General features: G+C 42.1%; 2 protein-coding genes and 1 non-coding gene across 4 annotated transcripts; 1 reads left to right on the top strand and 2 right to left on the bottom strand.

Annotated features, from left to right (window-relative positions):
* Positions 1-76,746: 76,746 nt before the first annotated feature.
* On the bottom strand, positions 76,747-226,576 carry LOC133260431 (uncharacterized). 2 transcript variants are annotated; one of them, XM_061438766.1, is made up of 20 exons: positions 225,802-226,570; positions 225,300-225,493; positions 189,752-190,375; positions 188,344-188,515; positions 165,949-166,112; positions 164,534-164,620; positions 161,147-161,279; positions 136,009-136,160; positions 134,062-134,140; positions 130,459-130,534; positions 129,805-129,881; positions 129,676-129,707; positions 129,383-129,512; positions 118,182-118,285; positions 115,128-115,304; positions 109,962-110,174; positions 99,467-99,644; positions 97,565-97,696; positions 79,557-79,614; positions 76,747-78,253 (listed from the first exon to the last, which is right to left on the bottom strand). In XM_061438766.1, the coding sequence occupies exons 3-19, from the start codon at positions 190,361-190,363 to the stop codon at positions 79,586-79,588; spliced, it is 2,547 nt and encodes an 848-aa protein (XP_061294750.1). In that variant the 5' UTR covers positions 190,364-190,375; positions 225,300-225,493; positions 225,802-226,570; the 3' UTR covers positions 76,747-78,253; positions 79,557-79,585. The 2 variants fall into 2 exon arrangements, with proteins under 2 accessions (XP_061294750.1, XP_061294751.1); XM_061438767.1 differs by lacking the exon at positions 109,962-110,174 and having other exon boundaries at positions 76,747-79,614; positions 225,802-226,576.
* On the bottom strand, positions 177,926-188,333 carry RP1 (RP1 axonemal microtubule associated). Its single transcript, XM_061438764.1, is given in 3 exon segments — positions 177,926-182,628; positions 182,630-182,670; positions 182,673-188,333. Coding segments are annotated over 3 exon segments (5,574 nt in total). The 5' UTR covers positions 186,778-188,333; the 3' UTR covers positions 177,926-181,200.
* Positions 226,577-266,434: 39,858 nt separating the features above from the next.
* Positions 266,435-266,507, top strand: TRNAG-CCC (transfer RNA glycine (anticodon CCC)). Its single transcript has one exon. It is a non-coding gene; the product is annotated as a tRNA-Gly (tRNA).
* The last annotated feature ends 21,851 nt before the right edge of the window (positions 266,508-288,358 follow it).

Below are 288,358 nucleotides of genomic sequence, written 5' to 3'. Positions count from 1 at the left end.
GGATTCCCATTAACATGCAGTCAAGAATCTGGAAGAAGCGGGTGGCTTACTGTCTGACACAAGTTGGAACTTTTTCGTCTCTTTGAACTGCCAGGCTTCAAAGAATTTAGAGCAAAAGCTATTTTAGGTACTTTGGCTAAATTCACAGGGCTGCCTCTTTCCTTAAGGACCCATGAAATGTTACATATATTCCTGCTTAGTTTCGGCACCCCTGCTCTTTCCTGAACTCTGTAACATTAGGAAGCCTGTTCACAACTGTTCTGGGTTCAGGAAATTTTGCCGTGTTCAAAGTCAAAAGGAACCCAACCGACCCTACACTGTCTACCTTAACCCGTTCCCACTGCCTGCAGAGTGAAAAAGACAACACAGGGAAATCGGAACTCCCCAAGCCACACAATTTCCAAGCATCAGGAAACACAAATGTAAATGTGGATATACTGTCAAAGGCAAGATTTATAAAAAGGATAAGTGATGGGCCAGCCTTAATCTCACCAACATGCAGCCATGGAATTCTTAATTCAACAGTTGCCAACACAAGGACCAGCACCAGCCAGACAGCAGAAGAATTTCTCTGGATGCTTCTTGTACAAACAAGTGAACCAAAAACAGTCTGGCACATGTAGCCTATGAGGCCCCAATAGTCTGCATTTTCAATAACATCCTCAGCTTGTTCTGATGTACATGGCATTTGGGAATAATACCTTACACAAGTACTGTTCAAAAATATGGCTTTTTCAAAGCTGTGGTTTTTCCAGGAGTCTTGTACGGATGTGAGAGTTGGACCATAAAAAAAGCTGAGCACTGAAGAACTGATGCTTTTGAACTATGGTGCCAGAGAAGACTCTTGAGAGTCCCTTGGACTGCAAGGAGATCAAACCAGTCAATCCTAAAAGAAATCAGTCCTGAATATTCATTGGAAGGACTGATGCTGAAGCTGAAGCTCCAATACTTTGGTCACCTGATGTGAAGAGTCCATTCATTGGGAAAAACCCCGATGCTGGGAAAGATTGAGGGCAGAAGGAGAAGGGGCTGGCAGAGGATGAGATGGTTAGATGGCGTCACCAACTCAATGGACATGAGTTTGAGCAAGCTCTGGGAAATGGTGAAGGACAGGGAAGCCTGGTGTGCTGCAGTCCATGAGGTCATAAACAGTTGGACATGACTTAGCAACAGAACAACAGCAACAACCCTGAACAGAGCAACATGGAAGAAAACTCTTACTCAGGCTTCCCTACATACGCTGATGTATTTAGAGGCTGAAGAATGTGATTCAAAACAAGTCTAAAGGTCTCTTCAGAAGCAGGTCCTGACCACCTGCATTTAGAAACTACAAAGAGAAACTAGACGATAATCTTCATGTATTAAATCAAAACAAAGAATTCCCTGCACTTGGAAACTAGAACTTCCAGGTTTCAAGAGGTGGCTTTGGGCAAAGAATTTTATTTCTTAGCATTTCCTTTCCTTTGCATTGGAGTTGAAATAAAAGCAAAGAGAATGTGTCTTAAATATACATAAAACCTAAACCACAAACTCAAGTGCTAATTGAGAGACTGAATAAACAGACAGAGGGCATAGTGACAATGACACAAGAAGTGACAACCTCTGCAGCCACCAGCCCTAGAAGCCAAACCACAAGACAGTCTCAATGGCCCCAGGTGGCCAGAACTTGATCAATAACTGCCAGCTCCCTGACTTTTGTCCTTTCTTACAACTTAGAATCCACCAGAAAAAGCCAAATATACACCCCCAGCACTACCAGGGAATGCAGTTCCCACTCAAACCCTCTGCAGCTTCGGCAGACAGCAGCTCTCAGCTCTGAAATCTACACTCTCGTCCACTCTCAAGCTTTTCATCGCTCTTCAGGTTGTTGAGTCTCTATCCAGGACATGTGAGAGTGGAGGACCTCTTGCTGCAGCAAGCTCTGAGCAGACAGCCTTTGCTTTTCTCATTAGGATGGTCTATGTTTATGTACACATAATCATCGAAGAAGCATAAAAGTAAAGAACATCATTCCTCTTACTGTTCAAGGGCTTCTTTCAGGACAAGGACGTCTATACCAGCCTGTACTCACTACAGGCTGAAGTTAAAGACATGGGGCAGGGGCAGGGGGAAGAAGCAGGGTGGGAGGTGGGAGGAGGTGGGAGCCAAATGGATGACCAGGCAGACAAAAAAGCAAGGGAGGGTGAAGGCTGTCTGAGAAAAGAGCTTGAATTTGTTAGAACAGTTGGGTTGCAGAAAAGACAGACTGATGCTGATGACTTCAGCGGTCCAGGGAGTGTAAATGAAGGACCAGCTCTGAACCAAACAGGAACCTGTGGGCTCCTGGCCACAAAAATCTTTGTCCCCTATTTCTGGGTCACAGGAAATATGCTTCATTCAGACTCCAAGACCTTCCCTGAGTTCCATAGGGCAGGTTCAAACAGTTGCTACTCAGGGGAGGAGGGAATGCAAAGACTAGAGAGGAGTAGCCAAGAAACCATAGTGCAGCCTTGAGGCAGGTCCAGGTCCCCCTCAAGGGACACACATCCCAGTATCTTTGAACGTTTTGCAGATACTGAAACTCCTGTCAGGTGGTATTCTTTCCTTTGTTGCCATTCTGTCACTAAGTCATGTCTTTGCAACCCCTTGGGCTCAGTATGCCAGGCTTCCCTGGCCTTCACTGCCTCCCAAACTTTGCTACTTCATCCAAAACTCTGTCTCCCAGAATTACTTCAGCGTCACTCTTTGTGCATTGTGTGTGCTCAGTCACTCAGTCATGCCCAACTGTGCGATGCCATGGACTGTAGCCCACCAGGCTCCTCTGTCCACAGGATTCTCCAGGCAAGAATACTGGAGTGGGTTGCCATTCTCTTCTCCAAGGAATCTTCCTGACCCAGAGATTGAACCCAGGTGTCCCGCATTTCAGGCAGATTCCTTGCCCTCTGAGCCATGAGCTTCCCTCGTGGCTCAGACAGTTGAAAGGGACTTGAGTTTCAATGGCTAGTGAGTTGTGCTGAGGAAACAAGTAAAACCTGTCTTCTAAACTCTCCAAAATCTCAGTAGAATTTTCAGACAAATCAGTTTTACAGTGAACTCAGTAATTTTTGCAGAGATCTTCCTTAGAGGATAATTCACAAAATTCTGGTGATAGGATGCAAGCAGTAGGTTGACAGACACTGAATTAAACTCCTTATTGCAAAATTCAGACTTAAATTGAAGAAAGTAGAGAAAACCACCAGACCATTCAGATATGACCTAAATCGAATCCCTTGCAATTATAGAGTGGAAGTGACAAATAGATTCAAGGGATTAGAGCTGATAGACAGAGTGCCTGAAGAGCTATGTACAGAGGTTCATGACATTGTACAGGAGGCAGTGATCAAGACCATCCCCAAGAAAAAGAAATGCAAAAAGGCAAAATGGCCATTTGAGGAGGCCCTACAAATAGCTGAGAAAAGAAGAAAAGCAAAAGGCAAAGGAGATAGATAAGGAAATACACACCCATCTGAATGCAGAGTTCCAAAGAATAGCAAGGAGAGATAAGAAAGTCTTCCTCAGTGATCAATGCAAAGAAATAGAGGAAAACAATAAAATGGGAAAGACTAGAGATCTCTTCAAGAAAATTAGAGATAGCAAGGGAACATTTCATGCAAAGATTGTCACAATAAAGGACAGAAACAGTATGGACCTAACAGAAGCAGAAGATATTAAAAAAGGGTGGCAAGAATACACAGAATAACTATACCAAAAAAGAGATGTTAATGACCCAGATAACCATGATGGTGTGATCACATACCTAGAGCCAGACATTCTGGAGTCTGAAGCCAAGTGGGCCTTAGGAATCATCACTACGAACAAAGCTAGTGGAGGTGATGGAATTCCAGCTGAGCTATTTCAAGTCTAAAAGATGAGGCTGTGAAAATGCTGCACTCAATATGCCAACAAATTTGGAAAAATCAGCAGTGGCCACAGGACTGGAAATGGTCAGTTTTCATTCCAATCCCAAAGGAAGGCATGCCAAAGAATGCTCAAACTACGGCACAATTGCACCCATCTCGCACGCTAGTAAAGTAATGCTCAAAATTCCCAAGGCAGGCTTCAACAATATGTGAACTGAGAACTTGCAGATGTTCCAGTTGGGTCTAGAAGAGGCAGAGGAACCAGAGATCAAATTGCCAACATCCTTGGATCATTGAAAAAGCAAGAGAGTTCCAGAAAAACATCTACTTCTTTATTGATTATGCCAAAGCCTTTGTCTGTGTGGATCACAACAAACTGTGGAAAATTCTTTAAGAGTTGGGAATACCAGACCACCCTTACCTGCCTCCTGAGAAATCTGTATGCAGGTCAAGAAGCAATAGTTAGAACCGGACATGGAACCACAGACTGGTTCCAAATTGGGAAAAGAGTATGTCAAGGCTGTATATTGTCACCCTGCTTATTTAACTTCTAAGCAGAGTACATCATGTGAACTGCTGGGCTGGATGAAGCACAAGCTGGAATCAAGATTGCTGGGAGAAATATCAATAACCTCAGATATGCAGATGACACCACCCTTATGGCAGAATGTGAGGAGGAACTGAGAGCCTATTGATGAAAGTGGTAGATGAGAGCGAAAAAGCTGGCTTAAAACTCAACATTCAAAAAACTAAGATTATGGCATCCAGTCCCATTACTTCATGGCAAATAGATGGGGAAATAATGGAAACAGTGACAATTTATTTTCTTGGGCTCCAAAATCACTGCAGATGGTGAATGCAGCCATGAAATTAAAAGGCACTTACTCCTTGGAAGTAAAGCTATGACCATCCTAGACAGCATATTAAAAAACAGAGACATTACTTTGCCGACAAAGGTCTGTCTAGTCAAAGCTATGGTTTTTCATGTAGTTATGTATGGATGTGAGAGTTGGACCATAAAGAACCCTGAGGGCAGAAGAACTGATGCTTTTAAACTGTGGTGCAGAAGACTCTCGAGAGTCCCTTGGACTGCAAGAAGATCAAGCCAGTCAATCCTAAAGGAAATCAGTCCGGAATATTCATTGATGCTGAAGCTGAAGCTCCAATACTTTGGCCACCTAATGGGAAGAACGGACTCATTGGAAAAGACCCTGATGCTGGGAAAAATTGAAGGCAGGAGGAGAACGGGACCACAGAGGATGAGATGGTTGGATGGTATCACCAAATGGATGGACATGGGTTTGAGCAAGCTTCTGGAGTTGGTGATGGAAAAGCAAGCCTGGCATGCTGCAGTCCATGGGGTCCCAAAAAGTCAGACATGACTGTGTGACTGAACTGACTGACTGAATTCAATACCACAGCGTGTGCAAGGAACCAGTAGGCTGTGAGCTGACTGGCTTTTCTGAGTTTTATATAGGTCGTTTAATCTCCTCAGGTGTCAGTTTTCTCATCTGTCAAACGAGGCATGAGACTAAATGTTAAATATGTTTATTCCACCTCTAATGGGTAGCCAGAAAATCCCCCTCTTGTTTTATTTATGTAACCCTGAGTTCTCAGAGAAAATGAGCCAAGCAAGCCCTGACAATGGTGCTAGAGTTCAGTTCATGATTGTCTTTCAATGATGTGTTGTATGTGAGATTTAATACGATCTAGTGTGGCACAGTAAAACATAATAATATTATCTTCATTTGTATCATTTCTTTCGTCACAAATCCAATCTCCGAGGTGTGAAGTCACTCCAAAATGTTGACAGACCCTGGAGAAATAAATCACTTCTGTCTTGACTCCTACGCTTTTGCATTGGCAATAAAATCAATTTTAGCTCTGACAACAATATGACTGCTATCACTTGCTTTGAATGATTCTTGATTTTTAAAATGTGGCACATTTATAAGAGTAATAATCTTTTATTTACTCTTTATGTGATTCCATAGTTACCACTGTATTAAGAGCAATAAAAATATGTTGGATAATATTAAGCATAGCTTCATATGATACCAAACACCTAGATGTGATATAGAACCAGATGTGCGTATAAGATGCACAGTTCATGACTACTACCACCTGGAACTACATAGCACTTGAACTGTAACTTGTACAACCCAGGGACTGAATTTTTCTACTTTTGGTTGTGCCCTGTGGCATGTGGGACCTTACTTACCCAACCAGGGATTGAACCTGCACCCTGTGCATTGGAAGCATAGAGTTTTAACCACTGGACCACCAGGGAAGTCGCTGAATTTTTAGTTTTAGTCAATTCTCATTAATTTGCATGTACTAATCACATGTAGCAATTGCTATTGTATTGGACTGTACAGATCTAGATTTTTAAAAATAAAAGTTACTTCATTACTTGCAGAGTTCTAAATACTTGACATATAATCTAGAAATAAAATTCTTTCTACCTTTTTGCATGTATGGCATTATATCTAAAGATTTCCTTAATTTATATTCACTTCTATTGCAATAACATTTATCATCATGGAGCTTCTAATCACTACAAGACATCTTTTCAGGTAATTTATATATATTGTGTGAAATCCTCAAACAACTTTGCAAAATAGGTGTCAAAATCCCGCCCCCCCAAAAATTGCTATTTTACATAAGAATAAGCAGAGGCTCCCAGAACTAGTCAGTGAAAAAGTTATCATTCAAAATGAGTTCTGAAAAACTTCAATCATTCCCTTTAAAAAATAAAAAGAGTTCTTGCAAAAACTAAAAATTTAAGGTCTCTCCCTAGAGCTCAGAGGTTATAGAATGGTAATGACTCTATGAAGCACGTGCATTTCAAGTGGCTATGCAGTAAGAACACACACGGAAGGGCAGAGACATATTATACATTGTATTCATATAAATAAGAATGCAACTTCTCATAAAGTTTCAAAAAAATAGCTATTTCCTAGAATCAGAATTATGGTAAGGGAAAATCCACTCAGTCAGCCGAGGTGCTTCTCTACATTTCTAAAAAAGAATGTACAAGATTTCAGGAGTCAGTGATGAACTAACACCTGCTGAACTCAGAGCACACCCGGTTGTCCGGCTTCATTTAGGACCACATCCTTCCTCCCTGATCTTACCATCAATAGGAACTCCTTGAAGGTGGGGGTACTTCATATTTTTGTCTACATACCCAGACTTGGTGTGGTGCCTGACACCTAGTAGGCATGCAAAGTTCATGCTTGAAGAAATAGATGAAAAAATGAGTGAATACAATGCAGTGTACGTGTTTTCCAGACTCAGGGGAGATGTAGTCACACAGATGTCCACCTTGGCGCTGGGCTCTCACCCAACTCTGCTGTGGCCCTGAGGACAGAGCACTGTTCTCACGGGGGAGCCCGCTGAGTCCTTGCAGGCATGGACTGTGTCACCTTATCCCTGAATCTCCTTGTCTACTCTGCTTCCTACAGTGGTTCATGGTCAGCAGCTGTTTGTACAATGACTGGATGAATGTATCAACATTTTCTACAGATAAATAGCAATGAGAAATCAGTTAGTTTTAAGATATATTTGACATTCTATTCATAATGACCCTATAAAGTAGTTGTGAGTGTGTACTGTTAAGTCGCTTCCGTCGTGTCTAACTCTTTGGAATGCTATGGAGCCCACCAGGCTCCTCTGTCCAGGAGATTCTCTGGGCAAGAATACTGGAGTGGGTTGCCATGACTTTCTCCAGGGGATTTTTCTGACCCAGGGATTGAATCCATGTCTCCTGCAGCTCCTGCATTTTAGGCAAATTCTTTACTGCTGAGCCACCAGGGGAAGCCCATAAAGTAGATATGTCTTATGTAACCATTTTTATCATAAAATTCTAAAACTGAGAATCTGAGAGTTTAAATGATACACTTATGAATGGTCAATGAATCTAGAGCCACCCTTGCAGCTTAACTCCCTCTCTCTGGCTGTGCTGGGTCTTAGTTGCAGCATGTGGGATCTAGTTCCTTGACCAGGGCTCAAACCTGGGCCCTCTGCATTGGGAACATGGAGTCTTAACCACTGGATCACCAGGGAAGTCCCACAACTTAATTCTCTGAATTTATATCTACACCATATTAAAAGAGTGCTTGGGAGTTCACAGTTCATACATGCACCTTCATTTGATTTTAAATGAATTGGGAGGAACAGGTATGATTCCCACTTTGCGTGTAAGGAAACGACCTCACAGAGGTCAGGTGCACTATCCATGTTTGCAGAACTAGTGGGGAACAGAGCAAGTGTTTGAGAAACGGAATCAAAAACCTATTTTCTAAGTCCTAATTCAGTGCCCTTTTCATTTCAGCAAGCTTACTTCAGAAGAGAAAAATATTACGTGTGACATATTCAGAGAGAACTAAGAGTGTGGATAACGAGCAGCTTCCGGAGGAGAGGAGAATTTCCTCTCTAGTTTTGAAGGAGGGGTGATGCATCCAGATGGATGGAGGGGGGCAGGCTGGTGACAAAGGGCACATCGCGGTGCACAGGCACAGCACCCCTGCCACGGGGGCACAGCGCCTCTCCATGGCCATCTTCCTCTTCAGACTTCTCATCGATCCTCGAGAAATCATCCATTACCTGTGTCAACAGACAAAGGCGATCACTTTGACTCTTCGCATAAAATACACTTGTATCATGATTTTATTCATAGGATCTCCAATTTTTCTTTTTAAAAGGCACTTGTCAGGCAATTTGGGTACAAAAATATGCACATCGGAATTATACCAGCAGAGAAATGCAAGCCTGAGTGAGCCACCTAATTACTCAAAGCACGAGAAGCAGGGGAAAAGAGAAGGCCCTCCGTAGGGACATGGACTCTCTTAACTCTCTTAATAAAGATAAAGAAGATATTACTGAAGTAGAACTGACTAGTAGGTCTAGTTAACATTTGTGAAAGGGAGAGAAGAGAGGGCAAAAACAGTCCATAGGGTCGCCAAGGGTCAGACATGACTGAAGCAACTTAGCACACACGCACATATATACATATAAAGATTTAAGCTATTTGTTAACTAGATGTAAAGTGTACAGATTCTAAATGCATGACACATTCAATGCACACCGTCCTTGCGAGTAATTAAATGTCAACCATACCCAAGACCCCCTCTTGCCATGACCTGTCCAGTCTTTAACCCTCACCTTTCACTATCCTTTTGATGCTTTTGATCAGTTTTGCCAGGTCTGGGCTACAAGCAGAAGCATACAACAGGTTCTCTTTCTGCTTGCTTCATTTCACTCAGCCTTTGAGAAATTAATCTGTATTGTTTTGATTAACAGCATTTCTTTCATTTTTATTGCCAGATCCTTCCAAAGTGTTTATCTATATTATTTTGGACATAATTTCTAGGTTTGTAGTATTACAAGTAACGCTGCTCAGGACGGTCTTGTACATGTCTATTCCTGTGCGTGTAAGTACAATTCTGTGGAGGAGCTACTCAGTTTCCAAAATGCAGATGCTGACACACTCTGTGGGCTCAGAGCATGAGAGGCCAAGGCACTCCAGAGCCTGATCAATACTTGGTCTTGCCATTCTGCTTAAATTTAAGCCATGTGATCATCCACAGACACCTCATTGTGGTTTTCATTGTTTTTATGGTTACTAATAAAGTTGGACATATTTTTCACATTTATTTGGCCCTTGGGATAACCTCTTTCACAAAGGACACGTTCAAGTGTCACGCTCATGTTTTAAACTGGGTTCTCTTTTTCTAGTTGATTTGCGGGCCTTCTATTAATATCAATAGCCTGGAAACAAGTCCTTAGCCTATACCCATTTTACATCTTTTCACACTTTGTGATTTGTCTTAATGGTGTCTTGAGGAACAAAAGTCTTTAATATTAAAATGGTGTGGTTTACCCTTTTCCCCCTTTGCGTGTAGTGCTTCTCTGTTTTGTCTTAAAATCTTAGTCTGTTTTTGCACACCCATGTTCATAGCAGCATTATCTACAGTGGCCAAACATGGAAGCACCTGAAGTTGCATTAAGCCATCGATGGGTGAATGAATAAAATGTATGTATATACAACAGAATACTAATCAGTCTTTTTAAAAAAAAGGAAATTTTCACACCTGCTACGATACAGATAAGGCTTGAAGACATTGGGTTAAGTGAAAGTGTTAGTCACTCAGTCGTGTCCAGCTCTTGTTGACTCCCTGAACTGTTGTTGACTCCCAATTTGCTCTTAGAATTTATTAAAAGACTATTTTTTCCTTAATGCCACACATAAGGATATATATATATTTGTCTGACTTTTTCCCATCTCTTTGCTCCATTTGTCTTGTACCAATTAATGCTATTTTAATTGCTTTAACTTAAAATAAATTTTGATATATGGCAGTTTGAGCCCTCTAGCTCTGTTTTCCTCAAGATTAATAATCTTCAAGATTATTTGGGGTGTACTTACTTTGAATTTCTACATGAACTTCAGAATAAGATTTCCAGTGTACATTAAATTAATACTTTTGGAATTTTGATTGACATTGCATTGAAATTGCAGATCAATTAGGAGAGAAATGAGAATTCCAGAACATTGAGTTTTCCAATCCAGGAACATAGTATATCTCTATTAATTTATGTCTTTTTCATTTTTCCAATAGTTTTCTGTACTTTTCCATATTGAGGCCTCACTGTGGCCCCACAGCTCCTGTGTGAAATGGCCTATGGGTGGAATGAGCCTGGTGGCAGGGTGGAGGTGTCTGTGCACGGCCTGAGGACCTGGATTGCCCCCACAAGGACGTGTAAGCACCAGGGCTGTGGGCACCCAGGCTGCCAGCCAAGGTCAGCAGGGATCCAGTGCCCATTGCCTCCAGCAATGACCTCTGGGATGCACACTTGTATTGCCTCTGCCTCTCTGCTTCTCTCTTCCACCTTCCTTCAGTAATGCTTCCTGAGGTCACTTCCTCCATTAACAACCTGCTGGATCTGCCTGCCTGGGCTCTGCATTGGGAGAAATGCATGAAGGTGTCTCCTTTCAGGTGGGGGTTTATGGGGGTCTGTCTTCACTGGTGGGCTGCACGCCAGCCCCAGGAGCATCCTAAATCTCCATACAGCATCTCAGACTCTCCGATCTCACTTGCTGATCTAAACTTCCATTTACGAACGACAGAACAAAAAGCTCTGCTGAATATCAGGTTTTCTTCCAACTTCCTTCGTCTCTAGGATCTGGGACTCTCAAGCCCTAACTGCCTCTGCAACTCTCCAGTGCCTTCAAAACCAGCTTAAAAAGACAAACATTTTTAGCTGTCAGCAGGATGATCATTTTGTTACGAGCTAGACTGCCCTGCTGTTGCTGTTCAGTTGCTAAGTCACCCAACTTTTGTAACCTCGTGGATTGCAGCAGGCCAGGCTTCCTTGTCCTTCACTATCTCCAGGAGTTTGCTCAAATTCATGTCCACTGAGTTGGTGATGCTATCTAACATGTCGTCATCTGCTGCCCCCTTCTCTTTTTGCCTTCAATCTTTCCCAGCATCAGGGTCTTTTCCAATGAGTCGCCTCTTTGCATCAGGTGGTCAAATTACTGGAGTTTCAGCTTCAGCATCAGTCCTTCCAATGAATATTCATGATTGATTTCTTTTAGGATTGACTGGTTTGATATCCTTGCAGTCCAAGGGACACTCAAGAGTCTTCTCCAACACCACAATTCAAACCTGGGCATAGAATCCTGGTTGGCTTTTTGAGGGTAGGGGAGGATTGTTTCCTGTTTTTAACAGAAGAGGAAACTGGGATTTACTCATGGTGGCCTTGTTCCTGGCTAAATCCCATCTCGACTCAACTCCAGAAGGACAAGATGCACACCAAGAAACCACCACACCTACTGTACTTCATGAAAGTGAAAGTGTTATTTGCTCAGTTGTGTCCAACTCTTTGGGACCCAATGACTATAGCCCACCAAGCTCCTCTGTCCATGGGGATTCTCCATGCAAGAATACTGGAGTGAGTAGCCATACCCTTCTCCAGGAGATCTTCCTGATCCAGAGACTAAACCTGGGTCTCCTGCATTACAGGCAGATTCTTTACCATCTGAGTATCTAGTATACTATGATAACTAGTATCAAATGACCATCTCAGGCACTTTCTATTTGTGTGTCTTTTTAGTTAGAGAAATTAGAGGGAAAATGTGGGCACACATTTATAAGGATCTTTTTATTACCTGTCCACACCGAAACTTGACTTTGTTACTTTTGAATTGATGAAGGCTTTGATTCCCTGAATCTCGGCTGATGCTGATGAGGTTGATGAATGTGTTGACTCTGTCTCTGCACCTGGCCCCCTGCCAGTGTGCACGGAGGTCTCATAAAACACCACTGAAATGTCAGAAATCTGGTGTTATCTTTCTTATATTTATTTTCTCTTTGAATGTAGTTAGATGACCTGGAAAGGACTCCGAATGTTCTTGAATCTAGTTGATGTGAGTTTTTCCATGGTACTTGGTCCTGGCCCTTTTCCTTACGCACACCCCTACTCAAACACACTCTTGGCCATTTCATGTTTATCCCATTCATACAGACTCTCAGTGATTCCCAGAACTACTGTTTCAAAATAGTTATGGTTAGCAATTATGCACTTTCATCAACCACTGCACTTTCACAGTTATTATGAGAAACCATATTTAAAAAAAAAGCTCTCCCCTCTCTTAATTAGATAAAAGTGGCAAATTTTCCCCAGAAGTTTGGCTGTTCTAATCACAGCTGGTCACTCACGCTCCTTCTTCATAGAGATTATCATTCCAGTAATAGAGATTTTTAATAGCCTTCTTGAGAGGGAAGAAAATACAAAGATTCTAGAGAGATGCAAATTTAAATACAAATTTTTAAAAAGAGCTCAGTGAGGTACCAGCAAATTTCAATCCATTATATTTGACCTTAGGATTAAAGTAATTTCTGAGACACTGGTAGAAGTCACTAATTAGGAAAGAGATTGCTTTTGCTAATACTACTAATATGAATAATATCTTGGATACAATGAGTACTTCTTATTCTAAGCTCCTAGAACTCTTTCTAAACCATCCTCTCTTGCCACTGAACAGTTGCATTTATAGAAATTCACATTAACATTTTCCAAAGGACTCAGACAAGAAAATGCAACAAGTAAGAAAACAAGGTAAGTGAGAAGCAGGGCCTGGTCCAATCATGCCTGACCTTTAAAAAGACAAATGTGGTGTTCTGGGAAATGGTGTAAGCAGAGAAGATAAATCAGTTTCTTTGTGCCGTCTTACATATTCTAAATGCCCCACAGTGAAACCCAGCTGAGCCTAAGCAGAAAATTAGAACCCTGATGAATTTAGGAAAACCACAGAAATCTTAAAAACTACCTATTAAGACAACCTGGCCTTGCCACCTGTGTAGCTGCACAAACTGAAGGAAGCCAAAATTTATGGTAGAATTCTTCATTATGACAAGTGTGTAGATGGGCATGAACAGAAGTCTTTATAGAGAAAATAGTGTTTCTGTTTATCAGAATGTTTTCATTTCAGACAAAGGGGGCGCTTGTTCACAACTAAAAAAAAAAGAAAAAAGATACTATATATAAAAGAGATACCTAATAAAGACCTCTTGTATAGCACAAGGAACTCTACTCAGTACTCTGTAATAATCTATATGGGAAAAGATTCTACAAAAGAGTGGATATGTGTATATGTATAACTGATTCACTTTGCTGTACACCTGAAAGTAATACATTGTAAATCAACTATGCCTCAATAAAAAAAATTTTAAATAAAGACATTTCAATAAATAAAATGCACATAACAAAAATGAATTAATAAAGATTTTAAAAGTACATATCAAAAATTATTTAGAATAGAGACACATATTTACAGCAAGAATAATGCTTCAGTTCAGTTCAGTCACTCAGTCGTGTCCGACTCTTTACGACCCCATGAATCCCAGCACGCCAGGCTTCCCTGTCCATCACAAACTCCCGGAGTTCACCCAGACTCAAGTCCATCAAGTCAGTGATGCCATCCAGCCATCTCACCCTCTGTCGTCCCCTTCTCCTCCTGCCCCCGATCCCTCCCAGCATCAGAGTCTTTTCCAATGAGTCAACTCTTTGCATGAGGTGGCCAAAGTACTGGAGTTTCAGCTTTAGCATCATTCCTTCCAAAGAAATCCCAGGGCTGATCTCCTTCAGAATGGACTGGTTGGATCTCCTTGCAGTCCAAGGGACTCTCAAGAGTCTTCTCCAACACAACAGTTCAAAAGCATCAATTCTTCGGTGCTCAGCCTTCTTCACAGTCCAACTCTCACATCCATACATGACCACAGGAAAAACCACAGCCTTGACTAGACGAACCTTTGTTGGCAAAGTAATATCTCTGCTTTTGAATATGCTATCTAGGTTGGTCATAACTTTCCTTCCAAGGAGTAAGTGTCTTGTAATTTCATGGCTGCAGTCACCATCTGCAGTGATTTTGGAGTCCCCCAAAATAAAATCTGACACTGTTTTCACTGTTTCCCCATTAGCTGTCCTTCAATCATTGCACATGCCCTTGAGCACATCCTGAACCTTGATTGCTACCCACACACACCTCAAATACTTCTCAACACTGTATTTCCAGAAGCTGCTATAAATTAAATTTAATACACATACACCAAAAAGAGAAGATAAAACTTAACTTCTCATCTACCATCAAAGAAAGAGAAATATTTAATACATATACTAGAAATTTCTAAGTGATTATCACAGATGAACATTAGTTTATTCTCAAATTATATCAAGAAGAGTCACCTAGTTTAAACTGGAAGTTAAAAACATGGAAGAAACAGTTGCTGAAATCTATAAAGGTAACTACTCTACTGGTTTGTTTTTGTTGTTTATTCTCTAAGTCGTGGCTGTCTCTCATGACCCCATGGACTGCAGCCCGTCGGGCTCCTCTGGCCATTCCAGACAGGAATACTGAAGTGAGTTGCCATTTCTTTCTCCAGGGTCTCTTCCCAGCCCAAGGATTGAATGCGTCTCTTGAGTTGGCAGTCGGATTCTTTACCACTGAGCCACCTGGGAAGCTATTAGATAACATAATTCATCAAGGATTTGCTTCTGCAACAAAAGTACATAGATTTCTTTTTAAACATGCTAAATGCATCACAGTAGATTCTAAAAACTCCGGATTTTTTTCATGATCCTTAAAGCAGTAGAAAATTCTTCCTTATCTAACAATGCAAAGGGAACATTTAAAGTTACCACATTGCTTAGACACACCTTAAAATACCCTGGGCTAAAACAGCCTGTGAAGAGTACAGGGATTCTTTTGTTCAGTGTCTGTCCTTGGGCAAGAAAGCAGGGCACAATATTGTTGGTTTAAAGGCAGAGCTGTATGTTCTAGCTAAAAGACACACCTTATCTTACAAACATTTTGAGGCTGGCAAATTATCTTTCTAAGATCGTTTTTTAATGTGGACCATTTTAAAAGTCATTACTGAGTTTGTTACAATATTGCTTCTTTTGTTTATGTTCCGATTTTTTGGCCATGAGGCATGTGGGATCTTAGTTCTCCGACCAGGGAATGAACCCACACTCCCTGCATTGGAACCCAAAGCCTTAACTACAGGACCACCAGGGATGTCCCTGGCAAATTATCTTTAAAAGAGGGACACCCCACACACAAGGATGGACTCCTGAGGGATCCTGGTGATAAGTCCAAACTGTGAGTTAAAAGAGAACTTACAATTAGTTCAACTACTTGAAAAGTAACAAGGATGAAAGAAAGTGAAAGTCCCTCAGTCTATGCGACTTTTTGTGACCCCATGGACTCTACAGGCAAGAATACAGGAGTGGGTAGGCTTTCCCTTCTCCAGGAAATCTTTGCTAACCAGGGATCGAACCCAGGTCTCCCACGCTGAAGGTAGATTCTTTACCGGCTGAGCCACCAGGGAAGCCCAACAATACTGGAGTGGGTAGCCTATCCCTTCTCCAGGGGATCTTCCCGACCCAGGAATCAAACCAGGGTCTCCTGCATTTCAGCCCATTCTTTACCAACTGAGCTATCAGGGAAGCCCTATAGGTCTCTAGATAACACTATATGGAATGGAAGAGATCATTTTACCTGAACATATTCAAAGGCAAGTATTACTCATCAGGCTTCCCTGGTGGCTCAAATGATAAAGAATCTGCCCTGCAATGTGGGAGACCCAGGCTCAATCATTGGGTCAGGAAGATCCCGTGGAGAAGGACATGGCTACCCACTCAAGTATTCTTGCTTGGAGAATCCCATGGACAGAGGAGCCTGATGGGCTACAGTCCACACTGTCACAAAGAGTCAGACATGACTGAGCAACTAACACTTCGCTTTTTCTTTCAAACACAGGAGTGACAGAATCTGACTGACATTGCAGGGGGGAGGTGCTGGCTGCAGGGCTGAGAGGAGTCTGTCTTCTCCCCGAGGTTCCTCTCCATCTGTCCCTCCATCCTGAGCTCAGCTAAGTGCTGGTAGGGGAGCAGGAGGGAGAGACAAATCTAAGTGGAGGATGGAGGGGTAGACTCAGTGCTCAGTGCCCTCCGGTCACACCCTCTCACTCCTCCAGTGGATGCCCTCATGATGACCACTCCCCAAGTTGTCTGGAATGGTCCCAACTGACATCTTCTGTCCAGCTATAACCATTAATGGAGTCCTTCTGCTCTTGCAAGCATGTCCGGTTGGGATGGCCAATGTCATAGAGATCACTCTATTATAGGTATCATCACCCCATTGCACAGACAGAGTAACTGAGGCTCAGAAAGCCTGTATAATTTGCCTCTCTTCACAAAGCCAGTGGTTGATACCAGCATATGAAGACAGACTCTGCTTCTCTGAGCTTCAGTTGTCTCATCAAGGAAAGAATCTGACTCACTCTGAAGCCCACATTCTCTCCTTGAACATAGGTGTTGGGGTAAAGGCTAAAACATTAAAGAAACCTTGCTTATTTTTTAAGCAATGGCGTCCCACTCCAGTACTCTTGCCTGGAAAATCCCATGGATGGAGGAGCCTGGTAGGCTGCAGTCCATAGGGTTGCGAAGAGTCAGACACGACTGAGCGACTTCACTTTCACTCTTCACTTTCATGCATTGGAGAAGGAACTGGCAACCCACTCCAGTGTTCTTGCCTGGAGAATCCCAGGGAACGGGGAGCCTGGTGGACTGCTGTCTATGGGGTCGCACAGAGTCGGACACGACTGAAGCGACTTCGCAGCAGCAGCAGCAGCAGGCAGCACCAGTGGTAAAGAATCTTCCTGACAGTGCAGGTGGTGTAAGAGATGTCAATTCGATTTCTGGGTCAAGATGAACCCCTGGAGAAGGGCATGGCAACTCATCCTAGCATTCTTGCCTGGAGAATCCCATGGACAGAGAAGCCTGGTGGGTTCCAGTCCATGGGGTTGCAAAGAGTCAGACACAACTGAAGTGACTTAGTTTGCGGCACGTTCACAGCTGCTCCCACCTAAAACTTGCTATAAGTTGTCAGTAAGCTTTTCAGAAAGACAATTATTTTCTCCCTATTTAAAATCTAATAGACATAAATATTTGGAAGCAGACACATTACTAGGATGGTACTTTCTTATATTCTTTCACTCTTTTTTCTTGATTTGAAGAAAACCACTGAGCACATCTTGTGTGCACTTGTCAAAACCTAGCATCAAACATTTATTCACCCCCAGAGGTGGCCCCAGACTTCACCTCCTGTTACCATCCCTCTCTCAGGCAGAAAGCCTCGAGTCAGAATATGAAGAGCCCACTGATAGCTGAGACGGCATTTATTATCAGCTCTGGGCATTCCAGGCCACTGACTACAGAGCCTGCAGGGTGACCAACCAAGGGCCAGAAGCAGTTCCCAGGCCCCTTCCTCACTCGTGTCTGGGAGAACAGGGTTCTGACTCCAACAGCCAACAAGTTCAGCCCCAAACACCGATGACTTAGAGACCAATCATCTCAGAATCCTTTTCTTTTGAAAACATTCCAATAATCTTTTGAAAAGAAGAGGTGAAGTCACAATATTAATTGGCTCAGAGTGTAAGTGCAACTGCAAGGAAAAACACTCCTTTTGTGCTACCAAATTAAAAATATATATAAATCTCCAGTGGGTTCCTAGGACTTTATGCAGCCTGGCAATCTGACATATTAATAGCTTAATTTTTTAAAAAAACAATTCCTCCACATTCCTGTTTATGTTCTTCCCTAAGCCGGCTTCAAGATGTTTTGACAAACGGATAATCTTAAAATATTGAAGGTCATTTCCTCGTTCCTCCTCCTTCCAAACTCAAACCAGAGAAGCATCAATTCAGTACTTTAGATCGGCCATGGCTTCTGTGATGTCACAGGAAGAGTAAATGAGCCTCTCGATGACACAAACTGACTTTCCAAAGAGGAAATGGTTCCACGCTCACTAGGATGTTTGGATCCTCACTTAACACTTCAACATTGAGGTGTCATTATTTTTCAACTTTCTTGTTTTAATGATTTTCTCTTAGATGAGCAAATAGTCTGTAAAAAGGGGTGCCTGGACTGACTTGTCAGAACCCTGGAAAAATTAGAAGACTGAAGGAGATTAGTTCCAGGTGTGGTGTATTATATTATATTATTTTGTAGCAGAAAATGTCTTAAGAAAGGGTTACTGTGTTTCAGCTAAGAAATTACCCCTCTAAGCAGGAGATGCTAATGGTAAAGTTTCATTAGCTAGTTTGGTAAAAGGATGAGTGGAGAGATGAAAGGGGAGGCCTACAGAGCCTTTATTGCTGCTTAAGTTAAATGAATCCAAAATCAATAGTTCACTTAAAGCACAATGGAGTTTCTTTTGTATCTTGGATTTTTAAAAAAGGCAACCCATACAACTGCCTTCAACATTTTTCTGCAGGTAACAAATTGTGCAGATATTTCAGCTAGGAGGCAACTGGGAGAAATACAAAATAGGTGCCTAATAAAGTTTAAATAAATTTCATTTTAAAATAATGTAACCTTTTGAAACACTGCAGATTGAGAAATAATGAATAAAACAAGCCAATAAGATTTCTTCTCTTTCTTATTGGTACTATGGATTTTAAAATTCTTCTATACATCATTTTTAAAAAGCAGAATGGGTTCTTGACAAATATTAGTGACTGGGTGAATAGTTTAGAGAGGTCTTAGAGTGACAAAGGGTGAAAACCAGGATTCTAAATTTCTTAGGGTCCCTCTGTCTTTTCCAGTGCAGTCTTCCAGACACCCATGAACACCACCTCCACCCTCACATGACTACAGGACAACTATAACCATTAGGATCCAGAGCTGTATGTATTGAATGAGATTTTATATGAAAACATGCTTTTGCAAACTGTCAACATCAATACAAATATAAAGAATTGGTATTATAAAACATTTCTCCATTCATTAACCTGGTCTTTTCCTAAATCTTTCTCACCATATCTAAATTAACCAAGTATTTCAGGCGCATAGCCCACGCGTCATTCTAACACTCAGAGGGCCCACTGGGAGATGCAGCAACACCACAGGAAGCCCGTGGGGAGCGTAGATGCTCCTCGTACATGTGGAGGAAACAGGCTGATCAGGGGAGGATGTGATGGGTTCCAAGTACCAGTGAGTCCCAGAGCCAAGTCTTCTGAGAGAAACAGAAGAGAAGACACTCGTGGTGGTGGGGAGTGGAGGGGAGTTGTTAGACTGAAGATGCTAACAAGAGCAGTGAAAACTGAACAACTGTGGGGACCAGGAGCCCTGTGAGTATGGCGCTCATCACCCCTGGCACACGCTAGGTGCCTAATACCTGTTGGCATATGTGTTTGCCTCTCCGTGTGGAATAGTTGGATGGATCATGAGTGGGTATCAACGATGAGATGGTGAGCTGCCTAACAGGATTCCTGGGGCTCTGGGAAGGAAAGAAGACAGGGCCAAAGATAAAGCTGGGTTTCTCTGTGTAGGGTGGACCACAGAAGTGGGGGAGAGGCTCAACCCACATGTTCAACAGATAAGTCCACGTGGAGCCAGTGATAAACACACACACACACACACACACACACACACACACACACAAATCGGAGGAGACACTGAAGAACTAGGTTGGTATCATGTGACGGAGGTCAGAGCTGGAGAGATTTAATGGTAGTGATGGTAATAGTGGGTGTTTACTGCATGATTACGACGTGCCAGGAACTAAGTACCCTCAGCACATTATGCTGAAGACCAAGTGCATTAGCTCATGTGCTTAGAAAATCCTCTGACACAGGCACTATTTTTATCCCTGTTTTATGGAGGAGGCAGTGTTGGCCAAGGAGGCTAAGAAGCTTGTCCAAAGAGATGCAGATATAGACACATTACTGGGCCCAGACTCACCCAGAGTGCCTGCCTCCAGAAAACTCTGCCCCTCAAATAAGGGGTCGGCAGTGTTGGGCACAGTAGAGGGGTCAGGACACTGAGAAAATGCATGTGTGTGCGCATACAAACACACATGCACACATGTAATTTGAAATAGAGGTCATCGATATCTACTGAGAGAGGTTTTTTACTACCATAGTGGTGGCAATGCAGGAGACATAAGAGACTCGGGTTTGATCCCTGGGTCAGGAAGATCTCCTGGAGGAGGAAATGGCAACCCACTCCAGTATTCTTACCTGGAAAATCCCATGGACAGAGGAGCCTGGTGGACTAGAGTCCATGGGGTCAAAAAGAGTTGGACTGAAGTAACTTAGCAGGCATGCAGTGACAATAATAAGGCAGTAATCAGAGACACAAGAAATGGATAGAGAGAAAATTAAGGCAACATGTGGGCTCCCTGTTAGTCAAAAATAAAAGCAAAAGCTCAGTAAGTGAATTTAAATGCTCCTAGGTCCACATTTGCTGACATGTGTTAGCACAGTATAGCCAAGAAGAAAGTCACGATTAAATGGCTAGCAAGAGTTCACAGAAAGATGAACTGATAACATGCACACCTCTATTTAGGGAAATCTTCCCCTCTGAGCAGCCCAAGTGTCGTCCAAGTGTCAGTCCCAAAGCCCTAATGCTCTAAGTTAGGTGGAGGCAAACTATGGCCTCTGGGCTAAACCTGCCAGCACCTGTGTTCATACAGTCCAGTAGCTAAAAACACTTGTTACTGTTCCAAATGGTCAAAAAATATACATATGTATATATATAAAAACACAATGCTATTTTCTTTAAATGTATGCCTTCTTTTTTATATTCTTTTCCACTATGGTTTATCCCAGGATATTAAATACAGTTCCCTCTGCTCTACAGTGGGACTTTGTTGTGTATCCATCCTATATGTAATAGTTTACATCTGCTAAACCCAGTCCATCCCTCCCCCAACCCCCCTTGGCAAACACAAGTCTGATATCTATGTCTGTGAGTCTGTCAGAATACTATTTCTTGACAAATGAAAGTGATATGAAATTCCAATTTCAGTGTCCATAAATTAATTAAAGACAATTTTTTCCACTGAGGGTGAGAGGATGGTTTTGGATGATTCAGGCACATTACATTTATTGAGCACTTTATTTCTATTCTTACTACATCAGCTCCACCTCAGATCATCAGGCATTAGATCCTGGAGGTTGGGGAACCCTGGTATATCAGATCTCTCCATGCTGTTCTTGCAACTTCCTGTGAACCTATAATTATTTAAAAATTGTTGTTGTTTTGTTAAAAAGAAAAAAGCAGCATCTTTTGAACCAGCATTTTGTTATGATTGGCAAGGCCAACCAGAGGTCTCATCTCCAAAGAGATGAGCAATTTCTGGCTGTGTTGCGAGCCCTCATCTAGGCATCCAACTAATTCAGCCTTTTAAAGCATATGCTGAGCCCCATCTTCAACTGGCTGTTGGGTGTCCAGGGCCGAGGTGGCCCTTCCTCACCTTGTGTGGCCTTGGTGTAACATCTCTTAGCACTTTTTCCTGGATTACTTGAATTACTCACTATTCTCGGTGTTTCTTCTTTCCTTCCCACACATGTAGGAAAAAAATACACTTTTGTACTTATAAAGATATACATAATTAAAATAAGAAACAAAGTACTTATATATTCAAAATGTCCATAAATACGTAGTATTTAATTTTAATACATTTGCGTCTATAGAAGATAGAAACAATTCACAAAATGTAGGAGAGATGGAATTTGCTCATCATTTAAATTAAACTGCTAATAATTCATTTTTTATAATTTCCTTCTTTCACATCCCAGGTAATAAAAACTATGTGATGCTGAATGATATCAAAATTATCCAAAATCATGGTGGATACGCTCTGCAACCAAATATTCTACTCTGTGGGTAGTTTTTTTCTATTGCATTTTGAAGACTGTTTACATCTTTATAGAAGTGAATTTATTAAAATTTCAAGTGGCATAGGGCTTTATAGGAATCTCATTTATTAACACTCCTTTATTTATTAAAATCAATAAATAATTAAACATATACTATTATATATACCCTTCTTTGTATTACAACTACATTTTGTACATTTTATATTCACTTTTCTCTTTTTAATACAATTACTAATTCATGGCTTTTCACAATCTCCACTTCTTTCAATTAACTATTATGATTAACATCACTGTTATGAAGATGGTTCCTCCAGCTTAGACAGTGTAAACCACTTTAAATTTTCCCTTCTGTCCTTCAGCACCGCCCTTGACAACAGAAGGATATTTCAGACCAATTCTGGTTTTTCCCACTGATACGGAAGCAGTTTCCTACCCAGGCATCCTGGTTCTTTTCCATCGTCTGCAATATCAGGTATGAAACACGGGCACTAGGGGCCTGAGAGTGGGTGGGCGACAGTGTTACCACTGTCGGGACAATTAGAGGTGACAGATTAAAAAAAAAAAACTTCATCTTTTTAACGTCATGAGTTCATGCTAAGTTTTCCAGTTTAAGACATTAAGTTGCTTTTTATACTTTTCCTAATGTATGAGATTTCATCAACCACTGAAGCCACCTATGCTGACAGTTGGATGCTCACAACCAACACAAGAGGCAAATATTCATACTTCTTTCTACAGATTGAGGGCTTCCCTGATAGCTCAAAGGTAAAGAATCTGCTGGACAGTACAAGAGATGAGGCTTTGATCCCTGGGTTGGAAGGGACGATTCCCTGGAGGAGGGCATGGGAACCCACTCCAGTATTCGTGTCTGGGAAATCCCATGGACAGAGGAGCCTGGCGGGCTACAGTCCATTGTTTCACAAAGAGACGCAACTGAACAACTACAGGTCAGAAGGCAGAGTTTTAAAAAGTACAAAATTAGCCATTGTTGTTAGAAAAGCAGAAAGTAGAATCAAACCCATAAATATGATAATTTCTTTATGAAAACTTAAGCCTATTAAAATTGGTGTAAATGTGTTTACATAAATTATTCATGTGGTTTAGCAAGACCTTGTTTTTTTTTTTAACAAGCACCTAGAGGATTATCCTTGGCATTCCCCAAAGCTACCACTGCATCTCCTTCCACTGGTTTTGTGTAGAACATAGTGGACCCTTTTGTTTATATGTGATGGTCTTAAACGGCAACCCACTCCAGTATTCATGCCTGGAAAATCCCATGGACTGAGGAGCCTGGTGGGCTACAATCCATGGGGTCACAAAGAGTCGGACACGACTGAGCAACTTCTGTGTGTGTGTTTCCATAACTCTAAAAATTTTGTTCCACTTTATTTTTTAAGTCTATTATTATATTCTCTTGTTTCTCTTTCCAAAACACCTTGGTTTACTTTTTGTTCTGATCCTCTACTCCTGCCTTGCGTGTTGCATGCTCAGTCACTTCAGTCGTGTCTGACTCTTTGCAACCCTATGGACCACAGCCCACCAGGCTCCTCTGTTCACGGGATTCTCCAGGCAAGAATACTGGAGTGGATTGCCATTCCCTCGATCTTCCTGACCCCAGGATCAAATCTGCGTCTCTTGTGTCTCCTGTATTGGCAGGTGGGTTCTTTTCCACTGAGCTACCTGGGAAGCACTACTTACTTTCTCTATTTTTCTCTTTTTCCCTCCACCCCCGGGAGATCACTTCTGGCATGTCCCACATCCTAATTCAATCTTGGTCATACTATTTCTCACTCCCAGATTTAAACATGAGTTTTCATTATGCTGTTGACTTGTTGTATCCAAGCCACCTCCAGCTTCATCCCTCAGCTCACTGTTGTCTCAGGACCTCTCCTTACAGGTCTTCTTCGTGGAGTCCTGGGGACAGGAAGGGGACAGCCCCTTCCTGTGAGGATGCCACTGTCCTGAATGTGTCTGGGCCCCGAAATGGTGTGGCCCACCTGGCCCATCCTCGCATCCCTGCCCTGCGCCATCTCTGTAATACACTTCAGTATCACTGCTCCCTCTTCCCCGTCTCTGGTGCTTCACTCACAAAGATGCCACTTCATAAATGCACTCTGTCATCTCCTATTTCCTCCCACTTTGGGGTCACTGGTTTCTGAGATTTGCAGTATCTGCCTTGTTCTGAGATCTTGGCAGTAAAGGTCCTTCTGCTTGAAGAAAAAGCAAAGCAAATGGTAATCCACCAACAGTTGGAGGTGATTACAGGGGTGAGAGCAGGAGGCCGGCTTTTCCAGCAGGCACAGACCCTGAGGAGCTCAGACGAACAGGCGAGGATGTTACCCACACATCTCACCACTTTTCGTTTTCTTTCTTCCTTCTTTTCTTTCTTTTTTTTTTCCTTCACATTTTGGCTGCACCAATCAGCATGTGGGATCTTCCCCAACCAGGGATCGAATTGGTGCCCCCTGCATTGGAATCATGGAGTCTTAACTACTGGAGCACCAGGGAAGTCCATCACCACCTTTCCTGAGGCAGGCGCCCTCCTTACATAAAACTGAGCCCCAGGTTTTGCCTCAGCACTACTTAGATGTCCTTCTGCAGCTCTTAGGTTTTCCATGTTGAGATTTTTCACCATTACTGCATCTTCATGTGTTCACTGGGATCGATGCTATTCTGAACAAAAAGTTTCAATCTAAATAAATTTGAACTGTGGTATTGGAGAAGACTCTTGAGAGTCCTTTGGACTGCCAGGAGATCCAACCAGTCCATCCTAAAGGAAATCAGTCCTGAATATTCATAGGAAGGACTGATGTTGAAGCTAAAACTCCAATACTTTGGCCACCTAATGCAAAGAGCTGACTCATTTGAAAAGACCCTGATGCTGGGAAAGATCAAAGGTGCGAGGAGAAGGGGATAACAGAGGATGAGCTGGTTGGATGGCATCACTGACTCAATGGACATGAGTTTGAATAAACTCCGGGGGTTGGTGTTGGACAGGGAGGCCTGGCGTGCTGTGGTTCATGGGGTCGCAAAGAGTCGGACACGACTGAGCGACTGAATTGAACTGAACGAAAATAAATCTGATGGATTTTTTTTTCCCCCACAAAATAGCATTTCTTAGGGCTGATAGAAGTTAGAGGACAGGAAATCTGTCAGGACAGGCCATCATTAGCATAAGGCTTATTTCAGTCACAGTTTTATCTTTTCGAAGATACTGTTTATTGAATCCATTTCACAGTTGAGGAAATTGAGCTAGAGCAGCTAGTCCAAGGCTGTATAGCAAGCATGCAAATTCAGAACACGGGCCTCCAGCGCATTTGGTTCAGAACTGTCAATCAAGTTTATTCTTAACCAAGGCAGCTGAAGACGACCTTGGTGTGAGAACATGCGCTAAGCTGTAGCTGTTAACAGCCCATCTTTGCAGTGTTACAAAGGATTGAGAGGTTTGTTTGTAGATTTTTGGTTTCTTCTTATTTTACAGACAAACTGTGGTTATGAGCATTTAAGTTAGTCAAGCTTCAAATAGGAAAAACAAGCTCTATAAGGAAATGTCACATATCCCAATTATGAAAAGGCTTGCACTATTCTTCTGTGAAAATAAAATGAAATAGGCCACATATTAATTATGGCTTTCTCTGTAAATGGGATTTTGGAATGCTACAACCCAAGTCTAATAAATTAAAATGAAGAGAATATATTATTTTTAAAGAAAAAGGTTTTATTTTGTATCTGTGTGAACATCAGTAGAATTAACTGATGGAATAATTAAGTGTTTTTTAGAGTCATCTAACAACAAAAAAAGAATAATCTTTGTTCATTTTGAAGGCAAACAATTCAATATCACAGTAATCCAAGTCTATGCCCCAACCACTAATGCTGAAGAAGCTGAGTTGAACAGTTCTATGATGACCTACAAGATCTTTTAGAACTAACACCAAAAAAAAATGTCTTTTTCATCATAGGGAACTGGAATGCAAAAGTAGGAAGTCAAGAGATACCTGGAGTAGCAGGTAAGTTTGACCTTGGAGTACAAAATGAAGCAGGGCAAAGGCTAACAAGAGTTTCGCCAAAAGAATGCACTGGTCATAATAAACACCCTCTTCCAGCAACACAAGAGAAGACTGTACACATGGACATCACAGATGGTCAATACTGAAATCAGATTTTTTATATTCTTTGCAGCTGAAAATGGAGAAGCTCTATTCAGTCAGCAAAAACAAGACCAGGAGCTGACTGTAGCTCAGATCATGAACTCCTTATTGACAAATTCAGACTTATATTGAAGAAAGTAAAGAAAACCACTAGACCATTCAGGTATGACTTAAATCAAATCCCTTACAATTATACAGTGGAAGTGACAGATTTAAGGGATTAGATCTGATAGAGTGCCTCAAGAAGGACAGAGGTTTGTGACATTGTACAGGAGGCAGTGATCAAAGCCATCCCCAAAAAGAAGAAATGCAAAAAGGCAAAATGGTTGTCTGAGGAGGCCTTACAAATAGCTGAGAAAAGAAAAGAAGCTAAAGGCAAAGGAGAAAAAGAAAGATAAACCCATCTGAATGCAGAGTTCCAAAGAATAGCAAACAGAGATAAGAAAGTCTTCCTAAATGATCAATACAAAGAAAAAAAGGAAAAAACATAGAATGGGAAAGACTAGAGATCTCTTCAAGAAAATAAGAGATACCAAGGAAAGATTTCATGCCAAGATGGGCTTGATAAAGGATAGAAATAGTATGGACCTAACAGAAGCAGAAAATATTAAGAGGAGGTGGAAAGAATTCACAGAAGAACTCTACAAAAAAGATCTTAATGACCCAGATAACCACGATGGTGTGGTCACTCACCTAGAGCCAAACATGTTGGAATGCGAAGTCCAGTGAGTCTTAGGAAACATCACTACAAACAAAGCTAGTGGAGGTGATGGAATTCCAGTTGAGCTATTTCAAATCCTAAAAGATGATGCTGTTAAAGTGCTGCAATCAATATGCCAGCAAATTTGGAAAACTGAGCAGTGGCCACAGGACTGGAAATGGTCAATTTTCATTCCAATCCCAAAGAAAGGCAATGCCAAAGAATGTTCAAACTAACACACAATTGTACTCATCTCACACACTAGCAAAGTAATGCTCAAAATTCCCAAGCCAGTATGTGAACTGAGAACTTGCAGATGTTCAAGCTGGATTTAGAAGAGGCAGAGGAGCCAGAAATCAAATTGCAAACATCTGTTGGATCATCAAAAAAGCAAGAGAGTTTCAGAAAAACATCTACTTCTGCTTTATTGATTATGCCAAAACCTTTGACTGTGTAGATCACAACACACTGTGGAAAATTCTTCAGGAGATGGGAATACCAGACCACCTTACCTGCCTCCTGAGAAATCTTTATGCTGGTCAAGAAGCAATAGTTAAACTGGACATGGAACCACAGACTGGTTCCAAATTGGAAAAGGAGTATGTCAAGGCTGTATATTGTCGCCCTGCTATTTAATTTATATGCAGAGTACATCATTTGAAATGCCTGTCTGGATGAAGCACAAGTTCCTAATGGGGTAAGTTCAGTTCAGTTCAGTTCTGTCTCTCAGTTGTGTCCGACTTTTGCGACCCCATAGACTGCAACACACCAGGCCTCCCTGTCCATCACCAACTCCCAGAGTTTACTCAAACTCATGTCCATTGAGTCAGTGATGTCATCCAACCATCTGATAAACACACAGGATAGATGCAATGACAGGCTCAACTCTCTACTGAGGCTGCCATCCTACAGGGGATGTCCAGGAAGGGGGTCCCAGAGGAAGTGATGTTCAGGCCAAGATCTTAATGAGAAAGAGATATTGAGCTGGAGGATATGCATGGAGAAAGCCCTGCCAGCAGAGGCAACAGCTACCATAATCTTTGAATGAGATTGGTTGGTTCAAGTGTAGAGCAGAAAGAAGACCCTGGGCTGTTTGACTTGGAGAAGCCAGGATGGAAGGACAGAGAAGCAGAGGGGTAGTGTCTATCCAGGATGGGATGGTCAGCAGAAGGTAACAGGATCTGGTTTATATTTTTAAAAGATAATATAGATGATCTTACTTGTAAAGCAGAAATAGAGACACAGACGTAAAGAACAAATGTATGGACACCAAGGGGGATGTGGGGCGATGGGATGAATTGGGAGATTGGGATTGAAACATCTATACTATTGTTAGTATGTATAAAATAGATAACTAATGAGAACCTACTGTGTAGCTCAGGGAACTCCATTCAGAGCTCTATGGTGATCTAAATGGAATGAAAGCAGTGCTCAGTCATATCCGACTGTTTGTGACCCCATGGACTGTAGCCCACCAAGCTCCTCTGTCCATGGAATTCTCCAGGCAAGAATACTGGAGTGGGTTGCCCTTTCCTACTCCAGGGGATCTTCCTGACCAGGGATTGGACCAGCAGCTCCTGTGCCCCCTCATTGCCAGGCAGATTGGTTTTTATCTTTCAGACTCTACCTTTCCTTACAAGCCAAACCCCCCAAAGAGTCACATTTACACCCGTTAAAGACAGAATTGAAAGCCAGCAGTCATCACAGAGCTAGGAGACAAGACACGGTAGCAGCCAGACAGTGTTATGGTCAAACTGGGATACACGAGTAAGCTGTAGGTTTATATTCACGTTATATTAAAATTTCGGAAGAAATAGCACCACTAGAAGCAAAGGCAAAGGCAAAATGTTCATGTCTAGACATAAGTTCATTCTACTTTCATAATCAGCTATAACCGCACACAATATGCACTATCTCCCTGAAAAATGTTAACATTAGCAAACAGAACTTCAAGGCAGGCATCTGTTTTTTAAGTTTAAAATATTAGACCTGGTCCTCTTCTCTCTCTCTCTCTCACATACACACAGACACACATGTTTTTGTTGTTGTAAAAGTGCTCCAAGAATTGAAGGACTGGAAGTAGTTTACAATGCTATTGAATCCCCTTCTCTGGGCCACAAATGAACCATCTTGGACTATGAAGAAAATTCTAGACTTCCTTGGTAATCTACCTCAATATTCACACCTCATGTTAGGAATATTGTTATCAAACTACATTGTCTGGAGTATAAAAAAATCAATAATGGACATGCTCATAGGCTAGACTATTAAAATTGAACTTTTTCCTCGAGTTGGGGAAAATAGTCAGTCATGGTTACCAGGTTATTACTTTATTTCACATAATAGAAATTTAAAAAGAGAGTTTCAAATTAATTTATTTTTGACAGCTTTATTGAGAGGTAATTGATACACAAAAACTGTACATAGTTAATGTATACAATTCAATGAGTGACACACACATATACCCATGAAACTATCACCAAAATCAAGGCAATAAACCTATCACCTATAAAAGTATCTTTGCTCCCCTTTGAAGAAGAGAGGTTCTTTCAATTTCTTTTATTGAAGTATAGTTGATTTACAATGTTGTTTTGGTTTCTTGGGTACAGCAAAGTGATTCAGTTATATATGTATAAATAAATATATTTTATATATATTGTAGATACATATTTTTTTTCCACTATGGTGTATTACAAGACAATGACTATAGTTCCTTGTTTTATACAGTAGGACCTTGTCGTGTATCCATTTTATATACAGTTGTTTGTATCTGCTAATTTCAAACTCGTAATTTATCCCTCCCCCATGTCATTTCCCCTTTGGTAACTATAAATTATTTTTTTATGTTTATGAGTCTGTTTTTGTTTTTGTAAATAAGTTCATTTGTATCATTTTTTAGATTCCACATATAAGTGATATCATAGGATATTTGTCTTTGTCTGGCTTACTGCACTTAGTATGATCATCTCTAGGTTCATCCAAGTTACTGAAAATGGTATTACTTCTTTCTTTTATATAACTGAGTAGTATTCCATTGTATGTATGTACCACATCTTGAAGAAAAGAGTTTTAATGCTTGGTTTTAACTGGAGAATTAGACAAGTTTTCTAAGCCTTAGGGTCATTCAACAAACATGTTATTAAATATTTTTAAAATAGCTCTTCCACAAACCACCCTTCCTGACTTTTAGAAGAACAATTCCGTCACACAGAACAGAATTCTATGGTAGTGCCCAGAGGAGAGGAGAGCTGTGTGTGTCAGTCAAATTGCTCAAACTAAAAAAAAATGCTAGACTGTATTCCAAGGTTATTTTTTAAGGCAGAATTTCCAGTTTTCCAAGAGGTCATGGGCATTATCAATGACCAATGGCCAACCCTCTCTAAAGAGAGAAACAAAATAGCTGAAGCACTTTGAGCAACATCAAATGTCAGCTTAACAAAGTCAGAATTTTACCAAATGAGACAGTGTTCAGGAACCAGCACACCTGAGAGAGAGAGAAGACACCCAGAGGGGCCCTTGCTTCATGGGGCAAATTGGGAAATGAAACTCCATGTCCTGTGCCTTCTACCGACACGCAGAGGCCCACTGCAGGTTCTGTTTGCTACAGAACCTGCTGGGTGAACGCTGAGAACATACACCAGGTTTCGTAGGTTATAATGATCACCAGTCATACACCTTGCTCTTGATAGGCAGGAAAAAACGTGTCCACCCCATGCTCCCTGAAGCAACTCCAGGGGCAGAGCTGTGATTCTGAGTGAAATTGAGTTTTGTTACTTAAGTTCTGTTTTGTTTTCACTCTTGAGTTCCTTTGTGGGCTCATTCCTTCCAAGCCAATACCCCTTGAAGGCTCTCCTGTATTCTAAGAGCATCTTGGTGACTTTCATAAGTCCATTCATTTTCAGGATTACAGTAAGAATTTGGGGTTTTTCACTGAGAACTAACCCAGTCTCACATCAGAAATTAAATCAAGATCCTAGATGTTTCTTTGGTGTAGGAACAACAGTGAAGAGGACAAGGACTGTGTTTTGCTGAGAGAAGGGAATTCGCTGCCAAACACTCAGGTGTTATTTTAAATCCTTCAGCAACTTCAAGGTACAAATTCTCTCCATTTTGCAGAAGAAAAAAATGGAGCTTCAGAGAAGTTGTGTCATTTTCCCAAAGCCCCAGGCCCCTCAGTTTCATAGCAGGGGTTTAATTCAAAGTGACTGGATGTCACAGTGCGAGGCCTTTCCACTCCAGGGCACACAGACACAGTAGGAAGATTCCAACCCAAGAGGTGAACCATCCAAGGAAGAATATAATAAAACTGTCACAGCCATCTCAATTCAGGTTTCATGCCTAAAATCAAATGCTTCTCCCTTCCCAACCCTTCACATCTACACAGTCACCCCTGTGTTGACAGCAGCTGTGCCATGAAGTATGTGTGCATGACTGCATGGTGACAACCAGCTCCCCATGTTCCATGGTATTCTCCAGGAGATTAAGAAATAGCTAACTCATTTGCAAGAGCAAATGCTTAAACACTGTTAAAGCCAATTCAGTTAAAATGCCTTTGTGTCTGCCAAGTGGAGAAGGTTTCCATTTTGCTCGAAGTAGAAACTGGCTGTCCACCTCTCCTGTGCTCCGAAAGTGCAGGGCTGGTTTATTTCTGTTTGCATTCAGGGCAAAGGTTAACCATTGTTGTAAAAGCTGACACTACCCTGAGGCACAGTTAAATAGCTAAGCCCAGAACAGACGAACCAAGGAAGCAGAAAGTCTGTTGGCCAGAGCACCAGCTTTTGGGGGAGCTGACAGCAGAGAAGTCTACAAGGCAAAGGGCCTGGGGATGCTCTTGGTGGATCCAGACCAGGGTGTCTGGGAGGGCTGTTCACGAAATTCAGTCCCTCCCACAGAGAGACAAACCTGAGAGGTACAGGTTGCTGGTAGTGAACTCCACATCTGAGTCTGGTTAAAGGAGAATGAAGAATATTCCACAGGAACCATGAGATATTTGTTTGATGCCCACTGTTCATAGACTTGGGGCACCGCTAGAGACAATTTAGAAGTAATTAGAGCTCAGGGCCTGAGGCTCCACTTTAATGCTTGAAATGTGACTCATTTTCCTGGCCTTTGAGCTATCAAATTGGACTGGGTTTCCCTCAACACCTCCTCACCATTACCCACAAAATGATTCTCATGGAAAATGCAAGCTAAAACTAAATTTTGACTTGTGGCACAGAAGTGTTGATACCAATAAAATCTGTTGACCAGATGGATTAGTAAGAACGAGTTACCACAGGCATTTAAGAAACTGAAATAACTATAGCCCGACTGTTTGGAGGATTACTGAGAATATCATCCCTACGCCTATGACCTTCTAATTCAAGATAAACTTAAATAGATAGATGGATGATGATTGATTGTTGATGTTGTTCAGTCGCTCAGTCAAGTCCGACTCTTGGCAACCCCATGGACTGCAGCACACCAGGCTTCCCTGTCCTTCACCATCTCCCAGAGCTTGCTCACACTCAAGGCCATCCAACCACCTTGTCTTCTGTCGTCCCCTTCTCCTCCCGCCTTCAACCTTTCCCAGCATCAGGGTCTTTTCTAATGAGTCAGCTCTTTGCATCAGGTGGCCAAAGTATTGGAGCTTCAGATAGAAACGTGTGTGCATGCCCAGTCACTCAGCCGTGTCCAACATTTTGCAACCCTATGGACTGTAGTCCACCAGGCTCCTCTCTCCATGGAATTCTCCAGGCAAGAATACTGGAGTGGGTTGTCATTTCCCCTTCCAGGGGATTTAAATAGGTAGATAGATATAAAAAATAAAGGGACAGAGGGAAGGAGGGAGGGAAGGAGAGATAAAGAATTGGACTTATGTAAAATATTCTACAATCTACTCTTATGCTTAAAGCATAAAATTAACATGTATTTATGAAACAAAGGAAAACAAATGGAAGTAAAGACTTAAATAACCTTGTAGGTGTTTACTGAGAAGCCAGACCTGAGATGTTTTGAACATTAATCTGTGTGTTATCATATGACTGGAGCCAATATGTGCATTTCATAAGGAAATAAGAATCTGGTAAATTCCCATGTTTCTTGTGGTTGATGAGGTCTGTAAGTTTCTTGGTCTTTCTCTCACATAATTGTGCTCACTCTGTAATTTACAGACCAGTTTTAGAGAATAGGATAAAAAGGATAAAAACTGTTTCTGAAACTGACTCTGCAAGTAATATTTTCATATAAAATGCTTTGATTCAATTATAACTGAGCTCCTTCCGCAAGGCTCCAGGTCAGATCTTTGGTGAGAAATAGCAGAAGCAGAACCTCACTGGATACCATGATGAAAGGAAGAAGATTGTCGGTGGGTATCCCTTTTGGACTTTCCCATACAATTCCCGGTGGCTCTATGGGGTTGCACAGAGTTGGACATGACTGAAGCAACTTAGCAGCAGCAGCAGCAGCAGACTGTAAAGAATCCAATTGCAATGCAGGAGACCTGGGTTTGATCCCTGAGTCAGAAAGATTCCCTGGAAGAGGGCATGGCAACCCACTCCAGTATTCTTGCCTGGAGAATCCCAGGGACAGAGGAGCCTGGTGGGCTAAGTCCATGGCATTGCAGAGACAGACATGACTGAACCACTAAGCACATACAATCCTGGGCTCCTTCATAGACAGCAAGATCAAGCCATAAACTGGAATCAATGAAAATGGAAACCTCAGTGTTCCCCACCCCAAACTTTTGAATCTGTGGATTCTACCAATAAAAATAAATCTAAAGTTTGAACAGTGTGTTTACACTCACTATCACTCTCAAATGTACCCGCATCACAGATATTTGAGGACTTGAATCTGGCAAGAGCTGAGGACTGAGGAAGCAACAGTACGTGTGAGATAGGCCACCCCGTCTCCGAAGGAACGCACAACTCAGGGAGCTGTGGAGAGAAACAACGTGTTGACTTAAGCACATCTAGGGTTTAAGGAATGTCATGTTTTATTATTAAAATTACAGATAGTGTTAATGAGACTATGCTGAAGGTGGGTTTGGAAATGATGCTGGCAGCGGGGTGCAGGGAGCGCTATAATAAGGACAAGGCTGGCTTAGGTGGAAGAAGCAGGAGTTATAAGAAAAGCTCCACATCACACAAAGCAAAATGCACTGACCCTCACAGGACAGGCCGTTACAGTCAGGGGCTTCTCTCACTCTTGGTCTGGCCTCACTGTGGCTCTTTTAAAATAAGCAAAGAGGGGACTTCCCTGGTAGTCCAGCGGTTAAGAATCTGCCTTGTGATACCGGGGACACAGGTTCCATGCCTGGTTGGGGAACTAAGACCCGACATGTCACAACCAGAGAAAGAGCACTTGCTGCAACAAAAAACTGGCATAGCCAAAAATAATTTTTAAACACATAAATAAGCAAGGAGGAGGGCATCTCATGGTAGCAAGGGACCTAGAGACCATTCTGCAGGGTTTATTCTACTCTTCCTTCAGCCTCCACACAAAATCACACTTTGGAGCATTCAAGGACGAGCACTGTACATCCCCCAGTTTGCGTGTTGTAACCCTACCCCTCCAGTGTGAGGTCACTGAGGAGACAGTGGGAGGTCACAGGGTCATGAGTGTAGAGGACCATGAGCAGGATTAGTACTCTTATAGACGACAACCCACAGAGCTTTCTCGTCCTCTTTGGGATCACAAGGATACAGTGGGAAGCTGGCAGCCAGCAACCGGGAAGAGGACTCTGCAAATTCTGGTCATACTTGTGCCCTTGTCTCTTCCTTGTCTCAGGCTTCCTACCTTCAGAACCGTGAGATGTTAACTGCTGTGGTTCATAAGCCGCCCAGTCTGAGTCTGGGGAACTTTGCTATAACAGTCCACGTGGACAGACCACCATCTGGGTTTGTCCTTTCACATGTGCGTTTTTATCCTTTTTCCATGCTTCCGCACAAATATGAACCCCTTACCACTGGGTTGTTGTTGTTCAGTCACTCAGTCATGTCTGACTCTTTGTGACCCCATGGACTGCAACATGTCAGGCTTTCCTGTCCTTCACCATTTCCCAAAGTTTGCTCAAACTCATGTCCATTGAGTCTATGATGACATCCAACCATCTCATCCTCCGTTGTCCCCTTCTCCTGCCCTCAATCTTTCCCAGCGTCAGGATCTTTTCCAATGAGTCAGCTCTTTGCATCAGGTGGCCAAAGTACTGGTGCTTCAGCTGCAGCATCAGTCCTAATGAATATTCAGGGTTGATATCCTTTAGGATTGACTGGTTTGGTCTTCTTGTTGTCCAAGGAACTCTCAAGAGTCTTCTCCAGCACCACAATACGAAAGAATCAATGCTTTGGCACTCAGCCTTCTTTATAGTTCATTGCTCACATCCATACATGACTACTGGAAAAAAATTATAGCTTTGACTATATGGACCTACTTTTTAATACACTGACCACTGGAAGTGGATAACAGGTCCTGCTTTAAAGCTGGGTTGGGAGCACCTTCCAGATCCTTCTCTGAGACTGGCAGTGCTGACACGCAGTGTGAATCTTCCACATCACATTGGACGGGTCCCTCTCCTCTCTCCCGGAGCAACATTAAGCAGTAACCAGCTCAGTGTCTGCACAGGGATTTCCACAGCAACAGTGCAGGCATTACACGTGTCATTTGTTGCAATAATGCAAAATTTATCTTTCTGAGAAAGGAACACAGGGATCTTGGTGGGATTTACTTGGGAACAATAGTTAACAGGCAATTTATTTCCAATTGTTTTCCAACAGGGAAAAAAATAATTCAATATATGGTTAGCTTTAAGAGGCTTCATAACTTTGAAGGGGATTTGAGTTTTCTCAGAAACAACACTTGGACAATCAAATTTAATAATAATATTGTGCTCAGCTGCTCAGTCATGTCTGACTCTTTGAGACTTCATGGACTGTAGACCACCAGGCTCCTCTGTCCATGGGATTTCCCAGGCAAGAATACTTGGAATGGGTTGCCATTTCCTCCTCCAGGGAATCTTCCCAACCCAGCCATTGAACTAGTGTCTCCTACATTGGCAGATTCTTAACCACTGAGATACCTGGAAAGCCCTAATAATATGAATAAACAATGGCAAAAGGCAAAAGATAGAATGGTGGAACTTTTAGAAATCTATTTAAAAAGTGATCAGTGGCTTTAAGGGCACTTAAAACCCTTAGTAGATTAGTAGATCAGTAGATTTAAGGGCAAAACTGTCCTCAAATAAGCAAATAGGATTCAGTAACACAAATGTTCAGAAAACACTCCTCTTGGTGGATTCATTTTGATATTTGGCAAAACTAATACAATTATGTAAAGTTTAAAAATAAAATAAAATTTAAAAAAAAAAGAAATCTTTTTTTTTTCTTTTTAACATTTTTAACTGGAGGATAAGTACTCTACAATATTGTGATGGTTTCTGCCATACAGCAACATGAATCAGAATAGACATATATATGTCCTTTCCCTCCTGAACCCCCACTCCTACCTCCCTCCCCAACTCATCCCTTCAGGTTGTCATAGATAGAGCACTGGCTTTGCGTGCCATGCATCACACATCAAACTCCCACTGGCTATCTATTTTACATATGGTAATGTACATGTTTCAATGCTACTCTCTCAAATTATCCCACCCTCTCGTTCTCCCACTGAGCCCTAGTCACTTCAGTTCCCATCTCCTCTCACTGACTGCTTTATGGAAAACAGCATCCCCCAGCATGCAAGCAATTTTAAAATATGGCTGAATATTTTATATATATATATTTTATTTTATTTTATTTTTAACTTTACAATATTGTATTGGTTTTGCCATATATCAACATGAATCCACCACAGGTATACACGTGTTCCCCATCCTGAACCCTGCTCCCTCCTCCCTCCCCATACCATCCCTCTGGGTCATCCCAGTGCACCAGCCCCAAGCATCCAGTATCGTGCGTTGAACTTGGACTGGCAATTCATTATCCCAGGATAATTACAAGTTCATGCTGGTGCCAAATATAAATTATGTTTATTTCTTTCTGAAAACCGTGGCAGGGATTTCCATGGCATTCACTAGAGCATATGGCCAGACATGTGCGTTCTTTTGAGAGGTCACTCATATACGTGTGCTTCAAATTCGCGTGCACACTCTGCTAAGGATGGCAATAGTGGCCACTGATCTCAGTTTTCACTAGCTGATTTCACTTTCAGATGAGCTCTTACATCAAGCTCTCAGCAGTGTGGACTTATTAAAATGCGAGCGTTTGCCAACTTGAAACACTGTCAAGCGTGGTTCATTGTTCCCTTTCACACTTCAAGAAGGGGGAAATGCTCTCACTCTCACCACATATCATGAGTGACTGTCTTATTCCCACCTGAAGTAATCGAGCTGAAGCTGCTACTTAATTCCAACATCCGCCTAACCACCGCAAATGTCACTGCAAATGTCAGGCATGCAGTTCCCAGCATCAAAGCAGGTTGCACAATTTGCTCTAGGAGAGAGGGCTGTTTTTCCCCCAGCATAGCCAACAAACAAAATAGATTTTTATTTCTTTTACAGCACAATGGCTGTGAAAGAAACAGTCATCTTTTATACAGCATGTCTTTCTGGCATAAGGTTGAAATAAACACAGAGAGTATGCTTGAATTTAAGGTCTTTATGAACAACACAGTCAGCAACTACTTACAGACTGCATGAATCTGTCTTTGACATCATTCAAATGCAGCCCCAGACTTCATCTCTTTCCCCGAACCCCTGTTGCTGGAACTATCTCAGCGGGTTATGTTGATGTCCTGTGAGAATTAGTCCTCTTTGGAAGAATCTATATAACTCCCACTGATTGTGATCAAAGTTTTGCATTGCAGAATGAAGAATGAGAATGTATGCATAAGAAGAGGTGTTGTTTATTTATGATCGCATAAGGTATTAGCAAGCCGTGTGTGTGTGTGTGTGTGTGTGTGCTTGCACACACTCTAAGTTGCATCAGTCGTGTTCAACTCTTTGCAACCATATAGACCATAGCCTTCCAGGCTCCTCTGTCTATGGGATTTTCCAGGCAAGAATACCACAGTGGGTTTGCCACGCCCTCCTCCAGGGGATCTTCCCCACCCAGGGATCAAACCCACATCTCTTATGTTTCATGCATTGTCAGGCGGGTTCTTTACCACTAGTGCCACCTGGGAAACCTATTAACCAGCCGTACTTAGGTCAAAACTTCAGAAAGTTCTCCAAGTTAACAACAACAAATTAGACCTTATATAGACCCACGTTCTTTCCTAGGAAAGGCCATGAAGGAAGCAAATGTTATTGCCCAGAGTTCAGAAACAAAGACAGGAAGATATGGGTAAGATCTTAAGTAAAGAAGGTTGAAGGGCCAAGTGAAATCCCTTGGATAAATTAAAAACTATCCAAATATTTGCTGGAACTCGAGCCTTTGGCTTCCTGGAGAGCTCATCTTCATTAGCATTATAAAATGAAATGTATTAATTATTTATGTGATGGGACAGATAATAATGGCACAGAAAGGACTGGAAGCTTTGGTGGACTCTGTGAAGTTGATCTAGATGAACGCAGTGTGGCCAACGTGGGCTCCAAGCAACATAGGATGGAGTTTCAGAGAGATGAGTAAATGTATGTCAGGGTGTGTGCACCAGACCCTCCCAAGTCCCATGGGGTACACCCATGCAGGAGAAAGAGTTTTAAGAAAGAAATGGTAAAAGAGTGAATCCCAGTAAGATACAGAATAGAAAAGAGAGACCTGCTCATATCTCATAGATTTATTAAGAAGAGTTATTAAAGCTGGAAACAGGATCTATAATGGCCAACCAGGCATCTTAATCCATGACATAACCAAGTGATCTCAGAAGATTAGGTTTCTGACCCTCCCTCAAGTTATGGATTTCAGTATTAAATTGAAACCAGCCAAAAGTTAGGCTGATGTCAAATCTGGGCAGAATGTGGAGGACGCAGCTGAGGGATCCTGGGGAAGACCTAGAAGCAAGACCATCTCCGACCATTCACACCAAGCATCCTAAGACCACCTTGTGGACAGCTGTGGAGTGGGTGGTGGTCAGCCTAGTTAGTGGGACAGCATAATCTCCATGCAGTAGGCCTCAGTTTACTGAGGGATCACCAAGTGGCCAAATTTTGGCTATTCCTGATTCTGGGAGAAGAGAGTTTTATTATATCTCAGTGAATTTCATATTCTATAACCTCCTCTTCATTTGGTTGATGAAGAAGTTTCAGGGCTGTGATGGTTAATTTTTTTTTAACTGAGGTATAATTAACATATAACATGTTTTAGGTGTACAACATAATGATTTCATATTTGCATATATTGCAAAATGATCAACATAATAAGTCTAGTATTTATCACCATACATAATTACAGATTTTCTTCTTGTTTTGAAAATATTTTTAAAAAATTTTCATTTTGTATTGGGGTAGAGCTGATTAACAATGTTGGGATAATTTCGAGTGGACAGCAAAGGGACTGAGTCATACCTACACATGTATCCATTCTCTCCCAAACTCCCCTCCCATCTGGCTGCCACATAACACTGAGCAGAGAGAACAATATATTTTTTTTTTAGATAAAATGGATTTCCTTTATTCTAACTCATAACAAGGCCCTTACAAAGTTGCACCATGATGATTATTTTATTGCATTTTTATATTTTTAAACTTTTTATTTTGTATTGGGGTATAGCCAGTTAACAATGTTGTGAGAACTTCAGGTGAAGAGTGAAGGGACTCCGTATCCATCCTCCTCCATAGCCCTGTCTCATTCAGGCTGCCACAAAACATTAAGCAGAGTTCCCTGTGCTATACAGTAGGTCCTTGTTGGTTATCCATTTTAAAAAGAGCAGTGTGTACATGTCCATCCCAAGCTCCCTAACTGTCCCTTCCCCTCATCCTTCCACCTGTGCTGAAAATGTGTAAAATTTATTCCCTTAGCAACTTTGAAATACACAATATATTATCACGTACGGTCACCACAGGGCATACTACATCTCCATGACTTAAAGCACATTCAGTACATTATGGTTTATACTCCTGCAGTGGAAGGAGTGAATGGATGCTCTAGGTTGTGGCACATTTTAACAAGGGACATCTCTAACCAGTAACTACCATGATTACCTCCAAATAAAAGGAGGAAAATATTATTCCCGTTTTAGAAGCATTTTCTCTTTGAAGGATGAGTGATACCCCCTGCCCTGTTCTTGGAGACCTGTTGGAATACATCAGTCTCTAACCTTATGGGCAATGTGAAACAGTGAGAGGCTGATAGAGTTTGCAGACCTAGACTCACAATGGGGTGAGTTGATTGCTCTCTCCAAGCTACCTGTTATTTTTTAGCCTGCATCCTATCTGGTGGAGAAAATTTAAATGTCACGTGTAGAATATGTCACACAGACCTGGCCCTTTTCAGGTAGTCAATAAGTATTCATTTTGAGACTCTATCATGCAAACAAGAATGAGACATCTCTGCCATTGAGAACCTGCTTCTTTGGTTCAGTTTTCTCTCACAAACCTAACTTTGTGGCAAAGCAGACTTCAAAGACAAAGGTAACATAAAGATGCATCCCAGTTTTTTGGAGGGGTCCATATAACCAGCATTCGGTAGCCTTAAAACAGTGTGAGAGGGAGAACTCTCCATCTCCCCTTGAGAAACTAAATACTCTTCGTCACCAATAACTGGCAACACTTTTTTAAAACAAGGAATATTTTTAGTATAAATACAGGGAAGGAAATGGAAGGAGACTATATGAGCCCATCCTTATCTATCTATGATGGCTCATATTCTAACTACATCCTCGAAACTATTAGCCAATCAAGTGTCAGCCTGATTATATAAGTCATGAGCTCTTAGAGCACATATGTTCACATATCACAAGATGTAGAAATTTAGGAATTGTGTTCATGAAACAAACAACGGGGGTGACAAATGAGAACCGTGTTTGAAATTTTAAACCTAAAAGCCAGAGCCATGCTGCTTGCCAAAAAAGCAGTTCCATTTCCAGTTCCACATATCAGCCAAGAAAATCTTGTAAAGAGAGATGGGTTTTAGTAGTTTTTAACCAGCCACACCTGACATAAATGTCTATGATTTCACATCAAGAAGATGTCCATCTTTAAACTCTCCAGTTGAAGCAATGTTAAGAAAAATAAAACAAAATACATTCACTACTTTCTTCAATCTTAACATTAAACACAACCATTTATACAAGAGCAGAGTGGTCTCCACTCGGAATACTTCGTGTTTGCCTTTTAGCACTTGTGTATCCTGGAGCTTTCGAGAAACACTTTTTGAGGGAACGTAGGATCCATCTTACACAAAGTCGCAGGTGCCAGATGTAACGGCTGGTCTTCTAACAGTCTAGAAATCACTGACAGTATTCATCTGCTTTCTGTGGCACCTGCAGACATGAAAAAAAATCTAGGGAAATGAAAACCATTTCCAGTACATGAGCACGCACCTGGTATCATCGCCAGCGACGTCAAAACTAATGTACTAACACTGCACTGAGGGTCCGACCAGGTTGCTTGTGGTTTCCAGTTGTATAAACGCAGTGACTTTTAAAACAAGTTCGGTTCACTTGACAGAGATTCACAGGTAAAGCCATCCAGCATCAGATGACTCAACTCATGAGCATGAAAGGTGTCTCTGGGTTTTTTTTTCTTTCCTTGGTTTTCCTTTTTTTCTTTTAAGACTGCATTTTTTTCAGAGCATTTTAAGGTTCACAGAAATTGAAGGGTAGAACATAGGTTTCCCATACTCCTGCTGCACCACACACATGCAGAACCTCCCCCACGATCACATACAACCTCCCCATGTGACACACAGAACCTCCCCCACAATCACATACAGCCTCTCCATGTGACACACAGAACCTCCCCCACGATCACATACAACCTCCCCATGTGACGCACAGAACCTCCCGCACAATCACGTACAGGCTCTCCATGTGACACATGCCACAGATTCAGATGATCAGCATCGAAACCACCATCTACTAAAGGAGTATTTCATACCCCTCTAGGTTTTAAAGTCACTGGGGATGGTCGCTCACTGTGCGGTTACACTGTGTAGACACATGTGCGTGTTAAGTTGCTTCACTTGTGTCTAACTCTTTGCAAGCCCATGGACTGTAGCCCGCCAGGCTCCTCTGTCCATGGGATTCTCCAGGCAAGAACACTGGAGTGGGTTGCCATGCCTTCCTCCATGGTATCTTCCTGACCCAGGGATTGAACCTGCATCTCTTATATCTACCTGCATTGGCAGGTGAGTTCTTTGCCACTAGAGTCACCTGGGAAACCCATGTAGACACAGAGGTTCATTCTTTTTTTTTTTTCCACTTTTAGGAATTATTTTTTAATTAAATGCTTTTAATTGTCAATACATAAAATATAAGTACAGTTTCTTTTCTAGACTCCTCTGACCTATGGCCTCCATCCCACATGTGTAGTCATTATCTTATAATTTCTCTTTCAAAGGAATGTTGTTGTTGCTGTTTAGTCGCTAAGTCATGTCTGACTCTTTGCAACCCAGTGGACGGTAGCCCACTATGTTCCTCTGTCCATGGGATTTTCCGGGCAAGAATACTGGAGTAGGTTGCTATTTCCTTCTCCAGGGGATCTTCCAAACCCAGGGTTGGAACTTGCATCTCCTGCATTGGCAGGCAGGGTCTTTACGACTAAGCCACCAGAGAATTCTTCAAAGGATTACTTTTAACTTAAGAATATGTACATGTGTGCATATATGTCTGTGCATGCATAGTCACTCAGTCATGTCCCACTCTTTGCAATGCTTTAGACTGTAGCCAGCTGGGCTCCTTTGTTTTTAGGATTTTTCAGGCAAGAATACTGGAGTTGGTTGCTATTTCCTACTCCAGGAATATATGTGTGGGTGTATATATATATGTAGGCTTCCCTGGTGGCTCAGACGGTAAAGAATCGCTTGCAATACAGGAGACCTGGGTTCAATCCCTGGCTTGGGAAGATCCCCTGAGGAGGGCATGGCAACCCACTCCAGTATTCCTGCCTGGAGAATTCCATGGAGAGAAGAGCCTGGCAGGCTACAGTCCATGGTGTCACAAAGAGTCAGACATGACTGAGCAACCTTCAGTATATATATACAGTGAAAGTTTCACTATATATATATATTCACACACATTCTTTTTCTTAAATAAATGGCAAAATGCATGTTTTTTACACTTTTTTCACCATATGATATATTCTGGAAATCACTTCACAATGTTGTATGGAAACATACCTTGGTCCTTAATAAAATAAGCAAACCTCTTTAAAAACGTATTCAACAACATTCTTTCCTGAATAGCATTTGGGGATGAGACTGTGTAATTCCATTATTTGTCACACATTTTTTCTGAGACCTTAGTTTTCTTAGGCAAGTCCTCATAGTCATATAATATCCATTAGCTGTTACTAGAGCCAGAAATAATATTCACAGTCTTTAGGAGACCCCTCATAAACCCCAGCATTACTGGGTAGTATTCATCATCTTGGGCTTCCCAGGTGGCATTAGTGGTAAAGAACACACCTGCCTAATAGGAAACGCAGTTTCAATCCTTGGGTCAGGAAGATGCCCTGGAGTAGAAAAGGGCAACCTGCTTCAGTATTCTGGCCTGGGGAATCCCATGGACAGAGAGGCCTGGTGGGCTAGGGTCCACGGGGCCACAAAGAGTCAGGCAACAACTGAACCGACTGAGCACACACAACACACACACATCACTTTTCCTGTGTCCACCCATATCTCATCATCTTAACAATAGTTTCAAAATTTTGTCCACATGTCTCTCTGATCCTCTTCATAAGACAGATAGGAGCGTAATAGGTAAAGTCTAATCCATGTATTAAATAGACCTTCAAGGTCTATGAAAATTAATTTAAAAACTGAACTCTGATTATACTAAAAATTAGTCAAAAAATAAAAAATAAATCAAAGTTTTCAGTGAGATTTTTTAAAAATAATGTTTTGTAGTTCAGGCTGTCTGGAATGTTACAGGAAATGTAGGGTCTGCTCAGCATAAGGATAACTGTGGCTGAGTCTGATGTTGATAACTTTATGTTTTGGAAGCACAGAGAAGCACAGAGAAAACTGAGCTGTGAATCTAAAGAGAAGCGGAGTTCTTTTATCCCCCAAGGTTAGGAAGCTCCCTGCTCTTGTAGGAAGACACTTCCAGCCACCCTGATCCCTGCAGAAAGGTCCACGCATCAGCAGCTGTAAGAGATTTTGCTTTAGCCAGTCCCAGGAGAGAGCTGTGAAGCCTTGCACGGAGCACCTAAAGCACATTTTATCTATACCGCTTAATGTGGCACTAACTCATGACGTTTTTGGCTTCTTACCTGCTTCATGTGTAAATGTCCTTTCTCTTCAGTGGAATGTTTCTTACTTATAGTTCTGTTCCTTTCAGAGGTTCTGTTCTGTTCCTTAGCACAGTATCAAAAATATCATGTATATAATACAAGATTGTGTATATATAATTGTCTATGTTACGTACATGGTGTGTATGTGTGTGCTTAGTCGATCAGCCATGTCTGACTCTTTGTGACCCTGTGGACTATAGCCCACCAGGCTCCTCTGTCCATGGGATTTCCCAGGCAAAATACTGGAATGGGTTGCCATTTTCTCCTCCAGGAGATCTTCTCAACCCAGGGATCAAACCGTGTCTCTTAGGTCTCCTGCATTGACAAGTGGGTTCTTTACCACTAGCCACCTGGGAAGCTCCATACACAGTGTATGTATGTATATATAGCAACTCTATAAGTACTTGCTGAACCATTTACATATATAATATCCTTTGAAGACCCTGTCTTTAGAAAGAAGAAACAATTTGGTCTTCCTAAAATGGTTTTTGAGAAACTGTGTGAAATGTTTTATTTGGGTTTTGTCCTATATTTCCTAAGATTGAAAGGGATTTTTGTCCTCTCCCAACTCCAAATTGGTATGTGAAGGTATTTCTCATTTTGTTTATTTTTTCTCATTTAAAAGCCTATATTCTAAAATGTCTAATACTTCCCATGGGTCATTATGATTAAATGGTCTGCTTATAAGTTTAAAAGTAAATTGTCTTATACTTAAAGGTTGGTTTCATCTAAATTAAGTCATAGTAGAAATGGAGATCCAACCAGTCCATTCTAAAGGAGATCAGTCCTGGGTATTCTTTGGAAGGAATGATGCTAAAGCTGAAACTCCAATACTTTGGCCACCTCATGTGAAGAGTTGACTCATTGGAAAAGACTCTGATGCTGGGAGGGATTGGGGGCAGGAGGAGAAGGGGACGACAGAGGATGAGATGGCTGGATGGCATCACTGACTCGATGGATGTGAGTCTGGGTGAATTCCGGGAGTTGGTGATGGACAGAGAGGCCTGGCGTGCTGCAATTCATGGGGTCGCAAAGAGACAGACACGACTGAGTGACTGAACTGAAATGAACTGAATTGAAAAATGCCGCAGCTCCTGTTTAATATTGTCAGAGAAGAAGCATGCATGTGTGTATGCTCAATCGTGTCTGACTTTGCAACTCCATGGACTGTAGCCCAGCAGGCTCCACTGTCCAGGGGATTCTCCAGGACCCACTGGAGTGGATTGCCATTTCTTCCTCCAGGGGATCTTCCCGACCCAGGGATAGAACCCACATCTCCTGCATTGGTGGGAGGATTCTTTACCACTAAGCAACCTGGGAAGCCCAAAATATGTTGTTGTTTAGTTGCTCAATCGTGTCTGACTCTTTCGTGACCCCATGGACCATAGCCTGCCAGGCTCCTCTGTCCATGGGATTTCTCAGGCAAGAATATTGGAGAGGGTTGCCATTTCCTTTTCAAAAAAAAAAGAAAGGATAAGAACCTAATCAAAATTTTAGTAAGTGTTATACATGTTAATGCTTAAGAAATGCATAAGTACTACAATAAATATTTCATTTTATATTGTGAAGACATGAGATTTACTTGTGTGGAAGAACTGCAGCTTGTGATTTACAGTCAAGTGGTGGAAGGAGGGTTATCAGAAATGGGAAGGAAATTTTTAACACCAGACACAGACAGATGTGACTTAAAACACTAGTGAACTGATACAGTGGTAGATGTTCAAGATGCGTGTGTATGAGTGCGTGTGTTTGTGTGTGACCCGGGCCAGCTGGGTGGACTTTTCTGTGTTCATCTAGTGTTTTCTGTGAATGTCTGGTGCATAATAAGCACATGGAAAATTCCAGTTATGCTCAAATTGTTCCCTAATATATCAATCATGTTGGAACAAATTCACATTTTCAAAACAAGTGTTGTAGCCAAACTAATTATACTTTATTCCCATCTTAACATTTGTCATTACATCTATTTCTTCTCCCAATTTTGAGTCTTAATGCTGCAAAAGAAGTGCCCTCCTCCTACATGGAACTTATTCTTCCAACTGTGTTTTCATGGTAGTTAAGCCAGTGGGTCCCTGTCTTTCAAGGGGTCTGACTTCAACACTTACGCCTGCTCTCTTCAGCAACTGGATGGGAAAAAAATGTCTCTCCTATCCTCTCAGTTTCTCCTTCTGCTCAAAAATGGACAATTTTTCTTCTTTTTCTGTCGAAGTCCCACTCTTTTTTTTTTTAATTTTATTTTATTTTTTAACTTTACAATATTGTATTGGTTTTGCCATATATCAAAATGAATCCGCCACAGGTATACACGTGTTTCCCATTCTGAACCCTCCTCCCTCCTCCCTCCCCATACCATCCCTCTGGGTCGTCCCAGTGCACCAGCCCCAAGCATCCAGTATCGTGCATCAAACCTGGACTGGCAACTCGTTTCATATATGATATTATACTCTTTACCCCGCTGTGTTCTGTGTCTAATCTCCAGTTTCTCCTTTCAACTCGTAAACATAAGATGAAGGCTCCGTGTCTAGAGCCACCATTTCTCTTCACACCCTGACAGACTCTTTAATTCCCCATCAGCTCTCTTGGCAACAGACTCAGTGTTGGCAGATCCATCCACTGTCTTTCCACGTTCATCCCCCATTTCTGTAAAGCCTCTGATTGCTGATGGCTGTTTCATTTTCCCGGGGCTCCCACTGCATAGCACCACCGACTGGGAGGCTGAAAACTGCAGAAACACATTCACGTGCCGTCGTGGAGGCTGGAAGCCTGAATCCAGGTGTTGGCAGGGGCGTGCTCCCTCTGACACTCTGGATAGAGTCCTCCTGCCTCTTTCCAGCTCTGGTCGCAGCCACTACTCTCTGTGTCCTTGGCTCACAGCCTCCCCCCAGTTTCTGTCACCACAGGCATCTCCCCATGTGTCTCTCGTCTGCTCATCAGGATACCAGGCATACTGGATCAAGCACCTGTTCTACAGGTTCTAACAAGTGTGACCTCTTGTTAATTTTCATCTTTATGACATCTGTAAAGGCTCTACTTCTCAATGAGGTCACATTCACAGATACCAAGGGTCAAGTTGTCAACATCTTTGAGGGGATTTTCCCATAACAGTCACCTATTCTTTCTTGAAACTCTCTCATTCATTTGCTTTCCAAATGCAATAAAAATACTTTTAAATTTCTGTGTGCTTACTCAGCCCTCCCCTATGCATTTTACATCAATTTATATATTCCACATAATATTCATAACTCACTTAGTTGCAATTATTTTTGCCCATTTTACAGCATAAAGTATTAAATAACTGCTCACAAATACACAGCTAGTCACGCAGCTTGAATCTGAATCTAAGAGATCTGATCTCAGGACCCACATCTATCATAATTCTTTGACCAGCAACTCAGGATCACAAGTCCTGGAGACATTCACTGCTGATCCTAGAAAACATGGCTGCAATAAAGTGATAAGAGAAAATCTCAAACTGCAGAGTTAGGACAGAGATTTAAAGCAACAAAGGTAAGTTAGCATTTCAAAAGGTTTTGCCAAGAGGAGGAGGGGAAAGGTCTGTCACTGAAGAGTAGGACAAGGGAACAGGAAAGGCAAGAAAGAAGATAAGGACAGCTGATGAGACACACCAGAAAGAAAAACACCAATACAGTATACTAACGCATATATATGGAAGTTAGAAAGATGGTAATGATAACCCTGTGTGTGAGACAGCAAAAGAGACACAGATGTATAGAACAGTCTTTTGGACTCTGTGGGAGAGGGAAGGGTGGGATGATTTGGGAGAATGGCATTGAAACATGTATAATATCATATAAGAAATGAATCACCAGTCCAGGTTCAAGGCAGGATACAGGATGCTTGGGGCTGGTGCACTGGGATGACCCAGAGGGATGGTACGGGGAGGGAGGTGCGAGGGGGATTCAGGATGGGGAACACATGTACACCCGTGGCGGATTCATGTTGATGTATGGCAAAACCAATACAATATTGTGAAGTAACTAGCCTCCAATTAAAATAAATAAATTTAAATTAAAAAAAAAAAAAAGACAGAGGAGAACGTGATGAGGACTGCAAATGGAGGTGCTGGTTTTGAAAAGATATCATTTTACCAGGTCACAGAGAAAGGCTACAGAAAGGTTTTGTCCTCTTGTGTCTCAACTGTACCAAACATATAATGTCTGTCTAAGAGCAGACCTTAGCAAACACCTTGTTTCTTTTCTCCCCAGAAGGGTTTCTGACTTCTTAAGGAGAGGGCCACATCATTCTTTTCTGGCATTCCTCCGATATGTAAAAATTGATTACTACCTGCAGCCAATAATCTTTTTGCTGAATAAGTAGCCATTCTGAGAAAATGTATTCCCTTTGAAAAGTGATTAACTCCTTTCTGTAATTTATTCTGTACTGGATTTTGTTTTCTGAACTTAATTCTGTACTTAAGCAGAGCGACACTGCCGGATTTTCTCGTGAGAATTCACATGTGAAAATTCGGTGGTTGGTACTTTCACTGCCAAGGACATGGATTCATGGTTATTAGAGGCAAGGGAGTGGGAGAAATGTAGTGATGTTAGTGTGTTAGTCAAAGGGCACAAAATGGCAGAAAATAAATAAGCCATGGGTATGTAATGTACAGCACAGGAAATACAGTCAGGGGTACTGTATTAACTTTGTAAGGTGATAGATGGTAACTAGACTTATTTTGGTGACCATTCCGCAAGGTATACAAAAATTTAATCTCTACGTTGTACATCTAAATATAATTTTGTATGCCAATTAAACTTCAATTTAAGTTTAAAAATAAAATGTACTTTTATCATAAAAAAAGAAAATTTGGCAGTTGAAATGTGGATATCATTCAAAAAGACTTCAAGTTTTGTGACTGACAAAGAAAATCAAGTTAAATGGTCCCTAGGATCCGCCACCCGCTGGAGGGTCAGGTGTGTCAGCCCAGGTGCCACTTAGCACTGCAATTCCTGCATATGCCCGACAGAGTCAGTGTGAAATATCACCAGACTCCAGGTTTCAAGTCCACCAAAAGATAAGTCAACAAACAAATACATAAATACAAGGAGGAGAAGAAGATAAAGAAGGATGCAGGGGAAGAAGAGAGAAGATAAAAATACGAAGAAAAAAGTCATACAAACTTGTCCTGAAATCAAAATGACACACTGGCATCCATTTAGCTGATGGCTGATAATTTGTAGGTCCACATAGACATCCAACCTGTAAACACTGAAAAGGCCCAAGATAAACATTCCTGCTCTACTGCACACTCACGGTCTCGTGCCAGCCCAGCCAGCTGAGTCTTGGCTCCCTCTGCTGCTTCCTCCCACTCCAGCCCCCACTCGTGTTTCTGCACAGACCCCCATGCCAGCAGAGCCACCTACCAGCCATCTGCCAGGCTGCCTTCCTGCCCTCATTCATCTGAAAAAGTATCTTCAATCCCACTCCATCAGGAAGACTACCCCAATTTGTGGGCAGGATTTTAAGAATCGGTCTCAGGAATATAAAGACAAGAATGTTTTATACTTTATATGAAGAGCTTTAATTTCGAACTCTCACAATCTGTACAATAGCATTATAAGGTATTATTGTACCTATTTTTACAAAGGAGGAAATTAAAACTTAGAAGCATTATTTGTCCACATTTCCTAGATAGTAGAGATCAAAGTTGGAACTCAAATACAGGCCTTCTAATTTTTGCTGGTTTAAATTGTTTTGAGGCTTTCTAGGTAGCTCAGTGGGAAAGAATCTGCCTGCCAAGGCAGGAGATGCAAGTTCGATCCCTTGGTCGGGAAGATACCCTGGAGAAGAAAATGGCAACCCACTCCAGTATTCTTGCCTGAAAGATCCCATGGACAAGAGAGCCTGGAGGGCTATAGTCCATGGGGTCGTAAGAGTTGGACACAACTTAGCGACTAAGCAACAACAAATTGTTTTTTAAAAGGCAAAAATGTATTATGCACTCTATTCTAGGAACATAAGGGATATTCAAATGATTGTGCAAGTGCCCCATGAGCTCATAATAAATATTAAACCTATTCATCTACAAAATTAATTGTGCTGACACAGTAGTAAACCAGAGCAGGAAACAGCTTTCTAGGAGTGAATGACTGAGCCACTAACTTTTTCCAAACAACAGAGAGTACTATTTAGTGTTTCAATTTGCAAAAATGCAATAAAAAGCTCTGCTAAATCTCTGAACAGGTTTATAAGTAAATAATAAGCATTTAAGATACATGAGATTCTTTTATGATGCCCTCAAGGTAAGAATGATCACAAGAGAAATTTAACAATGAATGCCCCAAGAGAAGCTAGCAAATATTAAACAAATTTCAGCCAAGTCCTTTTCATTAAACTTTCATGCTTTCAACAGATATTCATGAGGGTCTTGTCTGTGTCTGATAGCATTCAGGATGTAGCAACTAAATGAGGTCCAGTCCCTATGGCCTATGAACACCTCTCTGCCTGCTCCCTTTCAACTTTCTGCCCTCACGGACAATTTGCTCTGACTATGTCTTCGTCATTTTTCTGAAGATGTCTCATTTTTTCCCGCCTGGCTCTCCAACATTTCAGGTGTTCCTATAGGACTGACTCTGTAGTCTAGAGAGGGTAGCTGTCCAGACTGCTGCAAAGCCTGATGTTAGTTATTTTGCAAGCCTTTTAAAAAAACATTTTATTTTATAGGAGTATAGGCGATTAACAATGTTGTGATAATTTCAGGTGAACAGCAGAGAGACTCAGCCATACATATTCATGTATCCATTCTTCCCCAAACTCCCCTCCCACCCAGACTGCCACATAACACTGATCAGAGTTCCATGTGCTGTACAGCAGGACCTTGTTGGTTATCCATTTTAAGTATAGCAGAGTATACATGTCCATCCCAAACTCCCTAACTGTCCCTTCCCCCAGCAGCCATAAATTTGTTCTTTAAGTCTGTGAGTCTCTTTCTGTTTTGTAAGTTCATTTGTATCATGTCTTTTCAGATTCCACATATAAGGGATGTCATACGATATTTCTCCTTCTCTGTCTGAATTACTTTACACAGTATGACAATCTCTAAATCCATCCCTGCTGATTTTGCAAGCCTTTTTTCGAAAGAAGAATCTTTCTCTACTCTCTATACCATCCTTACAATCGAGTTCCCCTTCAAGATGTCTGATTGGGTCAGAACATTACAGTCGAGAAAATTTCTCACTGTCCTGACAATAATGACATAGTGTTTCAACACCACGTGGCTGGTAGCTTTTGAATTTCACAGATTTGGTCACATGACATACTATAAGCACAGAGTCACATTTACATTGGGCCAATTCTTACTGATCTTCAGCAGATTATAGAAATCACAGCTGTAAATAGAAGATTTCAGAGAGGAACAGAAGTTTCGATAAAATAGAACAAAATATGATCAAGGTTAAAAGGGAAGAGCATGACTTCTGGAATGACATCCTGAAGCCCTCCATAAATTCCTTCCTCCATAAATCAAGAGCAAAAATGATTGGAAATAAAAATTCCAAGAACTGTGGAAACTAACAAAAGGCTTGCAACAATCTTATTGATTCCAAGATTCAACAATCTTGAATAAAGAGCACTTATTCAATTAAAACTCTAAACCTCAGTAAGAACAGAAGGTTTGTCCACTGTAATTTTTTTAAACTTTTTAAGGGAGAATAATTATTTTCAATGTTGTGTTGATTTCTACCTTGGGGATAGTTTAGTTGCTAAGTTGTGTCTGACTCTTATGACCACATGGACTGTAGCCCACAGGCTCCTCTGTCCATGGGATTTCCTAGGCAAGAATACTGGAGTGGATATCCATTCACTTCTCCAGGAGATCTTCCTGACCCAGGGATCGAACCCATATCTCCTGCATTGCAGGAGGATTCTTTACTGCTGAGCCACTTGGGAAACATGTAAATCAGCCATAATTATACATAGATCGATCACCTTCCTCTTGAGCCTCCTTCCCCTGCCCCCATTCCACTCCTCGAGGTCATCACAAGCACCAGGCTGGGCTCCCTGTGTTATACAGCACCTTCCCACTAGCTATCTGTTTTACACGTAGTGGTGTATCTACGTCAATGCTACTTTCTCCAGTCGTCCTACTCTCTCCTTCTCCCACTGGGTCCACAAGTTTGTTCTCTATGTCTGTGTCTCCATTCCTTCCCTGCAAATAGTTCCACCAGTACCATTTTTCTAGATTCCATATATATGCATTAATACCCAATATGTTTCTCTTTCTGACTTACTCCACTCTGTACAACAGGCTCTAAGTTCATCACCCCACTAGAACTGACTCAGATTTGTTCTTTTTTGTGGATGAGTAATACTCCATTGTATATACATACCTCATCTTTTTTATCCATTCATCTACCAATGAAGCCTCTGTAAGTTGACCTACTTCTTCCTTGCAAGTTCCACAATATACTTAAAAACTAGCAACCCTGCAACTACAGAAGCTACGAAAACAAACAGGAAGGCAGTGCACATCCAGACACAACACCGTCAAACTACTGAAAACCAAAAATAATGATAGAACATTGAAAGCAGCGAAAGAAAACAGCTCATCACATACAAGAGGTCCTCAATAAACTTGGCAGCTGACCTTCCATCAGAAATCATCAGAAAGCAGTAAAATGACATTTCAAAAGCCAAAAGAAAAATTGTCAACCAAGGATTCTATATGCAAATTGAGACATTCTCAAATAAAGAAAAGCTGAGAGAATTCATCACCAGCAAAACAGCCTTACAATAGAAACTAAAGGGACTCCTTTAGCGGGAACTGAAAGGACATTAGATTCAAACTTATTCCACTGAGAAACTTTAAAGACAACCCACAAAATGGGAGAAAACATTGATAAGTCATACCCAGAATATATAAGGAACTCTTAAATTTGTTTGTAAAAAGATAAATCATCCAATTAAAAAAGGAGCGAAGAATTTAAATAGATATTTCCCCACTGAAGATATACAAATGTCCAACCAGCACATGAAAAGATGCTTAACGTCATTAGTCATTAAAGAGCTGCATATCAAAACCACAGTGAGACATCACTCCATACCTGCTAGGATGACGAGGATCTAAAGGCAGACAATAACACATTTCTGCGAGAAGGCAGAGAGATAGGAGCCCTCAGACATAGTTGGTAAAAATGTTAAAAAAATGCTTTACCACCTGGAAAACAGTTGGCAGTTCCTCAAAATGTTAAACACAGAGTTAGACATGGTAATTCTACTCCTAGAAATCTACCCAAGAGAAATGGTAACACACAAAGGCATGGATGTTCATAGCAGCATTAATCATAATAATTATTCTTATTCATAGCTGAAAACAGAAACAACCCAAATGCCCAAAATTGAAGAATGGCTAAACAAAATGTGGTCTATCCATACAATTAAATATTAATCATAAAATATGATACCTGTTACAATATAGATCAACTTGAAAATATTATGCCATATTTTTAAATGCCTTACACAGAAGACTTCATGTTTTTTTTTTTTTTATTTTAACTGGAAGCTAATTACTTTACAATATTGTGGTGGTTTTTGCCATACATTGACATGAATCAGCCATGGGTATACCTGTGTTCCCCATCCTGACCCTCCCTCCCACCTCCCTCCCCATCCCATCCCTCAGGGTCATTCCAGTGCACCAGCCCTGAGCACCCTGTCTCATGCATCTAACCTGGACTGGCGATCTATTTCACACATGATAATATACATGTTTCTTTTTTTTTATTTTATTTTTAAACTTTACAATATTGTATTGGTTTTGCCAAATATCAAAATGAATCTGCCACAGGTATATATATGTTCCCCATCCTGAACCCTCCTCCCTCCTCCCTCTCCATACCATCCCTCTGGGTCGTCCCAGTGCACCAGCCCCAAGAATCCAGTATCGAACCTGGACTAGCGACTCTTTTCATACATGATAGTATACATGTTTCAATGCCATTCTCCCAAATCTTCCCACCCTCTCCCTCTCCCACAGAGTCCATAAGACTGTTCTATATATCAGTGTCTCTTTCGCTGTCCGTATACAGGGTTATTGTTACCATCTTTCTAAATTCCATATATATGTGTTAGTATACTGTATTGGTGTTTTTCTTTCTGGCTTACTTCACTCTGTATAATAGGCTCCAGTTTCATCCATCTCATTAGAACTGATTCAAATGTATTCTTTTAAATGGCTGAGTAATACTCCATTGTGTATATGTACCACAGCTTTCTTATCCATTCATCTGCTGATGGACATCTAGGTTGCTTCCATGTCCTGGCTATTATAAACAGTGCTGCGATGAACACCGGGGTACATGTGTCTCTTTCCCTTCTGGTTTCCTCAGTGTGTATGCCCAGCAGTGGGATTGCTGGATCATAAGGCAGTTCTATTTCCAGTGTTTTAAGGAATCTCCACACTGTTCTCCATAGTGGCTGTACTAGTTTGCATTCCCACCAACAGTGTAAGAGGGTTCCCTTTTCTCCACACCCTCTCCAGCATTTATTGTTTGTAGACTTTTGGATCGCAGCCATTCTGACTGGCGTGAAATGGTACCTCATAGTGGTTTTGATTTGCATTTCTCTAATAATGAGTGATGTTGAGCATCTTTTCATGTGTTTGTTAGCCATCTGTATGTCTTCTTTGGAGAAATGTCTATTCAGTTCTTTGGCCCATTTTTTGATTGGGTCATTTATTTTTCTGGAGTTGAGCTGTAGGAGTTGCTTGTATATATTTGAGATTAGTTGTTTGTCAGTTGCTTCATTTGCTATTATTTTCTCCCATTCTGAAGGCTGCCTTTTCACCTTGCTAATAGTTTCCTTTGTTGTGCAGAAGCTTTTAAGTTTAATTGGGTCCCATTTCTTTATTTTTGCTTTTATTTCCAGTATTCTGGGGGGTGGTCATAGAGGATCCTGCTGTGATGTATGTCAGAGAGTGTTTTGCCTATGTTCTCCTCTAGGAGTTTTATAGTTTCTGGTCTAATGTTTAGATCTTTAATCCATTTAGAGTTTATTTTTGTGTATGATGTTGGAAAGTGTTCTAGTTTCATTCTTTTACAAGTGGTTGACCAGTTTTCCCAGCACCACTTGTTAAAGAGATTGTCTTTAATCCATTGTATATTCTTGCCTCCTTTATCAAAGATAAGGTGTCCATAGGTGCGTGGATTTATCTCTGGGCTTTCTATTTTGTTCCATTGATCTATATTTCTGTCTTTGTGCCAGTACCCTACTGTCTTGATGACTGTGGCTTTGTAGTAGAGCCTGAAGTCAGGCAGGTTGATTCCTCCAGTTCCATTCTTCTTTCTCAAGATTGTTTTGGCTATTTGAGGTTTTTTGTATTTCCATACAAATTGTGAGATTATTTGTTCTAGCTCTGTGAAGAATACCGTTGGTAGCTTGATAGGGATTGCATTGAATATATAGATTGCTTTGGGTAGTGTACTCATTTTCACTATATTGATTCTTCCAATCCATGAACATGGTATATTTCTCCATCTATTAGTGTCCTCTTTGATTTCTTTCACCAGTGTTTTATAGTTTTCTATATATAGGTCTTTAGTTTCTTTAGGTAGATATATTCCTAAGTATTTTATTCTTTCCGTTGCAATGGTAAATGGAATTGTTTCCTTAATTTCTCTTTCTGTTTTCTCATTATTAGTGTATAGGAATGCAAGGGATTTCTGTGTGTTGATTTTATATCCTGCAACTTTACTATAATAATTGATTAGTTCTAGTAATTTTCTGGTGGAGTCTTTAGGGTTTTCTATGTAGAGGATCATGTCATCTGCAAATAGTGAGTTTTACTTCTTCTTTTCCAATTTGGATTCCTTTTATTTCTTTCTCTGCTCTGATTGCTGTGGCCAAAACTTCCAAAACTATGTTGAATAGTAATGGTAAAAGTGGGCACCCTTGTCTTGTTCCTGACTTTTGAGGAAATGCTTTCAATTTTTCACCATTGAGGATAATGTTTGCTGTGGGTTTGTCATATATAGCTTCTATTATGTTGAGGTATGTTCCTTCTATTCCTGCTTTCTGGAGAGTCTTTATCATAAATGGATGTTGGATTTTGTCAAAGGCTTTCTCTGCGTCTATTGAGATAATCATATGGTTTTTATTTTTCAATTTGTTAATGTGGTGTATTACATTGATTGATTTGTGGATATTGAAGAATCCTTGCATCCCTGGGATAAAGCCCATTTGGTCATGGTGTATTATCTTTTTAATGTGTTGTTGGATTCTGATTGCTAGAATTTTGTTAAGGATTTTTGCATCTGTGTTCATCAGTGATATTGGCCTGTAGTTTTCTTTTTTTGTGTGTGGCATCTTTGTCAGGTTTTGGCATTAGGGTGATGGTGGCCTCATAGAATGAGTTTGGAAGTTTACCCTCCTCTGCAATTTTCTGGAAGAGTTTGAGTAGGATAGGTGTTAGCTCTTCTCTAAATTTTTAGTAGAATTCAGCTGTGAAGCCGTCTGGACCTGGGCTTTTGTTTGCTGGAAGATTTTTGATTACAGTTTCAATTTCCGTGCTTGTGATGGGTCTGTTAAGATTTTCTATTTCTTCCTGGTTCAGTGTTGGAAAGTTGTACTTTTCTAAGAATTTGCCCATTTCTTCCACGTTATCCATTTTATTGGCATACAATTGCTGATAGTAGTCTCTTATGATCCTTTGTATTTCTGTGTTGTCTGTTGTGATCTCTCCATTTTCATTTCTAATTTTATTGATTTGATTTTTCTCCCTGTGTTTCTTGATAAGTCTGGCTAATGGTTTGTCAATTTTATTTATCCTTTCAAAGAACCAGCTTTTGGCTTTGTTGATTTTTGCTATGGTCTCTTTTGTTTCTTTTGCATTTATTTCTGCCCTAATTTTTAAGATTTCTTTCCTTCTACTAACCCTGGGGTTCTTCATTTCTTCCTTTTCTAGTTGCTTTAGGTGTAGAGTTAGGTTATTTATTTGACTTTTTTCTTGTTTCTTGAGGTATGCCTGTATTGCTATGAACTTTCCCCTAGGACTGCTTTTACAGTGTCCCACAGGTTTTGGGTTGTTGTGTTTTCATTTTCATTCGTTTCTATGCAAATTTTGATTTCTTTTTTGATTTCTTCTGTGATTTGTTGGTTATTCGGCAGCATGTTGTTCAGCCTCCATATGTTGGAATTTTTAATAGTTTTTCTTCTGTAATTGAGATCTAATCTTACTGCATTGTGGTCAGAAAAGATGCTTGGAATGATTTCTATTTTTTTGAATTTACCAAGGCTAGCTTTATGGCCCAGGATGTGATCTATCCTGGAGAAGGTTCCATGTGCACTTGAGAAAAAGGTGAAATTCATTGTTTTGGGATGAAATGTCCTATAGATATCAATTAGGTCTAACTGGTCTATTGTATCGTTTAAAGTTTGTGTTTCCTTATTAATTTTCTGTTTACTTGATCTATCCATAGGTGTGAGTGGGGTATTAAAGTCTCCCACTATTATTGTGTTATTGTTAATTTCCCCTTTCATGCTTGTTAGCATTTGTCTTACATATTGTGGTGCTCCTGTGTTGGGTGTATATATATTTATAATTGTTATATCTTCTTCTTGGATTGATCCTTTGATCATTATGTAGTGACCGTCTTTGTCTCTTTTCACAGCCTTTGTTTTAAAGTCTATTTTGTCTGATATGAGTATTGCTACTCCTGCTTTCTTTTGGTCTCTATTTGCATGGAAAGTCTTTTTCCAGCCCTTCACTTTCAGTCTATATGTGTCCCCTGTTTTGAGGTGGGTCTCTTGTAGACAACATATGTAGGGGTCTTGTTTTCGTATCCATTCAGCCGATCTTTGTCTTTTGGTTGGGGCATTCAACCCATTTACATTTAAGGTAATTACTGATAAGTATGATCCCATTGCCATTTACTTTATTGTTTTGGGTTCGAATTTATACTCCGTTTTTGTGTTTCCTGTCTAGAGAATATCCTTTAGTATTTGTTGGAGAGCTGGTTTGGTGGTACTGAATTCTCTCAGGTTTTGCTTGTCTGTAAAGCTTTTGATTTCTCCTTCATATTTGAATGAGATCCTTGCTGGGTACAATAATCTGGGCTGTAGGTTATTTTCTTTCATCACTTTAAGTATGTCTTGCCATTCCCTCCTGGCTTGAAGAGTTTCTATTGAAAGATCAGCTGTTATCCTTATGGGAATTCCCTTGTGTGTTATTTGTTGTTTTTCCCTTGCTGCTTTTAATATTTGTTCTTTGTGTTTGATCTTTGTTAATGATTAATATGTGTCTTGGGGTGTTTTGCCTTGGGTTTATCCTGTTTGGGACTCTCTGGGTTTCTTGGACTTGAGTGATTATTTCCTTCCCCATTTTAGGGAAGTTTTCAACTATTATCTCCTCAAGTATTTTCTCCTGCTCTTTCTTTTTGTCTTCTTCTTCTGGGACTCCTATGATTCGAATGTTGTAGTGTTTAATATTGTCCTGGAGGTCTCTGAGATTGTCCTCATTTCTTTTAATTCATTTTTCTTTTTTCCTCTCTGATTCATTTATTTCTACCATTCTATCTTCTAATTCACTAATCCTATCTTCTGCCTCTGTTATTCTACTATTTGTTGCCTCCAGAGTGTTTTTAATTTCATTTATTGCATTATTCATTATGTATTGACCCTTTTTTTATTTCTTCTAGGTCCTTGTTAAACCTTTCTTGCATCTTCTCAATCCTTGTCTCCAGGCTATTTATCTGTGATTCCATTTTGATTTCAAGATTTTGGATCAATTTCACTATCATTATTCGGAATTCTTTATCAGGTAGATTCCCTATCTCTTCCTCTTTTGTTTGGTTTGCTGGGCATTTATCCTGTTCCTTTATCTGCTGGGTATTCCTCTGTCTCTTCGTCTTGTTTAAATTGCTGAGTTTGGGGTGTCCTTTCTGTATTCTAGCAGTTTGTGGAGTTCTCTTTATTGTGGTGTTTCCTCACTGTGTGTGGGTTTGTACAGGTGGCTTGTCAAGGTTTCTTGGTTAGGGAAGCTTGTGTCGGTGTTCTGGTGGGTGGAGCTGTATTTCTGCTCTCTGGAGTGCAATGAAGTGTCCAGTAATGAGTTATGAGATGTCTATGGTTTTGGGGTGACTTTGGGCAGCCTGTATCTTGGAGCTCAGGGCTGTGTTCCTTTGTTGCTGGAGAATTTGTTTGGTATGTCTTGCCCTGGAACTTGTTGGCCCTTGTGTTGTGCTTGGTTTCAGTGTAGGTATGGAGGCGTTTGATGAGCTCCTGTCAATTAATGTTCCCTGGAGTCAGGAGTTCCCTGGAGTCAGGGTTTGGACTTAAGTCTCCTGCTTCCAGTTATCAGTCTTATTTTTACAGTAGTTTCAAAACTTCTCCTTCTATACAGCACCATTGATAAAACATCTATGTTAAAGATGAAAAGTTTCTCCACCTTGAGGGTCACCCAGAGAGGTTCACAGCGTTACATGGAGAAGAGAAGAGGGAGGAGGGAGTTAGAGGTGACCTGAATGATATGAGGTGGAATCAGCAGAGGAGAGAGTGGGCTAGCCAGTAATCACTTCCTTATGTGCACTCCACAACTGACTGCTCAGAGATGTTCATGGAGTTATACAGAGAAGAGAAGGAGGCAGGAGACAGAGGTGGCCAGGAGGACAAAAGGGGGGAATGAAAAGGAGGGAGACAGATCCAGCCAGTAATCAGTTCCCTAAGTGTTCTCCACCATCTGGAACACATAGAAATTCACAGAATTGGGTAGAGTAGAGAGGGGTTAGGGAGGAGACACAGGCGACCTGGTGGAGAAAAAGGAGAGTCCAAAGGGAGAAGAGCAGTCAAGCCAGTAATCTCGTTCCCTAGTGAAAAATGGGTACTGAAGATTGGGTTCTTAAAGGTACAAAACTGGTAACAAATACATAAAAGTAAAAATTAAAAATCTAGAGTAGAGTTTGGAATTTCAAAAATACAATGTTAAAGAAAAGAAGAAGGAAAAGAAAGAGAGAAAAAAAAACAAACAAACAAAGTCACAAAAATTATAAAGAAAATATAGGTATAAAATTGATAACTAATACCAAAAAGCAAAAGTTAAAAATCTAGAGTAAAGTTTGGAATTTCAAAAATACAATGTTAAAAAAAAGAAGAAGAAGAAAAAGAAAGAGAGAAAAAAGAAAAAACAAACAAAAACAAAGTCACAAAAATTATAAAGAAAATATAGGTACAAAATTGATAAGAAATACCAAAAAGCATAAATTAAAAATCTAGAGTAGAGTTTGGAATTTCAGGTATACAATGTTATACAAAAGAAGAAGAGAAAGAAAGAGAGAGAAAAAAAGTCACAAAAATTATTTTTTAAAAAAAAGGTACAAAATTGATAACAAATACCAAAAAGCTAAAATTAAAAATCTAGAGTAGAGTTTGGAATTTCAAAAATACAATGTTAAAGAAAAGAAGAAAAAAAAAGTCAAAAAAATTATAAAAAATATATATATATGAAGTTTACTTTAAAAAAATAGGGTCTTTTTTTTTTTGCAAAGTAATAGTAGGTTATAAAAGTGAAAATTAAAGGAATAATAGACTTAAAATTTTTTTAAAAATTTAAAAAAAAGAAGAAAGAAAGAATGATCGTAAAAATAGTAAAAATATATCTAGGACTTTCTCTGGTTTTGTTGTGGGTATTGTGGGTTCAGTTCATTTTCGGCTAGTTCCTTGGTCCTACTTATACTTCTCAAGATCTATAGGCCCCTTCCTATGTAGACGGTACTAACCACAGGATTTTAATCTATTGCCTGTAGCTTCCAAGGCGGTTCCCTCTGTTATAGCTTCTGTTTGCTGGTTTCTTCAGTGTCTGGTTTCCACCCTGACACAAAGGGGACGGTGGAGGACACTTTTTTTTTTTTTTTTTTTAGGCTCACTTGTTCAGTCACGCTATGGGGAGGGAGGGACGCTGCAAACAGTAACACTGGCGTGTGCTCGCAGTGCCTCAGCCACACTGGGTCTGCCCCCACTCAGGGCGCGTGTAGCCTCCCTGCCCACACTGCTCAGGCTCTAGGTTGCTCTGCCGGGAACCATCCGTGGCCGGCCCTGGGCTGCTTGCACCTCCCAGGTCCAAGCCACTCAGGTTCAGGCACTTGGGTAGTCCTCAGAGGCGCAGACTCGGTTGGGCCTGCGTTTTGTGCCCTTCCCAGGTCCGAGCAGCTCAGGTGATGAGGTGTTTGGCGAGCGCAATTGCTGCGACTTATCACCTCCCCGCCGATCAGTTATCTAGGTGTACAGCCGGCACACCTTCTCAGACGGATGTTGACCGTTCAGACCCCCAAGAAGTCTTAGTTAGCAAAGAAGCCTGCTTACAGTTTTATAGATAATGTCTCTCTGGGGCTGCGATTGTCCCCTTCCAGCTCTGGCTGCCTGTCACCAGAGGGGGATGGTCTGCAGCCGGCTATCTCTGTTCAGTCCTTTGTTCCATGCGTGGGCCTGGCGGTGTCCTAGGTTAGGGCTGGCTTTTCACGTGGTAGATATCCCACAGTCTGGTTTGCTAGCCCAAATTATTTCGCTCAGATAGCGCTCGGGGTATTCAGGCCAGATCCTTAATCTAAGCAATGCAGCCCGCGCCGCACCTCCCTGTCCAGCCCCCGCTTGCTAGTGGCGTGTGCAGGTGTCTGTGCTGCTTCTTCGCTGGGGGAGTTACCATAGGGCTCGTAATCTGCTGGTTTTAATTGTTTATTTATTTTTCCTCCCTGTTATGTTGCCCTCTGTGCTTCCAAGGCTCGGCACAGATTAGGCAGTGAGAAGGTTTCCTGGTGTTTGGAAACTTCTCTATTTTTAAGACTCCCTTCCCAGGACGGAACTCCGTCCCTCCCTCTTTGTCTCTTTTTTTGTCTTTTATATTTTTTCCTACCTCCTTTCGAAGACTTGGGTTGCTTTTCTGGGTGCCTGATGTCCTCTGCTGGCATTCAGAAGTTGTTTTGTGGAATTTACTTGGCGTTTAAATGTTCTTTTAATGAATTTGTGGGAGAGAAAGTGTTCTCCCCGTCCTACTCCTCCACCATCTTAGCTCCTCCCCAATATACATGTTTCAATGCTATTCTCTCAAATCATCTCACCCTTGTCTTCTCCCACAGAGTACAAAAGTCTGTTCTGTATATCTATGTCTCTTTTACTGCCTCTTATATAGGGTCATCATTACCATCTTTCTAAATTCCATATATATGCGTTAATACACTGTATTGGTGTTTTTCTTTCTGACTTACTTCGCTCTGTATAGTAGGCTGCAGTTTCATCCACCTCATTAGAACTGATTCAAATGTATTCTTTTTAATGGCTGAGTAATACTTCATTGTGTATATGTACCACAGCTTTCTTATCCATTCCTCTGCCGATGGACATCTAGGTTGCTTCCATGTCCTGGCTATTGTGAACAGTGCTGTGATGAACATTGGGGTACACGTGTCTCTTTCGATTCTGGTTTCCTTGGTGTGTATGCCCAGCAGTGGGATTGCTGGATCATAAGGCAGTTCTATTTCCAGTTTTTAAAGGAATCTCCATAGTGGCTGTACTGGTTTGCATTTCCACCAACAGTGTAAGAGGGTTCCTTTTTCTCTGCACGCTGTCCAGCATTTATTGTTTGTAGACTTTTTGATAGCAGCCATTCTGACTGGCGTGAGATGGTACCTCACATTTGATTTTGCATTTGCATTTCTCTGATAATGAGTGATGTTGAGCATCTTTTCGTGTGTTTGTTAGCCATCTGTATGAGAAGACTTCATGTTGTATGATTGCATTTCTATGAATTCTCTAGAACAGGAAAATCTGTGGAGGTATAAAGTCAATTGCTTTTGATTTCAGAGGCCAGAGAATAGTGATCTGGTGAGTGACTGCGGTTGCTTATGGGTTTTCTCTTGGCGTTATGAAACTGTTCTCAAATCAGAGTGTGGGGATGGTTGTACATCTCTGAGAATACACTGAACACCACAAATTGTATACTTACAACAAATGAATTGTACAGACTGTGAATTCATCTTCAAAAAGCTCTTTTAACAAAAAGGCAAAAAGTGAAGATAATTTACATAGATCCACAGTCTCTACAATAGCTTGCAACAAGATGCTAAGAAATTTTAATTAAAAGATATTAAACACTACATGGCAGACATAGATATCTGTGATTTGGGGTGTGTAATAATGATTTGATAACAACTGAAATTTACTGATTACTATGTCCTGCTGGGCACTGAGCTATAAATTAGACAGTTTTAAAAGTCCTTTGTCAGCATGGATCAAAAGAATCCCATTTCTCAGAATTTCTCGTAAGGATGTATGATAGCTTTGGTTGGAAAAAAGAAGAAACAAAGGTAAAAATGTGTTTGTTACAGCATTTCTTATAATAGTAAAAGCTTAGAAGCTATTTAAATGTCTAACAATAGTGAAATGCTTCATCTATCTATGGTAAATGCAGTGGTAAATTTTACATACATAATATTTAATCAATAAAAATTGTAATTCAGAAAGCTAGCCTCTTGTTTAAATAAGGGGCTACAAAATTACTAGTGTGTTACACTATTAATAGCAAACATTTATTCAGTATTTCTGGTATTGCATTAAACACTTTCCATAGATTAATTCATTTAATCCTCATGGTAATCTTTTGAGGTAATGGATATTCACACACATAGCAGTTAAGTAACTTGTAGACATCACCATGTTAGTAAGAGGAATATCAACATTTAAATCTTGGCCATAGAACACCTCAGACCATGTCCTAGCTATGTGGGTGGACCACCTTTCCGGCACAGTATCATCTCCATGGATACAGACAAGGACTGGAAAAGATATTCCAAGCGGAAATACCTAACTTGATGGCAGGATAAGGAGTAAATTTTTTCACTCTAATTTTTAAACTTTCTAAGGTTCATATCTTAGATTAAACCAGTCAATACTAAAAAAAAAAAAAAAATCAGTTCTGAATATTCATTGGAAGGACTGATGCTGAAGCTGAACCTCCAATACTTTGGCCACCTGATGCAAAGAACTAACTCATTAGAAAAGACCCTGATGCTGGGAAAGATTGAAGGCAGGAGAAGGGGATGAAAAAGGATGAGATGGTTGGTTGGCATCATCGACTCGATGGACATGAGTTTGAGCTGGTTATGGACAGGGAAGCCTGGTATGCTGCAGTCCGTGGGGTCGCAAAGAGTCAGACACGACTGAGTGACTGAACTGAAGTGAAGGTTCATATGGGCTTCCCTGGTGGCTCAGACAGTAAAGAATCTGCCTGAAATGCAGGAGACCCAGGTTGAATCCCTGGGTTGGGAAGATCCCCTGGAGAAGGGAATGGCTACCCACTCCAATATTCTTGCCTGGAGAATTCCATGCATAAAGGAGCCTGGTAGGCTATATTTTGTTGGCTTTATACAAATAAAAATTGGGTAGAAACAAAAATCTTGTATTCCTGTCATTATTCTTGCTTCACAGCTCCCTCAAGATAAAAGATTTCATGTTTACCAAGTAAATAAAATGCAAATGCAATACCAAAACAAACAAAAATCTTCTCTATTCCATCTTAGAGAACGCATATTGTAATGTGTCTTAGTAAGAAAGTTATACCAATTTTACCTTGACTTTATCTGCACTGTTGGGGTTAAACAGCTGGTATTTCCCAGATCCCAAAATAATAAGGCCTGAGCATCTTGTTTCTCCAAAAACATAAAGGGATACTGTTGCCTTGGCACCGGCATTCTCAAGATCCCTAGTGACAACAGTCACCTTCAAATCTCCTTCTGCAAAGGAAAAAGGAAATCATATGAAATTATGGAGGAAGGCCATACTGATGTTAGGAAATGAGGAATTCTACATAATAGTTCTGAAATGAATCATTTGTGAAATCAAGTGTTAAAATCATTGCTGATCATGGACTTCCTTTTAGAAGGTAGCCCATGGAAAAGTTTTGGCACAATTATAGCATTTTAATGAGCTTCCTAGGTGGCTTCCTAGGTGGCTCAGCAGTAAAGAATCTACCTGCCAATGTGGGAGATGCAAGAGATGTAGCTTCAATCCCTGGGTAGTGAAGATTCCCTGGAGCAGGAAATGGCAACCCACTCCAGTATTCTTGCCTGGAGAATGCCATGGACAGAGGAGCCTGGCAGGCTACAGTCCATGGGGTTGCAAAGAGTCAGACACGACAGCAAGCATGCACAGCACAGCACAGCATTTTAATGACAAGGCAAATATGCAGTGTGCTTTTCAAGCCTAGAGACATTTTGAAGGGATTTAATACTAGGTGCTTGGCTGGAAGACTGAGGAGTGCCTAAATAGTTAGGCATCACTATCAAATCTTTGGGTGGGGATGGATGACAGACATACTCACAACTCAGTGCGAAGCCTTTTCTGCACTAGGAGTCACCCTTTCAAGCCAGAACTAGTGACAGAGTTTGGAGATCCTAGCAGAATCATAGTGAAAATGCAGAAGATGAAAAACAAAGTCAAAAGAGCTAAAATGTTTTCAAGAAAGAATCCTGGAGTCCCCTAAGGGTTGGAATGTTATTTGTAGGACCTAGTAAAGGAAGCTGGGCTTGGGAGAGGGGGATGACAAGAAGGTGCATTTGCAATAGTGGGTGAGTGAGCTCCCCGCCCTCATGCTGGGAGCACAGGAGAGCTGAGGGAGCGGAGCATGACAGAGAACATCTTTTTAAAAGATCTACAGCTTGTTCTGGGATTGCTTAGTTGGAAAGACAAACCAAAATGGTTTATGGGATCATTTTGTGCACTGTTGACAACTGCACCATCAACCCCGCAGCAGTGAAGCTCTCTGATGCCAAGCCCACACCAGGCGGTCAAGCGTAACAGAGGATGAAGTCCTGTCGGCTGGGAGTCTGTAACTCATCAACAACCATCCCATCATCTCAGGGGCAATTTAAAGCTGTTTTTGCTGCTATTTCCAAAAGCTCCATAAACACACCCTGCCTTGTGGGTATTTTTCACATTTTCAATATGGAATTAAGAGCCATCACCACTCTGGACACCTGAGTTATTAGCAACGTCTTTGTTGTTATCTTTGATGACAAAGATAGAGTTTAAGCTTTGGTGCCAAAATGCCAAGGAGTGCAGAAGTGAGAGAGGAGCCCTCGGGCCCATTTCTCCTGTGGCAAGTAGGCTCTGAGGAGCTGCACTTCATGCGGAAAACAGAAAACATGTACATTTCAAACTGTAATTCCATTGAGGATCCTATCATGATATTAATTCTTTCTAATTTTTTTAATGTGGGCTATTTTTAAAGTCTTTATTAAACTTGTCACTATATTGCTTCTGTTTTATGTTTTGCTTTTTTGGCCCCGAGGCATTGGGATCCTAGCTTTCTGATCAGGGATCGAACCCACACCTTGTGCATTGGAAGGCAGAGTCTTAAGCACTGGACCACCAGGAAGTCTTGATATCAATTGTTATAGAAAGGTTTCCACCTGAGCTTTGATGAATAGTTCAAGAAGTTAAAGAACCCCTTCCTTGAATTTGTATCTTAACCATCTCATTCTTATCTCCTTCCCTGCCTCCTGGACCTGCCCTGTGTCTTAGCATCCTGCTTTCACAGGATAAGGTCAGGGATGGGTATGCACATTGGCTGGCACATCTTGTTTACTAAAATAGAGATAAAGAACAAGGAGCCACAGATTTATATAATTCTCTTGTGCTCTCCCCTTTTGGAATTAGCCTGTCACCAGGATGGGAGCTTTAAAGGGATAGTTACTAATGAAATGTCTAATACGGTGATTTTCATTGGTTTCAAAGTTTTCCTGGGCTTGATTTTTTTTTCTACCACTGGACAAAAGTATTTTCCAATATTTCCATAGTATACTTCTAAACTATGATTGTTTAACTTCTCTAACAATGTCTCAGCAGCTAAAATACAAAATTGGAAATTTCATAGAAAATAACTTAGAGGAACACTTTAAGTCTATATTGAAAAGTTCCACTGTCCTGAGAAACAGTTTATTTTTATCAGATCTAAAAAAATGTTTATAGTTTTTGTGTTGCTTATATGTGTCACAGTTACAAGTTTTTTTTCTGTAATTTGTGTAACTTTTTTCACCAAAAAAAATAAAAATAATCAAAATAACATGAGTTCAGATATTCTATCTATACAAGTTTCTCTTTTCTTTTTTTTTCCTTATAGCTGCTATTTATTCAACCAAGGACTCATACCAATAAAATACTATCATCCATTAACCCCTTTAGAAATCATTTCTGTTAACTCAGAGGAAGAAAGAGACTTTCATGTAATTGAAATCTAAATATTTATCTTATATTTACTAGTGTTATGAGAGGCTTTAAAAAATGCAATTGCCAATAAACTACCTCAGACTGTCCCATTTTATTTTCTCCCCTTAGCTTTCAACCTTAAATTTCAGTTCAGTTCAATTCAGTCACTCAGTCGTGTCCGACTCTTTGTGACCCCATGAACTGCAGCATGCCAGGCCTCCCTGTCCATCACCAACTCCTGGAGTTCACCCAAACCCACGTCTTTGGGAGGGTACAAAATCCTACTACAGAAAAAAAGAAAATTTTCTTGGAGTCTACATCCTAGGAGGCTTATTTTTCTTTCATGTTAAAAATGTTTAGCAACAGGAGAAGTCACCATGATGAGAAGCCCACGTACCCACAACTGGAGAGTAGCTCCCCGCAAGTAGAGAAACCTCTTGTGCAGCAACGAAGCCTCAGCATAACCAAAAATAAATAATTAAATAAAATCTTAAAAATAAAATTTTAAGTGGTCTAGATATACTCTAGGATCTCTCAGTCACCCACAATAAACTTAGATTTGTTGTCAATAAGAATGTAAAGTTTAACAGGATCTTTTACTTTAACAATGAGAAGTAGATGCTCTGTTGTTTGACATTTTTATGCAGCTAAAGGCAATAAGTAGAGATATGACTGAACTAGAAGAACTTGAACCTCAGGATAGGAAGCTATGTCAACAATTGGAATTAAGTAATACTTGCTACTTTCAATTTACCTTGATTCATGGACCTAGCATTTCAGGTTCCTATTCAGTATTGTTCTTTACAACATTGGGCTTTACTTCCATCACTAGTCACATCCACAGCTGGGCACTGTTTTTGCTTTGGCTCCGTCTCTTCATTCTTTCTGGAGTTACTTCTCCACTCTTCTTCAGTAGTATATTGGGCACCTACTAACCTGGGGAGTTCATCTTTCAGTGTCCTATCTTTTTGCCTTTTCTTGGGGTTCTCAAGGCAAGAATACTGAAGTGGTTTGCCATTCCCTTCTCCAGTGGACCACATTTTGTCAGAACTCTCCACCATGACTCATCCGTCTTTGGTGGCCCTACATGGCATGGCTCATAGTTTCATTGAGTTAGACAAGGCTGAAACAACAGACTGGTTCCAAATTGGGAAAGGAGTACATCAAGGCTATATATTGTCATCATGCTTATTTAACTTATATGCAGAGTACATCATGTGAAATACCAGGCTGGATGAAGCACAAGCTGGAATCAAGATTACAGGGAGAAATATCAGTAACCTCAGATATGCACATGACACCACCCTTATGGCAGAAAGAGAAGAAGAATTGAAGAGCCTCTCAATGACATGAAAGAGGAGATTGAAAAAGCTGGCTTAAAATTCAACATTCAAGAGACTAAGGCATCATGGCATCTGGTCCCATCACTTCATGGCAAATAGATGGGGAAACAATGGAAACAGTGACAGACTTTATTTTGGGGGGCCTCCAAAATCACTGCTGATGGTGACTGCAGCCATGAAATAAAAAGATGTTTGCTCCTTGGAAGACAAGCTATGACCAACCTAGACAGCATATTAAAAAGCAGAGACATTACTTTGCCAACAAAAGTCCACCTAATCAAAGCTATGGTTTTTCTAGTAGTCATGTATGGACGAGCGTTGGACCATAAAGAAAACTGAGCACTGAAGAATTGATGCTTTTGAATTGTGGTGTTGGAGAAAACTCTTGAGAGTCCCTTGAACTTCAAAGAGATCAAATGAGTCAATCTTAAAGGAAATCAGCCATGAATATTCATTGGAAGGACTGATGTTGAAGCCGAACCTCCAATACTTCAGCCACCTGATGCGAAGAGCTGACTCATTTGAAAAGACCCTGATGCTCGGAAAATTGAAGGCAGGAGGAGAAGGGGATGACAGAGGATGAGATGGCTGGATGGCATCATTGACTTGATGGACATGAGTTTGAGCAAGCTCTGGGAGTTGGTGATGGACAGGAAAGCCTGGTATGCTGCAGTCCATAGGGTCACACAGAGCAGGACATGACTGAGCAACTGAACTGAACTGAATACTTGCTAACCAGCTACAGATATTGTCTCCATATTATGTACAAGCCTTGTGATGGATGCTCAAAAGGCCCTAAGAGACTATGTGAATCAAATTAATAAGTTATACTCAACAGAATTTATTTTGTTGTTGTTCAGTCACATCTGACTCTTATTGACCCCATGGACTGCAGTACATCAGGCTTCCTTGTCCTTCACCATCTCTTGGAATTTGTTCAAACTCATATCCATTGAGTCAATGATGCCATCCAACCATCTCATCCTCTATAGATCTCACCTAATACCAGAGTACTCGTGATTCACCAGCAAACCACAAGTCAAGTGTTCTTCCTTTGGAAAGATCATAGACCAGGGTTTGCTAATTATGGTCCAGCCTGCCACCTGTTTTTGTAATTAACATGCCCCTGGAACACAGCACCTCATTTCTCTATGGATTGTCCATTGGGTACTCTTGTATTGCAATGGTAGAGTTGTTGCCACGGAGACCACACGGTTTACAAAACCCAAGATGCACATTATTTGGCCTTTTATCATAGAAGTTTGCTGGCCCCTGCCCAAGTGACCAATACAACCCAAAAATGTCCTCTCCAATTGCATTAGGATGTATGCTGGTTCAGATTGAACAGGCCAGTTATAAACAAGGCATGCAGAGCTATTACACCCCACTGACTTCCCAGCTCGAGTAATAGTTTCAATTATGCCCTGATCCAAAATCCCAGGTGACTTACCATAGGCAGCCTGGACAAACCAGACGGTGCTGCTGCATCAGGCTGCATTACTTAGAGAAGTCCTTGCTGATGACTCCTGACACTTGCTCTTTTGCTGTGTGACTGTGTACTGCTCTATAAAAAGGTGAAGTCTATCTCCCCCTCCCCTTGGGTCTGGGTTGTTGTTTATTCGCTAAGTTGTGTCCGACTCTTTGGACCCCATGGACTGTAGCCTGCTCGAGTCTGTCCATGGGAATCCTCTGTCCATGGGATTCCCCAGCCAAGAATACTGGAGTGGGTTGCCATTCCCTTCTCCAGGGGATCTTCCCTACCCAGGGATGGAAACTGCATCTCCTGCATGGGCAGGCAGGTTCTTTACTACTGAGCCACCAGGGAAGACTTGAGGCTGGGTTGCCCTTGGTCAATATAGTGCAGCAAGAGTGACATTCTAGGACTTCCGAGTCTAAGACAGCCTGGGTCTATTAGAACACTCCTTCGGGGCCCCCAGGAGGTACACAGTAAGGTCACAGGTAGGTATGTAACCCGAGGTAAACACGCAGTCCCAGGAGTTGGCAGCATGGGTGAGTCACCGGAGAAGTCAGCTTGCTGCCCCCTCAGACACACGCCCTGCAGAACTTTTGGACTACAATCTCAGGAGAGGTTCAGAAGTTCATCTGGCTGAGCCATATGAACCTACTGAAAGGTAAAAAGTAACAGTAAATCTCTGTTTTGAGCCACTAAGCTTCGGGGTGTTTTCTTGCACACAGAAACCTGGAAGAGCTATTGAGAGCATTTCACAGACAGCAGCTCTCGATTATCTGCTTCTACTTATAAACACTATTTGTGGGTTTGTTTTTTTTTTTTTTTTCCAGGAGGTCTAATTGTTAGCATGGAGGCAGGGGTTTAACTGGGGCATCTCTTTCATTTTCCAGGTTAAGGGGGAAAAAAGTAGATTGCAGGCCTGCTGTTAACTTTTCCTTTCCAAATTTTCTTACTATTTGGAGATGTATTTTCAGGAAGGCATGAGTGAGTTATTTTGATGAACAAAGTGCCTGGAGCTGGTGGAGTTCAAGGCCCCTCCTTAGATCTAAGCCTTTCATCTTTTTACCTTCTTCTGTGCATTCTGTTACAGGGGTTCATGCACTTGACTTTGCGGCTCAGAAAATTGCCCCTGTGGTGGAATATAGAAACATTTTTGTCTAGACACGTTAGCAGTTACTTGGCAACTATTCACTGAATGAATACTCAGAGAAAGGTGGGGAGGATGCATGTAAATTAAGCTCTTAGCAAGTACTTGTTTGTTCACATATTGAGAGAAAAACTCTTCAAGCTGCCTGCCGTGGAGTCACACAAAGCACAGTAGAAACTGTGGGACCTGCATGCTAGGCCTGATGACACACACACAGCAGCACATGCCTCTGACTGGTCCCCGAGAACCACAGGAAATGCGGTGAGCGGAACAAAACCCAGTGCGCTTGCGCGGATGCACCTCCACCTGCCTGGTTACGGTCCGCAGAAGGCGGGTCAGTCTACGAAGACAAGTGCCACCAAGCAAGAGACGTGTGCAGAGCTACCTGGTGGAGGGCGAGTGTCAAGTAGGAGGGATACAGGGAACTGCGGGCCCTAAAGTTGACCAAATCTACCCTCTCCCAAAGCCCCCACAGGAGGGTCCCCCAGACTCGAGTTGGTGAATCCAAGAATTCCTTCCACCCACAATCCCTTGGCTCCTTCAGAGAAGCAAGAATAAACCAGATTCTCTCCATCTTTACTTCCACGGCGGTGTTTTAACCTTACTGTCATAGATCGGCAGTCTGTCAGATGCTTAACTCAACTCTGTTCATGACACTGACACCCAAGCCTGCGGCAGCTGCACAAAGCACTCCAGAAGTCCAGGGCCCCTCTCACAGGACTGCTGCTCTTTGCTCCACCCCGCAGCTGTCCATAGGGCACTTTCCACCTCCAGGCTCGGGCACGATGTCCCTCCTTCACCTTTTCTCCTCCCCGACCTGGTGAACATCTTTGACTCCGGGCTCAGCACAGAGGTCGCCCCCTCTAACGGGCATTTCCAGACGCCCTTGCCTGTCACGAGAATGAACCTTCTCCCTCTGCCTCTCCTGGACTCGGGGCACACTTCAGCCCTTAGACGTATAAATAAAGCCACCTCTCTGGGCGTCCCGACCCCTGAAGGGCACAGTTCTATCTTAAATGACCCTGTGTACCCAAAGTTTAGTACAACACATGGCACAGGTCAGCCTCTCAGGAAAAAAAAAAAAAAGAGTGAAAGATTCATACAACATTTGGGGATCCATTAAGAAGTATTTTGAAAAGTAAAGAACTCATAGATGAGGAAGGACATTCAAGGTATTATTAAGAATGCTTCAGCACAATATAATAATATTTCTCAATTAACAAAGAACAAGTCTTTCTGATGATATGTCATTAGTGTCGTTTTTTTGTACAAAAGACAAGGACATTCTTATTTACCTCATAATTGGTCTTGTTGTTAGCACAAAGATAATAGAAACAATTCTGACCTTGTATGACCCAAATTTTGAAGGGTGTGTAAATATAGTTCAATGAGATTGGCAGAGATACTGTAAACAAGACAAATTATTACTTTATTCTAATTTTGATTAATTTTATCTCCAAATAATTCTATGATACAAGCTAACAAGTCCTTCAAAATACAACCTCATAAGAGGATCATGAGGATTTTTTTGAAATTTTTAAGTACTTTACAAATATTTTTATTCTTCCAAGAGACAAATATCATTAATCCTATTATACACGTAGAGCAATAGAGAAATTCTGTGCTGACTAGCACAGGAGTTCAGATAAATTTGATTCTGAATTAGAAACAGTTATGCTTCCTAGAATAAAATGGTTTCAAACAATGCTTTGTTTTCTCCACTTTAAGTCCGGAAAACAACCATAGAACACCATCAGCAAGGAATCTATTATGGATTTCATCCTGATATTGGTTTGGTGTGTACCTTTTGTCATTTGTCTGCTTCTGCTCGCTGTGTATTGCTGTGGTGAAGGGCACCCTGGTTCACACAGCCCTGGAGGCAGGGGACCGCTGTGCAGCCCACTTCAGCTCGAGCCCCACTGCTGGTCCAGCGGGGCTGCTGCCAGATGCTCTAGACCCATGATGCATCTCATCACCAGGGAAAGAAGAGTTTGAAAATGAGCATCTAGGACTTGCCTGGTGGTCCAGTGGTTAATAGTCCACCTGCCAGTGCAAGGGACATAGTTTTGATTCCTGGTCTGGGAAGATTCCACATGCCATGGGGCAACAAAGCTCGGGGGCCACAACTACTGAGCTGATGCTCTAGAGCCCAAGCTCTGCAAGAAAGGAGTAGCCCCTGCTCACTGCGACTAGAGAAAGCCCACATACAGAAACAAACACCCAGCACAGCCACAAATAAATAAAGGCCATTAAAAAAAAAAGAATGATTAAAAAAAAAAGAGCATCTACTGGGTATATAAGATGCAGCAGGGTCTATGTAGGTGCTTTATGGATATGATTTGACGTAATCCTCACGAGACCCATCGTTTCTATTATCATCTCCATTTTATAAGAACCAGGCACAGAGAAATACACTAATTTCCCCAAGCCATGCAGCAGGTAAGTGGTGTCATCAAGGTGTAGAATCTGCACGATTAACCAAGATGCTCAGCAGCTCCTCTGTATGCCAGAACCTGTTACAGGTCCCTGTTCAGGCAGGACAACTGTTCTCTGGTGCAGCTGAGCATGAGTCCCCTGCTCCTCTCTGAGTGTATTCAGCTCCACCTCACACCTGGGTCGCTGGCAGGTAAGATGGCATCACAGGTAAATGCATGCTCCTGTCAGGTGCCCAGGTTTCTTGTGACCAACCTCTGCCCAGATTCCAGCTTCTCATCAGTGGCATTTCTGCCTCATCAGAACAGGCTCCTCTGTCCATGGGATTTCCCAGGCAAGAATACTGGAGTGGGTTGCCATGCCCTTCTCTAGGGGATCTTCCCAATACAGGGATCAAACCTGCTCTCCTGTGATGGCAGGTGGGTTCTTTACAACTGAGCCACCTGGGAACCATAACACCACTATATTCCAAATAAATTGCAAAGACAAAAATGAATACACAAAAAGCTCAAAGCCCCAAACTTTTTAGTACATTATTTCATTCCCAAGAAAGTTAAGAAAAAAAATCCCCTAATGCCAGATAATAGTAACAATAAAAGGAGTCATCAGCAGAAACTGAGTGATGAGCAGTCACGCTCAAGACAGCTGAGTTGTTGTGGGGGTGCCAACACCCCCAAGTGTTGCGAACACCCCCAACACTGGGCCAAGTGTTGGGCTCCCAAGGGGTGGGAGCCGGGCTTGAGACTTTTGGAAATGAGGGCAAAGGTGCTGCACCCTCAGTGAAATGTTGGCCAGCAAATAACTGTCAGCAAAGGAAGCTCAGCAGAAACATGATTTATGTCCATGAAAGTTCTAGGTGGAAAGAGATTACTATAGATAATAACAGCAAAAATAATAATCTTATCTGACAGTTAAAAACATCCTTTCACTTAGGTCTGAAATAAGGTTGAAAGCTAAAGATCCAAAAATATGGCCTAATAAGTTAGAAAAATAATACAACAAAATAAATCCAAAGATACAGATGATATATACACACATAAACACACACATTCTTAGTGTCTAGGGGATGTCAGAAAAAGTTTCATTAAATAAGAACAGTACAGACTATGGAGTCGAATCATTTGGATTCAAATCCTAAATTTGCTACTTGCCATCTGTGTGACTTTAAGCTAAGCTAAGCTGAGTCACTTCAGTCGTGTCCGACTCTGTGCGACCCCAGAGACGGCAGCCCATCAGGCTTCCCCATCCCTGGGATTCTCCTGGCAAGAACACTGGAGTGGGTTGCCATTACCTTCTCCAATGCATGAAAGTGAAAAGTGAAAGTGAAGTCGCTCAGTCGTGTCTGACCCTCAGCAACCCCATGGACTGCAGCCCACCAGGCTCCTCCGTCCATGGGATTTTCCAGGCAAGAGTACTGGAGTGGGTGCCATTGCCTTCTCCATGTGTGACTTTAGGCAAGTTAAAAGCAAAAAAAAAAAAAACCACTTCTCTGTTCTTTAGCTTCATCACCTGTAAAATGGAACAGTGATACCATGGATCCCATGCGTTATTGTAAGGATTACATAAATGTAGATTGAATCACAAAGCCCCAGCACAGCACATCCTACACGTGTTCACTACTAATGCTACCTTTACTGCTTCTCCACATTGTACCAGAGACCTAGACAGCATGTTAGGGCAAGAAAAGGTGATGACTATTCACACGTGATATGACTGTTTCTTCAGAACATTCAATAGTATCTTGAGAAGACTTATTAGAAATGGAATTATTAATAATTTAAATATATTTATGAGCTTCCCTTCCAAGGAGTAAGAGACTTTTAACTTCATGGCTGCAATCACTATCTGCAGTGATTCTGGAGCCCTAAAAAATAAAGTCTGACACTGTTTTCACTGTTTCCCCATCTATTTGCCATAAAGTGATGGGACCAGATGCCATGATCTTCGTTTTCTAAATGTTGAGCTTTAAGCCAACTTTTTCACTCTCCTCTTTCACTTTCATCACTTTTTAGTTCCTCTTCACTTTCTGCCATAAGGGTCGTGTCATCTGCATATTTGAGGTTATTGATATTTCTCCCGGCAATCTTGACGCTTACTCCTTGGAAGGAAAGTTATGACCAACCTAGATAACATATTAAAAAGCAGAGACATTACTTTGCCAACAAAGGTCCGTCTAGTCAAGGCTATGGTTTTTCCAGTGGTCATGTATGGATATGAGAGTTGGACTGTGAAGAAAGCTGAGCACCGAAGAATTGATGCTTTTGAACTGTGGTGTTGGAGAACACTCTTGAGAGTCCCTCGGACTGCAAGGAGATCCAACCAGTCCATCCTAAAGGAGATCAATCCTGGGTGTTCATTGGAAGGACTGATGCTGAAGCTGAAACTCCAATACTTTGGCCACCTCATTGGAAAAGACCCTGATGCTAGGAGGGATTGGGGGCAGGAGGAGAAGGGGATGACAGAGGATGAGATGGCTGGATGGCATCACTGACTCAATGGACATGAGTTTGAGTGAACTCTGGGAGTTTGTGATGGACAGGGAGGCCTGGCATGCTGCAATTCATGGGGTCACAAAGAGTCAGACATGACTGGGCGACTGAATGAACTGAACTGATGAGCTTCCCTGGTGGTTTAGTTGGTAAAGACACTGCTTGCAATGCAGGAGACACAGGTTTGATCCCTGGGTTGGGAAGATTCCCTGGAAGAGGGAATGGCAACCCACTCCAGTATTCTTGCCTGGAGAATCCCCTGGATAGAGGAGCCTAGCAGGCTACAGTTCATGGGTTCACAAAGAGTCAGACACAATTTAGTGACTAGACCATCACCGCCAAATGTATTTATTATTGCAGAATAGATATAAATTTATTGGCATTAACAAGAGGGTTTAGTATAGTGGTTAGCTATAAGAGGTACCCAGAAGGCATTGACAAGTTAGAAAAGTCAATCCAGCAAAGTACATTAAAGATATTATCTCAGGACCTGCTGCTGCTGCTAAGTCGCTTCAGTCGTGTCCGACTCTGTGCGACCCCAGAGACGGCAGCCCACCAGGCTCCCCATCCCTGGGATTCTCCAGGCAAGAACAGTGGAGTGGGTTGCCATTTCCTTCTCCAATGCAGGAAAGTGAAAAGTGAAAGTGAAGTCGTTCAGTCATATCCGACTCTTAGCGACCCCATGGACTGCAGCTTACCAGGCTCCTCTGTCCATGGGATTTTCCAGGCAAGAGTACTGGAGTGGGTTGCCATTGCCTTCTCTGATCTCATGACCTAGTCCAATCTAACTCAGAAACGCAATTTTGCCATGGCAATGATTTCACCTATAGAATTATAAATATTTGCATTTATAAGCTGTCTAGGCTTGGGAGACATGTCTTTAGGTAATTGTGGGAGTTTACTAAATGTGGCACAGAGTTAGTGATGGTACATCATCATATTTATTATTAATCACCCCAAAACGAGCTTAACTCAGCTGATCCCTCGTTTTACTTTCCTGCTACTATCACACTGAAATAGCTTCTTTGTCTACTTTCTTCCTACTGCAGCAGCATAAAAAGGCATGAATTACATAAATGTGCCTCATATGCTTTCAAAATCCAAGACTCATTGTTGAGTTTGCTCCTCAACACTTAACCACAACGTAGCCCTGCCTCGTCAGATTAGGCTACTTAACTTCTCAAGGTCTTTTCATACCATAAATTCGCTTATTCATATAACTCTAAGTCTATTAATGAATTTCTAAGAATTATATTGAAATGGAGCAGGGACCCCACTTTTGGTAACCCAAGGCATATTAAAGATCAAATTCTTTAATATTCTTCAGAATTTAAAAATGAAATAAAATAAAAGAAGATCATTCACAAATAATTAAGGTGTCTCACAAACTAAGGTCTGTTATTAATCCACATTTGTGTTATAAAAAAACAAAGACATTTTAATGAGGCCAGAAGAATAAATGGAAACCACTGAAATAATAACCAAAAAAAATCTTACAATAGTTTATTTTAATGAAAATTACACTGATAAACTCTATCTACCAAACTCCTAGGTAACCACCATTACTATATAATGTAACTTCACTATATTTGGTATCACTTATATTGATACTTTGGACACCTGATGGGAGGAGTCAGTGCATTGGAAAAGATACTGATGTTGGGAAAGACTGAGGGCAAGAGGAAAAGCAGGCAGCAGAGGATGAGATGGTTAGATTGCATCACCAATTCAATGGACATGAGTTTGAGCTCACTCCAGGAGATGGTGGAGGACAGAGGAGTCTGGCATGCTGCAGTCCACGGGGTCGCAAAGAGTCAGACATGATTTAGCAACTGAACAATAAAAACAATATTGGTTACATGGCTAATATTATTAACAAAAGAATTCCAACATTTTCATCCTTAATTGAGGTCTTCAGCTTAAAACTATTAGCTTTTATTATTCTTATATGCCTTGCCAAGTTCTGGAATTAATGGATAATTTTTCACTTAGAATGTCATTCCAAGCTTTATTGCTTAAAGGTTTATTGTAAGACACAAACCTTTTAAGACTCCTTAAAATTACTAAAAGATTTCAGTACATTAGTAAAATTCTGTTTATATTAATACACATAAAGCCTTTCCTCTGTAAATAACTAAAAAACAAAAAGTAAAATATAAGCCAAAATGAAGTTTCTAATATTAATAAAGATAATTATCAGCTTGAATGTCATGTCTTCATCTCAGTGGCCATCCTGGTCAATATAGGATTTCATGAATACAACAATGTCAGCATTAAACCCTGCCTAGTTTCAAATTATCATACACAGTACAAACACTTTTGAAAACATAGAGGTTTGATGACTTGACATGCATATTAAGGAATATGTATTTACCGACCCCACTTGGATCACCTTTAAAATGTAAACATGTTAATAACAATCACAGGTTGATTTGAAGAAGATCTAATAGAAAAAGCTAAACTCAAAAGACTTAAAAATAAAACTGAGAAATCAGTATGCAAAGTTAGTGGTAAAAAAAAGAGTATAATTAATAGAAATTAACCCTTTGAAAAATAATTATTTTCCCATATATTTAAATTATTGAAGGGAAAAAGCATCTGTGGCTAATGTGGCTTTTGTTAGTTTATAAATCAGACCATGACTTAATACCTGTTTCTACAATCATTTTAAGTGTTTTTTAGTCAATAGTTTAAACTCAGAATATACTAAAAATTGTTTGAGGTAGGTAATCTTGGAACAGAAATAAATTATTTCCAGATGATTAAATAGACAAAAAGTGGCAACAGCATTTGCCATTTGCTTCTTGTATTTCAGGTTGATGATTTATTTGTATTTCTGCAAAAATAAAAGTGAAGTGCAGTTAATAATAGATCTGTTTAATGACATTATAAGTGATAGGAAAAAAAAGTGTGACTTTAACTCTTAAATGGAAGCAAATCCTTGGGTTGATTGTTAACTCACAGGAGTGCCTGTGCATTGCCCAGACACACCTTACACACTCTTCTGTGTATAATCTGATGTGAAACGTAAGCTGTGGAAGGGAATGCTCTGGGGACACCTGGGAGTGTCCTTGATGTCCGTTGTACCAAAGTCAGCTTGTACTTTCTTCTACTGCAGCTGTCATTGATCCTCACCTTGAAGACCAAGTCAATCTCTGCATGGATTATGCCCTGAGACATAAATGGAAGCCATCTGAGGGAAAGAAAAAAGAGAGAGCAGAAAGGAGATAAAATTATTATTTTTTCTCTATGTTTACAATGAGTTTGATTCTGCATTGATGTTGAAAGTTAAAAGGTAACTATAGAAAGAGCTTTTTATAAAGTCAAGCACAGTTCAATCTACCATTTACTCATACCTGTGGGAAATGACACCATCACTGTGGCTTGAAGAATAAAGCACCGCTAGACCTGCGGCTCCAGAGAAGGCAATGGCAGCCCACTCCAGTACTCTTGCCTGGAAAATCCCATGGACGGAGGAGCCTGGTAAGCTGCAGTCCATGGGGTCGCTAAGAGTCGGACACGACTGAGCGACTTCACTTTCAATTTTCACTTTCATGCATTGGAGAAGGAAATGGCAACCCATTCCAGTGTTCTTGCCTGGAGAATCCCAGGGACAGGGGAGCCTGGTGGGCTGCCGTCTCTGGGGTCGCACAGAGTCAGACACGACTGAAGCGACTTAGCAGTAGCAGCAGCAGACCTGCGGCTCAGTCCTGCCCACCGCCCACCAGGGTCACTGCTCAGGATGGGCTGTAACTGGGCCAAAAGCAGCCAAAAACCCTGAGCCTGATGCCTGGCGGGGCCAGAGGGTGGCTGCCCTGTGGTCCAAGGGTATCTGGCACAGAAAGGTAGGTGCCACCATTTCAGTACATCCTGAGGGTGGGCCTCTGTCTTGCTTTCACATAGCTTCCTTTAGTAGCTTTCCCTCAGCGTCTCCAAAAAGAATCACATTACCTTAAAATTCAGGGCTAATATCCCCCCTTGGGAAATGTGCCTGTGGGGAGTAGGAGCTGGTCCTGGCCACATCCCTCTAAACCAGCCCAGCCTCCGAGTTAGAAACAGCTTGTGCAGAAGAAGGCTAGGCTCAGAGACCCAGTTCCACCACTTTCTGGCCTTGTGAGCTCAGTTTCCTTGACGAGATCACCTGCCTCAAGGTGTGGGGAGGCGGACACACTGATGTCTTACTAAGCGGTACATAAACATTACTATTATCCCGTAAGAACCACTGTTACAGTTATGCCACGCTTCTTCCATCCATCCTCCCAGGCAGTAGACACTCAGAAAGAGTCTTCTGTGTGCCAGGCTCCTTGCTGAGTGCTGCAGATACAAGAAGGACAGGAGAGATGGGGCACCTGAGCTGAAGGAGTTCTCAGTGTCAAAGAAGAAACCAATGTGCAAAGACGTAACTGTGCAAAGTCACAGGTGATGCAAGAGATGCTTACAGGTGTTACCGGAGCCGGAGGGGAGACTGACTCTGAGTGGCCAGAACTGGCAAGTACAAAGAATGAAGAACAAAAACCTTTCAGCAAAGAAGTGCTGACTGGGCTGACAGTTGGTCAGTGAGCAGACGCCTGATGGGCAGCAAGAGGTTGGGACGGCACCATGGGGAGAGAGAGTGGTAGTGGCCGAGACATACAGAGCAGATGCCACAGGGCTGGGGCACAAGGCGCTGCTGGGAAACACACGGCAGGGTGGATGGCGGGGTGCTCTGTCCGGGGGTCACCAAGTTGGGGTCAGGGAGTCCTTCAATCTGAGAATGCTTAGGAATTCAGAGGCCAAGCTGCGGGACTGACTTGACCACAGTGGCCTTGAAATCACTGGAGGATGCTAACAGGTGGGGCTGAAGGGGACCTGTGGACACACACCTGCTGCCCAGCTGTCAGCACCGCTCCTCTCTGCACCTTCAAAGGCGGGGAGAGGCCGCTTTCCTTCTGACCCTCAGCTCACGGTATTCTTTCTCTTCCTCCTCTAGAGTCTAACAACATATCATTTACTTTATGCATTTATTGAGGCCTTAGTTATCCTATCTTTCTTGTTTTGGCTTAGGTATCCATCCAGTATTCTTGCTTGGAGAATCCCACGGACAAAGGAGCCTGGGGCGGGGTGGGGGCTACAGTCTAGGGGGTTGCAAAGTGTTGGACATGACCGAGCATGCACACGTGGCATCAGAGAGAATCCATCTTTGCAGCCAAATGACTGTCTCCACAGCTTCCTTCATAGGCCAGGACCAGGCCAGCTTCATGTGCATTGGAATCCCACCTGGAGTCAGACCGCCTGGCTCCCACACTGACATGTGAACCACATTCTTGACCTCTAAGCCTCAGTTTCCCCATTTGTAAATTATAGATAATGATCGTACCTACACCATTAAGGATGCAGGATTAAACACACATATTCAAGTATATCATCTGATGTGTGCCAACATGTGATAAATGGTCAGCAAATATGAGTTGCTGTTATATTCTTATACTATATATGCTATACTATAATATATACTAGAGTATATATTATATACACTATATAAGCTCACTCACTCGCTCAGTAACTTCAGTGGTGTCCAACTCTTTGTGACCCCAAGGACTGTAGCCCGCCAGGCTCCTCTGCCCATGGAATTCTCCAGGCAAGAATACTGGAATGGGTTGCCATGCCCTCCTCCAGGGGATCTCCCCAACCCAGGAATTAAACCCACCATCTCTTGTGTCTCCAGCATTGGCAGGTGGGATCTTTACCACTAGCGCCACCTGAGAAGCCCTATATAAGTATGCACTGTATATATTATATTATACATTATATATATTATATTTTACATATATACATATTACATATATATTATACATTATATTATAAATATATATACTTATACTATATATATGCTATTAAAGTATATTACACTATTATACTCTCTCATTGCCAAATACAGTAATTCAGGCGATGGCCCTCTCCCACCCAGGCCCCTCTTTTCAGAAGAAACAACCCTTGGAGAGCAAGGTTTATACCAAATGACCTGCCTCTCATCCTAGCCAATTGGAGGACAGATTAGTTCATCAGGTGTTCTCTCTAAATATTTTGACCTCAGTTACAGAAACGGTGATCTGAGAATGCCGCCCCAGGAGGCATCACAGTGCCCATACTGTTAAGGCTGATTGGTGTTCCGGAACCCAAGGTGACTGCAACCCAAAGAGATGGGTGAGAAGAACATTCCAGAAGCAGCTCATCCAGAGACAAGACAGCAGGCTTTCAGTGAAGTGACACCTTGACAATCCAGAGAGCATGACTGGCTGTCTGCTGGCTTTCCAGCTTACCAAGTCCAGCTTTATTTCCTGAAGCTGGGTTCCATGAGAGGTACCTTCAAAATTGCCATTTCTAAAATGAGCTTTAATGAATTTCTCATCCTTGCAACCAAACCTGAGTTTACTGACTGACCAATTAATATTTAAAAAAATCATACTCTAGTCTTGTGTAGTCCACTTATGGGAAGCCTCTACTGTGATTTTTTTTTTTCTTCAGAAACTGTTGGACTAAAACAAGCTCTGAAGCTAAGCAGAGTTGGGCCTGGTTAGTACTTGGATGGAAAACAAACTCTGACTCTGAAAGCCACAGAGACCTCTGAGCATTAGATGCCTACTAAAAATAACTCCCTTAGCCAGCTCCAGGTTTAGATTCTTAAAGGCTTGAAATCACCAAAACTATTCGTTTTTTTTTAGTGATTTTTTTTTTTTAGAGTTTATTTTTCGCTGTTCTGGGTCTTCATTGCTGGCTTTTCTCTAGTTGTGGCAAGCAGGGGCTACTCTCTAATTGCAGTGCACAAGCTTCTCACTGCGGTGGCTTATTTTGTTGTGGAGCATGGAGTCTCGGATGCATGGGCTTCAATAGTTCTAGCTCGCGGGCTCCAGACCACAGGCTCAGTAGTTGCGGTGCCCAGACTTAGATGCTCCGTGGCATGTGGGGAACCCATGCCTCCATTGGCAGGCAGATTCTTCATCACTGAGCCACCAAGGAAGCCCAAAAGTGTTAACTCTTAATTCCCTTCAGTGGCTATCATTTCTATGAATTTTTTAAAAAGATAGTTGTATTTTTACAAAGAGCCATCAGCTCTTTCCTCATGTATCATTTCTAGTGAACAGGACAGGACAGATTTTAGTCACTAGATGAGAACTGTTTGCAGGACATGAGTGTTCCCTTCTGCATGTGCTTCTATCTTCCTGCCTGGGCACCTTTCTAGCCCATCCTTCAGTTTCTACCCCATCAACTCCTGCAGAAGGAGCTGAGCAATTAGCCAAGGCCAGTTGTTGAGAACCGAGAACCACGTTTCACATCAGGACTCGAACATCCCCCCGAAGTCAGTGAACAGACGGGAGTATTGGAGCAGTGAGCCTGGTGGGGAGCACCGTGATGTCAAAGGCGTGGAACTAAAAGCAAACAGCAGGCGCTTGCTTGCCCAAGCACACCATACCCATTACGCAGCCACAGCAGAAGCTCACTTCAACACTGCTCCCATCACCAGGGAACTCCCTTTCACTAGGACAACTAGGAGACACAAACAAAATTTTTCTCGCCTTTTATGATTCAAGTCAACAAGCCATGGAAATCTGTGTGCCCTAAGACACGTGGGCTGTTTTGGGTAGGGCGGGAGCGTGAGAAAGTGGTAGAGATTAGATAGTGTCTGAGATACATTTTGGATATGGCAACCACTCATTCACACGGGAAATGGCAGAAGGAACATAAATGCTTGTAAGAAGGCTGTCTCCATGCCAATCCGAGAGATGAGCAGAACTTCTGCCTGTGCCTCATTCTGTCAGTTTCCACCATCGCCACTTGTCACTTTCGTACCAAGAACTGGCTCAAACTGACAAAGAGAGCCCGGGAGCCAGCAGCAGCACAAATACATGCTCAGAATAGCAAGATATGATTAACAGTGGCCTCGTTTGGGGAAAAAAAAAATCAGTAGAGTTAAATGATTGCTCACTGTCTCATGATAATTTTTATTATTTTCTCTCCCCTACAAAATAGTATTTTATATTTCTGTACCTTATCAAAATTTTAACCTCCTTTCTTATCCATGTTATTCATTATTCCCCCCCTCTTTTCCAGAAAGGGAAAATGAAATCATTTGTACATGGGCTGAGCACTGAAGAATTGATGCTTTTGAACTGTGGTGCTGGAGAAGACTCTTGAGAGTCCCTTCTGCAAGGAAATCAAACCAGTCAATCCTAAAGGAAATCAATCCTGAATACTCATTGGAAAGACTGATGCTGAAGTTGAAGCTCCAATACTTTGGTCACCTGATGCAAAGAGCCAACTCATTGGAAAAGACCCTGATGCTGGGAAAGATTGAGGGCAGGAGGAGAAGGGGGCCAAAGAGCATGAGATGGCTGAATGCCATCACCAACTCAATGGACATGAATCTGAGCAAACTCTGGGAGGTAGTGAAGCACAGAGAAACCTGGGGTTCTGCATTCCATGAGGTTGTAGAGTTGGACACTGGCTGAGTGACTGAACAACAACAACATGGGCTGAACTAGTTTGAAAGCAAAGAATACATAAACAATTTTTAATGACACGTCTGAGGACTCATTAGGTGACCTGTGAGGTTTCTTCCAACCTGGGATTCCACTGTGATTTCCATTAGTTCCTCCCTCTCTTCCTGCTACTCCCTCCTTCCTTCCACTTTTACAACTGGCTGAGTCCCTACTTGGTGTAAGAATCCATGTTGAAGAATAAAAACAAATGCGTGTGACCCCGCTCTTAGGATGGTTATCATCTAGCATGTGAGGCAAACGGTTCACAAGGATGGTGGCCACTGGCAGGTGTCAGCACCATGTGGAAGTCTGAGTAAAGGCTGGAGAACTTTCCAGAGACGAGCTCCCCTCTGATTGGACAAGGGGAGAAAGCTTTGTGGCATGGGCAGCACTTCACCCTGGGTGTCGAAGGGTATTTCAATAAGCAGTGTGTGTGTGTGTGTGTGTGTGTGTGTGTGTGTGTGTTCATGTGCACACTCAGGCATATCTGACTCTCCTCGCAACCCCATGGACTGTTGCCCACCAGGCTTCTCTGCCTGTGGGATTTCCCAGGCAAGCATACTGGAATGGATTGCTATTTCCTTCTCCAGGGGATATTCCTGACCCAGGGATTGAACCCTGTGTCTTCTGCCTCTCCTGCACTGCAGGCGGACCCTCTACCACTAAGCTACCAGGAAAGTCAAGACATAGTTAAACCTTTTAGGTCCTGTGCCCTAATCTCCAGCCCCTTCTTTCATGTGATTTCCCACAATACTTAGGGTGTCTTGATGAGCACATGCCCTTAGGCTCAGGTGAACACACACACAATTCTAACTTATTCTATTTCCGGAAACATGGAGGATGCTGAACAGAAAAACAGAAAAACAATGGATCTGAACTTGAGAAAAGTCTTCTGAGAGCTGGAAGAGTTAGGCTAGATGTAAACACAGAAACGTGACCCAGAAGTAGCGGGTTAGTGTCATGTGCTTTGGCAAATGTTTACTGAGCCCAGCCGCAGGCTGGAGGGCAGGTTCCAGGCAGAGGGGACAGCCCTCTTCTTAGCTCACAGTAAAGACACTGGTGAGAGCCCGAGAGGCTCCAGGCAGTGCTTCGGAGCTGAGAAGGGCATGGGGCGGCCAGGGAGCAGAGAGAAGCCGAGTCTGCAGCCTCCTGACCTGTCAGCCGCCCCAGTCTGTGGCCCCAGCAGCTCCCGCTGCAGGACAGAGAGTTGACTAGAGACGGTCCTGAAGGTGGGGTGGGGCCTTCCTTTCCGCTCTGTCCACACGCTAGCCTCACGGGCCTGCAGGGAGGTGAGCTACCTTCATGGAACAGCAGACCCCCTATCGCACAGTCAGCAAGATGGCCTTGAGCGTCGGGAAACCGGCAGCCTGGGCTGGAGCAGTGCTGGCATTCCAGCTGCGGACAGCACCCAGGACCTGCTGACACTGTGCTGTCCAGAGTGGACACCTTCCGGAGTCTGCTTTCCTTCCACTTTTACACAAAGGAAATGATCTCAACCGTTCTCAAAAAAAAAAAAAAAGGCCTCCTGCTAGAAATGAGGCTGCAACACTTACAAGCGTTGGCTGCAGCCTCAGCCTGGAAAGCCCGCTGGGGCTGCCTGTCCTCAGTCCTTAGGGTAAAATGCCTCGGGGTCTCCTCCCTCCACCGCCCCATGATTTGGTTTTATGAGGACAGAGCTAGTTGTGCTGCTCTGCCCTGACAAGTCCAGTTAGGTAGTTGTTTTAAAATGTCATTTATTTGTGTTTAACTTTTCAGTTTCTGCATCCATAAATCCCTTCCTATTTAGAATCGCCCAGGGTAGACCTTTATTTCCAATAACCTGCTTGCACGAGCTCTTGTCAAGGCCACTTCCCAAACCCGCCAGGAGGAATGGAAGGCGACACTGACAGCTTCCTCGATTGGAGGCTGAAAAACTTTGCTGCTGCTAACTGTCTGCGGACCTAGACCCTCCGCGGTAAAGTGGGTTCATGCAAATATTCATAAAAGACATCATTTCTATTAAGAAGTAACTGCTGGTTTTTTAAAAATTATTTCATTATTAAAAGTCTACACACATGCACAGGCACATGTCCAAAAACACTACAAGTTTGATGATAAACAGAAAAGTCTAGAGATCCCAAATTTAATGCTAATAAATTTGCAGTGGATAGTACTCCACTCAAATAGTTTATGAACTAAAGGTGCCTCCCAAGTTCACGTCCACATAGAACCTCAGGATGTGACCACATCGCATGGAAAGAGGCACTTGGCAGATGTAACTGATTAAGATGAGGTCAGACTGGAGCAAGGCCAGCCAGCCCTCTGCTCTAGGGTCCTCATCAGAAGAGAAGGAGCGACACAGAGACACAGAGATAAACAGGAAACAGCCTGTGATGACAGAGGCAGAGACTGGAGCTACTCAAACCTGGGGGCACCACAGGCTTTGAGCAGCATCTGACCAGCCAAGACACTAGAAGAGACGAGAAAGAGCGACCCCGAGATGTCAGGGCTCTGATGACCTGCATTTCAGACTTACAGCCTCCAGACCTATGAGAGAATACAGTTCTGCTGCTTCAAGCCACCAAGTCTGCAAAATACCAAGTCTATAATTTGTTACAGCATTCACTGGAAACTAATACAAATAGTGAAGAAAACTCTACCTACCACGTGTGTGTACTCAGTAATGTCCAACTCTTTGCGAATCTATGGACTGTAGTCTGGCCAGGGTCCTCTGTCCATGAGACTCTCCAGGCAAGAATACTACAGTGGGTTGTCATTTCCTCCTCCAGGGATCTTCCCAACTCAGGGGTCGAACTTGTGTCTCCTGCATCTCCAGCATTGGCAGGTGGAGTCTTTACCACTGAGTCACCTATCACTATAGTAAAGAAGAATATTTACTTCAATTCATAATCAGTTGAATGTTTACCTGATGCAGATGCAAATTTTGCTTGCTCCAAACCTCAAGCAGCCAACTCTTATGTGTGAACAGTAGAAATTCAGTGCCGTATACTCTATCTATGGGCTTCCCAGGTGGCTCAGTGGTAAAGAATCCGCCTGTGATGCAGAAGATGTGGGTTCGATCCCTGGGTCAGGAAGATCCCCTGGAGAAGGAAATGGCAAGCCACTCCAGTATTCTTGCCTGGGAAATCCCATGGACAGAGGAGCCTGGCGGGCTACAGTCCATGGGGTCACAAAGAGTCAGACACGACTGAGTGACTGAGAACACACTCTATATTTATGCACAAAAGGCAGAAAAATGAAGTGTTCAGGTATAGAAATAAAATACAGCCATAAGGATGTGGGTGTTCAACTGAGAAGATGCACATTCCCGCAGGAGGTGTCTGTGTCCTCCCCGTCACTGGGTTTTGTGTTTCAGCCATGCCTCTTCCCACTTAACTCATGAAAGGAACCAACACCTGGTGAGCTTTCTCTCTGCCCTGGTTCAGCCTTGCTGTATATTCTTTTCCACGAGGAAGCATCAAGAAGCATGGGATTTCTTCCCTTTGCCCTCTGATGTGCACTCCGAGCACCTCTGCTGTGTGCACCCCAGCACCCGTGCCCACCATGAGCACCAGCAGCCCAGAGTGGCCACGCCCAACCCCCAGGTCTGCAGGGCAGCTACCTTTCGCCGGGGAAGGTGCATGAGGATGCCACCCCAGCTCCCTGACACCACCTTTTTGCAGAACCAGCACTGAGACTTGTCACTGGCCTCACAGAGTAACAGCACCTTCTGCAGTTTCCCCAGCAACACTGCTTCCATGAGAAATGTACGGATCTGGGGCGGAGATAGAGAAGACCCCACAGGGAGCTCCTAAGTCCAGCACGAGACCCTGCGGGCAATGACAATAGTCCGAGGGTAGCCCAGCAGCTGGGCACTGCCTCAGAGATAAGGCTGCTGCAGTTAGCATCAGAAGGGGGTAATGAGGAGAGCAAGACAAGCAAATTACTTTTTGATCCATTAAAAACCTATTTGTGGTTATGCTTCTTTCTCTCCTGGAGTTTTATTTTATCCACTGGAGTCATGTCCAGGGTAACAAATACGCAAACCTTGACACGAAGGCCTCCAACCTGTGGCTCTTCTTACATTCCTGCCCCGGGAGCAGCCTGTTAGGTGGTCAGGTTGGTGGCCTGATAGCACGTTTACTTTCCGTGAACGCTGACTTTCCTTGAGGCACAAGGGACCAATCCCTCTTCTGCACCCCCGCCCCTCATTCTCTCTCTCCTGTACACCCTCTCCTGCGGCTTCTTCTGTAAACCATGTGAAGCACATTCCTGTGTTTGCTGTGGATAAGCATCTTGGAACCTTCATCCCTAAACAGAACCACTTTTTCATGTCAGAATCTCACTGAGGTTTCCAGAGACGCAGGACTTGAAGTAGGTGCTAAAAAGGAACAGAGAAACGTTCCTACTTGTCACTTCCTCTCACGTTCCTGCTGAGAACAACCACCTGAAGATCATCTGAGGGAGGGTCAGGAATTTACTTACTTCTGGGACATTCCCAGAACCAACAGTTGCCTATTAACTACGGTTCAGCTGCTTGGTGTAAAGGGCAGATCCAGCATTGCTGTAGGTCCTTGTGGCACAGGTCGTCCTAACAGCTGTCTGCACGGTTGCTGTTGTTCAGTCACTCAGTTGTGTCCAACTCTGCAACCCCATGGACTGTAGCATGCCTGGCTTCCCTGTCCTTCACTATCTCCTGGAGTTTGCTCAAACTCTTGTCCATCCAGTCAGTGATGCTATCTAACCATCTCATCCTCTGTCGCTCCCTTCTCCTCCTGCCCTCAATCTTTCCCAGCATCAGGGTCTTTTCCAATGAGTCAGCTCTTCACATCAGGTGGCCAAAGTATTAGAGCTTTGGCTTCAGCATCAGTCCTTCCAATGAATACTCAAGATTGATTTCCTTTAGGATTGACTAGTTAGGCATTCATTTTTAAAAGTTGCTTCTTCTTTACCATCCTGGGTAATCTCTGTCATTATAACAGTAGGCATTTTTTCCCTTCAATTATAATAATAATCACCATTTATTAGCTCCTACTATACAGTAGGTTCTGTGTTGAGTGCTTCATATTTATTTCTCACCCCATAAACTAAATCAAATTATGATGTCTGTTTTAAGATAAGAAAAAGAGGCAGAGGTTAACTAACATGCCCAGATCATGCAATAAGGAAACCATGTATGTCACACTCTGAAGCCCTGGAGCTTGAACACACCAGAAAGGCACTGGGTGCTCCTCTATACACAGTTCCCCAGACACAAGGCCTTTCACTCTGTGCCAAGCACTGTCCTAAACACTGAACCTGCATCATCACATCACCTTGCTCACCCCTAACACCATCCTAAAAGGCACTGAGCCCAATTAAATGGGTGGACAGACTGGAACTCAGAGTTTAAGGCATCGACCCGGAGTCCACAGGCAGCAACCAAGAACTAAACTTGAAACTCAGGCAGGCAAGCATGCACCCTATGCAGTCCACTGGATGGACTGTCAAAGGCTACTGACCCAGGAAAGATCACCAGTCAGTCAAACATAATTTACAACCTGACCTTCAACACCCAAGTGCTGGAGATGAGAAAAGGACTGTTCTTCTCAAACCATCCAGAACCTCAGAAACCCACTTGGAACTTCTTCAGACCTGAGACAGCAGTGCAATCAGATCTCTAGTGAGGAAAACCCCACAGCATGTATGTGAGCCCTAGAACAACCCATGATCTAGGTCAGTAGAAGATGCTTTAAGAGGCTAATCATTTACTCAGTACCTAAGATCTTCCCTGGTGGCTCAGACGGTAAAGCGTCAGCCTACAATGCGGGAGACCTGGGTTCGATCCCTGGGATGGGAAGGTCCCCTGTAGAAGGAAATTGCAAACCACTCCAGAACTCTTCCCTGAAAAACCCCATTGTCAGAGGAGCCTGGTAAGCTACAGTCCATGAGGTCGCAAAGAGTCGGACATGACTGAGCAACTTCACTTTCACTTTAGCCATTGAAAAGGATTGTCTTTACTCAATTCAAGAAAATGTTATGTAGTTCCTACTATTTTTCTGGGCACAGTGTTAGGTTCATGGCTCTCTAAGTATTAACAGAGGAGAAGAAAAATCTGAAAAATAATAAGAATCTGACCTTGGAGATACACACTGACTATTGAGAAGGGCAGATATAGAGGTATTTAATTTCAAACAAGCAGACACACTAATGGAAAACAAAAGAAAAACTATGAAGTGGCAAAGTAGCAGAAAGGAGGGAGTGTTTGACTACGGAGGGGGGGCAGGGAGGTGTCACAGAGGGAACCGCATGCTGGGTTTACAAGGAGGAGTTAGAATTTTGCAGAAAGAAGAAGGGACGATCTTTCCCGGTGAAGGGAATAGCTCAACCAAACACGCAAGGCTTGAAGCAGCGGGCACAATGGAAGGACCACATGTGGTGATGTGTTGACCATGACGTCACAGAGGTGTCACGTGAGATGAAGGGAGACGGAGACAGTGAGATGGTGGAGGGCACTGGGTAGGTGGAGAAGGAGTGGGTGCAGCACTGTGCAGGCACCGTTTGCTAAAGTCTGGGGGCAAGATGGTCGGCACACTAAAAACATCAGTCTGAAAGGGGTGAGCCATATGGAGCAGGGAGAGATTTGGGTGGGAAGGCCAGTGAGCAGAGAACAGTAAACAGATGAACAAACCTTGGAGCAGGGTCAAGACATTATGGTTACTTGGTTTCAGATTTTGGGGTATGAACACACAATTATGTACATGTGCTTCTGTGTGTCTATGTTGAGCTTGTTTGTTTGACTTAATCTGCAAACGAGTTGCAAATCTTCAAATCCTCTTCTTCCTGCTCTCACATTTTCACAAACATGAAGTATTTGCACAAACATAACATATTGTCAGAGTGCACTCATATTACAAAAACTGATGACTTAATATGGTATAATCTATAATACAGAACAATGTATCAAAGTTTCTGCTGTTATCAATTAAATATGAATTCAATCTAATGTCCTGATCTTTTGGAAATGAACCAAAGTCCATTAGTCTCAGACCATAAATTTATCCATTTGAGAAATATAAAAGCACTCGCTTTTGTCGACTAGAAGTTTAAAATATTCTAAGCTGGAAGAACATTTGATGGGGTCTCTGGATTAGCTGGCAGGCTTCTTCAAGGTGTTTCTGAATAAAATCTATAGTCCTAAACAAACAAAGTTAGGCAGATATTGGCATTATTTGAAACTGAGTAGTGCATATATGAGTATTCATTACTTGATCCCCTCTACTTTTACATGTTTGAAATTTTCCATAATGAAAAATATCCTTTTAAAAACAGTACTTCTTCCTTGAACTCTACTTACCCTAATAAAATGAACACAAAAATTCAACTTAGCCCTGAAGGAAAAAGCTGCAAATTTAATAGCACTGCGCCTCTGTTTACCACTACAAAAGTATCATTTATTGTATATGTGTGGTATTATAAGTTCTAAATCTCTGTCTTCCTTCCATGTAGATAAAAGTAGCTCTATTTTTCTTTTTTAATAGATGAGCATTTAAAATACAGAGGATAGTCTTATTTTACCTATAATACCTAATTTCCCAAACTATGAAAATCTGGCCCCATCCTGGACGCTCACTGACAAACATAATCTCATTCTTAATCTCAGCCGTTATTTGTTTCTGATGTCTTTGAAAGTATGAAATAAGTTTTCTGAAGTATTTTTCAACTAACATGATTTTAATATCAGTGGCTAATGTGACCCAAATCTATCTAGCATGACAGCTAAATTGCAAAACTAGGAGGAAGATATTTCTTGTGCCAAACAACTTTTTTTTTTAACTTTACAATATTGTATTGGTTTTGCCATATATCAACATGAATCTGCCACAGGTATACACGTGTTCCCCATCCTGAACCCTCCTCCCTCCTCCCTCCCCGTACCATCCCTCTGGGTTGTCCCAGTGCACCAGCCCCAAGCATCTAGTATCGTGCATCGAACCTGGACTGGTGACTCGTTTCATATATGATATTACATATGTTTCAATGCCATTCTCCCAAATCATCCCACCCTCTCCCTCTCCCACAGAGTCCAAAAGACTGTTGTATACATCAGTGTCTCTTTTGCTGTCTCGTATACAGGGTTATCGTTACCATCTTTCTAAATTCCATATATATGCGTTAGTATACTGTATTGGTGTTTTTCTTTCTGGCTTACTTCACTCTGTATAATAGGCTCCATTTTCATCCACCTCATTAGAACTGATTCAAATGTATTCTTTTTAATAGCTGAGTAATACTCCATTGTGTATACGTACCACAGCTTTCTTATCCATTAATCTGTTGATGGATATCTAGGTTGCTTCCATGTCCTGGCTATTATAAACAGTGCTGCGATGGACATCGGGGTACATGTGTCTCTTTCCCTTCTGGTTTCCTTAGTGTGTATGCCCAGCAGTGGGATTGCTGGGTCAAAAGGCAGTTCTATTTCCAGTTTTTTAAGGAGTCTCCACACTGTTCTCCATAGTGGCTATACTAGTTTGCATTCCCACCAACAGTGTAAGAGGGTTCCCTTTTCTCCACACCCTCTCCAGCATTTATTGCTTGTAGACTTTTGGATCACAGCCATTCTGACTGGCGTGAAATGGTACCTCATAGTGGTTTTGATTTGCATTTCTCTGATAATGAGTGATGTTGAGCATCTTTTCATGTGTTTGTTAGCCATCTATATGTCTTCTTTGGAGAAATGTCTGTTTAGTTCTTTGGCCCATTTTTTGATTGGGTCATTTATTTTTCTGGAATTGAGCTGCAGGAGTTGCTTGTATATTTTTGAGATTAGTTGTTTGTCAGCTGCTTCATTTGCTATTATTTTCTCCCATTCTGAAGGCTGTCTTTTCACCTTGCTTAGAGTTTCCTTTGTTGTGCAGAAGCTTTTAAGTTTAATTAGGTCCCATTTCTTTATTTTTGCTTTTATTTTCAATATTCTGGGAGGTGGGTCATAGAGGATCCTGCTGTGATATATGTCGGAGAGTGTTTTGCCTATGTTCTCCTCTAGGAGTTTTATAGTTTCTGGTCTTAGGTTTAGATCTTTAATCCATTTTGAGTTTATTTTTGTGTATGGTGTTAGAAAGTGTTCTAGTTTCATTCTTTTACAAGTGGTTGACCAGTTTTCCCAGCACCACTTGTTAAAGAGATTGTCTTTAATCCATTGTATATTCTTGCCTCCTTTGTCAAAGATACGGTGTCCATAGGTGCATGGATTTATCTCTGGGCTTTCTATTTTGTTCCATTGATCTATATTTCTGTCTTTGTGCCAGTACCCTACTGTCTTGATGACTGTGGCTTTATAGTAGAGCCTGAAGTCAGGCAGGTTGATTCCTCCAGTTCCATTCTTCTTTCTCAAGATTGCTTTGACTATTTGAGGTTTTTTTGTATTTCCATACAAATTATGAAATTATTTGTTCTAGCTCTGTGAAGGATACCGTGGGTAGCTTGATATATCTACCTAAAGAAACTAAAGACCTATATATAGAAAACTATAAAACACTGGTGAAAGAAATCAAAGAGGACACTAATAGATGGAGAAATATACCATATTCATGGATTAGAAGAATCAATATAGTGAAAATGAGTATACTACCCAAAGCAATTTATAGATTCAATGCAATCCCTATCAAACAACTTTTAACTACTGTCTGATGGAAGTAGAAAGAAGACTCCTAGAGAGAGTCATGATCTAATTACTCAGAAATGAATGGGAGTCTTTCAGGTAATACTCATGGAGGAAGAGATTTTTTTCCCAGCTAAGCCATAGATACTTAAAAAATCATTTCCAGTGCAACCAGAGAAGACAAAGTTTAAACAAGTGGGCACTTTGTAGATGGCATGTGTAGTAGGAGAGCTTTATCATCTGGATTTCCAGGATTCAATGTCTAAATCCAAAACTTGTGCCATGTCAGCATTTAGAATGGCTTCATACATTACACTCATCATGCTCACTCACTCAGTCGTGTCCAACTTTTGGCGACCCCATGGACTGTAGGCCACCAGGTTGCTCTCTCCATGGGATTTCCCAGGTAAGAATACTGGAGTGGGTTTTCATGCCCTCCTTCACAGGAAAAATAACACTCAGTCTTCTCTATCCATTTTGGCTCACTCTCCATTTCTACTGCATTACCATCAACCACAATAAAGAACTTGTAACTCTTTGTACAATGAATTAATGATTTAATCTTAATTCTGTGTCTGGCACGCCCTAGATATTGTCTTCATCTTATTTATCCATTTTAACCCCATGTTTTTGAGTAACTGCTCCATGCTTATCTGACTCACTAGATAAAAGGTCAGATGTTTTGTTTCAAGAAGTCAGATGTTTTGACTATCACTGTATGACCTTACATCTGTTTAGTTGGCACACAACACATATTTGATGATTTATTAAATGAAAGAATGATTTTTAAAGGTCTATACTTATCATGAAGCCTAATTTTATCACTTTTGAAAATAACTTGGCCTGCTCTGCCTCACTGTAAAACTTATTTTCAATCCTTAAAAACTTAACAGTAGCATTGATAAGGGATTAACATCCAAACTATTTAAAAAATAACTCAATAGCAAAAACCAAAGAATTCAATTTTTAAAAGGACAGGAACTAAAGAGACATTTTCCTAAGAATACATCCAAATGGTCAACAGGTACATGAAAAGATGTTCAACATCACTCATCAGCAGGGAACTACAAAATAAAACCGCAATGAGGTATTACCTCACACCTGTTAGAATGGCTATTATCAAAAAGACTAGAAATAACAAGTGCTGGTGAGGATATAGAGAAAAGAGAACAGTTGTGCACTGTTTGGGGGAATGTAAATTGGTACAGCTACTACCGAAAACAGTATGGAGGTTTCTCAAGAAGTTAAAAACAAAACTGCCATACAATCCAGTAATTCTACTTCTGGTTATTTACCCAAAGAAAATGAAAATGGTATCAAAGATATATGTGTATTCACATGTTTATTGCAGCCTTATTCATAATAACCAAGATGTGGAAACAACCTAAGTGCCCCCAAACAGATGTGTGGAGAATGGAAATGTATATAACACACAAATAATAATAATACATAGAAATTATTATTCAGCCATGAGAAAAAAGGAAATGCTGCCATTGCAGCAACACAGATGGACCCTGAAGACCCTGTGCTGAGTAAGACAAGTCAGAAAGAGACAAATATGATATCACTGTTACATGGAATCTTAAAAGAGCTCAGCTCATGAAAATAGAAAGTAAAATGGTGGTTACCAAGGACAGGAGTAGGGGGAGAATTAGGAGAGATATTTAAGGTACAAACTTGCAAATAAGACCTAGAGAACTCATGCACCTTGTAGTGATTACAGACAACAAGATTGTATGATAAACATCAAATTTATTGAGAGACTAGATCCTAATTACTCTCATCACAAAGAAATAAACATATAATGATAGAGGTGTTAGCTAATGTTACAATGGGAGTAGTATTGCAGTACATAAATGTATCAAAACAATAAGCTGTACACCTTAAAAAAATTAACAATGGTAACATTTTTAAATGTTTCTGCCAGAACAAATTTGCATAAAATATGTAGAAGATTTTTCTCTTAAGTATTTTGCTACTCACAAAAAAAAAAACTATTCCTAGAAATTTCAACTAGCATGCTATTTTCTTTTCTTTCTGTTTTTTTTAAGCATGCTATTTTCAACCAAGGAAAATTTTACTTAATGTGGCCATTCCAGATTTAGGGGCCCTTACTTCCTGACACAAGATTAAATTCCCCATCTGTGAAAAAAATGGAACTAAATATATGTTTTTCATGCAGTGTGATTTGTCACATGGCTCCAAGAATTCACAACATGACATGAAATACAAAACTGGGCCTGGTCCAATGCAATGAAAACCGAAAGGCTAACTCCCCTCCCCTCTGGTTGACCATGGGGTTTTCAGCAAGAAACATCTATGTTCTGTCACTTTCTAAAGAACAGAGAGCACATGCAATAACTCATTTTCGGAAAGCAGCTTTTTTAAAGATAACATTATACCTGTCTCTCAAGATGGATTTAATAAAAATGGTTCACAGACAGTGGTCATCATTTCATTTTGCCCAAAGATGACTACATTCTGATGCACAGAATTTGTCAGATATCATTCATCTTGCTTGTCAGTCACACAGAACATAATACATTTAAGAGCGAGGAAAATAATTAAACACACTGAGAGACGGAAACTAAAACTCCAAACTTCTGAGGCCTAGAGTACTTTATTCGTGCCTTAATTTCTGTATCAAGAAAGTGGGGGAAGTTATTTTTGTCGTTGCTTAGTCTTTGGTGAGAATTTGCTGTTATTCATTTTAAAAAATTCATAAAATATTTTGTAGGTAACATCATTTAATACCACTTTCCTTTCAAGTATTGTTCTGGAGTGAACACTGAATTCAAGAGAAAGAAAGAAACATTTTAAAATATACATAATTCTCTGCAGTATAAAACTGAAGCATGAAAAAGCAAGATAACAGGCGAAAAGCAAGTTCACGTGGTATAATGTGACCTATAGTATAAAAATAATGTGGGGCTCTTCCTGAGGTAGACACAGAAAAAGCAGTGCAGACAAAGAAACCAAGAGAAGAGAGAACAGCTGTTTCTTACGTGCAGTTGAAGGAGATGGGGCTCCTCTGGCCTCTGGTTCTGACAGCATTTCTTTCTGGTTTCTTGACTCAAGGATCTTCTCCTCTTCTTGGCTGGGTGTTACAGACATACCACTTGGGTTTTCTCTGCCAACTGAAATTAAGATTTGGAAAAGTTTTATCCTCTCAAACCACTTGTTTCTTCTCAGAAAACCCACCATCTGCTCATCTATGCAAGTTTAAGCTTTGCTATTGTTTCCACTTTGATGCCGTCAGAGCTCTTTACTCTGCACTACATAGTAACCAGAAAAATGATTTTTTTATAGCAGTGGGCTGCACATGAGTGGTATCCCTATTAAATCTGTGCATTCCTTTTAAATCTAAGCAATAGTTTAATGCCATAATATGAATTGAATGACTTATTCAAGATGTTTTTCTTATAGCTTCTAAATGGGTACATTGCCTACATCAAAAGGTAAACCTGACTAAACGTTGTTCAAAAATGCTTTATGTGAATTTAATGGAAATTTAAGAATCAAAAAAGTATATATATATATATATATATATATATACACACACACACACCTACAAATGAAGAAAACATTAGCTAGTTTTCTGCCTTTTATTTAGAAGCAAGTTGTTTTGTCATCTTGTTCAGAAATAGATATCCCCAACCTAGCTATGAAATTAAAAGATGCTTGCTGCTTGTTATGGCAAACATAGACAGTGTATTAAAAAGCAGAGACATCACTTTGCCAACAAAGGTCCATATAGTCAAAGACACAACTGAGTGACTGATCAACAACAACAATAGATAAAAATACAGATATTATATATACTACCCCCAAGATACATATTATATTTATGTATCACTCATCTGATAGGATATACATTTTAAAAATGATGAGAATTTTATATCTATCTCCATATAAAGTATAGGTAGACCTTGTTAAGAAAAGAGAAGTTAAGTAAGAGACAGACGGACAAAGAAAATCATCTAGATTTTGATTAAGCCAAAATCCATGGGACTAAACAGGGTAAAAATTATATCACAAAGTGAATTTTGAGATAATTTAAGAACACATTAGAGTTTCCCCAATTAACCTTTGCTTAGGCAAATATGTTCTAAGCTTCAGTTGTTTAAACAAAGCTCTTAAAACCTTACTTCACTTTGCTAGAAAACCTGAACTTAAATATGAGGGAAACCAGTTTCAAAATATTCACACTTCTATCCCATTCTTAGAATTTTTATCCCAAATCCTATTTTAATTCAAATCCCATTAGTGCTGATCTTTTTATCTCCTTTTACACTGTGAACATTAAAAATTAATCACAATGAAGCTGAGAATGTTTCTAACAGCTCCATCCCCTCTCTGTATATGCTGCTACTGCTAAGTCACATTAGTTGTGTCCGACTCTGCGACCCCATAGACGGCGGCCCACCAGGCTCCCCTGTCCCTGGGATTCTCCAGGCAAGAACACTGGAGTGGGTTGCCATTTCCTTTTCCAATGCATGAAAGTGAAAAGTGAAAGTGAAGTCGTGTCCGACTGTTAGCAACCCCGTGGACTGCAGCCCACCAGGCTCCTCCATCCATGGGATTTTCCAGGCAAGAGTACTGGAGTGGGGTGCCACTGCCTTCTCCGCTCTGTATACGAGATATCCGTAAATAACAAAATACAAGCATGCATACACATACACCCATACACACATGCACACACCCAATTTAAACAACTACAAAAGAGCTCAATGTAGCAAAAAACTTTATACCTAACATTAAACATCTGAGAATTTGAGATGTGTTTTTATTATGCCTTTTTCACTGCTTCTAGAATAACAAAAATGTAAATACAGTGAAATTATCAGTCATTGTACACACACCATGACAAAACAAATCAAAATGGAAACATTTCAGGGTAAACGTACATTTGATGACTTGTGGATAGAAGAAAACACTCCCGTTCTCAGTATAAACAACTGGCTTTGCCTGTCCATCTGACCGAAGTCCAACAAACAACCCTGGGCTCTTCACCGATTCCAGGCTTATACATGCATTTCTCAAGTTCTTCTTAATTTTAAAATGACAGTCACTGTCTCCTATACCCTATAATCAAGAGAACATTATTTCATAAATATGAGCAACACTGAAGGATAGAACTTAAAACCAGTCATTTCACAAGAATATAATTTTGCTGCAAGTCCTCTTGACAAATTTAGAAGCTGTTTGCACAAAGCCCACTATGTGCTTCACCCTGCTCCATAAGATCCGGAAACAGAGGCCAGTGATTGGCTGAGCGAGTGGACACAGGACTCTGCATCTCAGAGGGCTTTCACATGAGTAGAGGGCAGTGTGTGCTCATTACCTCCAGAGCTGCCTGCCCCTGTAAGTGAGGATGGAAAGCTGACACATGAGTGCTTTGGAAACACTCTAAAGTGGTGTTGGAAAAGAGGGCAATTCTTACAAGTCTATTTACATTTAAACAGAAACCAGGGGCTTCCCTGGCGGTCCAGTGGTTAAGAATCTGCCTTCCAATCCAGGAGACACAGGTTCCATCCCTGGTCCTGGGGGACCCCACAAGCCCCTGAGCAGCTAAGCCTGCGTGCCACAACTACTGAGCTCATGCTCTAGAGCCCACACTCTGCAACAAGAGAAGCCACTGAAATGAGAAGCCAGCACACCACAATGAAGGGTATCCCCTGCTTGCCGCAACTAGAGAAAGCCCACGTGCAGTAATGAAGACCCAGCACAGCTAAAAATAAATACATAAATAAAATAAATTTTTAAATAAAGCAAAAATAAACATAAACCAATTTTCACCAGTAGAGTTCACATAAATGACTCAAGGGTTGTAGAGCAAAACATTCAAGAACCAGATGCCAAAGGAGTAATCTACACACCCTTCAGATCATCAAAATCACCTCTTTTTATGGCATTTAAAAATCTAAGATTAGAAAACATTTCACTTTTTGTTGCTTTAAAAAGTTTTCTTAAAAAAAAAAAGTTTTCTTATAAGATTTAGGAGTTCTGAAAAATAGGTTTTGTGAGACTGGACTGAAATTTCCAATAGCATCTATTATTTGTAAAAGATAACTGCATTCAGGTCTCTGCCCTGCAAAGTGAGTTTCTTTTAGGTAAGAACAAATGTCTGTTGTCTGTTCTCTCCCATAATGCAAATATGAATTAAGCAACCTCTATAGTCTGTTCTTGTTTTGGATACAATAAAACTCTGCCTTTGATTTGTATGGTCAATTAGAGGACACAACGACATATACAAATAAAAACACAATATGTAAGAACAACAAAATAGAGATGAATTCCTCCAGTTTGGGGAGAGAAAAGTCACTAAACTCTGGAGAATAAGGAAGAAACTCAATAAACGTTTGTTAGCTCTAAAAATAGTTATCCGTTTTGATCGTTTCTAATCTCATAATTTCTTCATGCAATGTCTTTCCCTCTCTTTTTGATAATGAAAAATGGGATTATTCCCCCTAAAATTCACCATTCCAAGTGATAGGCACTGAGCGACTTCACTTTCACTTTTCACTTTCATGCATTGGAGAAGGAAATGGCAACCCACTCCAGTGTTCTTGCCTGGAGAATCCCAAGGACGGGAAGCCTGGTTGGCTGCCGTCTGTGGGATCACACAGAGTCGGACACGACTAAAGCGATGCAGCAGCAGCAGCAGCATGGTGGTTAAGATAGTAAAGAGTCTGCCTGCAATGCAGGAGACCTAGGTTCAGTCCCTGGGTTGGGAGGAATCCCTGAAGGAGGAAATGCCAATCCACTCCAGTATTCTTGCCTGGAGAATTCCATAGACGGGCTATACTCCATGGGGTCAGAGAGAGTTGGACATGACTGAGCAACAAACGCTTTCACTTTCACCCACAATGCGGCACCTTGGTCTACTTAATGTTTCAAGTTGGGGTGAAGGAAGGATTTTCTGACCTTCCCCAAAGCCAGTAATAAGACCCTCATGTGGGAGAGCTGTCCTCCCAGGGCGTCCTTATCTCCAAGACAGAAGGGTTTTGATGAATAGGTCTTGCCCTTCCCCCAGTCCACCAGGCTTCACTCATACCCTTCTTCGTCATCTAATGTCTTTCCACGAATCTCCATTCTTCATCACACTCAGTGTTAGAACACCCAGCTTCTTCACTCTGTTCTTAACAAGGGCTGCCCATGGGAAAAAGTAGTTAACCAGAGCCTAATCTTTTTAGGTTTTCGATCATGTCTGACTCTTTGAGACCCCATGAACTGTAGCCCACCAGGCTCCTCTGTCCATGGGATTTCCCAAGCAAGAATACTGGAGTGGGTTGCCATGCCCTTCTCCAGGGGATCTTCCTGACCCAGGGATTGAACCCTGGTCCCCTGCATTGCAAGTGGATTCTTTACCATCTGAGCCACCAGGGATTTGCATTTTTAGGTTTTATCAGAAGTCTAACTGAGCCAGAGGGTGGGAATTATCCAGCTCCAGCCCCCTCTGGCCACCCTAGGACTGAGAAGCACTTTTACAGTTCACAGTCCAGAGGTGATGAAATAAAAATTCACATCTTAAGAAAAATTCAAACATAAAACTCTTTCTCTGCCCTTTGGCCTCCTCCCTCCCCTCCACTGTGCATTGTTTATCTACATGGTGCATTAATCAGATCTCCCCAATGGCAGATATACCTGCTCAACCATAAAGATCAATGTTTCTACATCTGGCACTAGCCTCGTAACTCTTCAGAAAATAATGTTTCTTTCTCAAGTCCCATAAGGGAGGATGACGACCCACACTCACCTTGTATATGCAGATTATCTTTGGTGAAATTTGTGTAAAATGCTGATATATAATTTCCCATAAAGATAGCGATTAGTGAAGAACCGACTGGTCAGAGGACTTGGGGAGATACTGGGCTGCACCTAATAGAAGTTCTCAGCTTAAATATTTACTCATGACCTTATTAATGTTACTAGCTGAATTATTTGCATTCTGCCTATCTTTTAAGTGGGCTTTCCAGGTGGCACAGTAATAAAGAATCAACCTGCTGCCAACGCGGGAGACACAAGAAACAGCTTCAACCCCTGGGTTGGGAAGATCCCTACAGGAGAAAATGGCAACCCACTCCAGTATTCTTACCTGGAGAATCCCATGGACAGAGGAGCCTGGCGGGCTACCATCTATGGGGTCGCAAAGAGTTGAACGTGACTGAGCACATACACATCATTGTTTTTTGAATTACCAAATGTGTGACTAAACCTCAGATAAAATTAATGATGACTAGGCAATTTGAAATAATTAACCAATATATAGTTTTATAAGATCAATGATTAAAAAGCTATGGTACATATACACAATGGAGTATTACTCAGCCATTAAAAAGAATACATTTGAATCAGTTCTAATGAGGTGGATGAAACTGGAGCCTATTATACAGAGTGAAGTAAGCCAGAAGGCAAAACACCAATACAGTATAATAATGCATATATGTGGAATTTAGAAAGATGGTAACAATAACCCTGTGTACGAGACAGCAAAAGAGAACACTGATGTATAGAGCAGTCTCATGGATTCTGTGGGAGAAGGAGAGGGTTGGAAGATTTGGGAGAATGGCATTGAAACATGTAAAATATCATGTATGAAACGAGAGGCCAGTCCAGGTTCGATGCACGATACTGGACGCTTGGGGCTAGTGCACTGGGACGACCCAGAGGGATGGTATGGGGAGGGAGGAGGGAGGAGGGTTCAGGATGGGGAACACATGTATACCTGTGGTGGATTCATTTTGATATTTGGCAAAACTAATACAATTATGTAAAGTTTAAAAATAAAATAAAATTTAAAAAAAAACACAATCAAAAAAGAAAAAAAAAGCAACAAGAGGGAACCACTTTCTAAACCACAACAAATTAGTGAAACAGGTGGTCCAGAGGCTTTTGGTTACTGATAACAGGGTCTAGTTAAGTAACAGCACTGATTGGCCATCCATGAAATCCTTTCCTGACTTGGAAATGAGAATTCCTAGTGCTACGGGACAAAGCTGGTCCCATAAAATGCCTCCCAAAACATTGTCAAAATTAAGACTGAAAGGGAGGGGATTGTAAAATAACGTTGCCCACCATCCAGTTCTACATGCCATTAGCACTGCAATCTCTGACATATAGTATATCCTAAAAGGAACTCGGGACAAAGATCAGGATGAAGCACTTGTGCTCTGGGAAAACTGAAGAGCTCTTCAGATGCCTAGATATTTTCAGGAGAAATTTTTTATGAATCTGGATTTTTGCATCTTCCCATTCTTAGAATGGGGCTTCCCAGGAGACTCAGTGGATAAAGAATCTGCCTGAAATCCAGGAGACGCAGGAGATTCAGGTTCAAGCCCTGGGTCAGGAAGATTTCCTGCAGGAGGGCATGGCAACCCACTCCAGTGTTCTTGCCTGGAGAATCCCATGGACAGAGGAGCTGGCAGCCTACAGTACACAGGGTCACAAATAGTCAGACACGACTGAAGCAATGAAGCACGCACACACGCATACTTAGAATAGCACTAACACCATAACTAAGATGTCCGCTCCTCATGACCAGCAGCAAGCTTCTGCTGGGGTTTGTCCTTGATTTCACGTACCCCTTCTCCATAATCACACATACATTGACCTCCCACTTGCCTCTTTGGAACAGTTCTCAGAGCTCTCCAAGAGGCCGTCTCCCAGACTACAGCCTCAGCTTGCTGCTTCTGCTGCTAAGTCACTTCAGTCGTGTCTGAATCCGTGCAACCCCATAGACAGCAGCCCATCAGGCTCCCCGTCCCTGGGACTCTCCAGGCAAGAACACTGGAGTGGGTTGTCATTTCCTTCTCCAGTGCATGAAAGTGAAAAGTGAAAGTGAAGTCGCTCAGTCATGTCCAACTCTTTGAGACCCCATGGACTGCAGCCCACCAGGCTTCTCCGTCCATGGGATTTTCCAGGCAAGAGTACTAGAGTGGGTTGCCATTGCCTTCTCCGCAGCTTGGCTCGAAAAAAAATTTTCTATTTCTTTCTTAGATTTACTATTGGTTAAATTTTTCATTGACAAAGACAGATCCACTAAAAACATGACATCATTATTTACATAAAACGAAGTTTTTCACTGAATTAACCCACTGATCTAGCATTAAGTATACCTGGCCCAGCTCTATGTTTCATAAGCAACTTCATCAAAATCTGAATAGTCTTTAACTTTCTAGCTACTTGCATGTGTAGAAATATATTTTGAGTGAAGAGGCAACATTAGATAAAACTGAGATGAGAGAATCATGCCTACTTTCTACAAACTAAACTCTTGCCAACAAACAAGGATCCTACTGGTGTGGGGTGTGTTTGTGTGTACACTGTCTTTGGTTTCCTGATTACTCTTCAGCTTGTCTTTCCTACAAATCCTACACCTTTTTTCCCTTCATATTCATGTTTAGTGACAAGTTCCACCTATGTTGTTGTGAGGCCTGTTTTTCTTTTTTATATTAACAACCATACAATTGTTCCTAGAAAAGGCAAGCAGTTTGCATTCATGCTACCTTGAATCCCTTCTACACCCAAATCTATTAAAGTGATTTACTCCTACGGTATAACAATTTTATGGTAACAGAAATAGAAACATTTGTTACAGGATCAGCATCGCTTGGTTTAAACATGTGTGTTTGCCTATAAGAAATGTTTTCAAATATACAATGGCAGACACATTGCAAACATTAATGCTTTTATTCAATTTCTACCATCAGCATCTGCAGAGGAGCTCCCAGGACTGAGGCACTGTCGGGTATTTAAGGCATAGGAATGTCCACTGCATTTTCAATTCCTTTGGAAATCATAAGCATGCCTTACGCCAGCCTCTACGCAAATCAGGACAATTAAGATAATTGCTACCATTCTCTTTTCAAAAGTGAAGTCATTCTAGCCCAGGGATTTCTGATCAGATACAGTGAAAGTGAACAATAATGTGCCTGATTGTTATGTATCAATAATAGCTCCTAAGAGCAAAAAAAGCACATGCTTTCTGGCTCAAAAGACCCACCATGGAGACAGGCTGGATCCTGGACCCTTTGCGGCAGTGCTGAACTGCCTGCACCTGGACAAACACCTCCTCAAACAACAGAATAGAAACAAACTATACAAGATTAAAAATAACTGAACGCATGCACAGGGCAGGGCAAATCCTGGACAAAAGATACAGAGAGACCGAGAGACCCCAACTGCCATTTCTAAACAGCCTGGAGCAAAAGCAGGGGACTGCACATGCCCCTGCACACACCACCACCTAAGGGTGGGCAAACCACCTAAGCCACCCCTCCTGCCTGACCTGTGGACACAGCCCCTCACCCTAGAAGGAACCAGCTCACCCACCGCAGGCAGGGAGCAAGGGCGCCTCTCACTTGTCCTCACGCTCTCCTGCGGCAGTGTGCTCAGCCATGCCTGACTCTGAGGGACCCTGTGCACTGTAGCCCGCCAGGCTCTTCTGTCTATGGAATGCTCCAGGCGAGAAATACTGGAGTGGGTTGCATTTCCTTCTCCACCTGCTGAAGCGGGAACCCAAATAAAGCCTTGCCTGAATTTCTTCTCTGGCATCTAGTCAATATCTGTTAAGGAGGCCACAAACCTAGTCAACATCACTACCAAAATCTCAGGGGGAGAGGTTTAGTTGGACAAGCATATTGAAGGGTCACTAGACAAGTTATGATGTAAAGAAAACACTACGATGAAAGCGGTAGAAGTAACATACATATGATGAGGGTTCTGTGCAGGCACCTCTCTGCAAAAGTACTGACAATCACATAAGTCTACTGAGTAGATCCTGAAGATCTAATTGGCTTTTTCAATGAGTCATGAGTCAGGTGGTGCCCACACAGCATGTGGAGGGAGACTGGGGGGTGGGGGGCTGCCAAGTGAAGAGGGTTCTAAAGGCAAGACAGGAGAGTCATATACAAAAAAGGTTATTTCAGATTAAGTCATCTCCCTTTGCGCACAGAAGGGTCTTATTAGATGGGTTACCTCATCTTCCTTTGGGGGCTGGAAAGGGCCCACATGATAGCTTACCTCACTGGAGCTGAGGTAACTCCAGAAAATCCCTAACCGACCAGCTAGGACTCCGTTTCTGGGGGAGGGTAAAACTTCAGTTGGGCTTCCCTGGTGGCTCAGTGGTAAAGAATCCACCTGCCAATGTAAGATACACGGGTTCAATCCCTTGGTCAGGAAGATCCCATGGAGAAGGAAATGGCAACCCATTCCAGTATTCTTGCCTGAAGAATCCCATGGATCCATGGGGAGGCACTTGGCAGGCTACAGTCCATGGGACCGCAAAGAGTTGGACACAATTTAGCGACTAAACAACAAAACTTCAATCAGGCTAGATATTAAGTCCAGGTTCAGTGACATGCCCAGTGTAAGTGACTCTTGGGCTCATGCTCTTCTTTTTAATAATACCAAAATAAGGATTTTCCTGGCAGTCCAGAGGCTAAGACTCTGTGCTTCCAATCTAGGGGGCATGGGTTTGATCCCTGGTTGCAGAACTAATATCCCACATGCTGCATAGCCAAAAACAAAGAAGAATATTCACAAACATTTTTTGAAAAAGCTCCTGAATTGCCAGGGAAAAGTAAAAGCAAATATGAAATGAAGACAATAAAATAAAGTTCAAATTTTTGATTTTATTATTAAAATAATCATAATGCTAAGTCACTTCAGTAGTGTCCAACTCTGTGTGACCCCATAGATGGCAGCCCACCAGGCTCTGCCGAACCTGGGATTCTCCAGGCAAGAACACTGGAGTGGGTTGCCATTACCTTCGCCAATGCATGAAAGTGAAAAGTAAAAGTGAAGTTGCTCAGTCGTGTCTGACTCTTCGCGACCCCATGGACTGAAGCTTACCAGGCTCCTCCGTCCGTGGGATTTTCCAGGCAAGAGTACTGGAGTGGGTTGCCACTGCCTTCTCCAAAATAATCATAATAACAATTCCCTGGTGGTTCAGATGGTAAAGAATACGCCTGCAATTTGGGAGATGTGGGTTCAATCCCCGGGTTGGGAAGATTCCCTGGAGATGGAAATGGCAACCCACTCTACTATTCTTGCCTGGAGAATCCCATGGACAGAGGAGCCAGGTGGGCTATGGTCCTTGGAGTCTTAGAGTCAGGCAGGACTTTAGTGACTAACACTACTGTCCAAAAGCAAACGGAACCTCTGTTTTCTTCAAGTTATCAAAAATCTTTAAGAGACGCTACTTGAGTTTAAAAAACTCCAATACATGATTGCTGGCCTCAGTTGCACAGTGCACAGGAAATTCTGAACTTAGCTTTTCATCCTGAGAAGTCCACGGTGGGGCAGGGGCAGGGGCGGGGGTTTGGTCTTTGTGCTAGAGCACAAAACAGCCTGAGCAGAAACAATTTCAGACCCAATTCTTCACCTGAAAAGCTGTCAGCAAGGCTGGTTCTAGAAAAATTAAAAAAGAAAAAGAAAAAAGAAAACCACTTTGTCTTTTGGAAGCACCTCCCTGCGGGGTTTCCTGACTCCAGTTTCCTCTTGGCGATCAACCCAGTTTCTCCAGGCTGATACCATGAATCCTCCACAACAGGTGGGCAGACCTGGTGTGACTGAGCGCTGACACCAATGCGGCTGTGGACAATCACTCAGCCAGTTCCTCTGTGTTAGGATAACACTCCCCTGCGTTAATCTGTTCATTTCTGCTCATGTTCCTATGCTCAGTAAAGCCTTCCGCCAGGACTCCTTCCATTCCCTCAGCTGGTCAGAGCGCTGAGTCACCCACCTGGCAGGCGGAAGGAAAAAGAAGGAAGCCTTCGTGTTCAGAGGAGCACAGACAGAGCCAAGATTCTGCTCCACACTTGCAGAGGAAGCGTCCTCGCTTGGAGGGACAAGAGAAACACCATGCAGAGGAAAAAATGGAAGCAATAGAGAGGCCCCGGCAAACTGGAAAGGGAGAAATGGAAGAACCAAGAGAAGCCCCATCCAACCAGAGGATGAGGCAGCCACACGTAAGGTGACTGAGCACCAAGCTGGCCCTTTGGTTGTTGTCACAGGAAGACAGAGTTCAGGGCTGGCCCATCCCCAGTTTGGGGTGACAGTTATCTGTGCCCCCATAAACTGCCTCCGGCAACTCTGAAACACATGCACATAAAGACATGTGTCACGTAGGAACACACCTTCTGTCTCCTGGTTCTGAGCAGTCCCAGGAGCCCCAGAAGAAACAGGTTTGTCCATTCTGTGGATGTAGGTGATGGCAAGGAAGGCGGCTTCCTGGAGGTGACCAGGCGTGATGAAATCTCACCTTCCATAGTCTGGCCACAGCAGAGCTGGTAACCATTTTCATCTCAGTTCGTCCACTTGCCAGTTTAAAAGCTATAAGCAGGACTCTGTCTCTTCTGTGGCGTGGGACACGCCCACCTCTCAATGCTCTTATGAGCCCATCCAGGATGCTACCTAAATGTGTGTGTACATGTGCTTTTCGCTTTTGCACTGTGCACAGTGAAGTCAGGGGCACGGAACCATGAATGGTCTAAATCTTCCCTCCTCTCCAACCAGAAGCTCACGTAAATTCTCCCAGAGAGATGCCCCCCTGGTAAGGAGAGGGGGGACAGGGAGCATCTCCAAGTTTATCCAAAAGGCACAGTTTAAACCAAACTCTTTCAAATGAAAATGGATGAGCAGAGCATTAATAGACTTGCTAAATGGTAACTGTGCCCCTCAACCTGTCAGAGATGTATGAAAATATAAAAGTTGTGATATTGGTTACAAGTCACCCCTCCAGAGTTACAAGATGTTAAGGAAAAACTTCTAATATTTAGAGCATAAAATTACTTTCTAGGACTTCCCCAACGGTCCGGTGGTTAAGATTCAGTGTTTCCAGAGCAGGGGGCCCCAGTTCAATGTCTGGTCAGAGAACAAGGATCCCACATATCACAGGGTGCAGCCAAAAAAAAAAATTACCTCCTTACTCACAGAGCAGGCTTTCCACTGGTGGGAACTCAGGTTCCAAGGAAGCAGTTCAGGAAATATGACTGAGCTGGGACTTCCCAGGGCCTTGGTTCTCAAAGTGTGGTTTGGGGCCTGACTCAACAACAGCAGCTTGATGCTCGTTAGAAACACAGACACATAGGTCCTGGAGCAGTCTATCTGAGTCAGAACCCATTTTCTAACACTATTTCCAGGTGATCTGCATGCACCTTTCATTTCAGAAGCAGTGTCTAAGGGTCAAGGACCCCTTCTGGTCACACCAAGAGGGTACCCACCCCCAGTCGTGTATTAACAATACCAGTCAAGGGGGGCTACCACGTAGCACATCCAATTTTCCAGAGTTTTCATAGGTTAAAACTAAAAAGCAAAACACTCAAGCAAGCAACACTTGTAGCAATTCTTGGCAAGTGTCTTAGACATTCGCTGAGAAAAACACGAGCAGATGCTTACAGCTCCATCACACCGTCCATCCTTAATCCTCAGAAACATCCGTGCATTCTTCACACTTTCAAACATGCATATCCTAGAGCTGATTTTATGCACTCTCCAGTAGGACTTTTCAGACGGCTTTCCTACGCCCGTGCAGCTCCCATCCGGCTGGAGGCAGAGGGCCTGGCACAGGCTGGTGGCAAGCAGAACCACTGCGCTGTTGAGCAACACACCCTGCAGAGCAACCAACAGCACAGAGAGGCAGTAAGTGACACGCCTGTGTCTTGCTAGAGAAATATGGCAATAGAGCCCATTTTCTTACAAAAGCTGCAGTTATCGGGATCTTACCAGAAGCTTGGTGGGAAAGAATGAGCAAAAAAAAAAAAGGAAATAAAAAATTTAACTGCTATGTAAAGCTAAACAAAACTAAAGAAGGTGGTCTGGTTGACTCATTATGATTTACATTAATCATTACTTATTGAGACTGTAAGAATCAGCATCAGATGCTACAGAGATTTTAAGAAGATGCAAAACCCACAAACATTTCTCTTAAGAAGTTTCCAATCACTCTAAGCAAATAGTTTGAATACTAATACAGAAAAGAATAAAAATAGTGTTCTATAAGAGTGCTTGAATTTTGACAAGTAATCTATGGATATTAGTTAAATGTATGCATGTAGGAGGGGCTTCCCAGGTGGTGCTAGTGGTAAAGAACCCGCCTGCCAATGCAGGGGACGTAAGAGATGCAGGCTTGATCCCTGGGTCAGGAAGATCCCCTGGAGGAGGGCATGGCAACCTACTCCAGTATTCTTGCCTGGAGAATTCCATGGACAGAGGAGCCTGATGAGCTATAGTCCATGGGGTCTCAAAGAGTCAGACATAACTGAAGTGACTTAGCACTCACACACACATGCATGGAGGAATAAATGAATGAATGAAAAGAAGTATCGAATATAACTAAAGCCAAATTAAGTAAATCTTCTCTAATCAATAGCTTCAGTCAGTTCAGTTGCTCAGTTGTATCCAACTCTTTGCAACCCCATGTACTGCAGCACACCAAGCCTCCCTGTCCATCACCAACTCCCAGAGCTTGCTCAAACTCATGTCCACCAAGTTGGTCATGCCATCTCATCCTCTGTCATCCCCTTCTCCTCCTGCCTTCAATCTTTCCCAGCATCAAGGGCTTTTCCAATGAGTCAGTTCTTTGATCAGGTGGCCAAAGAGCTTCAGCTTCAGCATCAGTCCTTCCAATGAATATTCAGGATTGACTTCCTTTAGGATGGACTGGTTGGATCTCCTTGCAGTCCAAGGGACTCTCAAGAGTCTGCTCCAACACCACAGTTCAAAAGCATCAATTCTTCAGTGCTTAGCTTTCTTTATGATTCAACTCTCACATCCATACATGACTATTGGGAAAACCATAGCTTTGACTAGATGGACATTTGTCAACAAAGTGATTGATGCCTCTGCTTTTTAATATGCTGTCTAGATTGGTCATAGCTTTTCTTCCAAGGAGCAAGTATCTTTTCATTCCAAAACTACAGTCACCATCTGCAGTGATTTTGGAGCCCAAGAAAATGAAGTCTGCCACTGTTTCCATTGTTTCCTTATCTATTTGCCATGAAGTGATAGGACTGGATGTCATGATCTTAGTTTTCTGAATGTTGAGTTTTAAGCCAGCTTTTTCACTCTCTTCTTTCACTTTCATCAAGAAGCTCTTTAGTTCCTCTTCACTTTCTACCATAAGGGTGGTGTTATCTGCATATCTGAGGTTATTGATATTTCTCCCTGCAATCTTGATTCCAGCTTGTGCTTCATCCAGCCCAGCGTTTCACATGATATATTCTGCATATAAGCAATAGCTTAAGAGGAAGATATTAAAAGTTCTTGAAAATTAGTTAGAAATGTACTAACACAGTAGAGAAATGAATAAAAGACACAAATACACAAGTCACAAAATACAAATGATGAATATGCAAAAGGAAAAATAATCTATACGAGTAATAAAAATAATAATAAAATGAAAATTAAATGTTTATTTCTCTAGAAGATTGTCAAAGTTTCTTTCAAGGACTGCTATACTCAACACCAAGGTCCATGATATCAATATAAATAATATCCTGCTCTGTCAAAGGGAACTTGGTAGTAATGAGCATCATTTTACCTGGAAAGGTCTGGCCTTTGTCCTAGGTTTCTGAGAAGTAATCACCAACCCCTAACGGTGCTGTGCCTAACAGGAGTGTCTTTGCTTGCCTGGCAGCCTTGGGTCAGCCAGATAGTAAAGATGCGACTTAGGGTGGGAACTTTGCGTAACGAGGTGTCAGCTGACCTCCCAAGAGGTCTCTTCCCTCTGCATCTCTTTCCTTAATGAATGTTAGAGACTGAGACTGGCCTTATGGACTCCCTATGTGAGGGACCCCAGGAAAGCCTCTGGGCCCAAGTCTCAGGTAAGCCTCCCTGGATGGCAGTGCTCCATGAATATCATCACACATCAGTGCAGAGAAAGTCACATCATCCTGATTCCAGGAAGAGGACAACCACAATTTCCACATTTGGTGCTTTTCCTGAACTCTGCCCTCTGCATCTCTTCTCTTAGTGAATGTTAAATCTGCATCCTTTCTCTGTAATACCATGAATGTGAGAGCAATGATTTAGTTCTGGATCATTCTCATGAATTATCAAAACTTGATAGTGACCTCAAGAATCCTTCACTCTGAAGTCCCTGTCAGAAGCAAGGGTGGTCATGTCAACTGTCCCCTCTAACCTCATGATTTGACTTTCCCAGGATTAAGTACTGGTACATTTCTGGAGAGAGATTTGTCAATATGTTGCCAAGAGTCTTAAAGGGCTCATATTCTGACCTTTCAATTCAATTTTGAATGATCTAGGCTAAGAAAATAATAAAATATGTTGTCAGAGACATAAGTCCAAGTACATTTTCCAGTAATACATTAAAGGTAATAAAATAAAGAAATTAAGATTAAATATCCAATGACAAATTCATATTTTCCTAATGTTTGAATATAATGTAACCATATTTTCCCCATGTTGTCTGGGGAAAATAATAACATAATGAAGTGTTTATTACATCAGATCAGTCGCTCAGTCATGTTCGACTCTTTGCAACCCCACGAATCGCAGCATGCCAGGCCTCCCTGTCCATCACCAACTCCCGGAGTTCACTCAGACTCACGTCCATCGAGTCAGCGATGCCATCCAGCCATCTCATCCTCTGTTGTCCCCTTCTCCTCCTGCCCCAAATCCCTCCCAGCATCAGGGTCTTTTCCAATGAATCAACTCTTCACATGAGGTGGCCAAAGTACAGGAGTTTCAGCTTTAGCACCATTTCTTCCAAAGAAATCCGACAGCTGATCTCCTTCAGAATGGACTGGTTGGATCTCCTTGCAGTCCAAGGGACTCTCAAGAGTCTTCTCCAACACCACAGTTCGAAAGCATCAATTCTTCGGCACTCAGCCTTCTTCACAGTCCAACTCTCACATCCATACATGACCACAGGAAAAACCATAGCCTTGACTAGATGAACCTTTGTTGGCAAAGTAATGTCTCTGCTTTGAATATGCTATCTAGGTTGGTCATAACTTTCCTTCCAAGAAGTAAGCATCTTTTAATTTCATGGCTGCAATCACCATCTGTAGTGATTTTGGAGCCCAGAAAAATAAAGTCTGACACTGTTTCCACTGTTTCCCCATCTATTTCCCATGAAGTGGTGGGACTGGATGCCATGATCTTCGTTTTCTGAATGTTGAGCTTTAAGCCAACTTTTTCACTGTCCACTTTCACTTTCATCAAGAGGCTTTTTAGTTCCTCTTCACTTTCTGCCATAAAGGTGGTGTCATCTGCATATCTGAGGTTATTGATATTTCTCTTGGCAATCTTGATTCCAGCTTGTGTTTCTTCCAGTCCAGTGTTTCTCATGATGTACTCTGCATATAAATTAAATAAACAGGGTGACAATATACAGCCTTGACAAACTCCTTTCCCTATTTGGAACCAGTCTGTTGTTCCATGTCCAGTTCTAACTGTTGCTTCCTGACCTGCATACAAATTTCTCAAGAGGCAGATCAGGTGGTCTGGTATTCCCATCTCTTGAATAATTTTCCACAGTTTATTGTGATCCACACAGTCAAAGGCTTTGGCATAGTCAATAAAGCAGAAATAGATGTTTTTCTGGAACTCTCTTGCTTTTTCTATGATCCAGCAGATGTTGGCAATTTGATCTCTGGTTCCTCTGCCTTTTCTAAAACCAGCTTGAACATCTGGAAGTTCACGGTTCACATATTGCTGAAACCTGGCTTGGAGAATTTTGAGCATTACTTTACTAGCGTGTGAGAGGAGTGCAATTGTGCGGTAGTTTGAGCATTCTTTGGCATTGCCTTTCTTTGGGATTGGGATGAAAACTGACCTTTTCCAGTCCTGTGGCCACTGCTGAGTTTTCCAAATTTGCTGGCATATTGAGTGCAGCACTTTCACAGCATCATCATAGTAGGTCTAAAAAGTTTTGAAGACAAATTGACTGATTGGATTCATAATTCACCAGACTAGATATGTTATACTCATTAAAAGTTGTAACTTTTCAGAAAACATTCTCTTCATTTTTAAAATGTAGATAACAATATCTGTCAGAAATGTCATGGTGGTTAGATTTAGTATTGTGTATGGTGAAGCTCTCAGTAAAGTGTCTGTAATAAAACAGGCAATCTCACAAATGATACCTATTGCATTAATAATATCATTTAAAGATAAAAAGATAAATTCACAAACATGTATTACAAAGAAAAAAAACATAAGCAATATGAAATGATCACACACATACAACACTCAAAGAGTATAAATATGTAAATATTCTAACAGTTAGAAAAGTTAAATATAGATTTGTTTCACTCCCAAATATAAGATTCTCTAACTTTTTATTTGAAATTCCCACAGCCATAGTTTTAACCTGCAAATTCAATTGACATTGGCTGTTACTCCCATCATTTTAGTGTTGCTAAGGCTGCCGTCCCTACGATCACATTCTGGGTGGACAAAATGACCACAGGCATCAATGCCCTGAGTGGAAAGAGATCTGATTTCTCCACTGTGACTTCATTCAAGAGTTTTCCTCAACAGGGCAAAAGATAATACAAGTTTAAGAGTATCAGCTTTAATGACCTTCCTCCAGTTTACCTTGACAAAAACCACAAACTCTTTTGAAAGGTCTGCATAGCCTGCCGATGATTCGTTAGTTATTTTGCCATGGCGATCAAAAATAACCAAGTGGCCGGGAACCCGTGCTGACTCAAGAAGTGCGCAGCGGTTGGGCTGGGACAGCACCCGCATCTCAGTGGAGGCCCCACCACTAGCCTAAAAGAAAAAGGGAAAACAAAACAAAATGAAAGCTCTGCATAAGCAATAGAAAAGGTGTTGACACTCTATGTCTGCACAGATCCAGTGCACTGCATGGAACCCTTGAACTAGCTGTACAACTGTGACATGTTTTCTGATTCAATTCTTTTGATCTCCCGCCCTGATTTCCAGGGTCTTGCTCCAAGGACCTTCTCTTGACTTTTCAGAAACCATGTAGAGCGCTAAATAACAGCAAAAATAATTCCAGTGGCAGGGTAATTTAATGAGATGTTAATGTGCATTTTATCATTATTTTTCACTTCTTTTTTTGTGTCTTCCTAATTAAAGACCACATAGGATCAAAAGATGAAATTAACAGATGTTTATTACTAGGTTTTGCTTGTGAAAAACTGAACAAATCAAGGAAGATAAACTATAGTGAGACATTTCTAGTTTAGGGCACTGTTTGAGGTCTGACCTCTCACTGTCTCAAGGAGGCATCTGGGCCTGAAAGTAAGGACTTACTGATGCCGCTGGAAAGGCTTGATTCGTGACACTAAAGCTGCCAACCTCAGTGAAGTTTCTTGTGTGAGGATGGCAGGTAAGCCACGGAGCCGTTCACAAAGAAACCACCTGATGTTTGATGAGAACTAGGCAGTGAGCAGTGTGGACTGAAGTTAAGAGAGTTGTCACCAGCTTGAAATGTGTATACAACAAGGTGACCTTCATAATAACCAAGATGGAATTTTTCTCCAACTTAGAGGGAGAGGGGTTTACAGAGAGACTTAATTTGATTTTAGAAAAATAAATAGAACATTTCTTGAACTCTTAATTTGAGTGACTCCATACCCTCAACATTCATATTTATTAAACTTCTACTGACTAGGACCTTTATGAAGCAGAATGCACTACAAAATACAGCGTGAGGGACTTCCCTGGTGGTCCAATGACTAAGACTCCAAGCTCACAACGCAGAGTGCCCCAGTTTGATCCCTGATCAGGAAACTAGATCCCATATGCCACCACTGAAATCCAGTGCAGCCAACATATAAATAAAAATAAGCATAAAAAACAGCATGGGGTAACATGCCAAGTTCAAAAAAAAGACACCATAAAAGAAATGTGACTGATTCATGTCCGAATCTTTGCAGCCCCATGGACTCTAGCCTGCCCAACTCCTCTGTCCATGGGATTCTCCAGGCAAGAATACTGGAGTGGGTTGCCAGTTCCTTCTCCAGGGGATCTTCCCGACTCAGAGATTGAACTGGGTCTTCCATGCTGCAGGTAGATTATTTATCATCTGAGCCACCAGTGAAGCAAGTAAGTAAATTAATTAATAATTTGTTTTAAAAAAACAATACAGCTTCCTCCTGACTATTTCCCCTCTGGGCACTTTTGTCCTGGAACCTAGCTCCCACGCTATGAGAGTCAAGCAGCTACACTGAAGGAAGGGCCACACACAGCTGTTCCACTGAGAGCTGGCGTCGACTATCAGACCTTCGACTCAACAAGCCCTTGGATGACTCCAGGCTCTAACATTTCAGCCACTTCACTTGATGCTGAGAGGAAGAGAGATGTGCTACCTTCTCTGGGTCCCGCCCAACTGCAGATTTGTAAACAAAATAAATATGGTCAATGTTGTCAAAAAAAAAAGGTGACTGATTAGTTCCTTAGCCTGAATTTCAGTCCTACAGATCATGTTTTTTCTTCAAAATTTATTGCTATCCTTAAGTTTTAAAACAAGATATAAGTAAAAAAAAAAAGTCATTGCATAAAATTATGTAAGATTATATGAGAAAGCTGTAGAATGAGGGGTGGAGTCCCAGCTTCTGTGCTCCGTGCCTGCTTTCATACTGACCAGCTCTGAGACTTTGGACAACACAGTCTTCCCACTCGTCAGGCTCCTCTTCTGTCAGAAAGGGATGCTAATGTACTCTCTCATAGGACAATAAAAAGGCTAAATGTTATAACACACAGTTAGCACTTAAAACAGTGCATGTCATCCTATGCTTTCTCAGCTTCAAAACAAATAATCATACATGGATCTTAAAAAAAAGACATTTTTAGAAGTTTTATCCATTTTAAAATTTTTATTTTATTTTTAATTGTAGGATAATTACTTTACACTACTGTGATTGTTTCTGCCATGTATCAACATGAATCAGCCATAGATATACCTATGTCCCTTCCCTCTTAAACCTTCCTCCCACCTCCTTTCCCATCCCACCCCTCTAGGTTGTCACAGAGCACCAGCTTTGGGTTTCTTTCAAACCTAAACTAAGTAATCTCTTACACTCATTCACAAAGCACACTGTGCTGTGTTTAGCTGCTCAAGTCGTGTCCAGTTCTTCGCGACCCTATGGACTGTAGCCCACCAGGCTCCTCTGTCCATGAGATTTCCCAGGCAAGACTACTGGAGTGGGTAGCCATTTCCTTCTCCAGGGGATCTTCCCAATCCAGGGATCAAACCTGGGTCTCGTGCATGGCAGGCAGATTCTTTACCAACTGAGCCACCAGGGAAGCCCAACTAAGTAATACAAGGCATAATTATGTGAAACTATTGGTTTTCCCCCAATAATGTGATCCCTGAAAGGGCCTTTGGGAGGTCAGATTTCCCATTTTGAGGCTAACTGAAAGTTTGAATGTTCTCAGAGACGTGTTCTACTTTTTCTTGTCTAAATTCTAACTGCTGAAATTTAAGGCCATTTACATATCAAAATCTCAAAAATCAGTGAGACAAAACAACATGAAAAAAGTGGAAGCAAAAGCCAAAGGAAAATACAAATTCATAATCTTATGAAAGTGTCTTGTGCAAGAATATATTATATATATATATATATATATATATATATACAATACATTTGACATACGGTGAAAACAGAGATTACCACATACCATTCCAGTGACAAAGCCGTTGTCAAGAGCCAGAGAAAGGTGCCTCAATTCATGACTTTGGAAAATGCATACATTTCCTTTGTTGAAAATAACGTCAAAGAGACCTATAAAACATTTTAAGTATTAGCAAGTAATTCGTGCTTTTAAAGCTTTTTTTCTTACTCAATTATATATTGAAACCTCCTAAAAATACATTTTATGACATCTCTCAGTTAAATGTTTTTAATTAGTCAAAAGGTAGAAAGAAGAATGCTGGTAACCTTTAATAATCTACATGTTGCTTGGCATCTGGTGGCATTTCCAAGGAAAATATCTAATGCCTTCCCAAAATAAACAGTAAACTCCTGGGACAATCCAAAATAAAGCAAAAAAGCAAAAACCAAAAAACACTCAAGGGAACTGTTGCCAGGAAGACAAATTATCCTAGTGTGAAAACCCATTTCCATTCTCAAGTCCCAGAGACTTGAGATAAAATGAACTGATGCATTCTAAAATTAAATACATACTATTAGGGCATTGGTGACTGGTTTGTATGATTATGATATAAAGGTTATGTCATCATATATTTGATTGCTTTTAGCTCTCCGTATACTTTTGCATGCCATTTTATCTTGAAACAAAGCTTTTCTTAAGGTCATGAATTTTTTCACCACTCTGTACAGCTAAACACCAACACAGAGTGCCTAGACCACAGCAGGCCCTCAAGAAACATTCTTTAGATAAGACCCCTAATTAGATCCTCCAAAATAAATACAAATGCTGCATACCACTTACATATGAAATCTAAAAACCAAAACAAACTCATAGATACTGAGAACAAATGGGTGGCTGTCGGAGGGAGGGGGTAGAGCGTGGGCAAAACAGGTGAGGGAATTAAGAGGTACAAACCTCCAGTCTTATGATAATTAAGTTACAAGGATGTAATGTAAAGCAAAAGGAATATGGTCAATAGTTCAGTTCAGTTCAGCTCAGTTCAATTGCTCAGTCATGTCTGACTCTTTGCGACCCCATGAACTGCAGTGCGCCAGGCCTCCCTGTCCATCACCAACTCCCAGAGTTCACTCAAACTCACATCCATCAAGTCAGTGATGCCATCCAGCCATCTCATCCTCTGTTGTCCCCTTCTCCTCCTGCCCCCAGTCCCTCCCAGCATCAGAGTCTTTTCCAATGAGTCAACTCTTCACATGAGGTGGCCAAAGTACTGGAGTTTCAGCTTTAGCATTATTCCCTCCAAAGAAATCCCAGGGCTGATCTCCTTCAGAATGGACTGGTTGGATCTCCTTGCAGTCTAAGGGACTCTCAAGAGTCTTCTTCAACACCACAGTTCAAAAGCATCAATTCTTCGGCACTCAGCCTTCTTCACAGACCAACTCTCACATCCATACATGACCACAGGAAAAACCATAGCCTTGACTAGACGGACCTTTGTTGGCAAAGTAATGTCTCTGCTTTTGAATATGCTATCTAGGTTGGTCATAACTTTCCTTCCAAGGAGTAAACGTCTTTTAATTTCATGGCTGCAGTCACCATCTGTAGTGATTTTGGAGCCCAAAAAAATAAAGTCTGACACTGTTTCCATTGTTTCCCCATCTATTTCCCATAAAGTGATGGGACCAGATGACATGATCTTAGTTTTCTGAATGTTGAACTTTAAGCAAACATTTTCACTCTCCTCTTTAACTCTCATCAAGAGGCTTTTTAGTTCCTCTACACTTTCTGCCATAAGGGTGGTATCATCTGCATATCTGAGGTTATTGATATTTCTCCCGGCAATCTTTTGATTCCAGCTTGTGCCTCTTCCAGCCCAGCATTTCTCATGATGTACTCTGCATATAAGTTAAATAAGCAGGGTGACAATATACAGCCTTGATGTACTCCTTTTCCTATTTGGAACCAGTCTGTTGTTCCATGTCCAGTTCTAACTGTTGCTTCTTGACCTCATATAGGTTTCTCAAGAGGCAGGTCAGGTGGTCTGATATTCCCATCTCTTTCAGAATTTTCCACAGTTCCTTGTGATCCACATAGTCAAAGGCTTTGGCATAGTCAATAAAGCAGAAATAGATGTTTTTCTGGAACTCTCTTGCTTTTTTGATGATCCAGCAGATGTTGGCAATTTGGTCTCTGTTTCCTCTGCCTTTTATAAAACCAGCTCGAACATCTGGAAGTTCACAGTTCACATATTGCTGAAGCCTGGCTTGGAGAAATTTGAGTATTACTTTACTAGCATGTGAGATGAGTGCAATTGTGCAGTAGTTTGAGCATTCTTTGGCATTGCCTTTCTTTGGGAATGGAATGAAAACTGACCTTTTCCAGTGCTGTGGCCACTGCTGTTTTCCAAATTTGCTGGCATATTGAGTGCAGCACTTTCACAGCATCATCTTTCAGGATTTGAAATAGCTCAACTGGAATTCCATCACCCCAACTAGCTTTGTTCGTAGTGATGCTTTTTAAGGCCCACTTGACTTCACATTCCAGGATGTCTGGCTGTAGATGAGTGATCACACCATCATGATTATCTGGGTCGTGAAGATCTTTTTTGTACAGTTCTTCTGTGTATTCTTGCCACCTCTTCTTAATATCTTCTGCTTCTTTTAGGTCCGTACCATTTCTGTCCTTTATCGAGCCCATCTTTGCATGAAATATTCCTTTGGTATCTCTAATTTTCTTGAAGAGATCACTAGTCTTTCCCATTCTGTTGTTTTCCTCTATTTCCTTGCACTGATCACTGAGGAAGGGTTTCTTATCTCTCCTTGCTATTCTTTGGAACTCTGCATTCAGATGCTTATATCTTTCCTTTTCTCCTTTGCTTTTCGCTTCTCTTCTCTTCACAGCTATTTGTAAGGCCTCCTCAGACAGCCATTTTGCTTTTTTGCATTTCTTTTCCATGGGGAAGGTCTTGATCCCTGTCTCTTGTACAATGTCACGAACCTGTGTCCATAGTTCATGAGGCAGTCTGTCTATCAAATCTAGTCCCTTAAATCTATTTCTCCCTTCCACTGTATAATCATAAGGGATTTGATTTAGGTCATACCTGATGGTCTAGTGGTTTTTCCTACTTTCTTCAATTTAAGTTTGAATTTGGCAATAAGGAGAACACTGTACTAATTTTGTGTGAGGACAGATGATCACTAAACTTATAATGGTGATCATTTCATAACATTTGCAATTGTCAAATCATTCCACAGTACACTTGAAACAACAAAACACTGTATGCCAACTATACTTCCATTAAAAAAATAACAAAAGCAAATGTTCAAAACTTGTTGAAAAACAAAAAAGTTAGAAATCTCATTTATAGAGTTAATGAGCTCTCCACCATGAGTAAGCAGTTCATACAAGAATGGAAATGTTATTTAGTTTTAACAAATAAATTTTTTCAAGTTACATAACTCTTAAGTTCAACATGAAAAAACGTATTGAATCCAATAGATGACAAAGAGAAACATTTTAATGTTTCTAGCATTCATTTTTAAATCCTCTTAATAGGGTTCTTAGTAAAATTAGAAATGACTTTCCTTTCATGCTAAAGGAAGTTTTTACAAACCACACATAACTAGAGGGGGAACTCTTTCCCCCATGACAACACCCACACTCCCTCCCACTGCAACCAGAGAACAGGCAACAGCCCTTCATCTGGTGACAAAGGAAGCAGGTGCTCCAGCTCTGGCCCTTTCTACTCCCAGAGGAGCTGCATCACAGAAGGTGCTTCCTCTCAGGTTCTCTGTCACTGATGGGCACAGCCCCCGTAGGGGAGACAGTGGGTGCCCTGAATCTCACTTCCTTCTAGGAGGAGTTAGTGAGCTCTGTGAGCGCCTACATAGAGCCAGTACCCCAACTTGGTTTCATCAGTATTAAAGCTGAGGATCTGACTTCCATTTGTCTGTGTTCTGTTTCTTATTTCTTAATTGATTTTGTACACAGGAGTGGAAGAAAATGGTATTATTTATCGATGCCATTTCAAATACCCAACTCTTAAAAGACAATAAAAAACATCCCATTAAAATTAATTACAGAATGAGAATGCCAATATTACCAACACTATTCACTTTCTTAAGGATGTTCTTGCCAATGGAACAGCGCTTGAAACCAAATCAATACATATAACTATTGGAAGGTAGTAGATAAATTTATCATATTTGTAAAACCTAAAAACTCTTTAATTAGAGTGGAGTAAAGTGGTATGATTCAAGATAAGTATGTATCTGGACCTGACATACCATAGGCACTTAACAAATACTGAACGAATGAAACATAAAAACTACAGATTTCTACATATTTGTATATGTTAATATGTTAGCTTTATAATGGGGAGGGGTTTATTTACAATGTTAACCACAGCCTTGGAACAACACTAACAAGATATTATACTGCCTGTGTGAAGAGAGGAAATATATACACAGTGGAGGTTTAGTCGCTAAGTTGTGTCTGACTCTTAAGACCCCATGGACTATAGCCCGCAAGGCTCCTCTGTCCAAGGGATTTCCCAGGCAAGAATATTGGAGTGGGTAGCCATTTCCTTCTCTCGGGATACATGTACATATATACACACACATGCACAGGCATACACACACACACACACAGTCTTAAATTAATAGAGGGAAAACTAAAGAAAAAAACTGAATACTGTGAAAACCTCAATTTCTTCCAAGTTAATATTTAGATTTAGTGTAATTGTAGCAAAATTTCCCTCAGAATTTCTTGGGAATGATGAAATAATTTAAAGTCAATATGTAAAAAAAAAAAAAAAAACCATAAGCATTAACTCTCTGATCAGTGCTTTGTGCTGTAGTTTGTGTGTTGGAATCTCAAGTCCCTGTCTAACATTTCAAAGTGCTTCTCACCTCAGCTCAGGTGCAAGGCTAGAAATCCCCTGCAAAATCTGGGCCAGGCCTCCTTCTGTCTCTCTGTTTCCCTGTCTCTCCCACCTCTGTCTACGCGGTGAGGCTGGAGATGACTTGCTGCTCACGTGAGTCTAGTGGAGTCAGTGCTGGAGGTCCCCATGGTTGGTCATGGCCCATTTCTCCAACCCATAAGCCAAGGGTCCCATGGTGACCTGTATGTCACACTGGGTTTGCATCCTTCTAATACCCTCAACTGGAGAAGGCAATGGCACCCCACTCCAGAACTCTTGCCTGGAAAATCCCATGGACAGAGGAGCCTGGTGGGCTGCAGTCCATGGGGTCTCGAAGAGTCAGACACAACTGAGTGACTTCACTTTCACTTTTCACTTTCATGCATTGGAGAAGGAAATGGCAACCCACTCCAGTGTTCTTGCCTGGAAAATCCCAGAGACAGGGGAGCCTGGTGGGCTTCCATCTATGGGGTCGCACAGAGTCGGACACAACTGAAGTGACTTAGCGGCAGCAGCAACACCCTCAACCACCTCCTGGAGCTGGGGAGCCCTAGCAAGACAAGGCCCTCTTGCACTGGATGCTGTTAGGGGGGCTGGATGGCACCTGCTCACATGTTCTATCTGTGCTTGTTCTAAACTTGCCAGAAACCCAGGAGTCCAGGCCTCACATTCAACAGACCTGAGAGGCCCACGTCAACCTCTGACCACCTCTACCCTGCTGTGCCCTCCTAGATTCTCTCCCGATGATCTAAGGTCCACTCTCCTCTTGCCTTCCAAATCACAGCTGGTCTCAAAGAAGACACCAGTGAAACCCACGGGCACACAGTCCCTGAGCAGCAGTGACGTCAGCTGGTCAGACTTTCATAAACTCAGTCAGGAAAGACACAGCATGCCTGCTAGAGTAACAGTTTATTAGACCTGGCACAGGAGGCATCAGGAGCTGCAGATTCCTACAGATCCCCATCCTCTGATTCCCCTGGGATTAATGCAGAGCAGGACCAGGTGAATGGGGCATGGAGGGACTCTGGTTACAGCTGAGGACCCTGAGCTTTGGAAATACCCAGCCTTATTCAGTTCAGTTCAGTCACTCAGGCATGTCTGACTCTTTGCTACTCCATGGACCATAGCATGCCAGGCTTCCCTGTACATCACCAACTCCCAGAGCCTGCTCAAGCTCATGTCCATCAAGCTGGCGATGCCATCCAACCATCCCATCCTCTGTCATCCCCTTCTCTTCCTGCCTTCAATCTTTCCCAGCATCAGGGTCTTTTCAAATGAGTCCGTTTTTCAATCAGGTGGCCAAAGTATGGGAGTTTCAGCTTCAGCATCAGTCCTTCCAATGAATATTCAGGACTGATTTCCTATGGGATGGACTGGTTTGATGTCCTTGCTGTCCAAGGAACTCTCAAGAGTCTTCTCCAACACCACAGTTCAAAAGCATCAATTCTTCTTCACCATTCAGCCTTCTTTATAGTCCAACTCTCACATCCATACAAGACTACTGGAAAAACCATAGCTTTAACTAGATGGACATTTGTTGGCAAAATGATGTCTCTGCAATGCTATCTAGGTTTCTCATAGCCTTTCTTCCAAGCCTTTTAATTTCATGGCTGCAGTCACCATCTGCAGTGATTTGGGAGCCCAAGAAAATAAAGTCTGTAACTGTTTCCACTGTTTCCCCATCTATTCGCCATTAAGTGATGGGACTTGATGCCATGATCTTCGTTTTTTGAACGCTGAGTTTTAAGCCAGCTTTTTCACTCTCCTCTTTAACTTTCATCAAGAGGTTCTTTAGTTCCCCTTCACTTTCTACCATAAGGGTGGTGTCCTCTGCATATCTGAGGTTATTGATATTTCTCCCTGCAGTCTTGATTCCAGCTTGTGCTTCATCCATCCCAGCATTTCACATGATGTATTCTGCATATAAGTTAAACAAGCAGCAGGATGACAATATACAGCCTTGATGTGTTCCTTTCCCAGTTTGGAGCCAGTCTGTTGGTCCATGTCCATTTTGAACTGTTGCTTCTTGACCTGCATACAGATTTCTCAGGAGGCAGGTAAGGTCGTCAGTTCAGTTCAGTTCAGTTACTCAGTCATGTCCGACTCTTTGCGACTCCATGGACTGTAGCACACCAGGCTCCCCTATCCATCACCAACTCCTGGAGCTTGCTCAAACTCACTTCTATCAAGTCTGTGATGCCATCCAACCATCTCATCCTCTTTCATCTCCTCTTCCTCCTGCCTTAAATCTTTCCCAGCATCAGGGTCTTTTCTAGTGATGAGTCAGTTCTTCGAATCAGGTGGCCAAAGTTTTGGAGCTTCAGCTTCAGCATCAGTCCTTTCAATGAATATTCAGGACTGATTTCCTTTAGGATGGACTGGTTTGATCTCCTTGCTGTCCAAGGGACTCATAAGAGTCTTCTGCAACACCACAGTTCAAAAGCATCAATTCTTTGTCGCTCAGCTTTCTTTGGAGAAGGCAATGGCAACCCACTCCAGTACTCTTGCCTGGAAAATCCCATGGATGGAGGAGCCTGGTGGGCTGCAGTCCATGGGGTCTCGAAGAGTCAGACATGACTGAGCAACTTCACTTTCACTTTTCACTTTCACGCACTGGAGAAGGAAATGGCAACCCACTCCAGTGTTCTTCCCTGGAGAATCCCAGGGACAGAGGAGCCTGGTAGGCTGCTGTCTATGGGGTTGCACAGAGTCAGACACGACTGAAGCAACTTAGCAGCAGCAGCAGCTTTCTTTATGGTGGTTTGGTATTCCCATCTCTTTAAGAATTTTTCACAGTTTGTTGTGATCCACACAGTCAAAGGCTTTAGCGTCAATAAAGCAGAAGTAGATGCTTTTCTGGAACTCTCCTGCTTTTTCTATGATCCAGTGGATGTTGGCAATTTGATCTCAGGTTCCTCTGCCTTTTCTACATCCAGTTTGAACAACTGAACATTCTCGGTTCACGTACTGTTGAAGCCTCGCTTAGAGAATTTTGAGCAATCTCATTATGGAGGAAGAAATGGCAACCCATCCCATTATTCTTTCCTGAGAAAATCCACAGACAGAGGAGCCTGGTGGGCTACAGTCCATGAGGTCACACAGAGTCAGACTTGGCTACTAAGTACCTACTTAGCAACAGCAGGTACAACTATTCACATAGGTCCATAGAGACACTGCAGAGAACAATAAAGACACATTAGAAACTTCCAGTGTGGTAATACATTGTATATTTAAAATTACATGCTTAAAATAAATAAATTTAAAAATAAATAAATAAAATTACATGCTTAATCCTTTTAGGAATATCAGTTGAATGAGTATGAATTTAGGTTATGTTTTTTTCCTTGAAAAATACACCTATATAATGAGAGAACTATGTGAGTCTGTATTTTATGGTAAATCTTTTGAAATTTCAGGGGATGGGAAGTTCATGAACTAGCCCTGATATAAGGTAGCCATCAGTGGTTTAGAACTAAACACTTATTTGTATTGTCATCTGGGCCTTCCTTTCAGCTCTGAGATCCCACACTAGCGACAGGAAGACATGTTTTTGATGGTCATTGTCAGAGCAGGCATAGTATTATTTTTTTTAATTCTTAAGAGCTTATGATCATAAAAATGAAGCCCCCCTGTGGTATTTCAATGATCTTCTCATGCTGTGTATCTCCTCTTCAGTCTAGTGTTGCCAAGAAATGGTTCAGCAGCTCTCAGAGAAATGAGCACTCTAACTCTGGGCATGGAAATAGCTAAATTCACAACCAGCTTGATAACTAAATAGAAGGCCTGGCGCATGATAATACATTTTGTGTGTGTGGAGTGAACATCAAAGCCAACATATCTGAGACATATTCTTAAAATATTTTCTTGAAAAGATGTTCATGGGTCAGCATTGTTCATCACAACCATTTCCAGGCAAGCGAAAACTGATTCATGAATGTGAATTTACAGGACAAGGCATATAACATCAGGAAATAATGCTGCAGTAATTATCATACATAAAACACCTCCTGTTGCAAAAATGTCAGTTACGCCAAGGAAAATGACTCATACCATCCTGCACCTGCCTTTCTTAGGACTGCTCATTCTACTCTATTTATTGCAGGACTAGAGTATTTAGATGCTGGGAACATTTAAGGGTAAAATTTCTCTGTTTTCATCATCTACCGGTTAGTTAGTTCTACACACACATTCACATGCCTGCCGTCTGTGCAGCTGCAGGACACCAGTTCTTTACTGGGGATCCTCTCTGCACAACTCTCTGGGTTCATCCATATCATGAGGCCTGGCTTCCAAGACAGATTAATCCAAGAAGTGGAGGCAGAAGACGAGGACTTTAGGAGTTACAGCGTGCTCGCTCTAGTCAAAATACGGAGACAGGGCTGACCCAGAGAGGGATGAGGCAGACGCTCCACTTCTTGATGTGGGAGTGTTGTGTTCCCTCTATAAACCAGCTTGTGGGGGTTGGGTGTTAGAAGACAAGTATACATGTGTTATTTTCCTGCATGGACCAGTCCCTCTGAATAAAGGGATTTACAAATGTATGTGTGAGTGTGTGCTCAGTCGTGTCTGTTTCTGTGATTCAGGACTGTAGCCTGCCAGTCTCCCTCTGCCCATGGGATTCTGCAAGCAAGAACACTGGAGTGGATTGCCATTTCCTTTTACAAAACATACAGGAAAATGTTCCAGCATAGTAACACTTTGATATCACTATTTCTCTCCCTCTCTTTCAGCATCCCAGGGGAGTAAAGAAAAAGACTTTCCTCCCCTTCCCTGGAGAATATTTGCTTACATTCTCATCTTTTCTTTTTCTGTCTCTGTCTCTCACACTGTTTCTCCTTCTCTGGAAGGAAAACTGGGCAACCCTGAAAAAGATCGGAGTTTCTTACCTTGGGTATTTCTCTGCTTTAACGTACCCACCCATGTATGTAGGTAACATCAGACCTTCACTTGATGATACTGAGGGGTGGGGACTTGAGGACCCAATGTAAGATGCTGCTCTACCTGCTGCATTTGTTCCGAGAAATAACGGTCTTGGTTTTTGACTCAGTGCTCTTGTGTTTTTTGCAAGTAAAGTTAAACTTAGATCCTTTACGGTTTCTGATTTCAAAGTGGGAGACATTTTTACATTTGGAAATACAAGCCACTCTCTTCAGTAAGGGAAAAGAGTGTCAGCACTGGCAGCAGGGGCCTTGGGGAGCATGACATGAAGGACTGTTCTGAGGGATCTAAGTAGATAAGTGATCCCAAATGGGAACCAACAGGCAAGAAAAATATCTGAGAAATAGACTAGTTTTGAAAAGAGAGGCTACTAAGATGCATTCTCAGATTCTCACACATTTTCATAGAAGGGGAAGTTGGATTATTCCCTGGGGTCTCTAATAGGAGGTGGAAGTTACCTTCTTAGGAGATGCTGGAGGTTAATATCTCCTGAGCATCCTCAAGGTTATTTGAAGGCACAGTTTCTAACAAGGTTCAGCAAAGTTACATCCACAGATGCAGAAGGTGGATTTTGCTTAAATAGCGATGGTCTAAATTTCAAGGCGACAGAGGATGAGATGGCTGGATCGCATCACTGCCTCAATGAACATAAGCAAACTCCAGGAGACAGTGAAGGACAGGAAAACTTGGTCTGCTGCAGACCATGGGGTCACAAATAGTCAGACATGACTTCCTGACTCAACAACAACAAAATTTCAAGAGGAGCTGGAGGTTTGGGTTCATGGTCCAGTCTACCATTATTGGATTACTCCTTCTTCATGAATGTTTGTGGCTGTGGCTTCGTGACGTGCTGACATTAAACAACCAATCCAATTTCCCTTTGCTTAGTTCTTCCTCTGTACTATCATTCTGACACGACAAACAAGCATTATTAGAATTGTTGTGTGTTTGTCTTCTGTATCAGATGATGAATCTCTGGAGTTCAGGAAAATGTCTCGGTTATTTTTGTGGCCCTCACATTATTTAACATAGTGCTTTGAAGTAACAGGCTCTCAGTGTTTAGCAGAACTTACTTAACTGCTTAAATGGCCGTACCGTTTCAAGAACTACAAATGCTACTTTTTATAAACACTTTATGTTAATTGCCTACGTATTATTCTTCAAGTAAGAATTACCAAATATAAGTGTTTTCATGGTGTACTGTCTGCATAATTGCATCGTCTGCCAAGATTTAGAGCCTCTCGTCTATTGACCATTTGTGTTAATGTAGGTAGTAAATTATTTAAATGGTTTAATACTGGTATAAAATCATCTGAAAAGTAAGAAGCACAACTTAAACTGGGTCTAGAAACTTGCTTTCCTCCAGCTCCCAAAACTGCCATGGCATCACACACTAGGCCCATGACTTTACCGTATTTGTCTGTCTTCTCTCCAACCGCGTCCACTGTGCTGTCTGGATGCAGACGGACAAACCCTCCAGTAAGCCTGTTGTAGAACTGAAGAGTATTTCCTTTCCTAAATTTCCAGCTTTCTGCAGCCCACTAAGTAGAAAAATGAAACAAACAACACCAATATGAGAAGACAGACAGAAGAAGTTACTAGGAAACACTGCTTACTAAACATTATATACTGACTTAACACATCAAATAGCTATTTGAACACTGTTTTGTACCAAGTAATTTAGGGCCAAAAGTAAAATCTTACTGTTTCTTTTCTAATAACTTCCAGCTTTTGCCCTGAGGATGTAAAGAAGGGAAAGGACCATTAATTTCAGCAGAGTCAAGCTTTCTTTCCTCAATCATTATAAAACAGAGCTTTCCGAGAAACACTCACTTGCAGAGAGGATACTGTTATTCCTGGCATACAGTTCTCTGACGATTTTACCATCATCTTCACCTTGATCCAGCCATCTATACAAAGAAAAGTGAATCAAGTATATCCTGAATTTATATTTACACTAACCACTAGTAATTATCTAGCCAGGTCAGAAATAACAGCTAGTGGGCACGCTAAGTTGCTTCAGTCGTATCCAACTCTTTGCAACCCCGTGGATTGTAGCCCACCAGGTTCCTCTGTCCATAGGATTTCCCAAGCAAGAATATTAGAGTGGGTTGCCATTTCCTTCTCCAGGGGATCTTCCCTACCAGGAATTGAACTCGGGTATCTTACATCTCCTGCACTGGTAAGCAGATTTTTTACCACTGTGTCATCTGGGAAGTCCTCATTCTCCTTATTGATGTATAAAGAGAAATCATATTTTTAAATCTGAACAAAGACCTAAATCTGTATCATCAGGAATGATGATAAACACAATGGATATCTTTGCAAGTAGAAGAAACAGCCCCTAAAATTAATGTTCAAAAATGTTACCCAACAAAGCTTCAATGACCAGGAGTGATTGAATAAACTCTCCATTTGCCCAAAATATATGAGCCTGGCATGACTAATATGAAATCAGTTTATTCAAGGTAAAGCATGCCTACCAACCTGTGGCAGAAAAAGGTGTATTCACAGTTCGTTGTGGGATCCTTGATCACAACATCATCAAGAAACCAACCATTTCCTAAACACAAATTAAAGAAAGAAAACTGTGGTGTGTATAGGTTACAGACTGGGTATTACTTGAGGTTTTGAGAAAGAAGCTCTAGCTTTTGAGAAGTAAAGCCCTCGTGCACCTATAAGGTTTAATACTTCAGATAACACAACATACTTGGGACATGGACTCTGAGGCATTTAAAAATATTTCTTCTACCTGCATAGCCTACTTCAAGGCTCACCAGGCTCCTCTGTCCATGGAATTCTCCAGGCGAGAAAGAATACTGGAGTGGGTTGTCATTCCCTTCTCCAGGGAATATTCCCAACCCAGGGATCAAACCTGCATCTCCTGCACTCACAGGCAGATTCTTAACCACCTGAGCCACCAGGGAAGCTCTTTTGTTTTCATGTTTATTTATTTAATTACAGCATGTGGGATCTAGCTCCCTGACCAGGGATCAAACCTGGGCCCCTTGCATTGGGAGCACAGAGTCGTAGCCACTGGACCACCAGGGAAGTCACAAAGATTTGTATGTTACGACATCTACTTCAGTGTGACTTTCCAAATGGTTGAAAACAGAACAACTCTGCAATTGCTCTTGATTTCATAAACTGCATTTATAACCCTGAACCTAACATCTTTCAAAGAATATATATCTGATGAGTTAGCAATACTGTCAATTTCTAAAATGCATACACATTAAAAGCTACTAAAGTCCAAATTTAAACTTTAATGTATATATTAAATACATATTCATTCAGAAAGTCTGTCCAAGCACACCACATGAGCTAGTTTAATGAAGATAACGGCCTCTTCTTAAATGTGTAGTTTTATACTAACTTGCAAACTCAAGTTGGTTAAAATACAATTTAATTTTATTTATAGATAAAATGGACTATTTTAACTAGCCATCATGGTTTTATTTATACAAAGGGCCAGCTCAACATGTATCCTCCTTTAATTAAAACTGCTTGACTTACCGAGGTAATACTCATCAGCTGTAGACTCTAACACAGCACATGGTCACAGACTGGTCTTTGTTTAGTCTTGGACTTTGTCCCTCACCACGTTCCCATCCCTGAGCCGAGCCACACTGCTCATCGTTCCCTGTATGACCCTATCTTTCATGTTTTCTCTCCTGAGCTGATCTTGATCAACACCAGTAGATATGTCCAGGCACTGCACCCCCACCTCTTTCCAGTTCTCCACCGTTTTCTCACTTGTGATGCTCCACTGGGTTGTGGAGTAACCAACAGTCTTTCTGTAAAGAAACCACTGCAGCAGTTTTTCTCCATCATAGTCTGAGATCTTATCTTATATAAAAATAAATCTTGCCACAGATTGTTTTTGCCCAAAAAAATGGAGAGACCTGGGCGCAATTTGGTTAAACAAAATTCTTAACACGTATTAACAGCCAAGGCACCACAAACACAGGCAGCTGGGGCCTAAAGGAAATATGTAAATGCATGCACACACAGCCTTCACCTCTCTCACCAAAACACAGAACAAATCAAAACAAGAACACAGTGCCAGCTGAGATCGTTGGTAAATAAATCGTTAAGGAACAAATAGGTTCACTTAATCCTCAGGACAGATAGAACCTGTAAATCAAACTGTCCTGGCTAGAGTTTCCTATTACTTCTCAATACGGCTTTCAGACCAGGCCAGTTTAATAATTCAGAGGGACATGTATTTCTCATTGTTGATGTTAATTATTATATATTTTATATATTTTTGCTGCTACTCTGAAGAGCTTTTATATCTCATATTTTCAATAGAAAAAAACAGCCTCAGGTTATTGTATATTGATTTAAATTCTAATCACTTTATATATTCTCTTCTTTCATCCATTTTTCAGTTGATCCTCCTTGCATTTTAATAGATATTTAAATCACCTGTAGACAATAAATTTACCTTCTACTTTCCAAAGAATGACTATTATCATAAGAAGAAAAATCCTTATCATATTCCTAACTTTCATGGATTTCATTGTTTATTAAGTGGTCATCTTGAGTTAAATAATTTTAAAATATTTTTTCTGTTCCAAATTTTGAAAGAATTTTTAATAATAATATTAGTTAACTGCTGAAAGATAATATTTTTGCTTCAACTTTCTGAGGTGATGTATTTTATTAATAGATTTCCTATTACTGAACGATCCTTCAGTTTCCCAGCATGAGCCGTACTTAGTTGTCATAAATTATCCCTTATTGTATTTCTCGATTCTTTTTGTACACATTTACCTTCAAATAATTGCACACACGTGCATCTGTGTTGCTGACCTACGAAAGTTCTTCTGGAGAATGCAGGCTCCATGGGATATTCACATTGTGCCAGCAACCATGAAAATCCTCAGAAGTAACACAAATCCCATTTTATTTGGGTATTTGGAGTAGGACAAAATGGGAAATTTAACTGTCAAATTAAAATATTGTCTTTTTCTGCTTGGGCTGCTGTAAGGAAACACCACAGTTGGGGAAGCTTTTAAACAACAGAAGAATATTTTCATATTTACCATAGAAAATACTCAGCACAGCACTTTGTATATAGCAGGTCTACCACATATATTTCCCAAATTGAATTTGCTGTGTATGTTACTTGGGCATATTAACATGTTCTTTCAGAGTCCTACCAGAGCATTCACCATCTGACAAGCCTGCTGAGTAGTCATCTGACTCCCTGCAGAAATGGAATATTACCTGACTTAGTACTGACCATAGATCAGAGCCCAGACTCTGTAAAATCAGTTGTCAACTGGCAGAAAAATAAGATGCAATAGCCTTGGATCTGATAAAAAATATAAGTGAATTTTGTCCAAGAGGGAAGATAATCTCAAAGGTATGTTTTTATTATCTTAGGACATTAGCCATACTTTTAATTTGTTAGTCAAATCTATCATTCTTTCTGTTTTTACTGATCACAAATGTATATGTTTTTATTTTTGTGTAACTTCTTTTGAACTAGCTTTGTCACTTGGCTGGGTCCCTCATTAATTATTTAAACACATATCCACTACATATTGATATGAGAACTCTGTTCTTAACGTTTTGAAAGTTGACATTTTTAAGTAAAAGAGTTTATCATCTTCTTTGATGCTTTGGAATTTTTTTTATCCTTTTTGTGGTATGTGCACTTTACTCGTGTCTTTTGTTAAAGGATTTTATCTTATGGACACCTTATGCAGTAGCAGAAAATGAAGATGTGGGTCAAGTCACAAAAGTGATGGGAAACCTGGGGAAGAAGTGAGAACAAAAATGGCAGCAGAGAACACAGCCGAGACAGGACACAACAGGAAACACAGCAAGGCTGCCAGGACAGCTTCCTTAAGGTACTGCTGTTGGCATGATCGTTAGCACTTCATAGACAGTCCCTGTCACTGGACGCAGACATGGTATCCAACAGGAGCATGCCTGGAACACTGCCACTCGCCTCAGAGAATCAATACTTAGAAACCACGTCATTATGAGTTTTCCAGTTTTTTCTAGATTTGTATGAGGCGTCACAAGAACAGAGCAGAACTGCACTTTGAATATCTACCTGTGGAAGACTCTTACCTGGTCCAAGCCCATCATGGGCTATGACAATCTTGTACAAATTCCCCAGGTGCACAGCTTCCAGGAGGAAGCTGTCAACCTGTAACAAACCAAAAAAGTACAGTTAGATCTAGACCATAAGCTGATTTCTAATAAGAGTACAAATTAAGATGCAGCAAAAATTCACTGTGAAAGAATTAGGTTCATTCAATAAATACACACCTCTACATTAAGAAAGTAAAGGTATGCACACATTACTATTAATATATTTAAAATATATAACCAATGAGGAGCTACTATTTTAAAAAGTGATGCTGCATTTTACCACTGTCTTACTATTTAGAAATAAACATTTAGTTGTTTTCCTAAGAAAGATAAATATTGAATACATTATTTTCAGCCTTCATTGATTATTAAAAAGTGTTTATTCCTGCAAAAAAAAAGTAAAGATAAAACAGAAATATTAATTTATAGGACATAATAACAAGTTCTCTAGTTTTTCCTTCTTGCCAATTTCATTACAAAGGCATAAATTTGTTGGCTGTCTACAATGTTTTCAAATAATAATAACATAAATGTAATAGTTATAAAATACACTGTAAGTCTCCATTTATTTGACTATAACAAACTCCCATCTGTCCTGAATGAAATGTTTTAGCAATGATTAGGGACCATTCACAAAAATGTTTCTAAAGTAATTTTAGAATACTGATGCAAAAATTATTGAACATTTAAAACATGTTGCCTGAAGTCTCAGTGCACTGCTACCATCAAAACTATGCACGTTTGTGCTCCAGTGGTTTGTGTATTCAGAATACAGGTAAAAGTGAGGAGCCCAGAGTTCTTTCACTAAAACCTAGGCTAAGGATACAGATTAAAGAGCAAGAAAAATACACAATTTAGTGTATCAGTTGAAAAATAATTCAATAACAAAAGATACATGTCTTATACATTTTGAAATATTTTCACATATATTTTATCCTTAAAAGTCACTAGGTGCGAAAAAAACATATCCTCTCTACAGATAAAAACAGGGAGGCGTAGAACCAGTGTTAGAGCTCAGATTCTCTGATATTTATTAATACTGTTGATACCCTCCTTTGCCATCACTCTACCTCTACATAAATGGACTATAAAAATATAAATAACAGATAAAGCCATTAGCATTTATTTACAAAAATACAGTCAATGCCTGGTAATGGTAAATGAGTAATACTGCCATTTCTTTATTCATGAATGAAATCTGCTGGAAAGGAAGATTTTCTATGCAATGACAGAAATACTAGCAAAGAAAATCATGTGTTATTGTATTTATGATGACTGACATACAGAACTCTAAGAAAAAAGGGGAAACAATGAATGTATGTTGACATACTCAAAGGCTATTTGCATCCTCAAAAAATAGTTGAGATAACTATAATGCATTGTCTATAAATTTCTCAGTTTTAAGAAGTTTTACGAAATTAAGTATTACTTAAATATTAGTATCAGTAATAGTAAATATAATGTAATACAATCAGTTTCTATATTTGACAATGAAAGATGCTATAGTCGGTCAGTGAACAACACAGGTTTGAACTTACACAGGTCCACTTCTATGTGGATTTTTTCCAATAAACATGTACTACAGCATATACAATCAGCAAGGTTGGTTGAATCCTAGGATGCAGAACAATGGATGTGGAAGGTTAACTGTAAAGCTATACGCACATTTTCAACTGTATGGGGCCAGAGCTCCTAGCCTCCTGTGTTGTTCATGGGTCAACTGTACATAGTAATCCTTATTTAACAATATACAGGTGTTGAAAATCAGACAATTGGTAGTGACTTCAGCATGATGGTGGACAGGGAGAACCAAGCCCTTGTTCCCCATGGAGGCACCATTTTAATGACAGCATGTGGACTAGAATACTTCTGGGACAACCCTGAACACCAGGAAAGAAGAACAAAAGACTTTTTGTTACTTACTTGTCCTCTTAAAAAATTCAAAGTGCTCTTTGATCGAAATAGTTGTCTGGATCCTGTATCTCCCTTTTCGCCATAGACAGCAATGTAGACGTTTGCTACTGTTCCAGCATTCCAAAGCTCACCTGTTGCCACATGCACTTCATACACTGTCACTGACAACAACAACAAAAAAACAAGCCTTACTGCCCAGCACCGGAAGATCCCCTGGAGAATGAAATGGCAACCTGCTCCAGTAGTGGTGCCTGGGAAATCCCATGGGCAGAGAAGCCTGGAGGGCTACAGTCTGTGGGGTCACAAAGAGTCAGATACAACTGAGTGACTAAACAACAACAATATGATAGAAAAATTACACATTTCTAATCAAGAGCTCCAGGTCCAGGTAAGATGGAGCAACACACCCCTCTCAGTCTCTCTCACTGAATACAGCTACAAAATCTTGACAGAATGTGTGCAGCAGCTATATGAAGGCTCTGAATAGTAAACAGTAGCAGGAGACTGGGGATTTAGCAGAATTATGTATTTATGTATATATAACATTTGCTTATATATAAAAGAAATTAATTATAGCAATGATACAGTGGGTAAGAAGGGAAAAACATTTATTTTGTCAAAAGGTATTCAGAAGATGGTGGAGGAATAGGATGGGGAGACCACTTTCTCCCCCACAAATTCATCAGAAGATCATCTGAATGCTGAACAACTTCCATAAAACAACTTCTGAATGCTGGCGGAGGACACCAGGCACCCAGAAAGGCAGCCCATTCTCCTCAAAAGGAGGTAGGAAAAAAATATAAAAGACAAAAAGAGAGACAAAAGAGTTAGGGACTGAGACCTGTCCTGGGGAGCGAGTTGTGAAGGAGGAGAAGTTTCCAAACAGCAGGAAACCCTCTCATGGTGGGTCTGTAGGGAGTTTTGGAATCTCAGAGGGCAACATAACCAGGAGCAAAAAAAAAAAAAAAAAACCATCACAGTATATGTGCCTAACCACAACTCCCAGAGAAGTAGCCCATACGCTCCCATCCGCCACTAGCAAGCGGGGGCTGGACAGGGAGGTGTGGGCTGCATGCTTAGGGTAAGGACCGGGCCTGAATGCCCCAAGGACAATCTGAGGAAGCAAATGTGAGATAACAACCCAAACTGTGGGATAGCCAGAGAGAGAAAAAAAAAAAAGGACAGAGAACTTTCCCGCAAAAAGCTCTAACCTAAGGCGCCATCTGGCCTGCTCACAGAACAAAGGATTGAGCAAATACCAAAAGAAAGCTAGCGGGCTGCAGACTGGCCCATCACCACCCACTGGAGGCAGAGAGGCAGGTGGGCAACAGCCAGAGCCAGAAGGCAAGAGGCAATCTCAGCCCCAAAGATGGAATCCTCCACCAAACTGCGAGCAGGCTCCCAGTTGCTAACCACATCTTCCTGGATCCTGGGCAGTTGACATCTGCCAGGAGGGTTGCAGCCTGAGATCAGCTCCCCAGAGGAGATACACAGAATACCTGAGACAGCGCTCTCATGGCGCACCCAAGAAACCAAGCAGCCAGGACCAGGGAGATGATTAAGATGCCTGGCCCACCTGGGACAGTGAGCTGGCCAAGCACCTGGTTGCCTGAGCTGCTCGGACCTGGGAAGGGCATCAAACACACGCCCAACTGAGTCTGTGCCTTTGTGGAGTGCCCAAGAACCTGAACCTGAGCAGCTTATACCTGGGAAGTGCATGAAAGGCAGGGCCTGCTTTGGACAGTACACCCAGCAGAGCAACTTGGAGCCTGAGCAGTGTAGACCAGGAAAGCACATGCCTCCGTGAGCTGGGGCAAACCCAGTGTGGTCCCTATACTGCGAGCACTCCCCACACAAGCCAGTGATATTTGCTTGCAGCATTCCTCCCTTCCCCACAACACAACTGAACAAGTGAGCCTAAATAAGTGACCACCTTCGCCCCCTTGTGTCAGGGCAGAAATTAGACACTGAAGACACTTGAAAACAGAGGAAGCCAAAATAAACAAAGAAGAGGGAAACGCTTTGGTAGTGACAGATGCAACAGATTAAAACCCAGTAGTTAGCATTGACTAAGCATTGGAAGGGGCCTATAGACCTTAAGAAGAAATGTAAGCTGAAACAAGGAACTATCTGAAACTGAACTGGCCCCACACTGTCCTCAACAGCTCCAGAGAAATTCCTAGATATATTTTTACTATTATTATTTTTAAATTTTTTTAAGTTCTTTATTACTCCTTTAATTTTCATTTTTATAACCTAGTATTACCTTGCCAAAAAAAACCCGATTTTTAAAGCAAATTTCATATATATTTTTTATAATTTTTGTGATTTTCTTTTGTATTTTTAATATTACATGTTTGAGAGTCTAACCTCTACTCCAGATTTTTAATCTTTGCTTTTTGGTATTTGTTATCAATTTTGTACCTTTAAGAATCTAATCTTCAGTACCCATTTTTGCTTAGGGATGTGATTACCTGGACCTCACTGTGGCTCAGATCATGAACTCCTTATTGCAAAATTCAGACTTAAATTGAAGAAAGTAGGGGAAACCACTAGACCATCAGGTATGACCTAACTCAAATCCCCAATGATTATACAGAGGAAGTGAGAAATAGATATAAGGGACTAGATCTGATAGACAGACTGCCTGATGAACCATGGATGGAGGTTCATGACATTGTACAAGAGGCAGGGATCAAAACCATCCTCAAGAAAAAGAAATGCAAAAAAGCAAAATGGCTGTCTCAATAGGCCTTACAAATACTGTTAAAAGAAGAGAAGTGAAAAGCAAAGGAGAAAAGGAAAGATATAAGCATCTGAATGCAGAGTTCCAAAGAATAGCAAGAAGAGATAACAAAGCCTTCCTAAGCGATCAATGCAAAGAAACAGAGGAAAACAACACAATGGGAAAGACTAGAGATCTCTTCAAGAAAATTAGAGACACCAAAGGAACATTTCATGCAAAGATGGGCTCGATAAAGGACAGAAATGGTACGGACCTAACAGAAGCAGAAGATATTAAGAAGAGGTGGCAAGAATACACGGAAGAACTGTACAAAAAAGATCTTCATGACCCAGATAATCATGATGGTGTGATCACGCACCTAGAACCACACATCCTAGAATATGAAGTCAAGTGAGCCTTAGGAAGCATCACTACAAACAAAGCTAAGTGGAGGTGATGGAATTCCAGTTGAGTTATTTCAAATCCTAAAACGTGATGCTGTGAAAGTGCTGCCCTCAATATACCAGAAAATTTGGAAAACTGAGCAGTGGCCAAGGGACTGGAAATGGTCAGTTTTCATTCCAATCCCAAAGAAAAGTAATGCCAAAGAATGCTCAAACTACTGCACAACTGCACTCATCTCACACGGTAGTAAAGTAATGCTCAAAATTCTCCAAGCCAGGCTTCAACAATACATGAACCATGAACTTCTAGATGTTCAAGCTAGTTTTAGAGAAGGCAGAGATCAAATTGCCAACATCTTCTGGATCATCAAAAAAGTAAGAGAGTTCAGAAGAACATCTATTTTCTCCTTTATTGACTATGCCAAAGCATTTGACTCTGTGAATCACAATAAACTGTGGAAAATTCTTCAAGAGATGGGAATACCAGACCACCTGACCTGCCTCTTGAGAAATCTGTATGCATGTCAAAAAGCAACAGTTAGAACTGGACATGGAACAACAGACTGGTTCCAAATAGGAAAAGGAGTACGTCAAGGCTGTATATTATCACCTTGCTTATTTAACTTATATGCAGAGTACATCATGAGAAACACTGGGCTGCATGAAGCACAGACTGGAATCAAGATTGCTGGGAGAAATATCAATAACCTCAGATATGCAGAGGACACCACCCTTACAGCAGAAAGTGAAGAAGAACTAAAGAGTCTCTTGATGAAAGTGAATGAGAGAGTGAAAAAGTTGGCTTAAAGCTCAACATTCAGAAAACAAATATCATGGCATCCAGTCCCATTACTTCATGGCAAATAGATGGAGAAACAGTGCAAACAGTAGCAGACTTTATTTTTGGGGGCTCCAAAATCACTGCACATGGTGACTGCAGCCATGAAATGAAAAGACGCTTACTCCTTGGAAGAAAAGTCATGACCAACCTAGACAGCATTTTAAAAAGCAGAAACATTACTTTGCCAACAAAGGTCCTTCTAGTCAAAGCCATGGTTTTTCCAGTGGTCATGTATGGATGTGAGAGTTGGACTATAAAGAAAACTAGTGCTGAAGAATTGATGCTTTTGAATTTTGGTTTTGGAGTAGACTCTTGAGAGTCTCTTGGACTGCAAGGAGGTCCTACCAGTCCATCCTAAAGGAAATCAGTCCTGAATATTCATTGGAAGGACTGATGTTGTAGCTGAAACTCCAATACTTTGGCCACCTGATGTGAAAAACTGACTCATTTGAAAAGACCCTGATGCTGGGAAAGATTGACAGCGGGAGGAGAAGGGGACGACAGAGGATGAGATGGTTGGATGGCATCACCGACTCAATGGGCATGAGTTTGAGTGAACTCCAGGAGTTGGTGATGGACAGGGAGGCCTAGTATGCTGCAGTCCATGGAGTTACAAAGAGTCAGACATGACTGAGTGACTGAACTGAACTGAACTTTGATTACTGGCTTGACTGCTGTCTCCCCTTTTGACTCTCCCTTTTCTCCCCCAGATCACCTCTATCTCCTCCCTCCCTCTTCTCTTCTCTACTTAACTTTGTGAATCTCTCTGGGTGTCCGGGCTGTGGAGAACCTTAGGGAACTGATTACTGGCTGGATTGGTCTCTCCCCTTTTGACTCCCCTTCTTCTCCTCTTGGTCACCTTTATCTCCCTCCTCCCTCTTCTCTTCTCCATGTAACTCTGTGAACCTCTCTGGGTGTCCCTCTCTGTGGAGAATCTTTTCACCATTAACCTAGATATTTTATTATCTGCACTGTATGGATGGAGAAGTATTGAGGCTACTGTAAGAGTAAGACTGAAAGCCAGATGTAGGAGGATTACATCCAAAACTTGAGAACACCAGAAAACTCCTGACTCCAGGGACCATTACTCGACAAGAGTTCATCCAAAAGCCTCTGTACCTACATTGAAACCAAGCTCCACTCAAGAGCCAGCAAGTTCCAGAGCAAGACATACCACGCTAATTCTCTAGCAATACAGGAACACAGCCCAAACATTAAAATACAGACTGCTCAAAGTCACATCAAACCCAGATCAGATCAGATCAGTCACTCAGTCATGTCCGAATCTTTGCGACCCCATGAATCGCAGCATGCCAGGCCTCCCTGTCCATCACCAACTCCCGGAGTTCACTCAGACTCACATCCATCGAGTCAGTGATGCCATTCAGCCATCTCATCCTCTGTCGTCCCCTTCTCCTCCTGCCCCCAATCCCTCCCAGCATCAGAGTCTTTTCCAATGAGTCAACTCTTCGCATGAGGTGGCCAAAGTACTGGAGTTTCAGCTTTAGCATCAGTCCTTCCAAAGAAATCCCAGGGCTGATCTCCTTCAGAATGGACTGGTTGGATCTCCTTGCAGTCCAAGGGACTCTCAGGAGTCTTCTCCAACACCACAGTTCAAAAGCATCAATTCTTTGGCGCTCAGCCTTCTTCACAGTCCAACTCTCACATCCATACATGACCACAGGAAAAACTATAGCCTTGACTAGACAAACCTTTGTTGGCAAAGTAATGTCTCTGCTTTTCAATATTCTGTCTAGGTTGGTCATAACTTTCCTTCCAAGGAGTAAGCGTTTTTTAATTTCATGGCTGCAGTCACCATCTGCAGTGATTTTGGAGCCCAGAAAAATAAAGTCTGACACTGTTTCCACTGTTTCCCCACCTATTTCCCATGAAGTGATGGGACCGGATGCCATGATCTTCATTTTCTGAATGTTGAGCTTTAAGCCAACTTTTTCAGTCTCCACTTTCACTTTCATCAAGAGGCTTTTTAGTTCCTCTTCATTTTCTGCCATAAGACCCATAACACCCCAAAACTCACTACTGGCCACTTCATTGCACTCCAGAGAGAAGAGATCCAGCTCCACCCACCAGAACACAGACGCAAGCTTCTCTAACCAGGAAACCTTGACAGGATGGGAGCAACATCCACAATACAGAGTAACCACAAATTTTCAGCCTACAGAAAGGCCACCCCAAACACAGCAATCTAAACAAAATGAAAAGTCAGAGAAATATTCAGCAGGTAAAGGAATATGATAAATGCCCACCAAACCAAACAAAAGAGGATGAGATAGGGAGTCTACCTGAAAAAGAATTCAGAATGATAGTAAAGATGATCCAAAATCTTGAAAACAAAATGGAGCTACAGATAAATAGACTAGAGACAAGGATTGAGAAGATGCAAGAAATGTTTCACAAGGACCTATAAGAAATAAAAAAGAGTCAATCAATAATAAATAATGCAATACCTGAGATGAAAAGCACTCTGGAAGGAAGCAACAGCAGAATAACTGAGGCAGAAGATATGATAAGTGAAGTGGAAGACAGAATGGTTGAAATAAATGAAGCAGAGACGAAAAAAGAACTAAAAGAAATAAGGACAATCACAGAGACCTCTGGGACAATGTTAAACACCCCAACATTCAAATCATAGGAGTCCCAGAAGAAGACAAAAAGAAAGGGCATGAGAAAATACTTCAGGAGATAATAGTTGAAAATTTCCCTAAAATGGGGAAGGAAATAGTCTCCCGAGTCCAAGAAACCCAGAGAGTTCCAAACAGGATAAACCCAAGGTGAAACACCCCAAGACACATATTAGTCAAATTAATGAAGATCAAATACAAAGAGCAAATATTAAAAGCAGCCAGGGAAAAACAATAACACACAAGGGGATTCTCATAAGGATAACAGCTGATCTTTCAATAGAAACTCTTCAGGCCAGGAGGGAATGGCAGGACATACTTAAAGTGATGAAAGAGGAAAACCTACAACCCAGATTACTATACCCAGCAAGGATCTCATTCAAATATGAAGGAGAAATCAAAAGCTTTACAGACAAGCAAAAGCTGAGAGAATTCAGCACCACCAAACCAGCTCTTCAACAAATGCTAAAGAATCTTCTCTAGAATGGAAACACAGAAAAGGTTTATAAACTCGAACACAAAACAACAAAGAAAATGGCAATGGAATCATTAGTTCAGTTCAGTTCAGTCGCTCAGTCATGTCCGACTCTTTGCAACCCCATGATTTGCAGCACACCAGGCCTCCCTGTCCATCACCAACTCCCGGAGTTCACCCAGACTCACATCCATCGAGTCAGTGATGCCATCCAGCCATCTCATCCTCTGTCGTCCCCTTCTCCTCCCGCCCCCAATCCCTCCCAGCATCAGAGTCTTTTCCAATGAGTCAACTCTTCGCATGAGGTGGCCAAAGTACTGGAGTTTCAGCTTTAGCATCATTCCTTCCAAAGAAATCCTGGGGCTGATCTCCTTCAGAATGGACGGGTTGGATCTCCTTACAGTCCAAGGGACTCTCAAGAGTCTTCTCCAACACCACAGTTCAAAAACATCAATTTTTTGGTGCTCAGCCTTCTTCACAGTCCAACTCTCACATCCATACATGGATGTGAAGTCCATACATCTCATTTCATGGCTGCAGTCACCCTCTGCAGTGACTTTGGAGCCCAGAAAAATAAAGTCTGACACTGTTTCCACTGTTGCCCTATCTATTTCCCATAAAGTGATGGGACCAGATGCCATGATCTTCGTTTTCTGAATGTTGAGCTTTAAGCCAACTTTTTCAGTCTCCACTTTCACTTTCATCAATAGGCTTTTTAGTTCCTCTTCACTTTCTGCCATAAGGGTGGTATCATCTGCATATCTGAGGTTATTGATATTTCTCCCGGCAATCTTGATTCCAGCTTGTGCTTCTTCCAGCCCAGCGTTTCTCATGATGTACTCTGCATATAAGTTAAATAAGCAGGGTGACAATATACAGCCTTGACGTACTCCTTTTCCTATTTGGAACCAATCTGTTCTTCCATGTCATAGAAAAAAATGAAAATGAAAAAGCAACAACCCAAAACCTATGGGATTCAGTAAAAGCAGTGAAATACAAGCTTATCTCAAGGAACAAGAGAGAAATCAAATAAATAACCTAACTTTACACCTAAATCAACTAGAAAAAGAAGAAATGAAACACCCCAGGGTTAGTAGAAGGAAAGAAATCATAAAAATTATGGCAGAAATAAATGAAAAAGTAACAAAGGAGAGTATAGCAAAAAGCAACAAAACTAAAATCTGGTTCTTTGAGAAGATATATAAAATAGGCAAACCATTAGCCAGACTCATCAAGAAACAAAGGGAGAAAAATCAAATCAACAAAATTAGAAATGAAAATGAAGAAATCACAACAGACAACAGAGAAATGCAAAGGATCATAAGAGACTACAATCAGCAACTATATGACAATAAAATGGACTCTTGGAAGAAATGGACTAATTCTTAGAAAAGTATAACCTTCCAAAACTGAACAAGGAAGAAATAGAAAATCTTAACAGACCCATCACAAGCACAGAAACAAATCAAAAATCTTCCAATAAACAAAAGCCCAGGACCAAATGGCTTCACAGCTGAATTCTACTAAAAATTTAGAGAAGAGCTAACACCTATCCTACTCAAACTCTTCCAGAAAATTGCAGAGGAAGGTAAACTTCCAAACTCATTCCATGAGGCCACCATCACCCTAATACCAAAACCTGACAAAGATGCCACGCAAAAGAAGAAAACTACAGGCCAATATCACTGATGAACATAGATGCAAAAATCCTTAACAAAATTCTAGCAATCAGAATACAACAACACATTAAAAAGATCATACATCATGACCAAGTGGGCTTTATCCCAGGGATGCAAGGATTCTTCAATATCCGCAAATCAATCAATGTAATACACCCCATTAACAAATTGAAAAATAAAAGCCATATGATTATCTCAATAGATGCAGAGAAAGCCTTTGACAAAATTCAACATCCATTTATGATAAAAACCCTCCAGAAAGCAGGAATAGAAGGAATATACCTCAATATAATAAAAGCTATATATGACAAACGCACAGCAAACATTATCCTCAATGGTGAAAAATTGAAAGCATTTCCCCTAAAGTCAGGAACAAGACAAGGGTGCCCACTCTCACCACTACTATTCAATATAGTTTTGGAAGTTTTAGCCACAGCAATCAGAGCACAAAAAGAAATAAAAGGAATCCAAATTGAAAAAGAAGAAGTAAAACTCTCACTGTTTGCAGATGACATGATCGTCTACATAGAAAACCCTAAAGACTCCACCAGAAAATTACTAGAGCTAATCAATGAATATAGTAAAGTTGCAGGATATAAAATCAACACACAGAAATCCCTTGCATACCTATACACTAATAATGAAAAAATAGAGAAATTAAGGAAACAATTTCATTCACCATTGCAACAAAAAGAATAAAATACTGAGGAATATATCTACCTAAAAAACTAAAGACCTATATATAGAAAACTATAAAACACTGGTGAAAGAAATCAAAGAGGACACTAATAGATGGAGAAATATACCATGTTCATGGATCAGAAGAATCAATATAGTGAAAATGAGTATACTACCCAAAGCAATTTATAGATTCAATGCAATCCCTATCAAGCTACCAATGGTATTCTTCACAGAGCCTGAACAAATAATTTTACAATTTGTATTGAAATGCAAAAAAACCTCGAAGAGCCAAAGCAATCTTGAGAAAAAAGAATGGAACCAGAGGAATCAACCTGCCTGACTTCAGGCTCTACTACAAAGCCACAGTCATCAAGACAGTAGGGTACTGGCACAAAGACAGAAATATAGATCAACGGAACAAAATAGAAAGCCCAAAGATAAATCCACGCACCTGTGGCCACCTTATCTTTGACAAAGGAGGCAAGAATATACAATGGAGAAAAGACAATCTCTTTAACAAGTGGTGCTGGGAAAACTGGTCAACCACTTGTAAAAAAAATGAAACTAGAACACTTTCTAACACCATACACAAAAATAAACTCAAAATGGATTAAAGATCTAAACCTAAGACCAGAAACTATAAAACTCCTAGAGGAGAACATAGGCAAAACACTCTCCGACATACATCACAGCAGGATCCTCAATGACCCACCTCCCAGAATATTGGAAATAAAAGCAAAAATAAACAAATGGAACCTAATTAAACTTAAAAGCTTCTGCACAACAAAGGAAACTCTAAGCAAGGTGAAAAGACAGCCTTCAGAATGGGAGAAAATAATAGCAAATGAAGCAACTGACAAACAACTAATCTCAAAAATATACAAGCAATTCCTACAGCTCAATTCCAGAAAAATAAATGACCCAATCAAAAAATGGGCCAAAGAACTAAATAGACATTTCTCCAAAGAAGACATACAGATGGCTAACAAACACATGAAAAGATGCTCAATGTCACTCATTATCACAGAAATGCAAATCAAAACCACTATGTGGTACCATTCCAAGCCAGTCAGAATTGCTGCGATTCAAAAGTCTACAAACAATAAATGCTGGAGAGGGCGTGGAGAAAAGGGAACCCTCTTATACTGTTGGTGGGAATGCAAACTAGTACAGCCACTATGGAGAACAGTGTGGAGACTCCTTAAAAAAACTGGAAATAGAACTGCCATATGACCCAGCAATCCCATTACTGGGCATACACGCTGAGGAAACCAGAATTGAAAGAGACACATGTACCCCATGTTCATCGCAGCACTGTTTATAATAGCCAGGACATGTAAGCAACCTAGATGTCCATCAGCAGAGGAATGGATAAGAAAGCTGTGGTACATATACACAATGGAGTATTACTCAGCCATTAAAAAGAATTCACTTGAATCAGTTCTAATGAGATGGATGAAACTGGAGCCTATTATACAGAGTGAAGTAAGCCAGAAAGAAAACACCAATACAGTATACTAACACATATATATGGAATTTAGAAAGATGGTAACAATAACCCTGTATACGAGACAGCAAAGGAGACACTGATGTATAGAACATTCTTATGGACTCCGTGGGAGAGGGAGAGGGTTGGAAGATTTGGGAGAATGGCATTGAAACATGTATACTATCATGTATGAAACGAGTCGCCAGTCCAGGTTCGATGCACGATACTGGATGCTTGGGGCTGGTGCACTGGGACGACCCAGAGGGATGGTATGGGGAGGGAGGAGGGAGGAGGGTTCAGGATGGGGAACACATGTATACCTGTGGTGGATTCATTTCGATATTTGGCAAAACCTATACAATATTGTAAAGTTTAAAAATAAAATAAAACTTAAAAAAAAGAAAGCTGTGGTACATATACACAATGGAATATTACTCAGCTATTAAAAAGAATGCATTTGAATCAGTTCTAATGAGGTGGATGAAACTGGAGCCTATTATACAAAGTGAAATAAGTCAAAGGAAAAACACCAACACAGTATATTAACACATATATATGGAGTTTAGAAAGATGGTTATGATGACCATCTATGCAAGACAGCAAAAGAGACACAGAGATAAAGAACAGACTTTTGGATTCTGTGGGAGAAGGTGAGGGTGGGATGATTTGAGAGAATAACATTAAAACATGTATATTACCATATATGAAATAGACACCAGTTCAGGTTCAGTGCATGAGACAGGGAGCTCGGGGCTGGTGCACTGGGATGACCCTAAGGAATGGGATGGGAATGGAGGTAGGAGGTGAGGTTCAGGATAGTGGACACATGTACACCCGTGGCTGATTCATGTCAATGTATAGAAAAATACTACAATATTGTAAAGTAATTAGCCTCCAATTAAAATAAATTAATTAAAATTTTTAAAGGTATTCATACTACTCATGAATACATATAGTGTGATTTGAAGTGGTCTTGGACTCAGTTCAGTTCAGTCACTCAGTCATATCCAACTCTTTGTAACCCCACAGACTGCAACACACCATGCTTCCCTGTCCATTACCAACTCCCAGACCTTGCTCAAACTCATGTCCATCGAGTCAGTGACGCCATCCAACCATTTCATCCTCTGTCATCCCCCTCTCCTCCTGCCTTCAATCTTTCTCAGCATCAGGGTCTTTTCCAGTGAGTCAGTTTTTCAATCAGGTGGCCAAAGTATTGGAGTTTCAGCTTCAACATCAGTCCTTCCAATGAACATTCAGGACTGATTTCCTTTAGGATGGACTGGCGGGATCTCCTTGCTGTCCAAGGGACTCTCAAGAGTCTTCTCCAACACCACAGTTCAAAAGCATCAATTCTTTGGCACTCAGCTTTCTTTATAGTCCAACTCTCACATCCATACATGACTACTGGAAAAACCATATCTTTGACTAGAGACCTTTGTTGGCAAAGTAATGTCTCTGCTTTTTAATACATTATCTAGGCTGGTCATGGCTTATCTTCCAAGGAGCAAGCGTCTTTTCATTTCATGGCTGCAGTCACCATCTGCAGTGATTTTGGAGCCCCCAAAAATAAAGTCAGCCACTGTTTCCACTGTATCCCCATCTATTTGCCATGAAGTGATGGGACCAGATGCCATGATCTTAGTTTTCTGAATGGTGAGGGTTTTATTTATTTATTTTAATTGGAGGCTAATTACTTTACAATATTGTATTGGTTTCGCCATACATTGACATGAATCTGCCATGGGTGTACATGTGTTCCCCATCCTGAACACCCCTCCCACCTCCCTCCCCATACCATCCCTCTGGGTCATCCTAGTGCACCAGCCCCAAGCATCCTGTATCATGCATCAAACCTGGACTGGGGATTCATTTCACATATGATAATATACATGTTTCAATGCCATTCTCCCAAATCATCCCACCCTCGCCCACTCCCACAGAGTCCATAAGACTGTTCTATACATCTGTGTCTCTTTTGCTGTCTTGCATACAGAGTTATTGTTACAATCTTTCTAAATTTCATATACATATGTTAGTATACTGTATTGGTGTTTTTCTTTCTGGCTTACTTAACTCTATAATAGGCTCCAGTTTCATCCACCTCATTAGAACTGATTCAAATGTATTTTTTTAATGGCTGAGTAATACTCCATTGTGTATATGTACCACAGCTTTCTTTATCCATTCGTCTGCTGATGGACATCTTGGTTGCTTCCATGTCTGGCTATTATAAACAGTGCTGGGATGAACATTGGGGTACACGTGTCTCTTTCAATTCTGGTTTCCTCAGTGTGTATGCCCAGTAGTGGGATTGCTGGGTCATAAGGCAGTTCTATTTCGAGTTTTTTAAGGAGTCTCCACACTGTTCTCCATAGTGGCTGTACTAGTTTGCATTCCCACCAACAGTGTAAGAGGGTTCCCTTTTCTCCACACCCTCTCCAGCATTTATTGTTTGTAGACTTTTGGATCGCAGCCATTCTGACTGGCATGAGATGGTACCTCACTGTGGTTTTGATTTGCAAGGCTATGGTTTTTCCTGTGGTCATGTATGAATGTGAGAGTTGGACTGTGAAGAAGGCTGAGTGCCAAAGAATTGATGCTTTTGAACTGTAGTGTTGGAGAAGACTCTTGAAAGTCCCTTGGACTGCAAGGAGATCCAACCAGTCCATTCTGAAGGAGATCAGCCCTGGGATTTCTTTGGAAGGAATGATGCTAAAGCTGAAACTCCAGTACTTTGGCCACCTCATGCCAAGAGTTGACTCATTGGAAAAGACTCTGATGTTGGGAGGGATTGGGGGCAGGAGGAGAAGGGGATGACAGAGGATGAGATGGCTGAATGGGATCACTGACTCGATGGATGTGAGTCCGAGTGAACTCTGGGAGTTGGTGATGGACAGGGAGGCCTGGTGTGCTGTGATTCATTGGGTTGCAAAGAGTCGGACACAACTGAGCGACTGATCTGATCTGATAATGAGTGACGTTGAGCATCTTTTCATGTGTTTGTTAGCCATCTGTATGTCTTCTTTGGAGAAATGTCTATTTAGTTCTTTGGCCCATTTTTCGATTGGGTCATTTATTTTTCTGGAATTGAGCTGCAGGAGTTGCTTGTATATTTTTGAGATTAATTCTTTGCCAGTTGCTTCATTTGTTATTATTTTCTCCCATTCTGAAGGCTGTCTTTTCACCTTGCTTATAGTTTCCTTCATTGTGCAAAAGCTTTTAAGTTTAATTAGGTCTCATTTGTTTATTTTTGCTTTTATTTCCAATATTCTGGGAGGTGGGTCATAGAGGATCCTGCTGTGATTTATGTCGAAGAGTGTTTTGCCTATGTTATCCTCTAACAGTTTTATTGTTTCTGGTCTTATGTTTAGATCTTTAATCCATTTTGAGTTTATTTTTGTGTATGGTGTTAGAAAGTGTTCTAGTTTCATTTTTTTTACAAGTGGTTGACCAGTTTTCCCAGCACCACTTGTTAAAGAGATTGTCTTTTCTCCATTGTATATTCTTGCCTCCTTTGTCAAAGATAAGGTGGCCACAGGTGCGTGGATTTATCTTTGGGCTTTCTATTTTGTTCCGTTGATCTATATTTCTGTCTTTGTGCCAGTACCCTACTGTCTTGATGACTGTGGCTTTGTAGTAGAGCCTGAAGTCAGGCAGGTTGATTCCTCTGGTTCCATTCTTTTTTCTCAAGATTGCTTTGGCTCTTCGAGGTTTTTTGCATTTCAATACAAATTGTAAAATTATTTGTTCAGGCTCTGTGAAGAATACCATTGGTAGCTTGATAGGGATTGCATTGAATCTATAAATTGCTTTGGGTAGTATACTCATTTTCACTATATTGATTCTTCCGATCCATGAACATGGTATATTTCTCCATCTATTAGTGTCCTCTTTGATTTCTTTCACCAGTGTTTTATAGTTTTCTATATATAGGTCTTTAGTTTTTTAGGTAGATATATTCCTCAGTATTTTATTCTTTTTGTTGCAATGGTGAATGAAATTGTTTCCTTAATTTCTCTATTTTTTCATTATTAGTGTATAGGTATGCAAGGGATTTCTGTGTGTTGATTTTATATCCTGCAACTTTACTATATTCATTGATTAGCTCTAGTAATTTTCTGGTGGAGTCTTTAGGGTTTTCTATGTAGACGATCATGTCATCTGCAAACAGTGAGAGTTTTACTTCTTCTTTTTCAATTTGGATTCCTTTTATTTCTTTTTGTGCTCTGATTGCTGTGGCTAAAACTTCCAAAACTATATTGAATAGTAGTGGTGAGAGTGGGCACCCTTGTCTTGTTCCTGACTTTAGGGGAAATGCTTTCAATTTTTCACCATTGAGGATAATGTTTGCTGTGCGTTTGTCATATATAGCTTTTATTATATTGAGGTATATTCCTTCTATTCCTGCTTTCTGGAGGGTTTTTATCATAAATGGATGTTGAATTTTGTCAAAGGCTTTCTCTGCATCTATTGAGATAATCATATGGCTTTTATTTTTCAATTTGTTAATGGGGTGTATTACATTGATTGATTTGCGGATATTGAAGAATCCTTGCATCCCTGGGATAAAGCCCACTTGGTCATGATGTATGATCTTTTTAATGTGTTGTTGTATTCTGATTGCTAGAATTTTGTTAAGGATTTTTGCATCTATGTTCATCAGTGATATTGGCCTGTAGTTTTCTTTTTTTGTGGCATCTTTGTCAGGTTTTGGTATTAGGGTGATGGTGGCCTCATGGAATGAGTTCGGAAGTTTACCTTCCTCTGCAATTTTCTGGAAGAGTTTGAGTAGGATAGGTGTTAGCTCTTCTCTAAATTTTTAGTAGAATTCAGCTGTGAAGCCGTCTGGACCTGGGCTTTTGTTTGCTGGAAGATTTCTGATTACAGTTTCAATTTCTGTGCTTGTGATGGGTCTGTTAAGATTTTCTATTTCTTCCTGGTTCAGTGTTGGAAACTTGTACTTTTCTAAGAGTTTGCCCATTTCTTCCAAGATTGTCCATTTTATTGGCATATAATTGCTGATAGTAGTCTCTTATGATCCTTTGTATTTCTGTGTTGTCTGTTGTGATCTCTCCATTTTCATTTCTAATTTTATTGATTTGATTTTTCTCCCTTTGTTTCTTGATGAGTCTGGCTAATGGTTTGTCAATTTTATTTATTCTCTCAAAGAACCAGCTTTTGGCTTTGTTGATTTTTGCTATGGTCTCTTTTGTTTCTTTTGCATTTATTTCTGCCCTAATTTTAAAGATTTCTTTCCTTCTACTAACCTGGGGTTATTCATTTCTTCCTTTTCTACTTGCATTATGTGTAGAGTTAGGTTATTTATTTGACTTTTTTCTTGTTTCTTGAGGTATGCCTGTATTGCTATGAACCTTCCCCTTAGCACTGCTTTTACAGTGTCCCACAGGTTTTGGGTTGTTGTTTTCATTTTCATTTGTTTCTATGCATATTTTGATTTCTTTCTTGATTTCTTCTGTGATTTATTGGTTATTCAGCAGCGTGTTGTTCAGCCTCTATATGTTGGAATTTTTAATAGTTTTTCTCCTGTAATTAAGATCTAATCTTACTACATTGTGGTCAGAAAAGATGCTTGGAATGATTTCAATTTTTTTTTTAATTTACCAAGGCTAGATTTATGGCCCAAGATGTGATATATCCTGGAGAAAGTTCCGTGTACACTTGAGAAAAAGGTGAAATTCATTGTTTTGGGATGAAATGTCCTATAGATAGCAATTAGGTCTAACTGGTCTATTGTATCATTTAAAGTTTGTGTTTCCCTGTTAACTTTCTGTTTAGTTGATCTATCTATAGGTATAAGTGGGGTATTAAAGTCTCCCACTATTATTGTGTTATTGTTAATTTCCCCTTCATACTTGTTAGCATTTGTCTTACATATTGCGGTGCTCCTATGTTGGGTGCATATATATTTATAATTGTTATATCTTCTTCTTGGATTGATCCTTTGATCATTATGTAGTGTCCTTCTTTGTCTCTTTTCACAGCCTTTGTATTAAAGTCTATTTTATCTGATATGAGTATTGCTACTCCTGCTTTCTTTTGGTCTCTATTTGTATGGAATATCTTTTTCCAGCCCTTCACTTTCAGTCTGTATGTGTCCCTTGTTTTGAGGTGGGTCTCTTGTAGACAACATATATAGGGGTCTTGTTTTTGTATCCATTCAGCCAGTCTGTCTTTTGGTTGGGGCATTCAACCCATTTACATTTAATGTAATTATTGATAAGTATGATCCCGTTGCCATTTATTTTGTTGTTTTGGGTTCAAGTTTATACACTCTTTCTGTGTTTCCTATCTAGAGAAGATCCTTTAGCATTTGTTGGAGAGCTGGTTTGGTGGTACTGAATTCTCTCAGGTTTTGCTTGTCTGTAAAGCTTTTTATTTCTCCTTCATATTTGAATGAGATCCTTGCTGGGTACAGTAATCTGGGCTGTAGGTTATTTTCTTTCATCACTTTAAGTATGTCTTGCCATTCCCTCCTGGCCTGAAGAGTTTCTATTGAAAGATCAGCTGTTATCCTTATGGGAATCCCCTTGTGTGTTATTTGTTGTTTTTCCCTTGCTGCTTTTAATATTTGTTCTTTGTGTTTGATCTTTGTTAATTTGATTAATATGTGTCTTGAGGTGTTTTGCCTTGGGTTCATCCTGTTTGGGACTCTCTGGGTTTCTTGAACTTGGGTGATTATTTCCTTCCCCATTTTAGGGAAGTTTTCAACTATTATTGCCTCAAATATTTTCTCATGCTCTTTCTTTTTGTCTTCTTCTTCTGGGACTCCTATGATTTGAATGTTGGGGTGTTTAACATTGTCCCAGAGGTCTCTGAGACTGTCCTCATTTCTTTTAATTCATTTTTCTTTTTTCCTCTCTGTTTCATTTATTTTTACCATTCTATTTTCTACCTCATGTATCCTATCTTCTGCCTCCACTATTCTACTATTGGTTCCCTCCAGAGTGTTTTTGATCTCATTTATTGCATTGTTCATTATATATTGACTCTTTTTTATTTCTTCTAGGTCCTTGTTAAAACTTTCTTGCATCTTCTCAATCCTTTATCTATAGCTCCATTTTGTTTTCAAGATTTTGGATCATTTTCACTATCATTATTCGGAATTCTTTATCAGATAGATTCCCTATCTCTACCTCTTTTGTTTGGTTTGGTGGGCATTTATCCTGTTCCTTTACCTGCTCTGTATTTCTCTGCCTCTTCATCTTATTTATGTTGCTGTGTTTGGGGTGGCCTTTCCATATTCTGGCAGTTTGTCAAGTTCTCTTTATTGTGGAGTTTCCTCAGTGGGTGGGGTTGGACAGGTGGCTTGTCAAGGTTTCCTGGTTAGGGAAGCTTGTGTTGGTATTCTGGTGGGTGGAGCTGGATTTCTTCTCTCTGGAGTGCAATGAAGTGTCCAGTAATGAGTTACGAGATGTCAGTGGGTTTGGAGTGACTTTGGGCAGCCTCTATATTGAAGCTCAGGGCTATGTTCCTGTGTTGCTGGAGAATTTGTGTGGTATGTCTTGCTCTGGAACTTGTTGGCCCTTGGGTGGTGCTTGGTTTCAGTGTAGATATGGAGGCATTTGATGAGCTCCTATCAATTAATGTTCCCTGGAGTCAGGAGTTCTCTGGTGTTCTCAGGATTTGGACTTAAACCTCCTGCCTCTGGTTTTCAGTCTTATTCTTACAGTAGCCTCAAGACTTCTCCATCTATACTTCACTTTCAGATAGTTCCTTGATCCGGCTTATACTTCTCAAGATCTATAGGCCCCTTCCTATGTAGTCAGTGCTAACTACAGGGTTTTAATCTATTGCACCTGTCACTTCCAAGGCGGTTTCCTGTTTGTTTTAGCTTCCTATGTTTGCTGGTCTCTTCAGTGTCTAATTTCCGCCCTGACACAAGGGGGCAGTGGTAGACACTTTTTTAGGCTCCCTTGTTCAGTCTTGCTGTGGGGAGGGAGGTTCAATGCAAACAAATATCACTGGTGTCTGTGGGGAGTCCTCACAGTGTCTCAGTCACACTGGGTTTGCCCCCACTCACGGCGTGTGTGCTTTCCCTGTCTACACTGCTTAGGCTCTAGGTTGCTCTGCCGGGAACTGTCTGAGCCCTGAGTTGTATGCACTTCCCAGGTCTAAGCAACTCGGGTTCAGGCACTCGGGTAGTCCTCAAAGGCGCAGACTGGGTTGGGCCTGCATTTTGTGCCCTTCCCAGGTCCGAACAGCTCAGGTGACCAGGTGTTTGGCGAGCACGGTCGCTGCAATTTATCGCCTCTCCCATCCCTGCCACTTGGTTTTCTGGGTGTACAACCGGTGCACCTTCTCAGGTGGATGTTGACCGTCCAGAATCCCAAGAAGTCTTGGTTCGCAACAAAGCCTGCTTGCAGTTTGTTAGATGCTGCCTCTCTGGGGCTGCAATTGCCCCCTTCCGGCTCTGGCTGCCCTTCCTGTCTGTGTCTGGCAGGGGATGGGCCGGTCTGCAGCCAGCTAGCTCTGCTCAGTCAGTACTTTTGTTCTGTGAGCAGGCCTGGTGGTGTCTCAGGTTAGGGCTTTTCGCAAGGTAGCTATCCCACAGTCTGGTTTGCTATCTCAAGTAAGTTCCCTCAGATTGCCCTCAGGGGCATTCAGGCCTGGTCCTTACTCTAAGCAATGCAGCCTGCACCTCTCTGCCCAGCCCCCACTTGCTAGTGGCGGGTACAGGCGTCTGCACTGCTTCTCCACTGGGAGTTACCGTTGGGCACGTAATCTGTGGGGTTTAATTACTTATTTATTTTTCCTCCCAGTTATGTTGCCCTCTGAGGTTCCAAGGCTCGCCACAGACTTGGCAGTGAGAGTGTTTCCTGGTATTTGGAAACTTCTCTCTTTTTAAAGACTCCCTTCCCAGGATGGAGCTCCATCCCTACCTCTTTTGCCTCTCTATCTTTATCTTTTATCTTTATATCTTTATCTTTTATATTTTTTCCTACCTCCTTTTGAAAACAATGGGCTGCTTTTCTGGGTGCCTGATGTCTGCCAGCATTCAGAAGTTGTTTTGTGGAATTTACTCAGCGTTCAAATGTTCTTTTGATGAATTTGTGGGGGAGAAAGTGGTCTGCCCATCCTATTCCTCCACCATCCTAGGACCACCCCCAATGGTGAGTTTTAAAACAACTTTTTCACTCTCCTCTTTCACTTTCATCAAGAGGCTCTTTAGTTCTTCTTTGCTTTCTGCCATAAGGGTGGTGTCATCTGCATATCTGAGGTTATTGATATTTCTCCCAGCAATCTTGATTCCAACCTGTGCTTCATCCAGCCTGGCATTTCGCATGATGTACTCTGCATATAAGTTAAATAAACAGGGTGACAATATACAGTCTTGATGTACTCCTTTCTTGATTTGGAATCAGTCTGTTTTTCTATATCTGGTTCTAACTGTTGCTTCTTGACCTGCATACAGATTTCTCAGGAGGCAGGTAAGGTGGTCTGGTATTCCCATCTCTTTAAGAATGTTCCACAGTTTCTTGTGAGTCACACAGTCAAAGGCTTTGGTGTAGTCATAAAGCAGGTGTTTTTCTGGAACTCTCTTACTTTTTCAGTGATCCAATGGATGTTGGCAATTTGATCTCTGGTTCCTCTGTCTTTTCCAAATCCAGCTTGTATCTGGAAGTTCACAGTTCACCTACTGTTGAAGCCTGGCTTGGAGGATTTTAGCATTACTTTGCTAGCATGTGAGGTGAGTGCAATTGTGCAGTAGTTTAAACACTCTTTGGCATTGCTCTTCTTTGGGACTGGAATGAAAATTGAACTTTTCCAGTCCTGATGCCACTGCTGAGTATTCCAAATTTGCTGGCATATTGAGTGCAGCACTTTCACAGCATCATCTTTAAGACCTGAAATAGCTCAACTAGAATCCCATCACCTCCACTAACTTTGTTTGTAGTGATGCTTCCTAAGGCCCACTTGACTTTGCATTCCAAGGTGTCTGGCTCTAGGCGAGTGATCACACCAATGTGATTATCTGGATCATGAAGATCTTTTTTGTATAGTTCTTCTGTGTATTCTTGCCACCTCTTAATATATTTTGCTTCTTTTAGGTCCACACCATTTCTGTCCTTTATCGTAACCATCTGTGCATGAAATATTCCCTTGGTATCTCTAATTTTCTTGAAGAGATCTCTAGTCTTTCCCATTCTATTGTTTTCCTCTATTTCTTTGCATTGCCCACTGAGGAAGGCTTTCTTATCTCTCCTTGCTATTCTTTGGAACTCTGCATTCAAAGTTCAAAAGGTATATTTTTCCTTTTCTCCTTTGCCTTTAGCTTTTCTTCTTTTCTCAGCTATTTGTAAGGCCTCCTCAGACTCCTCAGACAATCATTTTGCCTTTTGCCAGTTCTTTTTCTTGGGGATGGTCTTGATCACTGTCTCCTGTACAATGTAACGAACCTCCATCCATAGTTCTTCAGGCACTCTGTCTATCAGATCTAATCCCTTGAATTTATTTGTCACTTGCACTGCATAATCCTAAGGGATTTTATTTAGGTCATACCTGAATGGTCTAGAGGTTTTCCCTACTTTCTTCAATTTAAGTCTGAATTTTGCAATAAGGAGTTCATGATCTGAGCCATAGTCAGCTCCCGATAGACCAATTCATAGTCAGCTCCCGGTCCTGATTCATACTACTCATGAAAACATGTAATGTGATTTGAAGTGGTCTTGGATTAGCTGTAAATGTATATTTGTAAGCTCTAGGGCAACCACTAAATAAATTTTTTTTTTAAGTGTCACAGATATGCTAAAAAAAAAAAAAAACAGAAATAGAATGAGCTTCTCAATTGAATGTTCACTTGAAGTCACAAAAGACAGAAAAAGAGTAAAAGATAAAAATAGGAATAAAGAATAAGAGTAACAAAAACAGTAGCAAATACAGTAGATATTAATCTGATTATATCAATAACCACTTTGAACATCATGATTTTAAAAAACCAGTTAAACAACAGAGATTGTCAGAGTGGATCCAAAAATAAGACTCAACTATATGTTGTTTGGGCTTCCCAGGTAGCGCTAGTGGTAAAGGACCCACCTGCCAATGTAGGAGATGTAAGAGATGTGGGTTTGATCCTGGGTCAGGAAGATCCCCTGTAGGAGGACATGGGAACCCACTCCAGTATTCTTGCCTAGAGAATCCCAAGGACAGAGGAGCCTGGTAGGCTACAGTCCATGAGGTCACACAGAGATGGACATGACTGAAGCAACTTAGTATACACACACATATGTTGTCTACAAGAAAACCAGTTTAAAAGTAAATATACACATAAATTAAAAGTAAATTGATGGAGAAAATATAGCCTGCTAACACTAATCTAAAGAAAACAGGAGTAGTTGTATTAATTTCAAATACAGCACATGTCAAACAGGAAAGACTATCAGGAATAGAGCATTTCATAATAATAAAAGGGTCGATTCCCCAAGAAGACATGATAATCCTTAATGTTACAATAGATAGTGACAATCCTAACAGAGCATCAAGCTATATAAGGTAAAACTGATAGAACTGCAGGGAGAAAGAGATATGTCCACTACCATACTGGAGCCTTCAACACTTCTCTCTCAGAAATGGACAGATCCCATGGGCAGAAAATGAGTAAGGACATAGGTGAACCCAATAACACTACTGATCAATAGTTTATAATACACATCAATAGATTATTTCATACAATAACAGCAGAATACACACTCTTCCCAAGCTCACACAGGAGAGTCACCAGGATAGACCTCAGTCTGGGCCATAAAACACACCTAACAAACTTAGAACAGAAATCATACATTGTCTGCTCTCAGACCACAGTGGAATTAAAACTAGAAATCAATAACAGAAAGATAACTAGAATATCCCATAACATATGGAGACTAAATAACACACTTCTAAATAACACATGGGTAAGAAGAACTCTCAGGAGAAATTTTTAAATGTTCTGAACTAAGTGAAAATGAAAATACAACTTATCAAAATTTGTGGGATGCAGAAAAAACCAATGCTTACAGAAAATTATAGCATTAAATGCATACATTAGAAAAAAATCTAAAATTAATCATATAAGTTTTGGAAACTAGAAAAAGAAGAACAAATTAAATCCAAAGGAAGCAAGAAGAAAAGAAATAAGATTTGGAGCAGAAATCAATGAAACTGAAAACAGTAAATCAATAGAAAAAAAATCAATGAAACCAAAAGCTGGTTCTTTGAAAAGATCGATAAAATTGATAAGCCTCAATCCAGGCTAACTAAGCAAAAAAAGAGAGAGGACACAAGTTACAAATATTAGAAATGAAACAGGGAGAACCACTACAGATCCTGTGGAAGTTTTAAATGATAATAAAAGAACATCATGGAAAATTCTATTTCCACAAATTTGATAACCTAGATGAAGTGAAACAATTCCTTGAAAAACACAATCTGCCCAAACTCTCACAAGGAGAAACAGAATTTCAGCTTTGTAAGATGAAAGAGTTCTAGAGATCTGTTGCACAATGTGAATATACTTACCAAAATGTACATTTTCAAATGTTTAAGACAGTAAATTTAATGTTATGCATTTGTTACCACAATAAATAATATATATGCATAGTATATTGATACATATGTATGTATATATATATCAATCCCTGGGTCAGGAAGATCCCCTGGAGAAGTAAATGGCAATCCAGTATTCTTGCCTGAAGAATCCCATGGAAAGAGGAGCTTAGCAGGCTATAGTCCATAAGGTCACGCAGAGTAAGACACAACTGAAGCAACTCAGCACACACACAACAATTACTGTAGGGAAGGCAAGGGAAACCAGTATGTATTTGCAGAATATGCCTCCTTTGAGCAATTTTACAATTAAAATGAGAGATGAAGAAGCAGACATGACCTCTGCATCATTACTAACAGTGGGTAGGACAGGGCACCTGGCAAATGTCTCCCCCGCCAGGTGAATTGTGGGCTGATGACGAAGAGTGTTGAGAAGAATACTCAAAAGTGCTGAGGGAAAGGCTTATGAACGGTGAGAACAAGGCTCACACAGGCTTTCACTTTTCAGCAAACAGAACTATTCGTATCTTTTCAAAAATATTTTAACTTCAGAAACTTAACAAAGGGTTCATTACACCATATTTAAAAACCACAAAGGAATTATCAGTCTCTGCAAATTTTTCAGCGACTCATGCTCCTTATTAAGTTACACAAGTTATTATGTGAAAAGTGTTACTTACTCAGTCATGTCCAACTCTTTGCAACCCCGTGGGCTGGAACCCACCAAACATCTCTGTCCATAGAATTTTCCTGGCAAGAATACTGGAGCGAGTTGCCATTTCCTTCTCCAGGGGATCTTTCTGACCCAGGGATCAAACCCAAGTCTCCCACATTGCAGACAGATTCTTCACTGTCTGACCACCAGGGAAATCCAAGTTATTATATACCTAAACCTAATATTAGCTTCTATGACATTGTGGAGCTCTTCTTCAACTTCACATAATACTTATTATCATTTATTTCTTTAGAAAATTAAGATATCATATTTTTAATAGAAAATGTTCTGAACTGGAGAAAAATCTGTTTTTATCAATTGCCCATCTAATAATTCTCTTAAACCCTTTTCCTGTTCTCCTCCAAAGCAGAAGCCAGCAGACACAACAGCAAACATATATTATGGACAGAATCACCCTGAATTCATGTGGCCATGAGCAGTGACTGTCAAACTCTAAACACATCCTATTTCTCATCCACATTTACACAAGTCCTGATCACACCCCTGCTTTTGGCCAAATGCTCAGAAAGTCATTGAGCCGTCCTGTTTTTATTTCCAAATCAAATAAATAAATTTTCAAAAATAAGGCTGAGCCTGATAAGCAAAACATACATTGACTTGTAGTTTTCAGCCCAGGAATAACTTCATTGGACATTCAATTCTCTCATGACCTTCTAAGAATAAATATTCTTTTTTTGATTAAGAGGCATTTCAGCTGACCTTCCTACAGGCTTAACTGTTGACAAGAGCATATTCCTGAATGCCAGTACATGAAACAACTAAAAAATATTTAGATGCAGCTGTCATTCCTGCAGAGGCAATTTGTGAGAAGTAAGCAGTTTCTTAATCATTCACTTATTTATTTACTCAACACGTGTTGAGCTTCCTTGTCCTTCAACATTTAGACAAGCAAAGTGTTATTCGTGCTACCTGGAGTGGATCTGCCCTACCTGGAAGGATGGGCCACCCCTTGTTCAAAACAGGAAATTCTCGACAGACTTCCCCATCCTCTTGATCTCGTGCCAACCATCGTTGAACAGGTATGTGAAACTGTCTTCCAGCATTCAGGTCCCACAATTTTATCTATAACAGAAATAGCATGACTTCTAAAGAACATAATACATTATCAAAGAGTCAAATACAATTTTGTGTCCAAGCCTGACACTGGAGAAGGTTTTCAACTTTCTTTTAGTAAAAGCTGTTGAACAGTTGACAAGAAAAGTGCTAATTTCTTCTGTTGCTATCTCAAGTACAATGGCATTTCTTTTCTCTAATTTGAAATTTTTCAATTTCTAATTTCTCTATATTGAAATGCCAAACATGCCAATTTCCTCCTAAATTTTCTAAGCGTCATCCATATTTTCCTATTTGGAAAGATAATTACAATTTTAAAAAATCTATTACTTCCTTGTTCCAACCTCTTAGTAATGACTTTTTTTTTAATTTTAAAGTTTTTTAAAGTTTAATTTTAAAGATTTTCTAAAACACTAGCATGAGCTTAGATTTCATGCACTACAGATTCAGACCGAAATAGTTCCTTCTTTGGGTTCCTAGCAATTACAGATATTCAAAGTATCATTCTTTATTTGGGTACCTATTATGCCATGTTAGGGCTTCCCTGGTGGCTCAGATGGTAAAGACTCTGCCTGCAATACAAGAGACCCAGGTTGAGCCCCTGGGTCAGGAAGATCCCCTAGAGAAGGGAATGACTACTCATGCCAGTATTCTTGCCTGGAAAATTCCATGGACAGAGGAGCCTGGCAAGCTACAGTCCATGAGGTAGTAAACAGTCAGACACAAATGAGAGACTAACACTTTCTATACCATATTTTAGAGAAGGCAATGGCACACCACTCCAGTACTCTTGCCTGGCAAATCCCATGGACAGAGGAGCCTAGTAGGTTGCAGTCCATGTGGTCGCTAGGAGTCGGACACGCCTGAGCGACATCACTTTCACTTTTATGCATTGGAGAAGGAAATGGCAACCCACTCCAGTGTTCTTGCCTGGAGAATCCCAGGGACAGGGGAGCATCATGGGCTGCCATCTATGGGGTCTCACAGAGTCGGACACGACTGAAGTGACTTAGCAGCAACAGCAGCATACCATATTTTATCTAATCTATTCATCTTGGACTTAAACAAAGATGTTAATAAATTCTGGTAGGATCAGATGAATGCCCCAAATCATTGAAAAGTAGAAATATGTTTTCTGATTCTAAAATCTAGCCTTTGATAAGTACGGTACTATTATTCTTTTAAAAGCCTCAATGAGCTCTTATTTTATCTGTTAAATTAATCTTACCATCTTTAAAATGCCTTAAATCAGAGATTTTCAACTTTAATGTGCTGAGAAAATCACGTTGTAATAAAGGTAGATTGTTGATTCCTAAACCTACTGTCTCCGTGGGCCCTGGTAAACCCCAGAAACCTGCATTCATAAAATCCCATCACACTTTGAGCAAGGCTCCCCAAAAACAGAATCCATTCCTTCTGCCACCACTATTTGGTCAGGTTTTTAATTAACAGTCCAAGGAAGACCATTTGAGAAATACAAAATCAATTACAATTTGAAATGCTTTATTTTGTAACCTTCCTTAAATAAACTGTAAGAAACAAGATGGAAGTTCAGAAAAGCAACGTGATTATTTTATGGGCTGTGGACATGTATCATTATTGCTATAAGGGCTATGTATTTTCATTCAAATCCCTTCAAGTTATAGGCACAAGTTAGCTTACTTAAAAATTCAAATTTCAAACTTCTAAACCATACTATAAAAATTCAACAGAAAATCCTCTAACCTATTATCTAACATCTTGATTTGCTAGTTATGTAAGGGTGTTATATACTCAGGATAAGACCTTGGATCAAGAACATCTCCTCGTCACTGGTGCTAAAGGACGGGTGAGGTAAACCTCAGGCAAACATGTGGCCTTGCAATGAGAGAGGAATCGCCCTAGACAGAAAGACACTAAAAACTTTCAGCCTGACGCTTTTGTTTTTCGTTGGCAATATTAAATAACTTTCTCAGATCACCTAACCACTGTCTAAGCATCCCAGCTTCATAATCCACATAATATTGCTTATTGGTTATTAACCAAATGAGTTAGTGATCACTTTCATAAATTAGTTTAGCTCACTAGGAGAGAAAAATAAAAGATAGTAGTATTATTATCATATATAACCATTTACATATTAATGTGAATACCATACTTCAAAAGCTCTAAATAGCATAAAAGAGACAAGTATCTTATATAGAAGCCAGGCAGTAATCCTGAATTTTGAAATCTGACTTCTACACTCTGTGTTTTCATAAAGTAAATTTCATTTTTGCATTGTTCTTCAGGATCTTTTGTGTCTTTAATGTAAAAGAATGGCATTATTAATAAATATATACTTATGCTAATGAAATAAAAGATATTTACTCATCTTCCATGAATTTTTCATTAACTTTCTCATATATTATAAAACTGTAGAAGAAGTTTGCCAAGAATATCAGGGGTTTGGCTGGGTGTTCTTTGCCTCTTGAGAACTTGCTTAAAGATTATTTATTCTCAAATGACAAAAGATGTAGATACAACATATATAAAAATGGATGACAAGTTGTGTGACTTCCAGTGTTAAAGAGGTGCATTTCTGCAGTCACTGGAATAAGTAAAATTTTTAATTCTGAACAATGTAGAAAATTTAAGCCTTATTTTGCTCCTGAAAGTATTCAGGGAACATTATGTCAATTAGCATGAGTAGACTAAATTAGAGGGGTGGCATTCCAGTCTAGTAGATTATTATCTCACCAAGGGAAATGAACTATTTTTACAACTCTTCTGAAGCAGATAACATCCACCAAGTCATGTTTCCATCACTATTACAACCAGATGGTGCTAGTGGTAAAGAACCCACCCGCCAATGCAGGAGATGTAAGAGATGTGGGTTCAATCCCGGGTGGGGAAGATCCCCTGGAGGAGGGCATGGCAACCTGCTCCAGCATTCTTGCCTGGAAAACACCCTGGACAAAGGAGTCTGGCAGGCTACAGACCACAGGGTCGCAGAGTTGGACATGACAGAGGCGACTTAGTGCACAACCGTATCAAGAAGCAATGTGAGTTTTTACAGAGTCCCAAGTGTTTTCTTTGCAAAGAGGTGAGAGGACTGTTTGGTTGAGGTGCTTCTCTCAATTAATTAGACGTTAAATTATTCATGGCACATGATACTGCTCCCTTGAGGAATACACCAACTAAAAAGCCCAGATTTGACTTCATCAGCTCACAGTACAAAGCCTGATTCCCAAGCAGGATTTACAAGGATCTGGCAAAGGATGGAAGTGTGGGTACCTCTTTACCTCTTTACAGTGCCAGGAAGGGGAAAGCCCAGAGTTGGTGTGACCAACACGAATCTTAAAGAGCATCCCAATGTCTCCAACTGTGATCTGTAAAGGAACCACAAGAATTTCTTTCTACATAATTTCATAAAATCCATTTTTAAAACCTTATATTACAATATTATATACTGATAGAATAATCAATCAATAAGATCTTAGAATTATAAAAATTTACACACCTAACAACAGACTGCCAAAATATATGAAGCAAAAATGGACAGAACTGAATGAAGAAATAGTCTACAAAAATTGTCAGAGACAATTTGAATAACTCCCTTCTTTGAATAACTATAGAACAACTAAACAGAAGATCAGTAAGAAAACAGAGGACTTGAACAATATTATACACCAACCAGATCTAACAGACAGAAGGTTCCCCTCCAACAAGCAAGAATACAGAGTTCTCCTGTGGCTGATTCATACTGATGTTTGGTAGAATCAATGCAATACTGTAAAGCAATTCTTCTTCAATTAAAAATAAGTAATTAAAAAAATAGTAACATAGAGTTTTCTCAAATGCACATAGAATATTCTCCAATATAGATTATATGTTATGTCACAAAGTAGGCTTTGACAATTGAGTACCTTTTTTAACTATAATGTAATGAAACTAGAAATAAATACAAGAAAGAAAACTGGAAAATCCCCACATGTGTGTAAATTAAACTACATACTCCAGCAATGAATGAGTCAAAGAAATTCCAAGGGAAATTTAAAAATATTTTGAGATGGATGAAAATAACATACAAAAAACATAGTGGAGGGGACATCCCTGGAGGTTTAGTGGTTAAGAATCTGCCTTTCAATACAGGAAACGTGGGTTTGATTCCGGTGCCGGAACTAAGATGCCATGTGCTGCTTGGCAACTAAGCCCACATGCCAAAACTACTGAGCCCACATGAGCGCTGAAACGAAAACAATTCCACTGCTGTCTCCCCTGCTTCATCTTTGCTACCTCTGTTTCTCCCTATATCTTGATCTCAGTGGGTCTAGCCAAGACCTAATCACTTGATAACAACTTCTATGCTTTCCTTTATTTGATCATTTTTCCCTTGTGACCTTGACTTTTAGGCTTATCTGTTAAATCCTCACACAGAAAGGCACAGCCCTTGCTCCTGACGGCCATGAGTATAGAAACAACAAATGCTGGTCATCCAGTATTTCTCCCTATTTTCTCTTACCATATCGTAGTTTTACTTACGTGCAATCCACTGGAGCAAAAAAATTGCCACAAATTACTTTTGACTGAGCTTCTGCAAGACACGTGTTATTATGAAAAGAGGCACCCAATTCGACAGACTGCATTCATTCCAAAGTATTAATACCTACTAGATGCATCCCTATGTTATCAGGTTTTACTCAGTTTTGCTACTCACAGTAAATGTGTCTTCATGGCCATCCTGAAATCGGGCTCCATCCGTTCCATAAAGATATATGGGGGCTGAACTTCTACGTTGTCCATACAATATAATATAAATCTGTGAGCTGGTCCCGGCATTTGGCAAGTCACTGGTGATTATGGAAACTTTCCAGTTACCACCTATACATGCACAAACAACACAGAGACTTACAACAATTTATATAACGGAAGACTAGGAAGGGCAGGTCACCATGAAGCTGAAAGAGTTCAAGATGGACATAACTTACTTTTTCCATCTCCTCCAGAAAAGTGCTATCACACAGGATTTAGAGCTGATTTTTTAAATACTCAGTAAAATGATTGCCTCCTATGGTGTAACTGGGAGAATATTTCCTAGAAGATCTTTAATAAGGTTGTCATGGTTGATCATGTCTGGACTCCAAGAGTCACTATTTAAGTTCTCCTAAGTTCCCAGAAGATGGTGATTGCAGCCATGAAATTAAAAGATGCTTAGTCCTTGGAAGGAAAGTTATGACCAACCTAGATAACATATTTAAAAGCAGAGACATTACTTTGCCAACAAAGGTCCGTCTAGTCAAGGCTATGGTTTTTCCAGCAGTCATGTATGGATCTGAGAGTTGGATGGTGAAGAAAGTTGAGTGCTGAAGAATTGATGCTTTTGAACTGTGGTGTTGAAGAAGACTCTTGAGAGTCCCTTGGACTGCAAGAAGATCCAACCAGTCCATTCTAAAGGAGATCAATCCTGGGTGTTCATTGGAAGGACTGATGTTGAAGCTGAAACTCCAATACTTTGGCCACCTCATACAAAGAGTTGACTCATTGGAAAAGACCCTAATGCTGGGAAGGATTGGGGGCAGGAGGAGAAGGGGACGACAGAGATGAGATGGCTGGATGGCATCACCAACTCGATGGACATAGGTTTGGGTAGACTCCGGGAGTTGGTGATGGACAGGGAGGCCTGGTGTGCTGCGATTCACGGGGTCACAGAGAGTCAGACATGACTGAGTAACTGAACTGAACTGAACTGAAGTTTCCAGAATTTTAACAAAACATCTCCAATAGTCTTAGCTCTGACGTATGATATATACACTCATAATTATATCTTTTAAGATCTTTTGAGTTCAGATGTTTATTTTCCAAAATTAAAATTATGTAATAATTTACATAAACATAAAAATTGGAATCAGATAATTTAAAGGAATTTCAAGTCACCTGATACAATGTCTTCACTTATTAAGTATTCCTAATTAAAGTAACTGGGAGAAGGCAATGGCACCCCCAGTCCAGTACTCTTGCCTGGAAAATCCCATGGATGGAGGAGCCTGGTAGGCAGCAGTCCATGGGGTCGCTAAGAGTCGGACACAACTGAGCAACTTCACTTTCACTTTTCACTTTCCTGCATTGGAGAAGGAAATGGCAACCCACTCCAGTGTTCTTGCCTGGAGAATCCCAGGGACGGGGGAGCCTGGTGGGCTGCCGTCTATGGGGTCCCACAGAGTCGGACACAACTGAAGTGACTTAGCAGCAGCAGCAGCAGCAATTAAAGTAACTAAGTTCCACAGATGTTAAGTAAATTTTGTACCACCCAGCAACAAATAAAAACAGTGCTAGACTATACACAGTTCCTGGTGAACATAACTGAGATAAACTAAATATATTTAAAGTAGTATGATATTCAGTCTAATTTTGCCAGGTTTCCTTGGAGTAAACATCAAGAATTGATTAACAAGAAAACTAAAGTAATAAAAAATCAGGGAAACACACTCAACCTTATATCAAAAAAGAGAAAATGAAGCAGTAAGATTCAGAACTGTGAACTTTAGTAATATTATACTCTAGAGTGTGAATTACTCTCACCCATATTTGAACCAAAGTATATTTCCTATCTTGATCATTCAAATAACAATCAAATTTAGATTTAAATTTTACTTATCTGGTACAATAAATATATGTTAAATGAATGTCTATTTTTTAAAATCTACTTTAAAACAAGAAATTCTACTTAAGTTTTCCAACAGTAAAAAGGCATGTTAAGCTACCAAATCACCTTGGTAGACAATCAGTTAGTAAATAAAAATGCTGTTTTAAAGAACTGAAAGATGGACAGGCTGTCTTTAACAATGGCAGAAGCAACTAAATTGTAATTACAAACCACAGAGCTGGGAAAACCCTAGCTGTTTTCTGTAGAGTAACTGTGTGTTAGCGCTTGTTTGAATAAAATGAAAGAAAGCTCTTCAGCTTTTGCTGCCTTAGAAATGCAGCAAAGAGTTCCAGGAGATCAATACTCGCTAAATGTACAAGGACCAAATCAATAGGGAAAGAAATTGCCTTTTCCAACAACTACGATGTGAAAAGATGAAAGGTATAGGAACAGAAATAAAACTGAAAATAATGAAATATGAAGTCTGTTTACCATATGTTTTTGCACCTCTTTAAATCACTAAAACCTTAACCTTGGAAGGGAGTGTTGTAAAAACCATAGTAGAATCTAAAGATCATGAACTGGATTCATCTTTTAGTTTATAACTTCAATCAATCAACACCCTACAAGTCACTGAGTACTACTGGACCTCCAGGGTCAGAGGGAGGAGTAGATGGAAATCATAGAAAGACGTCTCGGTCCTCTTCTAGTCTATAATCTAGATGAAGCAGGAAGGCCAACACACCAAAGAGGAAAAAATACCAGAGCAGAACATTCTTAAGGTAGGATGTTGATGAAGTGAGGTAATGTTACAGAAAAGCTAGCAAAATAAAAATGTTTTAATTAAAAAAAAATAACTGGCTCCAAAAATCAACAGAAATTAAACAAAGATGGTATAAAACCTTGTGCTATAATCTTTGTAAAACAGAACCCAAGAGAAGAGTGAGACATGATTTCAGGAATTTATAGGCAGCTAACCTGGCTTGCTCAGCAACATTATGGGAGGAAGAAGGTGAGTAGATAAAATTCTAAAAACCTTAATCTTCATATCCTTGTTGTTACTGTTGTTGTTAAGTCACTCAGTTGTTTTCAACTCTGTTACCCCAAGGACTATAGCCCACCAGGCTACAAGGGATTTCCTGTCCATGGGATTTCCCAGGCAAGAATACTGGAGTGGGCTGCCATTTCCTTCTCGAGGGATCTTCCTGACACAGAGATCAAACCCACGTCTCCTGCTTTGGCAGAAAGATTCTTTACCACTGAGCCACCAAGGAAGCCCATTCATACCCTATTAGGCCCTAGATTGAAACAGCAGGTTGAAAGGAGAGCAGATGGGCTGGATAGAAACGGGATGCAGAGAACAGACAAATGGACAAATAGTTTGACAAAAGATTCAAATTACCAAAACATACACAAAATAACTAGAAATTTTCAAAAGCCCTTTATCTTTTAAAAAATAATAATTAAAATTGGTAGTTAAGTCATTTTAACAAAGAACTACAGGCCCCAGATGGTGAATTTTCTACCAAAACTTTAAGAAACAAATAATGCCAATCCTACACAAATCCTTTGGAACAGCTCCCAACTCAGCATGTGAGATGAGCATTACTCTTGATACCAAAACCAGACTAAGGTACAATTAGAAAACTACAGAGCAATAACCCTCATGAACATAATTGAAATATTCTCAACAAAAATATTTGGAAGTGAAATTAACCACATACTTCAGGTTGATCTCAAAAATGCAAAGATTTTTAACATTTAAAAATTAATCAGTGTAATTCATTGGGCTTCCCAGGGACCGCAGTGGTTAAGAACCTGCCTGCCAATGCAGGAGATGCAGAAGACGTGGGTTCCATCCCTGGGTGAGGAAGATCCCCTGGAGGAAGAAATGGCAACTCACTCCAGTATTCTTGCCTGGAGAATCCCATGGACAGAGGAGCCTGGAGGGCTGCAGTCCATGGGGTTGAGAAGAGTCGGATATGACTGAGCGACTAAGCACACATCAAGCCCGTGTTTGGTTTCACAGAACTTTGGACCCAAGGGAGATCACAGCCAGTGTCTCACCCATACCTGACTTACATGCTATAAAAGATGGGCTTCCACACTTTTTGAGATGCCTGGTTCCAAATAGGAAAAGGAGTACGTCAAGGTTGTATATTGTCACCCTGCTTATTTAACTTATATGCAGAGTACATCATGAGAAACGCTGGGCTGGAAGAAGCACAAGCTGAAATCAAGATTGCCAGGAGAAATATCAATAACCTCAGATATGCAGATGACACCACCCTTATGGCAGAAAGTGAAGAGGAACTAAAAAACCTCTTGATGAAAGTGAAAGAGAATGAAAAAGTTGGCTTAAACCTCAACATTCAGAAAACTAAGATCATGGCATCTGGTCCTATCACTTCATGGGAAATAGATGGGGGAACAGTAGAAACAGTGGAAGACTTTATTTTTGGGGGCTCCAAAATCACTGCAGATGGTGATTGCAGCCATGAAATCAAAGACGCTTACTCCTTGGAAGGAAAGTTATGACCAACCTAGTAAGCATATTCAAAAGCAGAGACATTACTTTGCCAACAAAGGTCCGTCTAGTCAAGGCTATGGTTTTTCCAGCAGTCATGTATGGATCTGAGAGTTGGACTGTGAAGAAAGCTGAGCACCGAAGAATTGATGCTTTTGAACTATGGTGTTGGAGAAGACTCCTGAGAGTCCCTTGGACTGCAAGGAGATCCAACCAGTCCATTCTAAAGGAGATCAGCCCTGGGTGGTCTTTGGAAGGACTGATGCTAAAGCTGAAACTCCAATACTTTGGCCATCTCATGGGAAGAGATGACTCATTGGAAAAGACTCTGATGCTGGGAGGGATTGGGGGCAGGAGGAGAAGGGGACGATAGAGGATGAGATGGCTGGATGGCATCACTGACTCAATGGACATGAGTTTGGGTAGACTCCGGGAGTTGGTAATGGACAGGGAGGCCCGGAATGCTGCAACTCATGGGATCGCAAAGAGTCAGACACGACTGAGCTACTGAACTGAACTGATATGATATTATATGACAAAGGATATTTTGGACTTAAAGTTGATGCTGGAATGATTAAGACTTTGGGGAATGCTGGGATGTGATAAATACATTTCGCATGAATTTTCTAGGACAGGAAAACTATTGTGAGTTAAGTCCCCAGAAAGCCATGTTCAAGCTCTCACTCCTGAGCCCTGTGCATGTGACCTTACGTGGGGACACTATTGCTGTGGATGTGATTAGCTAAGGTAAAGTCACACTTGAGTGGCGCTGGTGTCCTTTAAAAAGAGAAGAGACAGAGACAGAAGGAAGACTGTCAACAGAGACTGGAAATATGCAGCTGCAAGCCAAAGAATTCAGACTTGTAGCAACAAGGCAGAATAAATTCCATTTTTTTCTTTTCTTAAATTGGTGGGTGCTGGCCAAAAATAAACCACTAACGAGCTCAGCCGCAAAGTGTCTGACTCTTTGCGACCCCATGGACTATAATCCACCAGGCTCTTCTGTCCATGGGATTTCCCAGGCAAGAATACCAGAGTGTGTTGCCATGCCCTCCTCCAGGGGATCTTCCCAACCCAAGTATCGAACCTGCATCTCCTGCGTTGGCAGGTGGGTTTTTTATCTGCTGAGCCATCATCGGGGAAACCATGAATACCTGGGATGAAACCACTGGCCATTGTATTCCAAGCAAGGCAAAAAAAAAAAAGTGTTGCATTGCAGCTACCACTGTTTGAAGACTGATTGTGTGAAATCAAAAGTGGTCGTAAAATAAATAACTTCTGAGTAGCAGGAAACATAGAACTAATGGAAGAGAACTGCTTCTCTAATCCTGCCAGAGAAGCCTTTCTTTTCGCTTTCCACCCCGAAGTAGCAAAATGCCAACGCTGAGAGTCCAAGACAATGATGGACGGCTTTACAGATGGGCTGTTGTGTTTGCTTCTCTGTGGCACTCCTCTGCACAAGGCCTCTAAGCACCAAGCTGACTGGACTCACACATCTTGTCCTGGCTTCTATCTACACCAAGGAGCATAAAGTACCTAGCAGTGCTTGAAAACTCCCAGCAAGGCATTCAGGGCTTTGGTCTCCAGCTGGTTGAGCAATATTTGAAGAAGACAGAAACAAGAGGAGATACAATAACAGCAATTTTGAAAGAGAACGGAGTTGGAAAATTTTGCAGTATGTGCTTTTAAGACTTATTATGAGGCTACAGTAATCAAGATGGTGTATTTTGGCATACAAATAGACACACCGATCAATGAAATAAAATAGAGAGAACAGAAATACTCCCACACACATATGGCTGAATGATTTTTAACAAAAGTCTAGCCTTTTCAATTGAGAGCATTTCAATGGGAAAAGAATAGTCTTTTCAACAAAGGGTGATGGAATAATTGTACATCCACCTGAAATAAAATGAGCCTTGGCCCTTACCTACGATCATATACAAAAAATAACCTCAAATGAGTCAAATACATCCAAGCTAAGCACTATAACTATAAAACTCCTACAAGAATACATAGAAAGTCCTGTTATTGAGCTAGGCAGAGATTTCTTAGATGGGACTTGAAAGATATAAACCTTATATCTTACAAAAGATGTAAAAATAGAATTTTATTGTATTTTAAACTTTTGCTAATTGAAAGTCTCATCAATAAGAAAATTAAAAAGCAAGGTATGTACAGATGTGAGAGTTGGACCATAAGGAAGGCTGAGGACTGAAGAACTGATACTTTCAAACTGTGGTGCTAGAGAAGACTCTTAAGGGTCCCTTGGACTGCAAGGAGATCAAACAGTCAATTCCAAAGGAAATCAATCCTGAATATTTATTGGAAGGACCAACCCCACGTCCAAGGAGTGGTGGCTGCGCAGGCACAGGAGGGCCTAGAGGTGCTATCCCACGTTGAAGGTCAGGAAGGGCGGCGGTGAGGAGATACCCCTTGTCCAAGGTAAGGAGCAGCGGCTGCGCTTTGCTGGAGCAGCCATGAAGAAATACCCCACGTCCAAGGTAAGAGAAACCCAAGTAAGATGGTAGGTGTTGCAAGAGGGAATCAGAGGGCAGTCACACTAAAACCATACTCACAGAATACTAGTCAATCTAATCATACCAGGACCACAGCCTTGTCTAACTCAATGAAATTAAGCCATGCCCGTGGGGCAACCCAAGACGGGTGGGTCATGGTGGAGAGATCTGACAGAACATGGTCCACTGGAGAAGGGAATGGCAAACCGCTTCAGTATTCTTGCCTTGAGAACCCCATGAACAGTATGAAAAGGCAAAATGATAGGATACTGAAAGAGGAACTCCCCAGGTCAGTAGGTGCCCAATATGCTACTGGAGATCAGTGGAGAAATAACTCCAGAAAGAATGAAAGGATGGAGCCAAAGCAAAAAGAATACCCAGCTGTGGGTGTGACTGGTGATAGAAGCAAGGTCCGATGCTGTAAAGAGCAATATTGCATAGGAACCTGGAATGTCAGGTCCATGAATCAAGGCAAATTACTACTACTAAGTCACTTCAGTCGTGTCCGACTCTGTGTGACCCCATAGACAGCAGCCCACCAGGCTCCCCCGTCCCTGGGATTCTCCAGGCAAGAACACTGGAGTGAGTTGCCATTTCCTTCTCCAATGCAGGAAAGTGAAAAGTGAAAGTGATGTCGCTCAGAGTCATGTGCGACTCCTAGCGACTGCATGGACTACAGCACACCAGGCTCCTTCGTCCATGGGATTTTCCAGGCAAGAGTACTGGAGTGGGGTGCCACTGCCTTCTCCGTCAAGGCAAATTGGAAGTGGTCAAACAGGAGATGGCAAGAGTGAATGTCGACATTCTAGGAATCAGCAAACTCAAATGGACTGGAATGGGTGAATTTAACTCAGATGACCATTATATCTACTACTGCGGGCAGGAATCCCTCAGAAGGAATGGAGTGGCCATCATGGTCAACAAAAGAGTCCAAAATGCAGTACTTGGATGCAATCTCAAAAACGACAGAATGATCTCTGTTCGTTTCCAAGGCAAACCATTCAATATCACAGTAATCCAAGTCTATGACCCAACCAGTAATGCTGAAGAAGCTGAAGTTGAAAGGTTCTATGAAGACCTACAAGATCTTTTAGAACTAACACCCAAAAAAGATGTCCTTTTCATTATAGGGGGCTGGAATGCAAAAGTAGGAAGTGAAGAAACAACTGGAGTAACAGGCAAATTTGGCCTTGGAATACGGAATGAAGCAGAGCAAAGACTAATAGAGTTTTGCCAAGAAAATGCACTGGTCATAGCAAACACCCTCTTTCAACAACACAAGAGAAGACTCTACACATGGACATCACCAGATGGTCAACACTGAAATCAGATTGATTATGTTCTTTGCAGCCAAAGATGGAGAAGCTCTATACAGTCAACAAAAACAAGACCGGGAGCTGACTGTGGCTCAGATCATGAACTCCTTATTACAAAATTCAGACTTAAATTGAAGAAAGTAGGGAAAATCACTAGACCACTCAGGTATGACCTAAATCAAATCCCTTATGATTATACAGTGGAAGTGAGAAATAGATTTAAGGGCCTAGATCTGATAGATAGAGTGCCTGATGAACTATGGAATGAGGTTCATGACATTGTACAAGAGACAGGGATCAAGAACATCCCCATGGAAAAGAATGCAAAAAAGCAAAATGGCTGTCTGGGGAGGCCTTACAAATAGCTGTGAAAAGAAGAGAAGTGAAAAGCAAAGGAGAAAAGGAAAGATATAAGCATCTGAATGCAGAGTTCCAAAGAATAGCAAGAAGAGAAAAAAAGCATTCTTCAGCAATCAATGCAAAGAAATAGAGGAAAACAACAGAATGGGAAAGACTAGAGATCTCTTCAAGAAAATTAGAGATACCAAGGGAACATTTCATGCAAAGATGGGCTCGATAAAGGACAGAAATGGTATGGACCTAACAGAAACAGAAAATATTAAGAAGAGGTGGCAAGAATATACAGAAGAATTATACAAAAAAATCTTCATGACCCAGATAATCACGATGGTGTGATCACTCACCTAGTGCCAGACATCCTGGAATGTGAAGTCAAGTGGGCCTTAGAAAGCATCACTATGAACAAAGCTAGTGGAGGTGATGGAATTCCAGTTGAGCTCTTTCAAATCCTGAAAGATGATGCTGTGAAAGTGCTGCACTCAATATGCCAGCAAATTTGGAAAACTCAGCAGTGGCCCCAGGACTGGAAAAGGTCAGTTTTCATTCCAATCCCAAAGAAAGGCAATGCCAAAGAATGCTCAAACTACTGCACAATTGCACTCATCTCACATGCTAGTAAAGTAATGCTCAAAATTCTCCAAGCCATGGGGCTGGTGCACTGGGACGACCCAGAGGGATGGTATGGGGAGGGAGGAGGGAGGAGGGTTCAGGATGGGGAACACATGTATACCTGTGGTGGATTCATTTTGATATTTGGCAAAACTAATACAATTATGTAAAGTTTAAAAATAAAATTAAATTAAAAATTAAAAAAAAAAATCTTGTCTCCAGCAACTCAAAAAAAAAAAAAAATTCTCCAAGCCAGGCTTCAGCAATACGTGACCCGTGAACTTCCTGATGTTCAAGCTGGTTTTAGAAAAGGCAGAGGAAACAGAGATCAAATTGCCAACATCCGCTGGATCATGGAAAAAGCAAGAGAGTTCCAGAAAAACATCTATTTCTGCTTTATTGACTATGCCAAAGCCTTTGACTGTGTGGATTACAATAAACTGTGGAAAATTCTGAAAGAGATGGGAATACCAGACCACCTGATCAGCCTCTTGAGAAATCTGTATGCAGGTCAGGAAGCAGCAGTTAGAACTGGACATGGAACAACAAACTCGTTCCAAATAGGAAAAGGAGTACGTCAAGGTTGTATATTGTCACCCTGCTTACTTAACTTATATGCAGAGTACATCATGAGAAACGCTGGACTGGAAGAAACACAAGCTGGAATCAAGATTGCCAGGAGAAATATCAATAACCTCAGATATGCAGATGACACCACCCTTATGGCAGAAAGTGAAGAGGAACTAAAAAGCCTCTTGATGAAAGTGAAAGTGGAGAGTGAAAAAGTTGGCTTAAAGCTCAACATTCAGAAAATGAAGATCATGGCATCCGGTCCCATCGCTTCATGGGAAATAGATGGGGAAACAGTGGAAACAGTGTCAGGCTTTATTTTTTGGGGCTCCAAAATCACTGCAGATGGTGACTGCAGCCATGAAATTAAAAGACATTTACTCTTTGGAAGGAAAGTTATGACCAGCCTAGATAGCATATTCAAAAGCAGAGACATTACTTTGCCAACAAACGTCCGTCTAGTCAAGGCTACGGTTTTTCCAGTGATCATGTATGGATCTGAGAGTTGGACTGTGAAGAAAGCTGAGCGCCTAAGAATTGATGCTTTTGAGCTGTGGTGTTGGAGAAGACTCTTGAGAGCCCCTTGGACTGCAAAGAGATCCAACCAGTCCATTCTGAAGGAGATCAGCCCTGGGATTTCTTTGGAGGGAATGATGCTGAAGCTGAAACTACAGTACTTTGGCCACCTCATGCGAAGAGCTGACTCATTGGAAAAGACTCTGATGCTGGGAGGGATTGGGGGCAGGAGGAGAAGGGGACAACAGAGGATGAGATGGCTGGATGGCATCACTGATTCAATGGACTTGAGTTTGAGTGAACTCCGGGAGTTTGTGATGGACAAGGAGGCCTGGCGTGCTGTGATTCATGGGGTCGCAAAGAGTCGGACATGACTGAGCGACTGAACTGAACTGAACTGTGCTGAAGCTGAAGCTCCAATACTTTGGCCACCCACTGTGTAGAGCCGACTCATTGGAAAAAGAGATGCTGGGAAAGACTGAGAGCAGGAGGAGAAGGGGGCAACAGAGGATGAGATAGTTGGATGGCATCACCAACTCAAAAGGACATGAATTTGAGCAAACTCTGGTAGATAGTGAAGGACAGGAAAGCCTGGTGTGCTGCAGCCCGTGGGGTTGCAAAGAGTCAGACACAACTTAGCAACTGAACAACAACAGACTGGGAGAAAATATGTAAAACATATATCTGAATACTTTATATTCACAACATATAAAGAACTCTTACTACTCTAAGACTGCAAAGACCCAACAGAAAAGATTTGAAAAGACACTGTGCCATAAAAGACACAGGAATGACAAACACCAATAGTTACTAGGGAAATGCCAATTAAAACCACAAAGAGCTATCACTAAACACACACCAGAATGGCTAAAATTTAAAAGATGATAACACCAAGTGCAAGCAAGAATACAGAGCCACTGGAATTCTCATAAGTTGCTGCTGGGATGTGAAAGGGCATAGCTACTTGCAGAAGCAACTTGCAATTTCTGATAAGAGTTAAATATACGATTACCATGCAACCTACCAATTTCACTGCTAGATGTTTACCTAGGAGAAATAAAAATGTATGCCCTGTAAAAAGACTTGTACCTGTACTTGTGGTCTTGTCAGATCCCACACCCCCAGCCCACATGCGGTGACCCACAAGTGTGCAGGATATCATGGCCATGGAGGTCTCCCCTCTGAGGAGCAAAAGGTTCAAGCCCCATGTCCAGCACCCCAGTCCAGGGAAACTGCACCAGGAAACAAGTTCTCACAAGGTCTGACTTTAAAAAACAATAAACCGCAGAGCTGACATACAGGAGAAACCGAGACTGCTCTTGAAGATCTTGTGCACAAACTGACTCAATCTATGCCCCAGCAGAGGTGGCAGCTTGACAAGCGCCGGGTCACATGAGGAGCTTCACCGACTAGAGGTAACTGAAGGTGCGTGCTGGGGGCAGGGGTGGAGAGCCGCCTTCAGGGGCAGACAGTGTGCGTCCAGTGCGATGGGCAAACTGTGCTGCGGGCCTCACATCCTCTCCAGCTCATCTCTCAACCTTCTTCTGAGGCAGCTCCTCACAGGGGCCCCATGTGATGGATGAGAAAACCGGGAGAATGAGTGCTGACTGCATGGAACATGGCTTCAGCATCTGTTTACCCCTTGAAAATGGGGCGTGTGTATGTCCCTAAAAGTGAAGAGGGAGAACACGTGGTGTGTGTGTGTGTGCACGCTAAGTCACTTCAGTCGTATCTGACTCTTTATGACCCCATGGACTGTTGCCTGCCAGATTCCTCTGTCCACGGGAGTCTCCAGACAAGAATACTAGAGTGGGTTACCATGCCTTTCTCCAAAGGATCTTCCTGACCCAGGGATCGAACCCGTGTCTCATGTCTCCTGCATTGGCAGGTGGGTTCTTTACCACTTGTGCCCCCTGTGAAGCCCAGAACACCTGACTGTTGCTCAGTCGCTAAGTTGTGTCTGACTCTTTGCGACCCCATGGACTGCAGCACACCAGGCTTCCCTGTGCTTCACCATCCCCTGGAAAACACCTGCTAGCTTCATGTGAAAACCACTCCTATCCGCCCAGCCCATAACTCATTAACTCAGCTTCAACCTGAGTTAAGAGTTTTGGTTGCTCCAGTCTCCTCATGTTTCCTGGGGATCAACTCTGATGATTCCTGATAGCCAGCATTTCCCTTCATATCCCCACGACTTATGAACTTACACTCCTTGAGAACAGTGTATTTCCTCTAATTCTGAACACTGCTAATCCCTCCTGGGTTTGAGACTTGGGGCTGCCTGCACAACTCGGTCCTCAGCTCTCTGAAGCAGAGGCATGCAGCCCAGGCCTGGCTTGAACCTTAGCTGCTCCAGCAAGCCCACCAGCCTCCCTTCGGGGGGCCTGAGCGCCTGGCCACATGTGGCACAGCTGCCATCTGGTGGCCATGGCTGGTAACTGCACCAGCCCACCTGGTTGTGTATTCCCCTGAACACAACAGGCTAGACCCCTTTCTCAGTCCTCAAGCACTTCATCTCTAAAGCAAGTCAGGTCTGTGTGCTAGTCTTAAAACTTCCTCTAATGTCATTTAATCTAGATTTCCCAATGTTTCAAGATTTCTTTTAATGTAAGCCTTGTGAAAAATTTTAAAATCCTTTGAATGTTTAAAAGAAAAAAAAATTATATTCACAGACATGGCTTCATAAAATACAAGAAACTTAGTTCTACCCCTCAGCATCTTTGTATATCTTCCCAAATGTATGGATACAGAGTTAATAAAGCAAGAGCATGACAAGCACTTTGTATTTGCCCAGCACACCTTTATGAGGCACCCACCATGCCCCAGATCAAGTAAAATGCTAGATCTGGGATATAAATGTGAGAAAGACTCAGCTCCCAGTCTCAGACTTCAGTGCATCAGAACCTGTTCGTTTTAAACAAGTGCATTACACAGCACAGCAACTCTCATTCATGTTCTTCACTCCCAATTTATCTTTCCCAGTATCATCTGGGCCTCCCAGGACAACATTTGATGACATATTACTAAAAACTGTATGCTACATGCCACATTTTTCTAAGACCTCCTGGTTGTTATGAGTGATTTCCCCCATTTCCTTGGTATGCCTAAATAACATGGGTGTGTGCATGCTAAGACCCTTTGGTCATGTTCCACTCTTTGCGACCCCATGGACTATACCCCACCAGGCTCTTCCATCCATGGGATTTCCCATGCAAGAATACTGGAGTGGGTTGCCATGCAACCCGGGGGATCTTCCCCGACCCAGGGATCGAACCCTAGTCTCTTGCATTTCTTGCAGGCGGATTCTTTACCTGCTAAGCCACCAAGGAAACCCCAAATATCACTCCTTCCAAATTAAAAGCAAAAATAATTTCCCTGTGTCTCTGCTCTGAAACATTGCCACAAATCTTCAATTTGTCAAAAACAAACAAACAAACATGCAGTATCTGCAAAATGCAATAAAGCTAAATGCAGATATGTCTCCACAATTTTAGTCCTTTTATTTCACCAAAATTTCTCATTGCTCATTACAGAAGCTTACATAACATTACAATTTCCATATTTCAATTAGAAGAGTGCATCACTCAATGCGGAAAAATCATACTCTATGTAGAGGTGGTATTCCTCTGGTTAAATAAGTAGCAACCCATAATTTTTTATGAATTTACAATTCAAGCTGAACTGAAATAAAAAATCAAGGTATTCTTTATGTAAGTAATTACTTTTAGCTCCTCAATGCCAAATTTATGTTATATTAGCACCTCCATATGTAGCTCCAAAACCATTAATTTTTCTATTTTGAATCAATTCCAGACAAGAGACATAGATTTCCACATTTTATAAGACTTGTTTCTATACCATCAAACAATGAAAAACAAGAACCTAAAAAGATTCCCTGGTCAAGACGGAGGCAAAAATACCACAAGTATTCAAGAGACAATTTATGGTTCTCAGCCTAATCAAATTTATTTCTCCTTCTAAGCAACATGTTTTTATTTATATCTAATTAAATGTTTTATTAACACAGGTGGACATGGAAAGAAATCTGTAAAGTTCTTCACAGCAGTTCTTTTTTCCAAATTTGAGAACTCTGAAGTCACCTTTCTCTTCTTTTCCAACTTAAATCATTCCAGTTCCTCTCATTTTTCTTCACAAAGCATGCCTTAAACTTTTTCATTTTCTCTGACCTATTTAAATTTCTTGACATTTTTCTAATGTTAAAGAGATTATAATTTCTAGGCAAAGTACTGGAGAGCCAGCTGAGTGGCACAGCATCATTTTCTACTCATGAGGAAAAATGGTGAGTCCTGTCCTAAGGAAATACTTGCAAGTTCATTAGACAGATGTTATAAGGAAAGTAGATTCAATACATTTGGCACACACACACACACACACTACAAGATTGTTGTGACACTCTTATAATCATACTTTCATCAAATCAGCAGTTAAAATTAATAAATGAAGTAATCTATGTCTATTCCAATAACTCACTAATACCTTCAATACACATTTTGCACTAAGTTGACATTAAAAAAAGGGAGAGAGAGAGATGTAATTCCTGTCCTCAGGGCATTTATGATATCTTAGGAGGAAAATAAAAGAAATAAGAAATTACACATGTTCAAGAGAAAAACGCATAGAAAATTCAAAAAGAGTAAAAACCGAGTCTGTAACTGCTGGAAAAATGGAAGAATACAGGAGTGATGAAAGTCAAACTGGATTATCCAGTGGCAAGATTTCTAGGGTAAGGTCATTCTGAAGAAGTGGGAAATTCTTAGAGGTATCTAATCCACGTCCAGCCCATGTGCTTCATCTTTTCCTAAGGAGAAAACGCTGATGAAAGGCTGCGCTAATACTGAAATCGGAAATCTGCTTGTTCATCACGGCTTTCAAGATCAGTCCAATGTAATTAGTTTTCCTCTTCCCAAATGAAAAGATTTTCATCTTCAAAAATATAAAATATTTCTAAGATATTTCTGTTGCTAATACCTAAGAATGTCTCAACTTGGCAAAACAGGCGGGCTTGGCCAAGCATTTCAAAGGACAAATGATAGCTGTGTTCTCTGACTACTTGGTTGAGATTCGTTCCTGAGTTCTGGAATCTGCTGTTTAGTAAGTTGTTCTCATCAACTACTTCAAAGAATTCCTTTGTCTGACTGCTGGGGTCTTGTGGATTTGAATTCACCTGACCCACAACTAACAACAACGTATGCAAGAAATTCTTTAAATATGACTGAAATTTATTGAAATTATTTTCTTCCTCTAAGCCCAAACAGTTACTTTGTTTTAATTTTCTCCTTCTGTCCATCAAGTCAAATGTGTTATTAAAATGAGGCCAAACGTGTGTATTGCCAACGGCATTATCAGTAAGTGCTCTTCTACTTCTTGTTTTATTGTTCTTGTCTCTGAACATGGTTTTGCTTGACTGTCGTAAACATGGGTGTATTTTCATCCATAACTGGAGACTCAAAGAATTTTCAACATCAGAATCTTTGCAATATGCAAATCCTCGGTGTTCCTCATTTACAGGCTGGTTAATCACAGTCAGTATTGGGCAATGTTGACCACAGATATTATAGAGTTTATCCAAAGAGTCGCCTTCCTGAAGGGCGCCATGAATTACATTACTACCAGCCAACGGTTGGTTCCTAACAGCACCATCAGAGACAGGATGGACTTTGTTACCAGCAGACGCGAAGACATGAGTGGCAGACGTACACACTCTCTCTGATCTAAGGTTACCCTTCTCCTCTGCTGGGTGATTGGGTTCTCTCTCCTGAACACAAGCTTCATCTTGAGTATCTAGCTCATCGTCATGGAAGGGCTCCGAGTCACTACAATGAGGCACGTTAAAATAATTGCATCTCAGCTCAGGAGGCTGAGTCAGTTCCTCTAGCTCTGAGGAGGATAGTTCAGCCATGTTTGGGCCTGGAGCCAAGTTTCCAAAATGTGAATACGGAACCTCGGTGCTGCTATTATCCAGTAGAGTATCCACTGATGTGGTGTCTGCATGGCCACACGGGCCAGAACATTCAGGCGATGACACTCTTAGCAAATGATTTTCTTTCAGGAGCCACTTGCCCTTGTCAATCAGTACTCCCTCTTCCCTGTCCCTGAGGATTCTTTTATGATCATTCTGTTTTGTACCATGTTCTGCAATGTCTTCCCTGGGATAACTGGCCCTTACGTTATTAACATCACATTTATCTCGTTTTTGCTCCGGAAATTTCTGCAACACAGTTGAATTACTAGACACCCGTTCCAAAGAGCCAAGTGACTGACCTTCAGGATCATAAAGGCCTACTTTCCCAGTGCCCTGAAATTCCACAGAATCACAGGGATAAACCTGAGATGTGTGTGTAGATCCAGCGAAAAAAGATGGTCTCATCATCTCTGCTTTACCATAAAGTTTCTCTATTGTCCTTTTAACAAATCCTTTGTTGCATTCTTTCTCAGGGGTCATCTCATCACTGTCACTGGGGCCATTGCTGGATGCTTTGTATGACGGTTCATTCTCGCTGTTTTGTCTATAATCTGACCAATCAGAAGTTCCTGACCTTCTTAGGCCACTTTTAAAATTGAGAGGGGACTCTGCAGAACTTCCAGCTTCCACGCTTTCCACCATCTTTCTGACTTTTGTTTCAGTTTCTCCTTCACTGGGCTCCTTTTCCATATTTTGCTTAGAATCATAGCAAAATACTAAAGATGGTGGTGTCACCAGTTTCCTACTGATTGTCTCACAGATTACACCATCCTTTCCTTCTTCTGCACCATTTCTGCTGGACACTTCAATCAATTCCAAACTTTCACCAGCCTCTAACTCCTTTCGGATCAATTCTTCAGTCACTTGCTCCCCTGAATTTACCTTTCTGTTAAAGATATCAGTGTTCTGGTTTTCTAATTCCTCAAAAGATTCCATTTCTGAGACGTTTCTTTCACTTGATGTCATGCTGTTGGTTGTTGAGCCTGGTTCTTCAGAAGTCTTTGAATCCTCCTTATCAAAAGATGTATATACACTTTTATCCTGAAATTTCTTTAATGAACAACTTTCAGATTTATCTAAAAAACTATGTTCTCCATCAAGTTCTGATTCAGTTGTATTTTGGAAAGAGCCACAGTGGCTTAAACTACTGATACTCTGGTGTGACACCAACATATTAGAGCCGTGTTTACACCCAGGGTCTGCCAAAATATTTCTGTCTTTCTGAACTTCATCAACTCTTTCTAACTCTTCAGTCAATTCCAAATTATCAGCTCTCTCATAGATATGGTTTTGTTCATAAGCGCAACCCTCATGAGAAGACACAGCCTCAGTAAGTGAAGAGATGTCTCCTAAGAAACAAGCCTTGTTCATGGAAGTCTGATCCATGGTACAGTCGTCACTGGGGAAAGAATCTTCACTGAGGTGACAAGTCTCTTCTGAAGGGTAAGTCTTAACTACCGTGCCCATTTTACGTGGAGATCGAGTCACTGCTGTAACACAGACTTCAGAGACTTCCTCACGGGCAGTATGGCTTCCATCTAAAGAGATTTTCTGTGTTTTTTCATTTTCAGCGCACTGAGGAATTATCTGAATGTTGGGTGTAGAGCAATTTGCAGAAAGACCTATTGGACCCACATCCTGTTCTTTCTCAGTGAGTACAGAGTGATTCGTGGTTGATTCCACTAAGCTGGCCACAGCAGCCTTCAAGTCATCAGCTTCCTCTGTGATGGCAATGTGCTTCAGCACCTCCAACAATGCAAGTGTTTCTGAACTTCCACTGGTCGCCTTGAGAGCGTCACCTGGACAGAAGCTACTCACACCTCCCTTTAGGGTTAGCACCAAGAGCCAAGCTAGAAGTACATTAGTGGAGGAATTACGTATCAAAGAAGGGAAGGGAACTTCTGAAAGTGGACCTGGCATCTGAACAACTCCATTTTGAACCTTGGGACTACTAGGAACCAAAGCTTGCAGCTGGTGAAGCAGCTGAACTGGTGACAAGTGCTGTGGGGTGTCCCCTTCCAGATCTACTTGTACGGCAGTCTCTACGCTTGGCCCTTTTGCAGCAAGGTTTATGTCTTTGTAAACAAGGCTCATCTCTTGCCCTGACTTTGCAGCAGATACCTGACTTTTAGCATTAGGATCATCCGTAGCTGACTGCGACAAAGTACAGAATTCATGAACAGAAAGCAAGTAAGTATCGTTCAGAGAGTCAGTCTGGCTCTCACAGTGATCTTGGATGAGTTCTTCACTGCTATTTTTGTCAAAAGACATACCTACTCTCTTACCTAGATTGTCTCCTGTCAAACTGGCACTTTTAGTTGTGTGTCTATTACTTTGCAGAATAGAATCATTTCTTTTTCCAGAACTAGTGTGGGAACTGTTTCCTGGAAGAAAACCGTTATTATAACTCGCCACACCCCTTTCCTTTTTGTATACTGGAGCTGACTTGCCAAGCTGCAAAGCTGCTTGTGGACTTAAGTTCTGCAACCATCTTTGTACATAACTTTGAACTGAATGATGGGTAACATTCTCAGGAAAAACAGCTTTTTCCAAAGAAGCCAAGGAATTTGCCCTAGTTGTGACATGCTGCTTACTTACAGTAGTATCTGATTTCAACTTATCCCTTTTTTGTTTTTTCTGGCTCCTTAAAGTTATGTGTGAATTATTAACTTTTGAAACTAAACTCCTCTTTGACGTTCCTCTCAAATACCAAGAGGCTGTTTCTGCCTGAGACTCTGGCCCACAAAAAGCATTGGGTTTTTGCTCAAGGAAGTTAAACAAATGAAATAAATTTTGATTTTCAAAAGTATTTTTGCAATATCCAATCTCATGATGGGAAAACACTTTCTCTCCTTGACCAATTTCTCTTTTTGTAGGTCCCCCCAAGTTTACTTTGTTTAGTGGTCTGGATTTTCTTCTGGCTAAAAGTCCTTGAATCTTAGGTTTATGAATAGTATTTAATTTATTTCTAGGGAAATTTCTGGAATTCACAGGATTACTACCTTTTGAAGAAAAATAATTTGATTCAATTACCGTATCACTTGCATGGAGGTCTTTCTCACAAAGTATGGCCCCTTTGAGGGAACTATGTGAATCTCGCAATATGGTTTCCTGTGCAATTCTACCTCTTGTGTTCATTCTCTTATTCTTCCTAGGGATTCTTTTAGTTGCCATCTCTCCAGCCTGATGCTGAGAATTTATCACATGCTGCTGAGATTTCATCTTTTTTTTGCTAGCAACAGAGGATGAAATCTGCTTTTCATTTTCTGGAAGTTTTGTTAAACCACAATGAGAAAATTCATGAATCAGTTGGTCGATTCTTGTAGTGACAGTAGAGTTTCCTACTGAAGCTGGGGTCTTGGAAATAGTTTTGTCAGTTCCAGGGTTGTTACTTGAAGAGTGAGCTGCATCTCCTAAGAAAGGGCTGGATCTATCATCGGTGTTACCGTAAGTTCTTAAATTCCTGACCCTAGCTTTGTTGTCTGCTATGATATTATCAACTATACCTTCCTCCACAATTGACTTTTCTGATGTAGTCTGTGGCAAGCCACCATTATGGGACATCTCTAACGTCTTCTGACTTGTAATTTCTACAACACCAGCACTTACTGCACTTGATTTGAGCAATCTGCTTTCCTTTTTTCTTTCTAAAGATGACGCTACCTGTTCATCATTATCAACTTGAACAAGTATGGGTCTGTTGGACACAGATGACATTTTACTGCAAGAATGTGTGACCATGTGATACTCAGACTTGTTTTCCCAATCTTTCCTTTCTTCATTGTAGGAAAACTGCCCAATCATTTTCTCTTGAACCTCAGTTTCAGATACTAAGGTCACACTCCCTATCATAGACTTCTTCTGCCTCACTCTCCTTGGTCCAGGTGTAGGGGGCCTGTAGAAACGATGCTTCACTCGATCCTGAGTTCCCTGGGTGGCATCTGTGTCCAGAGCAGGGTTCTCCCAGCTGGTAGAACTACCAGTTTCAACATCTTGATCTTTCACTTGAGTGTTCGCCTCCTCCGCTAGACTGTCCACCTGACTACCACCTTTCTCCAGAGGTGAGACGTCTGCAGACAATGAACACGCAGTAATCTTTACACCAGATGATCGATCATCCGTTCTCCCTGGGAGACTGTTTATTTCACTTTTTTCACCATTATTGGACAGATCAGCTCTACAGAGAGTGGTTGTCCATTTTATGGTTTCCTCCTCTTTTATCTTGAATCGAATTTTCATCTCAACTGTCATAGTACCATCCTGATTAAAAATAATTGATTTCTCGACATCATCTTCAGAAGGATATATCAATAAATTCTGAGAATCATTTTTTTCTAATGCCAAGTAATTTTCAGAAGCAAAAGAATGATCTGAGTAGCAATCATTATTCTGCATTTTCTCAGAAGAAAGAGAATAAATCTGAGACGTTGGGCTTGAAGATACATGTGTGCTCACTTTCAAGATTTTAAAAGTAAAACACAACGTGGAAGACAGAGAAGTCATAAATATCCAATAGAGGACGCAGCAAAGAAAGAAAAGAAGAAAATGAACGATTAGTATGAAAAATACCCTATTTTCTAAATGTCATAGTAAGATGTTGTTAAGTTTTTCACCTCTATGTATTCATTTGGTCACTTTAATTGATGGTAATATCTGGTACATTTCTACAACATACTCTTTTAAAAAGAACTTAAATTCTACTTCAGAGAGGAAATTCACAGAATTGTACTTAAGTCTTAATGAGTTTAATAAGGTAATTTTAATACAGAAAATATAAAGTAGAAACTGCTAAGGATTCTAGCAAAAATAAAGAGGTTTCTGTGAGGTTTGGTTTTGCTGTATTATTCTGTTTCACAGTACTGGACTTGGGGTGTAATCCAGTGCTGCTTACCTATCCATACAAGCAAGGGATAGATTTTTGGTTGTATTCATCTTCCTTTCAGTATGTATCAGAGAGAGGTATCTATAGCATTACCAAACTGAAAACAGTTTTATAGTTTATTTTAAAGGCAAAATTAACTTAGTAATAATTATTAATCTAACATTATCTTCTATAAACAGTACATTTAATTTAATGTCAGTCACAAAACAGAAGAGTGCGTATCACAAACCCAGATATCTAGATATTTTTTTAACATGCATCTCTAGCGATGACCTTGGCACTCATGCTTCCTCAACTCAGTCAGATTACTACCTGTAGCTTGTATAGATGTGCACATGCTTGTGCTGTGCTATGCTCAGTCGCTCAGTCGTGTCTGACTCTATGTGACCCCATGGACTGTAGTCCACCAGGCTCCTCTGTCCATGAGATTCTCCAGGCAAGAATACTGGAGTGGGTTGCCAAGCACTCCTCCAGGGAATCTTCTTGACTCAGGGATTGAAGCCAGGTCTCTGTCGTCTCCTGTACTGGCAGGTGGATTCTTTACCACTGAGTCACTTGGGAAGCCCTTTGCATATACTTACCATCAATTCAGGGTATAAGGCTAGAGATACTTTCTCTTATTTGAGAACACATTTACCAAAATTATAAATGAAAATGTTTCACTCATTATAATAAAAAGTGAATCTAAGGGCCTATGGCTTTTACTGGAATAACTTCAGAAAGTGGAGCATATATGTAGTTAAGAGAATTTTTTAAAGTCAATCAATTAATCTGAGCTCAGCTGTGCTACATGGTATTTATTATCTATAGAAAACTCCAAAACTACTGGTGCGTCACTTACTCATATCCCATAGAATTTAGAATTCCTCTCTAAATCAAGAAATGATGGCACTTTGATCTTTTATCTAGGTATTAGGTGCAAAACAAAGAAAGAAAAAGAAACTCATCAATTTAAATAGATATATCGTTGATTGATCTGAAAAACAATCTTTTTAAAATTATTAATCTCTCTGACTCTTTGCAGCTATAACTAGAACCAATTTCAGTTTAAAATGTTTTGATCCTCTCTTTTTCTGTGATGAAGGAAATTGGTCATTTAAGATGAATTGCTGTTGTTGTTGTTTTTGAGGTTAAAAAAAAAAAAAACTTAGGGCTAAAAATAAGGGCTATATATTTAAGTGACTTACTTTTTCTGCTTTCTGACCTAGCATTTCCCTTGGGGTACACACGACGAGAGATGCCTGGTAATCTAGCAGGAAGCAAGTACTTTTGGATGTCATAATTTCCTGGTTTAAACGGTTCCCTTCCTGCTGCCACCACAGCTCCAGAGCTCAGGATCACAGCCTGCAGACTGGGAACCTAGGGAAAAAATCAAAGAGTTGTGGTCCTGACATGAGCAACATGAAGTTCTGTTCTTTCCATACACTGAGTTTATGACAGATTGAATTAATTTAACAACCTCCACGGTTTGAAAGAGATACTCACCAACCATCTGTTGGGCACCAATGATGTATACAAACTAATGGAGTACCAAACGGGGATGGGGGGAGAAGGGGGTGTTAGAATCCTTATTCAGCCCACAGCTGCCTGGAACAGATCAGAGTTCTGCCCTCATAACTAAACAAATCTTCAAAAGGTATGCAGTACCGCCCCTGTCCTACCCACCCAAGCACCCACCTGGGAAAGAGCCTGACAGTCACTCCAGGACCACGACATTGAGTGATTGTGGATACGCAGGTCCCAGAAAAATGCTTTCTGTCCCCAACAGAATAGCACTCTAGGCCACTCTTTTTTAAGAAATATCATTGAGATTATGTAACAGGGAACAGAAAATCTGACTCTGTGTTGGATCCGTTTCCTTGATTTTAACCTTTGCTTTCCAGTTGCTTTTGTTATTATCATCACATTATCAGCCATTATTACATAATGGTTGGCCTCAGGGAACCCAGCTGGTCTGCCTGAATGCTCACCTAAAGTGCCTTTGTTCAGCTCATGGGGAGACAATCTGACCTTGCCCACCTGTGGATGGCTGCAAAAAAGAAGAAATTAACACGTCCCCACCCCAGGCTGGCCCAGGCTGGAAATATTTTGCAAAAATAATGGCTATTTTATTTTATTTCCTCACCTCCTCCCCTTCGCTGTTCTATAAAAAAAAACTGGCATACAGATTCCAAAAAGACGGTTTAGGGGGACACTAGTCTTCCATCCTCTCAGTCTGCTAGCTTTTGAATCAAGTCCTATTCCTTGCCTCAACACCTCATCTCACAATTTATTGGCCTATCCTACAGTAACAGATTATGTGCCAACACCTTCTATAAGTCAAGGCTCAGGGGAAAGAGTGGAGGAGAAAAAAGAGGTCCTCCTGGACCATGCCTCATCCGAATCTGACCTCAAAAGGAAGAACATCCACCCAGGTGAGCCAGTGCCCTCCCATGCACACTGAAGCATGTTAGCATGCAACTGTGAGCCTGCAGGCATGCTTTCACACATGCATGCGCGCACGTGGGAAAAACCTTCTTGCGGGAGGGGAACACCATCACATCACTCACTACTCAAGCTCAGATGTGAAGAGCCCCCGTCCCCTCAAACGCTCACCTTCCTTCCGTCTGTGGCGTACAGCTTGGTTACCGGGCGCTGCATGACCTGTGTCAGGTACTGCAGGAAGACCTCAAAGCTCTGCGTGACCCTCCTGTTGAGCACGATTGCACGCCTCGTTTTGGGGTCGCCATTCCTGAAGACCACGAGCCGTCGCGGCGCGCGCAGCATGCCAGGAGCAGCAGGGGCGGGGCCTCGCTGCACATGGGTGCTGAGAGCTCGGCTGCTGAGCCAGGGCCGCGGGCGACGCCGGGCCTTGTCCAGATCCACTGGCTGCACCTTCCTGCCGTGGGAGCACAGGTACGACTGACCGTCCTCCAGCTCCTCCAGGCGCGTGATGCTGTGCCTCCCCCGGGGGGTGCTGATGTTCCGCACCCCAAAGGGCAGGGGGACCTTGCCCGACAGGTTGTCCAGCAGAGCATCGAATGTTTTGAAGGAACGAGGGTTCAGCACCACCCGGACCCCGCCGAACTGAGGGTCTCCGCTCTTGTAGAAACTGATCCTTTTGGCCACGACAGGCTGGGTGATGCCCGACTGGCGAGGAGAAGGAAGCTGACCTTCAGAGGAGATCCGGCGAACCATGGAGAAACTGGTGGAAGGAGTTTCGCTCATTTCGGTTGAGACCTGGGGAGGGAAGGAAATTATTCATCTCATGGTAACAGCACCAAGAGGAATACATGCTGATGCTAACACAGTTACTGATAGCTGTTCCTAGGATTTCATTCATTCACTTATTCATTCGTTATACCTTCCTGTTTTGAAAGATAACTTTCAGGGCTTAAAATAAGAAGATATAAAAGCAGCAGTTAAGTAAGGGTGTTTATAATTGAAAGATTAAAAGCAGCCTAAAGGAACATCTATGGTCCTCTAGTGACTTAAGACTCTGCTCTCCCCATGCAGGGAGCCTGGGTTCCATCCCTCTTGGGGGAACTAGATCCCACATGCCACAATTAAAAATCCGACATGCTGCAACTGAGACCCGGCATAGCTAAATAAATAAAAAGTAAAAACAACCTAAAGACACCAATGAATTGGGCACAGGTGGAGAAGGCAATGGCACCCCACTCCAGTACTCTTGCCTGGAAAATCCCATGGACGGAGGAGCCTGGAAGGCTGCAGTCCATGGGGTCAATGAGGGTCGGACACGACTAAGTGACTTCACTTTCACTTTTCACTTTCATGCATTGGATAAGGAAATGACAACCCACTCCAGTGTTCTTGTCTGGAGAATCCCAGGGATGGGGGAGCCTGGTGGGCTGCCATCTATGGGGTCGCACAGAATCGGACACGACTGAAGTGACTTAGCAGCAGCAGATAAATCATGAGGTATACATCCATGGAAAACTGCACAATCATTAAAGAGGGCTTTATTGGCCTGTATTTATTGGCACAGAGAAATGATCATGACATTTATTACTAAGTGAAAAAGCAGCTTGTAGAATACACACGCTAGGCCATTGCCAATGTGTATAACATTTATTATACTAGAAGACGAAAATGTATATACAGCCTAGTGCTGATGGTGGTTATCTCTGATGGCAGAGCTGTGGATAATATTTGTGTTTTTTATACATTGCCAAATTTTGTGACTCTTTAAAATTAGCAAGTATTATTGAACAATTTTAAAAATAAAAGAAACACAAATCAGAAACCATCCAATGAGAAGAGCTTTGCAACTGATCAGTTTAGTTCTTCATGTCCCGGCAGTCAAGGAAAAGGGAGAACACAGGAAAAGTTTATAAAGTTCAAATTGTCTATTAGATGGAATCAAATGAACTCATTTGGAGGAAGTTGTTTCCTGACATTAAATTCTGGAAGACCCTTTAAAAAAGGGCCATATTAAGGTAGTCTAAGATGTTTTCATTACAGATTGTAGAAAATGCAGTTAAATTACACACAACTAATTGTACGTTGGAAAATGCTGCACTAAACAAATATTTTTAGAATGAATGATGGCATTACTATGGGCTGCTACAAATGATGCAGTCTGGTTACTGGTCCCAGTAGAGCCTGGAAAGTGAAACTTTCGGTCGTAATTTAAGAGCCGTTTCAGCCAATCACTGAGGTTTTCCTTGTCCACATTCCAAGAGTCTGACTGACAAGTGAGCAGCTTGAGGGAGGGTTTATCTGAGGCTTGGCTTGTTTTTCATTGGTAGCACACTGCGGCTACTTTCTGTTGTTCTAAATCAATGTAATTATTAGTGTCTTTTGACAGAGTAAGAATGCCCTGCAGCCTTGAAGACAAATTGAACAAACTAAATAAATATGATCAGTATCATACAGATGAATAAGGCATGTCCAGCACTGTAAATCAGTTATAAATCTGGGCCAAATCACTTAAATGTTTGCAAGCTGTTATCTAAGACTCTTCATTTATCTCCAATATGGCTTGTCAATATAATTTATATGTAACGTAATTTAATGCGTTCAAAGATCAACTGAGAAATGAGATGTGTCTCCCCTTCTCTCTTCTCAAGCAGTTTACAGTAATTATAATACTTAAGACACGAAAGGCAGTGTAGCAGGAGCTGGGGAATCCAGCTTTGCGGTGTCAGCAAAACCTCAATCTCTGCTCATCCTCGGCTGATAAACTCTGGTCTGACCTGACAAACTGTGCTGTGATGGAGGATGAATTCCTTCATTATCTGAACAAAAGACTTCAGAAGTCTTTGCCTCCAACCACTTTTTAGGCTTGTTTAGTACTCTTGCCTGGAAAATCCCATGGACGGAGGAGCCTGGTAGGGCTCCACTGAGCGACTTCACTTTGACTTTTTGCTTTCGTGCACTGGAGAAGGCAATGGCAACCCACTCCAGTGTTCTTGCCTGGAGAATCCCAGGGACGGGGGAGCCTGGTGGGCTGCCGTCTATGGGGTCGCACAGAGTCGGACACGACTGAAGTGACTTAGCAGTAGCACTTAATATTTATTTGAAGTTATTTTACATGAATAGTGTTTAAGACACATTTTTCACCTAAATTTGAATAGCTTATTCATCTATACATAAGTTCATGTGTGCGTGCTCAGTCATTTCCGACTCTTTGAGACCCCATGGACTGTAGCCTGCCAGGCTTCTCTGTCCGTGGAATTTCCCAGGCAAGAATACTGGAGGGGATTGCCACTCCCTTCTCCAAGGGATCTTCTTGACCCAGGGATCGAACATGGGGCTCTTGCATTGGCACACAGATTCTTTACCACTTAAGCCACCAAGTTCCTGGTGAGGCTTCTAATTCCAGTAGCACCCTGCCTGGATCTCACTATTTGGAGAGCCACTCACCTGCTGGTCATGTTGGGAACACAGTTATGTGAGCTGATACACTTTGGGTTTTGTTTGGTGGTGGGGGATGGGGGGAGGTGTCTCGGTTTTTATGCTGAAAAAAGAGAAAGAAGATTTTGTGCTGGGATCAGAAAGGAGACCATGGAAAATAGGGTCCATGGGAGGGAAGACATGGCCCCCATGGTCCCACTCTGACTGCTGCCCAGTCTTGATCATTGGTTTTGAATCTAATGCATGAAGGAAGAAACTGGAGTTACCATGTCCTGGGAAAAAGCCATATGCCCAGCAGAGGAGGACCATCTGCAGAGCAATTACCTGCAGCAGAGTAGTTGCCAGGCACCTTAAAGAGGAGGCCACGGCAAAAAAAATATATATATATATACAAGTTCCTCTGGTCCTCACTGCTGTTACAGGATCTCTGAGAACTCCTGGAAGTAACTGGAGGAAGTTTTGGAGAGAGTGTTGATATTTTGCATACATGTGGCTGGGATTTAAGAGCCCATGGTGAGGTGGGCAAGCACAGCAGAGTGTAATGAAGATTCCACTATTATCGAATAAAAGGATCTCTGTGCATACAGTGGGACTTCCCTGGTGGCTCAGACAGTAAAGAATCTGCCAACAATGTGGAAGACCTCGGTTCAATCCCTGGGTCAGGAAGATCCCCTGGAGAAGGGAATGGCTACCCACTCCAGAATTCTTGCCTGGAGAACTCCAAGGACAGAAGAGCCTGGCAAGCTACAGTCCATGGGGTCGCAAGGAAGCTAGGATCTTGAGGGCCTCCACTGTCCTTACCACTGACTGCCCTAGAGGTAGCAAAGCATCCAGTACACAAAATCTCTTGCCTCCAACCCCAAATTATATTGAAATCTGCTTCTAATGACAGCTTGCTACCAATATCATCCCTCTTCTTTGAATGCTCTTCATAGCTGAATCAGACCATGAAGCTGTGAATACTCGCATAGCTTTTTAAGATTAACTCGATTTAGCACCCTTGATTTCCTTAGGTGCGACTGTTGTTACACTGCTCTGTGCTGTCACTGGTCTGAGTCATGTGTGCAGCTCAGAGCTAAATAGTTGCCTTTCCCAAGAGGGCTGTACCTTCCTTCTCTCCCCCACTCACTTGACAACAGATGACAGGTTTATAAGGTGCAGGCACGTCATTTCTTAATTATATTTTAATTTAATTTTCTGGCACATATTAAGAATGCAAGCAATTCAGAAAGAAACATGAACTCAAAAACAAAACATAAAGCTGGTATATTCATTATGTTCTGTAGTGATTCAGAGATCTGATGCTGCAAGAAAAAATATTTCATTCCACAGGTCATAACTCTATGGGACTAGGGGTTGGGGTTCAGAAAGGAAATATGGGACTTATTCTTTATGGCTTCCCAGGTGGCGCTAATGGTAAAGAACCTGCCTACCAATGTAGGAGGTGTAAGAGACACAGGTTCAATCCCTGGGTGGGGAAGATCCCCAGAGGAGGAAATGGCAACCCACTCCAGTATTCTTGCCTGGAGAACCCCATGGACAGAGGAGCCTGGCGGGCTATAGTCCATGGGGTCGCAAAGAGTCAGACATGACTACAGGGCTTAGCACACATGCACACTCCCGGTGGCAGTCCCAGCTCTTCCGAAGCTGGGAGAATGTATTGCACAGATATCTCTAATGAGTAAATAGACCTTTTAAATCAGGAAAAAACCTTTCCTCATATTTGAATACACTTGAATTTCTTGATTTCCTGATATTAAAATTCCCTCCTACTTCAATATCAGCATATTGAGGTTTCATGCTTATCTGGGTAAAAATAATATTAGCAATAGTTATTGTTTTTCTAATGGTTATAGATAGAACACAAATATGTAGTCTAGATATAAAATATAAAATAAAGTACAGCTGGCTAAAATAGATTATTTTCACAATAAAGATTTTTTAAATAGGTTTGCACTTACCAGAACTTGAAACTTCCCTTAAAAAGATGGCTCAAGTTCAATAATCCTCACAAATGTTACTGGATATGTAACCTGTTCATTTCGTGCAAAGAAACTAGTGTCCTTGGGTGTATTCTGAGTGGGGGCTGCTCAGAGATTGAGGGCAGCCAATTAATTTAATCCGAGGCAATGCTAATCACCGGACAGACTGCACCTTAAGGGAACCACAGCCAGAGACAAGCCAGTTCCCATCATGCTCCAGAATCCTGAGTCTTCCTAATTAGTGTCTCTTGTGTTGCTTTCTGCTTCCCTAGTATCATTGTCAGGGAAAAGTACTTCCCCAATTCATGAGCATTTTCCTCCCAGACAGCCTCAAGTCCTCACTTATTCGTATTAAAGAGAAAAAGTTGTTAATGCTGCTAAAAATGACATTTTTGTCATTTTTTGATAAGTAGTTCTGAGCCAGTATTTACTCATGGTAGTCATTAAAAAGAAAAGGACCTAAGCCCTTTGTTTTTCATGCAAGCGCTCCTGAGTATTATGGCATCGATGTAGTTCTATAAAAAGGGCTGTAAGTGTAACAGTCCAGCTCCTCAGCATAGGACAAGTGCTAGAGGCGCCCCGCAGAAGGGGTGCTGCGCCTCCACACACCCTGCCTCCCACCGCTCTGCTTAATCATCGGGGGTTTGAATGTGTTTCAGGACTGTGTCACACACGCAGTCCCCAAATGACACATACTGCCTCCAACAGCTACCTGCAGTCTAATCTGATTTGAAGATGCCTCCCACCTAATCAGATTTACCGGGCTTCTCACCTCAGCTTTGAACCTCAAAAACAACGGGAGGGGTGCTCTGGGAAAGAAGGACCTGGTTCAAACCTGTGCTCCCGAGTGTTGCCTCCAAACACATCACTAAAGGAACAAGGTGATGACATGGCACAGTTTGCCTAGTAAATACTGACTTTATAACAAGTGACCAATTAAAAAGGAAAAAGGAAAAAACAAATATCACGTATTAATACATATATATGAGATCTAGAAAGACGGTACTGATGAACCTATACTGCAAGGGAAGCAAAGGAGAGGCAGCCACAGAGAACAGAGTGTGGACACAGTGAGGGAAGGAGAGAGTGGAAGGAATTGAGAGAGCAGCATTGAAACACATTACCATACATAAAATAGATAGCAAGTGGGAACTTGCTGTAAGACACAGGGAACTCCAGTCCTGTGCTCTGTGACCACCTAGAGGGGTGGAATGGAGTGGGATGTGCAAGGGAGAGGGCCTAGGTATACTTATGGCTGATTCATGTTGATGTATGGCAGAAACCAACACAATATTGTAAAGTAATTATCCTTCAATTAAAATTTTTAAAAATGTAAAAAGGAGTAAGAAAGGGAGGGAGGAAAGAAAGGAAGGAGGGTAGATATGAGAAATGATAGTTATAAACCTCCATTTATAACATCACCATCCACACAGACATGGCAACTGAAGCAATAAAGAAATGTATATTTTCAGAGTATGACAGACAAGTCATATATATATATATATGACTGAGTTACTTTGCTGTATAACAGAAATTAACACAACATTGTAAATCAACTATACTTGAATAAAAGAATTTTTTAAATGCCTGGCTAGGGAGTTTTGATTCTATTCTGTAGAACATGGAAATGCACTGAAAATTTTTGAGCAGAAATGACATCAGAACTGAACTTTTCACTGAATTTGTATGTCAGATGACTTGCGGGGCGGAGACCGTGGTGACAGAAACTGGGGAGGTGGCCCTAAAAATAGTTAAATCAAGAGCTCCTGAGGGCCTGACTTAGAGTAATGAGAATAGAAATAGAAAGGAAGGAAATTATTTCCAAAAGTTTCAGAGGTAAACCCGAAATAATACAACAATAGGTCGACTGTGGAAGGCAAGGAGGTAGGTAATTTATTTAATCCTTTAAACGAATAATCTACTATAACTAAAGAAGCCAGTGCAGAACATAGTTCAGCAAAATTGCATGAAGCAGACTGAACAAAGATGACAACAGGAATTGGCTTTTATCAACTATACTTGCTGTGTCCTCATTTAAATGAATAACTTGAGTTTTTCAAGCTACATAAGAGGAGAGACTGTGAAGTCAGGAATTGTCCTAATCCATTCCATTTTTAAACACTTAGTTTGAGGTCATAGAAGGACATCCAGGTAGTGGTGTGCAAAAAGCAGTTATTAATATAACACTGAACATTGGGAGAGAGGTCAGAATAAAAGAGAGATTTTAGAGGCATTCAAGGAGGGGCTATAATTTTTGTGTTGAGATCACCAAGAGAAAGAATTGTGAAAGCAGTGAATATTATTATTCACATTATGAAATGGGAAGACTCTGGAAGTTATGTAGTATTTACAGTTGTGATGTGAACAGATCTCTATAATCAACACGATAGTCAGAATTATAGTGAAATAACAAAAATTCACAAAAATTCACAATCCCCAAATTCACAATGGAATTTCATGTTTCCATCATTGGCTGATCAGATGAAACTGACCTAGATATATCAAAAATTAAAATCCAAAATGATCCAGATTAAAATATCTTCAAGTCTATTATAGCCTTATGGAGAAATAGTATTACTAAAACAGAAGGCTATATGTTCCAAGAATTTCTTAAACTATACCAAGATGAAATTCATCATTTCTGTGACTAATAGTTTTTAATTCAGGACAAATTAATTAGTTATAATCACTTGATCAGAATCTGATAAATACTATTTACTAAATGAAAAACTGGAAAAAAAAATGAGTTGCTCTAAAAAATGTATCTGTCAGGGATAAATCATCTTTTGTACAATGTCTTAAAGAGTGCAAAACACTATAAAGAGATATGTTTTACTCTACCAAAAAAAGAAATAACTTCACTATTAGTCAAAGAAAATGCAGCTATCTTCAAAATATGTATAATCATGCTAAGGTTGCTTCCCTGGTAGCTCAGCTGGTAAAGAATCCGCCTGCAATGCAGAAGACCCTGGCTTGCTTCCCGAGTTGGGAAGATTCACAGAAGAAGGGATAGGCTACCCACTCCAGTATTCTTGGGCTTCCCTGTGGCTCAGCTGGAAAAGAATTCGCCTGCAATGAGGGATTCCTAGGTTCAATCCCTGGGTTGGGAAGATCCCCTGGAGGAGGGAAAGGCTGCCCACTCCAGTATTCTGGCTGGGAGAATTCCATGGGCTGTATAGTCCATGGGGTCGAAAAGAGTCGGACACAACTGAGAGACTTTCACTTCACATGCTAAGGTCAGAGACAAGTCAATCCAAAAAAAGTATTCCTAAACTTCTTAACAAAATAAAACAATATTTCTGCTTAGAAAAATCAGGAAAGTAGACTCTCAGTTTATACTTTTCTCTCTCCATTCATAAGCAGCTCTTGGATTTTACATCAATTATTGGAAACAGCCAGTTTCTAAAAAGTGATTTGGGGTTAAGTCTCCCATGGTATGTTCTTAGCACGCTGCCATGGGGAAATATTTAGCTGTTCAAAGGTTCCAACTTTCTATGAAGAGATGACAGTGGAAAATTTCATTTCATCTGTGTGATTAGATTATTTTAAAATGTTTGGAAGATCTTTATTTGCTTAGAGGAAATAAGCTTTCTTGAATAAAATCATACTATGCAAAAGGATTTACTTATTTTAAGATAGATGTTGGCTATTTTTTTAAAGTGAGAAAAACACCTTGAAATTCTTTTAGACTGATGACACTTTTGCCTTAAAAAAGGAGACATTTGGATATTCTCTCCAGATAGTAGTTTTATTCTAATCCTTACCACTAATCCTGTCATCAAGAGCTTTCCTTTCCTGTTAAAGAATATTTTTAAAAGTCACATAGTCTTTTTAACTCATTCTAAAAATGGAAATTTCTGAAAAATGTTAGCACATGTATTTTTTATTGAACTATAGTTGACTCACAATCTTATACTAGTTTCAGATGTACAATATAGTGATTTGGTATTTCAGGGATTGCACACCATGCAAAGTTATTATAAAATACTGCCACCATTTTCTGTTCTGTACATTCCATCCCTGTAACTTATTTCTCTTATAACTGGTAGCTTGTCACCTTCACTTACATCCCTCCCTCCACCCCTCTCTCCTTTGACAATTACTAAAATGTTCCCTGTATCTGTGAGTTTATTTTATTATATTTGTTGATTCATGTTTGCTTTTTTAAAATTCCACATATAAGTGAAAACATAATTTTTATGAATTTAGAATAAAACTTTTATTGAAATATAATTGATTTACAATGCTGTGTTAGTTTCGGGTATACAGCAAAGTGAATAAGTTTTATATATATACACATACATTTTCAGATTCTTTTCCCTTATAGGTTATTTCAAAACATTGAATATAGTCCCCTGTGCTATGCAGTAGGTCCTCGTTGGCTATGTATTTTATATATAGTAGTGTGTGTATATTGGGCTTCCCTGGTGGCTCTGACGGTAAAGAATCTCAAACTCCTAACTTTCCTTTTTCCCCTCCCCTTTTGGTAACCACAGACTTATTTTCTATGTCTGTGAATCTATTTCTGTTTTGTAAGTAAGTTCATTTGTATCTTTTTTTTAAGATTCCAGGTATAAGTGATATCATATGATATTTATCCTTCTCTGACTTACTTCACTTAGTATGATAATGTCTGGGTTCATCCATGTTGCTACAAATGGCTATTACTTCATTCTTTTTTATGGCTAATATTCCATTGTGTGTGTATATACACACACACACACACACACACACACCATATCTTCTGTTCATTCATTCCTCTGTCAATGGACATTTAGAGTGCTGCCATGTCTAGGCTACTGTAAACAGTGCTTCAATGAACATTGGGGTGCAGAAAACCCATGTCTTTAATTAACTTTCACAATAATTGCAGTGCCTCTAATGGCCCTTTATTTGCCTTAAAATTCTGCGTTTCTGAATTCTTTTCATCCTAGTACCTCTAAGGAGAGGGGAAATGAATATATAATCACAGACTGGAACTGGAATCACAGTATGAAGTTGAAATTTTAATTTTGCCTGAAAAACAGCATGACAATTTTATATTGTAACTGTAATGTTTTATTGTAAAAATGGTTCAAGTTATTTTTCATCAAATAAATTGAGAGGTATCAGAATTGTCCACCATGGCTTTTCAAAGTCTCCCTCTAAACACAGCAGCAAAGAATACGTTTCTAGCAAAAAGTGGAACACGCGTCAAAGTAGAGAGAAGAAGGCCAGCAGATGGGGCTGCCAGTCCCCCGCCTGACCTGACACGGTCTGGCCACCAAAGTCTGCAAAGTGCAGACTCAGCCTCCCCGGTCTGACCGCCCAGTGCCTCATCCTTTCCAGAGGATTAAGTATGGATGAGTGCCTACTCAGCTGCATGGCCCTGAACTTCAGCCTTCCCTGTGGGCCAGTCTGCATTTGAGTCTGCAGTTCTTGACCTTGGTTCATGCTCCACTTCTCTGGGGTGAAAAGACTGCCATGGACCCCACTAATTGGACTAAGATGGCCTTTGCCTGCTGCAGCCCAACCAGACTTCCTGCCTGATAGAAATTCTAAAGCTGGGGGTCTTCCCTGAATCAGGTCTGGCTTACTCCCTTCCCAGTGCAGACTTCCGCCCTTATCCCAGGGATCCCTGCTGCCTGTCCTCTGCACACCCCAGATATGGCCGCAGACACCAGGTGGCCGTGAGATTAGCCGACTGGGGAGTGATTACCAGTTAAGGTGCTGATGTGGGGAGGTAACAAACAGCTAGTGCAAGGAGCTGCATCCCAGGCTGGGAGCTTGAGTTTACTACAACAGCACTAATACAGATTTTTGAGAAGGAAAAAGGACAAGACAAAAATGGTATTCAAGATGATATTCTAGTGGCAGAAGGTAATGTACACAAGGATGGGAAAGACCAGAAAGAGAAATATAGCACAGAAACAGGTCAGCATGGTAACAAATCTTTAATAATCAGCCTGAAATAAAATGATGGTGCTGTAGTGTATTATATTACACATAATAAAAATGGAAAATAAGTAGCTTGTTTGACTTCTACAGGAAGAAATACTGTTTTTGGCCTACAAAGATTCGTAAGCTGGGTAATCTCCCAAACTCAAAAGAACTCTCAGATGCACATAATCTAAAGTCAAATATACACTGCAAATATACATTGCAAATATACACTGTTATGGTAGATGGTTTACAAAAATGAGTAAATTGACTCCTTCCCTATGTTCACATTCCGTATGGAATGTGTCATCTGTAGCACCTCCCAAAGCAGGTGGTGTCTGTTTCTTCACCGCTTGAATCTAAGCAGCTTTGCATGATAGAATGAAGTGGCGGGACATTACAGCAGTACCAAAACTGAACCTCAAGAGAATAGGCACACTCAGTCCTCCCACGAAACCTCATTTGAATAAGCCGGGCTGGCCTGACACATGATGCGAGAAACCTAGGCCAGGCGCCCAGTCACTGCAGTCAACAGCCAGCTGACCCTCAGAAACAGAGCCACCTCCCTGACCAAAGACACAGAAGCAACCTATCCTAGCCCAGAAGACCTGCCCCTCTGAGCTTCAGTTCAGTTCAGTTGCTCAGTCATGTCCGACTCTTTGCGACCCCATGAATCGCAGCACGCCAGGCCTCCCTGTCCATCACAAACTCCCGGAGTTCACTCAAACTCACGTCTATCGAGTCAGTGATGCCATCCAGCCATCTCATCCTCTGTAATACCCTTCTCCTCCTGCCCCCAATCCCTCCCAGCATCAGAGTCTTTTCCAATGAGTCAACTCTTCACATGAGGTGGCCAAAGTACTGGAGCTTCAGCTTTAGCATCATTCCCTCCAAAGAAATCCCAGGGCTGATCTCCTTCAGAATGGACTGGTTGGATCTCCTTGCAGTCCAAGGGACTCTCAGGAGTCTCCTCCAATACCACAGTTCAAAAGCATCAATTCTTCCGCGCTCAGCTTTCTTCACAGTCCAACTCTCACATCCACACATGACCACAGGAAAAACCATAGCCTTGACTAGACGGACCTTTGTTGGCAAAGTAATGTCTCTGCTTTTCAATATGCTATCTAGGTAACCTAGATAACTTTTCTTCCAAGGAGTAAGCATCTTTTAATTTCATGGCTGCAGTCACCATCTGCAGTGATTTTGGAGCCCCAAAAATAAAGCCTGACACTGTTTCCACTGTTTCCTCATCTATTTCCCATGAAGTGATAGGACCAGATGCCATGATCTTCGTTTTCTGAATGTCGAGCTTTAAGCCAGCTTTTTCACTCTCCTCTTTCACTTTCATCAAGAGGCTTTTTAGTTCGTCTTCACTTTCTGCCATAAGGGTGGTGTCATCTGCATATCTGAGGTTACTGATATTTCTCCCGGCAATCTTGATTCCAGCTTGTGCTTCTTCCAGTCCAGCGTTTCTCATGGTGTACTCTGCATATAAGTTAAATAAGCAGGGTGACAATATACAGCCTTGATGTACTTCTTTTCCTATTTGGAACCAGTCTGTTGTTCCATGTCCAGTTCTAACTGTTGCTTCCTGACCTGCATATAGGTTTCTCAAGAGGCAGGTCAGGTGGTCTGATATTCCCATCTCTTGAAGAATTTTCCACAGTTTATTGTGAACCACACAGTCAAAGGCTTTGACATAGTCAATAAAGCAGAAATAGATGTTTTTCTGGAACTCTCTTGCTTTTTAGATGATCCAGTGGATGTTGGCAATTTGATCTCTAGTTCTTCTGCCTTTTCTAAAGCCAGCTTGAACAACTGGAAGTTCACGGTTCACATATTGCTGAAGCCTGGCTTGGAGAATTTAGAGCATTACTTTACTAGCATGTGAGATGAGTGCAATTGTGCGATAGTTTGAACATTCTTTGGCATTGCCTTTCTTTGGGATTGGAATGAAAACTGACCTTTTCCAGTCCTGTGGCCACTGCTGAGTTTTCCAAATTTGCTGGCATATTGAGTGCAGCACTTTCACAGCATCATCTTTCAGGATTTGGAATAGCTCAACTGGAATTCCATCACCTCCACTAGCTTTGTTCGTAGTGATGCTTTCTAAGGCCCACTTGACTTCACATTCCAGGATGTCTGGCTGTAGGTCAGTGATCACACCATCATGATTATCTGGGTCATGAAGATCTTTTTTGTACAGTTCTTCTGTGTATTCTTGCCACCTCTTCTTAATATCTTCTGCTTCTGTTAGGTCCATACCATTTCTGTCCTTTATCAAGCCCATCTTTGCATGAAATATTCCCTTGGTATCTCTAATTTTCTTGAAGAGATCTCTAGTCTTCCTCATTCTGTTGTTTTCCTCTATTTCTTTGCATTGATCGCTGAAGAAGGCTTTCTTATCTCTTCTTGCTATTCTTTGGAACTCTGCATTCAGATGCGTATGTCTTTCCTTTTCTCCTTTGCTTTTCACTTCTCTTCTTTTCACAGCTATTTGTAAGGCCTCTCCAGACAGCCATTTTGCTTTTTTGCATTTCTTTTCCATGGGGATGGTCTTGATTCCTGTCTCCTGTACAATGTCACAAACCTCAGTCCATAGTTCATCAGGAACTCTGTCTATCAGATCTAGGCCCTTAAATCTATTTCTCACTTCCACTGTATAATCATAAGGGATTTGATTTAGGTCATACCTGAATGGTCTAGTGCTTTTCCCTACTTTCTTCAATTTAAGTCTGAATTTGGCAATAAGGAGTTCATGATCTGAGCCACAGTCAGTTCCCGGTCTTGTTTTTGCTGACTGTATAGAGCTTCTCCATCTTTTGCTGCAAAGAATATAATCAATCTGATTTCAGTGTTGACCATCTGGTGATGTCCATGTGTAGAGTCTTCTCTTGTGTTGTTGGAAGAGGGTATTTGCTATGACCAGTGCATTCTCTTGGCAGAACTCTATTAGCCTTTGCCATGGTTCATTTCATATTCCAAGGCCAAATTTGCCTGTTACTCCAGGTGTTTCTTGACTTCCTACTTTTGCATTCCAGTTCCCTATAATGAAGAGAACCTCTTTTTTGGGTGTTAGTTCTAAAAGGTCTTGTAGGTCTTCATAGAACCATTCAACTTCAGCTTCTTCAGCATTACTGGTTGGGGCACTCTGAGCCTAGTCCAAGCCAAGAGTTGTAAGCTCAGTTAAAACACTTGTTTTAACCACTAAGTTTGGGGGACATTTTTATGTGGTAAAAGCTAACTGATGGAATTATATACAACAAAAAAAAAAAAAAAGAAAAGAAAAAGAAAATTAGTAAATGAAATAGTTTCAGGTACAGAAGTGATCTGAAAAATATAACGTAGGGTAGGGCTTCCCTTGTGGTGCAATGGTAAAGAATCCACCCGTCAATGTGGGAGATGCAGGAGACTCAAGTTCCATCCCTGGGTTGGGAAGATCCCCTGGAGAGGGAATAACTACCCACTCCAGTATTCTGGTTTGGAGAATTCCATGAGCAAAGGAGCCTGGCGAACTATAGTCCATGGGGTCAAAAAGAGTTGGACATGACTGATGACTGAGCACACACACAAAGTACAGTAATTTGGCAGAAAAGTGATAAAAGCCAGTCAGTTTCTTGGGGAAGTCCTCTCTGAGAAGGGGATGTTTAAGATGAAACTAAATCTGAAGGAGAACAAACTATTTTAAGATGTAGTAGAAACGTATCCCAAACAGAAGGGGTAGCATGAGCAAAGGCCCTGGGACAGAAATGGGGACAGAGAAGCTGAAAGATACGAGCCAAGTGGAGAGTGAAGGCAACATCAGAGGAAGAAGAGGAGGTGCCCGGGCTGTTTAGGCCCCCAGGCGGTGGTGAGGGGCTTGCGGCTATTCTGGTGAGGAACTCAGGGTTACCCCGTAGAGAGACCGCCCTGATAACTGCAGAAGCAGAAGCCAGGGCCTTGGCTGACAGATACTGGGCAGGAATAAGAAACCTCTGGGCCTTCTGCTCATCAGTGCTGTGGACATGAAACTGTTCTAAAAAGTAAAGCGAAGTGAAGTCGCTCAGTCATGTCCGACTCTTTGCGACCCCATGGACTGTAGCCTACCAGGCTCCTCTGTCCATGGGATCTTCCAGGCAATAGTACTGAAGTGGATTGCCATTTCCTTCTCCAGGGTATCTTCCCAACCCAGGGATTGAACCCGGGTCTCCCACATTGTAGACAGATGCTTTACCATCTGAGCCACCAGGGAAGTCCTCTAAAAAGTAAAGTCTATTTTAAAATATCAGAAAAATAGGGGGAAGGGGGAAGGATTTTAAGAGACTGGTAGAAGGAGAAAGAGGTACTGGAAGCCAGGTAGTGATACTGAGAGGTGCTGTGTGCGAGGCTCATGGCCAGAGCCACTGGGCCCTCAGGGAAACAGCCTATAGTTAACAAGCATGTTACAGGGAGAAGCCAATGGTGACTCCATGTTGGAACTGTTTTCTTTGACTTGCTTTTCATTGCTTTTGTTATTACAGTCATATCTGATGGCCTGCCTCAGAGGGCCCTGGGCCCTGCCTGACCATAAACTAAAGTGCCTTTGTTCAGCTCAGAGACAGAGAATCTGACTCTGCCCACCTGTGAACAGATTAACACACCTCTTCCAAAGGCTGGCCACTTCCTTGGAGATATTTTGCAAGACTGAAGATCCTTTCACTTTACTTCCCCACTGCCTCTTCCTTTCTTTCTGCCTTTTGCCTTTGTAGCTCCTCATTGCTTCTTTCCCTCTGACTCTACAAAAAACACAGCTTCCAGACCCCACAAGAGAGTTATTTTGAGGTGCTAGGTTGTCATCTTCTTGGGCAGCTGGCTCCCCAGATAAAGTCGTCTTCCTTGCCTCAACACTGTGTCTCAAATTTATTGACCTATTTTGCAGCCAGCAGAGCAAGGTTCAGTTCAGTTCAGTTCACTCAGTCGTGTCCAACTCTTTGCAATCACATGGACTCCAGCACACCAGGCCTCCCTGTCCATCAGCAACTCCCAGAGTTTACTCAAACTCATGTCCATTGAGTCGGTGATGCCATCCAACCATCTCATCCTCTGTCGCCCTCTTCTCCTCCCAGAGTTTGCTCAAGCTCATGTCCATTGAGTCAGTGATACTATCTAACCATTTCATCCTCTGTCATCCCCTTATCCTCCTGCCTTTAATCTTTCCCAGTATCAGGGTCTTTTCAAATGAGTCAGTGGCCAAAGTATTGGAGTTTTAGCTTCAGCATCAGTCCTTCCAATGAATATTCAGGACTGATTTCCTCTAAGATGGATTGGTTGAATCTTCTTGCTGTCCAAACAGAGGAGGCCATGAGAATCAGGCAAACCCTACAGTGAGTCTAGAGCCCACCACTAGCTGTTCATGTGCCCGAGGGTGAACTTACCTAACTTGTCTGCCGTGAAATACAGGGAAAGACAAGCTTCTCATAGGCTGGGCAACAGCACATGAGGAGCGTGTGTAAAGTGCCGAGCCGAGTCCTTTTTAAATGGAAGACATTTCATGAGGGTTGGTCTCACTGTCTTTCACCTTCCTTTCCGGACAGAAGACCCGGTATCCAGAATAAAAGCTGAAGACCCAGGGGTACTAAAATCAAGGTAGACCTACAGCTGCAGCTGCTATAAAATAAGCAACTGCCTTTCTTCCCGTGAATGCCCCTTCAGGACGCTCCCCCGACAGTCTCACCTACCTGAACGCACCTTCCCACTACTGACACCAGCTTCTGACCTAACATGGTGGGTACACAACTTCAGGCTAAATGGGTAGGGGGCTTGGGGAGGCGTGGACTGGGAGTTTGGGATTAGCAGATGCAAACTAATCCATATAGAATAGATAAACAACAAAGACCTACTCTACAGCACAGGGAACCATACTGGATATCTCATGATAAACCATAATGGTTTGAATGTGAAAAGAATATGTGTAACTGAATCACTTTGCTGTACAGCAGAAATGAGCACAGCATCATAAATCAACCATATTTCAGTAAAATACATAACAATAAAAAAACTTAAAGCTAAACTGAAATGTCAGTTTCGTGGCCAAAGCAGTTTTGGTTGCCAAAGCCTGTTGTCCAGCTCCTTCTTTGGTCCTGCTTCCTACCTTGGTGAGATCAGAATATTGCAACTTGTCTTCTAAACTCCCTTCAAAATGTGCCTCCTGCAGCAGCCCAGGTTCTAAGCCTGACTCTGACCTCAGGGCTGCGATTGGCTTCCTTGGGACCCTCAATCCCCTGGCTCTTTGCTTCTCCAGCCTCTCTTTTGCTCAATATGCCCAACTCAATATGTCACAGGGGCTCCCCTGGTGGCTCACAGGTAAAGAATCTGCCTGCCAATGCAGGAGACATGAGTTCAATTCCTGGCTGGGGAAGATCCCCTGGAGAAAGGAATGGCAACCCACTCCAGTGTTCTTGACTGGGAAATCCCTTGGACAGAGGAGCCTGATGGGTTACAGTCCCTGGGATGCCAAAAGAGTCAGACAACTGGGCAATTAAACAACAACAGCAACCATATGTCATGACCCATCTCAATCTTCTGCAACATGCCATCCTGAAAGCACCATCTACTGTGTGAACCTTGTTTCTGTAAAATTGCTTCTTTAATCGCTTCTTCCGCCTTTGGATCAGCTTTCCGTTCCCAGAAATAACCAAAATGGAAAGATGCTCCATCATTTGCAGTTAGAGTCATGAGATAAAAGCCACAAGCTGGCCAGTCGATGGTATTAACTTCCTTATCAAAGGTGGACGAGCTCTTCTGTAAATGTAATTCAAAAATAGACACAGACATAAGGCAACAGGAGGGGACAGCTTTGCTTTGTAGGAGGAGAAATTTGCAAGACAGGATTTAAAACGAACTAAACTTGGTGTATGAAATGGCACTTCTGTTGTAATTTTAAGCTTTGTAAGTAGAATCTATAAATATATCTGAGGGGCAAAAAATGCCAAGAAGGCTAAAAGAAAAAATATACATACATTAGAAAATACAAAAAAGAAAGAGACCTCTCCACAGACTCACAGAAACTAGAAAGGGAAAATTCTCTAGTCTCCATGTTCTTTTTGCAGCAAGTAGAATTCATTCATGAATGTTTGATGGTCTCATTTTCAATGATCCAAGAGTCTTGACTCCAGGCCCTTTGCTTGTAAAACCTTTCTGTTATCTAATGTACCTTCACAAGCTGACAAGCCTTTCAGCCCCTTGTCTGTGTGTGCTCAGTCATGTCCAGCCCAGGGACTGTAACCCACCAGGCTCCTCCGTCCATGGAATTCTCCAGGGAAGAAGACTGGAGTGGGTTGCTGTTCTCTTCTCCAGGGGATCTTCCTGACCCAGGGATTGAACCTGGATCTCCCACATTGCTGGCAGATTTTTTACTATCTGAGCCACCAGGGAAGCCTGAACCTCATCAAAACCAGGATAGGCGTTCTCTAAAGATCACTGGGCTGGTACGGAATGTGAGTCCCAACTTCCGTGTTTCCAATGTTACCAACCATCCCAGAGGCTTAAGAAGGTCTAAGTTAGGGGCTCCTCTTGTGGTCCAGTGGTTGAGAATATGCCTGCCAATGCAGGGGATGAGGTTCAATCCCTGGTCTGGAAAGATTCCACATGTGGCAGAGCAACTAAGCCCATGTGCCACAACTACTGAACCGCAATTAGAAAGTCCAAAGGGCCGCATGATGCAACTAAGACCTGAAACAAAAAAGAAGGCCTAAGTTGTATTTGTAACTGTGCACAGAGTTCATTGAAAGACACAATCAACACTATCAGCTAGCAGTAGCTAGCACAAGCCAGACATCACACCAGGGGCTCTGTACACTTCAACTCTGACCTTAAAACAACCCTGGGGAAACAGCCTCCTCTAGGGTCCAACAGGGAGCTCAGGGCAGGTTGGAGCCAATATCTCGGTCAAGTCCATCTGGCTGGGACCCTGGCTTTCCTTATCGCACTGTGTGATCACTACAGCAGTGGTCAGCACCTGGTCCGGTCCAAACAGCAGGTGTCTCTGGAACCAGGCAGAATGTGAGGTTAGGAGGCAACAGAGCTCCACGCTCCCCAGGAGATGTGCTGCTCTGTGGATTCAAGGAGGCAGTCTTGCAGACCGATTTTGAAGACATTGGTGCCTGGCATTAACTCACAGGAATGAGGAACCCAGACACAGTCTCAGTGGACACCGGGGTATGAAGCTGGGGAAAGAGAGCCCGGCTGCCCTAACTGCAGAGTAAGCAGAATGAGGAAGCAGTGTACTTGATACTCAGCAACCACATGCAGGCTGCCAACCCCTCCACGGTGGCTTCATGGACCCTGGGGCCCTCCAGGGCTTTGAATCAGGAACCAAACATGGGTCCTGACTATGGACTGGGGTTTTAAAGAACCTGGCCCAGAACTTCTCCCTGACCCGGGCACTGTGTGCCTGCATGCCAACTCGCTTTAGTTATGTCCAATTCTGTGCAACCCTATAGACTCTATCAGGCTCTTCTGTCCATGGGATTCTCCAGGCAAAGATACTGGAGTGCGTTGCCATTTCCTCCTCCAGGGATCTTCCCGACCCAGGGATCAAATCTGCATCTCTTGCATTGGCTGACGGGTTCTTTACCACTAGCACCACTTGGGAAGCCCTGTGAGGAATGTTAGGACTCCTTCCTACAGTTGAACCAATAATCCCAAATGCCCCAGACTTAACAACGTGGGAGGTGGAAATCCCCAACACCCAACCCACTGTTAACCACAGTGACAGGGCAGGTGCCAGCCTGGGAGGAGGGCGAGTAATTGATTCCCCCTGGATCTCTAACCTGCAGACTTCAGCCTACGTTTTAGCTTCTGGAATCTTTGTGAGTGAAATGCGCTAACTTGATTCATCGGCAGCTTGCATCATGCCCCGCCTCATTTAAAAACATCAATAACCATCAAAGGAACCTGCCTGAAACTACTGATTCACAGCTGCATGTCTACCAAGATAACACAAGGTGGAAATCTGGACAATTGGGGCCCAGATTCCAGCCTCCCAGACGAAGCTATGCTGATTACATCAAGAGTTCCTGAAACAACACACCAGGCAGCTTTTCCAAGATGCAACAGATTCTGAGTTGGAACTCACATGGACTTACAACCCAACCATTGAGAGGAAGCACTGAGACAGAATTGGAAAGTTAATTAAGAATCTGCTTATTTGAGGAAATCATTGTCTTTCCCTCACTATTCAAGGGACAATAAGTCTATTTCTAAGAAGAGCATGTTGCAGAGTTGGAATCCCACTCACCCTGAGGCTGTTTTCCCAGCAAAATATAGACACTCACACCAGCTCACATGGTGCACGCAAGACTTCAATGAAGTAGCTTGCCTACAACCCCGTGTCTTATGCTTAACAAACCAGAGTCCTTCCTTTGATTAACAGGACACAAGAACTCAGCAGCTCATTTTGTGAAGCTGTAATAGGGGGTGTTTTTACTTGAAAAGTACAGCAGCATCTTGGGATGCTGGTTAGAAATTCTAAAATAGTTCGCTTCCAGAGCAAAAGTCAGAGGTCAAAAGAAATGCAATACAGAATTGCTTTGGTACAGTTCCCACTAATCTGTGGCTGCTAAGATGCTTTAAGAAATTAGTTGATTACTTGGAGCCAATCCTCTCTCTATAATTAGAAAATTCTGCCATCTTCTCCTTTCCGGAAATGTCTAAGAAGCTTCTCATTGATGGAATTTATCCAAGTCTGAGGTCATCCAGGCTGGTGGGGGACACTGACTAAACGCCCTGGACACACCTGACACGGACATGGACTCACTTGCACGTGATCTACTGCCACTGTACATCTTCCAGCTGTGGGACCTGGTTAATTACACAGTGTGGGGAGGTCATTGTGGTATATGTCTTACAGTACTATTTTAAGATTAAATGAGATAAACCAGCTTTCGTGCTCAGTCACGTCTGACTCTTTGGGACCCTATAGACTGTAGCCCACCAGGCTCCTCTGTCCATGAGATTCTCCATGCAAGAATACTGGAGTGGGTTACCATGCCTTCCTCCAGGGGATCTTCCAGACCCAGGGATCGAACCCAGGTCTCCTGCAGTTCCTGCATTGCTGGTGGATTCTTTAACACTAGTGCCACCTGGGAAACCCTCGGTCACAATACCTACTAAGAAATCATGTTAGCCAAAATTATTATTAATAAGCAACTTACAACATTTGTGACTGCTTGGTAACATATGAACCAAGTAAGAAGGGAATGTGAATTTAATAATACTTCTTTCTCACCATTGCATAAGCAGAAAAATATATATATATTTTTTCATATAAAGAAAATCACACAGGCTATAAATTTTGAGTGCAGATTCATTATTTCTAGCATTTATATTTTAGTCAATACAATGACAATAACATTTTCCCTCTTACGTGGAAATCACAAGTAAATAATGGACAATTTTTATACCAAAAATAGGCAGTATTTTCCCATCCTCTCAGATAGCTTTCTCTTATTTAAAAAGTTTTCATTTCATACTTAAAATTATAGAGGAGTAAATAGAACTTCTAGAAGTAGCAGCATTGCAAATAAATCTAAAACATATTCTGATCAGTTAAATCAAGTCGGGTTTTCAGAAATCTCTGTCACATTTAACCTGGGACCGTTGATAACACCGTCCACACACCTTCAATTGCCTCATGACCACATCCCTAACTGGCCCATGATGCCCCAAGTCTTATCAAGGAAACAAAGCCTGTGAATTTCCGGACCCAAAGAGATTAACTCTGGCCCTGGAATAAATCACTTCCCTATGTTTTCACTTCCAGACTCCTAACATTTTCCCTGCAGTTTTGGATATGACCAGAAGTGTCACACATCCATCACAAAGATGAGCAATTATACTCTGATCCCAAGTAAAAACGGGAGCCTGTAGGATCTTGTCACTGTCACCCACATGGCATCATTTTTTTTTAACATAGCTGACAATGACTTTTGTGGTATCGAATATACCTTTGAAGAATGTTTTTAAAGCATGAGAAGAGGTTCAGCGTCAATTTGTTGTTACTGTTGTTTAGTCACCGAGTCATGTCCAACTCTTTTGTGATCTCATGGACAGTAGCCCACCAGGCTCCTCTGTCCATGGGATTTCCCAGCCAAGAATATTGGAGTGGGTTGCCATTTCTTTCTCCAGGAGATCTTCCTATCCCAGGGATCAAAACTGCGTCTCTTGCATTAGCAGGCTGATTATTTACCACTGAGCTACTGAAGAAGCCCTGGTGTCAATCAGATTGCCACTTAGTCATGTAAGAGAGGCAGGAATGTACTTCCGTGGCTGCTAATGAAGTTGTCAGGACAGTGGCTGTTGCAGGTTGATCACTAGCATTGATCAGTGGTAAGAGGCTGACACTCAATCATTCATTTTCCCCTTAGGACACACACACAGCACATAAGCTGAGAACTTCCTAATGCAGCAAAGAGCGATTGAAAAACTGGAGTATTCCTTCTGTGTGTTCACACCCTCGGGTGAGAAAGAACTCCCCTCCCTCCAGTTAATCACAGTGCTATGGAAACAGACATTTTCTGTGCTTCCAATTGTCAACTGCACTTCACTTTCCAGACCCCTCATCGGCTTTTCTCCATCATCATGGTTTTGGTACACTGTGTTCTGTGTGTTAAGTTGCTATAGTCATGTCTGACTCTTTTGTGACCCCATGGACTGTAGCCCGCCAAGCTCCTCTGTCCATGGGATTCTCCAGGCAAGAATACCAGAGTGGGTTGTCATGCCCTCCTCCAGGGGATCTTCCCAACCCAGATCAAACCTGGTCTCTTATGTCTCCTGCATTGGCAGGCAGGTTCTTTACCACTAGCGCCACCCGGGAAACCCCTTTGGTACTTTAGGGAACAACTACCTCAGGACCCCTAATTCCAAGTCATCATAAGACACCATCCAGTGGAATAGAGTTCTGGAATGGTGGAACTGATCCTGCGGAATCCAGGAGCCAGGGTCGGGCATCCACTGCTTCACTTCATCTAAGAGTGGAGGTGCATTGGCTTAGGACAAAGCCCGTGATTAGACAGCTCTATATATAAGAAAGGCTTCCCTGTGGCTCAGCTAGTAAAGAATCCACCTACAATGCGGGAGACCTGGGTTCGATCCCTGAGTTTGGAAGCTCCCCTGGAGAAGGGAAAGGCTACCCACTCCAGTATTCTTGCCTGGAGAATTCCATGGACTGTATAGTCCATAAGGTCGCAAAGAGTTGGACACGACTGAGCGACTTTCACTTCATATATAAGAAAGTTCTTACTGATATTGAATCAAACTGCTGCTCAAGATGATCACTTTTTTCCAAAAAGTCTGTGCTTGACAGCAACAGGGACTTACGTGTGAATTGTGGAAACATCCCCAGAGGTGGCCTTTGATGAGGAACCCCTTGATGGGGTAGATGTTGCTTCAAACTCTCAGCAGAAGGGCGGACACTAAACATAAAGGAGGCCCCAAAATGGACAACCAGGTCCCAAACCCCAGGCTGGGGATCCAGGGCAAATTTCTACTCCTTGGCTGAGCAATCCCAGACTGCAGAATCATGGGAAACAGTAAGTTGCTGCTGTTTTAGGCCAGTTAGTGTCTTAGCGTTGGAGTAGTTATGTAGCAGTAAATATCTGAAACATGGACATACACTCAAAATTTCAACAAAATGTCACATACTAAGTGAAGCCCATTCCCAGGCTTCTCAGAGTTGTGCACCCAAGTCTGAAATCCCTGGATGGCAATGCTCCCAGGCCCCAGTCTATGAGCTCAGGGCTGCATCTTTTATAACTTGGCCACACCTCAAAGTCTGTAGGATCCTATTTGCCCAAACAGAGATCAAACCCGGGCCCTCAGCAGTGAATGTACTGAGGCCTAACCACTGGACTACTAGGGAATTCCCAAAAGGTTTCAATTTTTATGCCTCTTGCTTATTCCCCCTGCTTGGAAAGCCATCTCCCACCAGAATTTCTTCTTACCAGACCCCTAACCATCCTTCAGTCCAGAAAGATCCCCTGGAAAGGGAATGGCAACCCACTCCAGTATTCTTGCCTGGAGAATCCCATGGACAGAGGAGCCTGGTGGGCTAAAGTCCATAGGGTCGAAAAGAGTTGAACATGACTAATCGACTAACACACACACTGGACTTCCCTGGTGGTCCAGTGGTTAAGAATCCGCTTGCCAATGCAGGGGACACGGATTTGATCCCTGGTCCAGGAAGATCCCACACACTGTAGAGCAACTAAGCCCATACCACACAAGTACCAAGCCCACACAATCCTAGAGCCTGTGTTCCACAAGAGAAGCCACTGCAACAAGAAATCCGTGAACTGCAACAAAGAGTAACCCCTGATCACCATAACTAGAGAAAGCCCGTACGCAGCAATGAAGACCTGGAGCAGTCAAAAATGAATAAATAAATAAAATTTTTAATAAAAATAAATGCAAATCTAAGCATTCTTCAATTTGAAGGAAAAGCTACTGTATTGAGAGTTTGTCTCTCTAGCTTCATATAAAATTTATATTCCCCCCAAACCTTAAGCTAGAACACAACCCATTAATCAATCCTCTTTCTCCTGAGTTAGTTATTTTCAGCCTCAACTTTAAGTGAGACGAAACACTGACCTCCATCTCTTTTCATGATAACAACGGTCGCATCCTTAACCCGGATTCCCTACCACTGACCCGGCATAGCTAGTGGATGGTTACGTCTTTTTTCTGTTTGCTTTGGAAAGACCAAATGGAAAGCAGAGTCTACGCCTCACTCAAGCTGCTCTGCCTCATTCTTCTTGGAAAAAGAAGGTGATGACTGATTTATCTAAATACGGTTAAGACATCTGGTCTATTGTGTATGCTCCCAAGCATCAAGGGTCACGGTTTTATGACAAAATAAAGAAAAAAGGTTAAGATGCATTGAGCATTGTAAGAGGCAGTACAATAGAAGGAGAGGGCATCTTAAATCTCTATTTATAGTAATGATGCTATTATTAGCAGGACTTTTTATGCCAAGATTATCAAGACACCCTGAAGGCTCCGTAATACAAGTAAAAACTCGGATCTGGCTGTTGATCATGTTATCAGATACTTACAGAAATAACTCTTTGGAAAAACTGGCCATTGTGAAGACGAAAATGACACATTCAACCCCTGAGAATTCTGACACCACAGACCCAGCAGAGAGTGACCCCTGGGATGGGTGAGGGGGCAGTGGCCCTAGAGAAGGGCATGCGTCCTTTGTGCTGGGCTGTCCCATGCAAGGAGCAGATGCTAAGCACATTAAAACAGACGAAGGCAGGGACCAGTCCCGTCCCTCTGTGCTGAGGCCAGAACCACCTCGTGTCCACTGCTGATAATGGACAGGAAAGTGCTTGGTTGATCCCTTCCTATACTTTATTGTTGTTGATGTTCAGTCACTCAGTCGTGTCCAACTCTTTGTGACCCCATGGACTTCGGCACGCCAGGCTCCCCTGTCCTTCACTATCTCTTGGAGTTGGCTCAAACTCATGTCTATTGAGTCAGTGATGCCATCCAACTATCTCATCCTCTGTTGTCCCCTTCTCCTCCTGCCCTCAATCTTTCCCAGTATCAGGGTCTTTTCCAGTGAGTTAGCTCTCCACATCAGGTGGTCAAAGTATTGGAGCTTCAGCTTCAGCATCAGTCCTTCCAATGAATATTTTGGGTTGATTTCCTTTAGGATTGACTGGTTTGATCTCCTTGTAGTCCAAGGGACTCTCAAGAGTCCCAACACCACAGTTCAAAAGCATCAAGGTCACAGTTCCAATTCCTCACAGAACGTTTCTGCTTTCCACTCTAAAAGAATCATATCTTCCAAAGAAGCTTCCAGTCAGAGGGGTCCTTAAAGCCAGAACTTTCCAGATGACTCACTGATGTCCAGACAATGAAGTTACTTGCCAGGGGCCACACAGCAAAGATGTGGCAAAACTTGCATTGCTTCTGATTTCAAAGGTTGGGTGACTTTCATTAAATCACGGGCAAGGTCACTTTCTCTAAATAACTGTTTATTGATCCATGAGACTAAAGGGAGCTCCGTGGCTGCCCTTCTTGGTAAATATGCAGCCAAAAGGTCTAACGTCTGTTGAGAGCACCATGTTAAGACAATTTTCCAAACAAGCTCCATTATCCAAGCAAACCAGCCTCCTAGTTTATATCCTGAATTTTCCTGACTTATGATTCTTTCTCACAAAAGACACCAATTAAGGCTAAACCCAGGAAAATAATGCAAGCACCCCATATTCTAACAATGGTGTGTAAGGAGCATCACCCTTCAACAGAGAGGGCAGTAGGTGATGATCTTAGCCGTCCTTGTGGACTGATGGGTGTCCTCACAAGCACTAGTACCTGTGGACGGTCCCTTCTGTAAGAGCAGGGCCTTTGCACATGATCAAGTTAGGGTGGGTCCTAACCTGTGCTAGGGTGGGTCCTAACCCAATTATGACTGGTGACCTTATAAGAGGGAAATTTGGACAGTACTGGGCCCTCGTAGAGAACACCACATGAAGATGAAGGCAGAGATCAGGAGATGTGTCTACAAGCCAAAGACTGCCCACAAATCCCAGAAGCTGGGAGAGAGGCAAGGAACAGACCCTCCCCTCATGGCCTGGCTAGGAACCAGAGCCACAGACACTCTGATCTTGGCCTTCTAGGTCCAGAACTAAGAGACAATAGTTTGTCCAAACCATCCAGCTTATGGTACTCTGTTTGGCAGATCCAGCAAACCGGTACCATTACCCCATCTGACAAACAGTGACTGAAGTGACTGATTTCACTGGCCCTTCTGTCCTAACCATCTCCCCTCCCCGCACTGCCCCAGTTCCATCTGGGTGTGTAGGACTGTACAGGGGCCCTGAGTCCACGCCTGGCCCTGGATCCTGTCTGCTGTCATGGGAGGAGACACCAGACATGATATACAGCCAAGAATAATAAGACACGGTCCCTAGGGCCGGAATTCACGCCTCCCAGGCAAGGTGAGCTCTAAGCAAGTGAAGACAAGCATGGTGCAAGCTGCAGAGACACAGAGGCTAACCTGGAGAAACTGGGCTGATCTGTGGGCCAGGGGAGATTTGGGAGGGACAGGAGTAAGGGGAAGGTGTCAACATCCCAGCAAAGCAGGTGGGGGAGGGTGGGGTCATGTCCAGCAGGACCAGCTCGGAGGGAGTCCAGGGGTGGGGCCAGTCTACGGGGCAGAGAGGGAGACAGAGGGCTCCCGGTGACACAGCCTGTCAGGGCCACTCGGGGTGAAGAGGCAGTGTCTGTAGCAGCAGTGAGTCACTTCCAAACCAAGTTATATTTGGATCTCTGTTGCCTCATAGTATCCTTTCTGTTTCATATTTAAACATGGAGTCTAGCAGGCCAAGAGCAGGAATGGTGACTGAGCAAAGGATTTCATCTGGACCACAAGCCAGCTTTCCTTGTCAACATGTTCGGCCATTAGACTCCTGCAAGAAGGCGTGCTCTGTGTGTTTGCTTATTTGTTTCAAAACAGCTAAAAACAGTTTGACATATACTGTAAACTATACAAAAGGATAGAGAAGGCCATAGCAACCCACTCTAGTATTCTCACCTGGAGAATCCCATGGACAGAGGAGCCTGGCAGGCTATAGCCCAGGGGGGTCGCAAAGAGTAGAACACGAGGGAAGTGACTTAGCACGAACATACAAAAGGGAAGAGACACTGGCCATTAAACGCAATTAAACTGGTTTCTGGAAAAGGAAGACCATGCTCTGCAAGGATTAATACTGTGACACAGTTGCACTCTTCCTGCCCTCAAGACAAGCTAGGAATAAAGGCTATAAGCTGCTGGATTTCCCACATCACTTTTAAGATTTTTGTTCTGCTGTTTGCATTATTAATTACCATTAACAATTATTGAGTACTTAGTATGTGCCAAGCATTGAGCAGAGCTCCCCACATTCTTTTTTTTCTTTTTAAAATTTATTTATTTGGCTGCATCCTGTCTTAGTTACAGCACTCAGGATCTTTACTTTCAGTTTGTGAAAGATTCGTTGTGGCATGTGGGATCTAGTTCCCTGACCAGAGATCGAACCCAGATCTCCTGCATTGGCATCATGGAGTCTTACTCCCTGGACCACCAGGGAAGTCCCCCCTTTCTTTCTTAATACTCCAGTCCATGAAAGAACAGACTTTTATCAAGATTTCCTCCATTTTAAAGAGGTGGAAACTGAGGCTTCACAATGTTAACCAACTGATCTTCAGACACGCAGAAACTAAGTGGTAGAGCCACTTAAAAGTCAGTGGTTTTTTAATTCATGAGGACACCGGAATCCAGCCTAGATTTCATCCCATGTGTGGGTGTGCGGAGCAAACTGGAGCAATTCATTCTCAGGCCACCTCGTCTATTGTCAGGGCACTGGATTTCCAGCTGATGGAACTTGACAGCAATTGTTTCACACTTTCAGGCTCACACCCAGCTTCCTGAAGGGCAGACAACCACCAGGGCTGTCCTGTCCTTGACCACAGAGGTCAGGTCAGCTGTGATGTGTGCAGGGCCAGTATTGTCTTTCCCGAGTCCTGGGTGTTAACACTGTGAGGTTTAGGAGCTGCCCAGTTTCTCAGGAGAGAAGATCAATCCACAAACGGTCTCATGTGCACCAGTTCTGGCCAATGGGTCCAGCTGCCTGCAACAAGTATTTTCTGAGCTGTATAGCAGGGATTGCTAGCTGTATGTCAAAGTCCATTCTTCCCTCCTTTTTAATGAAAGGATTCTGACTTTTTTTGTAAGTTAAGCGCATTTCTCAGTGTCTGTCAAGGTCATCTGCTACCAGGTCTAACCAGAGTTGGAAGCAGTAGTGTGGTATGGTTCTTTAAGTAAGACTCCTAAATAGGGAGGGATTCCCTTTTTGTTTTCTTTCTTTTTCTTTCTGTCCTGGAATTTGATTCAATTGTTGGAGCTCCAGCAGCCACCTTGGACTAGAAGGTAACCCTGGGAATGGTAGCCAATAACAACAGAGAGAAAAGATAGAAGAATCTTCTGTCTCACACTGTAGACCCCACCAAACCAGACCTGCATTTTGGATTCATATTTTTTTAACAAAAAACATATATGTCTATTTTTCATGTTTCAGTTATGCTCTGCAAGAATTATCCAACAGAAGCATTACTGTGTACCAGGCTTTGAGCTTGAAACAAATTCCCGCCATTTCCCCCACCCCCAAGACGCACATTCAGACAGTATAATAAATAGTTTGAGTGTCTGGGCAATGCGTGATCTAGTGCAGCAATCACAAATACATCACACCAACCACAAACATTACTCTTAAAGGTTTTACAGAAACGCTTCAGAGGACCCTGAAATTTTGTGAAACATTCTCAAGTTCATGACTTTATAATAGATTCTTCTCCTACACAGAGTGATTTTTTTTCCCCTGGATCTATAAAGTGAAGTCATTTTGCTTCCCATTTCTTACTTCGTTCAGAGACCATAACACTGAAAACAATTACCTTGAACCAGTAGGAACATTTTTTCTTCTCCATCCCACCTGTTAAAAAGTAACAGTCTAGACTGTGTGTGCTTACATTTTTACTCTACTTTTCCTCAGGAAGCCTCCTGGTAATAAGTGAAATGCCCATGACTTTAATAAGCTTTGAATTAAGCTGTAGAAATAATTCTCTTTGTAGTTTCCTGAAAGGTATTTGGATCTGAGACTGTAAAAAAAAAAAAATTGCTCAGATACTGATGCCCATGTCAAATTGGCCCTTTTACCAGAATATAATGGAAGTTCTCTACTCATGTTGCCAAGTGTAGGCTTCCCTCTGTTTAAGACCTTAACTGATGAATAACAATAGTACATCCTGTGACTACAGAGAAGTTTGACAAAATATGTCAAATAGGCACTTAAATGTAAGGAGACAGAATAATTGCCTATATTGAAGAGCTTTCCTTTGAGATTTGTCTCTGGAGAAGCAGAAGTCAGGTTGCCTTTTGCACTACAAGGTTTTAAGTGTTCAGATTAACTTTAAGAAAATGAGGGAACACCCAGGCCAAAGGAAGGGCTCAGAACTGCATCTAGGACTTTCAAGGGGACCAGTCAGCTCTGTCCCCGCTCCACCCACCCTGGGGTAGAACCAGGTGAGCCTCCGAGCCCCACCACCTTCTCTGCCAGGCACCCCCAGGGTCCTCAGGCCCAAGAACCCTTCCCTCTGTTAGTTTCATCCATGTCAGCACTTCCCTGGTTGTATCAGATTGCTTTGTGGCTGACCCCCTGTAAATAACTCATCAGCATCTAATCTCTTATCTTTTCCCTTTCACTCTGGAATCAGGGGGTGAGAGCCTGGGGTCTGGGGAGGGGGTAGGGGCGCTGAGCTCAGCGGTGATCCTTTCTACAGCTTAGCCACCACCAACCGCAGCTCTCCTGGGCCAGCTTAGGTAACAAAGCCACAGCTCCGACAGGGAGAAAGCATGAATGAATACCAACTGAACAAAGACAGCTCTTAGGAAGGAATGAATGGCAGCCACCAAGAGGAGGTGCTCCAAGTGGGAGGTTGAGATTGACACATACACAACACTGTGTATAGAACAGACAACTAGTACGGACCTACAGGACAGCACTGTGTGTGTGTGTGTGTGTGTGTGTGTGTGTGTGTGTGAGCTCAGTCGTGTCTGACTCTTTGCAACTCAGTGGACTGTAGCCCACCAGGCTCCTCTGTTCATGGGATTCTCCAGGCAAGAACACTGGAGTGGGTTGCCCTTTACTACTCCATGGAATCTTTCTGACCCAGGGATCGTACCTGCATCTCCTGCATTGGCAGGTGGATTCTTTACCACTGAGTCACTGGGAAGCCCCCATGTTAGAGTCCTAGGGCCCTGCCATTACAAGTCTAGAGATGCCACTAATTGGACACCACCATTTCTGGGGGCCTGGGGGTGCCAGGCACCTGACCCCAGGGGGTTGCAATGGAAAAGGTCTCGTGGAGGCTATGTGACACCATGGCCATGGCTGACTCTGGCCAGGCCCCTTTCCCTCACACGCCCCCCTGAGGTCAGGTCTGCTCTTCTCCTTGCTGTACCAGAAAGGAGACTGCAGCTCTGAGAGCTTGAGCCACTCGCCCAGCCCGAACTAGGGAGTCACGGGTCGGGAGTCTCAGCCCCAGGCCAGGCCAGGCTCCAGACCTGACACTCCACTCCTCTACTGGGAAACAGGCCAGGTGCTTGGCACCCCCAGGCCTCCCAGAATGGTGGCAGCCATTTGAGGGTGGTCATCAGACCCTGTAATGACCAAATGAGAGAAATCCTCCCAGTAAAAAAAGTCTACATTCAGAAAGCGGCCTCCAGAGGTGAAGACCACGGGTGTACATCTGTAAACAGAGCACGGCGTGCTCCCCATGCTCTTGGCCCCAACAGTCCTGGCATCAGGAACACAGGCCAAGATGGAAGCCTCAGGCCCTTCCAGCGGAAGATGGGGACGGGAAGGTTCTAGGGACAGTCATCACTTCGTAGGAACAGTCAGAGCCACCAGGTCTGACACCAGAGTAACCCGAGGAAGCATCTCCTGGGTGAGCTCATGCACATTTCTAAAGAAACAGCCAACACTGCTGCTCAAGGTCAGCCCTTTCCAGCTACTTCCACTCTTTAGACAAATATAGGGGCCTTGGGGTGTCAAAAAATATAACAGTAGTTAACATGCATAAAGCATTTAAAATGTGCTGGGCTCTTAAGGAGAAACATCCTATGACATCCCTTATATGTGGAATCTAAAAAGGAGTGATACAAACAAACTAACCTATAAAACAGAAAGAGACTCACAGACTTAAGAGAATGAACTTACGGTTGCCAGGGGAAAGGGATAGTTAGGGAGTTTGGGATAGACATGTACCCACTGCTATATTTAAAATGGATAAACATCAAGGACCTACTGTGTAGCGCATGGAACTCTGCTCAATGTTATATGGCAGCCTAGATGCAATGGGGGCTGGGAGGAGAATGGATACATGTGTATGTATGGCTGAATCCCTTCGGGGTTCACCTGAAATTATCACAATATTGTTAATCAGCTATGCATGCATGCATGCATGCTTAGTCACTCAGTCATGTCCAACTCTTTGTGATCCCATGGCCGTAATCTGCCAGGCTCCTCTGGCCATGGGATTCTCCAGGCAAGAGTACTGGAGTGGGTTGCCATTTCTTACTCCATAATTGCCATTTCCTGTAGTATAATCAGCTATACTCCAATACAAAATAAAAAGTTTAAAGACCGGGGGGGAAATGTGCTGTGCTCTTAAATATCAAACAAGCCTACAAGAGTGGTCCTTTTTCTGCATCACACAGGTGGAAATGGAGACCAAAGAGGGAAAAGACAGACCCCGACCCAGGGGTTCTCAAAGGTCGACCCCAACAAGCAAGCCTGTCTCAGGATGCAGCTCCCCAGGATGACTGGGGGGAGTGGGGCGTGGTGTTGGGAAGGAGCAGGAGGCCCTGGTGCGCGTCCCTCTCGGCCTGTTCCCACTTCCCATCTTCCTTAGGAAGCTCCCCCCGGCAGCCTGCGCCAACCCGAGCACTGACCCTTCTGTTCTGGGCTTAAAGGGAAGCCAGTTAGGTTTTCCTCTTCCTTTCTTGGCATTTGGTTTCCTTCCTTATCAGAGTGGTGAGACCAAGGGGCAGATAACAGGATGTAGACATAAGGGAAATAGTTCACAGTCACGGCTGGGATGCCTTTAGTGTTGTAGGGTTAGGTTTGGAGCTGCAGGAATCTCCAAGAAAGGGGATGTCCATCTGGCCTACCTGTTGACCAGAGCCTATATCACCATTGGGGGCAAAATCTGTAGAAATAGGAAGCGTTTGCCTATCTCTGTGTTCTTTGCACAGAACTCCCCCAGGGACCTTCAAGAACCTTTCACAACCTGCTTTTCTCTTCCATGTTAAAACAGATGCCATTTGTCTAGCACCTGCCATGAAAATGCTTTTCTGATCAATTAATATTGAAGTCTTAGATGACAATTCTTAATGTATAACGACACTCCACCAGCCCTAATTACTAAAGATCTTTCTTTTAGTTCAGAGACTGGCTTTTATATCATACACCAATGTTATAATTTCAACATTCAAAGATGCCTTCTCTGAAATGTCACATAGCTTCAGATATGAATAACACAATTGTTTAATAAAAAGCAACTGTCAGTCAGTCTTCATTTTCTTAATGGCTCTAAAAATGCTACACCTATATTCCCTAGTTTCATAGATGAACATGATTAAGACATGAAGTTTGAGACTCTGAGTTTCAAACCATTTAAGTAATAGAAAAGCTGCTGATATTTTAGAAAACTTCATTTTAAATTACTTATTACCATTAGGATCACACATTTCTCTAAGTAACTTAGGGGCAAGAAGTACTAGAGTGGATTGCCATTCCCTTCTCCAGGGGTTCTTCCTGAGGCAGAGATGGAACTCAGGTCTCCTGCGTTGCAGGCAGATTCTTTACCAGCTGAGCCACCAGGGAAGCCCCCCTACTTGTCCACAGCCAATCTCATATGCCTCCTGTAGCTTGTTTTTCAGTCACCTAATCGTGTCTGTCTCTTTCTAGCTCCAAGGACAGTAGCCCACCAGGTTTCTTTGTCCTCCACTAGTACTTTATCATGATAAGTGATATTTATGTTAATGTCCCAGAAATGCGATACAAATTTGAAATATCTTCTCAAAGGAAAAACTATTTTCATTTATATTTGAGGGTGTATTCATTATTTGAGTATAGTTATGACAACACCATGGCACTAATTCATATATAATAAGGATATATAAATAATGGGATTCACCTGCCATGCATAGAAAGCAATTTCCTCATAGAATGTTCTAGCAATGATATTTACTGATCTTTTTTTTTCTGTTTGATAATTGCTAAAATTACTTTGTGATTAATAAGTTAACCTGGAGTAAGATAACCCAATGGCCAGAGTCTATACATTTTGTCAGTTAACCACCTGAAAAGTCACAGCATATGTTTTAAAAGCTGACTTCGATGTTCCCTTTCTACATGGCTTGTCCAGTTAGGTCATGTTCCCCAAACTTGTCTAGCATTTCCTGGTGCTGAGGAGCCCTTTCACCCTGGTAATGCCCAGGTCTTCGCTGTGTTTAGAAGTTTCTAAGGGTGCTGTCTGGCTTCTGTGTTATGTTGCTATTAGATTCGTTTAAGAGGTTAACTACAGTAAATGTAAGCAGACACTGAGCACCCATTTCTATGATACTGATCCAGCAAGGAACCTGAACAGTCATCCAAGTTATCAGAACACAGGGTGCGATGTAAATATGTGAATTCTAGTTGGCCAAAAGGAAGAAAGACATCCATGGTATACTCTTGTGAAAGTATTATGCCATTAATTTCAAGCATGCCAAAGGAAATAATGGAAAAGAAAATGGCTCTGGTATTCCTATCCATAGACAGAAGAGCCTGGCAGGCTACAGTCCATGGGGTCTCAAAGAGTTGGAAATGACTGAGCAACTAAAGAAGAAAAAAAACAAATAAAGAGGTTGAGGATTTATTCCCAAGTTTAGTAGTAGGAGCTTCTGTTCAGTTCGGTGGGGCCAGCCTGACAGAACCCTCTCCTGAGGATCCCTGGCCCCCAGACTAACGGGGCCCTAACAGTTTCCTGTTTCCTGCCTGGCACCCCCCACCCACAATCAGCTGTGGTTGCTCAGCCTCCAGAGCCTGTGTCACACCTCCTGAGGCTGCAGAGTGGCCCCGTTCCCAATGCTGGAGAGATGGGGATGGAGTCTGAGTGTCCACAGGGAGGTTCCGAGTTAGCTCACCTGAAGGCACTGAATGCCACTACCCAGCAATGACACCAAATGTCCCCTGGGCCACGTGGGGCTCCCCAACCAAATGATGTAGACATATCAGACCCAGAGAAACAAGATCTCTGTTTATGAACCAGGTGCCCACAATGTACTGTACATGGTGCCCACACAGCCCTACCAGTGTTGTCCCCATCGACAGATGTGTAAACAGGAGGAGGGGGAGTAATAAGCTCCCCATGGTAAGGGCTAGAGCAGGCATCCTGGACCATGCTATGATGCGTGGGATTGGTCTTAACTCCTGTGCACGGCCCACAGGTTCTTGAGCTAGAGAAGAGTTGTCCAAACAACCTCTGAAAGCTAAACCTCCTTAGAAATATCTGCTAAGATGCCCCACAAGAAAAATAAGTTCCCTCACCTTCCCCATAGCAACCAGGACTAAAAACAATTGCGCTCCAGCCTTTCCTGCTTTCTCTACCATCGTTGGCATAGTTTCCAAAACCACTGAGCGATCTTCAATGTTTCAGTAAAAGTTTAAGCTGTCCTCCCTTTTAAAGACCTAATTATAAAGCTTAACATTTTAATTACCAATTCTTGTTTTTAAAAAGGGTAAGGAGGGGGAAAAAAAAAGCATATATTTTACCTGTAATTTCCAAGACGAAATTCCTCAGTTGCTTCCAGAATGTCTTATCAGAAGGGCTGGAGTCAGGAAGAGTCAGAGCCCAGGGCCTGGCAACCTGGGCAGCCTGTGGCTCCAGACACTGCTTGGGAGTGAACTGGGCTTCTGTCTGTGCTGGCCAGAGGGAGCGGCAATGTTTGTGTTGTCACCTGGATTACCTGTAGCAACGGCGAGCACTGCAGGCAACTCACAGACCACAGACTGGCCACGAACAGAGCTAGTCTCACATTCACAACTACTAGTGAGTGTCAGCGAGAGCACTCCTCTCATTCCAGTACAGAAATGTCCAGACTAGAGCACCGACAGCTGCTTTTTCCCTGCCATCCCAGTTGCCTATAATACCCAACCAAATCATTTACTTTAAATAAAACTTTTTACTAAACGACCAATAAAATAACCTGTTTGTTTAATGGATCCTCTCTGGCATACAAATAGAAGGTGGCATGTGACCCTGTGAGCTTTTTACCTTATTCTGAAGTTGATGTTTTGAATATTCATCTTGAAGAGTATGTTTCCGTTTGGTAAGACACCATGACGTGATGGTCAAGTCCCCATTAACAGGCAGGTTGATTCAATTCAACTGATATTTGTTAAGTGCTGCTCCATTGAAAAGATAGGCCTGCTTAAAAAAAAAACAAAACACCTCTGACTTCTAGCAATTAACAAGCCAGCAATCTTTCATACTAGACCATCAACATGCAAGTATTACCTTCACTCTTCGCTTACTCTCTCAATACTCATGTGCATACCTCTTCAGCCCAGGCAGAGAGGAGCTCCGAGTACTGCCAGAAGCCCGGGCAGGTGGGGGGTGGGAGTGGGGGGCCCAGAGGATGATGAATCATTGTCATCAATATCACCTTCCTTTTGGTCACCAGAACCCCTGGCTGAAGGTCTCATATTGTTTCATGTTTTTTAAACAACTTTATTGAGATGTATTGACTACGAGGAGCTACATGTATTTGATATGTACATTTTTATGAGGTTGGACATCTGCAAAACAGCCATGACACCATCACCACAGTCAAGGAAATAGACTGATCCATTACCTCCCAGAGTCTCCTTGCCTCCCTTTGTTTTTGCTTGTTTGTTTTTATGGTAAAAATACTTACCCGTCCTCTGCACACATTCTAAAGTGCACACACAGTCGTGTCCAACTCTTTGTGACCCCATGGACTATAACCCACCAGGCTCCTCTGTCCATGGCATTTTCCAGGCAAGAATACTGGAGTGGGTTGCCATTCCCTTCTCCAGGAGATCTTCCCAACACAGGTATTGAACCCATGTCCCCTATATTGGCAGGCAGATTCTTTACCACTAGAGCCACTTGGGAAGCCTGTTACCCATTTAATCATTTGCTTATTTGGGGTGTTTTGCTATTAAGTTGTGGTCTCATATTGGTTTTAATACTCAGAAAAAGGCACAATCTGTTTGCCTTTCTCCTAGACACAGAAGATATAATTTTTGTGAGTGTAACACATAGGAGAAGGCAATGGCACACCACTCCGGTACTCTTGCCTGGAAAATCCCATGGACAGAGGAGCCTGGTGGGCTGCAGTCCATGGGGTTGAGAAGAGTCGGACACAACTGAGCGACTTCACTCTTACTTTTCACCTTCATGCATTGGAGGAGGAAATGGCAACCCACTCCAGTGTTCTTGCCTGGAGAATCCCAGGGACGGGGGAGCCTGGTGGGCTGCCATCTATGGGGTCACACAGAATCGGACACGACTGAAGCGACTTAGCAGCAGCAGCAACACATAAGAAACCAAGTTCCTTCGAATGTGACTCCAAATATCAATTTGAGAGAGTGAGAAATTCTGTCCAGAGGTACCTGTGCCTTCAAGAAACACTGAACTTTTTCTGGGGGGGATGAGCTAGCAGCAGGGGGCAGGATGGCGCAGTGGACAATCAGAGGCCAGGGCAGGTCTTATCCTCATGAAGTCTCCTCACCTCTGCTGAGCATCTAACTGCTCTGCAAAGAAAGGACCTGGTTGGACAGACCTGACACACTAGCATTTTTTTCTTTCATTGAGTAATATTATTGCCTACCTACTCAGTGGCTCAGTGGTGAAGAATCTGCCTGCAATGCAGGATACTTGGGTTCGATTCCTGGGTCAGGAAGATCCCTTGGAGGAGGAAATGACAACCCACTCCAGCGTTCTTGCCTGGGAAATCCCATGGACAGAGGAGCCTGGTGGGCTATAGTCCATGGGGTTGCAAAGAGTCAGACAAAACTTAGCTACTAAACAACAACAAAACAGTGCAGCAAAGGCAATTATTTTCATTTCTTCACCCAACAAGCATTTGTTGAGGACCTATTTGGAAACAAACATTTTGAGGAAATTCAGTAAGCCCCTAAGCAGATCTACAGATGCTTGAAAACACTGTCAGCCTCACCCTGTTCTCTGCACACTTATTATATGCCAGCCTGGCCTCAGTCTTTGCCAGAGGGAAGGATCACCGTAGGATACAGAATTATAACATCTAGAGGGAGACAGTTAGCAGAGATAAAGCCCTGTTCAGACTGCATCTTGTGCTAAAGTTCATATAAAAAACACACACAACCTTATCACAATAAGTACTTCATAATTTGTACAACGGCTTTCCTAGTGCTTCAGTGGTTAAGAATCCCCCTGGCAATCAGGAGACACAGGTTCGATCCCTGGATTGGGAAGATCTCCTGGAGAAGGAAATGGCAACATTCTCCAGTATTCTTATCTGGGAAATTCAATGGACAGAGGAACTTGGTGGGCTATATTTACACACAGAAGTGAAGAGCTTCAACAAGAACAGGGGAAATGGGAGAAATCTTGCTACACTGAGACAACCATACATTATGTTGAGACAGCGTATGAGTATGGTTAATGATGATGTTAAGTTGAACTGTATAAATTGCAATTTTTCTAATTCAAAATGGGTCAATTATCAGTAATTTTGTATCATTTAACCTACTATATAACAGTGAGGCTATGAAAGAAGCTGTGGGGAAGGTGGGTGGTGTACCCTGTGATGGGAGTTTGGATTTTATGCTACAGTCTGTGACAAGCCACTCAAGAATTTCAGAGGAGAGACGTGACATTTACTTCGTAATTACCATTCTCATAATGTGGCTAAGCTTGAAGGCAATGAAACTGGATTTAAAAAAACCAGTTAAGTGACTATACCAATAGTTCATTAACTCATCAGTATTTATTAGTTGCAGTATTTATTGACTGAGGGAGAGAAAGATGGCTCCTCAAAGATGTCCACATTCTAACATGAGACTTATGAATGTGTCATGTTACAGGCAAAAGGGACTTTGCAAACATGATTAAGACACAGATATAGATATAGATGGGCTCCCCTGAGGGCTCAGTCAGTAAAGAATCTGCCTGCAATGCGGGAGACCCAGGTTCCATCCCTGGGTTGGGAGGATCCCCTGGAAGAGGGAATGGCAACCCACTCCAGTGTTCTTGCCTGGAGAATCCCATGAACAGAGGAACCTGGTGGGCTATGGTCCATAGCATCTTAGAGAGTTGCACACAACTAAAGTGACCTAACACTCATGCGCACATGCATAGATACAAAGACGCAAGTACATCGTACTGGTTCTGTGTCTCTAGAAAACGCAGACTAATATACCTATCACAAATGAAGCATTTTGCTAAGCTCTGGGAAAGAAGTAAGAAAGGCTCAAACTAAGGAAAGCAGTGGGAATGAATAAAGAGGGAGAAACTGAAGGTGTGGTGGAGATGTAATCAATAGACCAGGTCTGCTGGGTGGAGAAGGGGAGAGTCTCAGGACACCCCTCCTGGCTTCTACCTTGGCGATGGTGGGATCACCAACTTCATCTGGAAAAAGAAACAATTTATAAATTTACACATAAATTTAATTAGTCAAAATAATTTACATCACTTGAAAAAATTTCTAATTAATCTAGAGATTAACTATTTGCTAAAGATAAATTTTGTCTGTAAGATGCTCCTCTTTTCTCATGAGAAACACCCTGGAAAGAAGCTTCCCAGACATCAGGCACTCAGTGCTTTGGAAACAATCTTCAAACCCTTGGATAAAGAGTGTGAGTTTTCTCACCTTCCTCCATCCTCTGCTCTCTCATTTCACATCCTCCTTCCCCCTTCCTCCTTCCTTCTCCTACCTAGTTCTGTGAGTCATACACAGGAAGGAAAACTCTATATAGAGCCTTGGTAAGCACCATAGACTAAAGGAACTGGTAAACTGCAGTGAATCTTTGACTCTTAGAGTTTGTCGTTGTTCATTCCCTAGGTCGTGTCCACAGTTTTGCAACCCCATGGACTGCACCACACCAGGCTTCCCTGTCCTTCACAATCTCCTGGAGTTCACTCAAACTCATGTCCATTGAGTCAGTGATACTAGCTAACCATTTCATCCTCTGTCGTCCCCTTCTCCTCCTGCCTTCAATCTTTCCAAGCATCCGGGTCTTTTCAAATGAGTCAGTTCTTTGCATCAAGTGGCCAAAGTATTGGAGCATCAGCTTCAGCATCAGTCCTTCCAATGAATATTCAGGACTGATTTCCTTTAGGATTGACTGGTTTGATCTTCTTGCTGTCCAAGGGACTCTCAAGAGTCTTCTCCAACAACACAGCTCAAAAGCATCAATTCTTCAGCACTCAGCCATCTTTATGGTCCAACTCACATTCATACCTGACTACTGGGAAAACCATGGCTTTGACTATATGGACCTTTGTGAAGACCTAGCACAATACAGGTGTTAAAATTCAGGTCCACAATGTTCACTTTCCCAAGGTCCTGAAACTAATAGGGGGCACTGTCCAGAACTGCGGAGGGTCTGAGCTTCTCCCAGTCACAAGCCAGCTGCCCCCGTTCATAGACGCTGCTAGAATTCATAACACTCTTGAGTTGGACACAAAGAACAGGTTACTCTTCACAGCAAAAGAAGTAGCCTAAGAGTGAGCATTTTTGTGCCAGTCCCCTTGGCCCTAACCCCATGGAGTGATGCTAAGAGGGCCAGATGACACCCGGATGTGCAATGTGTTGGGTCATATAAGAGGAACCCTGGGTTCATGAAACTCGATTCTTGTTAAAGGACAGTAAGCATATCTGTCTTTTACTCTGAAGAAAGACACATCTCTGTCCTCCTGGGCTGTCTGCTAAACACACATCCTCGGAAAGAGAACAAACAGCAGCCAGTGTCTTGATGGCAAGATGTGTTACCAGCAGATCTCCAAAGAACTGTCTCCCAACAGCCACGGCTGGATTCAGAGCTGTTCTGCCCTTTCTCCAGCAGAGGTCCATTCTGTTCTGATGCTGAAGCTGAAGCTCCAATACTCTGGCCACCTGATGCAAAGAGCTGACTCACTGGAAAAGACCCTGATGGTGGGAAGGATCAAAGACAAAAGGAGAAGGTAGCGACAGAGGATGAGATGGTTGGATGGCATCACAGACTCACGGACATGAGTGAGAAAACTCCAGGAGATAGTGAAGGACAGGGAAGCCTGGAGTGCTACAGTTAATGGGGTTGAAAAGAGTCAGACATGAATGAGCAACAACAACAAATTCTGTTTTGTCCTGCAGTTCATCCTGGCACTCACCACCTGGAGTCTGAACAGACACTACACTGCAAAGCGAACAGTGCCAAACAAGGCTGCCCTCACGCTGGGGTCAGCTGCACTTCAAGGATTCCGAAGTCCTCCCCCAACTTCTGACCAACTGGTGATAAACTCAGAGGTTCCGATGACCCACTGGTCTCAATAATTTTCTAGAAAAACTCACAGAACCTAGGGAAGCTGCGGTTTTACTATGAAAGTGAAAATGTTAGACACTCAGTCATACCTGACTCTTTGAGACCCCCATGGACTATAGCCCACCAGACTCCTCTGTCCCTGGGATTCTCCAGGTAAGAATACTGGAGTGGGTTGCTATTTCCTCCTCCAGGAAATCTTCCCAACCAAGGGATCGCACCTAGCTCTCCTGCATTGCAGGCAGATTCTTTACCATCTGAGACACCAGGGAAGTCCAGTTTTACTATGAAAAGATACAAATCAAGAGGAACAGCCAAAGAAAGAGACCCATAGGGTGAGTGAGGGAGGGGGAGACAGCCTCCCTGCCCCCTCCCTGTAAGTCCGGGCACCTCACCCTCCAGGCCTGTCCACATTCACCAACCAGGGAACTCTGCTGAGCTCGGCATCCAGAGTATTTGTTGGTGTCTCAGTACGTTGGCATGACTGATTAACTTATTGGCCGAGAGAATGAACCCAGTCTCCAGCCCCTGTCCCCTCCTCAAGGTCAGGAAGCTGAGAGTCCCAACCCTCTAATCACGTGGCAAGTCTCCTTGGTAAACCAGCCCCCAACCTGAGGCCACCTAGGAGCCTGGGAAGCACCACCTCACTAGCATAGCAAAGGCACTCCTATCAGTCAGAAACTCAGGTCTGGACCAGACAAACTGTCTTTTACATCACAGTTCTTTTCACAGGAAAAGGTGTATTCGCATCGCCTTTACCCACAAGGCCAAGGTGGGTTTTGAATGGCTCTTACTAAGAGTGTCCTTGAGACTTTTTTAGAGGTCACACTCCATCTGTAAGTGGCCAGGCTTAAAACAGATACATTCATTCCAAAGATGGCAACTGTATCTATGACAACTGGTACATTTCCTATTGCTACCTTACTATCTTGTTAGAAATTTGCAAGCAAAAGGTAGCGAAGTTTGTTATTTAAAAAAAAAAAAAAGTTTAAGAGAGAGGAATACCAAAGGCTTCTTTGGGCAGTGTTTCAGTTTTGCAAGATGAAATTTACGGGTGGACAGTGGTCATGGTGGCATGACCATGTGAATGAACTTAATACGACTGTACTGCACATTAAAAAGTGGTTTCAATGAAGCAGTTTATGCCATGCATATTCTAGCACAATTTTTTTTAAAGAATCCCCCTTGGGTCACTTCCAGACTAATTTAACTTGAGCTCGAAGTCAAGCTCAAGTTGTCTTAGGGGCGGGAGGGGTGGAATTCCAGCCCCAGGCATTCCCAAGGCCACTGAAACCTTTTCCAGTTGGTTACATCAAAGGTGTCCCTTTTCCACTCAGTCATTTGGGACCTTGGATAGCTGCCAGGGATGGGGAGGGAGAAGGTGAGGCCATCTCCCCACTGAGAGAGAATGAATGGATGGATGAACGAATGAATGGTTTGTCGTCCGAGACAACAGACCAATACTAACATCCCTAAGACCCACTTTCCTCTTAATTGTGACCACGTTTCATCCAAAGGATCAGGACTTAACACTGGTGGGCAAACAGTTGAGCAGCAAGAGCCATATATTTTAACCATTCCAGCTTTCATGAACATGGATTTTCATGAACACAGCTCCGACTCTAAGCCACAAAGTAAGTTCCGCACAAGTTCCATCCTCTTCCCCCATCCCCGACATGGGTACCATTTGAGTTTTCCCACTGTGTTCAGGGGCCAGATTTGGCTTCAAGATTTCCCAACCTTGTAGCCTTTGAGTCACTCATGACTCCTCTCTCCCCTTTCCTTCCTGAATTTAATAAACTACCACCAGATCTGCTTCTTCTTCCAATAGAATGTTCTGCCCAGCCACACAGCGCAAACCTCTATTGTTGGAGCCACCTTTCGGAGTGGGGAGGGGGGGAATTCCAGCCCCAGGCGTTCCCGAGGCCACTGAAACCTGGGGAGGGACCACTCAGCTCTCACTCCCTCCTTTCCTGATTCACTGGGAGTCCAGAGGGAGGGAAACAGCCCGGCAAGAGATTCCCACAAGCCCAGAGCCTGGGGAGCAGGGGGCTTTCCCGGGCGGGCCGGCTCCTGGCGGACAAAGGTCTGACTTCCAAAGCATGGCCTGGGCTGGAGTCAGTCACCGCCCTTTGAAACCCCTTTGAAGTTGGGCAGACGTCTGGCCAAGGGCAAGCTCGAGAGCTCCTCCGCTCAGCCTGGGAGGGGCGGTTTCCTGTCTGCCTTTCCCAGGATGGAAGTGCAGTAACAATCATTTTGCATGATCTTCACTTTAGACACCAAAATCTAAAAAACCAATAAAAATAAGCTTGATGTGAGATAACGCATCAGACGGGCCAAGCCTTATTTAACTACTATCCAATAGAGACCTAGTATCATAATATACTTTATTTTTTAATGTTGTAGAGGCTCTTTCCATCAGAATCAGATTAAACATGTCCAGCTCCTTGAACAATTTCAGATTCTGTTCCACCTTGACTGTCCTTCGATGAACGTGTTTGGGTGGTTGATTTCTCTTAAACTTGGCACCCCACAGGGAACACAGGATTCCTGAGGTGGCCTGGAAGGCAAGCCTTCTGTCATTCTAGCCTAAAATCCTTATTCTCTTCCACATAAACTACTCCCAAGTTCAGGCCTTCTGCTCTGGACAAAGGGAATTGGGTTGGAAGGCGTGTGTGTGTGTGTGTGTGTGGTTTTCTGTTTTGTTTCTCTAGGAAAATCAGAAAATCAGAACTGAAGAGTTCATAGAAATTGCTATTACAGTGCTTTCATTTTGTGGGTTCCAGCACATGTGTGAGCCATGAAATCAATTTCAAAAGGTCATCACCAGCTTTTTCTTTAAAAAATGGAGAAGAATTCAGAGTGCATTGTATTTATGAAGGGGAAGAGTTAGTTCATGAAACTTCTGTATCAGATTCTGTGTCCATGTGCCTGTGGAAGGACAGGGAGTGTACTAGGTTATGACAATTGCATTTTGGTCAAAAGAATTAAAAGTCATTGGTCTGGCCCAGCCGGGGATGGGCAGTGCACTATGATCAATAAGCACCGGTCCAAAACATAAAGTCAGAGAATGCCTGGCTTTACGCCTGGGCCCGACATGTGGGAACCGCATGACCAGGGGAAGCTGTTAAACTGCGTCGGAGCTCAGCTCAGTTGCTCATCTATGAAACAGGGAAAACAACAGTACTTTCCTCCAAGAGGCATGAAGGAGAAACACACTAATTCTTACTTCCATGGACTGAGCACATTTCTACCACGTGCCAAGAAACATGCAGTGAATTTTGCCATTATATTTCTGACCGTCAGCAAACAGCCCTTTGTGTTAGATATTTCTGCTGCCATCTGTCCGATGAGGAAAGTGAGGCAGTCTGGTCCAGCCTGTGAACCTACTCCTTCCAGGACACTGGCCCTCAGTCTGCTGTGATCAGTTGCTCCACCGTACCCAACTCTTTGCAACCCCCATAGACTGTAGCCCACCAGAACTCCTCTGTCTATGAAAATTTCCAGGCAAGAATACTGAAGGGGGTTGCCACTTCTTACTCCAGGGCATCTTCCCAACCCAGGGGTCAAATTCACATCTCTTGGGTCTCCTGCATTGGCAGGTGGGTTCTTTGCCACTGAACCACCTGGGCAGCCCTCAGGTCCACTGTGCCTCTGTCCAAACGTGAGGACACAAATACTGTATGTAGCACTGTTAGTACTAAGTACTTAGTCCTGACACCAAGGAGCCTTTGCAATTCAGCGCTACTCAAAGGCAGGCTCTCCGCGAGATGAAGAGGGGCTTCTGGACCACAGGTTGTCTCCCTGCTTCCTTCGCCTGGGAAGTTGTGCCTATTTGGCTCCACTATGCAATGTGCTTCATGATGAATTTCAGTGACACCTGGCAGGAGCTCCTGCCGCGTCCAGGAAGAGCAACATGCCATTTCTGACTGGGTGGTCCATGGCCTACGCTCTGAGCAGCACTGCATGAAATGTCATGGTTACTGCATCACAGCTATCACGACACACATACTCGGATCTCCCCTTTCATTGTCTAAAGCTCTTTTTGCTGCTCCATCAAAGGCAGGAAATGCGTGCATCCATCCACTTGTCTGCTTGCAGTCCACTGAAAGCTCTTGGAATCTTTATGACGCATACAATGGCAGCCATGCTCCTCCCTGGCTTTCTGTCACCCACACATCTGCTAACCTTGCCTTCTGTATCTTCATGGAAGATGCTGATAATGACATTGAAGGAGATTAGGCCAAAGACAGATCTGCTCTCAGGAACAACAACTACAACAATCTCTAGTCCACTCAAGGCCCATGTGCCTCTGCACTGCCGGGTTTGCTTCACTTTCTTTTTTTAATGGTGGTTTATTTTTTTAACTTGTTATTTTATATTGGCATATAGTTGATTAACAATGTTGTGATAGTTTCAGGTCTACAGCAATCGCTCTACATATACACGTATCTATTCTTTTTCAAATTATTTTCCCATTTAGATTGTTCAAAATATTGAGCAGAGTTCTCTGTGCTATACAGTGGGACCTTGCTGGTTATCTGTTTTAAATATAACACAGAGGAGAGGGTGTGGAGAAAAGGGAACCCTCTTACATTGTTGGTGGGGATGCAAACTAGTACAGCCACTATGGAGAACAGTGTGGAGATTCCTTAAAAAACTGGAAATAGAACTGCCATTCAGTTCAGTTCAGTTCAATCACTCAGTTGTGTCTGACTCTTTGCGACCCAGGCAAAGAGTCCATGGACTGCAGCACACCAGGCCTCCCTGTCCATCACCTACTCCCGGAGTTTATCCAAACTCATGTCCATCGAGTCGGTGATGCCATCCAGCCATCTCATCCTCTGTCATCCCCTTCTCCTCCTCAATCTTTCCCAGCATCACGATCTTTTCTAATCAGTGAGTTCTTCGCATCAGGTGGCCAAAGTATTGGAGTTTCAGCTTCAACATCGGTCCTTCCAATGAACACTCAGGACTGATCTCCCATAAGATGGACTGGTTCCATCTCCTTGCAGTCCAAGGGACTCTCAAAAGTCTTCTCCAACACCACAGTTCAAAAGCATCAATTCTTCGGCACTCAGCTTTCTTTATAGTCCAACTCTCACATCCATACACGACTACTGGAAAAACCATAGCCTTGACTAGACAGACCTTTGTTGACAAAGTAATATCTCTGCTTTTTAATATGCTGTCTAGGCTGGTAATAATTTTCCTGCCAAGGAGTAAGCGTCTTTTAATTTCATGGCTGCAGTCACCATCTGCAGTGATTTTGGAGCCCCCAAATAAAGTTTCCCACTGTTTCCACTGTTTCCCCATCTATTTGCCATGAAGTGATGGACCAGATGCCGTGATCTTAGTTTCCTGAATGTTGAGTTTTAAGCCAACTTTTTCACTCTCCACTTTCACTTTCATCAAGAGGCTCTTTAGATCTCCACTTTCTGCCATAAGGTTGGTATCATCTGCATATCTGAGGTTATTAATATTTCTCCCAGCAATATTGATTCCAGCTTGTGCTTCTTTCAGCCCAGCGTTTCTCATTATGTACTCTGCATATAAGTTAAATAAGCAGAGACAATTTACAGCATTGACGTACTCCTTTTCTATTTGGAACCAGTCTGTTGTTCCACGTCTGGTTCTAACTGTTGCTTCTTGACCTGCATACAGATTTCTCAAGAGGCAGGTCAGGTGGTCTGGTATTCCCATCTCTTGAAGAATTTTCCATAGTTTGTTGTGATCCACACAGTCAAAGGCTTTGGCATAGTCAATAAAGCAGAAATAGATGTTTTTCTGGAACTGTCTTGCTTTTTCAGTGATCAGCAGATGTTGACAATTTGATCCCTGATTCCTCTGCCTTTTCTAAACCAGCTTGACCATCTAGAATTTCATGGTTCACATATTGTTGAAGCCTGGCTTGGAGAATTTTGAGCATTATTTTACTAGCATATGAGATGAGTGAAATTGTGTAGTAGTTTGAACATTCTTTGGCATTGCCTTTCTTTGGGATTGGTGCTTCCCTGATAGCTCAGTTGGTAAAGAATCTGCCCACAATGCAGAAGACCTGGGTTCAATCCCTGGGTTTGGAAGATCCCCTGGAGAAGGGAAAGGCTACCCACTCCAGTATTCTGGCCTGGAGAATTCCATGGACTAGTCCATGGGGTGGCAAAGAGTCAGACATGACTGAGAACTGCCATATGACCCAGCAATCCCACTGTTGGGCATACACACCAAGGAAACCAGAATTGAAAGAGACACGTGTACCCCAGTGTTCATCACAGCACTGTTTACTATAGCTAGGACATGGAAGCAACCTAGATGTCCATCGGCAGATGAATGGATAAGAAAGCTGTGGTACATATACACAATGGAATATTACTCAGCTATTTAAAAGAATGCATTTGAATCAGTTCTAGTGAAGTGGATGAAACTGGAGTCTATTATAGAGTGAAGTAAATTAGAAAGAAAAACACCAATACAGTACATTAACGCATATGTATGGAATTTTAAAAATGGTAACGATGACCCTATATGCAAGACAGCAAAAGAGACACAAAGAACAGAGATATACACAAAGAGATATAAAGAACAGACTTTTGGACTCTGTGGGAGAAGGCGAGGGTGGATGATTTGAGAGAATAGCATTGAAACATGTATATTGCCATATGGGAAATATATCACTAGTCCAAGTTCAATGCATGAAACAGGGCACTCATAGCCGGTGCACTGAGACAACCCTGAGGGATGGGATGGGGAGGGAGGTGGGAGGGGGTTCAGGATGGGGGACACATGTACACCCATGGCTGATTCATGTCAATGTATGGCAAAAATCACTACAATATTTTAAAGTAATTAGCCTCCAATTAAAGCAATTAATTAAAAAAAATAAATATAACATAAGCATTGAAACATGAATGGAGAAGACGCCCTAGGAAATGAGCTGCTGTGAGGGCTCCATCTAGTGGTAGACATGTGACAGTGCACTCGGACTGCAGAGATGCTGAATGGAAAGATGCTGGATGGACAGGTATGTCCATTTAACAATGAAACAGAAATAAAAAACCCGGAAATAGACACACACAAACACAGTTCATTTTTGGCAAAAGTATTTACAAAGGCAACTTAGTATAGGAAGTTTTATATTTTCAACAAATGTTTCTGGAACAGTGGAGTATCCATGTGCAAAAAAGGAAAAAAAAAAAAAAAAGAACCTTCACCCATGCCTCATACTGTGTACAAAAATTAACTCAGAATAAATCACTGGCATAATTCTAAATCTGAAACTTTAAAAATTCTAGAAGAAACAGAGAAGAAAATCCCTGTGAACTTGGGTATGGTGAGTAGCGTTTAGATATAAGCCTAAAAATATGAGTCATAATAGAAAATTTGATAAATCATACCCTTAAAAAACTTAAAACTTTTGCTCTGTAAAATACACTGTTAAGAAGATGAAAAGTCAAGCCCCAAACTTTGAGATAAATATTTATATATCCTATATCTGATAAAAAATCTCATATCTATATGGCATATATAAAGAACTCTTAGAGTACAACAATGTTTGAACCATCCTACTCTTTAAAAATGAGTGAAATATATGAAAAGATACTTCTCCAAAGATAATAAACAGATGGCAAATAAGCATGTGAAATGAAACATTAAGAAAGCTAAATTAGAGAATTCCCTGGTGGTCCAGTGGTTAGTACTCCCTGAGCTCTCACTGCCAAGGGCTCAGGTTCGATCTCTGGTCAGGGAACTAAGATCCTACTTGCTGTACAGCTGGAGCAAAAAAAGAAAGCAAACTAAATTAAAACCACGCACTGGGACCACTACATGCCTCAGATGGCTAAAAGTTAAGAACTAACCATGCAAGACTGGTGAAGGTACAGAGCGACAGGAATGCTCATTCACCATTAGTGGGAACACAAATGACACGGACATTTTTGCAAAACCATCTGACAATTTCCTTCAGGGTTAAGGGAGCTTCCCTGGTGGCTCAGATGGTAAAAAAAATAAAATAAAATCTGCCTGGACTGCAGGAGATACAGGTTCAATCCCTGAGTCAGGAAGATCCCCTGGAGGAGGGAACAGGGTTGGACGCAGGCTTACCACATGACTGAGAAACCCCACTCCTAAGCAAACTGAAGATACATGTTCCCCTAAAAGCCTCTGTGCAAATGTAACAGCTTTATTCCCCAAACTGGAAACAACCCAAATGAGCTTCCACAGGGATCTGGATATACACACTGTGTCCAAGCACACAGCAGAACATGACTTGGCCAAACAAAGGACAACCTGTTGACTCACACAACAACCAGGATAAGCTTTAAGTGAATTTTTCTAAATGAAAGAAGCCAGAGCTAAAAGATTTCTTACTTTTTTTTCCATGTATGTGACCTTCTGGCAAAACAGTGAAGACAGAAGTCAAATCAGAGGTTTCCAGGATTAACTGAGGGGAGTAACTGAGGGGACAACTCAGGGGCTGTTCGGAGACCAGTGAACATAAATCTCCTAGAAAACGACAGATAAGATGATAAAGTGTGAATAAATGTTTTCCCATTGGTAGGCTTGATGTAAGGGAAGTACATGTAAAATACTACATCCAGCAAACAGGAAATATTCCTCCGGTTCAAGCACATGTGAGATAGCAGGAAACTTAAACATAAACAATCATTAAGTCAAAGGGAAATTCAATACATATTAATATCTTTAAAGTTATATGCTGACCAATTATCAGATCAAAATTCAGTAATACTAAAAATCAAGGACAAAAAGATTTCCAATTCTCCCCTCAACACACACACCGCTTTAGAAAATACAAAGCACACTTATAAATAATTCATGGACAAAAGGAGAAATCATAAGTAAAATGACTAAATATTCAAATTTAAGTGAAGATAAAACTGATACATATTTTTCCATCATCCTATTTGTATATATACACACACACATAAATGTGTGCCATGTAAATATACATGTGCGTGCTAAGTCGTTTCAGTCATGTCCGACTCTTTGCAACCCTATGGACAGTAGCCCACCAGGCTCCTCTGTCCGTGGGATTCTCCAGGCAAGAATATTGGAGTGGCTTGCCCTGTCCTCCTCCAGGATATCTTCCCAACTCAGGGGTAAAACTCACGTCTCTTAGTCTCTTGCATTGGCAGGCAGGTTCTTTATGACTAGCGGCACCAGAGAAGCCCATGTACATACTTGTAAATACATATATATTTGTACAAATATATATGTACACAAATAGGATGATGGAAAAAAGACAAAGGATAAGAAATGTAGAAAAAACAGGATAGGTTCAAGAGTGCTAACAGTTGCTAACAGTTTTTCCATAAAGACACACATACACAAAAAATGACAGTTTTATTCTAGAAATAATTATAGAAATCTCCCTACTACTGAACCAAATGAGCTCCCAAACAGACTGGGCTTACTAAGTTCCCAGGGTAATAAAAGAAAATGACCCACACCGAGGTACATGACAGAGAGTGAGAGACAGGTACGAGAGACAGAGGGTAATCACAAGTATTTCAGCAACTAAAAAGAATTATGTGACATGATCAGGAACAATATGCACCTCTTCTCAGGAAGCCCCTGAAGAGTGTGGTCCACCGGAACAGTGGCATAAACACAGGGGGAGAACCAGATGCATGAACCAGTGGGAGAATTTCGGAGAAAGTCCCTTTTCCTTTCCTTGTTCAAGCCTCTGATTCCCAGCATAACAGTGAAGAGAAACCCCTGGAGGGGCTCCTGGAGCAGTCCCAGAGCACAAGTCTAGATCAGAAAGAGCAGAGAATTCTCCAAGGCTGGTCTCTGAGAAAGAAAGAATACCAATCAAATACCTGATGAGTGCGGCCAACAGTGAGAAGAGGTTGAAACCTACAGAGGAGACCTTGGGAAGCCGAAGAGGATAGGAAAGCAGAAAAACAAGGAAAACAAAATCTAAAAGCCTATTATTAACTTGAGGGAGGGAAAGGATTGTGAAACAGGAAACGTAATCACGCTGTAATGTACAGCTCTTCTGCGAATACTACTTATACATCCATACAATAGTGCAGAGCCTGAGTATTGATTTAATGTAAAACGGTGACCCCGGCTCTCCTAGGATGGAGGCAGAAGACGGATGTGGGAGCACCCCTTATCTTCTGCAGCAGGAAGTCAGCAGATAAACTGAAACACTGACCAATGAGAATACATCATGGTGATTAGAAATAAAGACATACACATACCTATGATGGCTTCATGTTGATGTTTGGCAGAAACCAGCACAATATTGTAAAGCAATTATCCTACAATTAAAAATAATTAAATTTTATTACAAAAAAAATATATACATATAGGTGCAAACATGTATGCATGTTATATTAATCAAGGAGAATTCTGAAAAAAATAGAAATAAAGAGATAAAAACTCTAAAGAAACTGAAAAATTAAAAGCTTTTTGCCCCTTGTGGACTGTGAATTAATGGTGTGGATGGTAGGGAGGGATTACTTCTTTAAAATTCTTGGTGATACTTGAAAGCTAAATACATGTGGTTCTCTGTGGACTACCGCAAAATCAATATTTAGAGAGAATGTGTATAAGCTTAAGTGTTAATACTAGGACAAATTGAAATTAAAGAGCTAAACTTACAACTCTAGGAGTTTGTAAAAGAACACAGTTAACCCAAAGAAAGTAAAGTGAAGAAAATAATGAACTAAGAGGAAATTAAAGAAATAAGAGAAGGATAGATAAAGGAAAAGGCTGAATCTTTGAAACAAACCAATAAAACATGTGGGGCTTCCCTCGTGGCTCGGTGGTAAAGAATCTGCCTGCCAATGCAGGAGACTCAGATCATATCCCTGGGATGGTAAGTTCCCCTGGAGAAGGAAATGGCAACCCACTCTAGGATTCTTGCATGGGAAATCCCATGGACAGAGGAGCCTGGTGGGTTACAGTCCATGGGGTCGCAAAGAGTCAAATATGACTTAGTGACTTCACAACAACAGCAACACATAAAAAAAATAGGTCATAAAAGATACAGCAAAACTTTAAGACATCATAAAAGAATACCCCAAACAACTATATGCTAATAAACTTGACAACTTAAATGGAATGGAAAATATGAACTGCCAAGAATGAGACTAGAACACTTTCTAACACCATACACAAAAATAAACTCAAAATGGATTAAAGATCTAAACGTAAGACCAGAAACTATAAAACTCCTAGAGGAGAACATAGGCAAAACACTATCCGACATACATCACAACAGGATCCTCTATGACCCACCTCCCAGAATATTGAAAATAAAAGCAAAAATAAACAAATGGGACCTAATTAAAATTAAAAGCTTCTGCACAACAAAGGAAACTCTAAGCAAGGTGAAAAGACAGCCTTCAGAATGGGAGAAAATAATAGCAAACAAATCAACTGACAAAGAATTAATCTCAAAAATATAGAAGCAACTCCTGCAGCTCAATTCCAGAAAAATAAATGACCCAATCAAAAAATGGGCCAAAGAACTAAACACTTCTCCAAAGAAGACATACAGACGGCTAACAAACACATGAAAAGATGCTCAACATCACTCATTATCAGAGAAATGCAAATCAAAACCACAATGAAGTACCATTTCACGCCAGTCAGAATGGCTGCTATCCAAAAGTCTACAAGCAATAAATGTTGAAGAGGGTGTAGAGAAAAGGGAGCCCTCTTACACTGTTGGTGGGAATGCAAACTAGTACAGCCACTGTGGAGAACAGTGTGCCGCTAAGTCGCTTCAGTCGTGTCCGACTCTGCGCGACCCCATAGACGGCAGCCCACCAGGCTCCCCCGTCCCTGGGATTCTCCAGGCAAGAACACTGGAGTGGGTTGCCATTTCCTCCTCCAATGTGTGAAAGTGAAAAGTCAAAGTGAAGTCGCTCAGTTGTGTCCGACCCTCAGCGACCCTATGGACTGCAGCTTTCCAGGCTCCTCCGTCCATGGGATTTTCCTGGCAAGAATACTGGAGTGGGGTGCCACTGCCTTCTCCAGAACTGCCATACAACCCAGCAATCCCACTGCTGGGCATACACACCAAGGAAACCGGAATTGAAAGAGACACGTGTACCCCAATGTTCATTGCAGCACTGTTTATAACAGCCAGGACATGGAAGCAACCTAGATGTCCATCAGCAGACAAATGGATAAGAAAGCTGTGGTACTATACACAATGGAGTATTACTCAGCCTTTGAAAAGAATACATTTGAATCAGTTCTAATGAGGTGGATGAAACTGGAGCCTATTATACGGAGTGAAGTAAGCCAGAAAGAAAAACACCAATACAGTATACTAACGCATATATATGGAATTTATAAAGATGGTAACAATAACCCTGTATGCGAGATAGCAAAAGAGACACAAATGTATAGAACAGTCTTGTGGACTCTGTGGGAGAGGGAGAGGGTGGGATGATTTGGGAGAATGGCATTGAAACATGTGTAATATCATATGTGAAACGAATCGCCAGTCCAGGTTCGATGCATGAGACAGGATGCTCGGGGCTGGTGCACTGGGATGACCCAGAGGGAGGTGGGAGAGGGGTTCAGCATGGGGAACACATGTACACCCGTGGCGGATTCATGTTGATGTATGGCAAAACCAATACAATATTGTGAAGTAATTAGCCTCCAATTAAAATAAATAAATGTATTAAAAAAGATGTTAGAATGTAGTAAAAATATAAATCATTATGAAAAGTCTATAGAAACACATATCTGTAACAATTGCAGCACTAACTGTGTATTACATGCCTGCCTCTGTTTTAAGTACTTTACAAATATTATTCCATTAGCTTGTCAAGCTGTCCTCATGCAGTAGATAATATGTTCACCCTGTTATACAGATATACCAGGATAAATAACTTGTCCAGGATCAAAGAGCTAGGCAATGACAAGGTAAGGATTTCAAACCAGAGTGTGCAGTACAGAATCCAAGTTCTTAAACACTATGCTATGGCTTAAACTGTTCACATACACACAGATAAGGACTGGAAGATAACAAAAACATTTAAAAATGATTATCTTAAGGTAGTGGGAACATGAATGCTTTTCATCATTTTTTAAATTGCCTATATTAAATAATTTCTAAACAGAAAAAAGGAAACGATGTAAAGAATTTGATAGTTAAAAGAAAAAAAAAAAACAGCCTAGCTTCATTCAATAAAGACTAAAGTGGACTGCGTAGCATATGAATTTTCAAACCCCATTTTGAGACTTATTACCTAAGATACATCTGTTATTGCAAGTCATATTTCCATGATTTGTTAAGACTACACAAAAATACTATTGCTAAAGCTGTGCATTCTATTCCTTTTATGAATTTTCAGACCAAGTAACATATGGTGCATCTCTTATAAAGTTTAATCTGAATTAGTTATTCTATGTTCCCACCCCACCCCCTCCAACCCAAGGAATACTGTAAATGTATTTCTACCACTCAAAGTTAAGAGTACTGCTGCTGCTGCTAAGTCGCTTCAGTCATATCCGACTCTGTGCGACCCCGTAGACGGCAGCCCACCAGGCTCCCTGTCCCTGGGATTCTCCAGGCAAGAACACTGGAGTGGGTTGCCATTTCCTTCTCCAATGCATGAAAGTGAAAAGTGAAAGTGAAGTCGCTCAGTCGTGTCTGACTCTTAGCGACCCCATGGACTGCAGCCTACCAGGCCCCTCCATCCATGGGATTTTCCAGGCAAGAGTACTGGAGTGGGTTGCCATTGCCTTCTCCGCAAAGTTAAGAGTAGATCCACATAATTCAATGCTAATAAGCAGGACTGTTCACTGGAGGCTGAAGGCAATCAAATCCACTTTAGTTTTCAAAAATACATTGTGTAGAATCCTCAGTATTTGAGACAGCCCTCTTACTACTAATAGAAAGTCTCATACAAACATGTGAAATGTCATGTATGAAACGAGATGCCAGTCCAGGTTCAATGCACGATGCTGGATGCTTGGGGCTGGTGCACTGGGACGACCCAGAGGGATGGTATGGGGAGGAGGAGGGAGGAGGGTTCAGGATGGGAACACATGAGAAATAAAGGAATAAAAAAATAATAATAATAATAATAATAAAAAGGAATAGAAAATCAAAGTTGTCTTAAAAAAAATATGAACTGCCAAAATTAACTTGAAAAGAAACTGAAAATATGAATAGACATAAAATATTAAAGAAACTGAATGAGTCATCAATATCAGAAAATCTCTAAAGAAACTGGATGAGTCATCAATATCAGAAAATCTCCAGGCCTAAGCAGTTTTAAAGGTGAATTGTACCAAAACTTTGAGGAATAGATAATTACTATTTTTACATTAACCAACTCAAGAAAACAGAAAGAGAATGAAAACTAAACTCATGTTGTGCCATTTACAAACCTTGATACCAAAAACGGAAAAGCATGAGAAAGGAAGCTTTAACCAAGAAGGACCTCTACAGCACAGGGAACTCTGCTCAATATTATCGTATGTACGGTTAGTCACTCAGCTGTGTCTGACTCTGTGACCCCACGGACTGTAGCCCACCAGGCTCCTCTGCGCATGGAATTTTTCAGGCAAGAATACTGGATTGTTTGCCATTTCCTCCTCCAGAGGATCTTCCCAGCCCAGGGATCTAACACACATGTCTTGCGTCTCCTGCATTGGTAGGTGGACTTTTTACCAGTGGCGCCACCTGGGAAGCCAATATTTACATTACAAACATTATACTATTTCAGATGAGAAAACTGAGGCATAATTAAGCAACATACTAGGAAATCCTCCTAGTTGCAATGTTGAGACAGGGACAAGAAAGCATCAGTGTCTTCTCGGCTTTTTGAATCTGTAAGGTCTAAATTCTGAACAAGCGGCTCATGTGCCTGGTGAGACCTGGGCCTCCATGGCCCTGGCTTATCACAAAAAGAAGCCTTATTAGATGCCATGGTTGGCACACAGGCTGGCAGACACATGGGTCATTCTTTGACTTTGCTAGTTCATGATAACGTGAGACAGTGTCAATGAGATATCACTTTATGCCCTTTTATACCCTTCACAGGCTTTCCTGGTGGCTCAGATGGTAAAGAATCTGCCTGCAATGCAGGAGACGCAAGAGACTCAGCTTGATCCCTGGGTCTGGACGATCCCCTGAAGAAGGGTCGTGGCAACTCACTCCAGCATTCTTGCCTGAGAAATCCAATGGACAGAGAAGCCTGGCAAGCTACAGTCCTTGGGGTCACAAACAAACAAGACTGAAGTGACTGAGTATGCACGTATACCCCTCAAAAATGGAATCCTGGAACTCCTCTAATGAAACTAGCCAACATGTTCTCCCTCTTTTCATTCCAAAGATTTATATCAAATATTTTATGTTCTCAATAACCTTTGGGTTCTAATATTTTAGCGTGACTCTATTCAAACTCACATTTGCAGATGCAGAATGCTTTTGGCGGTTCATTCCAGTATCAGGGTGATACATAGAGTTTGATTTATACAGGGCTGGAATCACAGAACTGGAAGAGACCCAGCCCCCCACAGATACAAAGTAGCTTCTTCACTGTCATATTCAGGGTCAAAACTAGAACCCTACCCCAGTTTCCCCCAAAAAAATTAACCCTAAGGAAAACAAGCTTGAAAACACGGAGACGTTGTAGCAGTAAAAGCCATCCAGAACCCTTGTGTCCAGCCTGGGTTCGCCACGCCTGCTCGCTCCGCGCCACGCCTGCTCCGTGCCAATGTCCCTGAAAGAATGAAAACAACAACAGGATGCTCTCCACTCACAGCTTCTGCAGCAGCCCATCCCTGGGGATCTTATTTGGGGACCAGAAGTGTGGAGCTGCACACAGAGCCCTCTCCCTCACCATGAGCACTAATGCAAACCAAAAGTGAGTTGTTCTGCTTTTCCTCCTTCCAAGATAAAGCATGTTCAGTTCCTCATATCTATTAACCACCTTATCTTCAAAGAATGTTGCAAGGACGTGAGTGTATTCTGTTTCATGAGTTTTTCTTACCTACCGTGACATGTTCATACTCTGACAGCAAGTGATCCGACAAAATTGTACATCTCAAATCCCACAAAGAAAAAGGAAGGGAGGAACCATACTCTAAGACACACTTAATGGCCTTTTGGATATCTTCACTGACTCAGTGGTAGTATTCCAATACACATAATTTTTTAAAATCCTGTGATCCATGAATATTTCCTTTAGACACTTCAAACAAGTATGAACACCACAATGGCTCACATGAAAATCTCACTCTAAACCCCATTAAAATAGTTTTCACTTCTCTACCCAAAATGGAGATTAGTAGAGGCTGAGATTCTAGTTACTAGATAGAAATGTCAAGCCCTTCCATGTGATAATTTCTTAATTAACTACATTTTTAAAAATTCAGAATACTATGATTTGCAATTCTCATTAAGCATAAAAATTTGAAAAGGCTTGAGTCTTAACAAGAAAGTAAATTGAAAAATCTAGCTTAATGAAAGTGTCAGAAAAAAATACTTGAGCTCTAATCCAAATTTTAATACTTTTATTGATATTTTAAATACCCACTATATTTTTGGAGTCTGAGCAGCTTATATAATAAAAACAAAATAGGGAGAGTTTTCCTTCCTTTTGTTGTCCCTCCTGGTTCAAACTCCTTATAAAAATGCACATCCCTTCCGCATCAGACGCTAACATTGAGTCAGGGAGAAAACAGGGACCATCGTGGGGGTGCCCACTTTCCATCCACCAGAGAGCGATGCTCTTTGCTCTGGTACCATCCTGTGCTCCATCTCTTGCTCTCAGTGAAACACTCCCATCAGAGGCTCTGTGCTTTTTCACATTTGAATTCCATTTACAACCTAGATCATCCACTCTCCTCCTCTACCACATCAGACATGCTCTGGAATTCCCTATCTTTAATAAGGAAATAAAAACCCCTCCTTTCTCCCCAAGTCCAGCTTCAGCTCTTCCCCCCATACCTTGGCTCTGTAGAGAGTGGTCCACAGTCCTGGCTTCCTCCCTTACCCACTGCATCCACACCTCATTCCGTTCCATCCCAGCTGGTCCACTGAGATCGCTCAGGTCAGCAAACCCCAGTTTGCCATTTCTGTTCTTTGTAACTGAATACCCCCAATTGATCGGGCCCCCAATTTAGTGGCTGAGCACAACAATGTAATATTATGTCCCAGCTCCCTGGGTTCTCCTGTGAGATCTGTCCTAAAGTTGCTATTTCAGTGCATCTGTTTGAACATGGAATTCTGACCGACAGGATCAATGGGTCTCAGAGTAAATTGCTTAAAACCCCTGCATTATGGTCTCTGCAAACTGATGAAAGTAACTCTATGCACCAGTCGACCCTAAAGAGTCTTTGGGCTCCAGGACTAGAACACATGTAAGAAGATTTTCAAAATAGTGAAGCTCCACGTCAATGTTGGTTCCTGTTTCCAACACTTTGGGAACCAAAAAAAAAAAAAAAAATACCATGGGCTCAGACTGAAGATTATACTCCCTCCAGTATAAAGAAATGTTTGCAAAGCTTACACAATGCAGTCTATAATTAGAGTTTTGTAAGAACAGAGGGAAAAAACTGGGTATAAAAAAAGAATAGATGATTTTTTAAGAATTAAGAAATATAATTGAACTAACTCTTTGATCTTCAATGACAGAGAAATTATGTCTTTGTCAATATGTTATACATTAAATACAGGTTTAAAAAATGTAGTAGTTACACAGTTATAACCTGTGCTGGTACTGATAGGCTGAAAGTAAAAGTCGCTCAGTCGTGTCCGACTCTTTGCCACCCCATGTATGCCACCCCATACAGTCCCTGGAATTCTCCAGGCCAGAATACGGGAGTAGGTAGCCTTTCCCTTCTCCAGGGGATTTTCCCAACCCAGGGATCGAACCCAGATCTGCCGCATTGCTGGCAGATTCTTTACCAGCTAAGCCACAGATCAGATCAGATCAGTCGCTCAGTCATGTCCGACTCTTTGTGACCCCATGAATCCCAGCACGCCAGGCCTCCCTGGCCATCACCAACTCCCGGAGTTCACTCAGACTCACGTCCATCGAGTCAGTGATGCCATCCAGCCATCTCATCCTCTGTCATCCCCTTCTCCTCCTGCCCCCAATCCCTCCCAGCATCAAGTCTTTTCCAATGAGTCAACTCTTCACATGAGGTGGCCAAAGTACTGGAGTTTCAGCTTTAGCATCATTGCTTCCAAAGAAATCCCAGGGCTGATCTCCTTCAGAATGGACTGGTTGGATCTCCTTGCAGTCCAAGGGACTCTCAAGAGTCTTCTCCCACACCACAGTTCAAAAGCATCAATTCTTCAGCACTCAGCCTTCTTCACAGTCCAACTCTCACATCCATACATGACCACAGGAAAAACCATAGCCTTGACTAGATGAACCTTTGTTGGCAAAGGAATGTCTCTGCTTTTGAATATGCTATCTAGGTTGGTCATAACTTTGCTTCCAAGGAGTAAGCGTCTTTTAATTTCATGGCTGCAGTCACCATCTGTAGTGATTTTGGAGCCACAAGGGAAGCCCAAAAATACTGCAGTGGGTAGCCTATCCCTTCTCCAGTGGATCTTCCTGACCCAGGAATCAAACTGGGGTCTCCTGCATTGTAGGTTTGGAGAAGGAAATGGCAACCCACTCCAGTGTTCTTGCCTGGAGAATCCCAGGGACGGGGGAGCCTGGTGGGCTGCCGTCTATGGGGTCGCACAGAGTCGGACACGACTGAAGCGACTTAGCAGCAGCAGCAGCAGCATTGTAGGTAGATTCTTTACCAACTGAACTATCAGGGAAGCCCACTGATATGCTGTGCCTGAAATATTTTTAATATTTAAATATTTAAAAATTAAGTCAGGAAATTGAAAAGATTATTTGGCAAAACCAATCGTTTCCCCCAATTAAATCTTTGTAAACAGATTGAGCACAACAGCTCCTTCAGAAAAAGTTCTTCTTTCAAATATGGGGATAAGAGCTTAAAAGAAGGCTGCAACAAAGAGATACAGAGCTTAAAAATCGGATGCACAAAGGGATGCAGAGCTTAAGAGCACATGCGCTGGCCCACACTCCAGGAAATTATTCAATTTCTCCAGCCTGTGTCACTCCCAATCTCATTCCTCTCCCACCCTGCAGAGAGCCAATATCCTCAGTTTGGTTTTAAATACTCCCCTGCATGCATTTCTTTTAAAGCAAGAATGTAGATGATTGGCAGTAAAATATAATTGTTTTGTATTTTCTACACTTTAAATAAACAGGAGACTGCATGTTTCTGTGACTTACCATCTTGCCTAACATCACCTTTGGTATCTACCCATGTTAATACTTAGAGCTAGAGTTCATTTTCATAACAGTATACCTATAGATTATTGGACATTCTAAATTTTATTAAATATTATCAAGTTGCCCAGAAAGTAGTAGTACCAGTTGATACCCCCAGCAGCAGCCTGAGTCTCTTTTGCCTTATAATTCAGTTTGCCCATCTGGTAGATGAGAAATAGTATACACTACACTTGCAATGGCATTTATTGCCTAAAAACTGGTAGTGTTGTGGGGGGCGGGGGTGAGACTCTTGTATTAGGTTTTATTAGCCATTCCGACTCCTTTTTCTTGTCTTTCTTATTTACATCTGCTGCCTATTTTCTCTTGGGTTGTTTTGTCTTTCTTTTTTTTTTTGATTTTTAGGAATTTATTGCATATTTTTTTAATCTGTCAATTTGTACAAATATTTTTCCAGTTTTTAGTTTGTCTTTTAACATTGCTGATGAAGCCTTTTGATGTCCTGAAATTTTAAATTTTAATTTACTTGAATTTATCTATTACCATTTGTGCTTTTTGTATTTGTTGTTCTTTTCCCACTCCGCCCCCCCCCAAAAAAAATCACTCCTTGCTCTTATAAAATGTCCCATATTTTTTCCAAATAGAATTCTGAAGGTATATCCCAATCTGGGGGGCTTCCCTGGTGGCTCAGATGGTAAAGAATTCACCTGCAACATGGGAGGCCTAGGTTTGATCCTTGGGTTGTGAAGATCCCCTGGAGAAGGGAATGGCAACCCACTCTAGTATTCTTACCTGGAGAATCGCATGGGCAAGGGAGCCTGGCGGGCTACAGTCCACGGTGTCACAAAGAGTAAACACAACTGAGTGACTAAGCACATCCCAAACTGACAGGATGTGTATGCATGAGATGGTTTTTACTTTCTTCCACATCCATTAATGTATTCTGCCTTTCATAGACTCTTTAGAGTAGATATCATCAGAGTTGATGGATAAGGAAAATAAAAACTGGGAAATATATGTAATTGGTCCAAGGACACACGGTTTGTCAGTGACCAAGAAATGGAAGTGAACATCTTCATCTAAATGACCTCCAGGCATGTCAAGTTCATCAGCATTTAAATCTGGAATCTTATCTTGACCCCTCCCTCCACCTCCTCCCTCTTCACACAAGGAAGAGCCCTACACCTGGCCAGGTGTGGCAGCCTCAAACCTAAGGGCTGGTTGAACATCGGGTTTTTTCCAAAAGCTGTGGACATCCTCCCCAGCCCCACCAGAGATTAGAATGCAATCATTCAGGGTGAGACCAGGCATTGATAGCTTCTGAAGCTCCCCCGACAATTTTAATATGTACCTATCAGGGCTGCAAACCACTGGAACAGTGCCCCACCCCACCCCCACCCCTGTTTAGTGATGCTGGGGTATTTGGAGCTTTCCACTGGGAGTGATACTGTCATCTAGCAGCCAGAGGCTGATGATGCTGCTAAGTAGGAGAAAGTGTTAGCCACTCAGTCATGTCCGACTCTTTGTGACCACAGGGACTGCAGCCCACGAGGATCCTCTGTCCATGGGATTTCTCAGGCAAGAATACTGGCATGGGTAGCCATTCCCTTCTCCAGAGGATTTTCCTGACCCAGGGATCGAACCCGGTCTCTTGCGCTGCAGGCAGAATCTTTACCATCTGAGCCACCTGGAAACCACATTGCATATAATTTCGAAGGGTTCACAGAAGCTGTGAAGCCCTCCTTGGACACTCCCAAGTAAGAGCCCCACCTTATCTCTGAACAGAGGATGTGAACTAGCATGCAGCTGGGATGGTCTGAAGCCCCTCCTGAAAAGTCCAGCTCTTAGCACTGCCCACTCCAGCCCACTTTGGTCCCAGAAGTTGCTCTGCATACCAGCAAGTGCTCCCAGGAACCTCAGAGCCTGCAGGTGCTGCTTCCCCGCCAGGCACACCTTTCCTCCTGGGTACGGGCTCAACTCTCCCCATCCAGACTCAGCTCCAGAATCACTCTCCTGGGCCAACTTTACTGACCACTCAGCCCCATCCCCACCTTTGCTCTCAGTAAGTCTCTTTCCCTGTGGTCCCTTAGTTCTCAGAGCACATACCTGCCAGAGCCCTTCCTGGACTTTATTATGTTGTGATATTTTTCTTTCATTCGTATGAGTCTCCCATCATATCTGGATCAGCAAGGGAATCCTTCATCTCTGAAACCTCCGTGTCTGGCACAAACAGGAGCTCAATAAATGTTGCTAGTGTGTTTTAGTCAGTTCAGTTCAATTCATTCATTCAGTCGTGTCCAACTCTTTGCAACTCCATGGACTGCAGCATGCCAGGTCTCCCTGTCTGTCACCAATTCCCAGAGCTTGCTCAAACTCACGTCCATCAAGTCAGTGACGCCATCCAACCATCTCATCTTCTGTCCTCCTGTCTCCTCCTGCCTTCAGTCTTTCCCAGTATCAGGGTCTTTCCGATGAATCAGGTCTTTGCATCAGGTGGCCAAGATATTGGAGCTTCAGCTTCAGCATCAGTCCTTCCAATGAATATTTAGGACTAATTTCCTTGAGGATTTTCTGATTGGATCTCCTTGCAGTCCAAGCAACTCTCAAGAATCTTCTCCAACACCACAGTTCAAAAGCATCAGTTCTTTGGTACTCAGCTTTCTTTATGGTCCAACTCTCACATCCATACGTAACTACTGGAAAAACCGTAGCTTTGTCTAGATGGACCTTTGTTGGCAAAGTAATGTCTCTGCTTTTTAATATACTGTCTAGGTTGGTCATAGCTTTTCTTCCAAGGAGCAAGCGTCTTTTAATTTTATGGCTGCAGTCGCCAACTGCAGTGATTTTGGGATTCAAGAAAATAAAGTCTCTCACTGTTTCCATTGTTTCCCCATCTATTTGCCATGAAGTGATGGGACCAGATGCCATGATCTTAGTTTTCTGAATGTTGAGTTTTAAGCCAGCTTTTCACTCTCCTCTTTCACCTTCATCAAGAAGCTGTTTAGTCCCTCTTCACTTTCTGCCATAAGGGTGGTGTCATCTGCACATCTGAGGTTATTGACATTTCTCCCGGCAATCACGATTCCAGCTTGTGTTTCATCCAGGCCAGCATTTTGCATGATGTACTCTGCATGAAGTTAAATAAGCAGAGTGACAATATACAGCCTTAAAATACTCCTTTCCCAAAACGGAACCAGTTGCTGTTCCATGTCTGGTTCTAACTGTTGCTTCTTGACCTGCATACAGATTTCTCAGGAGGCAGGTAATTCCCATCTCTTGAAGAATTTTCCAGTTTGTTGTGATCTGCACAGTCAAAGGCTTCTGCGTAGTCAGCGAAGCAGAAGTAGATATTTTTGTGGAATTCTCTTACTTTTTCTATGATCCAAAGGATGTTGGCAATTGGATCTCTGGTTCCTCTGCCTTTTCTAAATCCAACTTGAAAATCTGGAAGTTCTCAGTTCATATACTGTTGAAGCCTAGCTTGGAGAACTTTGAGCATTACTTTGCAATTCTGAGCATTAGTTTGAGCATTACTTTGCAATTTTGAGCATTACTTTGCTAGGGTGTGAGATAAGTTGTAACTGTGTGATAGTTTGAACAGTCTTTGGCATTGCCTTTCTTTGGGATTGGAATGAAAACTGACCTTTTCCAGTCCTTTGGCCACTGCTGAGTTTTCCAAATTTGCTGGCATACTGAGTGCAGCACTTTCACACCATCATCTTTTAGGATCTGAAATAGCTCAGATGGAATTTCATCACCTCCACTAGCTTTGTTCATAGTGATGCTTCCTAAGGCCCACTTGACTTTGCACTCCAGGATGTCTGGCTGTAGGTGAGTGATCACACCATCGTGGTTATCTGGGTCATGAAGATCTTTTTTGTATAGTTCTGTGTATTCTTGCCACCTCTTCTTAATATCTTCTGCTTCTGTTAGGTCCATACCGATTCTGTCCTTTATCGAGCCCATCTTTGCATGAAATTTTCCCTTGGTATCTCTAAGGTTTCTGAAGAGATCTCTAGTCTTTCCCATTCTATTGTTTCCCTCTATTTCTTTGCATTGATTGCTGAGGAAGGCTTTCTTATCTCTCCTTGCTATTTTTTGGAACTTTGCATTCAGATGGATATATCTTTCCTTTTCTCCTTTGCCTTTTGCTTCTCCTCTGCCTTTTGCTTCTCCTCTTTTCTCAGCTATTTGTAAGGCCTCCTCAGATAACCATTTTGCCTTTTTGCATGCATTTCTTCTTCTTGGGGATGGTTTTGATCACTGGCTCCTGTATAATTTTATGAATCTCCATCCATAGTTCTTCAGGCATTCTATCTACAGATCTAATCCCTTGAATCTATTTGTCACTTCCGCTGTATATTCATAAGGGATTTGATTTAGGTCATACCTGAATGATCTAGTGGTTTTCCCTACTTTATTCAATTTGAGCCTGAATTTTGCAATTAGGAGTTCATGATCTGAGCCACAGTCAGCTCCTGGTCTTGCTTTTGCTGACTGCATAGGCTTCTCCATCTTCAGCCGCAAAGAATATAATCAATCTGATTTAAGTATTGACCATCTGGTGATGTCCATGTGTAGAGTCGTCTCTTGTGTTGTTGGAAGAAGGTGTTTGCTATGACGAGTGTGTTCTCCTGGCAAAACTCTCTTAGCCTTTGTCCTGCTTCATTTTGTATTCCAAAGCCAAACTGGCCTGTTACTCTGGGTATCTCTTGACTTCCTACTTCTGCGTTCCAGTTCCCTATGATGAAAAGGACATCTTTTTTTTTGGTGTCAGTTCTTAAGGTCTTGTAGGTCTTCATAGAACCATTCAACTTCAGCTTCTTCAGGATTAGTAGTTGGGGCATAGACATGGATTACTGTAAAACTGAACGGTTTGCCTTGGAAATGAACAGAGATCATTCTTTCGTTTTTGAGATTGAGCCCAAGTACTACATTTCTGAGTCTTTTGTTGACTGAGGGCTACTCCATTTCTTCTAAGGGATTCTTGCCCACAATAATAGATATAATGGTCATCTGAATTAAATTCTCCCATTCCAGTTCATTTTAGTTCACTGATTACTAAAATATAAGTGTTCATTCTTGCCATCTCCTATTTGGCCACTTCCAATTTACCTTGATTCATGGTAAATTTTAAAGAACAGTAAAATTAGTGTTCTTTTCACTCCATCGTATATTGTTTTCAATTTATGCTTTGATGACTTTGCATCTTTCCCTTGCTTGGATGGCATCATCACTGACTCAATGGACATGAATTTGGGCAAACTCCTGTAGATAGCAAGAGACAGTTCAGTTCAGTTGCTCAGTCATGTCCAATTCTTTGCGACCCCATGGACTGCAGGACTCCAGGCTTCCCTGTCCATCACCAACTCCCAGAACTTACTCAAACTCATGTCCATTGAGTCAGTGATGCCATCCAACCATCTCATCCTCTCTTGTCCCTGTTTCCTCCTGCCTTCAATCTTTCCTAGCATCAAGGTCTTTTCAAATGAGTCAGTTCTTCATATCAGGTGGCCAATGTATTGGAGTTTCAGCTTCAGCATCAGTCCTTCCAGTGAATATTCAGGACTGATTTCCTTTAGGATGGACTGGTTGGATGTCCTTGCAGTCCAAGGGACTCTCAAGAGTCTTCTCCAACCACAGTTCAAAAGCATCAATTCTTCGGCACTCAGCTTTCTTTATAGTCCAACTCTCACATCCATACATGACCACTGGAAAAAACCATAGCATTGACTAGATGGACCTTTGTTGGCAAAGTAATGTCTCTGCTTTTTAATATGCTGTCTAGGTTGGTCATAATTTTTCTTCCAAGGATTCTTGGAAGAACAGAATGAGAATAGAATGTGAAGGACTAGAGATCTTTTCAGAAACATTAGAGATACCAAGGGAACATTTCATACAAAGATGGGCACAATAAAGGACAGAAATGATATGGACCTAACAGAAGCAAAAGATATTAAGAAGAGGTGGCAAGAATACACAGAAGAACTATACAAAAAAGATCTTCATGACCCAGATAACCACGATGGTGTGATCACTCACCTACAGCCAGACATCCTGGAATGTGAAGACAAGTGGGCCTTAGGAAGCATCACTATGAACAAAGCTAGTGGAGGTGATGAAATTCCACCTGAGCTATGTCAGATCCTAAAAGATGATGCTGTGAAAGTGCTGCACTCAATATGCCAGCAAATTTGGAAAACTCAGCAGTGATCAAAGGACTGGAAAAGGTCAGTTTTCATTCCAATCCCAAAGAAAGGCAATGCCAAAGAATGCTCAAACTATTGCACAATTGTACTTATCTCACACCCTAGCAAAGTAATGCTCAAAATTCTCCAAGCCAGTCTTCAACAGTACATTAACCGTGAACTTCCACATGTTCAAGCTGGATTTAGAAAAAGCAGAGGAATCAGATATCAAATTGCCAACATCTGAGGGATCACTGAAAAAGCAAGAGAATTCCAGAAAAAAATCTACTTCTGCCTTTGACACAACAAACTGTAGAAAATTCTTCAAGAGATGGGAATACCAGACCACCTTACCTCACTCCTGAGAAATCTGTATGCAGGTCAAGAAGCAACAGTTAAAACTGGACATGGAACAACAGACTTGTTCCTAATAGAAAAAGGAGTACGTCAAGGCTGTATATTGTCACCCTGCTTATTTAACTTATGTGCAGAGTAAATCAGGCGAAATGCCAGGCTGCATGAAGCACAAGCTGGAATCAAGATTGCCAGGAGAGATATTAATAACCTCAGATATGCAGATGACACCACCCTTATGGCAGAAAGTGAAGAGGAACTAAAGAGCCTCTTGATGAAAGTGAAAGAGGAGAGTGAAAAAGTTGGCTTAAAGCTCAACATTCAGAAAACAAAGATCATGCATCTGGTCCAATCACTTCATGGCAAATAGACGAGGAAATAATGGAAACACTGGTAGACTTTATTGTTTTGGGCTCCAGAATCACTGCAGATGGTGACTGCAGCTATGAAATTAAAAGACCTTTGCTCCTTGGAGGAAAAGTGAGAGACAAGGAGGTCTCAGATAGTCAGACATGACTTAGCGACTGAAAAACACAGCAAATCGTTCCCTTATAATTAGAGTTGACTTATTTCTTAGTCAAGGTGACCAGTGTCTGAGTATTCATGATATTATTCTTTATACATATTTTTTATATTCTGGAAACATTTTCTACTTATAAATAAAATCTATTAAAGGAATGATCACAATAAACAAGTCAATACCTAGGTGTCACCTAGGTTCTGTGGAATCACACCCCCAGATCCACAGTCCTGAGATCTTATTTCTTGAGACCCAGTTTTAATTTCCCCTAGAGTCTTCTTTTGATTGCAAATCCATCCTCAGCTGATGGCAGGAGGTGAGAATTTAGAAGCATTTTTCCAAGTTTGAGTGTCCAAGTGAAAAAAACTCATCAAGGACAGAAGAAACAGAACTTGAATGAAGATTAAAAAAGAAAGATTTTTGGCTCTAGTAATTTTACACAGAGATTTTAACACCTGTGTGGACATTATGAACTACAGTATTCTGTTTATTTTAATGTGGGGAAAACCTCATGAACACTGGATCACCGGTTTCCAGGTAAAAATCACATCCTCGTCTAGAGAAACGTTGAGAATCTTGTTTCATAATCCTAGCGCATGCTCATTACAGAAAAGGACTTTTACAAAGAAATCACTTTGAATTATTCCACGGCAGTGTTGTTTTATATCTCCTACCCTTTGACCATTAGAAAAACTTATTTCTCTGCTCTTTAAAACAAACAAACAAAAGTGTTATTTGCTTTTAAAGTATCACCTCTTTTTCACTTTGATTTACTGCCCTTTGGCGACCAGCCCACTGGTTCTCGGCCAACTCATCAGACTCCTCTGGGCTGCTCTGCAAGGGAGGGACCCCAGATCGTGGCTCAGGAAGCCTGCTCAGGGCCAGGGTTCCTCCAACGTGCCCTCTACGTGTCAGCTGCCATCTGCTCGGCTTTCTCTCCTTGGACAGGGCAGGTCCTCTGGGATGTTCGCTCCCTTTCCCCTCCGGCTGAGGCTTTGCCTACAGCCCCCGAGAAACAGGGTGGAAAGAAAAAAAGGTCCTTCTCAGGGACCAGCTTAGAGGAAATAGCCTCTGTGTATTTGAAAGTGATGACAGGGGTCGACCCCAGGAAAACAACAACTAACAAAAACAGCTTCTTCTCTTCCAAGGATCCTGCCTCCTCAATCCTGGAATCACTGTCCTGCAGTCTATGTGAGCTCAGGCTGAGTCTGTTACTCCAGACAGCCAAGATCACAAAGGACAGAGGTCAGCAGATCTTATAAATAAACTTTTTGGATCATACATCAAGAGCGCATTTGGCCAGAGTTTGAGGACTGGTGTTATCTGGTTTGAGATCAGCTTTGCTACTGACCAGCGCTATCTTGAATGAGTTTCAAAATCTCAGGGAGTATTCCTTTCTTCTCCTGGAAAATGAATAAAAATAAAACCTCTCCTACCTACTTCCCGGAGACTCACCTTTGCTTCATGTAAGGAGAAATTTTGCCTGCATTTTCAGGGTATGGACTTAAGATAATCCAATTCTCTTTGTTACATGGGGAGAATGTTTAAGAGTGACAGTTTTTCTTGGCATCGAGACAAGCTCTTGGACAGGAAACTGCTCTAGGTGGATATTTTCCCACATTAGCACTATAAGAAGAACCAACTGTATGGAATATTAGGAAGGAATATTTCTCTCCCTTTCAAGGCTATTTTTCAGACTATTCCCCAATAGTCTGAAAAATAGAAAAAAAAAAACATTTATTTCTAAAATGAAGCTATTCTTTTAAAGATTATAACAAGGGAAAAAATTCAAGTTGGTTTGGGGTGTCTGTCCTATTTCACATAAAATCTATTAAAGATCCCTACAGGACAATACACCCCAATGTTCACTGCCACACTATTTACAATAGGCTGCAGTCCATGGGGTTGCGAAGAGTCGGACTATTTACAATAGTCAAGACATGAAAGCAAACTAAATGTCCACTGACAGGGGAATGGATAAAGAAGGTGTGGTATCTACGTGTGTGTGTGTGTGTGTTTGTGTATATATATGTATACATATACACATACACACAATAGAATATTACTCAGCCATAAAAAAGAATGAAATAATGCTATTTGCAACAATATGGATGGGCTAGAGATGTTTATACCAAGTGAAGTAAGTCAAAGAGAAAAAGACAAAAGCCATATGATACCACTTATATGTGGAATCTTTTTTTTTTTTTAAGATACTATTGAACTTATTTACAATACAAAAATAGACCCACAAACTAGGAAACAACTTATGGTTACCAAAAGGGAAAGGGAAAGGAGGGATAAATTAAGAGTTTAGGATTAACATATATACACACTGCTGCTGCTACTGCTGCTGCTGCTGCTGCTAAATCGCTTCAGTCGTGTCCGACTCTGTGTGACCCCATAGACGGCAGGCAGCCCACCAGTCTTCCCCGTCCCTGGGATTCTCCAGGCAAGAACACTGGAGTGGGTTGCCATTTCCTTCTCCAGTGCATGAAAGTGAAAAATGAAAGTGAAGTCAATCAGTCGTGTCCCACTCTTCGAAACCCCATGGACTGCAGCCCACCAGGCTCCTTCATCCATGGCATTTTCCAGGCAAGAGTCCTAGAGTGGGTTGCCACTGCCTTCTCCTACTGTATGTCAAATCGAGGACTAACAGTCCTCGCACTAACAACACAGGAAACTATACTCACTCTTTTGTAATAACCTATAAGGGAAAAGAATCTGTAAAAGTGTATCTGTGTATTACATATATATGTATGTATACAGGCTTCCCGGGTGGTGCTGGTGGTAAAGAACCTGCCTGCCAGTGCAGGAGACATAAGTGACACAGGTTCAATCCCTGGGTCAGGAAGATCCCCTAGAGTAGGAAATGGCAACCCACTCCAGTATTCTTGCCTAAAAAATTACAGGGACAGAGGAAACTTGTGGGTTACCGTCCATGGGGTCACAGAGTCAGACACAACTGAGCAACTGAACACACATATATGTGTATATTATATATGTGTGTGTGCTGTGTTGTGTTTAGTCATTCAGTCATGTCCAACTCTTTGCAACCCCATGGACAGTAGCCCTCCAGGCTCCTCTGTCCATGGGGATTCTCCAGGCAAGCATACTGGAATGGGTTGCTATACCCTCCTCCAGGGGATCTTCCCAACCCAGGAAATCGAACCCAGATCTCTCTCATTGCAGGCAGACTCTTTACTGTCTGATCCACCAGGGAAGCCCATAAATACTGGAATGGGTAGCCTATCTCTTCTCCAGGGGATCTTCCAGACCCAGGAATCAATCCTGCACTGCAAGTGGGTTCTTTACCAGCTGAGCTACCAGGGAAGCATGTGCATATCTATATAATTTTTATATATAATAAAAATATATAAAATATATGTACTTATATATAAATAATATATTATATATAAATGTATATATATAAATAACTGAATCACTTTGTTGTACACCTGAGACTAACACAGCATTGTAAATCAACTATACTTCAATTTATAAAAAAGATCCATAGAGTACAAAATCTCATGCACACATGCATACAGTCACAAAAATATGTGTATGTGGAAGTACACATATTGGAATAGAGACAGGTGAGTTTCCCTCTCCTGTGTAACAGCTGGAATGCCTTATCATTCCACGCTGTGGATGCTCCACCTCTTCACTTTGTTGATAAACTGACGGGTCACCACAAAAGAACATATGGTGTACAATTCAACTTTGATCAATAAAGCATCAGTACACTTTGCAGATACAAAGGGGCCATTTACGTCTCAGGTTCTGAGGTCAGTTACTCTCTTCCGTTAAACAACTTCCTGTTTTCTTCTATAGGATGGTTTACAACGCTAAACTCACTGCACTATTTTTGTTCTTACGCTTTTTTTCTAACAAGCAAAATCATTGCACCTGAACAAGAAACTGATTTTTTTTTTTTTGGAATCTGGTTTTCTCACAGAATCAGTGACAGAAGAGGATTAATTGTTTGTTTTCAATCCTGGCTTTTTCTCCTCCTAGATCTATTTTTGAAACACACTTTATTTTGGGATGTCCTGACTGGGATGATACTAAATTGGAAAGCCTGGTGCAAATTTTATTGACCTCCATTTCCTACTATAAAGGATGTTCCCCACCAATGTGTCATCCACAGGGCAGACAAAGGTTAGAGAGGAGGGAAGCCATTCCAGATGGTGTGCTCAAGAAGACCAGGGCCAGACTCTTCTTGTTTTCTTGGATTGTTTTTAAATCAACCATCAAGAAAGAGGAAACAACATTTGGGCATCCTCCTTATTCCGGGCTGAGCTCAACCCAGTGTTAATTGCAATACTCATGGCAAACACAACGTCTAAGAATTGGTCCTTATTACCTGTTGCTTGGCTACCATAAAACAAATGAATGGAGTGATGGGTATAGGGACAGATGGATGAACAGGTACATGAGTGGAGGAATAAATGAATGAATTAATATTACTGATGGATTTTTATTTAAACAATGCAGAAAGACTCAAAAAATCAGCTACCACTTAGAAAACTATATGAATTAGAAGGAATGTCCTCTCCTTGGCTTTTCAGAAAAAAAAGTTAACAGTTTGGCGCTTATTTTTATCATATTCTTTTGTTATATTATATTATTGGGCTTCCCTGGAGCTTCAAACAGTAAAGAATCTGCCTTCAGTGGAGGAGATCCAGTCAGGAAGATCCCCTGGAGAAGGGGATGGCAACCCACTCCAGTATTCTTGCCTGGAGAATTCCATGGACAGAGGAGCCTGGTGGGCTAGAGTCATGGGATCACAAAGGTTAGACATGACTGAGTGACTAACACGCATTGCATTATTATCTATTTATCTATATTATTTATCAATCATCTATATTATTAACATTTCAATTAAATTTAACTTTCCTCAAATTATAATCATATTTCCCATAGTGATCTAGATCTCTTTTTTTCTCCTTATTTATCAAGGGCTGTTCATATCAACATAGAGATCAACTCTGTTCTTTTTTAATGACCACATGGTATTCTAATATATAGACACGCCATATGTAGTTCAGTCAGATTCCAACTGAAAATTAAATTATTTTCATTTTTATGCCATTTCCAACAATACCACAGTGTACTTCTTTGTACATATGTGTCCGACCATGTGCATTTTTTAATTTTTAATATCCTTTGCTATCTTCTCTAATTGGTTTGTCATTTTTTCTTCATAGAAACTGCACAGCAGGAATTTTAACATGTTGCCATTTATATGTGTGGCAAATATCTTCTCTCAATCTGTTGCTTGCCTTTTGAGCTTGTTTTTGGCATCTTTCACTGTTTAATGCCTTAAAACTTGTTTGGAGTCAAATTGATTTTTTCTTTTATTGCTTTTTCTTTTCCAGACAGTCAAAAGAAATGTTCTCCCAGCCCTGAGGTATTAATATATGTATCTGTATTTATGGATGGACATATTTAATACTGGCTACATTTCCATGGGCTTCAGCACATTTTAGAATTAGGTTCTTGGTATATGACTAGTTCTAGCCAATAGGAAGTGGGCAGAAGCGACTCATTTCTTTGTCATTGTGATCCCTGACCATGGGCACCTCTGTTCGACCCTCCAGCTCTCTCTTCTCCTCCAGTAGCATAGCTGAAAACCACATATTTCAAATTGGTTAGAAGATGGAGCAGCCTCAACCTCAGTAGCTGAATTATCACTTGGAAGGGGTGCCCTGAAGAGTCCCAAACTCAGACTCTGCACAATCAAGATGCTCCCCTATATTAACAGTAGAGCATTAGGCTACTGTAACCCTAAGATATTTTTGCTACGAAATACAGTTACCTCAACGTAACAGTACAGTATAAATTTTTCTTCTACATTTAGAGGCTCAATTCATACTACACCCTTTTTTTTGGTGGGGGGCAGGCACTACACCAGGTCTTAATTGTGGCATGTGGGGTCTTTAGCTGCAGTGTGCAGCAGCTAGTTCCCTGACCTGGGATCGAACTGGGCCCCCTCCACTGAGCGTGCAGAGTCATAACCACTGGACCACCAGGGAAGTCCCTAAAACATTTATAAGTGTGCAGTGTGGGAGCGACTTTATTTTCTTCAAAATGCTTTCATTATCATAGTGTTAAACCCACCTGTACAAATGTGTCTGTTCCTGCTTTAGCTGGAATGTGATATATTTATCCACTTTTGTATGATTGCCTAACTCTTTTCATTTAAATAATTACAAGTGTATTTTAATATCTTAGCAAGTTCCTCCTCACAATTCTTCTTTTTCAAACTTATTCTTCCACATAAATTTTAGAATCAATTTATTTCCCAGAATAATTCCTCAGATTATTACGATTTGTGTTATAATTTTACATTGATTTGAGGAGAAACAGCATCTGCATACTCTTAGAAATTATGATATGTCTACTTATTTTAGTCCTATTTTATTTCTTTAATAAAAATATATAATTCTTTTATTAAATACTTCTCAGGTGTTTTACAGACTAATTTTGATAGTATCTTGAATATGATTTTTCTCATTTCAGTTTCTAATTGTTCAACACAAATAAAAAGGAAAATAATATTTATTCTGTATTTTATCTTACATATAGCCAACTTATTCTCTCAATAGTTTAACAATTTCTGTTGAATTTATCGGATCCTTAATAATATTGCCATACCATCTACAGAAAGAAAGAAAGAAATCAGAATGCTTTGCTCTGTTTCAGAATAGTTCCTCTTCCCCTTTCCTTGCTGGAAGCATGAGAGGATTTTTCTCTGGTACTGTAGGAATCAAGCTCCTAAAGGTAAATCTCACAGAATTGTGGGTCTCTTTGAAGTTTTTGACCCTCAGAATGATCAGCTAGAGCCTCTTGCAATTTGTCAATTACAAATCAGCATTTCTCTCCCCATCTCTGAAGTCTCTGCTCCAAGAAGCCAGAACACGCTATATTCATATGTCTGTCTCTCCAGTCTGGGGCACAGTGGTTTTTTCTGTATTCTTCTCTTCATTCCTGAAGAATATTTTCCCTGGAGGTAGTATTCTGGGTTAGGAGTTCTTTTCTCTCAGCTCTTGAGAATGCTGATACTTCTTTTTGGCCTTCATTATTTCTCATAAGGAACCCATTTGGCTTGTTTTTCCCCTATAGGTAGTACAGTTTTCTCTCTGCTTGCTTTCAAGTTTTCTTTCTTTAATTTTCAGAAGTTTGACTACGATCCGTCTTGGCACAGAAATGTTTCACTTTATCCTATTTGCGGATTTCTCAGCCCCTCTAATTGTAGGTTTATGTCCCTTGCCAAATTTGGGGGCTTTTCAGCTATTATTTCACTGTTTCAACCCCACCTGGTTTCTCCTCTCCCTTTGGGACTTTGATGACATGAATATTAGGTTTTTATAACAGATCCACATGCCACTGAAGCACTACTCATTTTTCAGCATTTTGTTATTAAGATGAAATAATTTCTATCAGTCCCTCTTCAGATTTATATATTCCTTCACCTGTATTCCCCATTCTGCTGTTGAGCCCATCCATTCAGTTGGATTTTGGTTTATTTGGTTGGTTGGTTGTTTTTCTCGTTGTTTGGTTATTATGTTTCTCAGTTTCAAAATTCACATTTGGTTCTCTTTTATATCTTCTCTTTCTTTTCTGAGACTTCATATTTCTTTGCTGAGACTTTCTCCTTTTTTCCCCACTTATTTCAAGTATCTTTGTAATTGCTTACTGAAATGTATTATATTATGGCTGCTTTAGAAATTTTGTTAGATAAATCTAATATGTGTAACATCTCATCTTTGGCTTTCCTTGGCAGCCGTTTTTTAATTCTAGTTGAGATTTTCCTGATCCTTGCTATAATGAGCAATAGTCAGTTGAACTTTGGACATATGGGGTATTATGTTATAGAATGGATCTTATTTAAATCTTATGCTTTGGAAGATCTCTTCTGAAACCATTCTGGTGGAGGAAGGAAAGTGCTACTCATTAATACAGGGTTTTCTATTTGTCTTCTTTTGATGCTGGGGGAAGGCTCTTCATGACTGCTCCCACTGTGGTCTGCATTCGCATGTGGAGAGCAGCCTCTTTAAACTTAGCAGCAGTGAGAGCCCTGACTCTCTGTAACTTCCTCTGACACCAGTCCAACAGCAGAGGAGGTGTGAGTCCAGTCACTCCATGCTGTCTCCACTGACATTACAGGGGGATGTCTAATTACATGTAGACATTCCAACTCCCCACTCAGCCCTCATTAAAGCCCCACTGGTGGGTGAGGGCACCTTGTTATAGCAGGGCAAGGATGGAAGTCCAGGCTTTTGCTGTTAAGGCAATGGAGGTGATGGGGGGGCTGCAGGGGGAGAGATAAGACCACAGTTTTTTCTGGGGTGTTGGCTGCAGTAGAGCAGATATTCGCTAAAAGTTTTCTTGTTAGAGTTCCTTTTTCTTGGTCCTTTGTGTAGAGATGGCAGACTTTTCTTGAGGGTTTTTTAGTCTGGGTCCATTTGTATTTCCAGGTTGCCAGTATCCTTAATGCCTGATCTAGGATACATGAGAAAAAAATAAAGCCCAGGTCCCAAGGTCCCTAGCCAGTCTAGTTTCTGTTTTTCATCTTTCAGAGTCTTCTAACATTAATGTTATATAAAATGTTCGGTGCTTTTAGTTAGCAAGAGGAACAGGGAAGAGACTGTCAACGCCATCTTCCTGTAGACAGAAGTCAAGATGGATTGTCTTCACCAATTCCAAAATGCACTTACCCGTACAGTCGGCTCTCATTACCTGATACAAAGTTTTATTCCATAACTATAAACAATATTAGCCCAAATCTTCAATAGAATATCATCTTGAACAAATATCATCTTTCCTCTCTTTTCATGCACTTTACTTTCAGTAAGATGTTTGAGAATGAATAAAAGTATATGTAACACAAGTGCTCACTGTGGCTTTGACTTTTTTGTAGTTTAACCAAATAATTTAAATATCTATCAATAAAGGACATGGATTTTTACTTTCTCACAGGGAAATAGTACATAGGCCCTTTAAAAATGAGATACAAATTTATGTGTAAAAAAGTTTAAGACAGGGACTTCATTGGTGGTCCAGTGGCTAAGACTCTGCACTCCCAATGCAGGGGGTCCAGGTTCAATCCCTGGTCAGGGAACTAGATCACACAAGCCACGACTGAAAACCCTGCAAGCCGCAAGGACCCAGCACAGCCAAATAAATAAGTAAATATTGTTTTAAAGTTGAAGATATATTGTGATAAGACTAAAACAATTAGAAAATATTTCAAGCTTTCCTGTTTTTAATTTTTACAAGAGCTTTAAAAATAAATAAGTGATGATCAAAACAAAGAAATAAGAAATGTTTTAGTTTGTTAATAGCTATGTTCCAAAAGCAACTTCTTACGGTTTCTCTCATTGGAAGTTCACAACATACATAATCAGGGCAGGAATTACCCCTGGGTTACCTTCCAGTCCAACACGATTTCTAGATACCACATAACTTTCTATCTACATTTCTTGGTTTTTATTCCCCTTTAAAACCATCTGTCTGCAAAGCAGCCTGTGATGTAAGATAAACAAGTGTGACACTATACAGAGAATCAAAACTTACAAACCTTTGCTCCCTAATTCCTCAGAGTCCATTTTCAACAAACAGGTGTTTCTCCTTTCCTATGTACTCTACGTACACATCAGATAAACAGCCTTAGCGTATTTAATCCCAAGGAGGTCCATGACATATGACTTTTCTACTTCAAAGGACTCTAATAATAGAACATGCATAGAAATATAGCTCTCTGAGCAGAGTAAACAAACACTGCTCTCTCCGGAGAGGGATCAGATGGATCCGCTTCGGTCAGGTCTCTCCCAGAATTCCATTGTTGTCTCTCTTTAAGGAAAACCACTGAATCTGGGATTGGGAGCTTTGCTCAAAACGTGTTTCCTTTCAAAACACAGGGAAACAGGATTTTTGGCCACAGGAGGTCAAGGTCAGCAATCTAACAGAATTGGTTCTTTTGAACTTCCTTTCTAAGAAACACATTATCTGATGAAAGCTGTTACATTGCAAATCTGTCCACATCCTAGTGATGATCAATTCTGTTCACCACACAAGGAATGATTTCAAGAAAGACACCTGTGCCATCTACAGACAAGTTTAATGATTCACATTGGAAGGTTCCAGATAATGTACACAGTTCTGGGAAGACAAAAACAGTGTTTTATCACTTTTATGTGCCCCACAATGAATTGTATAACAGAGCCCTCCACATGATAAGTAATCAATAATTATTTATTTAATGAATAGTTGGGGTTTTTAAAATATTTTTTATGTGGACCATTTTTAAAGTCTTTATTGAATTTGTTACAATACTTAGTCTGTTTTATGTTTTGGGGTTGTTTTTTTCTTTGCCCCAAGGCATGTGGGATCTTAGTTCCCTGACCAGGTATCGAACTCCTATTCCCTGCATTGGGTGGCAAAGTCTTAACCACTGGACAGCCAGGGAAGTCCCAGAAGAGTTATATTTTTAACAACAAAAGAACAGAAACTTATGAAAATTAAGAATGCACAGAAATGCAAACTAAATACTCAAACGTCTCCTCCCATATGGCACTGCTTTCAGTGACCCGAATTTATATAGAATGCCTTGCAAATATGCATATTGTTACCAGATAAAACAGAAATGCACTTTTATCAAGATGGTTTGAGTACCACTGTCTTAGATGTGGATAGTACTTTTTGAGAATTTAAGAAAATTTTCAATAAATTATCTCAAGTTAGCACAATAGAGATTTCAATGTTGTTATTATAAAGATGGAGAAATTCAGATGAAATTGACCTACAGACACCCAACGAGTGAGCCCCAGAGTTTGGCTGTTAGTTATCTAACCTTCACTCCTGTAGACGGGACTTGCTTTTGTTTTGAAAAGAAAACACTCCAGAAGTTCTTATCACAGTAAGATGGGCTTAGGCTGCCTTGTCCCCCCTAATCACTTTAAGCCGTGGTCTGACCCCTTTCTCCCTGATATCAAAGGGCTGCTGATCTTCAGTTGAGTTTTAAGTAAGAAATATTAAAGAAGAAAGCACAGCAAGGCGGGAGGGAGATGTTTGTCACACTGGCAGGTTTTCCTCCCTCCAAGGATCCCTTTCTTGGTTGACATTATCCACTTCCTGCCCAGAAGGAGAGTGTTCAAGGAAAAAGTCTATTATACATTTCCTTCTGTTTTAAACAGACTTACAGAAACCCATAAAATGCTCTCATTCTACACCAGAGAGTGAGAATTCGTAGATATGGTGGCAATTCTAAATTAGAAAATAAGAATCATTAGAAAACAGAGTGGTGACTCATTTACACAAAATATTACAATATTGTTATTCATCATTCAGTCTTGCTTAAATTATTAAATTGGTCCATTTTCATTTAATATGAGGAAGCTTCTAGTTTCTCTTTTTAAAAACTCATTTCAGTAAGAATCAATGTGGGGGCTGTCCATCTTTTTTAAAAACGTGATGACGTCTACCATCAACTTACGTTTGTAGATGAATGAGAAGTAACAACTGACTGCTATGTGTTAGCTACATTTTCCTTTTAATGCTAGAAATGACCAAAATCTGGTTCAAAGAAAAACCAGATTTTGCCGTATATGTTACTAAGGGACTAGTTAGCAATGATTTCTAGAAAGGTCCCAAAATGTCTACCCAGTGAAGATACCATACATACATGCTCAGTTGCTCAGTCATGTCCAACTCTTTCCAACCCCATGGACTGTAGCCCACCAGGTTTCTCTGTCCATAGGGTTTCCCAGGCAAGAATAATGGAGTGGGTTGCCATTTCCTCCTCCAAGGGATCTTCCCCACCCAGGGATCAAACCCTCATCTCCTGCATCTTCTGCATTACCGGGGGGCAAGAGGAGGTGGTGGCTTACCAATAAGCCACCTGGGAAGTCTAGTGAAGATATCAACTGGGCCCAAATGCTAAAATCAGGTAGCATCATGTTACAGTGAGGAGATGTCTGTGAGGTGGGTGACCCAAGCTTGCCAATGCACTGGTCATACGGACCCCACTCTACAACGCTGGAAAGTAAAACATCCCTGGGACTTGATGCTCCCATGGCTGCCTCCAGTCCTGGCCCAACATATGAGGCAATCCAGAGCCAGACCCAGCAGGTAGCCTCACAGGAAATTCTACTCTCCGTAAAGGCTCTCATTTCCTCTCCTGCCCACATTTACAATCCCACAGGCAGCAGGAGGAGTGTGAGTCCCCAGGAAACACAGACCTGGCTGCAATGTCCTGCCTCTCTGGATAACATGTACCCTTTGTTGTTGTTGTTCAGCTGCTCGGTTGTGTCTGACTCTTTGTGACCCCACAGACTGCAGCACACCAGGCTTCAGTGTCCTTCACCATCTCCCAGAGTTTGCTCTTATTCATGTTCATTGAGTTGTTGATGCCATCCAACCAACTCATCCTCCGTCACCCGCTTCTCCTCTTGCCCTCAGTCTTTCCCAGGATCAGGGTCTTATCCAATGATTCAGCTCTTTGAATCAGGTGGCCAAAGTGTTGGAGCTTCAGCTTCAGCCATCTGTTCAGCTACTTCTCTGGATAACATGTAACCTTTGTTAGCAGCCATAAAATGAATACAAGACTACACCCTTTCCTAGGAGAGTGTCTGTCATGGGGATGACTCAATAAAGGCGAGTCCAACTGAGTAAACAGGATTCCAGTGGGCAGCATTCTCAGCTTTTTATTAGGATTTCTGATAATCCTATATTTGGAAATTTTGTCTTAACAAGACAGTTTGCTTTGAGAAACACCTGTCTTCTCTTAGAAGATGATCTTTAGGCCAAAAGGAAAGTGATGGCTTAATTCAAGAATTTTACAATTTTAAGGGACTAAAAGCAAAGAGGAACTAAAGAGCCTCTTGATGAGGGTGAAGGAGGAGAGTAAAAGAGCCAGTTTAAGACTAAATATTTTAAAAATTAAGATCATGGAAAATAGAAGGGGAAAAGGTGGAAGTAGTGACAGATTTCCTCTTCTTGGGCTCCAAAATCACTGTGGATGGTGACTGTGGCCATAAAATCAGAAGACGATTGCTTCTTGGCAGGAAAGCACTGACAAACCTAGACAGTGTGTTGAAAAGCAGAGACATTACTCTGCCAACAAAGGTCCATATAGTGAAGGCTATGGTCCTTCCCAGTGGTCATGTATGGTTGTGAGGGTTGGACTGTAAAGAAGGTAGAATGCCAAAAAAATTGATGATATCTTTGAACTGCGGTTCTGGAGAAGATTCCTGGAAGTCCCCTGGAAAACAAGGAGATCAAACCAGTCAATCTTAAGGGAGATCAACCCTGAATATTCACTGGAAAGGCTGATCCTAAAGCTGAAGCTCCAGTATTTTGGTCATCTGATGTGAACAGACGACTCATTGGAAAATTCCCTGATGCTGGAAAAGATTGAGAACAGAAGAAGAGGGCGTCAGAGGATGAGATGGCTGGATGGCATCACCGATGCAATGAACGTGAACTTGGGCAAACTCAGGGAGATGGTGAGGGACAGGAGGCCTGGCGTGCTGCAGTCTGTGGAGTTGTAAGGAGTCAGACACCACTGGTCGACTGAGCAACAAGGGACTAAAAAATGCATGCTTGTCCAGTAGTTTAGCATGTCCAACTCTTTGCGATCCCATAGACTGCAGTCTACCAGGCTCCTCTGTCCATGAGATTTCCCAGGCAAGAATACTGGAATGGGTCGCCATTTCTTTCTCTAGGGGATCTTCCTGACCTAGGGATCAAATCCAAGTCTCCTGCATTGGCAGGAGTAAAGGACAGAGAGACTTTACAGAGAGTGCAGGAGGAGTCCAGTAGCTCCTAAAAGTACTCATAAATCACCGCCTAGCTCATCAAGAGTCACCCTGGGGGGAAAGGCGGTGGAGAGGGGCACTGGTAAAAATTTTAGGTTCCTTGCTGGCCACCTGGAGAAGCTGAGTGTGGGTGTCCAGTGAGCCACAGTCCAGACGTGTGAGAAAGGAAGCCCCCAGGACGGCTCCAGCATCAGCCATTTCCTACGGCCCTGCACAGGAGACCCAGAGCAGGACCTGCCAAGCTGGGCTCAGTCTGCTCCCAGAACTGACAGTAGTAATGACAGTAACAGTAATATTAATGAAGGATTGTTGTACACCAGTAGTACAAATGCAGGCACACATGTGCACACACATACATGTACACATACCCCTACACATACGTGTACCCAATTTAGGAGCTTGGGATTTGAGGTGGAAAGAACAGGAGGAGGGTACCTCTCCAGCATCTGTATATTTTCATCATTGTCCATCAGTTACACTCCAGTAAAATTAAAAAACACAAAAAAAGTTGTATTTTCTTTAGCAAGCTCATCAGGTATTGTGAATAAGCAGCCAAGTCTAGAAACAACTAAGAATCTCCTAATCTCTTGCTCTCAAAATAAGATTATCAGATTTCTCTCTTTTTATCTCACTGCCTTTCAGTGACTGAGTCTAGTTAGACACAGCAGATGCAAAGCCCAGTGTGGTTCTAAGGACCCAGATGCAGAATGTCTGAGGGTTAAGTGAAGCTCAAAGGTCTGCTGATTGACACTCTTACCCCAGCTGCCCTCCCCAGGCAGGGCTCAGGAGGGGCCACTTCTCATGAGTGAACTGAAGCTTCAGAACCAGAAAGGCTGAACAAGAAACTTGTTGGAAATTTTCTCCTAGGTTCTCACCGTTTATAAAACTTGGCAAGCAGCAGCAGCTTTTAGTATGTTTTTCATTCAAGTACTCTTCTATGAGCTTGCCAGGTGGTGCTAGTGGTAAAGAACCCACCTGCCAATGCATGAGACATAAGAGACTCAGGTTCAATCCCTGGGTTGGGAAGATCTCACATGACTAGCAGCAACCAAGCCCAAGCACTGCAACTACTGAGGTCAGTCTGCTGCAAGCTGAGAAAAAAAATAAAATGTGCTGCCCACAGGGGTCCCCATGGCACCGAGCTGCTCCCAAAGGCAGGCACTAGTCTCTCTATCAGACAGGGAAGTGTAGCCTGGGGAGTGAACAGGTTTCTTCTAAGGGAAAACAGTTTCTACATGTCTAAGAAGTGTCATGATGCTACACATAAATACTTTCACAGGCAGAATTTCTAAAGAAGAAGGGGATGGAGGAGGGAGAGGAGTGGTGGAGGAAGAGACATGGATTTTCCTTCATTTTATTTTCTTAAGAACTGACTGCCACTCTCATTAGACTACTGAAGACATAACCAAATCACATTTCCAAATGTATGTTTGATTTGTGCCCCCTTCTACCATGAACCTGGTCATGAAAAGCACCAGGTCCCATTTTCATCTAATATCAAGGTGAACTCACACTATGAAATGCATATTCTTGCATTCTTTATCTATGTTCAACAGAGGAGAAAATTTCTGTTTTGAATAGGATGTGTGCAGGATACATTTTGTTTCTCAACTGCAATAACAAGGAGCTTTAAAGTAAATCCGACACTGTAAAGTACTTTTACAATGCCTTGGAAAGAGCCCAAGACTCTTAAATACGTTCTCCCTGGTAAATGGTGCTGCCACCCTCTGCATGAACAATAAACCTATTCCCTTGATAACTCCAAGAAATATCCACTGAAATGCATTTTACTCTGATAAGAAAGAGAGTGGAAATAAGTTCAGATCTTGGAACTGTTTTTAACTCCTTGTGGGAAACCCCTTTTTAAGAAGCGTCACTCAGGGTTTTTTCTTGCCTGATTGTTTATAACTTCTCCTCCACTCCAGACAGGCTGGTTGGCTTGTCTGCTTGACCCCACAGGCTTCTGCACACATTAAAAGTTTTGTACCCTGTGAGCATACTATGCCCCTAGCAGATAGTTGCCCGTGGGATATTTCACATGTCCTTTCACAAACATCTAATGATTCTGCTTGCCTATAGAATTAAAATTCAAACACATCTGCCTGATTTTCAAAAGCTTCTATAGTCTGACCTCAACTCATGGTGGTGGTTGTTGCTCAGTCACTAAGCTGTGTCCAACTCTTTGCAAACCCATGGACTGCAGCATGCCAGGCCCCCCTGTCCCTCACTATCTCCTGGAGTTTGCTCATGTCCATTAAGTCAGTGATGCCATCCAACTATCTCATCTTCTGTTGCCCCCTTCTCCTCCTGCCTTCAATCTTTCCCAGCATCTGGGTCTTTTCCAATGAGTTGGCTCTTTGCATCAAGTGGCCAAAGTATTGAAGCTTCATTTTCTGCATCAGTCCTTGCAATGAATATTCAGAGTTGATTTCCTTTAGGATGGACTGGTTGGATCTCCTTGCAGTCCAAGGGACTCTCAAGAGTCTTCTCCAACACAACAGTTCAAAAGCATCAATTCTTCGGCGCTCAGCCTTCTTTATAGTCCAACTCTCACATCCATTGACTTCCCTGGTGGCTCATACGGTAAACCGTCTGTCTACAATGCGGGAGACCTGGGTTCCATCCCTGGGTTGGCAAGATCCCTTGGAGAAGGAAATGGCAATCCACTCCAGTACTATTGCCTGGAAAATCCCATGGACAGAGGAGCCTGGTAGGCTACAGTCCATGGGGTCGCAAAGAGTCGGACACGACTGAGCGACTTCACGTTCATGTTCACATTCTCACATCCATACATGACTGCTAGAAAAACTATAGTTTTAACTGTATGGACCTTTGTCGGCAAAGTGATGTCTCTTATCAATTCATGGTAATCAACATAAACAAATGCTAAACACTTGGAGTTCAACGACTGTTTATTTATTTCACTTCCTTCAATTAAATTAAAACTAATTTGACGCCCCATGTGTGTGTGAGTAACAGGAAGTCCAATTCAACTCTTAGGAGTCTCTCTCATCCATATCTGGGTCATCCTAGCTTTACAGAGTCCCAAAAGAGATCCCCTGGGCATCCACTACCAAGGATAAATAACAAAACAAAACAAAAAAGGGTCAACAACAGAATAAAAGGGATACAGGAAAGAATCAGTGATGGAAGAGAGAAAAATAGAAATTACTCAGTCTGAACAACAGAGAAAACAGATTTTAAAAATACAATGGATAGATTTTCAGGGACCTTTGGGGCTCTTAACATAAGAGCTATCAAGAGTCCCAGAAAGAGAGACAACAGAGCTGAAAAATTACTTGAAGAAATAGTAACCAAAACCTTTCAAATTTGTCAAAAACATAAATCTACAGATTAAAGCCACCTGAGCAAATCCAAACAGGATAAACTCAAAGAAATTTGGTCAAAGACACATCATAATTAATTGAAGACAAAGTAAAATTCTTGAAAGCAGCATTAAAGCCAGAGAAAAAGAATACCTTACTAGGGGAGGGGGGGAGGGGGGATAAGAAATCAATAAAACTGAAATCAGAAAAACAATAAAGAACATCAATGAAGCAAAGAGCTGGTCCTTTGAAAAGATGGGTAAGATTAACACACTTCCAGCAAGACTGACAAAGAAAGACAGAAGATGCAAATTAGCTAGGAGAAGACTCTTGAGAGTCCCTTGGACTGCAAGGAGATCCAACCAGTCCATTCTGAAGGAGATCAGCCCTGGGATTTCTTTGGAAGGAATGATGCTAAAGCTGAAACTCCAGTACTTTGGCCACCTCATTCCAAGAGTTGACTCATCAGAAAAGACTCTGATGCTGGGAGGGATTGGGGTCAGGAGGAGAAGGGGATGACAGAGGATGAGATGGCTGGATGGCATCACTGACTCGATGGACTTGAGTCTGAGTGAACTCCGGGAGTTGGTGATGGACAGGGAGGCCTGGCGTGCTGTGATTCATGCGGTCACAAAGAGTCGGACACGACTGAGTGACTGATCTGATCTGATCTGATTCGTAGTTTTGCTTTCTACAGTTTGTGCTGCCCATGGTCAACTGAGGTCTGCAAATATTAAATGGAAAATTCTAGAAATAAGCAATTCCCAAGTTTTAAATTGTGTGCCATTCTGAGCAGCATGATGAAATCGCAAGTCATCCAGCTCCATCCTGTCCCAGATGCCCAACCATGAGCATCATCTGCTCTTGACATCCAATCATCGACATCTTTGCAATCGAAGATCCAACATCAGCTGGAGCAAGGCTCCTCCTCTTCACACGTTGTCAGAAGGTCAGTGGTGGCCAACATGGTGTCACAAAACCTACCTCATTCCCTTCCCTTATCCCATCATATAGACATTTTATCATCACAAGAATAGTGACTGTAAGACAGTAAGATATTTTGAGAGAGACTACATTCACGTAACTTTTATTACAGTATATTGTTATAATTGCTCTATTTTATTGTGAGCTTAGAATCAGACTTGAGATCTTGCCTGAACAGAGGTGAAGTGGCAGGAAATGGCAGGGACAGGGGACAGCAGGGGTGACCCCAGGTAATCTCATGACCTCCATAGACACATGCATCTCCCTGGGGCCAGGTGTGTCTGTGTGTTAGTCATTCACTTGTGTCTGACTCTGTGACCCCACGGACTGTTTAGCCTGCCAGTGTCCTCTGTCCATGGGTTCAGGCAAGAATACTGGAGTGAGTTGCCATTTCCTTCTCCAGGGAATCTTCCTGACCCAGGGATGGAACCTCCTGCATTGCAGGCAGATTCTTTACCATCTGAGTCATGATGGAGGGCACCATGCAAAGTGGCCAGGCATCAGCCCTCTTGTTGGTGCACCACAAAGAAGCAACCTTCCCAGGAAGCTGTGGGCTCACTGCCCAGGGCAGGGGTTGAGAGGAGAGTGGATGTGGATGCGTCCAGCCACAATCCATCTCCCATCAGAGAAGGGGGCAGGGTGGAGGCCCCTCAGGGCTCTCACTGTGGCCACGAGAGAGCCAAGCCCTGTAAGCCCTGTCACGGTGGGGCTTTAAAACTGGTGAATGATTTCCACAGGCGCATTAGAAAGAGAACTACGGCAGTGGCCAGGTAAGTAAAAAGGCATTTGTCCTCCTCCCCTCCTTGCCCCACACTCCACCACCAGCACACACAGCAGGTGCTGGCCTTGGGGAGGTCGTATCTGTGAGACAAGCAAGACCCTCCTCCAGGACCGAGAGATAGGTCCCTGCTTACGCCCTCCGGAGGAGAATGGAAAGGATAAGATTTCAACTAAGACTGAGGCTTGACAGTGAACTGACCTTTCACATTCTTCGTTTTCCAAATAAATAAAATGGGTTAGATTTTAACAACTAAAAGTAACTAGAAAGTAATAAATTCTTCCCAAGAATTCACTAAAAAGCAAGTCAGGGAGAATTAGGAGAGCAGCACAGAAGCCATACTCAGAAAGAAACAAAACCATCCTGTGTTTACATCCCGGTGAATTGAGATTGGTCAGTTACCTGGTCACTACAGGCTCAGGCAGGGTGAGGTGCAGATGCCACCCACTCCCCCCGCCCAACCTGCAAGGATACACCTGGTCATGAGAATGCAGAGGTCCTACTGGCCGCGTCCCTCTGTTCAGCACACCACACACGTCTCTAGCCCTTTCAGTGACTCCGCAGGTAGTTGCTATGACCCACACTGTGTAGAAGAAACAGAGTTCTGAGTGGTCAGGCGACAGCAACCCGGTTGCAATGTGGCCCTCTCTCTGTACCTGTGCCCTGACCTGCCAGTGACTGTCCTCAGAGCCCCTCACAAGGCACCCCCCCAGCCCCCGCAGCTCCTCTGGCTGTTTCCTCCCCTGGGGGACCCTCTGCCTGCCTCCCAGGTGGACTTGTCTATCCTCCAAGAATGTCTCTTTCCACGGCTCCCCAGTCTTTCTGCTTTTAAATCCCCAGTAACCCAAGACCCTGAACCCAGAATGTTAGACAGGATCACCAGTCAAGCAGAGGAATCCCTTCTCTGGGCGCTCCTGAACCAAAAAAGAAAAACAGGCTGGAGCACAGCTCCAGGGAGGAAGTGGGCGGGGGGAGGAGGGGTGGTCCGCTGGAGAGGATGTTGACCCCCAAGGGTCAGACCAGACCGAGGAGGGGCCCTCTGGGAAGAGGGAAGTGAGAACGGAGACTGCCTGGAAGGGATTGTTCATGCTTTCATGCCGGGCCAAGCGGGATGAGTAACGCCAGAGGCTGGCGGCCTGAGGCTCCCTCACACCTCACTGGGTTTTGGGGTGGAGAGGCTGGCCACTCCGCAGGGGTCGAGCCCAGAAAACGCCTGGGGACACCCGAGAACTCACCTCCTGAACCTTTCTCCCGAAAGGCATGAGCAGCCCTGGTGAGGCCTGGTACTGGCCGCCAGGGGTCAGGGGTCGGGTGATGCTTCTGTTAGGATATGAGTGGAGCTTGTCTCTGGTTTTGAATTTGAAGGTCCTTGGGCAGCTGTCTCTCTCCCTAGGGGTGCGCCTCTTAGGGTCTCCAGAGTGGCCTTTTTGGAGACACTGGGGAGAACCCAGGGTTCCATGTCCCTGTGTGCTCTCCTCCCTCCTGGGCAACTCTGCAGAAGCCACCAGCTTCTGTACCTGCAGTCAGGCCTCAGGGCAGCAGGGCCCATCTTAACACAGGGCATCGTCCCTGTGCCTGTCAGACAGTCAGGGAGCCTGGTCAGGGCTGCTCAATATTAGGAATGAGAGGGTCTCCCTGGAGGCCAAGTGTGGGAAGTCAGGCCATCCGAGCTGAGCAGAACCCTAACCAAAGCCTGAGGCTTTGGCTCAGGAATCAATATTGAGCTGGTTGGAAGGGGGAAGAAAATGGTTTTGTTAGTAATGATTTTTCAAGTTTAGCACCTTAGTGATCAAGAACAATTATTTCAAACAGGAAATTCTTAGAAGGGCATTGCTAATCACACTTATCTGTAAACCCCACCACTGATTACAAAGGTGGTAAGAGCCGTGGGCTTGCTTAGCCTTGAGCTGCTGCTGCTGTCAGCAGCACGTCTATCAGCAACAGTCCCAACTCTAGATCTCATGCCCCTGAGTTAAAAACATCCATCTCCTGGTTTCCAGAGACATGTGGAAAACTTCCTTTATCACTAAGAGTTTCTGCTACTTCTTCCTCCCTGTGATCCAGTATGAGTGGATTTTCCTGTTTCACCATCGCTCCATTTTGCATTTCAATGGCCAGCTCCTGGCCTTCTGTTCTAACTTCCCTCCTCATATCCTGGATGACTTGATTAAATCCGCTCCCCCTGGCAAGAGGTTCTTGAAATCTGCACGGAGAGAATTACAGTCCGCACCCCCCGCTCCTTTACTGCCCCTGCGGGGCTCCAGGGACCACACGGGGTCCATGTCCCCTGGCTGCACCCTTCACCTCCCCCACCCCCAGCAGCCCCACCCCAGCCCCACCTGGCTCACTATCAGCATCCTGACCCAGGTCATCACGGAAGTCCCCTCTGATGCATTCTCTTAGCATTCTGGCTTCTCCCTCGGGGTTTTTTTTTCCCCCCTTTAAAAAAATTTTCTGTCCTTTTTTTCTGCCTCCAGCCTAACAGCTCTCTCCATACCCAACTTCCCTCCATACCCAACTTCATTAAACCCTTGAGCTGAAATCTTACCAACACTCCCTTGACCCTCTTGTACCTTCTAAATCTTCTGAGGGACTATCCATAAGCCAGTGATTATCAAAGCAAGCTGCACAGTGCGATCTATCTTTTAGAAAGAAGACCTCTCCCTAAGAGATTCTGATCAAATCACTTTGGCCTGCAGTCAGAATGTTTCAAATTTTAAAATCTCGAGGTGATTCTAAAACCCCAACTTCAAAAGCCTCCTCCAGTCCCACTTCTCAGATGCTAATCTGGAGCTCTGAGCACATCGCCCTGAAGAGGGAAGGCAGTCTGCGAAACTGTCTCCTCTGGGCCTTCGTAGTACACGGAGTACACCTGGAGCTGAGAGGCTTCACCCTGATTTTACGAATAGGAGTAACCTCCCCTAGTTTCCTCACTCTCTCACCGTCCTCCCAGCCTCAGCTCAGAAATTCCTTCCCCACTTGGCTCTGTCCTCCTTCAAGGCCTCAGGTGAGCACAGTGCTTCCCTGGGGCATCCCCATCCAGAGGAAGTGCTCAGAACAGAAAGAAAGAAATAGCCCTCAGTCATGTCTGACTCTTGCTCAGTCGTAACTCTCTGCAAGCCCACCAGGCACCTCTGTCCATGGAATTCTCCAGGCAAGAATACTAGAGTGGGTTGCCATTCCCTTCTCCAGGGGATCTTCCTGACCCAGGGATTGAACCAGGGTCTCCTGCATTGCAGGCAGATTCTTTAACTGTCTGAGCCACCAGGGAAGTCCAGGTCAGCTATTATTATTTTTAATCCAGGCCCCTTCACACAGAATCCATCACTCTGCTTTCTGTCAGAACAACTCTTTACTGCCCTGACCACCATTAACCATTGTTTGTCTACATGCCTTTCCTGCATGTAAAAAAACCTTAAGTTCCTTGAGAACACAGAATGTGCCTTTGTTTATCTTTGGAAACAATATAGTGCCTCGCATTTAATAGATGCTCAATAAACATTTGATGAAATAAATATTCAAACAGCTGACTTCTTGAGTAGTTCTGATATCAATATTTTCATTTATTTAACAGCCACAATCACAATCACCTCAAGAGATTTTTAAAATTTGAAACACCCTGATGGTGTGTATGTGCACGAGCTGAGTTACTTAAGTCATGTCTGACTCCGTGTGACCCTATGGACTGTAGCCGGCAGGACTCCTCTGTCCATGGGTAGGCCAAAGCCATTTGGTCAAAATCTCTTAGAAGGGGATTGAGCCTCAGTCTTCTTTCTAAAGGATAGATCACACTGTGCAGCTTGCTTTGATAATCACTCAGAAGATTTAGAAGGTACTAAATTCTCAGATGTTGTGCTACCAGAAATACCTGGCTGTAATATAGTACGAAACAAGCTGTCAATTTAAAAAATAGTCACAACCTCAAAGTTGAGAGTTATACTTTATTCAGTGGGAATTTTTAGGCCAAACCATTTGGTGAGAATCTCTTAGAGGGAGATCTTTTTTCTCAAAGACTGAATGTACTGTGCAGCTTGCTTTGATAATTACTGGCTTATGGAAGGTTGAGGGACTCAAAAGATTTAGAAGGCTCTGAATTCTCCGATGTCATACTACCGGAAATGCCTGGATGTAACCTAGGAAAAAACAAGCAAATACAAAAGAGATTCGTGAAGTGTTAAACAATAGCTAATTTGGGGTGAGACCAATGGAAATGCCCACTGGGTGTGGGCGTGACACCACCAGCAGAGCTGCGCCAGGGCCATGAAGAGGGGACCTGACCAACTTGAGCTGGTCATTCACAGGACTTTGGATGAAAGCGAGATCACCATAGCAAGGTGGAAGGGAGGGCTGGGAGGGTGGGGGAGCAGGGAAGGGCAGGGCACACATGGCCAGTGGGCAAAAATGACCCAGAACTGTCCAGTGGCTCTTCTGAAATGACTTTGTGTTTGTTCCTGAACACGGCATGTGTTAGGTCATGAATGGTCCCTAAGAAGTCAGTGTGGCTAAGGGATCTAGGGTCTGACACTGCAAGAGTGGGCTGTCAGCCTCGTCTGGGAATTTGTTGGAAATGTAGCATCTGGGCCCTATTCAGTCAGAATTTGCATTGTATTAAGCAAGAGGCAGACACTCTGATAGTGAAGGACAGGGAAGCTTAGCGTGCTGCAGTCCATGGGGTCGCGAAGAGTTGGACAGGACTCCGCGACTGAACAAGACACAATCTGAGTCTGAGAAGCACTGTTTTAACTCAGGATTGGACACAGAAATGCTGCCCTGGCCTGGAACTCGGCACTGCTAACCATCTCTCAGGCGGGGTAAACGCTGCTGCCCCGGGACCCCCACACCTGACAACTGGAGGAATTTGTCATTAAATCTACAGCCTGCTTGCTCCCTGGGCATCTGTTAGGAATCCCTGTCTTTTAAACAAGAACACCAACACTGAGGCTTTTAAACTGTACACGCACACCTGAAGAGTTCAGAAGTCTGGCCCTCCTTCCTCCCAGGAGCCTGGATTTGCCAGCTCAGTATTGTCACCTGGAATGCAGGTTCTGTGGTGGTCCAGTCTACCTCTGCAGAAATGGCTTCACTCCTGCTCCACCCAAGGATCCCGAGGCTGAGAAGAGCAGCAACTAGCTGAGGGTCCTTCCTGGTATCCCTTACAGGTCAGACACAGAGCCCAGCAGCTACTTTGGTCTGGAGTTCTGTGCTGAGCTCCCTCCCATCCAGCCCATTCCAGGAAAGCCTGGACTTTTTCTACCACAGGAGACGGGGTCCCCACCCCCTCCCTGGGGCAGCATCCATGTCCCGCTGTCCTCTAGGTCTGTAGGTAGGTCTGGCCAAGGAGGAGCAGTCTCAGAAAGTCAGGAGAGTGACAGGAGTTTCTTCCAGGGTCTATTTTCTGGCCCCATCCTGGTGGGCTCTGAATGACACAGCTTCACTCCTCCTCCCCTAGCCAGAGGTCCTGCCTGGCTAGCAGGATCCCTATGCCTACCACTACCTTGGGCTCTGGTAAGGCCTCTCCCTCTTCCACACACCAGTGATGGGTGACGCTCTGAGCCACTGCCAGGCTCAGGAAGCCAATGGTCCCTCCGAAGAGCCCCCTATATAAACACTCTCTTTGCCCCTTACTCTTCCTTCTTTCACCATTTTAATTAAGACCCTGACTGACACAGACACAACTTACTAAATAATTTTGCCAAAGAATATAAAATCTCCACATGCAGATACTTTTTGAAAGCGTTATTTACAAATTTACAGGTGTCCATAACCAAGAAGTCTAGAAACAGTGGCTTGAAATGCAAAAGATACACAGTCAATGTTAAAAGTTTAAAACCAACTGGGGTAAGAGAGCTTTCCAGGGGGAAAAAAGCGCTTTCTACCGCGGTTCATCAATTTTTCACTGAAGCCGCGGACGCTTTGCATCGCCTCCTCTGAGATGGTAACAGTGTTAAACGTTGTTCTCATTATAACCTTCATTCGGGGACAAACAGCAAAGTTTCATAGGCCGGCGGTTGTAATTCGGCCGACCTCCGAGGACAGAGCGCCGGGTCTAAGCCAGCATCGTGACGGCGAGCAGGCAGGTGGGGGACGTCGCGGTCCCCGGACGGCGCCTCCGCGAAGGAGTGAGGGGTGAGTTCCGTGCGCTGGGGGCTCCAGGCCCAGCCGGGGATGCCGGGACCCGACGGCCCACAGTGTCTGGGCATCGGCACGGTGAAGAAGGTCGGGTCTGGCTCCACGCGGTCCCGGGGGAGGGGGGGTCTCTTTCGCCATGGGCAGAGGGGATCCGTAGAGCGGGGGGCGCGCCCAGGCCCCGGCAGGAGCCGGGGGGGGGAGTCGGTCCAGTTGTCCCGTGGGTTCAGCAAAGCCCCAGCGCAGCGCCACCTCCTCCAGGAAGCCCACCGCACCGCCCACCCCGCCTCCCTGGAGACCGAGTCGCTCCCAGATCGGATCTCGCAGCGCCGGCCTGAGTCCCACTGGAGGGAGGCCCGCAGAGGGGTGGCCCGCAGAGGGGTGCCCCACATCTTGCCCATGAGAGTGAAGACGGCGCGGAGATTAATATGAGCCATCTGTCAGACCAGAACTCGGTCCGCCGAGGGGTACTCCGGCCGATTTCACCCACCGCGACCGAAAGAGTCACTCGGGTGGCCGCTCAGTCCTGAGTTACTAGGGTCCTAGAAGTGCACACGAAGCCCCACTCCCCCGCAGCCCGACCCCGGCCCCAGTGAGGCAGACCGATGGGGAACGGTGACCAGGACCCAGGCCCACCGCCGGGCTGCCAGCATCCTTGAGACCCAGACCGAGACCGAAGAGGACACGCACAGTCCCAGCCTCTTCCTCTCAAGCGAAAGGCGCTCCCCCAGGGGTCCCACACTGCTTAAATGCAGGGCCTCTCCATTCATGTGCACAGGCTGTCTTTGCATGAGTGGGAGACAGTCTTAGGACTGTAATTGTGCATGAAAGGATTAGTATACAAACTTACGTGGGACTGGAGATGGGAAAAGTGAGTCTGACCCCAGGGGAGAGTGGGGAAGACCACCAACCAGGCAAACAGAGATTCAGCCTATAGGAATACAGGAACGCCAAATCTCATACACACACACACACACACACACACACGTGTGTGTGTGTGTTTATATATTGCATATATATTTATATATTTCATATAGTATATATGCACTTATATATGTTTATATATTTTATGTATATAAGTATTTCTATATTATATATGTATTTATGTACCATACATGTTCAAACCACTCAGTCTTAAGGGAGATGAACCCTGAATACTCGTTGGAAGGACTGATGCTGAGGCTGAAACTCCAGTATTTTGGTCATCTGATGCGAACAGCTGACTCACTGGATAAGTTTCCTGCTGGAAAAGATTGAAGCCAGGAGAAGAGAGCATCAGAAGAAGAGATGGCTGGATGGCATCACCGATGTAATGGACATGAACTTGGGCAAACTTCAGGAGATGGTAAGAGACATAGAGGCCTGGTGTTCTGCAGTCCATGAGGTTTCAAAGAGTCAGACACGACTGGATGACTGAACAGCAACAAAGTATATATTATATATGGATTTATATATATATGCTCATATTATATATGTATTTATAAAATATATATATTTAACTGAAAAGGCAAGCTGCAGAATAATAGGGAGAATACATCCCATTTGTGAGGGCAGGAAGAGGGGAGAATCCTACAGGACAGGTAGAGACCGCTAGTTTTTCCCTTGATGTTCTGCTTATATGACTATCGAAAAAATAGGAAAAGTTATACGTGTTAATGAAGCTATTTATGCAGAACACAAATGATTTTGCATTGGTAAGATGAAAATAAAGCCTGGTCATTTTTTTTCCTTTAAAAAAAAAAAAGCGCTAACTCTCCCCCAAGTCGGAAAGACCGAAAGTAAAAGGAGCTTGAACTCCTCACAACCAGAGGCCATGGCGCCCGCCTTTCTAACACCAACTTCAGCATCAAAAAAACAGAGCTCAAGATGAGCAGCTTATATTACTCGAAATTCTAAAGCTCCGCCCGTTTTCCGAAAGGTGCCCTTAATTCATTTCCAGCTTTATTAACGACCAGCAGTTTTGTCTGCCGTAAATCTCTCAATTTCTACCTGATAAATAAAGAAGGAATCAGGTCTTTTTAAAAAAAACTTAAAAAAAAAAAGCACTCGAGTTTTCTTTTTTACAGAAACTTGCCTGATTAGAGGTCACCTTTAGAACCATTCCGAAGACCGCAAAAATATATTCTTTACCATTTACCCCTAGAGAGGGTGAACCTGATTTCATCTCCTGCTCCCAAGACGATTCTGCACCTGCCTGATCACCGCTTTCCTGCTGGTAAAGCTCCAGGTAGGAGCGAGTTCTCAGGGGTAAACGCATGCACACTTCCCCAAGCCAGCGTCCTCTCCACCCCACCGCATCCAGCCCTGCAGACGCCCCCACCCCTTTCTCCCTCCTGCGTTCTCCCGGAGGGAGTCCGGCGCAGCACAGCGTCCTGCCGGCCCGGGCGTCCTGCGGGACGCCGGCGCTGCTCCTCGAAGGCGCAAGGTGGAGACTCGCCCTCAGTCGGCCCGCGGTCCCGGCCGGTGCCCAGGCGCTCGCTGCCGCCTTGTCTTCAGTTTCGCATCCCCAGGGGGCCCAGCCCGGCGGTGCCGGCACGCCGCGCGCTCCGGGGCTGGCTCGGAGGTCACTGGCGTACCCCGCCTTCGGGCTGCTCTCGGCCATCCAGCTCGGCCCCGCGCCCCGCAACCCCTCGCGGGACCTGCCGCCTCTCCCGTCCGGAGGAAAGAGGTGGGGAACAAGAGGGGGAGATGCCCGCGCCCCCGGCCCGGCCCCGGCCCCAGTTCCAGCCCAAGGCTCAGTCGGCGACCCCGCCGGCTCAGGGACGCTGCGGGCGCCTCCCGGCCCTGGGGTCGTTCCTGCACAGACCTCCTGACCTTTCGAGAGCCCGGCTCCCGGCGCTGGCCGCACCCGAGCGGCCGAGAACCCGGGCCCGAGCACCGCGAACACGGCCACCCGCTCCCTACGGCGCGGCGTACAGTCTGGGTTTATCTTCTTGTTCGGCAGAAAGTCACAGGCCGAGACCCCAATCCCCTCCCCTCCTCGGGGGAGAGTCAGACCCGGATGTCCCGTTGGGAACTCTGAGGTCCCCGCGTGGCAGACCCCCTCCTGAAAGATTCGTAAGGGAAACCCTTCAAGGCCGATTCGCTCCGGACCGCGCACACCGGCTCCGACCAGCCCTCCCGAGGGCGCAGAGCCACCGGAGCGAGCGAAACGCCTTGAAGCGAGAGTACGACGTTGCGGTCGTTCCGTCCGGGTCACCAGGGGGCTGTACTCTTGCTCGACCTTCACCAAACCTAAGAGCTTTTACCTTCTAGGTTGAGTCACTTCGGGGTCTGGTTGAAATGCCCTCTGAATTAGGAGCAGCCAGAGCGCGGTTCCGCGCAAGCGGAGCGCGGCGCCCTGGGCTTCCAATGCCTTCTGCGCCCGGAGACTACCGCGCGGGAGGGACTCTCCGCCGCCTCCCAGGACCTGGGCCCGCGCGTGGCGGAGGGTGGGGGTGGGCGTGGAAACTGACTGTCGTGCGCAGGCTTCGCCCCTGAACATGATTTTCATTTTCTTTGTGCAAAACTTCAGCGACACTACTCCTTCCTACTGGGAGGAAGAAGGGACTGGATCTAAAATCACAACCTCGGTGGGAAGCAGTCCCGACGGTCTGGGATTGATTGAAACGCTGTGAACACAGATGCCTTTGCTTATAACACATGCATCACCATCACTATCCCGTCTGCTTCCTCCCCTCACCTCAGACACAGAAAATTTATCCCAAAACATCCCCTTTCGCCGGACAGAGGAGAGCCGCAGGGGAAAATAGGGGGCACTGATAATCTTACTTCGCAGAGGGGAGAGAGGACTTCCTGCCTTTGGAATGAAACAAACAACAACAATAACAACAACAACTTGGAGGGAGGGGTTTACCCAGAAGCAAAGATAATCAATAGAACAAATGGAAATACGGCTGTTCGGTGAATGGAAGCCCGGGACGACCAGCTTGGAAGTCAGTGTCTAAACTGATGGACTGGAACTAGCCTCTCGGGCACATTAATAAATTAATCGCCAGAGGAACAGTTACTAATGTAGGTAAAGACCCATAGGACCAAAAGGGGAGACAGGGGAACTGACTAGATTTTGGATGCCTTAATTTTTCTGAAAGCTGACATGAAATAATGGTTGTCAGGCAAGAATCATTTCTTATAACCAATACATAAAGTAAAAAAGATGAATTAAATAGGAAAAAATTTTAAATCATATTTAATGAATTTAAAAAGCTATACACTTTCCGTACCCACAACCTCTTTACTGAAATTGCAAACTTGAATTTCTATTTTATTTCTCCCTTCTGTAATCTCCCATTTCAGTTTAATATTTTTGGTATGTGTGTCTGTGTGCATCTACAATCTGAAGTCTTTTTTTCAGACACCCAAACAGATTTGTTAAAATAAGCAGAATCCAGACCTATGTACTGCAGAAGGAAATGGCAACCTGCTCCAGTATTCTTGCCTGGAAAATCCCATGGAGAGAGAGGCCTGGAGGGCTACAGTCCCTGGAATTGCAAGAGTCAGACATATGTATTCCTGTGGCTGATTCATGCTGACGTATGGTAGAAACCAACACAATATTGTAATTATCCTCCAATTAAAAATTAAAATTTTTAAAGAATATATTTAGTAGAAAACGTGCACATACAAAACTTAGCAGAACCCAATATGTAGGGAACAACTCTAAAATTGTCCCTTTGTTTCATGGTTGGGTCAGAGTTTTCTTGTCTTCGCCGCACCAACTACTACCCTTGAAGAAATAACTTCCAAGGACTTTGGTGGTTCAGAATCCCTTCTATGTAGTTCCAACATAACTTAAACCTGCTGGAGTTGCTTGGAATTCCTGGAAGCCAGACTTTTTTCTTCATGCACTTTCGTTCTTCAGTTCACTCTATTTACTCATCCTCAAGAATTTCAACTCTTTTATGCCCTTAAAAAAAATAAATGGCTTGGCCATGTAGTTCAGGACTTGAGAAACTATGACTGGTGGGGGAAAGTGCTGACTAAAAGGTGAATACTAGCAGTCTTGACACTGAGCAGTGTGTCTAGGTGAACTGTCCCTTTTATAAAGACCTTGAGATTTTCATACAAAATGAGTTGATATGAATTGAGGCATTCTATGTGAAGTTCTTCTTCAAATGACAATCATTTCCATTTTAAAACCAGAGAGGCTGAGCTGCCCAAAGCACAGACTGAAACACACAATCTGGATTCCCAGCTCACACCGGCAAGCTTTCGAGGCTGGGAAATTCTCAATCCACCAGACAAAGCACCAGGGGAGGGGAGTTACTGCTGTTTCTCTTTCCCATTGGAATAACGAAATCAAATCCCTCGAGTCTACTGGGAAAGATGGAGACACGTGGAATCAAAAGGTTGAGAAGGGGAGAGAGAAGAGGAAGAGATTCCTGTGGTGCAGAAACAATCCTTTAAACACCATCTAATTCGTCCCTACAACAAGCCAGTAAGGGAGACAGATATGGCTTGTATTGTCCTCCCTACTTTTTTACAGATGAGCAGAGACCAGGAAAGGTTAGTGCCTTTACCAAACTTACAAAGCTACGATGCTAAGCCAGAGAGGACTTGACTCAAAGCCTAAGAGTTTTCTCCTTTCCAAACACTTCCGCTTATTCAGCCATTCTCTGCTCTGCTCCAAAAGCTTAGGCTTTGTGTTGCTAGGTTTGCAGTCCTGACACGTATTCAGCAGAAAGGAGTTCTAGCCACTGGCGACTGTCTCAAATAGAAGAGAGGCCAAACAGGAACTCCCCATTCCTTCAGGAATGTCCAATGGAAAACTGAGGGAGGTACCAAGTACAAGCCAGTCACTCAGTCCATTTCTGAGCACTTAGAAGGTGCCCGGTTAGGAGACACAAAGTGAACGCATGGTCGTTGTGCCCCAGTGCTCCTTGAAACCCCCCAGGAATCAGACAAACCAGAATACTGCTAACCATTCTTTTCCTTGCCTTAC

This window comes from Bos javanicus, chromosome 14 (genome assembly GCF_032452875.1).
Source record: "Bos javanicus breed banteng chromosome 14, ARS-OSU_banteng_1.0, whole genome shotgun sequence".
NCBI classification, from domain to species: domain Eukaryota; kingdom Metazoa; phylum Chordata; class Mammalia; order Artiodactyla; family Bovidae; genus Bos; species Bos javanicus.
The sequence above is the reverse complement of the archived record's forward strand: the minus strand, read 5'-3'. Positions and strand labels throughout refer to the sequence as shown.

Excerpts from the sequence above, each read along its gene's own strand:
- LOC133260431 (XM_061438766.1), bottom strand. The coding sequence starts at position 190,363 with ATGAGCGAAACTCCTTCCACCAGTTTCTCCATGGTTCGCCGGATCTCC. Across the intron at positions 115,305-118,181 it reads ACGGCTTTGTCACTGGAATG|GCTAGTGGTGGGGCCTCCAC; the intron begins GTATGTGGTAAT and ends TTTTTCTTTTAG. Across the intron at positions 79,615-97,564 it reads CCCATCTCCTTCAACTGCAC|ATGGCTTCCATTTATGTCTC; the intron begins GTAAGAAACAGC and ends TCTTTCCCTCAG.